The 288,358-nt window shown below is 39.8% G+C and overlaps 12 protein-coding genes and 6 long non-coding RNA genes across 44 annotated transcripts in view; 10 read left to right on the top strand and 8 right to left on the bottom strand.

Moving 5' to 3' along the window:
* Positions 1 to 8,115: 8,115 nt before the first annotated feature.
* On the bottom strand, positions 8,116 to 39,577 carry slc38a4 (solute carrier family 38 member 4). 20 transcript variants are annotated; one of them, XM_026146960.2, is made up of 18 exons: positions 39,440 to 39,577; positions 26,591 to 26,840; positions 25,894 to 25,968; positions 23,931 to 23,969; positions 22,796 to 22,886; positions 22,158 to 22,273; positions 20,639 to 20,712; positions 20,130 to 20,222; positions 19,902 to 19,983; positions 19,736 to 19,818; positions 19,233 to 19,291; positions 18,055 to 18,315; positions 17,124 to 17,203; positions 16,180 to 16,280; positions 15,900 to 16,024; positions 11,621 to 11,765; positions 10,889 to 10,986; positions 8,116 to 10,691 (listed from the first exon to the last, which is right to left on the bottom strand). In XM_026146960.2, exons 2-18 carry the CDS (start codon positions 26,704 to 26,706, stop codon positions 10,587 to 10,589), a joined length of 1,743 nt encoding a protein of 580 aa, XP_026002745.1. In that variant the 5' UTR covers positions 26,707 to 26,840; positions 39,440 to 39,577; the 3' UTR covers positions 8,116 to 10,586. The 20 variants fall into 20 exon arrangements, with proteins under 20 accessions (XP_026002745.1, XP_026002748.1, XP_080147934.1 ...); XM_026146963.2 differs by having other exon boundaries at positions 39,444 to 39,509; XM_080291808.1 differs by lacking the exon at positions 39,440 to 39,577 and adding an exon at positions 39,293 to 39,324.
* A 4,314-nt stretch (positions 39,578 to 43,891) lies between these two features.
* Positions 43,892 to 48,672, bottom strand: LOC145421547 (uncharacterized). The gene is made up of 4 exons (XR_013902930.1): positions 48,575 to 48,672; positions 46,398 to 46,544; positions 46,238 to 46,318; positions 43,892 to 44,235 (listed from the first exon to the last, which is right to left on the bottom strand). It is a non-coding gene; the product is annotated as an uncharacterized LOC145421547 (long non-coding RNA).
* Positions 48,673 to 58,068: 9,396 nt separating this feature from the next.
* On the top strand, positions 58,069 to 79,588 carry LOC113009274 (uncharacterized). Its single transcript, XR_003270149.2, has 3 exons — positions 58,069 to 58,207; positions 59,460 to 59,531; positions 79,215 to 79,588. It is a non-coding gene; the product is annotated as an uncharacterized LOC113009274 (long non-coding RNA).
* LOC145421463 (uncharacterized) lies at positions 65,614 to 69,781 on the bottom strand. Its single transcript, XM_080291822.1, has 3 exons — positions 69,125 to 69,781; positions 68,698 to 68,980; positions 65,614 to 68,570 (listed from the first exon to the last, which is right to left on the bottom strand). Exons 1-3 carry the CDS (start codon positions 69,403 to 69,405, stop codon positions 67,908 to 67,910), a joined length of 1,227 nt encoding a protein of 408 aa, XP_080147948.1. The 5' UTR covers positions 69,406 to 69,781; the 3' UTR covers positions 65,614 to 67,907.
* A 252-nt stretch (positions 79,589 to 79,840) lies between the features above and the next one.
* Positions 79,841 to 84,059, bottom strand: LOC113009168 (amphoterin-induced protein 2). The gene has a single exon (XM_026147337.2). The coding sequence runs from the start codon at positions 84,057 to 84,059 to the stop codon at positions 82,545 to 82,547; it is 1,515 nt and encodes a 504-aa protein (XP_026003122.2). The 3' UTR covers positions 79,841 to 82,544.
* Positions 84,060 to 85,819: 1,760 nt separating this feature from the next.
* On the top strand, positions 85,820 to 105,375 carry LOC113009542 (uncharacterized). Of its 3 annotated transcripts, none has more exons than XR_013902826.1 (4): positions 85,820 to 85,959; positions 86,447 to 88,578; positions 104,689 to 104,935; positions 105,009 to 105,375. It is a non-coding gene; the product is annotated as an uncharacterized LOC113009542 (long non-coding RNA). The 3 variants fall into 3 exon arrangements; XR_003270197.2 differs by having other exon boundaries at positions 105,034 to 105,375; XR_013902825.1 differs by having other exon boundaries at positions 104,689 to 105,375.
* A 10,909-nt stretch (positions 105,376 to 116,284) lies between these two features.
* LOC113008980 (anoctamin-4) lies at positions 116,285 to 176,668 on the bottom strand. Of its 2 annotated transcripts, XM_026146974.2 has the most exons (29): positions 175,863 to 176,668; positions 173,006 to 173,080; positions 163,141 to 163,365; positions 144,384 to 144,584; positions 143,539 to 143,687; positions 143,226 to 143,375; positions 142,044 to 142,144; positions 141,361 to 141,405; positions 141,152 to 141,283; positions 140,825 to 140,931; positions 140,075 to 140,130; positions 139,818 to 139,939; positions 139,469 to 139,603; positions 138,246 to 138,342; positions 137,733 to 137,793; positions 130,305 to 130,387; positions 129,043 to 129,183; positions 128,674 to 128,838; positions 128,390 to 128,426; positions 128,185 to 128,296; positions 126,538 to 126,595; positions 125,791 to 125,888; positions 124,802 to 124,944; positions 123,491 to 123,643; positions 123,257 to 123,404; positions 123,052 to 123,171; positions 121,659 to 121,764; positions 119,173 to 119,376; positions 116,285 to 116,879 (listed from the first exon to the last, which is right to left on the bottom strand). In XM_026146974.2, exons 1-28 carry the CDS (start codon positions 176,086 to 176,088, stop codon positions 119,185 to 119,187), a joined length of 3,438 nt encoding a protein of 1,145 aa, XP_026002759.1. In that variant the 5' UTR covers positions 176,089 to 176,668; the 3' UTR covers positions 116,285 to 116,879; positions 119,173 to 119,184. The 2 variants fall into 2 exon arrangements, with proteins under 2 accessions (XP_026002759.1, XP_080147950.1); XM_080291824.1 differs by lacking the exons at positions 163,141 to 163,365; positions 173,006 to 173,080; positions 175,863 to 176,668 and adding an exon at positions 153,804 to 154,249.
* LOC113008982 (uncharacterized) lies at positions 132,921 to 137,227 on the top strand. Its single transcript, XR_003270104.2, has 4 exons — positions 132,921 to 133,252; positions 135,984 to 136,101; positions 136,493 to 136,636; positions 136,891 to 137,227. It is a non-coding gene; the product is annotated as an uncharacterized LOC113008982 (long non-coding RNA).
* A 1,363-nt stretch (positions 176,669 to 178,031) lies between the features above and the next one.
* LOC113008995 (NXPE family member 3-like) lies at positions 178,032 to 195,898 on the top strand. Of its 2 annotated transcripts, none has more exons than XM_080291825.1 (7): positions 178,032 to 178,752; positions 184,253 to 184,426; positions 185,614 to 186,066; positions 189,802 to 190,094; positions 190,360 to 190,430; positions 192,013 to 192,219; positions 192,307 to 195,898. In XM_080291825.1, exons 2-7 carry the CDS (start codon positions 184,313 to 184,315, stop codon positions 192,861 to 192,863), a joined length of 1,695 nt encoding a protein of 564 aa, XP_080147951.1. In that variant the 5' UTR covers positions 178,032 to 178,752; positions 184,253 to 184,312; the 3' UTR covers positions 192,864 to 195,898. The 2 variants fall into 2 exon arrangements, with proteins under 2 accessions (XP_080147951.1, XP_026002789.2); XM_026147004.2 differs by lacking the exon at positions 178,032 to 178,752 and adding an exon at positions 183,637 to 183,711.
* On the bottom strand, positions 193,109 to 197,755 carry LOC145421464 (uncharacterized). Its single transcript, XR_013902827.1, has 2 exons — positions 195,201 to 197,755; positions 193,109 to 194,781 (listed from the first exon to the last, which is right to left on the bottom strand). It is a non-coding gene; the product is annotated as an uncharacterized LOC145421464 (long non-coding RNA).
* Positions 197,756 to 202,147: 4,392 nt separating this feature from the next.
* Positions 202,148 to 212,789, bottom strand: LOC113008994 (plexin-C1-like). 3 transcript variants are annotated; one of them, XM_080291827.1, is made up of 16 exons: positions 211,269 to 212,752; positions 210,863 to 210,985; positions 209,612 to 209,746; positions 209,437 to 209,537; positions 209,252 to 209,357; positions 209,010 to 209,172; positions 208,760 to 208,862; positions 208,496 to 208,571; positions 208,067 to 208,108; positions 207,821 to 207,954; positions 207,126 to 207,305; positions 206,304 to 206,412; positions 203,974 to 204,153; positions 203,723 to 203,890; positions 203,014 to 203,110; positions 202,148 to 202,402 (listed from the first exon to the last, which is right to left on the bottom strand). In XM_080291827.1, the coding sequence occupies exons 1-16, from the start codon at positions 212,271 to 212,273 to the stop codon at positions 202,317 to 202,319; spliced, it is 2,808 nt and encodes a 935-aa protein (XP_080147953.1). In that variant the 5' UTR covers positions 212,274 to 212,752; the 3' UTR covers positions 202,148 to 202,316. The 3 variants fall into 3 exon arrangements, with proteins under 3 accessions (XP_080147953.1, XP_080147955.1, XP_080147952.1); XM_080291829.1 differs by lacking the exons at positions 203,723 to 203,890; positions 203,974 to 204,153 and having other exon boundaries at positions 211,269 to 212,789; XM_080291826.1 differs by lacking the exons at positions 202,148 to 202,402; positions 203,014 to 203,110 and having other exon boundaries at positions 203,130 to 203,890; positions 211,269 to 212,788.
* A 3,034-nt stretch (positions 212,790 to 215,823) lies between these two features.
* On the bottom strand, positions 215,824 to 227,441 carry LOC113009620 (plexin-C1-like). 2 transcript variants are annotated; one of them, XM_026148045.2, is made up of 15 exons: positions 226,010 to 227,441; positions 225,348 to 225,470; positions 224,318 to 224,452; positions 224,143 to 224,243; positions 223,963 to 224,068; positions 223,719 to 223,884; positions 223,381 to 223,483; positions 222,455 to 222,530; positions 222,037 to 222,078; positions 221,799 to 221,932; positions 221,102 to 221,281; positions 220,099 to 220,207; positions 216,879 to 217,058; positions 216,622 to 216,789; positions 215,824 to 216,226 (listed from the first exon to the last, which is right to left on the bottom strand). In XM_026148045.2, the coding sequence occupies exons 1-15, from the start codon at positions 227,003 to 227,005 to the stop codon at positions 216,116 to 216,118; spliced, it is 2,730 nt and encodes a 909-aa protein (XP_026003830.2). In that variant the 5' UTR covers positions 227,006 to 227,441; the 3' UTR covers positions 215,824 to 216,115. The 2 variants fall into 2 exon arrangements, with proteins under 2 accessions (XP_026003830.2, XP_080147531.1); XM_080291405.1 differs by having other exon boundaries at positions 222,425 to 222,530; positions 226,010 to 227,138.
* A 7,146-nt stretch (positions 227,442 to 234,587) lies between these two features.
* On the top strand, positions 234,588 to 236,671 carry LOC113009813 (C-C motif chemokine 25-like). Its single transcript, XM_026148385.2, has 4 exons — positions 234,588 to 234,746; positions 235,811 to 235,922; positions 236,057 to 236,145; positions 236,233 to 236,671. Exons 1-4 carry the CDS (start codon positions 234,683 to 234,685, stop codon positions 236,238 to 236,240), a joined length of 273 nt encoding a protein of 90 aa, XP_026004170.2. The 5' UTR covers positions 234,588 to 234,682; the 3' UTR covers positions 236,241 to 236,671.
* A 14,617-nt stretch (positions 236,672 to 251,288) lies between these two features.
* On the top strand, positions 251,289 to 253,798 carry LOC113009480 (putative C-type lectin domain family 20 member A). Its single transcript, XM_080292081.1, has 3 exons — positions 251,289 to 251,693; positions 252,161 to 252,464; positions 253,189 to 253,798. The coding sequence occupies exons 1-3, from the start codon at positions 251,289 to 251,291 to the stop codon at positions 253,533 to 253,535; spliced, it is 1,056 nt and encodes a 351-aa protein (XP_080148207.1). The 3' UTR covers positions 253,536 to 253,798.
* Positions 253,799 to 262,806: 9,008 nt separating this feature from the next.
* LOC145421602 (macrophage mannose receptor 1-like) lies at positions 262,807 to 265,561 on the top strand. Its single transcript, XM_080292083.1, has 5 exons — positions 262,807 to 263,466; positions 263,760 to 263,812; positions 263,926 to 264,338; positions 264,725 to 264,750; positions 265,215 to 265,561. Exons 1-5 carry the CDS (start codon positions 263,040 to 263,042, stop codon positions 265,559 to 265,561), a joined length of 1,266 nt encoding a protein of 421 aa, XP_080148209.1. The 5' UTR covers positions 262,807 to 263,039.
* A 1,189-nt stretch (positions 265,562 to 266,750) lies between these two features.
* Positions 266,751 to 267,409, top strand: LOC145421466 (uncharacterized). The gene is made up of 3 exons (XR_013902829.1): positions 266,751 to 266,866; positions 266,950 to 266,994; positions 267,299 to 267,409. It is a non-coding gene; the product is annotated as an uncharacterized LOC145421466 (long non-coding RNA).
* A 12,176-nt stretch (positions 267,410 to 279,585) lies between these two features.
* LOC145421398 (secretory phospholipase A2 receptor-like) lies at positions 279,586 to 282,347 on the top strand. Its single transcript, XM_080291674.1, has 2 exons — positions 279,586 to 280,519; positions 281,440 to 282,347. Exons 1-2 carry the CDS (start codon positions 280,117 to 280,119, stop codon positions 281,784 to 281,786), a joined length of 750 nt encoding a protein of 249 aa, XP_080147800.1. The 5' UTR covers positions 279,586 to 280,116; the 3' UTR covers positions 281,787 to 282,347.
* Positions 282,348 to 284,245: 1,898 nt separating this feature from the next.
* The window catches only part of LOC145421583 (C-type lectin lectoxin-Phi1-like), a 5,736-nt gene continuing 1,623 nt past the window's right edge, over positions 284,246 to 288,358 (top strand). Inside the window, exon 1 of the mRNA XM_080292073.1 lies at positions 284,246 to 284,586. Coding sequence (XP_080148199.1) covers positions 284,253 to 284,586 — 334 coding nt within the window. The 5' untranslated portion in view covers positions 284,246 to 284,252. The remainder of the gene's footprint in view (positions 284,587 to 288,358) is intronic.

Here is a 288,358-nt window from a genome sequence, read left to right on the forward strand (position 1 = left end):
ATAAGGAGCTCTCCGCGGAGTCGCCCGCCGCACAGCAGCAATTGCCACGGGGGAGAGGGGTTTCCGCACCGCGGCCACAGAGCTCCACTACTTGCCGCTCAGGGCTTAATTCACCTGCCTCCTGCTTGGCGGCGATGTGGTCGCAGGACGAGGACGTCTTTTCTCCATCGTCACCAGTTTCTCCTGTCGCCTCAGCCCCTGCCGCCAGGAGGAAGCAGCGCCACCGCCGTCATTCCTCACTACAACCGGAGCCCAATCACTCGTCAGAACAGCAGGCAATGGTGAGTGATGTTGACTGTACCCCTATTGCTTCACCTGCGAATAGTAATGGGAACTGTTTTCTTCTCACGGCTAAGAGTAGTGAGGTGAAGGCGGTTTGTTCCATGGACATTCATCCCGGCCCTGTAGAAAGAAAAGACTCCCTGACTAATTATGTTGATGCTTTTTCCGCTGAAGTATCAGAATGTATGGGCAAAACTCTGATTGTGCACCCTCTGTTGGAGCCAACTAAGAATTTTTCTGTCGATACAGAGTTAACCCCGGACAGTTTGAATTCAGTTTTGACATGTACTGCTGAATCTATGAATGACGCTGTGGGTTCGCTATCCAAGAATGGGGAGGGAGACTTAACGGGCTGTTTCTGCCCTGTTCTCTTAGAGCAGAGAAGCCTAAGCAGAACTGTTTCTTCTGAACTCGTTCAGCTAGTTAAAACCGAGCCCTAGAGGCTCAGGGGAGCCTATACCACCCCCTGCATCACGCTCACTACAAACACCTCTTCAACTGTTAGCTCATTCAGCAGCCCAGCTAGCTGTTCAGCTGCCCTCAGCTCAGTCAGCTGCCCAGTTAGCTCCTCCATTACCTATAGCTCAATCATCTGCTCCTTCACTAGTTTCGTTCTCACCACAACTGTCACTTCAGCCTTTTTCAACCCAGTCTCCTGCTGAGCAGCCATCTTTTCTCACTCGTGTTAAGCAGAAAAACATTCCCAACAGGACTGTTTTCGTTCCTCAAAAGCTGGCCCGATTAGAGACATTTACTACCTCCAGGGCCTCCCCAGAGTCCGAGTTTCAACCCGCAGTCGACTCTGGACCCCTGAAGGCTAAGGAGTCAGCCGAGGACTGCACCCAACTGTTGCCTCCTGAGCCAAACCTATGTGTTGCTCAGCCCCAGTCAGCATCAACGCTGCCAGAGGCCCGTGCGCCTGCTGGTCCTGTTCTGTCCCTGCCAGAGGTCCCCGCACCTGCTGGTTCTGTTCTGTCCCTGCCAGAGGTCCCCGCACCTGCTGGTCCTGCTCTGTCCCTGCCAGAGGTCCCCGCACCTGCTGGTCCTGCTCTGTCTCTGCCAGAGGTCCCCGCACCTGCTGGTTCTGTTCTGTCTATGCCAGGGGTCTCCGCACCTGCTGGTTCTGTCCTGTGTGTGCCAGGGGCTCCGGTGCCCACTGGTTCTGAGACTGTTTTCGCTGGGGGGCCAGAGGAGCCCGTCCAGCTTCCTGCCTCGTCAGCTGGAGGGCCCGAGGAGCCCGTACAGCCCCAAGACTCGTCAGCTGGAGGTTCAGGAGAACCTAGCCAGCTTCCTGCCTCGTCAGCTGGAGGGCCCGAGGAGCCCGTCCAGCCCCAAGACTCGTCAGCTGGAGGTTCAGGAGAACCTAGCCAGTTTCCTGCCTCGTCAGCTGGAGGGCCCGAGGAGCCTGTCCAGCCGCCAGCTGCAGCCTCATCATCCTCGCCAGCTGCAGCTTCATCCATGCCACCTGCAGCAGCCTCCTCATCTGCTTCAGCGCCGCCTGCAGCAGCAGCAGCAGCTTCATCCACACCGCCGGCAGCAGCAGCGGCTTCTTCCACGCCACCGCCTGCAGCGCCACCGTCTCCGGCTTCCACGCCGCCGCCTGCAGCGCCACCGTCTCCGGCTTCCACGCCACCGCCTGCAGCGCCACCGTCTCCGGCTTCCATGCCACCGCCTGCAGCGCCTCCGGCTCCGGCTTCCTCGCCGTCGCCTGCTGCAGCCTCGTCATCCTCGCCAGCTGCAGCCTCCCAGTCTTCATCCTCACCAGCTGCAGCCTCCGAGTCTTCATCCTCGCCTGGTCCAGCTCCGGCTTCACCCTCGCCTGGTCCAGCTCCAGCATCGGCGTCGCCTGGTCCAGCTCCAGCATCGGCGTCGCCTTGTCCAGCTCCAGCATCGGCGTCACCTGGTCCAGCTTCAGCATCATTGGCGTCGCCTGGTCCGGCCTCCTCATCAGCTTCAGCATCATCGGCGTCGCCTGGTCCGGCCTCCTCATCAGTTTTGGCGTCGCCTGGTCCGGCCTCCTCATCCGCTTCGGCTTCGCCTGGTCCGGCCTCCGCTTCAGCTTCGCCCGCTTCGCCTGGTCTGGCCTCCGCTTCAGCTTCGCCTGGTCCGGCCTCCGCATCCGCTTCTGCCTCGTCTGGTCCGGCCTCCACCTCGCCTGGTGCTGCGGGGGCCACGCAGCCTTCAGGTCTACAACTGCCGGCTCAACATCGTCGGCCATCTGCCAGGCCGCTTGTTGGGCATCTTCGCCACTGTGGACGACCTCCTGACTTGCATTGCCGCTGCCGCCGTGCGCATGGTTGGCCCCAGAACTGTTTCCACGCCGCCATTGCCGTCCGCGCGGTCGGCCCCCGGAACTGAACTGTTTTGGCCTCCTGCACTGTCGGCCTCTGGGTCAGCCCCCTGAACTGTTGGTTGGATTTGTTTTTCTTGACCACCTGGGTTTTTGGTTTGTTTTTGGACTCTGTTTACCGGCAACCTGCTAATAAAGCGGTTATTTTGAGTTCTACTTCGCCTCACTGAAACCTGCATTTTGGGTCCTTTTCTCCTTGCCTGCCGGTACGCGAACATGACACAAATATTCATTTTACTCAATGACATGGAAGTTAGATTATAACTTTTATATGTTTATGTTTTTTCTGGTCTTTTGGTTGATATTCCTTCATAAAACTGTCAAAAAAAGAGACTGTTCATTTCTTTGTAAGTGAGCAAACCCAGTGGGAGATCAAAAACGTGTGGAGACATGTTACAGTTTAAAATGAGTTTTCTGAACACACTGACCGTAATATATGAGTAATTAGAATGACTCATCAGTCAGACACACCCAGGGGCATGTCCAGAAAGGTGGCATCGGCTCCCCCTGAAATAGGATCAGTGTATCATTATAGGGCTGCATATAAACCTGAAAATCATGGCATATGTTTTGTACACTATTTTTAATTTGATTTCATGCTGTGCAGTGTATGTAAATGAATACTGTAGCTTCCATATACTGCATATTTGTGTAGCATAGTATAAGGTGTCCTTGGTTATGATAGGAGATAGTATTATTACTGTTTCTTTAGTTTAAATGTTAGCAGTTTTATTACAAGGAGCTTTCATACACAGGATGAGGAGTCTCCAGACTTCTAGACCTGGATTTGGCCTCTGCTAGGATTATACTACAGACACAAATGTCCAGAATTAGTTTCTGGGTTCACCCTTATGGCATGTTGGGGGGGTCAAATATCTGGAAGAATCTTAATGTAAACAGAGCCAAATGGAAGCTCCCAAATGAAATGCTTCTCACATTCGTTGTGGAGGTATTGGTAAATGTTTGCAAATAACTTTTAGCCATAGACCCAGGTGGGCTAAGACTTAGTATTGTGTTCCCCCAGGAGAATCTGAAGGATGTGGCTAGAAAGAAAACTACTGTGACAACTTTGCCACATGACTCAGATGAGCTGTTGTGGGGATTTTATGCCTCCACATTGGCAACAGCTATAGCCAGGAGGCATTATGTTCTCAGTTGTCTGTCCTTTTGTTCAGTTGTTAACAAAATATCTCAGGAACATCCTGAGGGAATTTCCTCAAATTTGTCACAAACTTTCACATGAACCGACTGATTTAATGAACTGATTATCTTTTGGTTCTCAATTGGCAATGTGAACTCACAAAATAGATTGTGAAGACGATGATCATGCATTTTGAAGTATCATGCATTTTGAATTATATAATTGCATAGTAATTCAATCATAAAACATTCCAATAGTTTATGCAGCTTCTTTAAAAAAAAACAAAAAAACAAACCCTTTTCCTTATACTGGAAATACACTACTCCTGCCAAGGGTGTGACAGTATTGCGCATGGAACAAAAACACTAGTGGTGTGGTGTGTGGAGTGGTGAGATTAGATGCTAATGCAAAAGAAATGTTTAAAGCTGTCAAAAAGTTATGATGGCCCAGTACAAATTCTATCAAATACAGCTAGCATGTCACAAATCTGGAGTGGTTTGGGGTTTATTGTTGCAAATAAGGAACAGTAGTTTTGCATGAGGTGCCCATCCCTGGTATGAAGCAAGTATTATGTAAATCTGGACACACATAGATGTAAATTGTAACTTAATTGGTTATAATTCTAGTTTTTATACTGAAATTGTAAAGCTGTTACACATTTGTAGTTTTACACCTACAAAGCACTGAGAAAATTAGCTTCTAGCTTGACATAGCTAATCACCTACTAGATGACTCATTTAGCAGCTACTTCTACAAAATATTTGGACACAAAACAGAAGCCAAGTAGCATATCTCACATGTAACACATTTGCGATCGGGTCTAGTACACTTGTAAGAGTTTGCTTACACACCCAACATACCAGATAAATCACTTTGTGGTTTATAAGCTGCATTAGGAGAATTTGATGATCAGAACTGGAATTCTTATTAGATCATGGTGGGAACTTTTAATTATGGCCAGGTACTTTCTCAGGTCAAAAAATCTGGGTAATGTGACTTCAGTTCTCAGCAGTTTAGTGGTGCTGTGCTGAGCCTCTTTCCCACACAGATAGTAGGTTATTAACGGTGAGTGTATTCCAGGAATTTACAGAACGGTACAGCTAATCCTCATAAAATTAAGATAGTGGGTGGTATGGGAGGGGGGCAGGAAGCAAAGAGGGTTTTGGAAAGGGGGGAATATTAGTTCCAAAGGTAAAGAGTTAAGAGGAGGAAGAGAGAAGAATATAGTTAAGAAGAAACGTCTTGGTGGAGAATGGTGAATCAGAAAAGAGGAAAAAAGAAGAGAAGAGAACAGCAACAGGAATCACAAGAAGCAGGTCTGTTTTGATTATTTACATTGGAGTGGCACACCTTGATCCAGTTTTATTTGCTCCCTTTTTCAATTACACTTCCATCTAAATACATTTAAAGCTTTACATTCTTCAGAAACAACAAATAGCAACATCAAGCTACGGCTTACTGACTGGTTACACAGTTCTAAACATTATAAATTAAGTTATTCATAAAAAGCTCCATTAACAATGGATTTGGGTGTGTAGAGTGAGTCATATTTGCTGTATATCCTGTGTTTACTTAACATATCTAATGTGGAAGATAAATGTGCTATTCAGTTTATTACTCATGCATCCTATCCTTTCCCTTTGCCACTGCAGCAAGCTGGACTTCTGGGAAATGGGAGCATTTGAAAGACATTCTTACTATTTTTGTGGATGCTAATCTATGAATGCACACGGTTCATTATTTATGTATGAAGAGAACAAAAATGTTTTAACAGCTATATGAGGCAAAGGAGCAGCACAATGAGGTGAAGGGAGGTTTCTACAGATTGTCAATCAGAGGTCAAAGCTCACACGTGTGGCATAACCAGATTTACAACTTCCATGTGGTGGAATCTGCATTGTCTTGTAAAGATGCCGTGCTCACACATAAAATCTCAGTTGGACAACACAATTTTTCATAGAGGCATTTTTAATGGCATTGATGAAAAACTGAAGCATGGGCCACCAGGTCCTTGCATAATTAAAGCCTGTTAATGAGTTCTTAATGATTGTTAAAATAATGGTGTAAAAATACTATGGTAAGTACAATACAGTTATTTGCTTTGAGCATAGAAATGTCAGAAAATAACTTTATGTCTTTTGCAAAGTGAAATAATTTTTATTTTAAGAATAATCTTTGTTTCAGTGAAAGTCAAAATGACACTTAAGTTACAGGAAGTTTTAGCATCAAGTAGAAAATAGAAAGAAAAGCAGCAACAAGAGTATTCATACAGAAACATATGGCACTGGTCAGCACTTTTGCCTCACAGCAATAAGATTCCTGGTTTAAATATTAGCTGGGGGCTTTTCTGTGTGGAGACTGCTGTGCCTCTGTGGGTTTCCTTTGTCCACAATTCAGCCGCATGCATGTTAGGATAATTAGATTCTAAACTGGACACAGTGTGTGATAGATGGTAAAGTGCTTGTACTCTAAAAGCCTTTGAGTGCTATATTAAATTAGGATTATTGATTTGTTGATGTGTATAGCCATTTTAATGCTCCAGCTGGAGATGAGTTTAATTATAAACTGTTGAGTAGTTTTTTTTTTTTTTTTTAAAGTAGTTTTATATTCATTGGCACAGGAAAATATGCAGTATTAGTGGATTTTTTAAAAAACTCTGCAAAACCTTTTAAAATGAATTGCACATCATTAGAAGTGTACAAGCATCAGTACATTCAGTCACTCCAAACCATTATGAAGTATTGTTGGTCACTGTACTACTCAAGCTCAACAGTGTTGTGGCAGATATATGAAATTTATGCATTTTTATTACTGTATTTGCAAACTGCAGGAGAAAAACTCTTTGGAGAAAGAAAAAAATGGAAAGATTATAACATTCCTCATTTTGACTCTTGGGACATTACAAGCAGGTGTTACATGTCAGCAGCAGATGCTAGGTATCCAGGAAATTGAAGATTTATTTCTATAGGCCCAATACCATCTAATTGTTATGACAGAAATATGGTTCTGGTCACTACCTTCTCAGACACAAACTAGAACCCCCCCACCCCCACCCCAGCATGTTATATAAAATCTGGAGCGACATAAGGGATTTTTCCCATATCCACATTTACAAACATTTTATAATATACTGCATTTCTATTATTACCACTTGTTCGTTTGCTTTGGATTTCTTTAAAGAACTATGATTTTAAAAGTTAAAAAATGATAAAAACATGGTTTTTATTTCACATTTTTATTGTTCATCATAATGAAACAGCATCACCGATACAAAAAAAAAGGAAAAAAAAATCCCCTTTGTTTAGGTAAAATTACAAATCTGAATGTTCAATCTGATCCATAGGAACACTGTGAACAGCAGAAACATTAAGCCAGTGCTTCTACACGGCTGAGGCTCCATAGAAAAATAAGGCAGGTGGTTTTTCTACACCTTCTTTCGAAACACATTCTGGGGACTTGTCTGTTTTACAAATCCATGAGAAGACTTGTCATTTAGACCAGCACGGCATTGTACAGCTTGGCTCGATCACACAAAAAAGGAAAAGAGATATGATACGAGTCTATCCGAAAGTGAGAAGAAAAGTTCAGCCAGACTGAATACCTGAGATACTAAAGTAGGTTGAAAGAGCTTTCTGATAAAAAACTGCTGTCTCTTCTTTTTATTGGATGAGCTGCTTGAAAAGACAAAACTCATCCTGAGGAACTGAGAAAAACTCTTACATTAGTAACAGACCCAGAGGAGAGAGTGAGGCAGATTTTCAAACACCTATTATTGAATATTGATAGTGAGTACTGCACGGGTCAAGTGACCCTTTAGTCGAGAAGCTTGGTGACTTTATCAGGCTGTAAAAATATTCAAGTAATGCCTTGCAAATAAAACCTGACCAAAAACTGGGCTTTTTAAAGATGTCTATGACACCAATGCGTCACAAGCCACTGACATACATCCAGCAATGGTGTATGATTGTCCTGGTAAAGCTTTGAGCTGGTGAACGTGGAAGATTCTTATGCATAAAGATATACGCTTACAGTACATGTTAGTTTAAGTGATGGCTACACTGCATTGCACAGTGCAATAGCAAAAGAACCACTTGGTCTTGTAACAGATGACTAACGTGTCTTGTAAGAAACTTCCTGTAGTGTGGTCATAAAATACTTGTCTCGTCCTAATTTTGTTGAGTGTTAAATTACATGTTTAATATCAACACGGCTTAATCGTGGCTTTAAAATTCAACCCAGTGACGGTCAGCTAGTGACATAAACCCAGTTGCCTTATTTCTGAGACTCCTGGGAAAACCGTGTTGGGAAGTAGGCTGTTGAGTTAATGCATTGTGACGACAGGTTAATGTTAAAATATGAAAACAGATATATAGCGAACAACTTTTCTACAAATATACAAGCTTCAAATATAGGACCAAAAAAACCCAGAACAAACTACTGTCTGACAGCAAGAGAAAAAAAAGGTCTAATACATACTTAGAAACTAAAACAAACACGGATTGCAGAAGAAGTCAAGTAGAATTCATCCATCAACCCGCTCACAAGCAATGAGTGTCAGTGTACCATAAAATAAAGATTATTTACAGAGCATATACAATTGTTCAAAAAGACCATGTTTGTAGGCCAAAAACATGCACATTATATACTATTTCATTTGAAATATCTATTTGTTTTTATGTACGTAGATCCACAAAGGATCTATAAATGCTGTCCACTTTGGCTGCGTGTGACTCGCAATGGCACGGGAGAAGCGGTGAAACGGAACAAGTCTGAGGTTGTGATGCCGCCATTCACTGTTACATTTAAGGCACCTGTTTCAAAAGCCAATTACAATACCAAGAATTCAGAAGGCACAATAAAATAATGAATACGATTACCGGTTGTATATTATTCTTTTAAATTAAAAAAAACATCAAGAATTATATATATATAAAAAAATATATTGCTAGGGGATATCCAAATGTTTAGCTTTAGATGTTGAGGTAAAACATCTGGAGTTGCAACTTGGGATCTTGGTAGACACCCTTCACAACATACTTAAAAATGGCTGACACCTTTAGCATGGTCATCTAGGTATTGAAGCATTCTTTGTTAGTTATTATTTACCGCACCCTTACTTCTAAAAATTACTGCTCTTTGATATTTTGTGTGTGAAGGGAACATTTTCACTTAATTGTCAAGACTTACACGTGAAGATTGATAACAATCTCGTTTATATGCCAAGTAAAAACAAAGGAACCTGGAGACTTGTTAGCCCTCGCTAGCATATTGACTGACTAGCTAGCATGGTTTGGCGTAAAGTTAAAATTTGCCTACCACAGCCTCTAAAGCTTAATAACTGAAATATTATATTTCCTTAAATTAATTTCTATATATCCGTAAATGTTTAAGCATTGCATCACACTTTAATGGAGCGTTTCAATCCCTACAGGCCTGACAGTAAAAGGTTAACTTCCTACTTAACGTGCCTACATGAGATTGTTATCAATCTTCGCATCTAACTCATAAACTTTTACAAAGTGTCAAACAATTACTTCAAACTAAATAGCATATAATTATGCAAAAAAACAAAAACAAAGGACGTACATTCGAATAAAGTTCTTCTTGAGCATAATATGGCACGAGTTAAAATAATTGTAATATTTAGGTCAACCTATTCATATGTATCTTTTTTAGCTGATCTTTTTTAAAAATTGTCTAAAATGCATACTTATTTTTTCCCCATATAATTACTTATTTAAAAAAAAAACAATTCAATGTTTATCTCATGAGTTCTACTGTATGTGCCTTAATAATGATTCCAGCAGGTATATGTATACTGCTAGTTGGAAATGATCATCCAGCTGAATGGGAAACAGCCTTAAGAGGCCAAGTAAGATATTATATACAACAACCATTTTGTCAGTAGATACACTTAATTATGTACATTCGTATCTTGCATATTTAGATCCATCTGTGAACAGTAATACTGAAAGCACCCACTTAATCTTGTGTGCACAGCCGAAATGAAAAAAGACCAGCAAGGAAGATCCTTGTCTTTTTGGAGCTGAAAATATCTAGCATAACTCTACTAAAGAAAATTGTTTGTGCGTGCCAACTTTGGCAAAGCTTCTGGTTGTTAATACGTAACACAGCAGCAAATCGATGTTGAATTTCCCAAATAAAAAATGGAATTAAATTGCTCATCAACCGTCATTTTGAGAAGAGATGAATGCTTAATCGACCGCAGGAATTTTAGGAAATAGTAGTAATAATTATAGTAATGGCTTCTTACACAGCTACTACTGAACACAATGCTAGATGTGCTCCTTTTTCCATGGATGATGGCACACTCCAAAAGACTCCTTAAAGTTCACAGAGGACTGATGGACCTACATGATCGTTCCAGCCCTTCCAGCTTCAAGTACAGGCTGCAGAGTATCTGTTCATTGTTGTTTCTTCTTAGCTGGAAAAGAATGATCATCAAGATGATGGTGACGATCTAAAGCTGTCTCGGTGGCATGTTGGCATTTTAAACCAGAGACCGGTACCCCTTGTTGTGATTCTTTCATTTGTGTCGTTTCACATCCAAAAAAAGAAAAAAGAAAAAAAAATACAAACTAAGCTAAAAGGATCCCCTCCAGTGGGACTTTCTGGGAGGATACTGAAGATGTCTTAACCCAGTGCTGCACTCATGTCTATAGCCTGAGGTTCTATAACGATTTGATGAAATGAAGGAAACCAGTGGGTACGGAAAACAAGTGATTTGCTGTGGGGCAGTCAAGGAAGTGGCTGCACTTCTAAATGGGAAACTGAAGACGGTAGAAAAGTGTTTTAATGGTGTCCCCCAGAGCCTGGGGGGTTGTGGATCCAGTCAAGAACGATAAGCGTCAAGCTGCCAATCATGAAGATGACTCCCATGACCAGGAAGATGGCTGCCTGAAGAGAGAGAGAGAGAGAGACAGAACAAGAAGGGATTCAGCTTGATGAGATACACAGAAGAAAGAAGGGGTCTGTGGAAATTTCTGGCAGATCACATTCATCTGGCCCTCAGTGGATACATGGAGAAAGCCAATACAGTGAGACAGCAGCAGAAAGCATTGTGTGTCACTGCGAGTGTGTTTCTGTACACTTACCCCAATCTTCTGTGGGGAGCGCAACGGCAGCGACTTTACCAGGCGCAGGTAAAAGGCAGCGGGTAGGATGAAGATGAGCATTGTTGCTGCAGAGGCGCCTGCAATTAAACCGAGAGGAAAACTGAATCTGCCATCAGGTGACAACAACTGAAACAAACAGCCAGACCAATCACTATGAGGAATTCTTTAAGTGACACGTTGAGTGACAGCTGTGTTTTTTAGACTTTTTAATAATTAAGGTGCATAACATAAGCTTTTAAAATACCTTTAATAAAGCATCAAGCCTCATATATTATAGGCATGCCATTAAGTATTGATTTGAGGTGCTGGTACTCAGTTACAAAGTAGTACTCTTCGGTTTGATTTAGGGATTAGTTTTGCAGAGCTGATTTTTCTTTTTTCTTTTTTTTAAACTTTGCTCGAAGTGATCGTCTTTGCTCCAACAGAACATGTGCACAGGCATCTGCTGGCAACTCTTTATTAAAAAGGGGGTGAGTAGGAAAGTGTTCTTCCTGACAATCTTAAACCTGAGAATCCTCACCAGGTAAGGATTTAACCTGACATTTTAAGCTTCTCTGTACTTCCAGCGGCTTTATCCAATTAAACAATCCCTCATCTGAAGGTGCCAATCAGGCGTGAACCGGCAAACCTCACTGACTCACTCTGGGTTCATGTGTCTTTTTGAAAGGGCAGAAATGTTGCTCTCTGTTCACACTCAGTGTCAGGACTCACCGATGAAGCCAAAGATGTCCCGGATGGTGGGGACACAGATGACCAGGACGTTGTTAAAGGCCAGGATGAAGGCGGCAATCAGCAAGTGGCGAGTCCAGCTGAACTCTCGCCCGCTGAACAGTAACGTGGTGATGGACGAACGGATCTAGGAGAAACAGTGACATAGTGGTGATGAATGTGGTGAAACAGTGTTTTCAGCTTTCTTGTAAATAGAGAAATAAACGTTTGTTTGATAAAAACAATTTATTCCAACACTAAAGTCAGTTGCTCTCTTCTTGTCTCAGTCAAAGAACCGAATCATTAACAAATATGCACGGCTGCCAGCCTGCGACTGAAGCCGATTCCTCACATTTGGCCAGTGATTGAAGTGTGTCAAGAGTTATGAACTTGTGTGTGTGTGTGAGTCAGAGAAAACCAGGAGATCCTTGAGCTACAGGCAACCTGTTAAAGCCTGAACTGGGTGAAAGGTTGCAGGTATCAGGTAAAACCTGAGGCCCCTTTAGCCCGTAAGCCTCTGGGAGAGAGGTCACAAAGAGCCCTGCTTACAGCGCCCATTCAAAACTGTTTGGGATTATCTCCCGCAGCGCAATGGAACTATGGGATTGCATCAGCCAGTGCAGAGAGGAGGGCGGGCTCAGCCCCAGGGGGGGGGGGGGGGGAGGAAGAGGAGGAGGCGTGTCTTTACGCCTTTTCTCTTTTTTTGTTGCTGCCAGCATGTGCTTTCTTCTCTGTGACAAACTAGTGGCTCACAGCACAGATAAAATGAACGATTCAAACCCAAGTTTCTCTCTTAGCCGTTTTAAAACAGCCCCTCCTCACTGCCCCAACCCATACCTTCACTTTACTCCCACCAGCGTAATTAGGACTGCTTGGAAAACTAGAGCCTGGACGCAGCATTTCACTCCAAAGCTTCAAGTTATTCAGCATCTGACTGTCATCTGGCACTATGACTCTTGGGAGTGCACCCTTTGATATCTGCGCACTCCTAACCTATCAGTATGGCCAGGCTTCGGTCAGTCCAAAACAAACCACAGATGAAGATCTAAGGTAATAAATAGGCAAGCATATGTGACTTTTTCTGAGCAAAGTTAAATGTGTGACTGACAAAACCAAGTGTGAACTGAAACTACAAGCAGCACAGTAAGGAAAGCCCCTTCTCGGATATACATATATACATATATATATATATATATATATATATATGTAAAAAAAAAGTGTTGCCTTGCTGTAGAACCACTGAAGCTTTACAAACCATGACTTCTTCTCTAGGCAAAAGGCTTTAATGCAGCCAAGCAAACCTAAGAAGAATATTTGTGAACCGTGCTCTCTAGCGGTGACACCGATCCTGATGGACAACAACTGCACTGTGTGAGGCACAGACTGCCCTGCCTTCCCAGAGGTTTACATACAGAACACGCTTTGTACTTCAGCAAGAACAACATTCGGGTGTTGAGGTTGTGTAATTTCTGTCTGGGTGGTGTTTGTCCCCTCCAGCATGACACCAGTGTCATCCTTTTAACCTAAATTCAATAGAAGACCCCTCAGGCTTGTTTGCCCTCGGCTCTTTTGGAAGCGTTTCAGCACATCTGGACTGAAATAACACAACTGTTTACAGAAGCACACTTAGGAGGAGCACACCTATTAAAAAGTAAGACATTCACACGCCTGGATTAATCACCAGAAATGACCACTCATGACACATTAAATATATTTAGCTTGAGTGGCTATCTGCAAATATTCACAGTCACATGTACATTACTAAAGCAGGAGCAGAGGAAGTAAAGAGAAACCAGCTGTAGCATACAAGACTTTACATACATGTATTTAAGCCAGAGCTACAAAAGGAACATTTTTATGTTGATGATAGTAAGTTATTACTGGCTGTAAGTGTTAATCAGCTCTCTTACAGCCGTCTTTTGTGGTTTCCATCTCCTGCTGGAGCCTGAGAACTGGAGCATGTCTGACTCCACATAAAACCCTTTCATTATATCCTGAATCCTGGCAAAGCCTTATGTGATGTGGACATTTATCTCCCACACATACAGTTTTGTCTCGTCTCTTATAGTCCTCTACAGGAGTCAAAGACAGCTGCAGATAAAGCTAAAGTTAGTCTCTAGCTGAAGGTTGGCCACATTTTCCTACAAAATGAAGGTCAGGAGCATTCAAGACAAGATTCTCAAATGCCACACGGAAACTTGGCATAAGCGTTGCTGTGACTGAGCAGTTCTTTTGATCCGACGCCGTGCACGGATCTAGATCTAGCCAGTCTTCCAGCAGTGTTATGGCAACGGTGATTGTAGGAATAGTTATGGTCAGTTAATTAAAACCTCCCCAACTTTGTGTATTTTAATCAGAACGCTGTTAATCAACTTTCCCAGTCACTTCATTCACACTGTCACCAGTTAAAAGTACACCCAAGACTGACTAATGTTATGTGTCATGTCTTTACATGCAGGCATATTCAATCTAAAATCAGTTTGCAAAGCAGGATAACTAAAAGAAATCTCCTTGTAACAGCTTCAACGCTGATAAAACGGCCACGTGCACATTAGTTTTTTAACTCCAAGCCAAGGCTGCATAGCTGCCTTTTTCCTAATTCATCACAGCATCCCGTTTCAGTCTCGTGTTTCTCTGCTGCTATCAGTTTTCTATGTCCTCTGTCAAACTCTCTCTATTTCTCTTGAAGGACTCAGCTGGATATGTTTCACACAGTGACTAGACATGGATCATAAATACCCAGGATTACGTTTTTTGATATGATTTGAACATAATTTCACATATGGCCGCAATATTCAATTCAATTCAATGCAATGTATTTTATATAGTGCCAGATTTCAACAATAGTTGCCTCAGGCACTTTATATTGTAAGGTGAAGACCCTACAATAATACAATACGATAACACAATAATGCTAACAAAGTAAGTCCATTACACTGTCTTCCTCATTGACAGAGTGGGTACAGATGCATATTTCTTATCAACAAAACTACACAATTGGAGGACTGTGCGGTCCTGGCAGAGGTTTGTGTCTGTTTCTCTTCTCTAGCTCGTCTCACTGGCTCCACCTCTCTATCGCCCGGAAGGCAGCAGTTAGAGTCGGGGTTTTTCCACTGTCCACTCCGAGTCTGTAAACTTCCACTGCAGAGACTGAGGGGGCTGAAGGGATTCCCCTCTAACATAACAAAACACAACAAAGGAACTGAGGCGGAAGTGGCACTGTGCGGGCATAAGCTCCATCCATGCGTCTAAAATATAACAAAATGTGTAGGCTGTATGTAAGAGAGCACCGATGTACAGAAATGTGTCTGTATAAATGTGTGTGCGTGTGTGTGAGTGCGGTGTCGCAGTGTGTTTCCATAACATGCCATCACTTGCTGCATCATTCTCCATCAGCACTTTCCTCTGATTGAATGCTCCTGCCCCCTGGTGGCAGTCTGCTGTAACTTCAGGTATTTCCGAGAAGAATTCATGCCCCAGCTGCTCTTCTCTATATTAAACCCAGTTTAGATGTGTGTGTGTGTGTGTGTGTGTGTGTGTGTGTGCGTGAGTGCCTGGAAGCCAAAACGGGTCAGGAAACTTCCTCTGTCTAGCAGCCATTCTTGTTCTCCTCAAGTCAGATAAAGGTCAAGCTAAAATTAGTCCTTGACCATGTATGGACAGGCAAGTAAGAGGGGAAGCGTACGTGTGAATGAATGTGGCTTGTGAAGTTGTGGTGACTGGAAATCACACACATGCAGACTTTTGACTTCATGCTGAGAGAAAGAGCAACATAAACGGGTGTAAAAAAGAGTCGGGCCTCACTGCTGAAATCTTACAGTGTGTATGCCTGTTTGCGTTAATGTGATAAAAAAGTTTTGTTTTTTTAAAGAGCCTTCGTCTGTGCATTTGAGCTTTGAGGTGACGGCACAAGATGGAGCTCCAAACTGAACAGTGTGTTCTTTTTTACCAACGCCGGGAAAAAGCAGCTGTGTCCAGAAAATGACAAAAAAAAAAAACAAAACATTCTGAATGACTGCAGTGAATACAAAACACAGTCTGTAAGCAGACTGACAGAGAGTGGCAGCAATGTTCAACATTTACAGGCGTGGTGTTTGTGCTCGTGTGCTCTGACGTAAATCAAATTAAACTGCTGCCTAAATGAGGCTCCAAATGATGAAGGCGAGTGATGAAAGAGGTTAGAAATAAGCTCTAGGCATGATATTTTACCATAAAGGCAACTTTTTCGGCTTCCAGAAGACAAGACAGAGACAGACTGTGTGTTTATGCAGGTTGTACTTACAGGGAAAAGCACGATGGGGACAGTAAGAGTGACGGCAGTGAGGACAGCCAAACGCACCAGCAGCAGCATCGTGTCAAACTTGTACACTTTAGTGAAAGTGTGCAGCAACTCTGCCTCCACGTTGTCTGTGATGCAGAGGGATAAAAGAGCAGTCCGTGAGAAATACTGAGACTGAAGAAATGGAAAAATAGGAATTCTAGCAAGACAAAAGAACGGAATGGCAGAACAAAACAAACAAAAACCAATCGTTTTTTTCTGTTGGTTAAACTGTTGCTTATACCATAAAAGGTGAGGTAGCCAAAAAGTGCCGACAGCATGTACATGATGAGCATCGCCAGGATGGACAGGTTAGAGACATTCTGCATTTTCTTCCGGCTCCGACTGTAGATGGCAAACACACAGACTTTTAGAGAGGTGACTTCACGATCGAAATATAAGGATTGGACAAAAGGGTGAACACAAAAGGAAGTGTCGAAAACAAACCACTTCCTGCAGAAGTAACACCATTATCACGCCACTTCTGCAGGAGGTGGTCTGTTAAAATTAGGTAGTGACCGACAGAACAAGATTGTAGACACAAGTGGCAGAAATGACTTTTCTCCAAAGGACTTGCCTCCCCCTTAGCGATTGGGTGCCAGTTGAGGTTGTTCGGGAAAGTGACGAGTACGCCTCCCGGACACCTCATATGTGAGGAGTTCCAGGCATTTCCTATTGGAAGGAGGCCCCTATTTCTCTCTAGTGTGTCCTCGGGAGATTATATCTCTTGACTGGCCTCAGAATGCCCTGTTGTTTCCTCGAATAAGGTGGAGGCGGTAGCTGGGAGCTAGCTCACAACTAGCACTTCCCAAATGACAGTATTACTGAAAAATGCTAATTAGAAATCCATGTTAAAGTCCCTGACAGCAGTGCACGAGGAGGTATCTGAAACCAGATGAATGTAAACAATACCAGCTCTGGCAGAGGTCCACTACTAGGAGGCATCCACTAATCCACATTAGGAGTACCCCACATAGACACCACAATTTTTGCCATGTCAGAATTACTAATCAACTTTTTTTTTTTGCTTTGAACACATCAAGAATATCGAGAACTAACTGTTTCTTCGCTTCCTCTCTCTTGGAAGACGTCATTGCAACTGGTCAGCATATGATGATTTAAATGTATGTATAAGATGTTTGATGGTTTTTCAGGATGTGATGATGTAAATGTAAGTAACATACTTACTCTTTAAGCTCGCTATAGATAGGCAGCACCTCAGGATGGCAGACGAAAGCAAAGGCCAGGATGGGAACAGTGTACGCAGTCTAAGGAAGGATGAAAAAAGTACGGAAACGAGCCATTAACATGATGTAATATATATGAGAAGTATTCTTCTACTGGGTAAAGTAGCTGTAAAACAGAAATGCCTGCTGATATAGCCTCAGGAGAAAAGAGAGGCGGGAGAGCACTAAAAAACCTTTTCCTCAGCATTTAAGACTTCTGATGCACTGGACAGTTGAACACAGCAGTGCTGCACTGCTGTCTTCTCAGGTCATAAAAACTGGTATGCATAAAAAGACACGGAATATGTTTCCTTTCTTTGTCTCCAATCAAAGCATGACATGCAGACAATACAATGACCTTTACTTCTACCAGCTGCTACTTTTGAACGGTCTCATTTTTCTACTTAAATTATGTGAAAGGTATCATCGTGAAATTTTATTTGTAAGAGCTGTTATTACACAAAGTTTGGATTTGGATTAACTCGCTTTTATGAAGTATAATGCCACATTTAAAATGTGTACCCTGATTTATGATTATAATTGCCCACAGATTAAACAAAACATTTGTCACTCAAAGGCCGAAAACACAGCACCAAAGATGTCAAACATGTCTTGGCTTGGCATACTGGTGTCTTGTCTATTCCACCCCTACAGCCCCATGATACATTGTGTACATGTTTTCAAGACTTTACCCCAGCAACAAGATTATCTTCAACTTTACTAAAGTCTTGGAGTGTCTAATTAATTGGGAACTGATCAATGGTGAATATTTGCACATGTACAATGACAAACCCAACAGTTCTCCATTTCAGAAGCTAAAACCTCTTAAAATAACAAATAAGCAATGGACTGTGAAGGCAATCAAAGGTTCTGCACCAGTACAACGAACTAACCTGTGAGTTGAAGACAAAGTATTTCGGCGTGCACATCTCCTCAACGTCTGGGTGAGGTTCAGAGTGTATTCCCGTGGAGTGCTGGGTATCGTGGCTGCCAATGATTGCTGGGGAAATGTCAGCGTGGGAGAAATCCATCTGTATAGACTTGTTTTGCAAGGCGTAGAGCCCTGGCATGTCCGAGCCATTTATGCTGAGATTGGATGAGTGGCCATGGAGGAAAGGCAGAGGGCAGGGTAGCTGGGTTTTTTTGTATATTATCTGAAAAAGATTGACATGAAGTCTGACTGTGCTCTTCAAAGTAGAATTGTCACATATTGTATGCTAACGTACTAGCTAACAGTTTTTATTACGACATCCAAAAGATACGGAGCAACATTAGCATCTCAGCAACTTAGTGATTTCAAACTCCTTTTAGCTCTTTTCTAGCTTCCTTCAACTCCATAGAAAAATAAACTGGCAACTTAGTTGCTAAATAATTGACTGAGTTCTCCAGTTAGCAGCTAAAATTATCTGTTTTTTGATGCTGCGGAGGTAGCACATGCTGGGTTTATCAAGACTGTTCACTGAAGCAGGCTCCTTTACCAAAGAAGGTGCACGTGAGGAGTGACAGTGAATCAAGAGTTTAATATTGTTAAAAAATGTCATCTTTGTAATTTGCATTTAGTGTAATTTTGTCATACTACCTAGCAAGAAAATGCCAAAAGATACCATTATAGCGTCAACCATACTGAAGGGTTAAAACAAATAATTTAAGGACGGTTGTTTTACTGCTTAGTTGAGGTGTGAGGCTGTATCTTAGGTTTTAGTTGCACCTTCTTCAAGAATAAGAAGTTGCAACTAAAATTTATTAAAACGTGGTAACAAAAAAATTATTTGACCCTTTTCCCTACCACTTTTGTTCTTTTAGGCAACAAGTTGAGTGTTGACCTGGGAAAGTAAATATGAAAAGAAAGAAAAATCTACTTCCTCCGTTAGTAGTCCTGACACTGGCAAATCGGAAATCTGAGTAACTGGCAACAGGCCGTAACACAGAAACTATTAGCTGAAAGATGCTAACATACCCCAAGTGACAAACACCTACGTACAGATGGTTTATGTTCATACTGATCTCTTGACATACAATTCTTAATCACATTATTATTAGCACATATTACGATTGCTCACACTCAACTTACCACACCTAGGAAGAAAACCATGCAAGAGAGGGAAAAACCACTGGTGTAGCCCAGGTAGCCTAAAAAAGAAACGAGAAAACAAAAAGTGAGTTCCTTTCTTACTCTGAACCTAGATAGCTGTTTTTAATGCATTTTGATGCCTTTTCTATTATATGTGTCACTCTTGCTTGTCAGCCCTATTAAAGAAACGCACCAACCAAGTGTGATCTGAGCAGAAACAAATTTAAATAGTGACAGATGCAAAAAACCCCACCATCATCATCATCAACAAATTCAGTTCTAACATAAAGAATTTATCCCGTCTGCTGCTTTATACAGCTGTCTGTATGTTTTACAGACAGCTGCAAGAACATGGAGGCACTGAGGAATTTGGCGAGACATAGCAGGAAGCGAACTTTAGAAACTTTAGTGAAACTGGAAGTCAGTCTGTGGTGGGAGCAAGTGGATAAAGTTTACAAAACATGTGAAGGAGAAAATATGACGGTTTTCACTTGTGTTCCTACCCAGATTTTTGAGGAGGGATAAAGGCAGAATGATTCCGACGGACACAAACAGCACCAGGTAATTTCCATTTAGGTACCATTCACTGCAAACACAACACAAGGTTAGACCACAAGAGATGGCACACGAACATTAGTTTGCTTCATCTTTAGAGGAGCCCATTCTCACCCAGAGTTTTCTTCTAAGTGCAGGAATGCGCGGATCACTTCTGGCAACTCATACTTCACTATAAAGAGGTAGCTGGACATCGCTGCAAGAGGACAACAAGGGCAACTTCAGGTTTCATGCAAACTACAAATACTTCTTTAGAGGTGCACATTACAGATATTATTGTAGCTCCAGTAATGCAATTAAAAACACATATGTTTCATTGAAATACACTGATTTAGGGCCTACCTCCAATGTTCTGCATGATTATTGATCCAAATGCAGCCATTTTTCCGGGCCAGCCAAATGCCCTCTCTCCAAGCTTCTCATAGATGAGGGATCCTGCCAGAACAGAGAGAGTGACTAAGGATACCAGCCTTAACTAGACAATCAGGTGTATGTTACACAGTCTCTTTTGCAATTCTTACTTAGCCCCTTCTTTGTAAAAAAAAAAAGTTATCTTTGCAATAACTACTTCATTCTCATTTCTTCAAATGCCTTTAGGTAAGGGTGTGGAGATTTCCAACGAAAGTTGGCATAACAGCAATTACTTTTTTGTGCTGTTACAATCACTTGTCCGAGCATTTTCTCATGCGTCATACTCCTCCCTGTGACCTACAGTAACCTCCCAATTAAATACTGTATATAAAATGTTATCATCTGTGGAAACATACACTTGTAATCCCTTAATCAGCAGTCATAACATTTAACGTCGTAACATTTAAAAATGTTTAAAGGTCTGAAGAGCAAATACCAACCTCCTTCCTTAGCAGTCACAAGGAGCAGGTGTACAGAGTATAAGGAGAGAATGGCTATAGCGATGAGGAGGACTCTGCGCAGAGAGAGAGAGAGAGAGGTGTAGAAGTATGAAAAACTGGTACTGTGTAACTGAGTATCTACCCCTTGCTGTTAAAAAAAACGTAATGACATTTGAAGCTGCTCTGGCTCATGTTTGTGTTCGGTGGGGGGGGATTCTGTCCTTTCAAAATGACTTTGGCATGGTTGTAGCATGACTAATGTCTGTGTCACGTAAATGCTACAAATACATCCATTGCTGCATTCTTCAAATACCATACTGTGTGTCAGCAGTGAGATTATGACGGAAGAGGGACAAAGTTGTACAGCTTCCTGTAGTTATTTCACACCCCCAGCTAGTTCTCATTTTTAGGCTCTGGACTGCAGCCATGTGCGTGGACAGTGGATGACAGAGGGAGTTGCGGTGGGTACACCGGGGGCATTTAGGGGGTGTTGGATAATGGAAGTCATCCACAGTCCAATAATGCATATGCATGGGACCAGATTGGTGAGGGAACTGACCACTGAAGCTCAGATGTCCCCGTGGGGAACAGGTGCCCCCTAATCCGAGTGGTACGTGACCACAGTCTATATCTAAAAGAGTCATAAAAATCATTTTTACTTTGTCAGTGCAACAATTAATAATCAGACACTCTGATTTCCAAACAAATTAGTGACATTCCCTTCAGCCTTAGCTGTACCATAATTATCACACTATTATACCATACAAAAGATTCCAAAATGCTGAATTGTCATGGTTGTTGTGGTAACACGCGATTGTCACCTTTTCTAACAAAAAGTGAAAAGAACTTTCTGCCATCATTTGGTATAAGTTAGTTAGTACACACACTAAACACTCCACCTAGTGACGCAGCAGAAAATCTTTGTCTTTCCTGCCCAACCCATAATTCTGTCATCTTAAACTCCACTACAATAAATTCTAAGAAGACATGAATTAATCTGTGGAGAACAATGCAATGCTAACCGGTGTTTATTTTAGGTCTCTTTTCAGGACTGTAAGGAGGGGTGACACTGACAGGGAGCTCTAACAAGCTTCAGCTTATAATTGCATTAGTTATTATTAATCCATGTATTTTGTGCTGTCTCCCTCCCCTCGATCTAAACTGGTCGTGGCACATGGTTGCCCCTCTCTGAGACTGGTTCTGCCGAAGGTTTCTTTCTGTTAAAAGGGAGTTTTTACTTTCCACTGTTGCCAGGGTCTTGCACATAGGAGGTGGTCTGATTGTTGGGGGTTTCTCTGCTTTATTTTAGGGTCTTTACCTTACAATATAAAGTGCATTGAGGTTATTGTTGTTGTCATTTTGTAATTTGATAAGTAAGTTGAACTGAAATTGAATAATCTTTCAAAGTATATCCTGTGGAGCAATCATTGTTTTTGGCATTTATAACCAAATTAACACCTAATCTCTATCAAACATGTAACACAATGCACTATATATCCGCTAGTCCAAACATACTTACGTAAAGAGAATGATGCCAGTGTTTGCCATGGCAAAGGACAGGCCCAGGATGCCGCTGCCCATAATGGCGTTGCTCAAGTTGAAGACGGACATGCCGAATGAGGCGTGGCCAGGATGCTGCCCAAAGTCAAAAGAAAAGACAAGAGCTTTTTAAGGTAAAACTACCTTCAGTTGAGTGATGAACTATTGATATTTACTACATGAATCATTAATGTTAGCATCATATGCGCCCTGTTTTAGAAAAAGAAAGAGCTAAACATTTGGCATAGTAAGCCACCTACAGACAGATAGAAGCTTTAGGAGACAAGCTGCAGTTCTTCTGCACTATTCTTATGGTTTTGACCTCACTCTCCTACAGCATCTCATAACTGCTAACAACTTAGAGACTGTGGTCTGCCATGTGGTCTAATTTAAAATAATGAGCAGTGAACTGAACACATGAAAAATTGATGTAGAACAGTAAGTGCGTCTGTGTGTATAATTAATACTTTTCATTTACTTGAATTATGAAGACAGGATGATGAATTGTTGACATGTGCATATGCATTATATGGTGAGTAAAACCAAATATAAAAATAATATAACAGATTATATTGGGAGTCAAAAGGAGATACATAGTTGATGTGACTAAATCCTTACATATTCTTCTTCATATGTCTTCTTCTTTGGTATACCGTTTGACAGAAACCTGTGGCTCTCTCCATCGTCATTATCATCCCCATTAAATTGGCTGTCAACATTGAGAAAGATACACGTTAGGACAAACACAGTGAGAGGTTCACTTCAAATGTGTATCAACTTTCAGTGCTATATTTTATGATGTAACCGCCTGTCATCAAATGCAGTCTTTGTGCGTAAGTGCAAGCGTGAGTGCAAGCAATAAGATGCTCAACTGTTTATATGGTTATACCGATCTACACTGCTCTCAACCCAGAGACTTCCTCTGAAGTAGAACCAAGTTCAAATGAGTGATGAAATATGTAGATTTTCTTTTGCAAATTATTAGTGTTAGCATTCAGTGTACCTTGACTTGACAATGTGCAGGAAACAAAAAGACATTGGTGCCACTTATAAAAGATTTGTTAGACACAAGAAAAACAATCTACCAACACATAGTCCTCCATCCAGGACTATGGTCATCCATAAACTGACTGTGAAAAAGATATACATTAGCACATGCAGTCTCTGTATCAACTTTATGTGCTACAATTTACTGTTCACTACCTAAAATCTGTAGCCGTAGTCTTTACGTTTAAGTGCGAGTGTAAATGCAAGCAAGAGAAAAGAAGCTGGACTGGTTATGCTGGTTATCTGACGACATTTGTGTGTGTCAGGGTTTTAAATGTAAACGTAAAAATTGTAACTGCACCTCTTTACACCTATGCCTTTCTTCATTTGTTCTTAAAAACGCATCAACTCTAACAACTCAGTTTTTTTTTAAAAAACTAGCTACCCGCTGTGGCAAGGGAGCAGCAGAAAGTAGCTAGCTGGACTGAAACACCTTCCCAATTCAATAACCACCAGTGTGCCTCACCCTGATAAACACATTATTTACATGCAATTAATCTGCCGCTTTAAAGCCAAAAGATAGACATGCCAAATGAGGAGTAACTTCGCAAGTGCAAGCACAAGTGCAGGGAGCAGAAAAGGTACTGGACTATCTATGTTGGTTATTTGTCATGAATCTGAACCTTCTGTAAAAGATTTGTCAGACACAAGGAAAAATCCACCCTCCCATAGTCCTGTGCTAGTTTTATAAAGTTCTTATTATCACCTTTGTCCTTCTCCGTCTTCATTATCATCCATAAATTGACTGTGAGGATTGAGAAAGATATATATTAACACATGCAAACACAGCTAATGGTTAATGTCACATATGAATCAACTTTCTGCCCCACAATTTGCTTTTAACCACTTGCCATCAGCTGTAGTCTTTATGTTAAAATGCAAGTGTCAGTGGAAGCAACAGAAAAGAAGTTGGACACCAACCTATGCCCAGAAAGAAAAGAATGGACAAGAATCTGTAATAATCTGTATAAACCAACCTAAAATGAGTAATAAAATATGTTTATATTTATTCTATGACTCATTAGTGTTTGCCAAGTCTGCTAGTCTTAGTGGATGCTATGTGCAAGCAAACCAAAGCCTGGTACTGCTGGTGGTGAAAGATTCACCAGTAGAAGGAAAAACTATTTATTATCATACTTTTTCCTCCTTCGTATCTCATTTGGAAGGAACATATCATCCATGTTATATTCACTGGCAGAATAGAGAAAGCAACAGAATGTTTGTATGTATTATTGTAGGGTCTTCTATAAAATTGAATTGAATTGAAAGTTATACGTTGGGACCAGTGTTGGTCAAGTTACTCGAAAAAAGTAATCAGTAACTAATTACTGATTACTTCCCCAAAAAAGTAATCCCGTTACTTTACTGATTACTTATTTTCAAAAGTAATTAATTACTTAGTTACTTAGTTACTTAGTTACTTTTTAAAAACACGATTTACAACCTGAAGAGGTGATAAAGCGATAGATCTTTCAGCCCAATTCTACTTTTTCTACATAATCCATCATACAAAATGTAATCAAATGGAAAAGTCTCTTTTTTTTAACTTGTTTTATCATTTTTAATCTTTTAACTTTATGCATCAAGCAAAAATTTAATTATATGCAACATTCTCTGAGTTGAATAAATGAGTTTAACATTTAAACCTATTTTCTGCACATTCCAGCACATAAAATAAAATAATTTTTTGTGTTTACACTCACTCTTTCAAATAGATGCAAGTAAAACACAGCAGAACATAAATAAAGTCAAAGACTCAGCGGTCCTGTTGCTCTATTTTCACCTGTAAAGCAGGACTGCAGTAGGCGGAGGTTTACCCTGGTGCAGGTGTGCAGCGGTCAGTGGAAGGATACGGCAGTGTCTCTGTGAGTTTCCCATTACGTCGTTGCGCTCTTGGTGCTTCCTTGGAAGTTTAGGGTTTTTTTTCGCTGTAAAAAGAAGTTTTCTTCCCACGCACGATGGACGCTAATGTTTTTGTCACTTTTTATGGAATCAAACTCAAAGTAAGGTCAGTACTTCCACGCTTTAAACGCTGCATGCTCATACTCTCTCCCACACTCGATATGTGATCCATTGTTGATCTGCACACAGCTGTTGTCACTAACGGCGCACTCGCTTACGTCACTGTCGTGAGACATTCTCGCAAAAAATCACGGTTTTAGTAACGCAGTAACGCAGCGTTCCTACGGGAAAGTAACGGTAATCTAATTACCGATTTTGCAATAGTAATCCCTTACTTTACTCGTTACTCGAAAAAAGTAATCAGATTACAGTAACGCGTTACAAGTAACGCGTTACTGCCCATCTCTGGTTGGGACATGCAAATGTAGCTAATGGTTCAGTTCAAATATACGTCAACTGTGGCACATCTTTTTTGTAACCAGCTGCCAATAGCTGTTGTAGTGTTTATGTTTAACTGCAAGTCTTAAGTGCAAGCAAAAGAAAATAAAGTAGAGTCTATAGTTTTTGTCAAGCGGTTGTCCTCAAACACACCAACCTTCACCAGACAAAGACTTTTATTTATTTCATTAGTGTTAGCTTTAAGTTTACACTGTCAATGTGCAGCAAACCAAAGGCTTTGGTGCTGTTGGTGAAAGATTTGTCAGAGAGATTGAAAATCCAGCTTCCCATAGACATGTGTTAGTAATATAGAGTATTTATTATCATACTTCTGCCTCTTTGGTATCCCATTTGTCAGGAACACATTGCTTTCTCCATCGTCATTATCATCCACATTATACTGACTGATAGGATTGAAAAAGATATGCATTAGGACACAAACACAGTGGTTCAGTTCAAATGTATATCAACTTTCTGTGCTATGTTTAGCTTTTCTTTTTTTTTAGCAAACTGCTAACAGATGTAATCTTTATGTCTATATGCAAGTGCCAGTACAAGCAACAGAAAAGAAGCTGAACTGGTTATGCCACTTGTCTGAGGTCATTTGTGTGTCCACGTCTCAACTATATATGGAAGCTATGTGTAAAAAGATTCACTGTGCTGCTTCAGACTAAAACATATGCAATTTATTCTTAGAAACAGATCAAACATCCCAAGCAGGTGTCCTGAAGTGATGCAAACACAGAGAGTCATTCATTGAAAACATTACCGTGTTACGATTTATGATTTAATCACCTTTCTGTGCAACGAGCAGAGAAGAAGCTGTCTACGCTGATTATTTGACACCAATTTACAACTTCTGTCATTTATTCTGACGCACCAATGCACACCAATTTATACCCAATCATGGTAAAGCAGGAGTTCAAAGATCCGCTTGTGATTAGATTGCCATAACCAGAGGCTTGCCCACAAAAATCCAGCCTTCTCTAGTCTACTGATATTAAGAAAGACATCACAGTCACTGACCTGCTCATGGTGGCCTTCTCACAGTCGGTGGGCTCTGTGAGTTGTTCATCAAGGCTGTCGTCGTCAGCCACTGTGGAGACTTTCCTCAGTTCCATGCGTTCCACAATTCCCGGCATAGTGGTACAGAGAGCAGGACCAGAGGCAGAGAAATGTACCTTTCTAGGATTTTCAGGGTTTAGACTTCACTGGCACAGGATACAAGAACCTTGTCAATCACCTCAGCTATATCTTGTTACCGTTGAGAAAAGTCCTGAAACAATAAAGGAAAAACAAGACAAAGTTTCAGTAACAGAATTGGCTTTTTGTCTGTTTATATGTTGCTTTCCTTTTTTTGCTGGTCTTAAACTGTTCCAAGAACTGGAATAACTGATTACAGGGGCTGTCAGTGGTTTTATTATCTGCCCTTATCAGGTTTTTGGCCATGATGAGGAAGGCACACAGAAAGCCTTTTTGGCAGAAAGCCCTGAAGGCAAACTTCAACTTAAACATGGTTAACCATGATGTTTAACCTTTAACTATCCAAGTACTTTATGGCAGAAAGGGTTTCTTGTAGAAAGCCCCGGGGGAAGACCACTCCCACAAGAATAAAAAAATCCTTTAAGGTAAAAATGGAGCCCTCTACTCTGGAAACCATTTCCTGGAACTGAGGGGCTTCCTAAGAGATTATATGTGCCTTGGCACTTGTTACGCAGCTTCACCTGTACCAGGAAGGGTGACTTTGTGTTAATTTTATTGCCTTTTACATTTCACACAGGCTCAATTAGTTGTGTTAATGACTAAAGTTATTTGTATCTCTTGTCTCTTTAGGAAGATATCACAACCAAGTGCTGACGTACATAATGACTGCTGAGCGGAGTCGAGTCAGCTCCAGTGACGTGAAACTAGGTCATGGATATAGCATGTCCGTGGGGTCGTCGGACCACCATCAGCTGCGCCCTTGATAATGCATGAGCTGGTTTACACAACTTAACCCTTAACATCAAAGAAAAGAAATGACACTCCACTTAGGGGCACCGCCTTCAATTTCTGTAGTGTTTAAGTTATGTAAGAAGGAGCTCAACACACTGAAAGAAGACAACGTGATTATAAACGAAAATAGCAGCAACGTGATTTACAGTGCTGTTTCCCCCCTCACACAAAGAGCTCTTTGACTGAGTTGGAAGAAAAGAGCCTAAGGGCGACTCACTAATGAAAAACTAATGCAACGTGTACAGGACCAGCCAGAGCCGTGACACCGATGAACCCATGAGAAAGGACACTTCTGACATCCTCTTTTGTTTCACGGCACTCGCAGCAGTAATGATGTGGTGTAATGCATTGAGAAGAACAAATATGTTAATGTAAAGTTAAAGGAACAGCTCGGCAAACCACATTTACCTATTCACACAGCTCTTTCTTCTGCCATGAACTTAACATACACTAATGCAGACCTTCCCAAAGTATGGGGCCCGCCCCCTAGGGGGGGCGCAGAGCCATGGCAGGGGGGGCACGGGATGAAAAGGGGGGAAAAAAACAAAACGCTTGGACACTGCTAGCACGGGCGCCTACAGAAACGCAAAGCAGGAGATGAAGCATCGCTGAATGTGTTTCCAAACCAACTTCATTCTAAGCCAAAGACTAGAAAATATGGTGAAGCATATCTTCCCTTTGGCTTCACCTGCACAAGTGCCGAGGTAGGTCTCCCCTGCAGAATTGGTTTTCCCTTTGTTGGGAGCAGCACTGGGCTGTTTAAATCACGGACAAACAGTATCCCACATTCGTGATTTTTAGTTCACAAACACTTCCTGTAATGACTAACTAGATATGGACAGGTCTTTATTCTACCTTGATTACCTTTATGCATAATGATAGCTTTGCTTCTTTGCACTGAATCAAACAGTGTTTCTCTCTGTTTAAAAAGGTCTTATGTTTTAAACCAATCATTGGGTTTTTCATGCAAATTGCTGATAATGCCACAATACGACAACAACTGTAACATCAACGATGAACAAAAACCTTCCCACAACCACCTGGTGATGATCAAGTGGAGCAGTAAAAACATAGTTGAGCTACCATCCATCCGCAAGTGGTCAGTCTTAAGGACAGCTGATAGAAATACAAAGACCTGCAACTTAAGCAACAGCTTTTAAAGAGGGAAGCGGTTGAGCCACTTCAAAGTGTAAACAAGCGTTTGCAGTCAAAACTTGAGCTCTTTTAGATACACTACCAGGGGTGTTCAATGTCCTGGCCGATGCAGTTGAGACCTTCTTTCACAAAAACTTATTGTTACTGACAGGTTGTTGTACTTTCTGTGAAGTAAAGCCATAATAGTTTTGAGCCAACAGAGATTAGGTGGCTGTGTCATCGTTAAAAGCCACATCACACACGCCGCTACACCTAATCTCTCAAAGTCCTTGTCTGCCGTGCTGTTAGAGGGAAATGGAGACTGGGGTTCGCTCTCTGCAGCCAAGAGGATTAACCTGTCAAGCTGGGTTAAAATGATGTGTTGATACAACCATTACTTATAGAAACCCACATTAAGTACTTCCCACCATCGGTAAAATTAATCTTTATAGGTTGCTGGAATTTGTTCATTTCTTTTCTAAACCCGACCCATCTATCTCACTCCTGAGGCCAAAACATTTTTAAAGACTCCAGAGACAACACACAGTTCATACAATATGCATTTAAAGATTTTGACTTGGTTCTTTCAACATGTTTCAAGGCAAATCACACAGCAGCAGTCATTTTAAGTTTCTTCTCATATATAGAATGTCTGCTATAGTGATATAGACTGTATGCAGTCATGTTAAGATAAGATATTGGTCTTATCTAAAGTGTTTGGCAAAAAAGGAAAAGAAGCCAGGCTTAAAAAAATACAGTAATTTGTAAATTTAGAATGAGAGCCCTTTACCTATTTAGTCTGAAACCATTCGCCTTCAGTGTACACACAAGCTGTTGCATCAGCCACGGTCTACAAGTCTTGGCACGAGCAAACACACCCCTTTATAGCTAAGTGAGTGAAGTCAATGCTTTAAACTGCTACGTGTTACACAGAAAATTCCTTGAAAGCAAACATTACACGTGTTTCTGTTTTACCCCCCACTCAACATTTGCACAACAGAGGTCCTACCTGCTGTGCATGGCATGGCTCACTTTTTCAAGAAAAAAAATCTCCCTAAACAAACAAGCTCACTTACTGAAAGGTTTCTTAAAGCGGTTCTAGGAAGGTTCCTTGTTTGTCCTCCCTTTTTGAATGAATAGATTTGAAGAAAAACAGACAGAAGAGAGACGAGTGGATGGGTGAGGTGCTCTGGCCCTTTTGTGACTCAGGTAAGACAGGAAGCTTTTAAAAGAGAGGAAGGAGGGCCTCTGTCAGCCAATCAGTATGCGCAGTTTGCTCAGACTCCTCCTTTTTTGATCAGTCATAAGCGGGGTCGTAACCCTGATAGCTCACTCCCAATCTCCACCAACACCACCCACTTGGTATGCATACATGTATATACACATCTGACTCAACAAATATAATCGAGGAGAGCACACGGAGAATAAACTATATACACTCACTGAAGGACAGATAGAGCTACACTGTAACGTGGCCAGTTTGATCATCGGCATCGGACTGAAGATACCAGCGTGCACCAACTCTTAAATACCCTCAGCAGCTTCAAGACACGACCACATGACAGGACACATGACCACTTATAAATGGACCTAAATCATACAGATCAAACACAGGTGGTCTGTATGATTTAGGTCACAGAAAACTGCTGTCTGGACTGGTCTCTGACACACACACACACACACACACACACACACACACACACACACACACACACACACACACACACACACACACACACACACACACACAAAATTGCTTGCACATGCAGCAGGCACACAGATGCCCAGACACAGACATACTGTAGGCGACTGTCAGTGTTTTCAGTAGTAGGCCGTGCCACAGGCTGACCAATCAGATGGCTCACTGTCTGGATGTCGGCGTGCCCAAGGTCATGTTTGTGTCAGAGATGGGGTTTTTTTTACTTTGTAATGCAGTTCAAATAGAAGAAAACACACACATGTACAGATCACTTAAGGTAAAAAGACACTATTTTCTTCCTCAGAACATTGGGCACTGAGCTTGTAAATGCTGAACATGAAAAGATATGTTTTAAATATAGACTCCAAATGCTGAACTGCTACAAAGTCTTCGTTTATACGATACTTTACTGTGTTTTAATGTTTAAATAAAATCAGAAAATTTACTTGAGCCCACACGAGCCATTATTAGTCCGCATACTTGGCTGCAAATAAGGACTAGCTGCTGTCCAGTTTGTAGTGAAACTGTGAAAAGTATAACCTAAAATGGGAAACGGGGACAGTTTGCTTTTGAAATATGTCACCTGCAGCTCTGCACAACTTTATCTCTTATCGTCTCAACTTTTTACCATCTCTGTTGCACTTTTTCACGTTTCACTACCACTCGTCTAGTAGTTAGCAAGGCGAGCACAACCTGACAAATCTTGAGCAATGTGTGTGTGAGATCATGTGAGAAACTTCAAAATGTACCAGAGCAAGAAAGCAGTAATAATAATTTCACTTTAAATGCAAGTAAAATCAAATTCATCCCAAAAGTTTGACACAAAGAAGAAAAATGATGAAGCAGAAAAATGCACAGGAGAGACAATTTCTGTGAAAGCTAAACTGTGTGTGTGTGTGTGTGTGTGTGTGGGGGGGGGGGGGGGGGGGGTGTCTTCACACACATGCTCGGCTAATCACCTGTGACTAAGCATCAACCCCCGAAGACACAGATTCGGGGGTTGGGAAAGAAACTTCTGAGCCGAGCTGAAAAGCAACTACCAACCAAAGTGTCTGAGGTCAGAGTTTGAGGTCACATGATTAGCACTGCAAACAAAACAAAGACTTGAAGTATCCGTTGGAGGCAAAGACACGTGCTGGCTTCAGCCAATCCATTCAATGATCTGTATCTGCCTCAGTTCCAGCCTACAACTAAAAAAACATAAACCCAAAGGACCAGTCCACCAACTTTGCTCATTTAAAATGAAGGTTTTTAGTAAGAAATATGTGGCTGAAAATATTGCAAAGTTGCTACAAGCATCTACAAATACAGATATTTATCCTTTTTTGAATCTTCCGATTCTTCTTTCTTTTAGGTGTTTTTTTGAGTAATAATAATAAGTTTCAATCCTGGAATTGAAACTTCACTTATTTACTGATAGGTTTGTACAGAACAGGGTGTAAGAGTTCATGTTCTCAGTTCTCTTCTCACTGGGTTCAGTAAAGGTTGATCATTGCTCACGCTGATATCTCTACCCACATTTTGAGCCATTAGCATGTCCCCAGTCAATGTTTTGGGAACACTTTGTCATTTAACTGGCAGAGCCCACCTACTGCTGGTGTTTGCCACCACACTCTGGCTATTCTTAAAGTTTGCTAAAGTGATTGCCTAAATAAGAGCTGAGGTAATCATGTGGTTCTTCCAGATTAGAGAGTACACGTTGTTACTCTCCCGCTTTAACTGCATGTCTGTAGCGGGAGAATAACAAAGTATGTTGAAATCAGGTGGCTGACAAGAGGCCACGAGGGACGTTTCCATCATGGATCGAGGGTTTATTAACCTCCCATTTTGACCAAAACATCGTTGGCACCATCAACTTTAACTTCTCTGTATATCTTTATTGTTAGTGAAGCCCAAACCTCTCAACTCAATGTGACTGGGTGCAAATACCAAACAACTTGCAAGTAAATCATTAGTTGTCCTCTGTCAGCACGTGTTTCTAAGTAAGTGCTATGTACATCATATGATACTTAGCAATTATATTTGTGGAGATCCCTTCAAGATAATCTCAAAAATATTCAATAACACATACATTAAAAATATAAGCTTAATTCAAATGACTAAAGTTACTTTCAACATTTTTTTGTAAACATTCTAAAAGTTAGTGCAAAGTTGTTCTGGCGTGCTTACGTCAAAAAGAAGTCACACACGTCACAGTAGCTGCAAATTGCAACCACATTCCTCCACCTGAAACCACAAATTCAATTTAATGAGGCAGTTTGGATGTACAACGGTAGCTGTTAAGGAGAAGTTGAACCAGCTGGTTCATACCTGACACCAGTAGCCTGCCAGCCTCTCTTGGGCTTTAAACAATTAAAATGAACAAAAAGTTATCAGTCAGCAGAAATGGCCGCTAGTTGTTTGCAGGTCAACAGAATGAGTCACTAAGAATCAAACTGTTCTTCTTATGATGCACTTTGCTTTAAAAATTGTGCTACAACCAGCCACAAAACTTCCTGTTAAGAAGCAATTGGGTACCCTGCCACTAGGTGAAGGTAAAGCAATATTCTGGGTAACAGATTAAATAACAAACTGTATGGTGTCATAGAGAGGCGTGAGGCAGGGTACACCCTGAACAGATCGCCAGTCTGTCACAGGGCCACAGGGTGGTAGACATAGTTTATAGAAATCGACATAAATATGGGCCTCATTGTATGTTTACATGCAGCAAACTCTATTTACCTGCATGCATGCATCAATGCTCAACTACTACACTCAGTCAGACACTGACCACCTCCATTGAGTGCATAATAAAAAATTAGAATGCAAGATTTTGCTCAATCAAATAAACATCCATGTAGGAAAGGAGATTTTCATACCTTAATTTTCATTAAGTTATCGTTTAATTATGGTTTACCTGCACATCAGCAACATGCACCAGACAAAAATGCATAAAATGCTGAAACAAAGGTGACTTTGAAAGCTGGATTAGATCACGTAGCCTAAAATACATGCATACAGTTATCTGACAACCTTTTGATATGGTTCCTAAGTACAGTTAACTTGACTTACTAAGTTACCCTGTGAAATGATGTAATACTAATACTAACACTGGACTAATATGGCACACTTTGGAGATGTCAAAAATGAGTATACTCAATATTTGTTAAATTAGATGTTACTGTTATAAAATCAGTATCATATGACACTTTTATAAGGTGTTACTATTCATAAATGCTAGAAACTAGCCATTTTAACCTATTGGTCGGAGGTTGCTAAGTAACACGATGACACCCGATGAACAAACGCCACATTCCAACCAGAAATATCACCAAGACCTAGAAGAACAGTGTTACTACCTCGGACAATCCCTGCTTTCTAAAACTCGTGAAACTTTTAAAGCACAAAACAGTTTTGCTAACCTTAGGTTTGCTTACACTTTCCAGTCATTTCACAATTGCCAAAACATGAAACCCTATGATAGATGGATGAACAATAAAGTGTTATCTCTAAAGTCTTATCTGTGAAGAGCCATACAGCCAAGACTGGAATCCCCAACGAGAGATCTTGCTATGATTGCAACTCGTTTTGTAAACAGTCTGAATATGTACTGATAACAGATAAGGACAGCTGAAGCTCACGGAGCTAAAAGTTCTTTTTCATGAGCGCAAAAAATACCAAACTGTCCATTAAACCAGTGAAGTCCATCTGCCTCTGCTGCCTAAGAACAGTGACAGAAATCAAAGCGTTCTGAATCTGCAAAGAATTATGACAGCCTAACCATAGCTACTGGTGAGGCGTGTCATCTGTGGATGGCTTAACATTCACTTGTGTCCCTGCAGCAAGAACTATAACCACATATGAGAGAGTGTGACAGAGGCACGCATGCTCCTTCAGATCATCCAGTTTGTCATTGTTTGCATTTGGGACGAATCATCATGTGTGACATGTGGACGACAACTCCCTCCTCCCTTCTGTAAATTTCCCTTGCTGTTGCGCTGGAATCGAATATCACGTTTTCACATGTTGAGAGCATATGAACAGACTATCCTGGAAGGCTGCGTTCATGCTATTCATATCTAGTTTGAAACTGCTACCATATGGAAGGGTTAGGAATCTATTTCTTGATTTTGATGTTCCATAGAGAAGTTTGATTTTTAATGTTCTGCTTCTGTAGGGTAAAGTAAGCACAGAGGACTGAGTGTTCCCAGAAAAGGTGTGGTGGCTGGTAACTATTTTTTCAACCTCAGTCCTGAGGTATTCCCTCTAGTCTGGAACAAATAATCACATACAACGACTCTCCTGAATAAGGGCAACTTTATACTACATCCAAAGTGCTAGGTTAGCTGGTTAGATAATTCCTCTCAACTGTTTTCCAACATTTTCTGTTCATTTCCCGTTATCGTTTCACAGCGACGGGCTAGATGTGTGAAGGTAAAGAAGAAGACGGGGTTTGAACGCACCTCTGTCATTTCATGCGATCACTGTGACGTATGTGGCCACTGAAAACAACTGCAAACACTTTTTGACGTAGCCAAACCGCACATGGTGTGACCTATTTCTAACATAATATGGAACGGCCCTTATTGCCTGTGACATTTAAGATACCAGTTTGCGTCCACTGTTAGGCGACAGCAGTGTCGGAAGTGAAGGAATGAATCGTTTCATTTATTCAAAAGAAACTGTTACATAAAGATGGAGATTTCTATGACGAATATCAAACAAGTAACACACAAAAAACAACCCAAAAAAAAGCCCATATTGACAAAAAACTTTGACCTTAGACCTAAAGTAAACACCATATTGACCTTTTGGAATAAACCTGGTGTGTCCAAACCTGTTTGTGAACCCTGGAGACTTTCTCTCTCTGTCCATCTTATCAGTTAATATTGATTTGCCAGCTCATGTCTGCTAATAGTGACGACAGCATTTTGTTTTGTAACAATGTGTAATTCTTCACAAGCTCAAGGTTTCACCCTTGACTCTAGCTGGAGGTGTGGATGATGACTTCAGAAGGGGCTAATGGGCCAGAGAAGGGTTTTTGTTTCCTGTTACGTCAAAGGCTCAGTTCTCGGTGTCTTCAGTTTCAGTTTGATTAAAATTAAGCTAAAAGACTAAAACCAGTTCCATCTGTGGTCTTTTCCACCATGAAAAATAACCCGTGGGTGTAATTTGAGAGCTTGGAGCCAGTAACTTTTGTTAGGTCACCTGTATAAAGACGTCACTACCTGATGCACAGAGGAGACAGACTGTTCTCTCAGTAGGAGAACACATTTACAAAATAACCTGCTTCTTTTCATGTTTCTCTAGTTGGCACCATTTTGAACTCTGGATATCTTCATCACGCCATAGTAAGAACTTTCCACATAACAGTCTGCATTTTAAGTTCACTTTAACACAGAACTACTCTGGCTGCTTATGTAAAGCTGACACCTTTGTCCCTAGTAGCTTTATAAAGTGTAATTGAAGCATACAATATTGGATTAGGAGAAACAGAAAAAGAGTCTTTACACTACACAAGCATGAATTCAGGTCACTTTAATTACATTAACTGGGTCTAAGGAAGGAATTGTAGAAGAAAAATGGAGAATATTTTAGTAACCATCAACCCGGTGTTCTCTGATTATTCAGAGGTGCTATGTGGGATATTTAGAGCTACAATCATATCAAGTGCTCTGCACTAATCTCTTGCTAAGGCACTGACTCATAGTTCTGATTCCTGGCAGACAGATAAAAGAAGAAAATATTTAAATATATTACCTCTCTCATGCACAGTGTTGCCTACATGAAACTCGTGTTTACCTTTGCAGGGACTTGCTAACATTAGGTAAACTCAGAGTTACTCTGGGTAAATTATAAATGCTACATTTTTAGGAAAGGCAGAAGTATCTTGGGAAGTCTGTATATTGTCCTTTCTTCAGAGGTTTTAGATGAGAATATTCTAAAACTCTCAAGTCTGCAGGACAAATATGAAGGCAGAGTAAGCATGGGGAGACAGATAGCCTAGCTAAGCCCCCAGTCACACAGGCCTATAGCCAGGTTGTTAACTGCAAGGAAACCACTGATCATGAGGGGAAAATGTACATTCCCCAACAAGTTGCGAGTGGTTGAGAGCAGTCAATGTGATATCACTTGCCCCATTCACACAGGCCTTGAGAGCTGGCAGTCACCTGTCCTGCTGTGTATTCTGCGAATGCTTAGCAAGTGGTTGCACTGTCACTACCATGAAATTGCGTTGCAAAGACGTGTGCAACTATGGATAACAATTAAGGAGGTTTTTGAAGCAGTACTCTTTTTATGACCTGTTTCACCTGGTGAAAGCTAGCAAACTCCAGCAATCACTTGTCAAACGGTCGGGAAATACATGGGTCGACAGGTCTCCAGGGCTATGTGACTGACACCTGATATGCTTGCTAGCTGAAAAAAATAGTTTACGAGTTTCTATCACTCCCTCTCTTTGCCTTCTTTTCCTTTTGTGGTTTTCTCCTTGACATTTACCCCAGGTGTACCACAATCAGTCAACTGAGGAATGCCCCCTAAAACTACAAAAAAACAAAACAAAAAAACCTAATCAGGAATCACACCTTATTCCCTCCACAGGAGTTTTTAAAGTGCTCAAGCAGTTGTGTTGGCAAACATCCCACAGTGCTTAGAGGACACTGAACCCCTGCAGCTGACCCCTGACCATCCTGTTGGCGAGAAAAAGAAAAGGGGTAAATTCCTTCCAAGGTTCTGCTAAGTTTTACATTAGAAAAAAGCTGGATTACTGCATACAGGCAGGTGGTTACCTCAGTGAACAGCCCAGGTTTGTGAATTATGCAATCATTCAGTTCACACATTATACAGTGTATTTACCTTTTCACATTCACATTGAATGTGCCGACAGCATTCTGGAAAACTGCCAGTTGCTTCTGTGCTTTGTGGCACTGGCTCAATGCATCTTTGTATGATATCCATTCCTTTGAAACTGACACGGCATCTGGCTTGTGGATCATTTGCTCATACTCCAAGTTAGATCAGCCAGTGCAGGCAATATTTCAGCTCCCAGCTGCGCAGCAGGATCTGACCTACATGTGTCATTCAGGTATCCATGGGGTCAGTGAGGAGTAAGGCTTCACGAGCTCCAAGCTCTAACATGTGCAGGAATTTCCTTCCCACCTTTATCTTGGAAAAGCAGTTAAAATAACTGTAATGGCTGCTTTCACAGAGACCTTTACAGTCAGCTGGTGTAAGACTGAAAGGCACTGCACGGATATTAGACATGGAGGTTAGTTTAACCAGCGTGCAGCTGGTGAAATAGTTGGAAACTGCTCAGTTGGTACGTGATCCACAAAACCTTTTCCAAGCTGGAAACACGCTTATGTTATGCTTCTACAATCCTTTGACTCTGACCATACTCTTTAAAAAAAGTTACAGTTTAGGAAGTTGTCAAACTTCATTAAAGTGCACTTCTGCTCAAGAGCTGGAATGACCCACTGCCATTGAGGCAATGGGTCATTTCAAATTTCTTATAAACTTAGGTTACACATTTACTCTGTAGTAATTATTAAAGCTGCAGCAAGGTAATAACTTCTCTTCAATAACTGATAGCCATTATGTCTCCACACAGTCTTTACGACACGAGTGTGTACCACTGCCACCACCACATTCCTCAAAGAAAACACGCCCACATCTAGAAACTTAAATATCCATGTAGGTGGAGTCATACTCAGACCTCTATTATGCAAGTAGGTTGAAAAGAAAAATCTAGGCCTTGGTTTGAAAGTGTACGGTCACTGAGTAGCAACTGGGTATTTTTAGCTTCCAGAATGGCAGTGACAGAACCTTAAGTCACCACTTGAATACGCCCAAGCCTGCAGATTCTCCAGGCTCAATCTAAGTCTTTGTTTTCAGTCCTGTGCTGTCACCTGGCTGTCTGCCACTAAGACCAGTGTTCTCCAATTTCAAACCAAAAGACGCTCAAGAGAGTAAAGTGGAAAGTGAAAAGCATCCCATTATAAAAACCTCACTCTTTACAATCTGTAATCTATTATGATGCCCACAGTCAAAAAAAAAGATCTTCCAGGTGGTAACTGAGGGGCACACCATGACAGACAAAGAAAAAGAAAAAAAAAACAAAAAGCGTGGACATGAAATCTCGTCAAAATAAACTGAGATTAACCATATAAGCATCTCCATCAAAGCATGGGGACAGTATGAGCTTGTGATTGCAGTCGTAACATATCTATTAGTCCTCAGAGGGCTTCCTCAAGCCACGCTCCGCGTGCCTCGCTCCGCTGTTACATAAACCACGATCCTTTCTTTCTTTAAGCATCTTCTCCAGCTGCTCACCGCTTCAAAAATCATTACTGGAATTGTATTATATACAGAGAGACTTTATGAGTCACAGAAACTATGGAAAGTGAAAAAAAGCAGGGAAATGTTAAATAAAAAGCGAGATGAAAATTGGAAACGTTATTAGCCGCCTTTGTGTAGCTTTTTTCCTGCGGTTTCAGTGAACGCGGAAAAGCATGCAAAACACACACAAGCTCCACGCAAAATCCACGTTTGCTGCATGCGATCAACTGGTGGCTCGAGAAACCCTTTTGTTAAGACAATAAATGCTCACACCAAAAAAAAAAAAAAAAAGAAAGAAAGAAAAAAGCGCAATTTTCTCTTATAAATAAAGACACGTTTGGCGCTGTTTATTGACTTCAGGCACCACCCTGCAGGAAGCCTCCGCACACAGACGCTCCTTATCTAAAGACACGCTTTACTGTAGAAAGAAACCCGATAAAAACAAACAAAAAACAAACAAACGAATAAGCATGCATGCAAACCCAAATAAACCCGCGCACAAGTGAGCTCTCTGTCATTATTATTATTTATGATTTGACTTACATGTTCTAATTTTAGTCATTAAACCTCACCACACTGCTTACCAGGCGGGGGGAAGCCCTCCGAGTCAAACTGCCCGCTTCCAGAGTATCAGAAAGGGAGGGTAATGATTAGGCAGCTAATCACAAGAAGGATGGAAAAAAAAAACTTAAAGTAAAGAGCAGATGTTAATGGAAATGTCGGGGTCTTACCTACTGTGTAAGAGCGGCGCAGGAGGAAGCGGACTACTGGAAACGAGCGCTTCAGACCCTTCCCATTTAACAAGCAAGGACACTGAATGGAAATTTCCATCTGCCATGTGATGATAGCAACTCTTTAAGCGTCGTGTTACACCCACCGCTGCTGGGGGCTCCTTCTTCTCCCAATTACCTCATTTGATTTGAGGATACACTTAAACAGCCCAGAGCTCAGAAAGTGACGGTCTTTTACCAGTTTTTCCACCTGAAACAGGCGTTGTAGTCTTAGCCATTTATAATGAGTGTCCAATTTTATGTTTGGGCAGTGTTTAGGATAAATACAGGTTTAATGACAGGGAGTCGTTGTTTACATTCTGGCTGACCACATTGTTGGAGAAAAACAGCTTCACGCTGCCAGTTCAGTGCAATTCACTGCTTTTAAAGCGAGCAGGACCTTGAACGGACTTATCATTTGGGCGTTCCTGTGGTGGTGGCCAAGTTTGAGGAAGCTGCAGTTTACTGTCGCCTTTATTTGCCATGCATTTATTATCCATTGTATTATTTTACTGCCTTGCATTAACTACTTTCCCCCCAAAAGGAATAAATATTACACAAATACACATTAAATCTTAGTGTCGTGAGTTTTAACAGCAGGCATAGAAATCTAAGCCTTTGTGGGATGGATTCAGCAAGGTGTTGGAAATATTGCTGGCAGATTTTGGTGTGACAGCATTACAGAGTTGCTGCAGATCTATCAGTTACACGTTCATGGTGCGACTCTCCCGTGTAACATCCCAAAAGTGCTCTATTAAATTGGGATCTGGTGACTGTGACACTGGTTAGTGCACGTTAGAACAGTGGTCCCCAACCTTTTTTGCGCCACGGACCGGTTTATGCCCGACAATATTTTCACGGACCGGCCTTTAAGGTGTCGCTGATAAATACAACAAAATAAAACTAGTACCGGTACCGAAAAAAAGAAGATTTATTCATAACACACGTGAAAAGACCCAGGAAAACCGAGTTAACGATAAAAACGATAACAAAATGACGCTGAAAACCGATAAAAACCCTGAAAACCATACATTTCTCACCTGAGCGTCAACTCTCGCGGCCCGGTACCAAACGACTCACGGACCGGTACCGGTCCGAGGCCCGGGGTTGGGGACCGCTGCGTTAGAACAAAACTTCAGTTGGCAAAGTGTGCCAACAAAGTATCTCCCACACGTTACACATTACAGCAGCAGGAGACAGATCCATGCTTTCATGTTGTTTATGGCAAACTCTGAATGTCACAGCAGAAATTAAGACTCAGCCCATCAGGCAGCGTTTTTTCCGGTCTTTTATTGTCCAACTGCCGCTCACTGCCGCTCACCGCCACCAGAGATGGGCAGTAATCTGCTGTAATCTGATTACTTTTTTCAGGTAACGAGTAAAGTAAGGGATTACTATTGCAAAAACGGTAATTAGATTACCGTTACTTTCCCGTAGGAACGCTGCGTTACTGCGTTACTAAAACGTGATTTTTTTGCGAGAATGTCTCATAACAGTGACGTAAGCGAGTGCGACATTCCTGACAACAGCTGTGTGCAGATCAACAATGGATTATATGGGTGCGGGAGAGAGTATGAGCTGCAGCATTCAAAGCGTGGAAGTACTGACCTTACTTTGAGTTAGATTCCATAAAAAGTGACAAAAACATTAGTGTCCGTTGTGCGTGGGATGAAAACTTCTTTTTAAAGCGAAACCCCCCCCCCCCCACCCCTAAACTTCCAAGCAAGCACCGAGTGCGCTATGACGTAATGGGAAACTCACAGAGAAACTCTCAGCACACCTGCACCAGGGTAAACCTCCGCCTACGCCACTCCTGCTTTACAGGTGAAAATAGAGCAACAGGACCGCTAGTCTTTGACTTTATTTATTTTCTGCTGTGTTTTACTTGCATCTATTTGAAAGAGTGAGTGTAAACACACACACACACACACAAAAAAATATTTTATGTGCTGGAATGTGCAGAAAATAAGTTTAACAAATTTCTTCCAGTCAGAGAATGTTGCATATAATTAAATTTTTGCTTGATGCATAAAGTTAAAAGGTTAAAACTAATAAAACAAGTTTTAAAAAGAGACTTTTCCATTTGATTACATTTTGTATGATGGATTATGTAGAAAAAGTAGAATTGGGCTGAAAGATCTATTGCTTTATCACCTATTCAGTTTGTAAATCGTGTTTTTAAAAAGTAACTAAGTAACTAAGTAATTAATTACTTTTGAAAATAAGTAATCAGTAAGTAACGGGATTACTTTTTAAGGGAAGTAATCGGTAATTAGTTACCGATTACTTTTTTCAAGTAACTTGACCAACACTGACCGCCACTCATTTCTGTTTTTCAGACCATTCTCTAGAAAAACCACAGATGGTTGTGTGGAAAACTCCCAGCAGATCAGCAGTTTTTGAAAGACTCAGATCAGCCTATCTGGCATAAACAATCATGGCACATTCAAAGTCACTTAAATCACCTTTCTTCCCCATTTTGGTGCTCAGTTTGAGCACCTTTTCTTCCATGAAAATAAAATAGGAACCACTTGTCAAAGAATTTCTTGATGCGACGGGTCTGTTGCTGAAAACCTTCTTTGCTATCTTTTCCTCATCACTGGGCCAAACACTGTTTGACCGATTTAAAGGAGATATTACTGGATAAGCCTATTGAGACTGGGTGTCTTCACAATATGGTGTGTTTGTATGTAATACATCGAACTTAATGCAAACATTTTAAAACAATATGAAATGGACTCAACAGTTTTTCTTACATTTTGTAGACTTTCAATATTTCTTCCAGTGTTTGCGGTACTCTCTGTCTGTCTTTCATTACAAACAATTATCTGCCAGATAACTTAGCTATATATGTACAATATCTCTCTCTCTATCTCTCTCTCTCACTCTCTCTCTCTCTCTATATATATATATATAGCAGAACAGGGTGGGGATACCAATCTCGACCATGATGTCCATCTGGCTAGGCCCCCCATGCTACCTAAACCATACAGGATGCCATGCTGGCTCGAACATCTCCTAGATTAACAAGTACCACATCAGGTGTTAAGGAATCAGGGCACATTGATGAGAAGTGGGCTACTGGAACAAGAACGTAGACAAGGGATGGGAATAGGGAGCTGTTGGAATGCTACTACACAAGTAATCCCAGCAGAAGGGGTTACATGAACCTATAGCTTGTTCGACACCCAAACTAGGCGAGTGGCTCCAGCAGATACTAGGAATGACATTTGAGCTCTCCGTCCAGAAGCGCACAGTCCTAAGAAGTGTAAAGATACTGTGCAGCACCCTCAACCTCCCGGGCTTATGGTAGAGGACCCGAGCATGAAGGAAGACTGCTTACAGTGGTGAGTGGGGATTTTTATATAGATAGGCCATTTTCTTCATTTAACTGACTTTCATCAGCTGTCACTTCAAGTTTATTGCTGTGCACCTTTGTGCATGTTTTGGTTTTACATTTGAAAGCTCATTATCGTCAAACATCACCGAAACGACACACTGAACACGTCTGTTTATGAAAACATTCCAAGTGTGCTTTGTTGACCTGCTGTTCTCTGCTACATCCTTGCTCCGTATTTACAGGATGGAAAGAGGAAGCTGATGTTGGTTCGACTTTATCCGCCTTCAGGTTTCACCTCTCAGCAGGCATTCATGTGGCAACAAGCAGGCAACAAGTGATAGTTTTCTTTATTATATGCGCAGTACAGCTGATAACAGTGGGCAGAACAATATTTTGGAATAGCATGGGTGATTGATTGCATTAAAAAATAAGCTTCTTATTATTCTTATTCTTATTATGCCTTCTTATTATTAGCCAACGTGCCCACTGAGGTCAGAAATAGTTGTGTGTGGTGTTACAGGCCAGCTCGACATGCTTTTCCCCCTTTTTGGTGCTACGTGTCATGTGTTGTCTCATGTTTTGAATAACAGCACAGAAATGCTATAAATCATCTCATGAGAGTCGGCTCATTTCAGCTGACAGCGATTATGAATACTTGAACCACACTGGCAGTAATTAGACGGAGCATCTGTCAGCAGGTAAGTAAGTCCCCTGAAGAAGTCTCTAATACCTCAACGAGTTAACCATCCAAAAGTTGGCATCTTCGTCCGCTTCTACATCACTTTGGCTTTTTCTGTCAGGTAACAAGTTCATGTGAACTATTGTCACACGATAGCTGGTCCATGGAGCAGCTATATCTGAGACCAGAGGATTTGCAGGCAGATATTATAAACTGCACATCCCAACAGTGCAACACGTGTATGAACATGAAGCCAGATGACCTACTTTTTCCGAGTTCCTTTTCAGGCACAGAACATTGCTGGGTTCTCCACGCTGTTAAAGTGCAGGTAAAACACATGCAGATAACTTTTAGTGTCACTATTCGCACAGAGGACACACACGCAGATCGCTGATCACAGATTCATAACGTTTAATAAAAAAAGCAAAGATGGTTTTACAAAAGCAATAGAAGTTAACCATGGAGCTTCTTAAAAGCTGGGTGTTCAACTTAGGTGAGAATTTTACGACAAAGAAACAGGTGATACTCCTGGGATGTCTCAGAAACGTGAATAAGCCACTCAGGTAGGCTTCTTGTTAGAAAATCAGACAAGTTTCTGCAGTCACCTGAATGTTTTATTCAGGTAAGTAACTCGTCACTGAATCAGAAGTGTCTTTCCTTTCTGTCCTCTATCGATGATACATGGTTGACTCCTAGTCTGGGATGATAGTGGGTCAGGCAGGTATGTAGATGTGTATGCTATTCCAAGAGTAGGAGGAGAGAAGCAGGTAAGTGAAAGCACAAGTTAACAGCAGGTAAGTAGAACATAAATCTGAAATGCAAGCGGCCTGCACTTCACAGCCACATGAAGTAGGTTAACAATCTGGCGAAACGTGGAGATGAAAGCTGGGTTTAAATATTGCCAGTGACTACAGATGGAAAACAGGTGCGCCTGGGCCAATTCCTGGAAGACACACGCTCATGCTCACTGAGAGGAGAGCCAAGGAGAGAGCAAACGAGGAAGAAGTCAGATCTTAATGAAACTGCATAAATATTGCCTACCTACCTACCTTAATACTGCATTCACCATGTGCATTTCTGGACGTTTGGTGTTCGAATGCTATGTTTGTTGTAGTTTGTGCATGTTGGTTATGCTATGCATCTTTATGGTCACTGCAAAACTGCCATCTTTGCAGTGCAGATGAGTGGCCGCTAACTTACTGATATTAGCTAATAAAAGCACAAGGTAGGAACATAACACAGCAGAGCAGATGTCAACAACATCGGGATAAGAGGTAGGAGTTTGGGTGAGCATCATCATCATCATATCATCTACAACTCATCATCAATGCTTCAACACTTAGTACAGTGTAATAGTAATATTTTATACCCTCAGACACTTAAAGCAGATAGCTGCTCCTCCATAAACCTGGCTGTGCCATAGGTTTCTTCCTGTTAAAAGGGTATTTTTCCTTCCCACTGTCACCAAGAGATTGTTCATAGAGGATCATTTAATTGTTGGTGTTTTCTCTGTATAATTGTAGGGTCTTGAATGTACAGTATAAAGGACCTTGAGGCGAATGTTGAATTGAAGTAAAGTTTTGGTACCATATATTTAAAGCGTTTTATTGTAAATGTAATGTATATTACATAAATATATTTGCAATGTTGACCATCATTAGGTGATAACAGTTCAAGTAAGACTGTTAAACTCAAAGTATGTGCCACATTTTCAGTGATCAAACAAGCACTGCAGGCCAGGCAGAATCCACCTGTATGAAACTCAGAGACTATACACTTACTCACGCATAGCGCAGGGATTTGATAGATTATGTTTATGCTCCTCATGCTTTCGTTCAAACACACCTACAACACTGATGAACTAAGCCAAGTTACCATTATGGGATTTTAGAAGCTCTGCGTGTGCCAGACTGTTGCACTTTTATGTTTATGAAACAATGCTGCTGCCAAAATGTGGAAAAAACGGCCTGATGCACCACGTTCAGGCTTTGTCCAGGGCAGCATCTGTTAATATTTGCTTTTTAAAAAAATATTAGTCTCCCTTTAAACTAGTTTGAGCAGAGGACACCTGCAGTTGTAATCGTATTAATGTGACGTGTGCTGTGCTGACAGTGACACATAAATGTTACTATAGTTTTACTGTGCCAGATCAACCTTGTAAGATTGTAGTCGCTAATTTTATAGAAGAGCGACAAGTGTGCACATTCGGACATGAAGCTGACCTGATCAAATGCTCTCAGATTAATGGAAAGGAGTGCATGTCTGGGACTTGACCTAAAAATGGATTTCAATAGCAGAGCTGCAACTATTTGAGAGCCTTTGAGCTGCGGGTTACATTCTGTATCTAAAAACAAAACCGGCACACATGAGCGACGTTCTAATTGCAACATGCCGTTTATAAATAGATATGGTGCAAAAGTTGACACCTTGACACGAATACATTTAATTAAAAACTTTTATGTTTAATGTACAGGATCATAAAGGTTGAATGAGATTTATTCAGTTTTATAGATGACTGCTTCCTGTAATAATGTGGCTAATTGTAGACCCAGAGAGCAGACTCAAAGAACAGCTGGGAAGTTTAAGATTTATTTTATTGACAACGACTGAATGAAGAAGTAGTGGATAGATGGTCGGGAGGTTCTGCAGTTCATTAGTGAGCACTGCCTTTAAATAGGGAGCTAAAAGCAGTCCAGTAGTGGGACACTGTTGACAGAGGTGAAAACTGTGTCAGCCTTACTTGTTTTCTAGGTGAATGGAGTCATGGAGGAGGTTTGTATTTCCAAAGAGCCAAAGTTTCCACAACAGCTCAGACAGGTAACTGGGAGGAAACAAACAGATTGTCATCACCATCATGGCGCCCATTGAGCCACCTTCATTACCTGTTATTTGTAACAAACCTGCAAAGAACTGGTGAATCCACCAGCCAGATATACCCAGCACTCGATCGCAAATGTGAAGCAGGTGTATGAAGGAGGGAACTATAGGGAAATGCTGCCCAGAGGCGGACCCAGTGAGAGAAGCCAGCGCAGCAATTCCACCTGAGACTGATAGCAAACAGTTTAGAGAAACAAAGAAAATTGGGCTTCAAAGCCATCCAGCCACTCTCATCATAACACTCTCATCATAACACTCCCATCATGTGCTTCTTTTGTTTTCAGAAGAGAAACAGAACCTAAAAGTGCCTTCTATGTTTAGATGCGGTTACCACGAGGAAAATTAGTCCTTTATAAATAGCAGTCAATGGATCTAAAGAACTAACATTTTCAAGGCCAATTTTTATTTTAGCTTTTGAAATTACAAAATGAATTACATAGAATCTTAGAAGTGAACTGTAATGACCTTTGTTCTTTCCTACCTGAAAAGGAATGAATGCTGATGGTTAGTTAACTGTTTACAGCAGATTGTGACAGGATCTTCTCCTTTGAAAAATGCTAGGCTTTGTGGTTCATTCATACTTTCATTCAAATAATAACTCTTAAAATATAAAATATTCCTTCCAAACGTCTTCATAGAACATTGAGGCCCAATCACACAAGCCTAAAGACTGGCTGGGACTTCCTGCTAATCACTGCTGACAAGGGGAAAATGTCTATTCCCTGATGTCAACTACCTAGCTTCTGAATTTACTGGTGATTTAAATGGGAGAATAAAATCAAAATCTAAAAAGCAGGAAACAAAACACAATTAAAACTAAACACTTTATAATGGACGATGTTGAACAATTGCAGTACAGATACTGCATGTATTTAAGAGCAAGGTGAAACAATTAATCACATTACTACTAAAATTCTGTTATATGTTGCTGAAATGTGCTGCTCTTTGTGACTTGTATAACGTTGAAAACACACATAATGTCAGTTTGCAGTGTGGCAAACACCATATAAGCAATCTCACAGGTATCGACATGCCTGTGTTGAACATAGTATAACCAAAAACTCATTGTGACAGATTTGGTTGCTAGAAGATTGCTACAGTTGCCCATACTTTCAATGGAAAACGGCAATTTATAGCATAGCATATCACTAGGTTTGTTTGACTTATGCCTCTTATGCCTCTGCTGTCTGGTGTGGCAGTTTCTTTTCCATGTAGAAAAGCCAACTACTTATTAGCAAATGACAGATGAACAGTTAGCTGCAATGTTAGCTGAGGAAAAAACCCCAAACCAAAATATTTCCTTATGTTAGCTAAGAAGGAAGAGATTTTGCTCTGGGGTAAGCAGAACAAAAGTCTTGCTAAAGTGGATAAGTAACATAAACATAATGATAAATATCGCTCTTTATTGTTGAGCATGTAAAGAAGAATGTGCTAATGCTGAGCAGAAAGATAATAATTAGCAAAAATGATAATAAACTTTCTAGCACTTAAGTTTTAATTGAAGGTAAAACATAATATTATACTCACAACTTTCAGAAAAAGAAAAGAGGGTGAAAATACTAAAACATGATTCTCAGAATTGTGATTTTTGCTTAAATATTAAACAAAAAAAACGAGCTAAAAATATTTGTGCTGTAGAGCTACATGCTGCTATGCTACTTTGATGTTTGCCTGCTAATAAGAGGCTGGTGTAACCACGGCTGGTACATAATAACAATAATTGGTACATTTACTTTGGACATATCAACAAACCTTGTGACTAAAATCTACAGCAATCAATTTTAGTGGTTACAGAAGGAAGAATAAAACTGATTATTAATATTTTATTAATAGTGATCACTGTGGTGGGATACACATGCACAATTCAAGTGACAAAGTAACAACAATTAAATATAGATTAAAAAATGTTACAAATTAAGACAAATGTCACATTTTTTATCATGCTGCAATTAAAGGGCTGGCTGCTTTTAAGTATATATTAATAAGCTATTTAAAAGCAGTGTGACCTTTCCTTTGATTTGATGTTACACATGTGTATCCCGTTTATCGGTTATCGTGATTGGCCCAACAACGGTATAAGAGTTCTATTTGCTCAAAGCCATCCCACCCTCTCTGTTCAAATACTGCTGAACTTCATAACTTGGACTTGGATCGTAATATTAGCAAACAGAACTTAGATAAACTTTAGACTGGAACATACCTGTTGCTGCATGATAATACTCCCACTCAGCAAACCAGTCAAACGAACGCTTGCGTTATGTAACTGACAAACTGAGAAAGACATTGCACAAATGCATTTGCCAACTTTCTGAACTTTTGCTGGAGTGATCGCTGGGACAGGTTGAGTTTACTGCACGTGAGCTGGGACAGATAAAAACTTTAGATTTGGAATTTGGAACTTTTAGGCCCTGCAGGCCCTTGTTCAATGTCAGACCCTGTTTTCTGAATAATAACCACATCTGTGTTTTGACACGGCTGAACAATGTTCACAAAAATCAAAGGGGAGGGCAAACGCGTAGGACCCCAGAGTGTTTTTGTTAAATCTAACATCTGTCTTCCCGATTTAGCATAAAAGAAGTGTTTGAAGACGAGAAGCGAGACCCTGACAAAGACCCTTCACCTCTTACAAATAGATGTTTATCCAGATGGGTGTTTTCTGACCATAAGAGCCAAAGCACATAATTGATTTACAGAGGATAAAACTTTATTTATGACTCACTTGTGGTAAGAAAGTCGCACAAAAAAAATCATAAATAATAGTAATCAGATTCCTGGTTAATTCACATTTAATTAATTGAACGTCAGTGTAGGCTGCTCAGATGTACTGCACACGTGAGACCAAATAAAGTTGTGCAATAGTACTAGGAAACAAAATCAGATCTGCTGGCATGAAATCCACACCCCCTGTAAAACTGCATATGTATATGTCAAGCTTTATCTGACAGAAGATAAATTCCTTGATTATGCAGTGTGTCCATATGGTAAATTTGTTTCATACAGTTTTGTTGAATATTTTGGTATAATAGGCTGTTTTAAATTTTTATTTTAGCACTTGTCAGATTTGATCCTAAAATGCTTCAAAACATGCAAATTATGTGTATATAATTTGTCCAATGTTCCTTTTAGATATATAATATTATGTGTAGAATAATACACATCTTCATTCAATGCAAAAATAAAATGCTATCAGCTATTTAAGGCTGAGCTCACATAGGTTGATATCAGTTTGCATTAGTGAAAACAGTGCAGTTAAAGTAGGAAATATATTCTGCTGTGTGTGAAGAACATAGACCCTGCACATGAGTTGTGGTTAAAGATTTAATTCACCTAGAGTTAACTACATTTAACCAATTTAATGTTGTTTTCTATTCAGGAATCAAGTGCTGCTAAATAAATGTGAATGCCTAATTGCAAAGCATTTTAGAAAGGGTTTATAAATGCGCATTACAGATGTTGTACTTTGCATTTGCAATATCAGTTCAGTTACACTTACACCACTTAAGATTAGAAAAGGCAGTGTCATAACTAAATTAGTTTTTACATATTATTAGTTATAGTAATGCATATTCTTACACTATTATTATCATGCACTTGCTACATTTACCTAATTCTAAACATTACTTGAGTTGTTAATTAACAATATAATGTTTAACTCTAATTATGTAATTACAAATTTCTTTCATAGGTTTATGTCCTTTGTCAAAGCTCAATACATATTCTGCATCAGATCCACGTTGTAATTTACGTTATAGCCTGAACCCCATTTTAACCCCACGCCACAACCTTCTACATAACTTGATGTGCACCTCTTGAGAAATGTAACTACAAATCACGTCGACACATACCCCATGGTGTGGAAAGGTTACAGTGTCGGGCTATAAGGAATTTCTGGTTTAAAAATAAATTTCTGATAGAAATCTCAATCACGCTTAAGTGCCAAGTATGCATCTTCTATGTAAACTGGAGGAGACTATGGCAATCTGACCAAAGGAATCACGAAGTTTAGTTAAATTCACAATTTGCAAAGCAGTTGGTGAATACACATTATTCCTGACTGACCAGTGGTTGCCAAGAGGGTCAGATTTCAGTCTCTAGGCTTGGTGACTGAGTAGTAGTAACTTAAAGACATAGAAATTGCTCCAAGTTCAAAGTTTGTTTTCATTAGCAGATGCCTTGAGCCGTCAATTCATCAAAATCTTTTACACTTGCCACTTTATACTGTTCAATCTGCACCACTCATTATCATGAAAAACAAAGTCTTCAGGCTTGCTATGGGTTAGATTAGTTAAAACTTCCCTTCTGGTCTTACTAAAGCAGAAGCCAGCCCTGCTAGTGTCAAAATAAAATTTCAAAAACAATGCTTCCCTTTTCTGCACAAGCATGCATGTGCTGCACCACATCACTTCGATGCATTGTTATCAATACCAATCACCCCACTTCCCTTGGTGTGGAGAACTGTCATTGGCCTAAAACCAAAGACAGGAAACTAGCAAGTTTCTTCTTAACTCAAACTCAGTCTTGAGTTAAAATGTTTAACAAGGTATAGATCACATTTCCTATCTTACTCTGTTCTTATGGCATGTTTTTATCTTAACTAGTCAGGAATTTATCAACCTATGATGAACCAAAAGACTTGGAATTACTGGAAAAAGCATCAGGTTGTTTTAGTCTAAAAGACGCTTAGTCTAATAATTTGTGAATTTTTAATCTATCTTGAAAGTCTGAAACTCTTCAAACGTTCTGTTCTCATCAAGCAGTTGACATTCCCCCCTAAAATCCTTTGAGCCCTCCTGTGTGCCCCTCATGCCAGGGCACCGATACAATACTGCAAGGCCATGGCATAATTTCCCAATTCTTCCGCCTCTCTGCCCCATCTATTAATTTCTGAGGCTTGTTACATAAGATATTATGCAATGTCTGATGTCTATTTTTCAGGGCTCCGCTCACTAACAGGTCCGGGGGCACATTTTTGATGGCTGAAGATGCTGTTTATATTCAAAAGCTCACCCCCTGCTCCCCTTCCTGATGTGGATGTTTGGCTCTGATGAACCCAAACAGGCCATAAACAGTCGGCTGTGTCGGAGAGCCCACCGGTCACGATCCACACGTGTGTGGAGAAAACAGGGGACGTATGCAGTTTGTCAGTTACAGCGCAGCATGGGCTATCCTGTGGGTAGACTTATTTTTGTTTGGAAACTCGACAGACAAAAGAATGATTCATGAGCAATCTGGTGTGACATATTTGTAATCTGGATTAACAGTGTCTGTTTTGTCTGTTAAGATAAAGGAAAGTGAAATAATTAATTAGTAATAACTTCTTGATGACACAAAGTGGGAGTATAATGGATAGATCAGCTACTTGCTGTCTATAGGCTGACAAATACAGGGGATTTTTCAGGACTTTAACACTAATACAGAGTCAATGAGACTGAAACTATGACTCTAAAACTGAAACAATGAGCTCAAAGACAATAAAGGTTTAAAGGAGAGTACATTTTTTTGTTTTTCCTCAATGACAGCATCGTCCACATGTCTCTAGTCACTCATCTTTTCCTTTGACAACATAAAAATATTCACAAGAGCAGGTTTAAAACTGTCATATGTTCACATATTTCGCCCTGTGGTTCTGGGGTTATTTTAAGGAAATGAACTTTAGCCTCCTTTCCTAGTTGGTAATACTGTGATAATGTGATACTTGTTTTATTTTTTCCCTCTCCTTTAGAGGTTGGTGCAGCTGGGAGAAAGCCTGAAAAGTAATTAGTGGACCCTGACAGGCAGAACACCTTATCCTGGCTATATACGCTGTACTCAAGGTTACCACAACTACTGATTGTAAATACTCGTCAGATTTAAAACAGAATATTTCTGATTTGGCACTGATTTGTAGTATCGAATAGCTCTCCGTTTATTTTAATTACTACATTTAAAAATGGTTATGTGCAACAATGCAAATGTTCACTATTTGTAATATAATAAATACAAGGAATCAACAGGGGCAACGGGGACACCAAAATAGACATCAGCTATCTTTGTCCTCATGTGACTTACAGAAACAGCTTCTAGCTACCTTCACTGTTCACATGAGCAAATATGATTGGTCCCTTAGTCTTTTGCCTTCCCCGAACCAGTGGGAAGCCAATATATATATTGCTCAAAGATCCTTCAGCAGAAAGGATATTTACTAGTAGAAGTGGCTTTGTCCTTCTCATTCCATTTAAATGTCAGCTCTTATTATGACAGTTCAATCAGTAACACTGTGAATATGGAAAGAACAAACCTTTGTGGGAGTTACCATTCAAGAGTGCTAAGGGTATAGATGGGTTTAGTCACATATAACATTTCCTGTCCTTTAATAAACACCAGCCAGTGACCACGAACCAGGAAGGTAAAACAGCCACTTGTTTAAAAACTTGTATTTACTTATACACAAGCAACTTTAGTATAAATTTTAGGTTTAGTCTTTCTGATATAATTCTTTATCAGATTTATTATTTATTTATTATGACCTGTTCCATCCAGCCAATTTAGCAAGCAGAGTCATAGTCTGAATGCTTTGTTGAGCTAAACACATTGGAGATTAAGTTCAGTGATAGTTGGGTCCATAATTTCTTCGACAAAGACACAATTTTCTATACTTCTGCCTTTGTACACCACCACAGTGGATTTTACATCATAGAATCGAAAAGTCTCTGTGCTCTGCTCTTAGATGCACTATCCACAGCACTGTTGATAGGCGTTGCGTCCCTTTCCCATATGCTCTTCCGGCATTTCTGTCTAAAGCCTCGGTGGGGCTGTTCCCGCTGAAAGCGCACCTTGGGTGGTTCAGAGCAGAAAATCTGGTTTATTCTCCTGGCTTCTGTCTCTGGTATACCTCTTTAGGCAGCTAGCCAAGGCTGTTAGTCATTGCTTGGCAGTTTCTAAGGCCTCAGCTTGTTGTATTTCTAAAGAACCTCTTTCTTTACCACACCTTTCTGCGGTTCTGATAGTTAGTGAATTTCTCTTCGTCTAGCATGTGTGCCAAGGTTTAATTTAAGCAAGCACTTTTTTCTATACCTTTTAGTGCAATCTACAGTATTTGTGATCTAGTCTGGCCTCTAGTCTCCTTCTCCAGGGAGGGTCCTGCTCCTTGCAGGCGTTTATATTGTAGCCAAGCATCTCAAGGATCACTGTTGCTGTGGTGTATATCAGCTGGTTGGTTTCAATGATGGTCGCAGTAGAGATTGTCTGTAATACTGCATTCACTTCTTCTAGGAGACTTTCAGAGGGTACTTCACAAAGTCTTGGTAGTTGGCCATGGCTTTGGCCCTCTTCCATTTATGTTTTCTTGCTCCTGTAGCCCACTTATCATCAGAGTGTCCTGGTTCACCTGACACCTGACGCGGACCTTGTTAATGAATTGCACAGTGAAGTGTTCAGGGCTATACTCAAAACTGCAAAACCATCTGACATTGCTTCACAGTGCACATGGATAATGACCCAAAACATACTGCAAAAGCATCCTATGAGTTTCTTAAGGTAAAGAAACAAGATATTCTTCAATGGCCAAGGCAGTCATCGGATCTCAAACCAATAGAGCACACTTTCCAGTTATTAAATAGAAAACTAAATGGAGAGGGAGACCCACAAACATGCAGTAAGGTGGCTGCAATAAAGGCTTTCCAGATCATCTCAAGAGAAGAAACATTTAGTGATGTCCCTGGGCTTCTAGACTTCAGGCAACAAACTTCAAAGGATTTTAATTAGTGCTGTCAGCGTTAATCTCATTAGAATGACGTTAACGCCACAACCGCATTAACGCAACAATTCTCTGTTAGCGAGTTAACACGGATCGCCCGGTGCGTGCGGCTGCACGGCGTCAACGCGTTAGCTCGTTAATGCGTTAGTGCTGTGCAGCCCCATGCACGGGGTGAACTCGCTAACGGAGATTTGCCGTGTAATGCGGTTATGGCGTTGACGCCATTTTAACGAGATTAACGCTGACAGCACTAATTTTAATCTAAATTATAAAAATATTAGCAGCAATCCTCAAATGACAATTATTGCATATAAAAATGCCCTAAATAGTAAATACAGTACTTTAGTTAAACCCCTTGACTTAAAGTTGAAAGTCAGCCGTTCAGTCATATATTGATTGTATGAAATCCACTGTGGTGGTGTAGACAGGCAAAACAACAAAAACTGTGCAATTATCAGAGAAGTTATGGGTGTAACTGTCAGCAGGGACTGTACAACAGGGTTTAAGGTCAGATGAGGAAAACATGAAGTTAGTGAAATAATCAAAACTGTTCTTGGCAGAAAGCTGTGTAGATCCTTTACTTAATAACCTGTACTTAAGAAAAAAGGCTTTAATTTCTCAAAACACCTGGATCGAGAACACAATATTCCAGTGTCCTTCCCCGACTTGTTTTTTCTGCTGTGTCACCACTCATAATGAGAAGTCGCCCCTCGTGAGAGTGTCTGCACAAACAGGGATTTGTGCGATGGAACGTCATGCGCCAGTTGTTTTTCTCAAATTGAGTTGTGCTAATTCTATACACAGAGCAGCGGCTCAGGAGGATGATGCTCCCATACAGATGATGATTAGGCGTGTGGGTGGCAGGCCAAAGACCTGTACTTTTCCATCAGACAGTCGAACAACTTGCAAAGGCCTCTTGAATTTTCTAAGCAGCCATGTCTTATCAAGAGGAATGAGTTTTTCCCCTCGTTTTCCTCTCCTTGAGTTTTTAACCTGGATGGTCAGGAGGGGTTAGGAGGGGATTCAAAGAAGTCCCTGAGCGACACTGTTATTGTTTCCGGAGCTACGGATGGCATGCTTCTTAGTGACTCTGCTGAGTGTGAAGCCAGTGCTTTGTTTAAATGCCTGCCACCTGCAAAATGGGGCCCGCCCCCTTCCTGTCAACATGATATTTTTAGAAATGAACATTTGGCTTAATAAACTGACCACAAGTGGGGGCAAACCATTTTACTTTGCAGAGGGGAATAAAAAACGTGTCTCTGAAAACAGCATTTTTCATGATTTGCAATGATCAAATTCTAAAATTGCATCAACGAAAAGCTGGAATAATAAACACAAACCATTGTAGCTTTTCGTTTCTCTCAAGGGCACAATCAGTTTACATGTTTTCTATCTAGAATGCCAACTCTCACCTTCAGTGCCCTATACCGCTCCCCATTGAATGCTGGGAAGTCTCTCAGAGTGTGTGTATAGTGTATAGTGGGGAGTTGTCTTTCCATGCAGCAACCGTAGCATGACGTATGATTTGCACATTGTTTTTTTTCCCCCCCACGTAGTTTTAAGGGTGAGCACACATGTGTCAACACAGCGATAAAAGAAAACGATGCCTCACAGGAAACGCCACACACAAGCACACACAAATCTTGACAAACAGGCATAGACGTACAGCTACGCATTCACAAAATGATAGTGTGTATGTTAAGCAACAGTGGCAAGGCAGAATGTATCTGATGTGATTACAGATTATGACCAGAACAGGTTATTCTATATATTCATGGAGTTTGCTTCCTGGTTAGCTGCTAAAACACTTGCATGTCTAATAAAGCCTGTTTCTGCTAGGTTAACCGTTTTATGCTGTACAGAAATTTGAAGAACTAAAGCTAACTAAATGTAGTAAACGTATCCTTTACCAAAAAAAAGCAGATAGTGGTATAAGTAGAAATGGAAAATTAACATAGGCTTCATTTAGCCAATCGTTACATAATCCCCTCACTTTTAAACTGTGGGGTTGGTCCCACTTGTGGAGCTTGAAGACCTTTGTATTGCTTAATGACTCTGGAAGAAGAATACATGCTATTATGTCATCTTGGTAATTATTTGCCATGATTTTTTTTCACATAAGCACACGGCCAAGAGCTCAATTCCCCTGCACTGGCCTCTTTTCTATGGCCCTCTGTATGGTTTCAGATTGATTTTCACTTAACTGTTTGCTTACAAATCATTCGATGGGCTAGCTCCAACCTCCCAACAAGGTTACTCATGTCCACTGACCAGTTGGGTCTGGTTATCCCAAGATCCAGCCTGAACCACAGGGGGGAATGTGACTTATCTCTGCGAGCTGAGAGGGCCTCAACACTGCCTGCTCTTAAATTCTGTCTAAATAACATGTTTTTGCGGTAATGTTATGTTTATATGACTAGAAACATTATTTCTATAAATTCTTATCTTTTTAATTTTTCATTTATTTGATGTTTGAACACTTTGATTGTATAACATAGTTTGCTTTATAAATACGTTTGAGTTTATCTCTATTTCTCAACATATCTTTTGTGGTCCTTGGTCTAGTTTTTGTATAGCCTTTTTCTGCTCAAGCACTTAAAGCACTTAATACAGCCTGCCTCATTCACCAATTCATAGAAGCATATGCTTAAGTACTTTCTATCTAACATTCACACTCTGCTGTTAGTCCCACCACAGTCTGTCTAAAAAAGTTAATGTCAAATAATTAAAATCTAGTCCACTAGAATACTAGGAATTGTTTTACACAGACATAAAGACATTTATCTTGCATTAAAACAGTGGTTCTCAACTTTTTTTGCTAGGCCCCCCTTTGTTTTACCCCGGAGTTCGTCTCACAACATCAAAGGTATGTGCCTTTTTTCACCTCACGCCGTGCACCACGTTATTGTTTACATGAAATGAATTTCTACAATGGCGGATAGAGACAAAATACTGTTACTGTTAATCTTACTATCTTCAGATTTTACACGATTACATATACACACGCAATTACTGTACCTCCATTTAGAAAGGCAGAGGCGTCACGGTGTAATTATTTTATGTGTAGTTGTTTTTTCTCCTGTGTAATAATATTCAACATTGCTATTGTAGGGAGGCCCCTGCACTGGTTGGGTTACACTATCAATACATTTTTCAAAAAATGTCTCTCTGTGCAAAATGCGTTCAAAATTATTAACAACCGTGGGGTACTGTTTGTCTGTGATTTGGACAGGGGGAACAAATTGTGGCAGGATCAGCCTGATGTTATTTATATTTGACAAAGAATAATGTCCTGATTTAGAAAACAGGACCATTCAAAGATCTTATGAAATCAGAATTATATTTACACACCAGCCAGTGGATGTGATGTTAATCACACTCATATGATACTGTTCCCTGAATCAGAAAATCACATACCAGTAGCTAAACTCTTTTACTTGGCAAGTTAACTGTAACAAAGCTAACTAGCTATTGTACAGAGTGACTGTAGTCACAAATTTAAAAACAGAGGTTTCACAGGGACCCATGTACGGAAGAGGATTAGGGCCACTGGAAAAAAAATCTGAGAAAAAAGTCAGAATTCTGAGACTTTTCTTCCCAGTGGCCCTAATCCTCTTCCGTACCCATGTGATTTAGAATGAGGCAGTGCAAGATCTCTGACTAAAATGCCAACAGTACTGATAAACCTGATAGAAATGTCCCTTTTGACATGTGTTACCACTGACACTGTTATCTGCTCAACTGAGAGGGACTGCTTGTTTGTCATTTGATGAACATAAGTTATGAAAGCTTGGGCAGTCAGCTCACAGGTATGTAAAGCAGATAAAGGTAGTTATGTTTAGCTAGTTGCTAACGTGATTTATAATTAAATTTTTCCTTACTACTTCACATTTCAAGTCTTCACTACTACTAGTCTTTTCCCACTACTAACTAGCCTCATAATTTTGTAAATTAAGGGTTTGTGTACCTTGCAACTTAAAAGTCAACATCTGGGTGTGGATGACATAGTTGGGCTCTCAGCCAAAACCAACCCTTCCAATTTCCCAGCTCCACCCTCTCAACAAGACCAGGACAACCAAAATGGAAGACTCTCAGAAAGTAAGTCCAAAAGCTAATAGGTGTCAACATAGTTAGGCTATAATTTGTGTATATATATATCTTAAAGGGAAAATGAGTCACTATACATGTGTTGCTTAGTAGGCAGTAGAGAGAGGTACCTCATATATCCACCGGAGCGTGCTGTTTCTCCATAATAATAACACCACATGAGTTGCTCAATGTAGTTAAGCTGATAGTGCCTTTAAAAAGAAAAACTTTACATTATTTAAAGCATTTGGAGAATCACTGAAAATGTTAAATCCTTCTCCATAAAGGCAAAATGCCTTGTCAACACATTTAAGAAAGCTGTTTCCAGCTGGTAGAGTCTTTCATCTGACAGACAAAAGAATTGTTTTAAATGGGACAAAGACCCTGTGATGAAATGTGATTTTCTTTAAGCTTTGATTGGCGGTGGATTGGAGGATCTGTTGGAGGATCAGAGCTGAGACTGTTAATCTCCGAGTAATATTTTACACAATAAAAAAACAGCAATAGCTGAAGCACATAGCTTCCCTCACAAAGAACTAAATCTGCCAAACACATAAACTAGTGCAGCAGCAGCAGCAGGAGCCATGAAGATCATTTTATCCAGAGAAATGAGCAGAACTAATGGAGGGAGAAATCATTTTTAGTTCTTCTCATCATGTGTTTGTGAAATGCTTTTGGTACACTTCATTAGCTTTAATGATAACAAGAACATTTGGTTATTTTTGCAATAATCTGGTGACGTGGATATTTTGTATTGGATCAGTAAATCACTCTTTAAAAGGCACAGGACAGCCTGTGCTTCTCTGTTTGCTTATATGCTTCTGTACTTCGTATGTTATGTGTTATCCTAAATCGGAAAGTTCAGGGCCTCTAACACCTCTGAGATTTCTTCAACAGTAATTTAACACTAGAGTGAAGATGGATTTAAAAACTTGTTTTTGCTCTTTTTTTTGAATCATTGTTTATGAGCCATTCGTGTCTTATGTCCCCGTTTTCTGCTGGCGGGTGAGGCTTGCCTTAATGGCTTTAAAGGCACAAAACTATCTTGATGACTTTGGGAAAAAGATCATAGTTTGAGTCTAGTGCAACATTTTAAAACCTTCATTTTACAGAACCCTTCTCATCAGAAAGCACTGAAGGCAAACTTCTCCTGCAGCTTTTATGTGCAAAATAAATTTAACTAATGAGTTAAGTAAGCCGAGGGGCTTTAAAAAAATGTTCACATAAATGTGGAAATGTTTATCATTTCTTTCTATATGTCGAGATTGCCTTCAAACCAGAAGGTGAACACCTATCTGAAGATTCAGAGGACTGACTATGGAAGAGAAGAAAGCAGGTAACAACAGATCAGTTTAAAAAACACACACACAGGAGAGAATACGTGGCCCACACTTCTGCAAGTGGGTCACATTTTTCAGAGCAGTTTATTCAGCAGGAAGACAATGACCCCAACAAGCCGAAAGGTCTGAGGCCAGTCAAGTTAGTCACTGGGCTGTGATGTAGCATGGTTTTGTCAAGGTGTCCTTTGGCATCGGTGCACTGATGCATCAGCCGCTGCTACACTGGCCACCTCGGCATAACAGTCCCGTTTTAGAAACCTCGTCGCAGTTTTGTCAGCCAGGCGACTGCGGTTCAAAGACAGAGAACCCCTGCAGCTGACGGAAAAAACATTTCCAAAGACAACTCTAAACACAGCAGGTCATATACTCGCAAATATTTGATGCTTTGGATGTTTTTTCGTTTATCTGTTATTCACAGCTGGTTGCCTTTGAGTTGCTGGGCATTAAAGTGACTCTTTGTAGAAAAAAGTATACAACTATTTTTGAGTTTTATAACAAAGAGCATTTTTTTGGTATAGAAGAACTGCTGAACGCTACATCTTAAATGCAAGTTAAAAAAGAATGTTATTACATGCTGTGGCAACCCCGAGTGAATAAGGGAGCATCTCTGTATTGAAAAGCCGAACATGCTTTTGGCAAACAGCAATGAAATTGGAAATGAATGTTTTGGACTTTGCTTTCACCCTGCTGTCCAATTTCTCCAAGTACAGCTCAGCCACAGACTGTGTGTTTCTCCAACATTTAGAGTAATGATCTTGCTGCAGAATGAACCACAGACCAACCAGCCTCTCTTCCTTTGTAAGCATTGACTCTGTACAGAAGAAGGGGTTTGAAAGAAACCAACACATTCATTATTCCCCACTATAGCAGGCTGGTTTTTCCAGCCTTTCAATATTTGGAGTTTTTTTTTTTTTTTTTACTTTTCCCATATTTCATTAAATAACTTTAACTTAACTTTAAGGTAAACTGTGATCTTCTAAAACGTTTTACAGGTGCACAGAAAATTAATGAAGTGCCAAAGCTTAAAAACAGTCTCTGTTTTTTTGGGTGTCTTTTAAATTCCTATAATAGCACAAATATCAAATTTCAACCCATGATATAGGTCACACAGTAAATAATAATGTGAGAGGGAGTTTTTGGTTTTAGGATCATGTGACAAATCATTCTTGATTGACCTGAAAAGGGTCAAAGGTCACATGAGAAGAAGCCAAAAGCCGTGTCCAAATTCATAGGCTGCATCCTCCTGAGGACCCGGCCTTCATGGTCTACATGGGCCGGGCCCACCGAAGGCCGGGTCCTCAGGAGGATGCAGCCTATGGGTCGGCCAGAAGTGAGTGGCTGTGGAGTGGCCTTCAGCCTTCAGATTTGCGTCACCAGCTGTCTCGGTGGCGTTTAATAAACTCAGCCGTCTGCTCCTTGCTATGTAAAATATATCAGGACACTGGTGTAAATTCTCTATTATCTCACACTTCTGTTTAATCAGTTTTCCGTTTGAAGTTTGTTCAGCTGTAATCTCAGCCAAACCGATTTACTCAGGAACAAACCAAACATTGCAAAAAGCCAAATAATAACATTTTTAAGTAATCTAAGTGACTTATATATCATGTATAACCTGAGTAGCGAAAGACTGTGAGGGGTTTGAAAACGATGTGCTGGGAGTTTGCTGTTCTTGCTGGCTCTAGTGAACCTTGACCACCCGGTCAGCTATCGAGCTGGTGGGTAACAGACGTCTCCGAAAACGTTGGAGCACTTTTGCAAATATGTGATATCTTGATAAACCGAGCAGATATTTGAAGTTTACACAGCTACATTCTCCTCTGAAAATATGTTAAAGGCTTATTAGTAATACTACTTAGAGTAATATTAAAACTATTAACTATTAAAACTATTAAAACTAGATAGCTACCGCGATTGTTGGAAACTGGAATTGACTGGGCTGCGCTATGAATTCTGGGATATGGTGGGCCACGAAGGATGCACCTGACCCATCCTTCAAATCTGGGGAAAAGAAGAGTCTACGAATGTGGACAGCCTTCAATGCGTCACTGTGACGTAATCGACCTACAAATGCAGCCCCAGGAGGATGCAGCCTATGATTTTGGACACCCCCAAATAACGCCACTGCGTTGTTGTTGTTGTCTGTCAATTCGGTTTTGTTATAATTCTACCACGAAATGACTAAATCCCATTTAAAATGTTCCTTACCACTACAGTGAAATGATTACTATTTAGTATAAATGCTATTGGTATTACTAATACTAATAGTATTCACTGTGAGAATGTGGGCTTGGACACTCACTACAAAGCACTTTTAATGTCATGAGGGTCCTGCAAGGTGCTACATGCATTATTTAACCCACACACTACCTCACACACACTCAGAAAGAGGAGGTGGTGGTAGGCAGCTTTTGAACAGGGGAGAAATGTGTAACACCAGTGTTTTAAGTGCAAAACAGGAGAGTTTGGTGTATGAACATAGACATAACACTATAGTCACCACAGCTGAGAGCAGTAAAGTGAGTGGAAGCATGAAAACTGTCTGCATCAAGAGATAATACAGCTGAATTTGAGAAAAACACGTAAGGAAACAGTAGCTGCGGATGAGCCGAAACAGTAAGCTGAAAAACACTAAAAGAATGTCCACATCTGTTCTTTTGTGTGAGCTTCCTCTTTGACTTTGAATGTAATTGTTACCAAGAAAATATTGACTGGTACAGCTTTAACCCTCTGAGATCTAATGGGGAAATTATGGTTCAGCAGTATTAGTGTGTTGGCAGGCTGTTGGCTGCCCATCTACCTGCCGAGAGTGTCGGTTTACAGATGGGGGCAGTTGGTTCAAGACCCCTCTCTGGTTCTCTCAACAGGCTCTCTTTTGTCAAACACCTTGGCAAACAGACAACAGTAGCAATAAATTAACCGACCGTGTTATCATCGGTGATTGTTTTGTCTTTTTAAAAAAATTAAATTGCTTGTTCTAGAGTTGCCTGTTTAGCTCATTGTGTTGAACAGGCAATCCATATGCTGCATGACTATTGCAGAGGACATGGTTTAAATCTATCCCCAAATCTATGTCTTCCCTCTGGTCTTCTGGTCTTTCTTCCAGTTTACTTGTTTTCTTTTCATTGTGCTATGAAAAATACTGTCGGAAAAACTCAAAGATATGCTTAAAGACATAATGTATAAAGTTTTCACCACTAGATCTCAGTCGACTGAATTCTGCTGCTTCTTTTAGTCAGCCAAGATTAGATCAGACCAAAAATATTACATTTAGATTGTACCCCATAATGATGTGTTTCTACTACTGTTTATGTAAAAAAGAACACTTTTGTTACCACTTTATTATTAGAATATAATAATAATAGCAACATGGTAAAAACAGATATGTGCCAATTCAATATTCTGTACCCAGCTAGCAAGCTGAGGTGTTGTGGACATCCTGAACTTGTTTTTGCCACTGTTAGCTACTGGTAGCCTGAGTTAGCACGTGTTGAAAAACTTTATTTGAAGTGCATATAACATTGTTGGACTCAGACATGCAGTAAACTCTGATAACATGTGCGACTACAATCAAACTGCTTATCAGAGAGAAAAGTGAAAGGAGGGAAAGTTTGATTTTTAGGACACTCAAGCCTAACATTAGCTGGCTTTGTGTTGACCAGCTAATGTTGTTGTTCTTGCTGTTAGCTGACTCTTGTGCACTGAGTTGTACAGAGAGGGATTGCATGTTTAATCTGATCGAATCTAATCTGAGAGTAAGTTATTGCATGTTTATGCATACTTTATTTATATTTCGTGTCTTCAGGTGAACAGGAAGAGGATGACATTTTATTCAGATACCAGTCACATCTCTTTCCTTTGTGTTTCCCTTTCCCTTCTCAGATAATAAAACAAAGGTATGATGCTTCACGTCTTGAGTCGGAAGGTGCCGACATGAATTAAAATTGCGTCCACAGCACATGAACGCTTGCAGCGTCTCTGCCTTTGAACTACTACGCATTTGTCGGGTCTCTAGCTACATACACAAAATGTGATTAAATTCAAATCAAATTCAAATTTTATTTGTCACACACACAACCATACACAGTATGACATGGGGGTGAAATGCTTGTACCTGTACAATGCCCGACCATTAAATGACAGAAGAAAAGTTTTACAATATTTACAATTTACAGTTTACTACAAAATTTACAAATTAACTTAGGAATTTACAGTAATGAATGTGCAAATAGCAGAAGAGATTATAAAGATTATAAAGATGATAAATTATAGGAATTATAGGATTATAGGAAATGTGTGGTGGTGCGTGTGGTGATGTGTGTGAGAGTCCAGTCTTATAGTGACGTGTGTGGGAGAGTCCAGCCCTGGTTCAGGGCCCAAATAGCCTGGGGGAAGAAGCTCCTCCTCATTCTCTCTGTTTTGGCATTAAGGGAGCGGAAGCGCTTCCCAGACCTCAACAGTGAGAAGAGTCCATTCTCTGCATTGCGGCCACTGATTGGTCCGTCCAGCGAGCGACCTCCCTCCTGATTGGTGGTTGCTGCTTTAGCCTTTGTTTGTAAGCAGGCATGAGGAAGATGGCGGCATGGTCCGATTTTCCAAATGCCGGCAGGGGCTGAGCCTTGTAACAGTTCTTGAACGGGGTGTAGCAGTGGTCTAATGTTCTAGTGCCCCGGGTGGGGCAGTTGATGTGCTGGTGAAGGTTGTGAAATGTCCATTTGAGATTCACTCTGTTAAAATCTCCCATAACAATGAGTGCGGCATCTTGGTGAAGTGTTTGTTGATGTGTGAAAGCCTCATAGCTCACATAAGGCAGTGAATTCCCGAGGGAGATAGAAAGGGCGACATTTAACGATCAAAATCTCCAGATTGGGCGAGCAAGAGCGTGTGAGTGGGGAGATGTTTGTGCTGTCGCACCATCTGTTGTTCACCATCAGACACACTCCACCACCTCTTTTCTTCCCCGACTCCATTGTCCTGTCCATGTGGTAAACCGAAAAGAACACCGTCGGCTGCACGGCGTGGTCTGGTATTGCTGGGTTCAGCCAAGTCTCGGTGAAGCAGAGGAGGTTGCAAAATGTCTCTCTGGAACTTGATTCTGGCTCTGAGGTCATCAAGCTTGTTCTTGATGGATTGAACATTGGCTAGCAGGATACTGGGCATGGGTGCGCGGTATGCGCGAGCCCGTAGCCTGTTCCTGATGCCGGCTCTTTTACCTCGAGGCTGTCGCTTAGGGTCGCGTCCTTTGTTCTCTCTCAGGATCTCCTTTGGCCAGGTTGGGTCCGGAGTTAAACATGGTGAAATGTTCGTGTTTAGGTGGAAGAGTGATGTCCATCCTGTGTTCATGATGGTGAAGAAGTGAGACACATCAAAAACATTCACATTTTTTTCCACAAAGTCAGTTTTGGCTGTTTGCAACATATGTGGTTAGGGTCAGAATATGATGACTGAGTGCTCACAGGGTTAGGACATAAATGCATTATAAATATCTTCCAGGCTTAATTTTTTTTTAACATTGGTAGTTCTTTTATTTTCATCATATTGTTTTCATTGTACTCTACTGCATTGAAAATATTCCATTTGGTTGAGTGGATTATAGTTTAATAATAATGGAGTTTCCAGCATTTACTTGGGAAACTAATACAAAAGAACACCCAAATTACCTCTAATAGTTGAAAACAAAAGGCAACTGACTATGCATCGGATGTTTAGTTCACATTCGATTAGTTTCAGCCGGTATTTGTGCAAAGCCAGTATACCTACAGTACAAAACAATATTAATAGAGAATCAAATGACACTCATTGAGTTAGTTTACATAACTGAAAAACTCCTAGGAAAGGCTAATTATGGTAGGAAAATTACTTCTGATATTTAAAACCCCCCCAAAAGTTAGTCTGTGGGGAGTGACTCCCTTTTGGAGCCATTTTCGAACAACTCCTGTGTTTACCCTTTCGTCATTGGTTTTGTTTTGCAGCTCCAGGGGTTGCCCCTTGGGTCTAACCTAGTGATGTCAGACATGACATCATAAATGAAAGTGCAAGCTATCCAAAACCCAAAGCAATCTTTTGCATCAGGCTGTAAATATGTTTTTTTTTTTTTTTTTTTATATGTGTTGTTAGTTGTCACTTTCAACCCAGGAGTCTGTGCAACATGTGGGTCCATCTGGTGTGGTGACCCTTTGGGGAATTAGAGAGCAGCTGAAAATACCTAATCTTTGGGGATTGACTCTTTTATGGAGCCAGCCTTGAGGAACTGCAGTTTTTAACTCCTTTGTCATTGGTTTTATTTTTCATCTCCAGAGGTGCCCCTTGGGTCTAAACCTAGTAATGTCGGACATGATGGGGAGGGGGGATGCCTCTAAAATAATAGTCTAACATGGAGACTCATAACAAAAGAACAACGTTTAAACCTGCAACATAGATACAACAGATACTGGGCAAGGTTACATTAGCAATGGTTAATTACAGTCAGTGGTACTAGGGTCTGAGCAGAGTGACACTTTTCCCCAACCTTGCTGTAGCTTACATGACATGGAAGCTCTTTATGTTGTGTTTTTGTGCATTTTTTGACCTTGCATAAGCTAAAGTGCATTCAGAGGAGGAGGAATATGAGGGGTCAGCTTGACCTTCGTGGATTAAAATGTAAAAAAAACATGTTGATCTAAAGCTTCTGCAGGTACCGTCAACACACAGACATCTCATGGAAATGGGCTTAAGAGCAGTGTGCCCTCCACAAAATCACTGCTTCCAAATGTAGTTATATTTAGCATCAGTTTTTTAGTATGACAATGGTGATGCCTTTTTCCCCCACTGAGACTAACCAGATGGTTCCTTTTTAGTTTTCCAGAAACAAATCAATGGCAGTTTCATTTGTAATGTGTTGCATTTATCCCACAAATCCCACTGAATTAGCTCACACAGCATGTAATATGCTGCATAAAATTTAGCTTTGGTTACTCTGCGTTTAAAGCTCAGAATCTTTTCTTGGCTTTTGTAAAGCTTATCCTACATATGTAGATTATCAAGTCAGTCTGCCGCATTACAATTCCTCCCTATCTCACTGTGGGCTAAATACTCATCCCTTCAACGAAAGGGATGAGCTCGCATCAGTCTCGCAGCACTGAATCACATTCCCTCCTCTGTCTACCTACCTCCTCCACTGAAAACATCCTTTCTCTCTCCAACGCTCTCAGTGTTCTGGGCTCAAGCACTTTATCACTGTAAGCTTGCAAAAACATGTTCAAGCATTTCAACTTGCACTCGTATGGAATTTCAATCTTGTTGCTGGACATTCTGGGCAGCTCTGCCTTCATGTTGCCATAATGGAAAGTCATAGATACCTAAAGTGAGAATAAGAAGCTTTTATCATAATAAATAGCACGTGTGCTAACAGAATTCTATTAAATACATTGTTCTGACACACAACACAAAACTATCCACAACACTACACACTAACTACACAAGACAACACATTAACTACATACTGCAAACACGCTAATCGTCACAAATCTCTCACATCTCAAAACTCTCTCTCTCTCCCTCTCTCTCTCTCTCTCTCTCTCTCTCTCTCTTGCCGTCACTCCTAAAACTTCCCCTGTTTTTTTTGTTTTGTTTTTTTTTTGCTCATAAGCACAGAGTGCTTGCTGCGGTGTCCTTAGACAGTAAACGTGACGAGGAAAAAACGCCGCGAATATACTGTTATCTTGGCCGATCAACACAATTTATAAACTGGTATATATCACCTTGTTGCTTTGTCTTTAAGTGGTCATGTGATTGGCTTACCACGACTACTTTATTCTTCCTCAGTCAAACAGCAGCACTCATGCGATTGTTTTGCCCCCTTAGCTCCAGCTCTTGTGCTAGACCAGGGGTCAGCAACCTGCGGCTCCGGAGCCGCATGCAGCTCTTTAGTCCTCAAAGTGCAGCTCCGCGTGGTTTGGGAAAATAAATTGTTTTTTTAAGTAATTAGCTGAAGTGTATTTTATTACAGTTTTTCTCGATTGCTAAAACACATTTCTTGAAACTACGCCTCATATCCTCACAACAGTAAACACAAATCCATAACATCTCACTCAATTCCCCAAACATCCTATTTCCAGGTCAAAATGAAGCTCTACACTCAAAACTATTCACTCCTGCTGAAAAACCAAACTTTCCCCTCAGACATCAAACACAAGCCCTCAAAAACACACACACTACAACAGAGTTTTGCACACTGGTACAATTAATTCAAAACAATAGTTCCAAAACAATTAGGTTGCTTATGGTTCTCCCCTTCAAAACCCTTGTCACATGATAAACACAAAAGACGCAACCAATGTATGTACAGTGGCACATTGTCATTCATGTACTATACAGTACAACACACACCAGAAACATTATCCCACCTCAGCATCTTGTCTTTGGTCTGGGTCAGGCCAGAGAATCTCAACCACATCACAGGCTATATTGGCCCCAGCCAGGCAGCGGGGGTAAAATCCTCTTGCATGCCTGATCCACCCCTGGCATGCATCTACTGATATGTCTAGGCAGGCCTCTTCCATGGCCTGAAGGAGGTGAACACGGACATAAGGTTCTCGGTCATACACTTTCCACCGCCATGCCGAAAATAACGCCTCTATCGGGTTTAGAAAGGGAGAGTATGCAGGCAGAAAGATATTAGAAAACCTTGGGTTATTGGTAAACCAGTCACGAACCAGAGCAGCGCGATGGAAGCTGACGTTATCCCACACAACAACGTAGTGAGGCTGCTCTGGCTGTGCTGGTTCCCTGTAGTCCAGCTGGAACATATGTTGTCTTAAACCATCAGGAAAAGCAAGGAGAAGCATAGTGTTATAGGGTCCTAGTACGGCATGGTGGTGGAGTACCCCTCGTTGGCTGATGGCTGCGCACATAGTGACATTCCCCCCACGCTGACCAGGGACATTTACAATAGCCCGATGGCCAATTATGTTCCTCCTTCTTTTGGTCAGGTTAAAACCTGCCTCATCCACAAAGATTATTTCATGGGGAACAGGCCGTCCTTCAATCTCAAAGATTCTCTGCAAAACACATAACACAGTAGAGTCAATCGGTACCCTGAACCACAGTGCAAGAGTGCTGAAATGGCAGCATAAACTGCCATGCTGTGATGGTACACAATACTTTATACAGTATCAAAACTCATACCTGAACATATTCCACACGTTGGTTTTTCACTCTGTCAGAGTTTCGTTCGAAAGGGACTCGGTATGCCTGTTTCATCCGGAATTGATTCTTTCGGAGGATGCGGTCAATTGTGGAGAGGCTGATGGCATTTATGCCTCGAAAAAGATGATCATCCTCAATCACTCTCCTTTGAATCTCTCGCAGGCGGATTACATTATTTGCAATTACCATGTTTACAAGTTCCCTCTCTTGCTCCTCCGACAAAAGCCTTAACCTGCCTCCACCAGGTGGTCGTCTCTGTGTCCTACAAAAATAGAAGCACTCATTAGTGTAACTGTCACACATTCATTTTACAGGCAAATAATGGAAACATACTGAAACTCAAGACACATAAGTTCAGTAACTTAAACGTTACTGTACAAAGCAGTCTTACTGCAAGTACACCTACCTGTTTTCCTCCCTGACGGTTCTGATGATGGAGGCAACAGTGAAGCGACTCAAATTTGGTTGTACTCGTTGCCCAGCCTCCCTCATAGTCATCCCATGGACAAGGACATGGTGAACTAAAGTGGCTCGAATTTCATCCGAGACTGACTGTCTTCGTGCCCTTGCTCTTCCCCTTCCTTGTCGCCGTCGTTCTCCACCTCCACCTCCTCCACCACGTCCTCCTCCTTCACCACGTCCTCTTTCTCCACCACGTCCTCTTCCTTTGCATCTCTTTGGATCCATTGTCTCAAACCTGAATGAGCTGACTTTGGCCCTTTTATCTATCCATCGCAGGTTCTGATTGGTGTGTGCTAAATTTTGACTCCTAGTGTTTCCACCTGGTTAATTGTGTGCTAATTGAGCTCAAGCTATGCTGACTTAAGTTAACATTATTGCATGCTAGTGCTTTCTAAATGACTACATGGTGTAAGCACTGTAAAATGTAGGGATTTGTGTGTAGAGTTTTGCAGTAACAGTTCACCAAATTTGAGTCATGTGTCAAAGCAGGGAATAGTGTTTATAGTTCAGGGAAATGGGTGAGCTTTTTGACCAATAGCGTTACGGTTTTGAAATTTTAGTTTAGAGGCCTGGTTATAGTGTTTAAGCAATCGAGAAAAACTGTAATGTTAATTCTTTTTTAACTTGTAGTTCTAAATTGGAAGATTATTGTGATGTTGAAATATAAATATAAAATTATATTTTTTGATCGCTCAAAATAAGAGTCGCACTTGCAGAAGCCGGTGTACCCGCTGAAACGCCGTGCATTTATCGAGACTTTCAACCCCAGGGCCCTATTTCAGGAAGCCGGTTTAGTGCAAACTCTGAGTAAGTATACCCTGAGTTAACGAAAACTCTGGGTTTTCGGTTTCACAAAGCGAGTTTAGATTAATCCTGAGTGAGTCACTATGACGACACACTCCGTGAAGCTAACCTGCCCCCTAGCAGGTTTACTTCAACTAACCCTGACGTTCTCCGCCTCTTTGTCAGAAACCTGACTGTAGGAAGTGTCAGACATGGCGTGCCCCTTCCTTGAAGAGCCAGTAGATGTTGAAGCCCAAATTCTCTGCAGAGAGAGTGATTAGAGCGCGTTTTATCATTTCCTGATGATTTCCTGTGTGAACGTTACCGTTGTTCAGCACAATCTATAATTCATTTGAATAACATCCTCAGGCCTAATATTGCTCATGTGACACATCGCGGACATTCTCTCAGTTCTGTACATATTATTTGTATTGCACTTCGGTTTTTTGCAAACGGGAGCTTTCTGTATAATATTGGTGACGCTGAGCACGTTTCCAAGGCTACCGTCTGTCGGGCAGTCAGGAATGTTACAGTTGCACTGAAACGTCTCCTGTACTCGTTTGTGGTGTTCCCCGGTCATAGACCCACAAGATTTATCAAAGAGGGATTCCACAAAATTGCAGGTATCAGGATGAACGAAACTTAATTCATGATGTGGTGATACTTGAACTACTACTTAAATTTTACATTTATTCTCACGGTTCCCAGGCGTGACTGGCTGTACAGATGGCACTCACATTCCAATCATTGCTCCTTCAGTAAATGAAGGAGACTATGTGAACAGGAAGTCTTTCCACAGCATTAATGTGCAGGTACATAGTTCCCTGTAGCATTTCAAACTAACAAATTATTTCATTATAGTAATGGATGCTAATTTGTGTTCTCTGCACTGTGAAGATCATATGTGATGCTGCCAACATTATCACAAATGTGGAAGCCAACTGCTCAGCCTCTGTGAGTGGTGGTGGTGGAGGACCCCCACCTGTTTTTCAGGCCTCTGCTTTTTTCTGTTGGCTATAACGGGTCACATTTGAGTATACAGAGTAAGCAAATATTTACTTGTAATGTGCTCAGATAATTTCAATAAGTGCTTACAGAAAGAAAATTAATGTAGCCTCTAACTGCAATTGATTTACATCGGACAAACAGACCAAGCACTATGGCTCATAATACAATTACACCTTACCTGTTTGGACTATATTTTTATATTTCATTTTTACTTGCTGCCAGGAACGTTTGGGACCTGTTGGGTTGCACCTGCGCTCACATCACATCACGAAATAAAATGTATAAAATAAAAAATAAAATAAAATATAATAAAATAACGTGTTAAATGGGTGGAAATCCCTCGATCAATGTTTGAATTAACACTCACGCATTGACTCTGTCGGCTATGTTTTGCCATGCATGCTCCCTTTCTTTTGCAGCTGAGGCTGTGTTACTTTTTTTCCGCAAAATTTGCATGTTATCGGCATATGCTGCCATCAGAATTTCGGCCTCAAGCGCTGTAAAATACATTGACCGCGCCTTCTTTCCCTCCGTCTCCATGGTGACTCGCTTAATCTGTGCTCCACTAATCAGGGCTTTATGTATCCTCGTGCGCGCGTTTAACTTGGGGTTAAAGCAACTCCGCGTTGACTGAACTACTTGTTATCAGCCTTTCTGAAACCGAATATTCCGAGTTGGACAGTTCGGGGTTACTCAACCCTGAGTATCGTTTTTCACTCTGAGTTTTCTAAACCGGCTTCCTGAAATAGGGCCCAGGTGCCCATAGGCCAATTATGGATCTTTGGATCCACATTATGTCAGCAGCTCCACCGTGAACTATACATCGCTCGCGCCTCACAGACGACAGCTTACAGTCCTGCATAAAGATGAAAGTGACTTCGTACAGCCCCGATTTCCAGACGCTGTGCGCAGAGGTTCAGGAGCAGAAGTCTCATTGTAAACATATCACGGCAGACCCGACGATGTTTGCATGAACACGCTTTTCAGTATCTCTTTATTGACCACTTTTCACACACAGTTGCTGACACATACAGTTGGTGTTAAAGCTCACAGCCCGACACATACCAGCACAGATAGCACAGACGTTAAGGCGGCGAGGCTTGAGTGCGGGTGCCGCTCAGGTGCGTCCGCCTCCCCTACAGCGGCGCTGCAGACCACGCCCCGCCACACACAGTAACCAGGTAAAATACATATTTAGGCTGAATTTTGCAAATATCTATTTTTTTTTAGCAGCATAGTGCTTTTTTCAAATTATTTTTAAAAGCCAGGTCAAGGCTCCAAAAGCCCAAAGGCGATATAAGGGTGGCGGCTCAAAACAGTTTTTGTTTGCTACATGGATCATTTTAGTTCAGCTGGGTGTCTTTCCTTTTGTTATTTTTCTTTAAGAGTTCAAAATGTGTTAATTACATAAATAAAAAAGTAATTTTCTCTGTAGCACTTCATGGATCTAGGCAACACACCTTAGTTGTTCACACAAAGCTTAAAGGTAAAAAAACAATATATACAGTCTTATCTGCATTTTAGAGGTCAAAAAGTATTTGCGGCTCCCAGTGTTTTCTTTTGTGTGGAAATCCCATCCAAATGGCTCTTTGGGTGTTAAAGGTTGCTGACCCCTAGTCTAGACAGTGATTGCGATTACCGTCCGCGGAAGTGCGTGCAGCTGCTTAAAGCTGTAGCGTCCAGATTACTTACGTAGTCAGCTACTTCGGTGCAACTGATACAAGATGCGGTAAGCTGAACACAGCTTCAACCGTCTGTTTGTTGAAAAATAGTAACGGGCCGCATTTTCTTGTTAGTAACTGTAACGGCGTTGTAGCAATAGGAATAATAATTAGTTAAATTACTAGTTACTGAAAAAAGTAACGCTGTTACTTGTAACACCGTTATTCCCATCACTGGTTTTAACAAACACAAAACATTAATCTGAAAATGGACAGATAAGACTAGATGAAAATGCAGCCAATGCCCAAAGGACCAAGCCTTGAGAGCTAGACCAGTGTAAAAACTATGAGAAAGTCTGACTCCATGGAAACAAAATGTCATGGTCACTGTGTCTACCCGGCTGGCTCAGTGAGGCTACATGCGTTTTTGTTTTGATTCTGCTCTCACTCTCTTTCTCTCCTGTCTCCTCCCTGCCTGGGTGGAGCTTCTCAGTGCCATTGTATTGACTCATGTTAGGGTAACCCTGGCAGCACATCAGCTTATATATTTTAGAGTCTAGTAACAAAGTCCACAAACAATAAACCTCAACAGAACTAGGAGCACCTGCTATACAAACAAACGCACTGGAAGTAGAAACTGCTTCATTCATTCGTTTGTCCCTGCTGCTCTGCTTCTGTGGAACTTAGAGTAGGAAACTCTCACATGGTACTCTAATGAGGCACAATGGTACCAAGGCTCCAGGTTCAAACCCCACAAATGTCATTAATTTTTGAATGTAGACTTTTAATGACAGAATCTTTATTACTTTTTACAGCATGTCCTGCTGTTTGATTCCAGAAAGGGAGTGGACACAAAGCAGGTCTGCAGGAGGTAGGAATCACCCGGATTTTTGAAAAGACAATTCCTTGGACAGAACTGTGAGGATGTGGCAGCTCGACCACAGAGTTAAAAGGACAACATTAATAAAAATCATGTTAATTAAATAGTGGAAACAATTTGCTAAATGGCCCCATTGTCTCGATGGTGTTCACATTAATGCTCTTGTTTCAGCTACGACCCACACATCCATTAAATTTCTCTGTCATTTCAATTATGAATAGTCAGGAAATTACTGCGTTCATATTGGGCTCAGAGGAAATTAAATGCCTCTGTGGTGTTGGACTATATTTGTGTGTCTTACTATTGGCTGTTTGAAGAAACTCAGAATGTGATTTTAATTAAATTAAATGATATAAATTCCTACTACCCCAGCCGTTTCTTAGTACTGCTGCTACTATTTAAACATGTCTATGAACGAACAAAAACAACTAATTTCATAGACAGAACAGGATAACACTTTGCCAGAAAATGAAACATTGGCTACAAGTCACAACCAAATAATTATGAAAATATCAGACAAGAGCCAAGGGACAGGCAGTCGCTTTGAGCACCATGATTCTCAGGGCAGGGCACAGTCTACCACAAATGAGATGCTAATGAGCTTGAAGATAATTCCAGTCATCTGCATATCAACTGGAGATTGGAAACGAGTGGGTGGACGAATGTTTTTAATGGTTTGAACACTGCTGGGTGGTCAACATATGAAATGTACCTTAGAAACATGCCAATTAGGGATCTGGATGCCCAAATGTCTGAGTAGTTAACGAGAAAAACAAAAAAACAAAAACAAAAACCTCCCTTTGAGCTCTGAAAATCAAAATGCCTTGATGGTGATTGAGCTGATGATGGCCATTTGAAGCTGATAGACTAATAATAACTCAAATAACCACTCTTTCCTGCCAGACAAGGACATGAATGTGAGGCTAGTGATGATGTTGCCCTGGTGCACAACAACTCCTTTGCACCAATCAATCATGGTGTGGATGCCACACTCCATCTGAATATTGTTGCTAACCACGTGCACTACTTTATGTTTGACAAATTCTAATGGCTACTCCCACCAAGAAAAAGTCTCCCCAGTTGGTATGGAAACTGGCAGCATGACTGTGCAACAGCCAAATCTGCAGAAATGATGTGGTGCTGTCATGGCAGTGTGGAGCAGCGTCTAAAAGGGATTCTGCCAAAATCTTGTGGAATCCATAAACCAAGAACTGGGGCTATGTTCAGAGCAAAAGGAAACTCAACTCATTATTAGCATGGTGTTTCTAATAAGATGTTCAGTGAGCTGTACATGATATAAATGTGTAGATGCATTTATTTATAAAAAATATAGCCCTGTATCTAGAAGAGGCAAAATCCGGTCATGCAAGATCATAACACCTTATCACAAAGTTTCATTGAAGTGACCATTTACCATCTCTATTCCAACCCAAGCCCCCAGTTCAACGACTGCCACTGGTATCTCACTTGAGAAATCATGAAACTGCTATAAAAGATCCTTACTTACTTTCTTACTGCATTTAACGCTGGATGACATCAAGTGTCTTGTAAAAAATAAAGCACAAAAGACAAAAAAGGGTTTAAAGAGGTTTTTCTATCTTTCCTAGCAGCCACAGAAAGCACTTGTACTGTAAGAGGATTTCTGAAAAGGCGATTTGTTGACTCACTAAAAGGTCATTGGTCATCCCTAAATCCTTCTGATGTAACACTACTTTTTATTTTTCACCCAAACTGCCTCTTTGTACTCATGACAAAGTAACAGTGAAACATATAAATCTCTCTTTCATTCATGGAACAGGGAGAACACTTCAACTCAATTGAGGCAGAGTTTTGTTTCAGCTAACACTGTAGCTGAAGTGAGGTCCTGCTTGGACACTTAAGTTCACATTGTCTTCAACTGATTTTATCTTTAGCAAACATTTTTCATTTTTGTGAAACCTTAAAATTTCTTATTACACAATCAAAGAAAAATAATGATGCAAAAGCCCAGCCTATACTCTAGTGCAGACACAGACATATGGCACTACAGATGAGTATTTATTCCTGTAGTCGGCCATCTGGGGTGCATGTGTGGTTCATTCACTGCAGTATAAATTCTCTGCAGACAAGTCCGCATGGTCACAAAAACAGACACATATATCTTTCCATTTAAATTTATCATTACTCATACCCGAGTGGAACCTAGTGGAATATAACTAGAAAGTGCATTTTCTGAAGAAACTGCAGTGTGAATGCTTGAATCTGAATGTATGCACTGAAATGAATTAATTGATGAAATTAAGTTAAAAATGTTGAATGAGATAAAAAAAAAACCCTGCATTTTTAACCTGAAAACAAAAGTGCTGAACTGCTAAAAGCTGACATTTACATAAAGGAAGAATTTGGAAAATAGCTGAACATGTTTATGACGGCAGCATGGTGGCAAGGTGGTTAGCACGGTTGCCGCACAGCAAGAAGAACCTGAGTTAAATTCCCACATCAGGCTGGGGTCTTTCTGTGTAGAGTTTGCATGTTCGCCCCGTGTTTGCGTGGGTTCCCTCTTGGTACTCTGGCTTTCTCCCACTGTCCAAAGACATGCAGCTTGTGGAAAAAGCTGAAAAAGGATAAGCGGAAGCAAATGGATGGATGGGTAAGAGAAACACCTGCATAATATACATTATTTAGACTGATGAAAAGCACAGATTTTATTTACATTTGGGTTAAAAAAATTAAAAACAGTTTAAAGATGACCCTCGAGTTGCACTGCATTAAAAATGGGGATGATTCTGTGTTGAAATGACTGCACGGACTCAACACACGCCTAAATCACTCTCTGTGATCACAGTTCACTGTGCCATCAACAAATACAGAAAAAAAGCTTCAAGTCATGCCAAGAAGACACCATAAGTGAACATGATCCAGAAACGCTTCAATCAGCAGACAAATCAAAAAGTTACATTCTTTTTGAAAAATAAGGACATCGCATCATCCAGACTAAAGAGGGATTATCTGACTTTTTGTTCAGCACTGAGTTCAAAAGCCTCTGATGGCAGTGGGGTATATTAGTGGCTTCTGTGCTGAAAGGTATATAAAGCTTCCCAGGTAAGTAGCCCTCCATTTCAGATGACGCCCTTTTCAGGGAAATTCTTGGATATTTTAACAAGACAATGCTGAACATAACATTTTCTTACAGTTGTAATTTTACAGTTACAGTTGTAATTTTGGCTGTTTGTGTGCAACCCACCTCTTTCCCCTGAACTGAAACATAGCTGTCTCTTCCAGACCATTACTTCAGGTCTGTGTGTTTAATCGTGTAATTTACATCCACATGGAAGGGAGGATAGATCGTGTCGTTGAAGCCATATGAAACGAAGAGTCCCATCAGGAAGAAGATGCCAGCAAATATGAATTTGCTATAGGTTGCTATAGAGAAATTAGAAATTAGAAAAAGATGAGTAAAAGTCACAACTAACAATTAAACGATGACATATTTTTCATTTAATCACAATAAAACTGAAAAAATAGAGAAAATTCATATGCAGACAGCACTAGGCTAACGTGTGTACCTGAACAAACTTTAACCTTCTTGGCAGACTGAAAATTTTACACATACCTATAAAAATGAAACAAACACGGACTGTGGAATGTGGGTCACAGTAGGCTCGGGGTTGAATTGGCAAACTTCCTTCTGATGTCTGTGACAGTGATCCGAGCTGGCGTGTGCTTCTTTGCAGAGCCCAAACTCTGTTCCTGTCTGAACCAATAAGGATCAGTTCCTCAGTGAATCTGTTTAGCTGCAGGTCAGCGTAACAAGGTGGAGACTGACCAAGTCCATTTTTTAAAAGGATGGACTGAGATGAAGTTGACAAGTGTCAAGGCTGCCAACCCAGTCACACCAGCTCTGGGTCAGTGTGTTTGGACCAGAACTCTAGTTCAGGTCCAAAATAGTTCTTCCCTTTGGGAAGTGTGTTTTGATATGGTGCTCAATCATGGCAACATATAGTTCCTGTAGTTTTCATAACTGAAATATTACAAAACCAAAACCAACCAACCAAAACATTTTCTCTGATTCCTCTAGTCATATCTGTGTGATGGTATTTTATATAAGTGATTGTCCATCTATCCATTCGCTTCAGCTTATCCTTTTTCAGGGTCGTTGGGGGGCTGGAGCCTATCCCAGCTGTCTTAGGGCGAGAGGCAGGTTATAAGTAATCAATATTAAAAAATATTTTTGTATAAATGGTGAGAGCCCTGACACTCGCTCTTGAACGATTATTAGGCTGATTTTGCATTTCAACAGCCACATTCTAAGTTTTATAAAACTTAGTATGTGGTAGTACTACACAATACCCTGGGTATCAGAGTGTAAACATGCAGCCAAGTCCATAAATAGTTGTACAATGACACTTTTCTTTTCGCTCTACATCCACAAAGGACATCACTACCAGAGCAAACAATTACAAAGTAACTGAAGTGCAGAATTCCAGGTTTAATTAAAGGATTTTAACATGTGTCTTATATTTGGATGCTTAAAAGTAAATGGACAATTGACTGACAAGGAGTTGCATGGATTATTTCATTACAAATTAAGCAGATTAAAGATTTGGAGTTGATTCCAAATGTTGAACTTGACTTTGGTAGCTGTTCATTTGAACTCTCAATCAATATATTGAGATATTGATCCAAGTGAAGGAGTCCATTATTAGGCTGAAAAATCATAATAAATCTCTTCAAGAGATAGCAAAAACATTCGAAATGGCCAATCAATAATCAGGTATCTTCTTAAAAAGAAGGAATGCACTGGGCAGCTCACCAACACCAAAAGGCCTGAATGAAAGAAAGAAAAAACAACTTCATAACATCTAACCAAGTCAGGAACATATGCAAAGATGTAGGTATATCACTGTCTATAATCAGGAGATGACTTCTTGAATGGAAACACTGAGACGTTATAACAAGGTGCAAACCACTGGTTACACCTAAGAACAAGAAGGCCAGATTAGACTTTGCCAGAAAACATATACAAGAGCCAAAAAAATCTTTGGACTGATAAAACCATAAATAACCAAAGAAAAGAAAAGTATGGAGAGTATGAAACACACCACCATCTGTTATGTTCCACCTGGTGGAGGCAGTGTTATGCCTTGGGCCTGTATTGCTGTCAGTGGAGCCACTTCACTGGTGTTTATTGATGATGTGACTGCTGATAGCGGGATGAATTGTGAGTCTGTGAAGGTTCTCAGTCATCCAGGTCATCGTAGTCAAAGGAGCTCGCAAAGAAAAGCGTCTGGACTTCTTTAAGTTACTTGAAGACGTTTCACCTCTCATCCGAGAAGCTTCTTCAGTTCTAAGGTCAAATGGTGGAGAGTCCCAGATATAAACCTAGTGGGAGTAACCCCCCACAGAGGGACAAAAGGACCCCCTGATGATCCTCTAATCGCCTGACCCAAGGTGTGAAACTGGGTGTGGGTCCCAATCAGCCACACCTTGGGTCAGGCGATTAGAGGATCATCAGGGGGTCCTTTTGTCCCTCTGTGGGGGGTTACTCCCACTAGGTTTATATCTGGGACTCTCCACCATTTGACCTTAGAACTGAAGAAGCTTCTCGGATGAGAGGTGAAACGTCTTCAAGTAACTTAAAGAAGTCCAGACGCTTTTCTTTGCGAGCTCCTTTGACGATGAATTGTGAGGTTTACATGGCTGTACTCTCTGCTCAAATTCAGGATTCGCAAATGGATAATGACCCAGAGCACAGTGCAAAAGCTGCACAGGAGTTTGTCAAGAAATTGGATACACTTCAGTGGACACGTTAATCACCTGATCTCAACACAATGGAGCATGCTTTTCAGCTATTATATACAAAACAGAAGATGGAGACAAGCAAACAGCAATTGAAGACAGCTGCAGTAAAGGCCTGGCAGAGCATCCCTTGGGAGGAAACACAACATCTGGTGATTTGATGACTGCAAAATATTTTCATCTAAGTATTAAAAACAAGTCTTATATTTAAAATGATAGTAGTTCCTCCAATTAGTTTTGAGCCTCTGTAATGTTTTGGTAAAACTCCTTGAATTAAAGCTCAAAGTCTACACTTCAATCACATCTTCAGTGTTTCATTTAAAATCCACAGTGCTGATGTACACACTCACAAGTGTAAACATTAGGTCACTGTACCAGAGTTTATATTACCCCTATGTAGCAAGTAAGTCTGCCATGTGTCAAGAATGTGTTAAACAACTCGTTTCAGTGACTTTAACTTTAAACCCAAGTGACCTGTTGCCTGCAAAAGTTTAATGGATGAAAAACAGGGGACATTGATTGAGCCCAAGGAAGCCAATAGACACATGAATATGCCTGTAAATTTTATTGCTAAGTAATAATTTCAAATAAATTAACACTATTTTTCAGACAGCAATGTGGTAATACAACCACACTTTTAACCACACTTTTAACCAGCAGCTTACAGGGAGTGCAGAATTATTAGGCAAATGAGTATTTTGTCCACATCATCCTCTTCATGCATGTTGTCTTACTCCAAGCTGTATAGGCTCGAAAGCCTACTACCAATTAAGCATATTAGGTGGTGTGCATAATTATTAGGCAACGTCCTTTCCTTTGGCAAAATGGGTCAAAAGAAGGACTTGACAGGCTCAGAAAAGTCAAAAATAGTGAGATATCTTGCAGAGGGATGCAGCAGTCTCAAAATTGCAAAGCTTCTGAAGCGTGATCATCGAACAATCAAGCGTTTCATTCAAAATAGTCAACAGGGTCGCAAGAAGCGTGTGGAAAAACCAAGGCGCCAAATAACTGCCCATGAACTGAGAAAAGTCAAGCGTGCAGCTGCCAAGATGCCACTTGCCACCAGTTTGGCCATATTTCAGAGCAGCAACATCACTGGAGTGCCCAAAAGCACAAGGTGTGCAATACTCAGAGACATGGCCAAGGTAAGAAAGGCTGAAAGACGACCACCACTGAACAAGACACACAAGCTGAAACGTCAAGACTGGGCCAAGAAATATCTCAAGACTGGTTTTTCTAAGGTTTTATGGACTGATGAAATGTGTGTGAGTCTTGATGGGCCAGATGGATGGGCCCGTGGCTGGATTGGTAAAGGGCAGAGAGCTCCAGTCCGACTCAGATGCCAGCAAGGTGGAGGTGGAGTACTGGTTTGGGCTGGTATCATCAAAGATGAGCTTGTGGGGCCTTTTCGGGTTGAGGATGGAGTCAAGCTCAACTCCCAGTCCTACTGCCAGTTTCTGGAAGACACCTTCTTCAAGCAGTGGTACAGGAAGAAGTCTGCATCCTTCAAGAAAAACATGATGTTCATGCAGGACAATGCTCCATCACACGCGTCCAAGTATCCACAGCGTGGCTGGCAAGAAAGGGTATAAAAGAAGAAAAACTAATGACATGGCCTCCTTGTTCACCTGATCTGAACCCCATTGAGAACCTGTGGTCCATCATCAAATGTGAGATTTACAAGGAGGGAAAACAGTACACCTCTCTGAACAGTGTCTGGGAGGCTGTGGTTGCTGCTGCACGCAATGTTGATGGTGAACAGATCAAAACACTGACAGAATCCATGGATGGCAGGCTTTTGAGTGTCCTTGCAAAGAAAGGTGGCTATATTGGTCGCTGATTTGTTTTTGTTTTGTTTTTGAATGTCAGAAATGTATATTTGTGAATGTGGAGATGTTATATTGGTTTCACTGGTAAAAATAAATAATTGAAATGGGTATATATTTGCTTTTTGTTAAGTTGCCTAATAATTATGCACAGTAATAGTCACCTGCACACACAGATATCCCCCTAAAATAGCTAAAACTGAAAACAAACTAAAAACTACTTCCAAAAACATTCAGCTTTGATATTAATGACTCTTTTGGGTTCATTGAGAACATGGTTGCTGTTCAATAATAAAATTATTCCTCAAAAATACAACTTGCCTAATAATTCTGCACTCCCTGTAATGCAGAGTCAGTTTGCTTTCAGTCTTCAATTGAATGGAGTCAAGTTGGAAATTATAGAATTATATGTTGGATGTTTTTTTGGTTGAACGGATTTATTGTAAGTTTGTTCGGCTAATTTTGTCTCGGGATGGTGGTGAAGGACACGAGCCCTCTTGTTGGTAGAGTAGTATTCCCAGAACATTTTAATATATTCATTATTTATTGATTTTCATTTGAAATGTCAATATTTGGTGTCCCTATATCAGTACATACACGTGATTCTGTGCCGTATAGATTTTTTTCCCCCACCCCAAAATGGCAGACCACAAATCTACGGATGACATACTTTTAGCTACATCCATCATTTATTTACAAAAGCCATGACAATAACAACAATATATCATCATGGTGTATTTTGGAAATGTGTTCTTCTTGAAGTAAACCACCCCTGTAACAGTTCATCAAGTGTTTTTTTTCTGCAACAATAGCAAAACAATGGGTTTTGTGTGTATTTTAGTCTAAGAAGAAATTTTTACAGATTCATATAGATTTTAAAGGTGAATGGCAGACATAGTTTCATCTGCACAACATTGTTAAACAACATTAAGATAAATTCACAAGTACGACTGGCATGTTTCAAAGACACTATGCCCCACGGTACAAGACAGATGCTAAAAGAATGGTCATGATGCATTGAAAATGCAAGCACAATACCCAACAGCCGCCACTGCCTCTAACAGCTCATCACATCAGGTGTGAATATTTCTCTCGGCCCAATATAAAAAACCCACCCACATTTCTATCTTTGTGATCTTTGCTGTAACAATTTCCTGCGGTAACACTGAAATTTCCATATGAACTCTTAATATTAAAAAAACAGACACCACTTACAGTCGAGACATAATTGAAATTCTGCCCACAAAAGGATTGCATTTTCTGCTTTAGACCAAACACCCAAACCCCACAGTGCATAACTACTTCACAAGAATCACTGTGCAGTACTCACATCAAATGGATTTTTTCATGATGTACTGAAAGAAGACAGTGAGAAAAAAAAACTTGGGTTCATGCTGTACAGAAATGTGCAAAAGGTTCTTTTTCTTGCTATGCCATGTGAGTGGGGTCTGTGAGGGGCTGTCCCACTGTCCTACTTCCATTTTTAAGAATGCCCTCGGAAGTGACATGACTCAAGTTAACTGCTGCAATTTTGGTGCAGCCAGTGTCAGAGTCTTCGGTCTGAGGCTCTAAGAAAACCACCTTCTTCCCATTTGACCGCTGCTGTGTTGTCTCCACATCTCTGGGGTCTGAACACAGGATGATGGCTCGTCCGCCGCAGCCTCTCGAGTCCCCGCCGCGGCCATCCCGACACCGACAGGGGGTGAGGTAGAGATAGAGGAGCACCAATATGATGCTGACCACGCAAGAAGCCAGTGTGGTAAATGCAGTGTTGAAATTTTCTGCACTATTGCGATGCGCTGAACCGCTGGTGGAGGTAATGCTTAAATTTCCAACTACCACTGTGACCTCCAGAGAGTGACTGGGATTGTAGTTATGTCCGCGGGGTATGACACACCCATATGTTCCAGAATCTTCCGTCAGCGCTTCTCGAACTTCAAGGGTGCCATTGGGAAGAACTGCGAGGCGGGCACTTAGACCACTGTTTGAGGAATTCAGTACCGTTGTAGGGGTGACCCAAAACACCACAAGCCCCTCCTGAGCAGGCAAAGTCAACCCTGGGCATGGCACTCTTAACCACTGACCAGGCTCTACTTGGTAGATCTGTGTCTCAAGGGGCATAGCTGACATTTCATGCTCCTTACAATGAACTCCTGACTTTGCTCCTTTTTTACATGGGTAGTCACCTCTGAAATCCAGTAGAGGGGGATACTGTTTCCACATCCAATACTCCAGCAAGGCAAGCAACGCACAGTCACAGACTAAAGGGTTTTCCTGCAAATAAATTCCTCTTTGGCGAGTGAGGGACAGGAGGCTTTGGACAGGCACCTTAGTCAGTCTGTTATATGACAAGTCTAGAAATGTCAGATTTAGAGGTCCCTCGGGTTCTTCATAAATGACTAGGGGGAAGACTGACAGCCTGTTTGTAGAGAGGTAGAGCCTCTGTAGGTTGCAGAGGTCCTTGAAGGCGCCTGGATCGATTTGAATAATCTGGTTGTCAAACAGCAGCAACTCCTTCAGTTCTTTCAACCCACTGAAGATGGATGAGTTCAGCACTGTCAGCTGATTGGACGAGAGGTCCAAGTGGAGGAGATGTGGTGTCACATTGAAGGTGTTCACGTCAATGCTTCTTATGAAATTTTTGCCGAGAATCAGCGTAACGAGCCGTTGCAGCGGTTGGGAAATCCAGCCCACATGCAGGGCAGTGAGTCTGTTGTGGCTAAGGTCCAACCGTGTGGCATAACCTGGTAGATCAAAGGGCACCACAGACAGATTGCATCCGCTGCAGGAAATTATATCACTGGCACAAAGGCAGGAAGGTGGGCAAGCGGCCATAGAGGGAGGGAAGCCAAGACACAGCAGGAACAGCACTCCTGCAGCAGAGGGATTGCAGCAACCCCTGACATTGGTCTTGCCTAAAAGTTCCAAGGTAATGGAATGCATCCTGGTTTTTCCTCAGGATGGACCTCAGGTTACCGTCTCATTAGGTGTACACATGTCAGGTTTATATAATCCTCAGTCTACAGCTTGAAGAGACAAAACAAGAAAAGTGAAAGAGAAAGACAATGGAAATTAATGCATTATACTACCTGAGAATAAAAATACACATAGTAGATGACGATATCAGAATAAAAGTGTTTTCTATTTAAAGTTTTTTTTTAAAGGCACCGAGATGACAAGAGGAACACACAGTAAGACTGTTTAAGGAAATGGATAAAATAGGTAAAGGCATGACATGCATGCAACTCTAAAAATAATTTATAATCCACATTTGAATACAACAATGATTGCTGCTGGCATCACCCATACATGACAACTGGAAGTAAAGACTGGAACAAGTGTAACCTGATATGTGCACAGCAGTAACACTCCTCCCCTATTCCCCACCAATACAAATACAGTCTGCTTACTTCACTGCTCACAAGACCACATCTTTTGTAATAATGCATCTGTTTACAGGTTAGTATCACATTGTACACATAAAGAAAACAGATTAGCATATGTTTTTTTCCAATTGCTACTTTCTACTTGCCCCCTCAATTTTAACAAATGCATCAGTAAATCTATGTAGACCTTTTCATCCATTCAGAAAACAAGGTACCAGATAATATAAACACCAAGAATAAGTCAGAACTATTATTAATTATTATGTTAATCAAGAGTCATTGAATAATTCGGATACACAACTCTTCAAATCACCATAAGCAGCTGTTTTCCCTGATAAATTTCTCTCATAATGGTAATTTAAAGAAATGAGCAGTAACGCAAGAGCGGATTAATACCAGAGGCACGGGAGAAAAAAAAAATAAATGAAGTCAATTCAGAAAGGAGACAGCCAAGCAATCACTAAACAACTGACAGAAATTAATGTGATAATCAACAAACATTTAAATAATTTCTTACGCTGCAGTGCCAATCATTCTGTGTTTACAGGCTCTTGTGCCACCTTTTGCAAACCTAATTTCAATTTGAAAACCCAGACATGTTTTAACTCAGAAATAAACAAGTGAAGAAAATAATCCCGTTCACTTGTATTTTTGTATTTATTATTTGTTACAGAAATGTATTTAGCTACTTTGGATATACGTTTAAATGCATATCCATAATCAAGCCTTACAAATATGTATTCTAAATAAGATTTTCTTTTACTTAAACAAAAACCTGATTTTTAGTTACAAATCTTAAAGAATTACTGCAAAAACTATATTAAATGCACAGAAAACTTGAAAAAGATAGTTTAAAAATATAGAAACGTGACCGTGGGTCTACATTATTGCCATACTTATTCATCTACAATGCTCGCCTGAGTTAATCAGTTATTTGTCCTTCCTGCTCTTTCCCCCACACACGGCTCAGCAGAACAATATTAACCGGCTTTTTTGCGACTTTGAAGGAACCAAAACGCAGACGCACAGCATAAACCCAGCTCACCTTTACATCCACATCGCTGCCCGTTCAAATCGTCGTGCCGTTATCCAGACCCGCTCTTTTGGGGGGCGACCGGGTCATGTTTCACGAGTCTTTCAAAAGCAACTTGGAGCTTTTCGCAGCAAAGCGCATCGTTTTCAACCCTCTGAGCAATCCACGGAGAGGTGCCGGAGCAGAATTGTTCACCTGAAGCTCGGGTTACATGTCACCGTGGGAGGGGTCGTCCTGCGAGTAAACACGAAACACAAAACAGCAGCCAATACAGCGACGATGCGAGAGTGGATGATGCCAAGAGGAGGAGACAGGGCACCCTGCAAGGAGAAGGAGAGGGAGAAGGTGCGGCAGAGGCAGAGAGGACAGCATCAGCACCACACACTCTGCAAATCCACTGCTTTATAGCCTAATTTATCAGAAGGTGAGTGCAGCTCAATAAGTCAATCATAACAATAACAATAATAATAAAAGTAGACTAGTATTTTAGATTTTATTGTTTCAGTTAAAAGGCGATCAGACGATCATCAAAGTATTTCCAGGATTTTCCATTAATACTTCCCGTTATTTCCCGTTTTCCCGTTTATCCATTTGCAATAATATTTTAAACATGGCTCAAATTGCATGTGTATTGTGAAAAGTGACAAAATGTAGCTCAATATTTGGGTTTTACAGAATTTGGAAAGTAGTATTAGAAATGTAATAGGTAAGTTTTAAAGCCCTCTTCAGGACTATTTAGGGTTGGATCAGGTGACCCTGAACCCTCCCAGAGGTACGCTTCAATAGGCCCAGGCTGCTAGGGGCTTCCTTTAACGGACTGATCACTTCTTTTTCACTCACCTCTTTATGTGTTTATACATTATTTTGCATTTTATCATTAGTTGTAATTAATCTCTGCCTTTCTTTCACAGCATGTCTTTTGTCCTGTCTTCTTCCCGTGAGCAGATGGCTCCATGAGTTTGGTTCTGCTGGAGGTTTCTTCGTGATAAAAGGGAGTTTTTCCTTTCTACTGTTGCCAACTACTTGCTCATAGGAGGCCATCTGATTGTTGGGGTTTGTCTGTATTATTGTAGGAGCTTTACCTTACAATACAATACATTACCTTGAGATGACTGTTGTTGTGATTTGTCACCATATAAATACTACTCCGAATAGCTCCCTGTTGGTTAACCTCATAAGTTTTTCCATTCCCAAATGATATGTTGAACCCATCACATGTCAATTGTTTCTGTGAGCTGTTAAATGCAAGCAAGTGCCAAAACCTAAGAGAAATAATAATAGAAAAGCTGTGGACCTTCTGTACACCACCTGCCCAGCATTTAACAGCTGATACCCAGGTTAACAATGTAGGAGACATGGCACTCAAAGAATTCTGAGGGCTATGGGAGATTCCTGTAATAGCAGATATGGTGTCACCCTGCCCCTACTCCCAAAAAGTCATGTTGTTGGGCACATGTGCACAGAAGAGGTTCACAGGACTTTTCAGTGAGTTTTAACTGACTGGTGATAATCTATTTGTTATCACAGAAAATATGTCAATTTTAAAATAAATTGTTTACCATCTTCTGGGCTAAACTAAATCTGTTTACATAATTTTTAATTCAGCTGCATGTCCTAATGATCACTAAAATTAATATGAGTTGTTCTTCCCCATTCCCCCATAAAACAAATAAAAAAAATAAAAGAACCCAAAAGAACCTACTTCAAGAAAGACTTATGGAAATTGTAGTTAAAGCAATGCTGATTCGATATGGGAAACAATCTCCTTTATCTGCACTTGCCCAGTGTTTTGTCAACTCGTCCATCCACCCTGACCTCCTCTCTTTAAAAGTGGCTCCCATTTTTTATCACAGCCAGTAGAAGGTAAAACTGGATAAGACATCCCTGTTGTGCTTTCAGCTTTGGCTGCTGCACATAAACAGTGATATTTGGTGATTTTTGTGAAATCAGTTGTTATAAAACTAGGGGTGGCACAGTTGCCTCACAGCAAGAATGCCTGGTTTCTAATCCACCAACCAGCTGGGACATTTGTGTGTGAAGTTTACATGTTCTCCCAGCAATTGAGTGGGTTTACTCCAGGTCCTCCAGCTTCCCTCCACATCCAAAGAAATGCATGTTAGGTTAATTAATGATTCTAAACTGGCTGTAGCTGTGAATGTGAGTGTGAATGGATTTATCGTTCAAGACTATTTTGAATTTTGACCTGTGTAACACTATACACTGTGAGAAGTATAGCTATTGTTTATTCAGTAATCGTTAACCAATTAATCAGTGTGTTTACTGGCATATGTTTATGTCACAGTTATACCAAAGTAAACCAGGATGGTTAAGAATATTCACATTTATGACAAGTTTATTAGTGGTTTTACTAATAAATACTGAAATATCATAACAGATTAGCACTACATGACACTTTATGTTAGTTCTTATATAATGCATTACCTATTTTGCAAGTAATGTATTCCTCTCACAACAAACAGGGTGATCATGGTAGAAGTGATCTATACAATACCTGAGTATTGACGTGAGTTGTGTCCATGTTTGATTGTGTTTCTACTCTACCGCACACAGACCAGGAGAGCTTTTCTTGTTGCGTATGCTCTTTTGAGTTTGTCTTTTTACTGTCACAGGGTGTAAATGGACTCATGTGCAGACCAGAGATCCTTGCAAGGAAGACAGTGAATTTATTTACAAAAAGACAACACCAGGTGATAATATGTACATGTGCAAGTGGGGGGAAGGGAGGAGGTCCAGGGTTCCAGGGTCCGTGAGGGAAAAGGAGGGGGATTGAACAGACTCCAAACGTTTCCAAATTTCTCTCCTCTCTCCACCACAAGGTCGTACACGCCACACACTGGCTCGCAGGCGGGTCCAGGAAAGATCTGTACACAGAAACTCCAGTTAGAAACAGACTGACAGAAAGAAACTCACAGATTCTAATTTTCTGACTGCAGGGGGACTGACACTGATAGCTCAACGATCCAGCGACGAGTAGCACCGTGCTCAGGATTACGAAGATAGGCAGCAGGTGTGGAGATGGCAGGTGCGTGGGCCAGGGGCGGGAGCCCATAATGAGAACCGCCCCGGCAGGAGAGAGAGAGAGAGAAAGAGCAAAAACAACAAAAATACATGTTGCCTAATACGGGATCAGCTGATGAGGCACAGGGACCATGACATTTATATAAACCATCCTGCAACTGAAGTTGGATAGTAAGCGGTAACTTGCTGTCCAACTTTTTATAACTTTTGACTACAGATAGAAATCATTTGAAAGTATAGTTCAGAGAGTAAATCAGGCCTTCCTTGCATTGTTTGCCCACAACAGAAAACTTCAGTTTGCCTAAGAAGCAAAAGTAAAATCAGTATCTTCTAATAACTTCAAAGAGTGTGTTTTAGACCCAAATTCTATGCTTCAGTGGTGCCCAACACTCATTCTTCATCAGTTACCTGCAGTGTTGGGTAAGTTACTTTAAATTAGTAACCTAGTTACATTACTAGTTACTTCTATCAAAAGTAACTCAGTTACTTCAAGATACCCGTTACTTTCAAAGTAACTAGTTACTAGGGAAAGTAACTTTGGTTTTACTCAGAATTCTCTTGTTAATGTGTTTCTTCCATAACTTTGCCAGTCTTCTAGCTTGCTTACTTGCCACAAGTGCACTGTGCCACCTACCAATAGAAAGGAAAAAATAATATGCATATTTCCACAAGAGAAATCCCACGCCTGGACCGTCGTTGATCGTCGACATGATTCTAGCCTACGTCACAGCATCATGTGCGCTTTTTACATCCAACACAAAAACTGCAGTCGTGGTGCTTTCGATTGTACTCAGAACTCGGAAATTCTGCCTTCTGAATAGGAAGATGTAGGTAACACCAGACTGCAGACGAGCTGCTTACAGGGCTGGACTGGGACAAAAAATCAGCCCGGGCGTTTTGACTGACCGGCCCGCCATTATAGGAAAAATCCTAAAGCCTTTGAATAAAAACAAACGCTGTTGTGACAGTGATGTACACTGTCTTGATGGTATATATGTATCAATCTATCAATCGTTTGTTGTAAGATTCAGATAAATATTTATTAAAAGCTAGATATTTTAAATGAGAATAAGAAAGAAAAGTACTTCTTTGTGTCCCCCTTTCCCTGTCAATGCCCTACCTGGCCCCCCTGGCAACACTTTGCTAGACCCGCCCTTGCACAGCTGCCAGCTACGTAAAAAAAGGATCCTGGTGTTATTTCTCAGAAACAGTTCATAACTTCCTTTCAACTCATTCATGTCACCTAAAAGGTAAACCTGTTTCTCCATCACAGCTCTGATGATTCAGTAAGGACATCTCCTGGTTTCATCTTCATGTTTCCCTCTCACCACATAACCAAACTGACATCATGACCAGCAGCTTTACAGCTGTGGCTCCAGCAAACGTCAGCTGATACCAGAAATTAATATTAAATAAATTCTAACAACAGCTGATCAAGCTTAAACGTGCTGCTGTTGTTTAAAACAACCACAGCTGGTTTCTTCTTTCTGGCGCAAAGTGGGCGATAAACAAACAGAAGAGAGAGAGAAAAGCCGATCAGCTGATCATTGATCAGTTTCATGATTGAAGTAGCAACAGGAGACGGAGGGGGAGAATGAGAGAAGAAGAGGCAGCTGCAGAGTAAAGAAACGGAATAACTCCAGCTTTGTCTATTTTTCATTCTAGCTGAAGTTCGGGACAAACTGCGTTCCTTTTCACCTCAATACCAAACGCGTGATATTTTCTCTGAATACCGAACGATTCCATTTTTTACGGGATGGTTGGCAACTCTAATAATTAACCTTATGAACAAAATAAAGTTCACTAACATCATAGCACCCACCCAGCTGTATAGAAACCCCGTCATGCTAGCTAGTACGCGGTACGAAAAAGTCAGCACAACGAAAGTAAACTCCACCTAAACTTGGTTTATATCTGACCCGGATAGACTGCAGGTCATAAATTCTTACCTGAAGTTCAGTTCACCTGACACTCGGGTCTCTCCTCCTCCTGCCTCCCCTTTCCCTCATCCACCTGCTGGCCTCCACCACTTGCTAATGTTACTGAATCTGTGGAAGCTCCGCCACCACACGAAGTAACGAATAACGAGCCTATCTAAATCCCAGTAACAATTAACGCGTTCCTGATTTTGGTATAATAACTAGTTACCGTGCTCGTTACCACAATAATAACGTAGTTACTGTAACTAACGCCTTAGTCCCAACACTGGTCACCTATCATGGAAAGAAATGGAAATCTGCACCACAAAATGAATTCCTCAAATAACTCCTAGGTCACATTAACCCAAGAAATCTGAGATCTCTAACAGTGAGAGTGACTGATACCCTCAAATCTTTTAAGGCCCATGCCTGGTAAAGGTTCCCCTGCGAATACAGCAATTTGGAAACTTTGCTTTTGTTCTTGGAAGCTTAAGGATTATAACGCCTGCTGAGATTTCTGAGCTGGCCCCATGGCAGCAGAGCTGTCGTAGCATTATGCCGTTAATGGCAGCTTGCCAAGGACAATTTGGTTCATTAGCGATAACATCATTGTAATTAAACATCTGTGACCTTAAAGATGCCTGTGGCGTTTTCTCCAACGGAGCCTCTGCTTCATTGCTGCTCAGTCGCATTGCACAGCAAAAATGTGCGCCAGAGAAAGTGCACTGAGTTGTGGAAATATGTAAACAAGCAGCTGCAGCTCACAATAACTCCCCTAGGCTTCTTTTTTATTTTAAAAGAAGAGCAGCATTTTAGGATTTGCTTGTTGAGGCAGAATATTTCAGATGGCGTTAAGCTGAGCAAAGGGTTTACATAATCCCCTCTCTTTTAAAACTCCGTTTATCTGTAAAGTGTTGGAATAAAAAAATGAACGTATGAAAAAACCGTATGAATCCCCTGCCTTATTTATAAGTGAATAAATAATGCAGGGGATTCACATTTGGTCTGCTCCATTCTGATGGGGCTCAATCTTCTGAAATTTCTTTCTCTGCCTATGCAGTTTACCACAGCGTGTGTGTGTGTGTGTGTGTGTGTGTGCGTGTGTGTGTGTTTGTGGTTGTGTTGTGTGTGCTTTAGTTTGACACTAGCAGATGGAGTCTTTCATGCCACACAGAAATATTCTTTACTGTATCCGTTTGTCAAGGTTGTAAACTCTAAGCTTGAAGCTCTGACAGCTTTTGTGTTTTTTTCCCTCTTGAGTTCTTGTTCAGTTTCCTGAATGAAGATGTAGACGTCCAGCTCAATAACTGGCAACATGAAAGAGGAAAAGAAATCAATGGAAATCTCATTTCTGAAGATGAGTCAATTCGATTAGGTGAAAGAGAAGTGAGAGTGAGGGATCTTATAATCCCAACTTCAGTCTAATCACAATGCACTGGTAATTATGAGCTTTCCACCCAGGACTCAGTGGGAGATAAATCACTGTATGTTTCCATGGTGCCGATCATCAAAGGGGATGGCTTCTGGGGATTTTGCCAAAGTGTCCATCTTTGCTCTGCGATCACTTACGTAGGTTGTTGATATGCATGGGACGGATGGTCCAACAGTTTTCCAATTACTTATTCATGTCCAGATAACTTGCTGTTAAAGATGCACAGGATATGAAGCATATTCATCATAAATCTCTTTTGGTTTTTTGTCTAATCAGAAACAGGTGGTTTATAGCTTTAACCATTCGATCCGTTTATTAAACAGTATTAAAGCGGGCCAGGAACTGCATCCTACTCCTTTTCGAACATGTAGATTGTGTGGTGTATAAAGATAATCATGGCAACTCGATGTCTTCTAATTTGTTTTTTTCTGTTTACAACAAATTTTGTTTGTTTTTACTTATATATAAATGTTTGAAATCAATCAAACACTCAGCCAATGCCTGCAGGTGTTTAATCTCGCCTGGCTGTTAAATATTTGTCATTGGATCCATTTTGCATCCTTGATGTAAATTAGCCTCTGATTACACGGTTAGAACCAACACCAGCTGGGTTCTGACTGCTGGCTGAAGCCAAGCTTTGAAGAGTACTGGTCTAGATGGGTTTTAGTTTAGCTAGAGTTCAACAGGCCATCTGTCCACTCAGGGCTCTAACCACTTATTACTCTCAAGGGTGATGAGAAGAACATGGCACACTTCCAGTGGGCACTGAGAATAAGTCAGGTTCTGATGTTCTGCAGGTTACAGGACGTGTCTTATAAAAGGGTTTTTAATCATTTTGGAAAATATGTAGAATGCAGAATCTATGTTTCAATCTAATCTAGCTAATCTATTAGCTAACACTGCTGAGAGGACCAGTCGCTGGCTATGGTTAAAAAGGGCTGACATCACTTGGGCAGCTAAGGCAGTCAGCTAACCGCGAGAGAAAAGAAAATGTTCTGCTCTTCTCCCCTCTGCTCTTCTTCCCTTTTCTGGGAGGCAGTGGGGAGGTAGAGTGCACAGCCCGATCCGGCGGGGAGGTGTGGGAAGCCAGATCAGGCACCCCCCTTCTGGCTCTCCTCTCTGCTCTCTCCTATCTTGTCCCTTTAGTCTTACTTCTCTCTATCACCTTATCTATCCCTTTGAAGAAGTGAGGCTCCATAAATGCAAAAGAGCTAAGTATTATTTCTCAGTTGCAGTGAATAGATAGGAGAAAATAAACTGTAGCAAACTAAACAGAAGAAGATGTCATGATACGTTGTGTGGCAGGCAGGAGAAGGACCCAATAGCAATATTCACAAACACGGGGATGAACTTAAGAAACACAGCTTTAATGCTGGCAGGACAGAATACAGGACATGCAAAACTAAACCGGAAAAACGTAAACTAGTACTCGAAGGTAGACACAGGGAGATCCACACAACATGAGGGAGAACACGACGCCGAACAGAGGGAGACTCAGACAGAAATACACAGAGGGTAAACGAGGAAAGTGGGCACACACGGGGAACACAGGTGACACTGATAATCATAACGAGACAGGGCGGGGTGAACTGAACATGACATGTAGAGGCACAGAGGTTCCGACAGGAGGAGAGAGAGCACGGGGAAAACACAGACATAACGGGCTGGGGAAACATGAAACAACCACAAAGGGAGACGAGGGCTCATCAATACATAGAGGGCACACAGGGGGGAGAGAGCCATGAAGGGAAAAACACTTAGGGAACAACACAACAGGGCAACTCAGAAGACATGGCTTAAATAAGGAACGAAATACGAGAATACAAAGAACTAAGAATACTGGGCCCACATGGCCCAGGACCATGACAGAAGAGAAATAACAATTTAACATAAACCAGTGACTCTGGGGCCTGATCAACCCTGGCAGGGCCTCCTTGGATGAGGGTGTCTAGTAATAATGACCGAAACACCCGTTGAATCCAAGGTCCACTACTGACGATGTGTCCCAAATTTTAATATGATAATCTAGATCAGATCTCTAATCCCCAAAAATGGCAGATTAGCTTGGGTAAATAGATGAGGCACACAACGACGTGTGCTGTTGGTAAAGTTTCTGGGCTGCCTTTCCTCATAATAGCCATCCCTCAAAATTTTCTCCATTTAAAGCAATGCAATATCAGGGACTATAACATCTAGTCCTTTTACTGAATTTACTGAATCAGGAAATATGGGAAGACTCTTGCTTAAGATAGGCTGGAGGCAGGCAGGTTTGTTTAGCATTGCATTTAGTTTTTTGTATGACTTAAAAGCAGTACCTTATCAGACCACTGTCGTAAGTCCAAGTAGGAATGCCTAAAAATGTATTTTTCTAAAAGGTTTACGGGATGTTACAGAGATTGTGTTGTTATCAGTAATGTGGTTATTTATGACAGTCGTGATTTTATGAGCTGTAATCACATGACCATGTGTTTCTTGTGTCTGCAGGTATGTAGTGTAGTGAGCATCAGCCAAAAAAAGGGAAGCAACTTCAGCAACTCCTGAATGTAATGCAAGTTGTTACTAAGAGACCAACTTATATACTTCAGTGCTGTTATACTGCATATTTAATATTTATATGATTAACCACCTTAGATGGTGGTGGTGAAGAGTTTGCATATCTGCAACTGTTAAACACTTGAAACAGTCTCTAGAAACAGTTACCTGGAGAGGGGCTGGACTTTTTTCCAATTTGGAATGGTGAGTATGATTGTATCCCACAGGCTCAGAGCCATACCTGTGAGTTTCCCCAAGTGGGCCAGATGATTGGGTCCCTGTGCATTTGGGTTGGGGACTGTGGTTTGCACACATTTTCCAGGCATCTGACTAAGATGCCTCCTAGTTACCTTGTAGGTAGGCGAGATGTTTCAGGCATGTGGACACTCAGGACACACTGAAGAAATCATGGGCCTTGTAATTACAGAGGATAAAGTTTTCAATACTGCAGCTTCGATTTATTATAAGCGTTATACGTGCTGTTCATTGTGAAGATCAGGACCAAAGTGTAATGAAATAAGGTGTAGAGGCTAAGCCTACGCTTGAAGCCACTGAGGTGGTCGTTAACGGGGGTGACGCGATGTCACAGGTATGCATGAATTAAGTTAACAGTCCAATAACTCCAGCAGTATGTATCTTGTCCTTTTTGGTCTTTATTCCGTATCGACTTAGCATAACAGCGCAATGGTCACAAACTGTTTGCCTTCTCAATGACACACCTGACGCCAATTACGTGCGTCTACCTTTACATTACATAATCAAAACAGAAAAAGGTGACCTCTAGTGACCACATAAGGTATTAACCCAAGAATGGCTCCTACACCCCGGCCCCTAATTGAAATGGCTATCAGACATGGCAATTCTAATCACAAAGAAAATAAGGAGCCACTAATACAGTCTACTTTAGACCTATACATTCACATAAATAAACATCAGTAACACACTTTTAACCTTGAAATGGGAAAGCATTTGCAAATCACTGAGCCAACCTTTCCACTTTTGCAACATGGTTTGGGGTATTGGTTCATCCCATCCCAGTTTTCTTTTGCAAAGCTCCTGCTGCATTCCTTTGGCAGGCAGCAGGACTGGTGCAAGAAATCCCTATGGATCGTAAATGGAACTTGATATTGATAACATTCCACGCCTAGTACAGGATTTTTGAGGGATATCCATTTTGAAGTTGAATGTATCAGTTTCCACACACCACTGCAAGCCCAGAGCTCTTTCTACCGGAAGTTTGTCTCTGTCAAGATTTAATTCTTTCAAGTCGTTAGCCCTTTGCTCCTCAGAGATACTTTGCAACAGGGTGCGATTGTTACTGACCCACTTGGTCAGTGTAAATCCTCCCCTTTGACAGAGTGCTGAAAGATCTTTGACCAAATCAATAGCATCTGAGGTGGAGGCCACACTCTTTAAACAGTCGTCCACATAGAAGTTCTCTTTCAGCATTTCACATACCTTGTCTAGGAATTCAGTTTTATTGTCCTCAGCTGTTTTTCTCAAAGCGAAACTGGTGCAGCTCGGGGAAGATACTGCACTGAACAGATGAACAGTCATGCGAAACTCAATTATGTCCTTGCTCAGATCTCCATCTGGCCACCATAAAAAACGCAGAAAGTCTCTGTCCTCTTTGGCAACTTTAACTTGATAAAACATTGCCTTTCTGTCACCCATAAATGCAACTGGATCCTGTCGAAATCTAAGCAAAACCCCAAGCAATGTGCTTGTGAGATTAGGACCTTGTAAGAGCTGCTTGTTTAATGATGTCCCCTGGAATGATGCCCCACAGTCAAATACAATTCTTATAGATCGTTTTCTGGGATGGTAAACTGCGTGATGAGGAATGTACCACTTCTTTCCATTTTCGCAAGACAGCTGCTGTGAAGGTATTTGCTCTGCATATCCATTACTTATCATCTCGTCCATAAAGTTTTTATATTCTTTATGTAACTGTTCATTGTTGAGAAGTTTTCGTTGTAGACTTTGCAATCTTTGTTTAACTATGGAGAAATTGTCTGGCATCTTTATGTTATCCTTTTTAAAAGGTAACTTCAAACAGTAGTGTCCATCTTCCATTGTTGCAGATTTTTCCATGATCTTCATGAACTTAAGGTCCTCCCTTGACAAACCCTTTTCCTCTGTAACCCTTTCATTAAAGTCATAGTTATATTGACTTTTCAACATCTCCTCCAGCTTACAAACAGATATCCTATTTACAACTGTTGGTGGGTGCTCGCTGTCCAAGTTGCATTTACCATTTTCCATGGGCCCATTTATGACCCAACCCAATGCTGTTCTTATAGCATATGGGCCATTCCCCTGGCTATGAATGACCTCCCATGGTTCCAATAACTTGGGAGCGTTGCATCCAATCAACAGGTCCACATTAGCCATTATGTGGGGGATTTGAACCTTTGACAGATATGGCCACCTGATCAGATCTTCTTCCTTTACAAAGTTATCCGTGGTGACAGGCATCCTTTCCTGTGTTAGGATTTCTGGAAGTTCATAGAAGGCATTGCTGCCTAAACCAGAAACTTCAAGACCAGTAAGTGAGTGGGCAGAGACTACCTTTTCTTGACCCATCGTTTGTAACAGGAAGTGAGTTCTTTTGCCCACAAGATTTAGCTTTTGCATGAGGTGCTCTGAACAGAAGCTAGCTGAACTGCCAGGATCTAAAAAAGCATATGTCTGTATGACATGACTACCTTTAACAGACTTTATTTGAACTGGCAGAATGGAAAGCAAGCCGTTTTCTCTTCCGGCCCCTGTATGACCACAAGTTTTTACATTCTTTGAAGAGGAGGGCTCTCCATAGCATTCAGGGCTTACACCATTGTTATCAATATGGAGGACAGTGGGATGACCTTTACCACACGTTCTACATATCAAACGCTTAGCACAGTCCTTGCTTATGTGCCCAGCACCTAAGCAACCAAAACACAGCCCTTTCTCCTTTAAAAAAAGTATTTTGTCTCTGTGCTTCTTCTGCTGAAACTGTTGACACTCCTCCAGTGTGTGTTGTTGAGTACAGCAGACACAAGATGGCTTTACTGTAAAGTCATGGCTTGTTGTAGTAATCAGCCTTTCCGTGCTGTAGGTTTTATTCATGTTCATGGGTGTGGCTGTAGCAGCAAAGCTGTTCCCTTTAATTTGTTTGCTTGGTTGTGACTTCAGTCTGTTGTCAACTTTTGAGACGGGGATTGTTGACGTTACATTCTGAATGTCCCCAAACAAAGGATCTGAAAGAATTTTCACCTGCTTTTCAATAAATGCAACCAAATCTTCAAACCGAGCTCTGTGTTTAGAGGTTTCCAATATATCATATGCAAACGCTCTCCATTTCTCTCTCATTTTATATGGCAACTTGCACAAAATGATTTTCATGTTCATTGGCATGTCCAGTTCCTGCATATGTTGCAATGTTTCCATGACATTACAACTCCCACGTAAGAAAAGGGAATATGCTTGCAATGATTTCACATCTTCATTTTTACTTGCAGGCCAAGATAACGCCTTGTCAATGTAAGCAGTTGCAATTTTATATTCATTTCCGAAGTGTTCTTTGAGCAGTTGCTTTGCTTGTATATAGCCTTGTCCTGCAGCCATATGTTGACAACTGCGTACCAGCTCTCTCGGCTGTCCTGTTGTAAACTGCTCCAAATAATACAAGCAGTCCCTCTTATTGGCCTTTTCTTCCACTCCTTGTTCAAACGCATTAATGAAAGAGATGTACTGAAGAGGATCACCATCGAATACAGGTATTTTCCTGGATGGTAATGACGATGCACGCTGATGCTGAACAAGGGTTGCAGTTATTTCATTTTGTCTTTGTAAAATGGTACAAATGTCCTCCGACTGTCTTTCTGCCGCTGTAGGAATTGACCTGGGTGGAGGATCCACATTGTGAAATTGCGTTGTGATGACCATTTGAGCTTGTGGCTCACTTTCAATTTCCGTTCCTGGCAGGATCATTGCAGATATGTTGCTTTCAGTCTGTACTATTTGCACTGCAGGTTTATCTTCATTGACTGGTGTACTAGGCTTGACTGTGGCTGAAGCAGCTGTTTTCTTGATTTCCCTTTCATAATATGAATTCATAGCATTGGACGATATGTTAGATATACTTTGAACTTCAGCAGCTTGGAGAACAGCTAACTTTGCAGAAGAGGCAGAAAGCAACGCTTCAAGCTCAAGTTGTTCACGTTTCCTCCTTAGCTTTAGCTCTTGCTCCTCCAAAGCATGCTTCTCTTTTAAGACTGCCATACGAGCGAGTAATGCTGCCTTTTCTGCTTTTGCTTTGATTTTGGCAGAAGAAGTTGTGCTCACTTTACCACTAGATGAGCTTTTAGTGTCTGAAGATTTACCAACAACATTTGAAACACTGTCCTCTGGCTTAACACCATCATCAACACCATGATCACCCTTTAAATGTAAATGTTCGCAACCTGACAACCATTCTTTCACTTCATAAGTGAACTCATCATAATGCATTGTTTTTGCTTTAAACCATTTTGCATGCTTTTCCTTTTCATCATCTGGTAACAAACACATCAATGAACCATGAATTGTTTTTGCTTCATTACACAAACCAACAAAATCATTGAATGATGCTTGAATCATAGAAGTTTCATTTTTTTCCATTGAGACCTTATACTCTCTTTTAAATTATTAAGCTTTATTTAATTTAGCTTTTCTATCACGTTGCAGTCTGCCTAGTCTCACTGCAAGTGCCTTAGCAGTCAATTTCACCACTCGTTTTTCCTTTTCTGGATGTGTCCCAGCCTTGCTGGCGTTGCTACTTTGCACAGCTGATTCTGCAGCAGGCTCCGGGGGCCTGTCAGCAGCTTTATTTGTGTCCATAGTTCAAATGTTCCAAAACTCAAATATTTATCAAGTATTGAGGGTTTATGCGCACGTGCGAAAGTTTGTTTATAAATCAGTTTTATTTGGGTTGACCACCAATGCATTGGAATTACGTCTTCTTAAATAAGTGTGCACACTTTTATAAATGGCCATTTATTAGTAGCGCTACTCATACCTTGCGTTGGGCGCCGTACTGATTCCGATGAAGAATTCTGAGTCCTCTCCAACATCCACGGAACAATCGCCAAGCATTCCACGTCGTCAGCTGACAGACCGCTAGTCCAGCTGTCCGCTCCTCGTGAAACCTCCACTTTCCAAACGGCATTCAGCTCTCCGCGGCGATCGATCACTCAGACTTTAATTGTCCTGTTTACGCCGAGTCTCCAAAACACCGCGGCGAAGTTGGCACAAACTTTTCCCCAAAGAAAAGCAGTTTGTGACTCTATTGTAGAGGCTAAGCCTACGCTTGAAGCCAATGAGGTGGTCGTTAACGGGGGTGACGCGATGTCACAGGTATGCATGAATTACGTTAACAGTCCAATAACTCCAGCAGTATGTATCTTGTCCTTTTTGGTCTTTATTCCGTATCGACTTAGCATAACAGTGCAACGGTCACAAACTGTTTGCCTTCTCAATGACACACCTGACACCAATTACGTGCGTCTACCTTAAATACCTTTACATTACATAATCAAAACAGAAAAAGGTGACGGAGCTTGCAAAGAAAAGCGTCTGGACTTCTTTAAGTTGCTTGAAGACGTTTCACCTCTCATCCGAGAAGCTTCTTCAGTTCTAAGGTCAAATGGTGGAGAGTCCCAGATATAAACCTAGTGGGAGTAACCCCCCACAGAGGGACAAAAGGACCCCCTGATGATCCTCTAATCGCCAGGACACTGGCGGACACTCTTTCGAGGATGCCAATGTTCACATTTTGGACAGAGAGGACAGATGGTTTGAAAGAGGAGTGAAAGAAGCCATCTATGTCCACTGTGAGCGACCATCTTTGAACAGAGGCGGGGGTTTACGACACCAACTGTCTGCCATCTATAATCCAGTTTTGAGATCCCTTCCCAGACGCCTTAACGCCCACTCACATCCTGGGCCATCTGACCTCAGGAATTCGCATGATAAGGTGGGGCCAGGTTTCACAATGAACACACCCAAAACTCTGGCTGATTGGGACCCACGCCCAGTTTCACACCTTGGCTCAGGCGATTAGAGGATCATCAGGGGGTCCTTTTGTCCCTCTGTGGGGGGTCACTCCCACTAGGTTTATATCTGGGACTCCACCATTTGACCTTAGAACTGAAGAAGCTTCTCGGATGAGAGGTGAAACGTCTTCAAGCAACTTAAAGAAGTCCAGACGCTTTTCTTTGCAAGCTCCTTTGACTACGATGACCTGGATGACTGAGAACCTTCACAGACAGAAAAAGGTGACCTCTAGAGACCACATAAGGTATTAACCCAAGAATGGCTCCTACATAAGGTGTCTTATCTATGACAGAAAAAAAGAGACTGTTGGGTGAGCTATGTTGACTTATATCAACAGAGAGAGAGTAGAGCTGTTGTGCAACCAATAGAGCTGACTCTACTGGTTGCACAACAGCAACTCAGCCATGAAGCCATGTCAAATCAAAGAAAGGTTGCCAACTTTCTGGAGTCAATCACAACAGATCTCCAAACTTGTGGACTTCAGATTAGCGGGACTCGGTTTCCATGCATCCAAGCCTTACATCATCAAGTGCAATGCAAAGCATCGGATGCAGTGGTGTGAAGCACACCGCCACTGGACTCTAGAGCAGTGGCAATGTGATTGCTGAAGTGACGAATCATGTTTCTCCATTTAGCAATTCGATGGACGAGTCTGAGTTTGGTGATTTCCAGGGGAACGATACTTGTCTGACTGCACTGTGCCAAGTTTAAAGTCTGGTGAAGGGGAGATTATGATGTGGGGTTGTTTTTCAGGAGCTGGGCTTAGCCCCTTAGTTCTGGTGAACTGACTTTGTGGGAACAATTTGGGAATGGCCCCTTCCTGTTCCAACAAGACTATGCATGACTGCACAAAGCAAGATCCATAAATACACAAAGCAAATTAGGTGTGGAAGAACGAGACTGGGCTGCAGGTTCCTAACCGCAACCCAACAGAACACCTTTGGGATGAATTAGTGCAGAGACTGTGAGCCAGGCCTTTTCATCCAACATCAGTGTTTGACCTGACAAATGCTCTTCTCCTACACTCCTACTATCTTGTGGAAAGCCTTCCTAGAGGAGCTGAAGTGATTATGGCTGCAAAGTGTGGGTCAACATCATATTAAACCTATAGATTAAGAATGTGATGTCATCAAATTCATATGCTGGTGAAGGCAGCATAGCGTTTGCTCAATGAAATACTTGTACTTAACATTATAGTCAAAAGGATTTTTGTATTTCCGTATAATGTTGGAGGATCATGCTGGCTATGAGCCAGTCATTTGTTGACCAGAGTTGACTGGTATTGCACACTCCTATGCTGCAAGCAACTCAATAAGCAAGTGTCTCCAGGTTGGACAGAAATGTCAAATGCCTTGAAGTTTCACTGAAACACCAGCAAGAAACACATTCCTATTTTATAGATAAAACAGTAAGAGTACCTCATCTGAACAAAAAAGACATAACAGCACAGGACTTAATTGCAGAAATGAGGTGCAATTTTTTTTTTTTACACTTATTAACTGCCAAAGGATTTTCAAATGTGCAAATTTTGCATTTCAAGTAACTGTTGTAGATCGTAGCCGTCAGGTATCATTAATGGTCTCCATTTGCAGCACTCAAACTTCAAGGACTGAGTATCCAAACCTGAACTGTGGTTTTAAACACCAGGTGAGAATGAATAAATGCACAAATTAAAATTTATTCATCATGGAAAACCGCAGCTCCGGATTTAAAACCACTGAAAGGATCAGGTTGTGTCATTTCCCTGACATAAGACATCAAACAGAGGGATATAAATAGTGTCTTAATACCATGTATTAAAATTTCCCTGGCCTTCAGTGATTCATCTTAAACATCATCATCTACTCTAGCTGCTCTATGTACTGCTGTTAATGCCCCTCAGACACTGAAACCTGACTTTCAGAGTGTAGTTTAAATGAAATGCTTGATTGAGTACACATGCACCCTAAATGATGGTGCAAACATCTACTATATCATATAGCAAATAGATTGTGTGAGAATGTGACTTTTATGTTCTGGATGCTAAGGATGTCTGGATCCTTAGCACTTGCAAAAGCACTCTCCCACATAGAAATGCTAGGAAACGTTATCCTGTGTGTTAGGGTAAAATTCAAAGGCAGACTTGAAGACAACAGGCTGGTGGATGTAAAAAGGTCACTTTAACAAAACAGGTTGAGCTGGATAGTCAACAAGCCCAGAGTCTAACAGAAAGCCCAGCTAACAACTAGGACCAGAAAAGAAAGCATAAACTCAGAGGGATTAACATGGAGACAAGAGGGATACTGGGCCGTCACATGACAGGCGGACAGCAAACGCACACTGACAACTGACAAAGGACTATGAGGGCAAGGCACACAATCACAAGGAAGGAGGCAAAGCAGCTCCCCCCCCCCCCCCCCCCCTATAAAGCAGCTAACACAGACAAATGGGATGCAAAGAGAGAAAAAAGGACATGGGGAAATGGGCAGGAGAAGCAAATGGAAAGGCTAGAATTAAATGTCACAGAACAAAAAAGAGCCATCAATAATTCATGTGCATTACATGACAGTCACCAAAGTTTCCTTCAGAATTAATGACAATGGCAGTGCAACATATACATTAGCAAGAGTGGGGGTAAAGGGTGCATGGATGTCTTTTAATGCTTGCTTACAGGGGCAATAGATAACACAGTTATGTCAAATGTTTGCACCATTCTAATATAAAGAAATATAAACGTAAAATATTTGCTCACTTTAAAGTTAATGATAGTAACACGTCTCAAAAAAATTGGCCATGTAACATCCCTTCTTCTTTTAACTTCAATACACAAATTGGGACTGATGACATCATTTGCTGGACTGTTTGGGAGAAGAATGTTGTCCCTTTCCTGTCTCATACAGGATTCCAGCTGCTTAACAGTCCAGCTGTGGGCTTCTGTGTTGTATTTTTAGTTTCACTATACTCCAAATGCTTTTTGTCTGGACTTCAGGCAGGCCTGTTGAGGTTTCTAATGTGCATGAAAATAAAGCAATGAGAGCACACTAAGCATTAAAATATTTCATTAAAATGAAAATGTAAATTGTACCGCTATGTGCGCTAAAGCCCAAGAATAACAGTTTTTGTGCAGCATCAATTTCATGTCTTATTTCAATGTTCTGGTAATATATATATATATTTTTTTATTTTTTTATTTATTTATTTATTAAGGGTTGCACCGATATTGAACCATTCGATAAAGTGCTATCGGTTCGGTACGCATATGAACAATACAAAATTTTTAATTTATATTATCAACTTTTCTTCTGACAATGCTGTCTGTGTTGAGAGCTCAGTGGATCTGCGTTTGACTACTCCACCTAGGCTGCACTGTCGAGCGCAGATCCACTGAGTGCAGCGCAAGCTAGCAAGACAGAAGCTTAGCTCGTTGCAACATGGCAAATTGAACCTCCCCCACCCTCATTCAGATCTGGCCTGTGGAACTATTTTGGTCTTCATGTGACGTATGACCCTGAAGGTAAGCGTGTCATGGGCAAAAGTAAAACAGTATGTCGGATGTGCCACGCAATGCTCAATTACATGGGTGGGAACTACTGTGTAGTTTGCTCGTTAAGGTGTTGACACAGTCCAGCCCCACGCACGGGGCGATCCGCGGTAACTCGATAACGGAGATTTGCCTGTTGTGGCGTTAACGTCATTTCAGATTAACACTGACAGCACTAGTGGGAACAAAATGAATATGACTGCACATTTACTCCGATATCATTTGTTGTATAGGATGCTTTAAGTGCTCTATACACTCTCTGCTTTATGAATATGTTTCATATAAGCAGCCAATATTTAGTCATATAGTAATAAAACTACTAAGTGTCGCTCAACTGTGAAGTTACACCAATTCTAACTGTGCATTGTCACTGGAAATCACACACACTGAAAATGTGACACAGAAAATGTATAACACAAGTAAATGATTCTTGATCCTCATGAATATGAAGCAATAAATGTGAATAAAATACAAATGAAATATAGAAAATCAAGGGCTTATATATTCAAATAGTTAATCATTAATAAAAATATGGCCAATATAAACTGAACATTTACTAATCAAGTAAATTTTATTTCCATTAAAATGTAACCAATTAATTTTACTGATACATTCTAATGGTTTTTTTAATAGATCTTGAACATGTTGCACTGTCAATGGTGCTGCTATGGAGAAGGTATGCAGCACCAAGTTCCTGGGTGTGCACATCTCAGAAGATCTCTCCTAGTCAAAAAACACATCATTGCTGGTCAGTAAAGCCCAACAGTGACTCTACTTTCTCCACAAACTGGGAAGAGCAAGAGCCTCAACCCCAACTATGAGCACCGTTGAGAGTATTTTGCCATAGTTACAATGGGTAGTAAGAGCAGCGGACAGGATCGTAGGTACCTCTCTTTCCTCTCTCCAGTACATCTACTGCACCCACCTCATCCAGAAAGCCCTCTGCATTACAGGTGACTCCACTCATCCGTCTAACAGCTTCTTCAGTTTGCTCAGGAAGGAGACTGAAGAGCCTCTTGGCCAGAACCAGCAGACTGAGAGACAGCTTCGACCATCAGGCTGTCAGGATGCTGAATTCACTCCCTGCTCTCACACACGAACTGCAGACCTGCGTTCACTTCTTCCCTGTGAAACATACAAAACTCTGACCTGCCACCATTGCCTTTTCACTGACTGCCCCACCCCACTCGCACACAAACTTGCCCACAATCACTATAATTGTGTTGGACACTGCTGTTTAAATAAGATTGTATAGTATTGTGTTGCACATAAGGCTCCCATTTTATTTTTATCTTTTTATCTTTATATTGTTTTAGTGTACACTGCAGAGGTGGGACCAAGTCATTGTTTTGCAAGTCTCAAGTAAGTCTCAAGTCTTTATCCTCAAGTCTCAAGTCAAGTCTCAAGTAATGTCAGGCAAGTCAGAGTCGAGTCTCAAGTCACTGGTGTAAAAGTCCGAGTCAAGTCACAAGTCTGAAACTTTGAATTTCAAGTCCTTTCGAGTCTTTAAAAAAAACCCGAAAAAAAGCATGTTGCAGTTATGCTAAATGTAAATATTAGACCATGTAATTTTAAAATCTGTGTTTTTCTCAACACATGACAAAATAGTGAACTTAGAAAATATACACAAATTGTGAAATTGCACCTCTTTAAAATGCAGCTCAATTAAACCTAGCTCCAAGAATAATTTTCACCGACAGTTCTGAGATAAGCTGCATGTTATTCTTGGATGCGGTTGTAGGACCGGCTTTAAAATCGCATGACAAAAATATCATACACATTAAAAAAAACTGTATCACCAACGTAGCCTGGACAACATTTGCTAGTTAGATGAAGTCAGCTATCTCATCTTAGCATATTTATATGCATATTTATAATTATACGGTTCTTGGAGTGAGTGCATACACTCATGAAGTTTAGTAACTTCAGGTCACTGCAACAAGCCTAGGTACAGTTTACCGACGGATGGGTGCAGGACCTTGAAATGCACCGTGTAGAACGAAAGACCATCGTACGTATCATAAGTTTACCAGTCTCACAAATTGTCGTCATAAATACACATTCCTTAACCGTTTATTAATAGGACCTTTGAGCTCAACGGTAATTAATTAGTAGTGGAAATAATTTCTGGTAGCGTTACAGAAATGTAGCAGTGACAACAATATTGTATGCTGTAATCACCGCACGGATAGGAGGTGGCTGGCTTGACCGCGGCTCACAAATGACGGCTCACTTTACCGCAGTCTGTAATCGCACTGGGCAATTAGTGATACAAAAAACCTGTTTTATCCTGTGAATAAAAGTATATGTTTTTGTCAATGTACCATAATAACAGAAGCGAAATGCAACATTGTGTCAGGACAATTCACTATTTATGCACAATAAATAAAGGAGCATAGCGCGACAATTTCTGTTCAGCGCCAGACTTGCTTGTACCCTATATCACTAATTATGTTATGAAAATGACGTATTAACTACTAAAAAACACTGACCTTCGTGTAAATGCTTGGAGCAGACTAACCTGTGAGCTGGAGTGTTCTGGGACGTTATATTTGATCTTTGAATGGCTGCAATCCAGGCCACCCGTTGCGTCTTTGTTACTTCGGAAACATGGCTCGAACAATTTCTCTTCAACGACGTAATCCGATAACAACCGATCTCTTTACCCGTCGGCTTCCTGTGGCTGTCATGCGACCGGCTATTGCAGTTAATAATACAACGGCTTCTTGACATTTTTGTGTTTCTTTTTATCGCTGTGTGACTGATTTTAATTGAAAGCCTGCGTGCCGCTTGCCACGAGTTCCCAGAATCCTTTGCGGTTCTACCCGTGAATGACGTCACATTTTCAATCTCTATATAATATGCATGTTAAATTTTATATTTGGGGTAAAATATCAAGTCTTTTCAAGTAAACCGGTTCAAGTCCAATTCAAGTCCCAAGTCATTGGTGTAAAAGTCCAAGTCAAGTCACAAGTCTTGCAACATTTTTTCAAGTCAAGTCTAAAGTCATAAAATTAATGACTCGAGTCTGACTCGAGTCCAAGTCATGTGACTCGAGTCCACACCTCTGGTACACTGAGGGCCATGCGAGCATTGCAGTTTCAAATTCCTGTGTGTGATTGTAAATATGGTCTTTGACAATAAGGCTAACTTTGACTTTGACTTTGATAATGTCTCTGATTTGAGTAGGTGGTGTTCAGCTGAATCTCCCCAAACAAATCAAATGACGTACAAATGCTTTCTTTTATGTCAACATGCACAAAGCCTGAAGCAAAGCCTTCAAAACTGTTTTATATATTTTTATGCAGATGACACAGTTTTATATGCCAGTGGCTCTTCCTTTGATCTGGCTATTGCAAATGTACAACCTGCTTTTTTTTAACGTTGGTTTTCTTAATTTTTGATTGTGTGGAATACGTAATTTTATTTTATATGGTAATAGCTGTCTATCTTGAGAAAGAGATGTCAAACCCAGTGACAATACCTGTTTAAATAAAGTATTTAATAAGAATTTGTTTTTGTATCTGATGCCATTGAGACCTACTGTATGGGTTGTATTTTATGCTACAGAAAGTGCTCTCTGCCACCTCCATAAAGCCAAACACTTTGGGTGGTAGCTGCTCCTCTTTTGCTGTTGTTGTCCGCTTAAATGTCTGTTATATTACATCTGTATGTGCAATCTGAGGTTTCAACTTGGCTCACATATTCTCCTGGGCTAGCGCATTGCCCTTCAAAAGGCAATTACTCGTTCTAAGACAGCCAGTTTGAGGTGCAGCATGCGATGAGACAGTAAGAGACTGTAGAGACTCAATCGAGGGGCCACTGATACAGCAGATGAAGCTGACCCAGATTCTGTGGGAAGAAGGCAAGAAGAGAGTCTCATCTACAAAGTAATTTCCTCTGTGAGAAAAACACTGGCTGCTTTGCCCTTAAAATTGTCTGATCAAATATTTCAGTCTGAATGTAGGGTCGGTGTCTGGAGAAGATGTGATCTGCTAAGGCATGTTATTAATCCTCATTATCTGTCTAGTGGTGCACACTGCAGATGTGCGAGTGTCTCTGTTACTAAAGACTATCACAGCCAAATGGCTTCACAAGAGTAAAATAAATGAGATGTTCTCAGCTTGAAGAACTTTTAAAGGATTTTTAAAAATTAACTACATTTTTTTTAGTATCAGAAACTTCTCTGGGATTCTTCCTAGGTCTGTATACTATAAGTTCTGCTGTACTTGTACTTGCTTTAGTTTTCTCAGTCTCTGTCCCTATTTGCCCATCTCTTCGGTTCTGGCTGCCAACCAATCACAATATAAAGAGACAGACCTGGGCTTAATCACAATATTTATATGTAAAAGTGTCTTATTTCACCTGACCAAAGTCAAAGTTAAAGCATTTTTTGTCACAGTCCTCTCCTCTTGTGACGTTCTCTCTCTCCAACTCATTTGTATGTAGATGTGTGTTTAGCAAAAGCAGGACTCTCCTTTTGCCTCCAAACACCTGGTTTAATCACAGACCTGTTCCTGATGTCCTGTTCAATCCTCACTGGATCATTGTCTTGCATCAGTTAGTGCAGCCAGGCTCCAAGCCTTAAGTTAATGTTTCCACTTACCTGTGAAAGAGCTGTTTCCCTGTGCTCAGGTCTGCCTGGGGACGGGAGAGTGGTGAGCAGTCTTTGTTTGGATTTGAGAGAGTTTGGACACTGTGGAGTGTCCTAGTGGAGTCTGGGACCATCACAACTGTTGTACTTTGACTAGGAGCTCTACCTGTGCCCAGATCTCGACATTTAGCGGGAAAACGATAATAAATATTTTTATATCAAGGCAATTATCATGGTCTCCATGTCCTCCATTGCAGACCTGCTTTCAGTCTCCCTTTCCTCCTCTTTTGATCTCCTTTTCTCTCTCCCATCAGTTTGCATCCCAGGCAGGTGCACCTGTTTACCATTCAGTGGTACCATTTCAGTCAGGCTTTCACCAGAACGTTACTCATGCGTCGCTTTTGCTGTTTTCAGTTCTACTTTTTGATGGACTTGCCTGCTTGTCTCCACCTCCTCTTCCCATTAGCTGTGCCTGCTGGATGTTCTTACCTGACTCTGTCTCTCATGTGTTTTCTGGAAAAGAAACCCTGTCTTGGAAATCTGGAGTGTAGGAGCTGACCCATGTTTAAGAAAGGAAGACAGAAAGCAGAGAAATAACAGGAAAGACTCTTCTAACAATCACAGACATGACTTACTGACCTGAGATTCTGCTTTTGACCTTTAGAGAACTCTTGGTATTGTGAAATAATCTAAAGTTTTTTCATTAAGCCACTCAGTTGTGTCATGTGTTTGAGCTCTCTTAACTGATTTTATTACTACAATGATGTTATTTTCCATCCAGATCATTTTAACACCTGCTGAGTCACAAACAGCTTCTCACATCAGTGATGTGATCTTACACTATTTTTGAAAAGGGTAGTCCTGTTTTTCTCTTTCTTTCACATGGAAGTGAAAGAGTAAGAGCGCTTTAATGTGGAAAATGGGAAACTGCTTGCTCACCTGAAAATGATCCAGTGCTTGTTGAATTGTTTCTAACAGGCACATTGGTAAGGCCATTTCACATTTGTCCCATTCCTACAGTCATGTGAAAGTTTTCACAGCACTCTGTTGAGGCCGGGGAAGCTCATTCACTCAGTATCTTATAGAACCACCTTCAGCAGCAATAACTTGAGGAATGTCAGCATACTGTTCTTTATGACTTTCAGTTAATTAAGGGTATGTACAGTTTTGTCAAGATCTTGCTAAAGAATTTCAATCAGGTTTAAGGTCTGGACTTTGACTTTGATAGCAACGCCTTCATTCTTTTCTTTTTCTGCTCATTCTTTAGTGAATTTTCTGTTTTATTTGGGAATTTTGTCTGTTGCGTGAGCCAGTTTCAGCCAAACTTTAGCTGTCACACCAAACTTGCCTGACTCTTATGAACTCCCATCCTCCTCACTGCCCTCTCTGCTCTCTAATCATTAGTACACCTAAAGGGCCCTGGGCTAACCCCAGAGACAACAATCCAAAAAGCCAGGAAGCATTCAGCCGTCTCAGTCAGGCGAGAAAACAAGCTGAGAAAACAAAGGTGTCTTCAGTTTACATCAGCATTTCACTTTGTCAGTTTTGAACTGCAGTCAATGTCAGTGGGCATGAACAGTTCATTTTTGATAGTTTTCATTTTTCAAGCGCTGCTATGTCTTTCCTGTAACGACCCACCTTTCAACTGATCGTGTTATAATAATTCCTTCACTGCTAACAATTTTTGTGAAGCCTTCAAAGCCTCTCTCCACCCATTTGAAGCCCTTTTGTGTAATATTTGACTCTGGCTTTAAGTTCGACGAGTAAATTGACTCAGTGGTTAAAAACTGTTTTTCTATTCAATTCATCCATCCATCCATCCATTCGCTACCGCTTATCCTTTTCAGGGTCGCGGGGGGCGCTGGAGCCTATCCCAGCTGTCATAGGGCGAGAGGCGGGGTACACCCTGGACAGGTCGCCAGTCTGTCGCAGGGCTAGGGACAGACAACCATTCACACTCAGATTCACTCGCACATTCACACCTAGTGGCAATTTGAATTATCCAATTAACCTATCCCCACAAGCTGCATGTCTTTGGACGGTGGGAGGAAGCCGGAGTACCCGGAGAGAACCCACGCAAACACGGGGAGAACATGCAAATTCCACACAGAAAGACCCCGGCCCGATGGTGGAATTGAACTCAGGACCTTCTTGCTGTGCGGCAACAGTGCTAACCACCGTGCCACCGTGCTAACCACCGTGCCACCGTGCTAACCACCGTGCCACCGTGCTAACCACCGTGCCACCGTGCTAACCACCGTGCCACCGTGCTGCCCTATTCAATTCAATTCAATTTTATTTATATGGCACCAAATCACAACAATAGTCACCTCAAAGTGCTTTATATTGTAAGGTAGACCCTACAATAATACATACAGAGAAAAACCCAACAATATGACCCCCTAATGAGCAAGCACTTTGGTGACAGTGGGAAGGAAAAACTCCCTTTTAACAGGAAGAAGCCTCCAGCAGAATCAGGCTCAGGGAGGGGCGGGGCCATCTGCTGCGACCGGTTGGGGTCAGAGAAGGAAGACAGGATAAAAGACATGCTGTGGGAGAGAGACAGAGATTAATAACAGGTATGATTCAGTGCAGAGAGGTCTACCAACATATTTGAGTAAGAAAGGTGACTAAAGAATAAATACTCAATGCATCATCTCTACTTCATATCAAAAATTAAGCATTTCCTTTCTGTGAGAGATTGTGAAATTGTTATTCATGCTCTAATGTCCTCCTGCTTGAGATACTGCACTTCACTTTACAATAGTCTCAGTCAGTCTTCTATTTCCTGTCTCCAGCTTGCCTGAAATGCTGCTGTTAGTTGAAACTGAAGTGACATTCACACTGATTTTGCACTGTTACCAGCATGGCCCAAACCAAAAGGAAGATGGTTGACTGAAATGCCTCGGACATGTGCCCGTGTTTTCAAAGAGAAATAAAAGCTCTACTTTCAGTGTTTTACTATGTAGTCAGTAGTAGACTCCAAGAATATGAGAACGTGAGTTTGTGTGTGGAGGAGAAACAGCGTGAAGAATAGTAGATGGAGGAAAATAGAGATGGACATGTCAGCTGTGTCGCTGTGGCAACCACACCGCAAAGCAGCAGGAGTGAGGAGTGTTCAGTTACCTTTTCTTTTTTTTGGTTTCCTGGTATTTGCTGTGATGATCTGGGATGTCACTTCAGGGACTTGCTGTCTAAGGCTTGAGTGTGTGCAAACAGTCTGCCAGGCAGCTTCCAAGAGGTGCTCGTTAACTGTGTACAGAGTAAGCAGCTGGAGCCTTGACATTTAAAGAAGGCGGGTTTCTGGCACACGGCGAGATTTGTCTACATTATGAGGGGGAGAAAACATGTGCTGCCAGCCACCTGGCCTTCTGCTTAAGCCACTGATCGATGCAAATATTACACATGAGAAAGAATTTGTACCTGAAGCCACGATGAAGCTGTGAGCTTTATTTTGTATGTGCATTTGATTTCATCCCGCAAGTTTCATAATAAGAAGAATAAGAAATATGTTATTTATCCCATATTTCAAAAATTATTTTGTAACAACAACAACAATTAGCTGTATAAATGAACTTTTATAAAGTTTTATAAAAGATTTAAAAAATATTTATTATTAATAATACTAATGTATTACATATTTTATATAATACTTTCTCATTATTAATTCATTAATTAGGTGTTCTCGCCTGTAAATGGTGCACAGGGTGGTCAGGACGATCCATGAGGGATAACAGTTCAGGGACCTCTCTACCAAGAATCAAAAATATTGAATTTCAGTCTTTAGTCTTTAGTGTCACTACGTCCAATGCTGCTCCCCCTGGCAGACCACAGCAAAGCACACTTTACTCACCAGCACTAGTGATAGAAAATCTCCATCACTGCAGACACTGAAGCATCTCAGTTTACTTAAGAAACAGAACCCAGACATGGACAGTGTAGACATCATCCTTTTCCTTCTGAAGTTGATTTCTTCCAGACCACTACACAAAATCCTCTACTAGTGCCCTGCACTCGTCCTCCTGTCCATCACTCAGTAATTCAACCAGGTGAACAGGAATGGAGTAAGCACAGTTCCCTGAAGAGCTTCTCTACAACACATAGCCAGCCTGTCTGTCTGGTAGTCAATGATCCATGGGATGGTGGGCATGTTCCTTGACATTTCCTGTTGCTTCTCTCTCTCTCCGCAGCAGCAGCTGAATTGTATTAAATGCACTTAAGAAATCAAAGAAGGCCATCCTCAACGTGCAGCTGTTCCTTCGGGATCTCTGCAGATAATCAAATGTTTGCATCATATGTGGTGTGAAGGCAACCGCCTGATACTTATGGTATCAACTTTGGTACAGGATCCAGGCAAGATATTTTCCACCACACAGCAATGGCTTCATGCTGACTCGGGTTGTAAATGTGACGACTTAGGATCACAGACTCCTGGCTAGCTGCAGGTCCTCAGAACCTTGGGTGTGTGTGTATGTGTGTGTGAGAGAGAGAGATAGAGAAAAAGAGAGAGAGCGTGAGAAAGCAGTGAGGATATGTGGAGAACAGGGTGTGTAGTGGAGGAGGTAGCAGGGGGGCTGTGAACTAGATGTAGCAATGTTTCAGCAGGCTGCCCACCGGTTGTGGTTACACACCACAGTGCTTAAATGGAACAGGGAACTGACTAGCCATTATAACAAATGACTGTCTTTTCCTCTTCCTCTAAATTTGTATGTAAATCACTGTGCAAGTCCACCAAATTAGAGCCAGCAGTAAAATAAAATTATCCACAAAAGTTTAGGTGCTGATGCAGCTACTCACAGAAGCTGGCATGATGCCACAATAATGAATGCATTAATTTCAAAGTCTGGCTTTCCTAATTGTTGATTTACTTTAATGCTAGGGGGAATACAACTCCTAGCATTTAATGTCTGAAGTCAGCTCTCTGTGAGATGCTTAAAGAAAGTTTGCAATGTTCTGTATTTTTTTTTTATCAGCCAAGCTACCTTGACTAATAATACAGCCCAGGGACTCTTGTTAAAGCAGCTATGAGGAGACTAAGACCTTCACGTTACCAACAATTAAATTCATCACACACAACAATCACAGTATTGACAAGCATTTATGTTTCTGTCTGCTTGCAAGTAAGTAGAATACTTTTTGGAGATGGGGTCCGGGAGCCACCGCCAGCCCCCTTCAAGGCCTTCGTCAATTCATGTTTAAGCCATGCACCTCTATCTACTAAAACGCTGTCAAACCTCAAATGAGGACGTGGGCCCAGTGAGTGAACTCTCCTTTTATCTTTGTTTTGGTCTCCTCCACCGCCTTTGCAGACAAAAATCTGGCTGTTTTGCCACAGAGACCTCCTCTCAGGGGGTTTATTGGCTAAAAAAAACAGCAAAACAGCAGCATTCTGCATTTAAAAATGGCACTTAAATGAACAGGAGTGAATGGAACTTTAGGGTTTCAACCAACTTTCTGTGGTTTCACTAAACAATAAGCAGTACCTTTCATGTTAGACTTAGTCATTTGATCCATTTGAGATCCAGAGAATACAGAGCTTTATAACAACATAACCTGAAAACCACAGAGATTCTTTTAAATGTTGTCAGTAAGAGGAGAAAATGCTGAGGTTAGCTCTTTCTGCCCTGCGATGCATTCTAATTTCCACATATGCCTTGTTACTTTTTCACTGCATGCGTACCTTTCAACTATAGTGATTTCACAGAGTGCCGAACTGCCAAAATACAGGATATGAGGAAATGTCAGATGTTATCCTCTGACAGCCTTATGTAACTCCTGAGCGTGTGTCAGGGGTAATCCTCTTACAGGGGAGAAAAGTCCCCTTAATAGGAAACAAAACAGTTTGCCTCCTCTGTCCCCTGCTTTTAATAATCAAATTGCAGCTTGCGCAAAGGCCACCACACCAAAGTAATCCATGCTGGAGGACAATCCTCTGCTCTTTAATCTATGATTATTTGCATGTTCAAAATGACCAGATAGTGACAGACCATTGACAAACAGATGTGTTTGGGCTTAGGAAAACATCTTATTGATGATAGCAATGATTCCTTCATTTTTGTGTATGATCTACAAAAGAGTGCAAATCTAGAGGCTGTCGTGGAATTTATAGGAATTCATTAATTTGCTTTGAGCTATGGCTCTGTCTTCATCGGGGTATTATTAATATTGCAAGAGGTTGCACAGTTAACAAAATGTGAACTGCAAATTAAGGCTCTGACTCCCTCTGTTGGTGTGGGATGATAAATGCTGGCGTTACTCAGGATTAGAGTATTTCAAATGCACAACAATTCACACCTCTGAACTCAATACCTGGTGGTGTCACGAAAGATTTGAGCAGTGAAAGTGATGTTAAAAAACAGCAATACAACCCTACAAAACAGAGTCCATTACAGATAAAGTTGCTCTTCTTAATACAAGAAAGAATGAATAAAAAAAGAAGACTCTGTGTTAAATTTACTTGGATCTGGCACCATTTTAACGATATCTGGTTGAGATGGCAGACTTTGGAAAAGTCAGTGACAGTTTTGTAAAGAGTAACCAATCAAAAAAGTTACAGCCATTGGTTTCACTTTTAGCAAAACATGTTAGAATGATTATTTTCTTCGTTCCCTGGTTACCAAGACTCAGGAGAACGATTCAAATAAAACCAAAAATTACATTTTCTGATTGTGTACTGTTAGTAGAAAAGTACTGGTTTTTACACTTGCCTGGAAAGTGAAATGTTACTTCATTTCTAGCCGGGGACAATAATCCCCTTTGGTGATGCATCAGGAAGTGTGAAACTGTCAAAACAAACATGTGGAGCTACCTGTGGTGGTGACCCCGTATGGCAGGGGAGCAGCCAGAAGTGGCTCTCAGTGATGACTTCGACCTCAGTTCGTTAATGTGACCCAGTGGTGAGTGCTTTTCCACATGGGAAGAGAGTCCTGGGTCAAAATCAGAGTTGTGAACCTCATGTTGTTTGTCTTGGCTCAGAGCACTCTCGAAAAGAGACTCTTAATTTCAAGAGTTCTACTTCCTGTTAAAATAAAAAAGTAACTTGAAGTCTGATATCTTCCTCTCAAATGCGGGGTAATAAAAGTACTCTATGAAGTAGCAGAAAATAGTTACTTTACCATGTTCACTTTTATTTTAACCTTTTCATTGGGAAATATATTTTAAGAAAATAATGAACCAATTGTAGAAGAAGTATGAGAGTAAATACTCATTAATAAAGTTATTATCCATTTGATTATTGCTGACTGTTTTTATCCCATTGGTTCGTATTGGTTTGCACCTCTAAAGAAAGTTGACACTTTTGCCTCTGTGGTTTTACTGTGGAATTAATTAACTAGAAATATATATGAGTCTGTTTCCTTGAAGTAGGAACTCAATTAAATAAATACACCTTTTTCACTTTTTAGTGAGTGCTGACTCACCTGCTATGAAAAAAAAGTAAAAATATGTAAAAAAAAAAAAAAAAAAGCTGGATGCAGTGAAAGAATTTTCCATATTCAATTTTTACAGTTGTCTCCCTGTACTTTTAAACCATGCATTAAACTTACCATGACGTTTTTTTTTCAGTGTTAATGACAATAATGTCTAAATAAAAAACATCTACTGACTCAAGATATAATCAAGAAAGGGAAAGTCAAATGTCTTTACAATAAATAATATTTATTACTGCAGTTATCAATCTAAATTCAAGTGGAAAGCATTTCCAATATAGGCAAACTGTGGACAGCGCCATAGCCTTGATAGAATAGGTCTTTACATTACTTAATTTTTCTTGCACTACACTATAGCAGAGCATATAAGCCTGACATTCATTTAAATACATTTATTTACAGTGAAGCAAAATGTGAACTCCCTTAGCAAGAAGAAATGTAAACAGGGTTTGTTACCTAGTAAGCTCAGGAGAGTAGGTCCTCTCATCTAAAACAGAAAATGTGGAAAAGTTTCATCTTGCTTAAAATCTACATTCAGGATCTGAAGATGTACCCTGCTGAGAGTCCAAACTGGAAGGGAAAAAGTAGCAAATCCCACTGCCAAATGTTCCAGAGCACTTCTCTTAGTTTTGCAGACATGGGCTCCAAAGTCACTGTTACGGTGAGCTAGATGCAGTTCAGAAACTGTCCAACAGGAGGGGCTGGTCTGACATAGCAGGAGGAAGGGATGAGAGTCCAGTACATGCAGGAAACCCGGCACTCTCCCTCTGCTGTGCTGTGAAAACCAAAGACCTGCTGACTACCTGGAAATAAGAGACACTCGTGTAAAGCTTGCAAACACCGAGAAACATTTCAAACAAACAGCTTTATTTACATTTTTTTGGATCGCAGTTTGAATACACTTTGTACTGAATATACACGGCATTCATCCATGGCAGCAGAAAACTGCTTTTAATGTCATCTTTTGAGCAATAACTTGAACTGTAGCTTAGTAACTTTACTCTGTAATGAATTTAAATGTCTGGGTTTTAGTCCAGTAACAGAAAATGCCAACTAAAAGTGACTATAACACTTATTAAACACAAGAACTTTCATTTCCTGGTCATACAACTGTACATTTATTAAGTCGATATTAGATGGGCTTTTGAATTTCTGTGGATAGACTGGATATAGATAAAAAACATAAACCAGGCTTTCAATCAGTTCACATTTTCAGTCAGAACTAAACGTTAGCACAATTTGCTAGTTAGCTAGAGTAAATACAAGACTGCAACAGCTGTTCTGGTGGACTGAAATTTGTAGTCCCCATAAGAAGATGCTAGTTGTGAGTAAATGGCAACTACCAGAGCTGAAAACGGAAGCTAATGCATTAATGCCAAATACTGCATTTCCTCAAGACTGTCTCCAAAGACCCCCTTGGTAAAACATCATAGCGGAAACAGGGACGCTTACAGCCTTATACAAAAAAGGCTTTTGGTCTCTATAGCTGAGTCACACCGCTAAGTATTTAATAACTCGGACTTTTTAAACTTTTAAAACTTAGCGGTAAAAATCTTTAAAAGGTAGTAAAGCCAGAACATTCTCATTCCCAACGCGCAACATACTGACAATTTCTCACAGCCCGAGGAGTCTCATAGTGACACGAGAGGTACCCTTCTGCGTCCTTATGAGATGCTCCAGATTCTCAATTGAATCCAACAGAATGCCGCTCGTGGTGGGAACACACGCTTCGAGCAGAGGCTCCAGCCCTCGCTTCCAGCCTGAACCAGAACCTTAACCATAAGCTTAAACCTATCACGTAGTGTTTTCCAGAGTGATTCATGATCAGAACATAAAACACATTTACATGTATAGATTCATTCCTTTCGGCTCTCATGCCTCAGAATGCGTAACATACCGACGATCTGTCACATGCGCCGGTATGTTATGCGTTGGGATGAGAACGTGGTGAGTAAAGCGGTAAATGCCACTACAAATCAAACCTCTCTGTGTGACTTAGCAGACACTTATGTCTGCATATGTCGCCCATCCACTTTATGGTATTCTAATTTTAGGCACTAAATACCGGCTAAAAGAACAGCAGTGGTCAAATTAATAACTTTAAACCATCAACATGGGTCTTCACCAGTGTACTGGTGTAACGCATTACAAAGTAAACATTACACCAGTAACTAATACAACGCATGCAAAGTAATATGATTCATCACATTACATGTGTCCATAATACTGTAATGTAATATGTTAATATGATACTAAATTCGGCAATTATATTGCAGTTACAATTATCTCTTTACGTCTGTTACAAAGGTTCTTCAGTTATCAGCAGCAGAAATGAAAAAAAAACCACCCCACATCGAACACTTTTTTTTTGTCTTGTGTACTTGCACTACAATCAACTGAATTTGGGTGGAGTAAAATGGTGGAGCGGCATCAGCTTTGAGGAGTTATGTGCATCACTTTTATTTTAATTTCACAAAATTAACACAAGCCCACAAGCCACATTTTACTGATAAAGCAACTTTATTTTTTGCACATGTCTGCACAGACAGCATGCTAAGGCAAAGCTAGCCAAAAACCCAGAGTATATGCCGACCCCAACCCAGCAACCAAACGCTGATCTTTAATAGGCTTGATCTTCACTTAGTTAAATGATGAGTCATCAGACTTGAAGCCTCTGTTTCCACCTGTTCATGCCACTTAAGTAGAATCACTGCAGCAGCCCCTTTGAGGTTTCTTTGCTTTGTGTTCATATGCAACTACTAAAAGAAAGATTGTAGGCCTGTCCTCACTAGGATAGGGATTTGGGCTGATGTGTGGGACTGTAGCCTCAGGTTTGTTAAATAGTAATTACATGACACTGTGTTTCAGGTCATTTTACAGAGTAACTGGAAAGTAATGTAACGAGTAGTGTAAAAATTTTTTACTCTTTCTGGTGAGTAATTCAGTAACATACTTACATTTAATAAAAGTAATAAAGCAATACTTTTCCTAAATAACAACCCCAACGCTGGTCTTCACAAACAAATAAATGACATCATGGTAGCCATTTTTGATATACAGCCTTAATAGAGCTGAAGAAAATCTCTCTACATGTACCTGTTGGTGTGTTCAGGGCCATTCCTTATGGTGGACCCTGTCTTTCTTCTTCTTCTCGTTTTTTTCCTTTTGCAGTCTCTCTAACTCAGCCTCATACATCATCTCCTGGATCAAGTATTTCTCCCTGCGCATTCTGTCTCGCAGGTCCTTGGGAAGGTCGGGGATCAGGTATGCGATCAGAGTCTTGATGGCAAAGACCATATGCTACAAAAACACAGAACTTTATCAGAAATCCCAGAGCTATACCTCCACTATGCTAAGAACTTTGAAGTGATAAGATGCAGTAATGCTTTTCTTCTTTGATTGTTATGTCCTAATAGGAAAGACTGGCTCTTTATCAGTTAAATGCTTCACAAAGCATAACAAATGATTTGAAAGATGGTAAAAAATTTCCGAGTGACACGTTTATTTGAGCCTCTTCTCTGATAAATACACTGTACCCGAGCAGCTCTAATCTGGATTTATAAAATGCTTTTTTTACACCTCCTAAATCTGGATTAGTTGCAATGTTACTTAGAGCGTGTGAGCTAAAATAGAAGAGTGCACTCCTCCAGCCGCTGAAAGCTGGAACAGGTCGCTCAGAATGCCAAACACAGGAAGCAGAACATGTTTTTTTTAAATTGCATGACTCTATTTTGGTCACAGCAACGTTAGAACATGACTGGGCTTCTGTGGCTGCACTTTTCTGCAATTCATCAAATCTTTAGTCTCTAAATGATTTGAGTTGATGGGTCATGGTTAAAAATATTCACTAGAGCCATGTCTCTATTAGGCTTTTTTAGATTTGAGAAAAATATTGAGAAAAATACAGTTCTATGAAAATGTATTTAACCCCTTCATGATTTCTTACTTTTTTGCATATTTGTAACACTTGCATGTTTCAGATCATTGAACACTTTTATTATTATTCAAAAGTAACCCCAGTAAATGCAAAATGCAATTTTAAATTATTTTTAAGGGGAAAACAATCCATCTAAACATAACTGGTTGTGCCGCCCAAGAACTGCAATCAAGTGTGCCAACTGGCAATGAGTCTTTCACTTCATTGTGGAGAAATTGAGGCATTCTCTTTGCAAAACTGTTTTAATTTAGCAACACTGGAGGGTTTTCAGACATGAACGGCCTTTTAAGGTCAAAGATTTAAGTTCAGACTTTGACTAGTCACTCCAAAACCTGAAGTTTCGTTATTTTTAGCCATTCAGAGGTGGACTCTCTGGTGTATTTGGGATCATCGTCCTGCTGCAGAAGTGAGCTTGTGCTTCAGGACATGAACTGATGGCCTGACATTCTCCTTCAGGATTTTCTGGTAGAGAGCATAATTCATGGCTCCACCAATTACAGCAAGTTGTCCAAATCCTGAAGCAGCAAGGTAGGCCGAGATCACCACACTGTTACAACCATGTCTGCCTGCTTGTATGATGTTGTGTTAGTTTTATGGCAGATGTTTTTCTTCTCTCGCCCCAACCGGTTGCAGCAGATGGCCCCGCCCCTCCCTGAGCCTGGTTCTGCCGGAGGTTTCTTCCTGTTAAAAGGGAGTTTTTCCTTCCCACTGTCGCCAAAGTGCTTGCTCATAGGGGGTCATATGATTGTTGGGTTTTTCTCTGTATCTATGAAGCGCCTTGAGGCAACTTTTGTTGTGATTTGGCGTTATATAAATAAAATTGAATTGAATTGAATAGAATAGATGTAAGATAGTTTCTGGCAATTGTGAAATGAGCCTTTATGTTCTTTTTGGTCAGCTGTGGCTGTCTCCACCAACTCTCCCCTGGTGCCATTGTTGCCCAGTGTCTTTCTTATTTTTGAGCCATGACCTTTGACCTTTAGGGACAATTTACGTCTGCAGTTCTCTTGTAACCTCCTTGATAAGTTGCTGATGCACTCATAGAGAAATTTTGGAAGGGTGGACTTTCCTGTGAATGCTCCAAGTTTTCTCCATTTGTGAATAACGACCTCCCTCAGCCTTAGAAATGCCTTTGTAACCCTTCCACCCCGGTGTCGATGACTTTGTCTCTCATCTGTTCTCTCAGATCTTCTTGAGTTTCTTTAGATCGTGTCATGATGTTCCTCCTTTATGAGATCTCTTAGACCTCTTCAGCTTCTCAGACAGGTTCTATTTAAGTGAATTCTTGATTCAACAGGTCTTCCTGGGTGTGGCTCGTAATCTAAAACAAATTTTTCTAAAAAAAAAATATGGTTCACAACAACTAATTCACCTAGACTAAGGTCGAGGTAAGATAGCTTTTTTGATCAATGAAATCATAATTTAAAAACTGAAATTTGCATTTACTCTTTTTATCTTTCTATAAAATTAGAATTAGTTTGAAGGGGGAAAGAAGGGAGTCAAGTACTTTTTCACAGCACTGCTGGTTGGTCCTGATAAATAAGAGAGAAAGGTGAAAACCTGTTGACAAAATAATAAGAAGGAATCCAATTCCAAAGGCAGCCTGCAGCCTGCTGTCATTTGTCAGTGACTACAAAAGACTGACCTCAAAAACAATGATGAAGGCCAGCCGGGCTGCCAGGACGTGCCAGAACTGCAGAGTGTAAGAGTAAGGCTCTGCAGAATCTGGAGGCTCCCTGTAGTCACGATACCTAAAAGGGGAGGGGAAAAAAGAGAAAGGTCAAAGTTCATCCTACAGAAACACTGATGACTCATTTACCGTATTTCCCGGACTACAAAGCGCACCTGAATATTAGCCGCACAAGCTAAAATCCGGGGAAAATCCTGTTTTGTACATACATTAGCCGCACCTGACTAAAAGCCGCAGGTGTTTCAATGTTGACTTATCATATGTAAGAGAATATGCACAAAGGGAATTGTCAGGAAAGAGATGGCTGTTTGGAGACATCACTTTTATTAATATTTTGAAAAACAAGTTATGGGTACATATTTGCACATGTAGTACATAACAGTAGCCTACAGCACACCAGAAAAATAGATTCGGACTACCTTTTAGGCTCAGGTGCAGTAACACGGCTTTAACAAGAAGAAAAGTCAGTCATTCACCATCTTTCTCTTCTTCCTGCGCACTAAAACCACCAAAGTCCTCTTCTCCAGTGTCGGAAACAAACAGGCTCAGGATGGCTTCGTCATCCACTCTCCGCTTCTCTCCTTCGTTGTCACTTTCAAAACCAAAGAAATCCTCGTTGTCAGTGTCAGAGTCGAACACCCTCAGAAGGGCCGTGGCGGTGTCCTCCTCTCCATCATGCAGCAGTCCAGCCCTTCAAAATCCGTTGGTGATCGTGGATGTTTTCACACTTTTCCACGCTGTCAGAATCCACCGGTGGAGTTGGGCATAACTTGCTTTTCGCAAGTTTATCGCCGCTCATCATCCACGCCTCCCGCTGAACGCGTACCGCTACTTTGAAGTTTGTTTTTCGCGCTACTTCGTACGGCACTACGTTGCCTGGCGGACGGACATGTGACTAACATACCACTCTTGAACCCCGATCCTTCCGCCAGGCAACGTAGTGCCGTACAACAGCGGAACACACAAAACAAATCGTCTTACGATATGACAAAAATCATGGACAATCCATAGAAAAGCCGCACCTGACTAAAAGCCGCAGGGTTCAAAGCTTGTGCAAAAAGTAGCGGCTTATAGCCCGACAATTACGGTACTCATATTAGTGAGCAGGAAAATTGGGATACTGGCAGAAAATGGGGCGTTTCCAAAATGATGTTCTGTAACTTCAGTTCAATGTGGATCTCAGTAAGATCACTCAGTTACCAGAATTGTGAATAAAGTAGTGGATTATCTTATAGTTGACCCTGTGCTTTTAGCTGAAGCCTTTTTAAAATAAACAAACTTCTCTTCCCACAGTGTTTCTGTTTTCTACAGCTGCCTCAAAATAACAGCTTTTCACTTCTCACACCACCTGCAGTACTTCACGGCTTCTCCAAACAGCTCCGAGCCATTCGTCCTGGGGTGCGACCTCCTCTCAAAATCTGACACCCGGAAAACTGAGAGACTGGCGTTGACATAACCCATCATGCACCTGCGGCACATACGGGAAATGATTTTACCAACTGCAGCATGCAGCAACACAGAATTAAAGCAAAAACTGTGAAATCATCCCTCACCCCTCCCCTGCTCGGCCCTGACCAGCGCAGGGTCCGTACTTGTAGGCGTAAACAAGGCGGGGGATGAAGTCCGAGGTAACGGCGATCACAAAGGCGTTGGTGATGACGGACAAGATGCCGATGCCCTCCAAAATGCCATACCAGATCCCTGCCAATAAAGAATGATTTCAAAGACACCCCACAAACAGGAAAGTGTTTCTGTAATAAAGGAACGTACTGCATTTTACTCTTTACCTATGTCTTTGGCTTGTGATGGCAGAGGGCGTCGCCACTGTGTGACAAACTTGTAAGCGTCTAAACGGATCTCGATGATGTTGTTGATCAGCGCCAAGAGAGGGGCCAGAGGGAAAGCTGCCACGAAGATGGTGGTAAAGCCAAACTGTAAAACTGAAACAAACAGTGCAAGACTTCAGAGGCCTGCACTACAGCCGGCCACGGCAGATGCCTGGTTCTGTTTGAGGTTTCTTCCTGTTAAAGGGGAGGTTTTCCTTCCCACTGTCGCCAAGTGCTTGCTCATAGAGGGCTGTCTGATTGACGGGGTTTTGCCTGCATTAATGTTGGGTCTTTATCTAACAATAAGAAGCACTTTGAGGCGACCGTTGTTGTGATTTCTACTCAATTTAATTACAAGCAGGATTTGTGGTTGCCATGGTAAATCCAGACATTTATGCTGCACAGTAGCCTGCTACCCTGAGCAAGCTACATTTATAAAATCTCTGTCTATTGACCACTCAAAGCTCGAGCAGACCTCAGTGCACAGATATTAAAAAAGGCTCTGTTTGTTTACTACTCGCTGTAAGTTTTTGGCTGTTTGACATCACCATGGCTGGATCATAAAGATCATTAAGAATAGGGATACATTTAAGGGATTTACAATCATATCTACTCATGCACAAATATGAAGAAATGATACTGTTGACCCTAACCTTTATTTATCGAGTTGAAAACCAGTGTTGTGAGAAGGTTTCGCCTGATTGTGGTTATTAGGTTTAATGAAGCCAGACTGTATAAAGGTAAACTAGCTACCTTGAACATCAGGCATGTAACAAAAACATGCCTGATGTCCAACATCTCCTTTAGATGTTCATCATGCTTTCAAACAGTTTTTTTTTAGACTGGAATTTAAGAATTTAGAGTCATGTTATTGGCTGCTGCATGAATGTAAGGCAGTAGTTTCTGTCCTGTTCAGCTCTTTATGACTTGAAGAAAGCGTATAGTGGATTTATTTGAGCGATTTCAAATCTGGGAATGGGTGAACTTAAAAACTGTAGGATGAAAATCCAAAACAATGATCAAAAACATCAAATGCACCTTAAAGCTCCTTAAAGCACGTGGAAAAGCTTCTAGCTCTAATTCAATATAGTGCAGTGTCAGAATTACATAACATGGATTGAAGCTGCTGGGACCAAGATAAAAAAATTGTTTAGATAAATTCTGAAGATTAAACTGTAGAGTGCATTTTAGGATAGCCTTAAAATACAGAACTGATATCAAAGGTTACCAGCAAAGCGTATTTCATTCATATTGTGCTTGCATCCAACATACTCATCTCCAGGTATTCATCAAACAGTCCATAGGCATTCATTGGCTGTAGGTTAAAATCCCTCTCCCACTGTGGAAAGCCAGCCTTTGCATTTTGGCCGTGTTCTCTCCTCAGCCTCCGCCGCGTCCACCAGTTCTGCATCAGTCTGAGTAAAAAACAAAAAAAAACTGGGCATGATCTTCTTGTGCAACTACACTAAGTCCAGGTGTTTCGGAACACGAGAGACTGCTGTTTTCAAGTTTAAAAGCTCTCCGGATCTGTTCTTAAACACAGTACATGTAACCATATGGTAACTGGAGCTGCACACAAGCACAGTTGAGTAATATGGGAATGTTATTAGCTAGGTAAATGACCATAAGTAAGTACTGGTCAAATGATTGATTTAAAAATAAATAAATAAATAAATTTATAAAAAGCACGAAAGAGAAAAACACTTTATCAAACAACAAAAAACAAAATGGGAGTGAGACCAGTTTTGCAGTAGATGATGAATCACAAGGTTAGAAAAGCAGGATTCATTGCCTGGGGATCATGAATGTTTACCATGGCAATAGATTCAGATACGTTCAGCACCTTTTCAATCTGACACTACGTTTCTCAACCAACATAGACTGTATATAAACGACGGATGTATCCACTGTGATGTACCCAGCTGTGAACAACAGTTTGACAATTTTGCCATAACTGTGTTTTTTTTTGGTTTGTTTTTTTCAAATTTTCAGATGACGTAGAGTTAGAGAGTTGCCAGCTAATGCTAGCACTGGCTAGCTAGCTTGGATAGCAAGATGCATTTGCAATTCAGCATTAAATAAAATGGGCTAGTAATGGGCTAGAATTATATATTTTTGTAGTTACTCCGTATTCATACACGTAAGAGGTTGCCATAGTAACTAGCTCCATATATTTTATTTTTTACACCAGATGCTGCTTTTTGTCTAAACACATAACAGGTTTATATTATTTTAAGGTTACAGCGGCAAACGGAACTCACGGGTAGCCGAGCTCCATAAAGTTGTTCCACGTCTGTTTTAGCACCATGATGATTCCCATCTGCATACAGAGGTCAATGAGACAGCCACTAGGATGGCACTGAGGAGACAAGAAAGAGATAGCATGAAATCAAACTTTAGCCTTTGCCAACATGGTGTTTTAAAGTGTAAACAAAAGAGTTTCATTTTCAAGAAGGAATCCAGGATCGCTAGAACTAGTCACTGTTATAAGCATGAGTCTAACAGGATTTGCAAGCATCACTTGCTGGAAAACACCCACTGCAGCAATGCAAGTGCAGTTTATTTTGGAAAGGCTATAGTCACAACCTGTAATTATTTTTCATACACTTACGATTATGATTTATGCCTGCAACCTTTAACAGCTTTTTAAATGTGCAGCCGAGGCAGTAATGTCTTTAAGGACAATAATGGTTCTGCATGGGAATGAAAGGCTGACTGAGGCTACACTTGTACTGTACATGTCACATTATAGAGACTTTTTCCATTTCTGCTGCTGAGGGAAAACATTAGCTCAGCACCTAAAAGCGTCGGCTCAGGCCTTTTGTCCCCTTAGACCACTCCACTGTATTATTTCCCTGCATGTTCCCAGAAGTACCACTTACTAATGATGGGGGTTAAATGCCTGGTGGTTAGCCATACAGTAATAGCTTAATGCCCAAGTTAGAAATATGTCAATCCATAATGCCTTGCGATTATTCCCCACTGGGAAAAGGAAAGTCATTACTCACTTCTTCCAGTTTCCAGCGATTTATGAGACGCAGATATGAACCAGGTCGACCTGTGAATCTGTAGGCCAAGGGTCGAAAAAAAACAACAGGAGTAAGGAGTTAATAAAAGAGCACACAATTAGAGCTACATGTTTAGCGTCACTATAAGCTACGTTAAGCCCAGAGACGGCTTTGCTCAAAGTCTGTAAAATGTATCAAAATGGACCCGATGGTTAAAATTATAGATGTCACTGAAAAATAAAAACTCTTCTAGATTTGAAAGCCTTGGTAATGCAAAATGCCAGTTTTCTGGTACTGAAAGACCTGAGACATCTTTGTATCCCTTTGGTTGTCCTTTTAAGAGAGATTAAACAATTTTCCTGTGACACTTTATTACTCTTGGATAATTACAAGATCCAGAAAACCTTAAACTTATTCCTAACTGTACTTAACAGGACAATTTTGATGGCTTTAAAGGCATTTTATTTCATGTAACAAATAAAAGCTGGAAGATTAATCTAAATCGGGGTGGGCAACTCCAGGCCTCGAGGGCCGGTCTCCCTGCAGGTTTTAGATGTGTCCTTGAACCAACACAGCTGATTTAAATGGCTAAATTAGCTCCTCAACATGTCCTGAAGTTCTCCAGAGGCCTGGTAACGAACTAATCATGTGATTCAGGTGTGTTGACCCAAGGTGAGATCTAAAACCTGCAGGACACCGGCCCTCGGGGCCTGGAATTGCCCACCCCTGATCTAAGTGCTCACAATAATGTGTGTAAAGAAACAGGCTTCGAGAACAGAAGTACACAAAATATACAATGCTGTTATAGATTCAATGAGATACACTGCGCTGCATTAGGTTACATTTTGTAAGCTACATTTTACATTTTTTACCTAACCAACAACCAACCAGCATTTGAACGTCAGCTGTATAATTTACACATACAGTACTATCGTTGACCGTCAGGAAAATTCCAATTTGTCCCTAATTACACAAAAGGTGAACTCTTCAAAGGGTATCAGGATAACTATCCCCAAGCAGCAAGGCTGAAAGATGAAGCATATGATCATGCACCAAAAACTGCAGTTCCTCGAACGGCCACTTGAAGCTGGCTAAAAAAAAATGAGGCAATCTCCACAGACTTCTATTTTCAAAAGTTTACAAATGCTCTTCCTGTTTAAAGTAATATAAAACTTAATCTCTGTCAATGGGTTATTCACAACTATACAAGCAATTCAAGCAACCCCCCCCCCCCCCAAAAAAAAAAAAACCATCTCTTTAAAATGTATTAAGGCTATTCTGATTTAAATAATAATAATGGATTGCATTTATATAGCGCCTTTCTAGACACTCAAAGGGCTTTACAATTCCACTATTCATTCACTCTCACATTCACACACTGGTGGAGGCAAACCATGACAGGTGATTGCTTTCTTATAGGTCAGCTGTACTAAAGGATTCAGTATATTTTGTTTAAGACTTTTGGATATTCCCTAATGACTTTAATATCACAGTAAAATATACAGGCCCCTTTGCTAAACAAGGCAACTAGCCAGTGTAAGAATAAGTAATAGGAACTCAGCTACGTATATTTGTGTGAAACTGGTTACATGATTCAACTAATACTGGTCCTGTCCTGTATTTGTAAATTGCCTGTGACTTACTCACCTTCCCAAAAAGAAGGCGATGTAGAAAGTTGAACTGTTAAGATTGACAAACTGAAAAAGAAACATCTTGAAAGTAAAGCTGTTCTCCCACTCAGACTCTGTCCTCGGTTGCTCTGTGGTTAAACAGAAAGAAGGAGTTCATTTTAAGAATATCGTAACATTATTCATACAAAAAGAAATTGCAAAATTGTGTGTCACCAGCTTACCTAAATTGGTAAGAAGCAGAGCAACTTTTTCATAAAGCTGTAAAAAAGGGTGAAATTAAATGTATTTCTCTAAATTTATTGTCTAAAAATGCTGTTAAAAGCGTTAGAAAGCTATCAAAATAATGATAATGATAATCTTATATGTATCCGTGTAACTATTCATACAATGCATGAATTAGCCGTTACATTTAAAACAGTATTTATCACACCTGAAATAAATGCATTAACTATTTCGTCATTGCTCTACTTCTGCACAGTGCAGTCGAAAAACAGCAGAAACTTACCACGTTAAGGAGCATGATGATGCAAAAGTTGATGCATACTGCCGTGCCCGTGGTCGCCACCTGAGAGTTGTTCCTGATGAGAGCCCAGCCAAAGGCAGCGAAGGTACTGACAGTGATAACTCGGTAAATGACGATGCCAAATACGGCAGCAATCACCACCAATATCTGTGACGTGACAGTGACAAGAAAAAGAGAACATTTCAACTGTAAACACTTATGAATGTATATATGATAACTGAATTTTTCAGTCTATAAACTGAGAGGTCTAGTTTTAGATGGAACAATGGAAATTGTAATTGCAGACAAAAAGCAGTTGACACATTTAGTAACACATCTTTTACTTAATGCTCACTTGCTCCAGAAACTCACCATAAAGAATATTCCAGATGTGGAAACGATGAGGCGACTGTATTTGTCAGAGAAGGCCTGGTAAGGTTCAGGTTTTCCAGATATAGGGTTCATCCTCTCCTTCTTTGAGTATTTGGCCTCAAACTGCGGGCGTATTTCTTCCTGAAAGATAACAGACTACACATATGAGCATAAACTGCAGTAAGAAAGCACACATTTAGTTACTAGTTAGCAGCCATTTCTGCTGAGAAGTTTTTCACAGGATTGCATAGTTGAGGGTGCAAGTCACAGGCAGTATGAGGTATGTATTAACACAATCTTCACAGAAGTGGAAAGCGTAAGGACTCAACAGACTTCAGTTAGTGGGATAAATGACATGACATGTCAATGCAATTAGAAAAAGACTGAACAAGTACTACTTTTTTTAAAAGGGTTACCACGGAGAAAGCTTCTTCTTCAGGGTATCAGCACAAATATTTAATACGAACTGTGTAAAGCACAGATCATGGGTATCATGGGATGTACCACCAACAGATAGAGGAAGTCTCTGACGTCAAGAAATCCTACCAGCGGCTAGAAAAGGCCACAGAGGTTCTGATTATGGCAGCACAAGAACCGGCCCTAAGCACCAGATCTATTTGGGCAAGAGTCTAGCACAGCCAACAGGACTCAAACTGCAGGCTGTGTCCAAAGGTGCCTGACACATAGCAACAGGATATAATAGCCAAGCTGTGACAGTGTAGAGGCACAACCAAGTGGCTGCAAACCACCCTTATATCCTCAAGCTCTGACCAAAAGCCTGTCTTCTCACGTTACGTACAAAGCAGATTGAAATTCTGAATCACATTTACATCGAAAGAAGAGCAGCCTTCAAAGAACACATTCACTATCTATTATGTGATTGACAGATGATGGTTGGAGGTTGATACACAAGACAGGAGAGAACATAAAAACCCACAGAAATTACATTATGACAGCTGTGTGGGTCTTTAGTTTGTTCGTGCTTTCATTGTAGAGCTGCAGATTTTCAGTGACTCATAAAATCAACTGAGACAGACTTGACACAGGCTCTTAGTACACCATCTCCACCTTTTTAAATATATGCTTTGAGATTGACATGGACTGAAAAGGGTATGAGTAGGCCAACATTTCTTCAGGGAAGAAGTGCTTGTTCAAGAAAAAAAGAAATAACTAGAAATATAATTGACTATCTTTTCCCTCCTAATTTCTTTTCATACTATTTATTTATGTTAAAGGGAGCAGATAAGCTACAGGACTTTTACCTCCTCTTCTTCCCAGTCAATGAGGTCCCAGTCATATGCGAGGACAGCTCTACGTCTCTTCCAGAACTCCAGGAAGACCGTTGCTGGAAGACATGAACAAAAAAGTTTGCATTGCGTCCTAAACAGTCCTCAGGATGGGATTATATGGCTCCTACCAAGCACTAATCAACTTTCTATTAAATTTCTTCTGTTAGATGATTCTTCTGTCATTATGTAAACAATACATTATTGATGAGCCCGTCATGTTTTTGCAGATAACATGCTTCAAATTTAGACGTACAAGTCTTAATAATGAAGAAATCGTCACAATCTTTAAATATTTGGCCTGATATTAATCAACAACACAGATACTTGTAATAAAAAGCAAAGTGCATGGGTCAGAAAGCTAAGTCAAGCTTAAAGTCTGAGTTTTCTGTTAAACACATAACCCAGGCTTTGTAGTATGAAGCAAGTTCAGCATACTGAGGGCAGTTTTCCTGTATCTGGATTCACTTACCCTAAAATTGATGATCAGAAAAACTTTAGACCCTCCTACCATCCGTGCTTAGAAGACCAACAGGATTAGTAGTGTTATTTTCCAGAGAACTGATTGTTCAGTTGGTGCTGATTTCATATCTGCACATATTATTCCAATAATATGCTCCATATGTGGTTATTGTCTGGACCCCAGTTTCTTGTATGCGTACACATACTTGGCCAGTAAAGCACCACTTTCAAGACACAGAGATGGCTCAACCCATTATTGTAGTACACCCCTCAGATTCATCTTGTAGTTTTGGACTGCAACAACTTCGCTTGCTTAAAGCATGCTAGCAAGAATTGTGTCATGTTTCTGACCTGGCGTTTTGAGTTTATTCTGTATTTTTGAGTTTCTTATGTAAAGTTTGTGATTATAAGTTATTGTGTTAGTCTTATTTGGGGTCTAGTGGAGTTTTAGTTTAGCCATTACTATCATCTGTCTCCTTGGCTTTTGTGTCTTGTTTCTTGTCTAGTCTGTCATGTCATTGTCAAGCTTGTGTTGTCCTGTCTCTCCATGTTTCCTGTTTTATTTTGAAAGTCTTGTGTTTCTATATTCAGTGAGGTTTAAGTTTACTTTTCCCTCTGATGTCATTATGTTCTTTCTAATCAGCTGTTTCCCCATGTGTTTCCACTTCCCCTGCTCACTTCCTGTGTGCATTTAGTCTGTGTGTTTTCATTCATTTCTTTGGGTCGTTTGCTATGTTCATGCTATGTCATGTTTCTAGGTTTGTTTTTATGTTTTAATCTTAGGTCACCAAGTTTAGGTTATTGTTTAGTTTCGCCTTTGCCTCTTGTAATGTTTTCCGGCCTTGAATAAACGGCTTGTTCTTAGATAGATTAAAGATTTGTTTTGCATGTTTGTACTCGGGTCCTCCTCCTCACTCCACACAGTCAGCTTCTCAGCTAGACTGTGACAAACTGTAGAAGGACGCAAGAGCAAAAGCTGTTCTTGCTGGCTGTTGCAAAGAACCAGGTTGATAAAAGTAAACCAAAACAACAAACCTGACCAATTAGCCTAAAGATGCTCAAACTCGTAATAGAAAAATAAGAAAGTGCAGGTAAGTCTGCATTAGGGTAGCTTCTACAAATTATGCCTTTTTACAATACAGTGGTCCCTCGTTTATCGCGGGGGTTATGTTCTAAAAATAACCCGCGATAGGTGAAATCCGCGAAGTAGCCAACTTAATTTTTTTACAACTATTATAGATGTTTTCAGGCTGTAAACCTCCTCATGGCACACTTTATACACTTTTCTCAGACATGCATAAACATTTTCACACCTTTCTCTCTCTTTTAAACACTCTCAGAGCTCAAGCCTTCAAATAAGTCCAGTACTATACTGTAGAATGACACCAAAGGCACCCGCGGTTGCTTTTGACGGTGCAAAACGTTTCATCGACATTGTTGTGTTTGTTGGGGAGAAAACCTACAAACATACAGAGCAGCACTTCAGAGTCACACTGCTAGTGAAAGATTTATGTAAATTTAACAAGCTGAACACATTCTGTACTGTACAGGAGACACGGCATGAGATTGATTGACAATGGTCTACAGCCAATCAGGATCTAAAAAAACAAAACTAAAAAAACTAAACTAGCAAACAAAAAAAACATGGAATATTGCACAAAAAAATCCACAAAACAGCAAGGCCACAAAAGGTGAACTGCGTTATAGCGAGGGACCACTGTATATATGTAATTTGACCAACTCTTTATATAAAATAGGCACAAAAGATGAAACATTTCAGCTTTTATTTGTTTAAATTTTAAAACATCACTAAATAAAAATAACGTGCATCACTCTCCGGGTAAGAGAATAGTGTTTTGGCCATTATTTTCTACACCACAGATCACAATGAAGTTTAAATTACTGACACAAACTGCCAACACTGGTTAATGAGTTAATCTTTACTATTGCTTCCGAGTTGATCTTGCACTGTGTAGGGAAATGCCTACTGGTCTTCTGGATCTTTATATATGCACTATTAAGTTAATCCTAACTGCAGAGTGGTAAATAGTGAGAGGTTGATATGATGCCCGTGTTATCCAACTGTGTTGAAAATGGCACGTGTCAAAGTGCTTTCTGATCCAGTGTTTACAATGCACGACAACTCAGAAACAGTGCTGAGCCATGGAAGTTAGATCCTGCTGAACAAAGTCCTCCGGATGGCTTACTTATTGCAGACGCTGCTCAGATCAGAGGCCTTCATCCTCAGTGTTTCAAACACAAGCTTTTCATTTATTTTCTCTGTCATGCCGTCTGAAGCTGCATAAGAGAAAGGTATTTTCAGAGCGAACACTCAGCTGTATGAGCAAACAGCAGGGGAGAGAACTTCTGAGGAACCTTAATGAGGGGATTTCAGTGGATTCTGTGCTGCAGTGAAACCCAAAAATTAATTCGGACAAGCGGCGAGAAGCAGTGGATGTAAGGTCAGTACATTAATGCGCTTTCTTTTTGACTTTTCTTTTAATAAAAATAGAAAACTGGTAATGTTTTTGCTGTATTTGCAGACTTCAAACAGTGCTCTGAGATGCCAGCGCAGCTGTGAAAACAGCTTTAGTATTCTACACTGGTTGTTAAACTTGGCAAGTGTTTTTATATGTGTAGTTCAATGTCTAATAAATGCAACTATGTGTATTCAGGAATTATCAATTATTATACAGAAATAAAAAAACTCTTTTGTGGAGTTTAACTTTGTACTATTTAGAGCTCAGTTGGGTGCTTATTTGTTAATTACATAAGAGCTGGTTAACTTTGTTAGTTGATAAGATAAGGGACTAGGATTGCAGATTTCATTGTAGAGTAAAAATGTTGTAGCTCCCTATCAAGATCCCAGTGTCCTGTACAACACTATATTACTAACAGTTTTAGTTTTAGTAGGTTGTTTATAGAGGTTGTTTGCAGAACTATATTAAACGTAAACATCTTTAGTAGCAGGGAATGCCCTCTATCGATCTATCCATGCTAACTGGGTGACTGTTATTATGTCCTCTACTGAAAAGTGAATTATTTAAAGTGCCGCAGTTTTTACATTTTTTGCCTGTGCGAAGCTACACAATCAAAGCTGCCCCTTTCTTCCCGCAGCACAGATTAAATATACAAATTAAAGCAGCCAAAAGATAATCAGCAGTGATGTTTAGCACCTTGCTGTCAAGACTGTCGCTGCCTGTACTGTACCATATAATCTTCAGCAACACTTTAACATGTTAAAGTAAGACTTTAAACCTCATTTTTAACCGCTGTGTTGGACTATCACATTATTACTTCTGTGATAGGTGCATCCTAGGTGCACCTTCAGCAGCATTAGAAGGTGCACCTAGGATCATAGTCAGAATCTTAAACAGATAAAAACATGCCACATACATATGTCATCAGGCATTTTGTTTTCCCAGAGAGGAGCATTTGATTTACAGGCTTATTTATAGACAGCACAGCCCCACCAGGGCTGCTCAGTTTAAATATCCATAGTATTGATACCAATGTTGGTATTGTTATCGGCTCGATACTAGCGAGACAGGATCAATGCTTTCGTTTGATTTTCTCCTCTAGGTTCATTAATTTGCTCAATCATGAATGAAAATGTCTGAATACAAGGATACTTTTGTGTTGACTCTCAGGTCAAGTCGTTACATTGTAGGTCTGTGAAAGTGCCAGTTGTAAAATTTGTGTAAAAACTGTGAAAGCTGTGTTTGGTTTTATTAAGTAACACAACAAAACACTCTAATAGTGGAATTAAAATTCAAAGACATGTAGGTGTATTCAGAAGAAGCATATTGAGGATAGATACTTCAAAACTTATAACAAATAAGCCGCTGTTATCCCAAAAAGTTGATTCAGTTTATCTGGACGTTGCGTTTTCAGTGGGAGAAACGTTTGATGTCTCAGGAGTATCGGAACAGTTGAGACGAATTTTCTCGAAAACACAGCGTCTCTGAAGCTTTTAAACCCCAAATCGCGCTGCGCTGCGATCCTTGGGGTGGACCAAAAATTGGACCAATTCTCTGTGAATGGTACTCATGGCCACTGATCAATGACCAATGGTCTTTGATCAGTGGTTATTGATCAATGGTCATGACAATTTGCATATTTATGATCAAGGAAATGACCTCACAGCCCATTGTTCCTTCAGTGGGCTGGTTTCAGTCATTGAAGGGCAAATGTACTGTTTATAAGATTGGGGAAACCTGCAGTCAGCTGAGACTGAAGCAGTCACTTGGATGAGTGACGAAACGTTTCTCCCTCTGAAAACACTAAACATCTGTGATAATGGTCCTGTAATTACGTGGTAATGGATCAATACCAAATTTTGCAGTATTGCATACCACTAAACCAAACTGTGCTCATCTGAAGCAACGCTCAAATTGTGTTTGCTTCAAACCTAACTAACTAGTAACTAACTGCTAGACCTACAACAAATCATTATCAGATTATCAAACATTGACTGAACCATGATGAGCTCTTTTACATGCCTCAGTGGCTCTCTATGAGGGTAAATGATCTTAGTAAATAACATCTGAATTCCTAATAAAAGCAAAAAAGACATTCCTACATAAAAACAGACTAGCCCAATGACGTCAGACACGACATCATCAGCACTATAAAATTCAGGAAATGGTTGATCGATAGACAATAAGTTTTTTCACTGAAGTTGTAGTTTACTAGGATGTCTTTGCATAAGAACTCCATGTGCTCAGGTTGTTTCTTAACTTTTTTTTTTTTGTTTCATCATGCAGAGTAGACAATAGACAATGCCATGAGCCAGTTGGTACCAAAGTATGCAAATGACATCTACAAAAACTGGAAAAATCTGTATTAAAGAAAATCAAAGGAATCATTTTTGATCACATCGTGCCTTCCCAAGCAAGTTTTAAATTGCATTTTGAAAAGTTAAAAAGCCAGCGATTAGTTGAAAGGACGTGGTAGCTTGCTGTAACGCTGGTCTGAGCTTTTACAAGCTGTAGAGTATTTGTTTTCTTCTGGCAAATTTAACTTCTATATGAACGGATACTGAGCTTTCCTTTATTTAGTTATACACAGCTCACAAACACAAGTAACTCGTCCACCGGAGCTTTTAATTTAACTTCTTTTCAATGACAAGCTGGAATAAAATTCCAAGCCCAGCTGATCAAAATCCAAATGCCCGTTGTTTTGCCTTCACAGCAAATCTCCTGGAGCAATAAGATCTACCTGATGGGGCTCCTCCAGAACCAGAACCAGTCTCTGGTCTTTTCTCAACCAGAGGTCATCCACTTGGAGTCCACAGCACAACAATCAGCTGGTACTATAATATTTCCAATGCAAAAGAGTCCTGATTCTGTACAACTACTACAACTTCAGAAAACAAATAGAAAAATGAGATTTTGTTTGCACTGTTTTATTCAACAGTTCATTTGTACTCTTAGGCCCACCCTAGAAAACTATGAAAGTATCAATAATGACTTTGTGCCTCTTTGAACACTAAATGTAGGCATTATCTTTTATCTTATCCAATAATTAGTTCACGTTGAATGAAGCTACGCCTCATTTGTCTGTACATTGTATTTATGAAAGTAATCAATGGTAATTCATAATAATTATAAAGAAACAAAGGTCCAAGTTTTATTCCTGTTCTGTCAGTCTGATTTGTTAAAGCCTTTTTGTACCTCTTCCCTCCTTTTTACCCTCAGCAGTAAACAACATTGTCATCGTGCTGTGTGTGTTGATCTTCATCCTCCAGCTGTGTTTAGCTCTGTTCTTCATGCTGAGATGTTTTAGATATGACAACAGAATACGAGAGGCTCTCAAACAGCCGACCGATGTTAAAAAAATCCTTGGTGAGCATCTGTTGCTACTCTATTTTTTGTTTTTCCTTTACATAGGTACTCAAATTAAACACAGTTCAACAACATTTCTGATTATATATGTGAAGATCAATGTGCAGGAACACCTGTTAAAGATGGTAGTTATTTTTAAACATCAACATTGTTTTGATATGTATCATTTTGAGTTTAAGCTGTTAGAAATGTGACTTTTGAGTAATTTTTCTTTATTTTGTGCATTTTTTGTGCTCCATTTTTCTGTCACTAAGGCATTTCTAAAGAGTCCAGGGATCACCTTTATGATGCTGCTGGTTCTTCATCACCTGCCGTGTCAGCAGTGGAGGAAAGTTATGAACAGCCCACAGGTTCCTTAAGTGCACCGCACATATACTGGGACCTTGTTCAGTAGTCACGTGTCTAACAGTTCAACCAGGCTTTTAAACAGTGTTAATGAAACTGTAAATGTCTGTTTAATCTTTTAAATATATAAAATTCGGAAATGTTTTGTTTTTAGAGTATTAATACTAATTGAAAAAGAAATACAAACGACTGATGTTACTGTGTAATGTGAAAATCTTTGATAATATATAAAATAGCTGAAATAGCTCTGTGTTGAAATGTTTTAGTGTCTTCAGCTATTGGCTGCTGCTTCATTCATTTTCAGTCCATTCCTTGGACGTGATGATTTTTAGGGGAATTAACTGGGGGTTTTTTTTGTTTCTGTTGTTGTTTTTCAGTTAATTTTTATCATGTAAACAATATACAGAGAGTCATTTAGGAAAAAAAAAAATTAAAGCAGAAATCTATCCACCTATTTTGATCTGCTTTACATATCAAACAGGAGTGGGAACAAACAAGTGCACGTTTATTTAATCCTGAGGCTGAATGGAACAAAAGACAGCCAACCTGAATATAGTTAAAGAAGCCTAATTTCCATGTTCCCTGCAAAATACAAATAAATGAGGGATGGCTCAAGGCTTTTGCACAGTAATCTCTATCTTTTAGAAAACATCAGAAGAGGTTATCAGACAGTGCAGCAGCACAGCACTGTACGAACCTCATTGTTATGTGTTTCCCTGCTGCATTTTTCCAAAGTTCAATGTTAACTTACCCCACACAGCCATGAACACAGCAAAGAAAACAGTGGCCCCGTTGTCGAATAGATGGGTGACCTTAAAACGAAGACAAGATCACACATTTTTATGTCAAAAAGCAAATTTAGGAAAAATCTACACACCTGATTCAATGAGATGCATAAATGTCAAAGATTTTAGTGCCGGTTTATGTGCAGTTAGTATGTTCCTAAGAATACTTTTGGATGATAAAAATGTCATTTTCATCACAGTGTTTCCAAGTAGGATGAGATGATTGAAGGGTGAGAAACTGAGGACACTGCACATTCATTCATAAACTGGTAGCTTGTGAATCAAAACATAGGGCTACCCCAAAGCATACCCTCATTAATCTCTTTTTGATGATACTTCAAATATACAAATATTTCAATCCTACTGGACTCATTTAGTGATAGACAGCTTCTTAACACATATTTATTTAACTAACACTGAGATCGGCTACTATCACAAGTATCAGCTGCTGGGAACATTTCGTCCCCCTTTTCATGTACCTTGGCGTAGATGCAGCTGTCTGACAGTCTCAGGTAGGGGCAGTACTGGTCACAGATGGGGCACATGATGATGTCGTTGGCCTGGCAGATTTCTTTGCTGGACGACGACAAACAAACGACCAAAGCATTCAAGTAGGACAAGAATTATAACATCCAGCAAGAGACAAAGTCACAGAAAAACCCAGACAAACGCAAGTCTGAGTTCTCTTAAAAAATACAAGTGCAAAACGTAAGTGTGTGTGATCTCTGTTCAGATAAATGAAATTATGTTCTTAAGAAAAGTCATTACAGAGAACATTTGCTTCTGTGTGAGATTTTTCAGCCAAAGAAGCCTGCGCACGTTTGATTTTCTGTTTCAGTTAAGCAGCATCCAGTATAATCACGTACAGGGGACAATTTCACACTCTGTTGCCTCATCTCAAATTGCAAATTACAGTTAGCTCCATAATCTGTTGGACAAACACACATTTTTTGTAGTTTTGCCTCCGTATTATCACTGCAGTGAATTTTAAATCAAACAGCCAGGATATGATTGAAGTTTTTGTAAACATAAACGTATATATAGTTTAAACGAAGAGGCTCCAAATTCATTTTAGTACTGACTGAGAGAGACAGCAAATACCTTAGGAGCAGTGTTGGTCAAGCTACTTGAAAAAAGCAATTAGTTGTTAATTACTGATTACTTCTCCAAGAAAGAAATCCTGTTACTTTACTGATGACTTATTTTCAAAAGTAATTAGTTGTTAATTACTGATTACTTCTCCAAGAAAGAAATCCTGTTACTTTACTGATGACTTATTTTCAAAAGTAATTAGTTACTTATTACTTATTTACATGCTACACAACAGACAACAGACCTTTCCACAATAAAGCAACAGACCTTTCAGCCCAATTCTATTTTTTCTGCATAATCATCACATAAAATTGAATGAAATGAAAAAGTCTCTTTTTAAAACTTGTTAGTTTTAATCTTCATGCATCAAGCAAACATTAAATTATATGCAACAGTCTTTGACTGAAATAGAAACATTTTCAACACATTATAGATCTAAATGTATCCAAATGTATGTAAAAATAATTTAACGTTTATTCTGCTCTGCACACGAGGATTCGTGGAAAGATGCAGCAGTTTGAAGAAAATAATGCGTCTTCTTCTGTAGACGCTCAGAGTAAAGAATAGCAGGACACACATGTTTATCACTACAGAGAGGAGGTGTCTTTACCTGACCTGGCAGTGCTCCAGAGTGAAAAGCCCGTACAGAAATACCAGTAGGCCAACTAGAGCTGCAGGAAACAGCATCCCCGTGTACCAGCCGAGCCAGGCGAAGTACAGTCCGATCTTCTCTCCAAAATACCTCCTGGAACAACAGCCGAGCACAAGCGGAATGAGAAAAAACAAGTTTGTTCCCTCAGAATGGCCTCGAAACTACACCTGTATGTGGTAAAAGCTACACAACACATCATGATGTCTTAACTAAATTTTATGTAAAGATATTTCAGCTATCGCTACCTGATGATGATGATGTTCTCATTTCAATATACTTTCAGATCTAATTGTGTGCATGTAGTTACCTGACTAGATCCAGCGGCTGGTACTTGTACCAAACCCCCCACCAAGCCCAGCACTCATACAAGAGGTGCCGATGGTTGTCTGCTCCGTGCGTTCTGATGGAGTTTTTGCTGTGGTAGCTCCCCTGTTAAAGCATGCATATATATGTTTATGTACACATAGACATGATCTCTGTGTGTGATATAATATCACAGCAAAGAACTACTTCAAAACAGGTGGTGGAAATGAATGAGTGAAAGGTTTCTAGCAGCCAAATTACCTCATGAAGGGGGAAAGCTGCCTCGTATGAATTATTGCTCAAAAGACGATTAAGCCCTGCAAAAAAATTAATAAATAAATAAAAGAAAGAAAGAGAATCATTAAAGGAGTGAAGTCAGGTGGAGCCATACCGTTTCCGTGTTCACATTTAGAATTTACCGTGTGAATGCATAATCAAATCAAGCCTTGCATGAGAAGACGGGGTTTCATGCAAACACATTCATTAAAAACCTCATAAAAATTGAGTCAAAATTTTGCAGCTGGGGGTGTTTTACAGATATCGGCTGAAATTCTGGTCCCTGCAGAAACACCGTTTGAGCTAAAGAGGATTTTTTCATTGTTGTTGATGTAATGCCACAACTAACCACTGGGATAAAATCAGGAGAAATGCCTGTAAGTCTGTCATAAAAGGATTTTGAGAATTCATCCGGAGTTTTTGAGACAGCATGAGCTGCCATTTTTTATGGGCCTTGGATTAATATGCATCAGATAGGACTGTCTGGTGTTTTTTTTTTTTATAAAAAGGCATTGATAAACAGGAAATAGTAATATTAAAATGTTATAAAACCATATTTAAAGTCTGAAAACTTACACATAAGCTTAAAGTGTAAAAAAGAATGGAAACCAAATGGATTTCTTAGTCAAATATACGGTGCTTATATACAATAATATTCTGGTGCATTTTGTGCATTGATATGTATTTTTTTTAATTTATTTTTTGGTAATTTTCATTAATTCTACAGAATCTTACCCATCTTAGTTTTCCCCTCCTCATATTTGACCCGCTGCAGGATGTGGTGAACGATGCGACTTCTGGTGGCGTTGTTGAAAAATGTATCTTTGTTGTGGATGATGAAACTGGAGTGAAACAAACTGGTTAGAACAAGTCTGTCTGCCCTGACTGATAGGTTTTTTGTATATACGTGCACATATGTAAGTGCAAAAGTGTGTTTTACACTGTGCACCAATTTGCATATAAGAGGCTAAAGTACAAAAGAGGGAATGGAAATGCACCAGCTGGCGGTGTAAGATTAAGTTCAAAAAGTCTCTCGGGGTGAAGCATTCCTCAACAACTCACTGATGGATCCTCGATCGACTGAAGGGGGCGGTAAAGCTCTCGTTCTCCTCCAGGTCGGGCAGCCTGTCATTGTCGAACTTCATGGGCTTGCGGGGAAGCCAGCCGCGGAATTTGTTGATGCGCTTCTCCATCCTGCAAGAGAAGCTTCTGTTGAAGCTGCAGCAGTGGGGGTTTGCTTAGTCCACTTACACGTTGCCATGGACACTCACCTGCTCATAAACTTGTGCCGTCGGTGCATGTAGAAGATTTTCCTCCTGGAAAACGGAATGTTGATGAGAAGAGAAGAAGAAATTCATTCAGGATGCTATCACTTGATAATTAATTCATTAAATAAATAAATACAACCTTACAACCAATTTGGGCTTCCATCTATTCAACAGTGCAATAAATTCCACAGAGCTTAAAATTACTGTGTGCACTGGGTTTTAAGATATTTTTATAGAAATAAGCTACAACTTTCAGCTAATGGATCTCATTAAGTGTTAAGTGTTGTTTTAATGGTGATTTTATATTACCGTGTTAAAACAGTGGGGCATCATCTAGACAGAAATGGAACAGGGCAGCCAACATAAAACGAAGAGCTTTTTTGCTTTTTATACTGTATTTTCATGTATGTTTGAATAGTAATTATTAAATATTATATTTATAGAGTGCACAGTCACCTCAGGGTGCTTTATATTGTAGAGTAAAGACCCTAAATGAGGGAGCACTTGGTGAAACTGGGAAGGAAAAACTCAATTTTTACAGGAAGAAACCCCTGGAAGAATCAGGCTCAGTGATCTGTTGGGGTTACATTACACTACATGCAAATAACTTCTGTTTGTGTACAAGAAAATTCGACAGGGCAGCTTTAATTATTTTCACATTAGCATCATTAGAAGTTTTGTCTAACCTGAAAGGCATGCGAATGTTCATGAGCTCTGCATAGCGACAGAGAACATCCCATGGTGCATGAAGCTTCAAGAAGATCACATCACTGTTTGTTAACGAGGCCTGTAATGAAGTCAAACACACATAAATATACTATACCGTTTTATAATATGTATATATATATAAAGCAGAATTTATTTTTTAAAGGGAAGAGCTACAAAATATCTCACTGCAGGCTGTTGAGCATCTGCTCTTTTCCTCACCTGTTTGTACTTCCTGACTGTGTAGGAGTCTGTCTAAGGGTACATGAATCAGAAGCTAACTGCAGAGACCTAAAAATAACTAAATGACTCCATGCAAGAAATACACACAAGTGGGCTGAAGGTTGAAGGAGACAACAACCGTCGCCTTCCGCTGCGCACTCTAGATAATGACGACCTTGGCGGTACAGCATCAGCAAACAGAGCTGAGGTTAACACACAGCATCACAACATCCACCTTCTCCATTCTATCAAGTGACACTTTTGCTCAGTGAGAAGCAGCAGCAGGGAAAATTGCGATCGGCACATTTGATTTTGCTCTACGAGTGCTGAACGTCTCGACAGCCCCCAGCTGTCAGACCTGGCACAAAGGCTTTGAGCATTTTAAAATTCAACACTTCGGCCATTTAGATTACATGCATAATAGGGCTGTGCATTAAATAACTTCCTCACATAAAATGGTATCGCTGTTGAGCGAGACTCACAATAAATGCAATTGCAGGTTGGCTGAAGAAGCTGGTTCTCTGTCAGCACTGGAAACTATCGAGCTTCTCGTTTACTTTGGAGTCATCGCTTTTTAAAGAACTGGACTACGTTTGCTTTGCTAATGTCCTGTGATTATAAGAATTGCTCTTGAGCAATAGATATATGGCCGAAGAACGAATTGAGTGCTACATTGCTGACCTCCAAAACAAATTTAAAAATACGGTATATCATAAATGATTTATAATCCAAAGTTTGCCTCATTCATTGACTGGGTCTATTGTTTGGATTTTGCAAACCACAAGGAGATGCTTCAGAATAATTTAGGTCACATTGCTTTTATTGTTGCTGTCAAAAAAAGAAAAGGAAAAGGTCTTAGAAACTGTTTTACCTGCAAAGCGCAAAATACTAGAAAGGATTAGTGAATGGTTAACAAACACTGTGCAAGCCAGCTATTTTACCTCCTTTTCCATGTGCAGGCCCTCTGCACGGATGTTCCGTTCAAATACTTCCCTTTTCTCTGACTGTGAACTGGATTTCCTGTAGACCAGGATGTAATCGATGCGGCTCTTTCCATCACTGAAGCAAAGGCCACTGGACTTACTCCTCCCCTGAGGCCATGCAGATAAAGAGAGTCAGCAAAGAATAGCAAGTAGCCATTTAGAGGAACCGTTATCTCTGCTGTTTTGACTCAGTTATTGTCTATTATTGACGATGGATGGATGAATAAGCAAACATTTGGCTGTCGGTGATTTGTTTATTTTCACCGCTGACCTCTGGGAGACCTGCACTGGACTTTGTGTTGTCATCAAGGATGCTGCTGTGGGTGCCCTGGTTCTGCAGAGTGGAGTCGTCGTCTCTGGACGGGCTGCTGATGCCACCTGACCTTTCTCGTTCAAGAAGCACGTTAACATCCTTCACAACTGGAGAGTAAATGGAAACGAGAATAGAATCCAAGCTGACTAACTTTTAATCCAGTAAAAATGCTGACTCTTCTTCTGTTCTTATTCAATAACTGAGCAATCATAAGACAGCTAAAGAAAACCTTTTCATCCCTTATTATTTTTTAGCTATAAAAATCCAAAACAATGAGCTAAAAAGCTCAAAAACATCAACACGATCGTAGTGTTAGAAGTTTTTCTCCGGGATAGAATCAGCTCTGCTTCAAATTCTACTTTTAAGAACTATAGAAACCACAAGTGGCATCTTCAGACACAACAGGAGCTGATTATTCAAGAGCTTGTATGAGAGGAAAGGGACTTTAAATTAAATTCCAATTCAAATGGCTTTTGATTCTTTCACGATGCTCTGTACTGTATCTAACTCCTTTAATTAATCTGTGTTGTCGCAAAAAGCAAGTATGTTGGCAGAGAGCAGAGTGGACTATCGTATTTTACTATTTTTATATCAGGTAAAGGGGAACAACTCTAAATACAGTAATTGAAAATGCCAACAACCTGCACGCAAGTCTGAAAAAGTTTCTCTGAGCAGTGATGGCCTTTTATTAGCTGATGTAAAGGTATTCATTAGAAAGACCACAATGCTGTCAGCTAAACTTGCTGGGAGAAAATAAGCTGAGTGAAGTCGACATAAATGTAGTTGCTGCTGGTGGTGCTCACCCAGTGGAGGCACATCATCTTGAGTGCTGGAATCTGGGGCTGTGGCCAAAGATTCCTCCATGATGTCTTCTTCCCCACAGGAGGGGAAGGTGAGAGGTCTGTCTGCTGCCCGGTAGCCAGAGGCCGAGGGCTGCAGCTGGACTCTGTGTCGGCGGAGGCTCTGGTGCTGGAGCTCAGACCCATGTAGAGATAAACTTGCACCTGTAAGGATACACAGCACGTTACTGTCGTTTTTTGCTTCCTTTTAAGAGATAGCAATTAATCTTTTAGTGCTTATTGTTATCTTTTTCCATTTACTTGCTCTCGCTTAAGACACAACAGAAAGTCTAGTAATAAACTTGCGAGCAACTGGTCGAGTATTGACCGTGTCATCTGGACTTGGAACTATTGTGACAGTGAACATGAGAAGACTTTCTGTCAGAACGTCCCCCAGGTAAAGCTTTCTCACTAACTACACGGTAATGGCCATCCATGCAAGAAGAATACATCAAGACCAAAGACCCGAAGCTAAACGTGAGTCATCCCAAGGAATAAATCAACAAAAATAATCAGGGCCAGGCAGGCAAAACTTGCAAACTTGCAATTACTCTGCACACACACACACACGCACGCACGCACGCACGCACGCACACACACACACACACACACACAAAAGTCACAAGGGCCCCTCCAGCCAGCATCATCTGACAGCCTTGCAAAAACACAGTTAAAGTTATTCTAGAAATGCCAGAGACCATGTTGACTTCACTAACAATGCCCAAGTTGACTGGTTATAAAATGTTAACTATTAACTCCTAAGCTAACAAGTCAACTGCTGGTGTCCCAACTGTGACTTCTGCCTGTGCGCACTTGACTTGTTCACATCATGGCCAGTAGAGCTCGACACACACAAGGCTGCTCAGCTAGCTAAGTTAACTAATGTTGAACTTCAAACAAATTAAATGTTTCTACGTATATTTCACTCGCAGTTAAGGCTAGATTACTTGACTCAAACTCAACTTAATGTATTTATAAAGCACATTTTTAACACATTGTTAACAACCGGCACCAAAACCCTGTTCAAAAGACAAAATAGATTTAAAAAAACAAACAAACAAAAGCAAAAAGCACAAAAGGGAATAGATACGAAATGACTTAAATACATTTTAGTAGGTGCTTAATACATGAAGCTGAAAAAGTGAGTGAAGACACAATGAGCAAGTCCGATTCAAATGCCAGTGAGTAAAAATGAGTTTTAAGTCCAGTCCAGGCTGGATGGAGCAGATTTGACTGGGAGGGGAATGCTGTTCCACAGTTTGGAGAATGCTCTCTGAGTTTCAATTTAAAGTGGAAAACAGTCAGAAGCATCTGATCAGCTAACCGGACGAACAGACAAAGAGTTTTCGTTAGAGAAAATTACCTTTTCTTTTCCTTTACTGTAGATGTAGAGCAGGTTAATCTCACTCACATATGCTAGAAAGTTTTCCAAGTGGTCACTCTGGGTATTCCAAAAACAACAACAACAAACCCCCTCTGCAAATAAAATAAATAAAACTTTGTTGTAAAAGAAATATTTTTAAAACTACAGCTTCACAGGCAATCAAGACTGTCTTTTCTAAATCTTTAATCCATGGAGGTTTTGACATCTATAAAGGTAGCTAGAGTTTAGTGTAGAGTGGAAAGGAACAGTCCCTAAGAGGAAATGCTGATGAACAGCCGTGCTGCACATCATACAAGGTGTAAGCCAATGGGTAGAATGCAATAAATGCTGAAGACGTAGACAGAGATTCCCACTATACAAACACTTTCCTTGAGTTTTTGCTGAAGCGTAACAGCAAAATTTAAAAGGAAGACAAAAACAGCAGGAACAGATGTACAGCAACAGATAATATGGCAGAGGAAGCTGTTTGAAAATTAGAGGGAAAAAAAGAAAAAGCACAGCTCTGTAACTTCTATCTCCTTAGCAAAGATTAACCTTGAAAGACCCTCCAAAGATAGACACTCTACATGGCAACACATATGCTAATTGGAGCTATTGGTCAACTAGACTGTGCCCGTCTGGGAGGGAGAAATTATTCCAAGCTTAGCATAAAACGAACAATCTAAACAGGTCTGTGTCTCTTACTTTCAGTCCTCTGGAGAGTGAGAAGACTTCGAGAGAGGGGGTTGGCTGTCTTGAAGGTCTGCATGGTGAATTTACGTTTGTGATAGCAAAGGTGACTCAGCTAAATTTTTCTGCTGAGCGGTGGTAAGAGGGACAGAGATATAGAGGTTGGGGAGTCGTCCCAGCCTTTAATCAGCCGTTGATGCTTTGGAACATTGGACTCCATGGACGAGGCTAATAGAAAGATGATCAATCTGATACTAGTGGAAAACAGGGTGACCAACTCAACCTGCAACCTTCAGAGAGGGCACACTGAAAAAACACTTTATTTATTCAAAGAAGATGAATAAAGTTTAATCTCAAGATTTGAGATTAAAAGTTCTTCTATGGAAACTCATTTCTGCCAGTAAGTGAAAAAAGATCAAATTAATCACGAACTTTAAAGAGTGTATGAATATTTACGACCTTTTACGCTTCATTTAAATTGAAAAACTGAAATAAAGTCCTAATTTTACTATTCTTTTCCTTTGATGTCATACGTATATTATACTGTGCCTGGGTGTCTTTGGAGGAGTCGGACTCAAGCACACATAATCTGTATTCAGGAGGGCGTGCATAAAAATTAAGTGAAACAGTCGCAACATATGGATTGTGCTTTGCTCACAACAAAATTTAAAGTTTGTTCAATACCTGAACGTATTCCAGTTTTGTATCAGTTTAAATTGGTGTACTTTTCTACTGTGTAACATGCACAGTTAAAAAAAAACCAATTATAGTTTTTAATGGAAAAATTATTATTATTATTGTTGTGTTACTGGTGGAAATTAGCTTCCATAGTTCTGACATGAGAAGCTTTTTTAGCATGTTATTTTCAACTCTTAAACCCAGGCAGTATGTGATGACCTCGTACACTTCCCGACCCCGTTTCCTCAGCACCCTCAGCACTCCAACGCTGCTCTCGTTAATGGAAAGGAGAATTGCTTACTATAAATATTGGCTCTCGGAGGACTGAGACACCAGATATTAGCCTACATCGTGCTGTCTTGCCAGGCAGTGGCCAGTCAAACAATGTATTCATCAATCTTTAACAACCTTATGGTGCTTCTGTAACCCAAGCCACAACTGAGGTCACATGGTACTAAAGCTTTGGGTGTACACACATCTGTTTTTCTTAAACTCAATAAAGCCACACTTCAGCAGTGGCACTGTAGATTATTTCCTTTTCCTCTTTAATTTTGAACATCCAAGAAAAATGCATCTTAAATTTTTTCAATTACCAGATGAAGAATTTGTTAATTCTATTTTAAGATTTTATATAACATGCCATTACATGCAGCCTAGTCTTGCAAGTTGTTGCTTTATTATTTATTTTATTCTCACTAGTTTTGTATGCATAATGCAGTTTTTTTGTATTAGAAAAAATATATGTTGTGTCAGGTTTTCTCATAAAGTATTACCTGTGCCACATGTGCTCACTTACTATAAACTATATTCATACTCTTAATGTAGTTTTAATACTTGTCAACTCGTAGTAGTTGTATCAGGAAAATCACTGGGGTTGGATGTGGCAGAAAACCATACACACACCACATGTATGCTATTGTTCCTTTTTGTGGTTTAACCTGTGAAGAACAAAATTGTAAAGAAAATTCTGCATCAAGCCTTGCAGTCATATTGTTTCTGAATGACATTACGGTGGTTACCATTGCTGCCTCACAGCAAGGTCCTGAGTTCAAATCCACCAACTGTGTGGAGATTGCATGTTCTCCCTGTGGGTTCACTCTGGGTACTCTGTCTTCCTCCCACATAACAAACATGTGCTTAGTGGGGTTAGGTTAATTGATTTTTCTAAATTGTCCAAGCTGTGTTAGACTTGTCCAGCTTATACCTTGCCCTATAACACCTGGGATAGACTCCAGCCCCCTTCGCCCCCCTGTGAGCCTGATAAGGACAAGTGGCTGGAGTGACAGCTACAGTATGTACATTTTGTTATAAAAGCAATGTCTACACACGTTTTATGTTAATCAGACTCTAGACTCTAGACACTCCAAGAAATAACTCTTTAAATGAACTTTAAAATAATCACAGAAAGGTATTTTGACATTTATAAATGGCTTTCTCTTAGCATTAAGTACTTTTGCAGGACTACTCTAATTTGGAAAGGTTGGATTAACTCAATTTAATTAAATTGGACTCAACTGCAGTATATAAGTTGATTCACAATTAATGAATTAAGTTGGTTCAACTCAAGTACATTAAGTTGGAACAACAGAATTGCATAATGCTAAAATAAAGCAATTTAAGCACGTGTAAATCCTTTCCTTTGGATAAGAAATGACTAAAATACATACTTGCCTCTATCAGTGCGCCCCAGGGTGGCTGTGGTTACAATGTAGCTTGCCATCACCAGTGTGTGAATGTGTGTGTGAATGGGTGGATGACTGGTTGTGTAAAGCGCTTTGGGGTCCTTAGGGACCTTAGGGACCCCAAAGCGCTTTACACAACCAGTCATCCACGCTATACAAATACAGGCCATTTACCATTTACATTTTAATAGGTGCTAAACACATGAAGCTGAAAAAGTGAGTGAAGACACAATGAGCAAGTCCGATTCAAATGCCAGTGAGTAAAAATGAGTTTTAAGTCCAGTCCAGGCTGGATGGAGCAGATTTGACTGAGGGGAATGCTGTTCCACAGTTTGGAGAATGCTCTCTGAGTTTCAATTTAAAGCAGAAAACAGTCAGAAGCATCTGATCAGCTAACTGGACTAACAGAACAAGAGTTTTTGTTAGATATTTCCGTTTTTATTCCTTTACTGTAGATGTAGAGCAGGTTAATCTCACTCACATGTGCTAAAAAAGTTTTCCAAGTGGTCACTCTGGTTATTGCAAGTTAGCGCTTGTGGAGAAATTATATATTGTGGAGGTAAACACAGACGACACGAGAGCTCTCGATAAACACTGCTCGTTTATTACTCATCACCACAGAACTGAATACTTTCCCTCCAAAACACAGCAACAACACTTCCTGAGAACTGGGTGTGAGTGGAGCCCTCCAGTGGTCCACGGGTGGGCCAGCAGGGCGGCGTTTGCCAGCGCGGTCTTGGCCCCAGAAAATGCCTGGATGCGTTCAGGGGGCCAATCAATCGTGTCCTTAGCTGTTTTACCCTTCAAGGCAGCATAGAGAGGCTGCAGCAGGTGCGCAGCTCTGGGGAGAAAGCGGTTGTAGAAATTGACCATCCCCAAGAACTCCTGCAGTGCTTTAACGGACGCAGGATGCGGAAAAGCCGAAACGGCCCGGACCTTGTCTGGCAACGGAACCACACCGTCAGCGGAAATGCGGTGGCCCAAGAAACCCAGAACCGGCAAGCCGAACTGGCACTTGGAGGGGTTGTGTGTGCCGGCAAGCACTGGAAAACCTGATGCAGATGGGACGCGTGCTGACTCTCAGAGCAGCTGGCCACCAATATATCGTCAAGGTACACGAAGACGAAAGGCAGCCCGCGCAAAACAGAGTCCATCAACCGCTGAAAAGTCTGGGCCGCGCCTTTCAGGCCGAACGGCATGCGCAGAAATTCAGACAGTTCGAAAGGGGTAATAACGGCAGTTTTGGGGACGTCTTCGGTGCGCACGGGAACCTGGTGTTACCCCCGCACCAAGTCAATTTTAGAAAAAATCGAGGTGCCGGCGAGGTGGGCGGAAAAATCCTGGATGTGGGGAATGGGGTAACGGTCGTTCTCCGTGACATTATTCAAACGGCAAAAATCCCCACACGGCCGCCACCGACCGTCTGACTTGGGCACCATGTGTAGCGGAGAAGCCCAGGCACTATTCGAGCGCTGCACTATGCCGAGGCGCTCCATTGCGGCAAACTCTTCCCGAGCGACGAGAGTTTCGCGGGGTCGAGGCGCGTGCGAACACTGGGGGACCGACCGTCGGAATATAATGTTCAACCCCGTGCTTCGTTGCCGTGTTTGAGAAATTAGGAACAGTCAGTGAAGGGAACTCCAAGAGCAAATGCTGAAAAACATTCCCTGAAGTCACTACATTAGCCCGATTCAGGGGATCGATGGCACGAGTGAAACAGGGTATTGAAGAAAAAGACAGTGCATCGATTAAGCGTCTGTTAGCGACATCGACCAGCAGTCCGTGGGCACAAAGAAAATCGGCGCCCAAAATAGGTACAGAGCTAGCGGCAACAACAAAGGTCCATTGGAAATCCCGACCATGAAAACAAACAGTCACGAACCTTTCCCCGAACGTTGCGATGGGAGAGCCATTAGCCGCAACAAGCTGCGGTCCGCAGCCCGCTGCTAAACTGTCGGCTCCAGACGGGGGAAGGAGGCTCTTCTGGAAGCCAGAGTCGACCAGGAAACGTCTCCCAGAGGGCGAATCTTCTATGAAGAGCAGTTTTTCTTTGTCGCCAGCGGTTGCGGCCGCTACAGCGCGCTGGTGGGGTCCATGTCCCAGGGTCGGAAAAGCGCAAGGCGGCAGGCAGCGGCGCGCTCCGGCGCCAAAACGCCGATGGTAGAAACAGAGGTCCCGTCCGTGGTGTCGCTGTGCCGTGATCTTTGCCGTCAGCGAAGGATCGGGTACGTCGTGGCAGGTCAGCGGGGAAGTGGAAGGCGCCGCCGGCGAGGCTGGAACTAGGTCGTGATCGTGGAAAGTGCGGGTAGCCAGGAGAATATGATCCGCGTCCTCAGCCAGGGAGCGATAATCCTTCGTGCCCAGAAGCGGAGAGTTGGCGAGGCCGGCTCTCACGGCCGCCGCCGGCTGTCGGAGGAAGATGTGGGTGAAGAGGAATCCCCCGTCGTCCGGTCCAAGCCCGTACTTCCCTCGGGTGGGTGGGTCCCGGAGGAGAGTCAACGCACGACGGGTGGCTAGCGGGTTGAGAGAAGCCACCACATGGTGATATTTAGTGTCGTCAGCCGAGATGCCACGAAGGGCGAACTGAGCCTCCACGTGCACGAACCACGACGGGGGGTCGTGAAGCCAAAAGTCCGGCAGCTCGAGCACCACAGCAAACGTAGCTGCAGCTGGAGGCAGAGGGCTGGCGGCTGCTGATGCATCCAGAGCGGAGTCGGTGCCACCATCGGACTACAGCATGTTCGAGTCAGGGGTCACCAATGTGGAGGTAAACACAGACGACACGAGAGCTCTCGATAAACACTGCTCGTTTATTACTCATCACCACAGAACTGAATACTTTCCCTCCAAAACACAGCAACAACACTTTCTGAGAACTGGGTGTGAGTGGAGCCCTCCAGTGGTCCACCACAATATCTTCTATAGCCTGGAAATACCTTAATGTCCACCAAGAAGAACTGAAATGTAACAATCTTTATTTGTCCGACTCAGCTTTGGTGCAGCACCTCAGTTCATCCTGAACCATGCTGCTTTAGCTCCACTTCCTTTAAGGCCTCCTTCACTTCAAGCCAGCTTTCTTTCAATTGGTTGCCGTAGCAAACAAAAGGTTTAAGCATCAGGTTGGAGGGGCTTCGGTGCTCACTGCCAGAGCTGAAGCTAGTTTGGTTCATTTTAGGTTACTTGTACATACACTGACCTGATTATGTGAAACTTTAGCCATGTTTAGTACGACCAGCCACCATTGTAACAAAACGAATAGTTTCATGCTAATGCAGGTCATTTTTCCGAACTGATTGCTACTTTCCAACCACACAAGCTTGAACTAAAAATAGCTGATCACAGTTATGTTAAAGTTACCTTGCTGTGACTTTTTCACTGCGATATGCTGAGGGTCATTAAATGCTTCATGATGACATAATGACAGTTTGAACAAAAGCTGAAAAAAAGACACCAGCAGTGGAATGGTGCAAAACATTAAGCGAGAAATTGTCTGCGTCTGAAGAAAATTCATTAAACTGTGTAAACTGATGTAACACTGGAGCTTCACGTGGTCACTCAAACAGGTCTTTATTGATTTTGAAGATGCAAAAGTGACACATAAATCTGGATAGCCTGTTTGAATAACTTCAAACAACCTCGGTTTGATTATGTATTTTATTTTCTGCATTTTTAGTGTGGTGAGCCTTCTCTGTTAACATAATATCATTCCACTGTGTCAGTTTGAGCAGCCCAAATACTTTTTTCATTTACAGGATGTCGTATCAATAATTTAAACTTGTCTGCTAAATAGTTTGGAGTCAAGATCTCCGGTATTTGAAGCAAGTAAGTCATCAAAATTAATGTGAGGAGAAGTAGGCCATGCTTGTTATTTCAGTGTTTTATGGTCACATCTGTGGACACACCACGAGATTTAAGCGTCCATGTTTTTTTGCCATTGTGTTTAGATTACTGTTGTGACCCGTTCACTGGCTTTGATAATCTCTTTCAGACTTACACCAAGACTTCTAATGTCTTTTAGTAAGCAAACTCACCTTATTCTTACTTTATGTGCCTGACCTTGAGTCCCAGTTGATTAGAGAATTAGTTTTGAAATGTTACATGCAGAGGAGTAAATGGACACAATTTATCTTAACTTGGTCTTAAATACACTGGAAAACGCAGTGTGTTTAGAACCTATTGAAGACTGGGGTGGTGGTCATATTAAAAAAGAGCATAACATTACTATTACACAAGAATATTTAAAGATTTTTTCTCCAGTGAAAAAGGAATTCTTCTTCTCTTCTAGTTGCTTAAAACACTCAACAGTGCGGCTCCATTTATAACACAACACAACATGGAGATGACAGCTCACGCTGATAGGAGAAGAAAGGTGTGTGTGTGTATGAATGTGTGTGTGTGTGTGTGTGTGTGTGTGGGGGGGGGGGGGTTAATGGGAAATGGGAGGGAGGGAGGGGGTGTGTGTGTTGTCAAGGGGGATTAGGTGTCAGTCACCAGTTAGGAGGGATTGTTTGTTCTAGCTGGATGCGCGAATCATACCCAGGGGCGCATTTTCTCCCTAGCAGCCAAGGGATGGAAATTTTTGCACCTGCCGAGCTGCTACTGGTGCCCAGTCACCACAGTCACAGCAAACACACACTCATACACGGACATTGCTCACAGAGACATGACTAGTTTCCGTGCGTTACAGCTGATGAATCACAGCAAAAGAGCTGGTGGAGCATGTGGGAAAAAACAAGTAGAATTACAATCAAGAGAAAGGGGATTATGAGGAGCTGGAAGAAAGAGTGTGTGTGTGCATATGAAGGTCAAATGCTTACACTGTTCAGGGAACTGCGGGTGAAAGATGAAGCAGTGTAAGGGCGGGGAGAAGGACACGGTAACAAATGAGTGAGAGCACTGCAGAAAAAAAAGAAGAGAATCCATTCTGGAGATCAAGCTGCCTTTGCTTCAAGACAACTTGAGGACACTCACCATGTGAAGGTGGGCAGAGGCAGAGAGGCAGCTTCGCTCCTCAGAAGGCAGGAGGAGGAGGAGGAGGGGGGGAGAGGCTTCACAGCTGAGCCGCAGCAAATGCCAAAACAGCCCGATGACTCCTCTACATACACACACTGACATATGCACACACCATCCTCCACCTCCAGCCCCTCGCTGAGGGCGACAAACAAGTGCGATGTCCCACGAGAGCAACCAGCATCCCCACTTTATTTTTTTTTACTCCTTATTCCTCACATCCCTGCATCAGTCGGTCCAGAATCACTGTAACATTCACACACATGCGGATCGGATCTGTCATAGTGAAAGATGCTCAAATCTGGCAGCAGGAACGCTGCAAAAGCTGTCACAGATCCTCACTGAAGGAAAAAAAACACAAGCATGAGCAGGATGTTTACAGTGTCAGAGAGAGAGAGAGCGAGAGAGAAAGGAGAGCTACTCATCGGCATTCTTAATCGGGCTTCTCTGGCAGCCAATCGGGGGTCAAGCTGCTCTGACAGCGGCCAATCAGAAAAAAGGGCCGGCTAGTCAGTGTTGCTGCAGCCCAAAACAATGACAGTTGGCACTGATGACAGTGTCAGCATGGTCCTCTGATGGAGACTCAAGGGCACACACACTTACATACAAATACATGCACGCACACATAGACACACACACCTGGGAATAAATATATCCATTAATCTATCTAACCTATTAACAGATATTGCAGGTTTATCATGTCATAATAAAAACCCTATAAGAACGATTGATTTCAATATAGAGATCTGCAGTTTGTTAAGCGAAACAAGTAAGTGGAGCAGAAACAGCTGCGCGGGGGGGGATGGGGGCAAATCTGGGTGAAGGACAGCCATATTGAAAAGGTGACACTGGTGAAGAAGTGATAGTGTACTACACCACGTCATAGAGGTGTAGCAGATGTGCTGCCCAAGCTCTTCTGCAGATGTGTACAGACATAAGAACAGACGACTGGAAAACCTGCAGCGTGGTAAAGTGAGGTGAACACAGGTTGAAGGGCCAGAACACTCTGACCAATATTTAGGAATGAAGTCCCCGATATAAACATTATCTCAGCCTCATCTTCTCTAGTCTAAAACAAGTTTTTAAGTAGTTGCATCTATGGTATCAGTTTGAAACTCCTACGTTGCTGAGTTATTGCATTAAAGAGGCTATTTTCTCAAACAAAAGGCTCAAGGGTGACCGGATATCGATACTGGTACTAGCCAAAGACAAAAGAGGGCAGAAGAGTAAATCATGTCCATGTTAAGATTCAGTATTGAGGAAGGGTACAAGAGGTGATCGAAGAATAACCACACCGATCCGGCCGGGTGAAGTCAAACGATGATTTTAATGAATACACGCGTGGGAGGACACTCTGTACGCAGACAGCCAGTAGTCCTCGACTCAATCAAAGCATGAACAGATATTTTATAGCATCAGGGTTTGTTTACTGACGCCCCTTCATACGTCACAGATACATTTTATACATAGATCAAATCAAAACCACAACGACTTTTGACACAGTTTAAAAGAACAATTGTCTCCTATCTTCACAACAGGTGCTTCCTGTCACTGCCGGATGCTCGCAGCAGTTCTGCGACAAACTGCTCTTTGCAACATCAGCAAAACATGATTAAACTTTCACCTATAAATGATTCTCTAACTGAGTGTGTGTGTGTGTGCGCGTCTGTGTGCTAACCACAATTGCACCCTGTTTCACCTCGCGACTAGCTCCTGACCCCTCACCAGACAGAGAGACAGAAACCACTCTCGTATATGTAATAATCGAACTGAAACTATGGATATGACTTTTACTAAATAAATGTTTTAATCAAGAACCTCTACTAAACATAATAACTGTGTGCATAAGCATCTTAAGGCCTTCTTAAAGCTATCTGTTACATTGTTAAAGCAATGATCATACTGTTGCTTAAAATAACTTCCTGCTTGTGCAAACTCTCTGCAAGCCTGTTTCCTGTCAGCCTGTGACTTTTAGCCTTTCTGAAAGACACACTGTTCAACCCCTGAATGCAATATCCATGCTGCAAATTATATTATTAATGCAATGACAATTATTTACCAATAGCAGTAAAATAATTTCCCTCCTCGACACTCCCCCTTTTGACCTCTGAAAACCAGAGGTCACAATACATTGTGTCCTCACGCAGACCCTTCTCTGGTGGTCTCGAACTTCGAGATCTCCAGGATCCTCGCCCCTCCTGTGGTCGCCGAGATCTTCTGCAAAGGAAACAAAACACCTTTTCTTGCATCTCCCTAACTTATCCTATCTGGGACTCTTTAATCAAAAGCCTGATCCTAATTATCTTCTTAACTTATTGACTTGTATTTATGTATACTCTTCAACGTTACTCATCACTTTAAAATTCTTTTAAGCGCTGGTTTCACGTCCGGTTGCTCGCTCTATTTTCCCTTATCTGATCATCAACATCCTGTGCACAAATTGTCGCTGCTGCAAGTTCCTCTACTCTAAAAGAAAACAACCACTTTAATCAATTAAGTTTAAGCATATAAGCAATTACTCCTGTATACATTTCATCATAGCTAAATGCTTCCTTGAAACAACTCCTATGTGTTAACTTCATTTTAACCTCACATTTCCTATGTTATAACCCATTTTGGTATAGCCTTTTTATTTCATTTTGCTCCTTTTAATGTAACAATACCTTCTAATTCTAATGTATCAGACTTAACCAAAATATATGCTTTCCTTCCTCTTTGGTCCTTCTTTAAGTTCAGTTAAAAGCTAAATGAATTTAAGGCCTTTTGCCTGGAATCAATACTGTCATGTGTGTTTCTTAACTCTGTGTCTGTAAGCGTGTGCAATCCTTCATGAACTCATATTATCCTCACAGTAGATTGGCTAATCATAGCGCTAGCCAAAGGCTCGTGACCCTCCAGAGACAAATTTGAGCCACAACTCCTTTAAAAGCACAAAATGCAATATGTATAAAAATCATTTCTATTTATAAGCTCCCCCTTTTATCCTAAAAATACCTCCTATATAATATCTGTATGTGTACGCCTACATTATAACCACTACTTCTAGAAATCAAAAAGAAATCAAAGCTGTTCTACCCCTTCAGCCCTCACTAATTTTCCCTCTAAGAATTATTCACAGCTTTGAAAAACCGGCATTGTATCTTCTAAACAGGATTCAGTTCTGTCATGGTCCTGGGCCATGTTGGCCCAGTATTCTTGGTTCCTTGTATTTTCGCTCCTTATTTAGGCCAGGTTTTCTGAGGTGTCCTATTGTGGTGTTCCCTAAGTGTTTTTTCCCTTTGTGACTCTTACCCCCTTGTGCCCCTCTGTGTATTTATGAGCTCTCGTCTCTCTTTGTGTTTATTCCATGTTTCCCCGGCCTGTTATGTCTGTGTTCTCCCTGTGCTTTCTCTCCTCCTGTCTGAACCTCTGTGTACTTCCTGTTTTACTTTGACAGTCTCTCGTCAGTATGCGTAATGTTGTGTTCACTCCTGCCCTGTCTCGTTATGTTTATCAGTGTCACCTGTGTTTCCCACCTGTGTGTAATCTCCCTATGTTCTCTGGGTGTATTTCCCCGAACCTCCCTGCATCCTCGTTTCTGGTTTGTGTTATTAGCTTACCCAGTTTAGGTTGTTTTTCCACCAGTGCTGTTTTGTGCCCACCGTTGTAAATAAATATTCACCTGCACCAGAGCTGCCGCCTTTTGGGTCCTTTTCTACAACTCCACACGGCTTGCCTCGCAAACCGTGACAAGTTCACTTTTAATCCTTTAACCTTAACTTAAAAATAACAGTTTCAGTTTTACCATATCCAAATGATCAAAAACCCAAAAGGTCCTGAAATGATCCTAAATTATTAAACAATTAAATTATTAAACCCTAAACCCCCCTTTATCTTGATACATTTCATGTGTCAAGATACTATACAAAACTTAAAAATGCTCAGTTTCCCCACTCATGATCCAATGTATGTCATAAAATAAACTTAAAACAGAACAGTTATCAGTCATGTGTTTCTTCAATTAATGATAACTGAGTTACATCAAAAAATATTTCCCCTTTAGCATTTGGCATTCTCCCAACAATATACTATAATCCCATAATCTAACCCCAGTCAACAAAACAAAACAGAAATTTTCTCTGGTAAAAACAAATTGTTTGTCCACATTAATTCATCCTCACTCACATTCAGTCACACCTTCACTCACATGCAGTCACACCATGTATTTGCTGATAGTGGAGCTTCCCGCACGATCAGATACTCCACCCTCAGCAAAATGAGCTCCGTCATTTTTTATTTTCCATAGGAAAATATTTCTTTATGCTTTTGGACTGGATTGACTCGCATAAAATCCTTTTACAGGGACTTACGACCTTGATCAGTCCCCACAGGTAGCTCTCCTCAGCCAATTGTAATCTGGAAAGCCGCCTTATATTTGCTCCTCCCGATAATTTTCAGCGCCGTTATTCACTGTTGCAGGCCTGCTTAAAACAGAAATGAAAAATAGAGCTGATTGTTAGCTCATAAAAACAAAACAAAGTCACCTGACAGGTTTTCTTTAAGTGCACTGTTACAAAATAATGGGCCCAATTTTAGACATGTCCATGTTTCCTAAAACTCCCTCTATTTAAAACGAAAACACCAACAACAACCTACCTGACAGAATCAACCCATCACCACAACAACCTTAAACACACAAGTCTTGCCACCACATAATTTCACCTCCTCAATACACCAAAAGTCTCATTAAAACCACACAATTTGCAAACAAAAATCACCCCCTTATGCTCTATAACATACTTCAATTCAGCATAAAACCCCCTTACAACAACATATCACTAAACTATAAATTTCCTACCCCAATCTGCACTTCTCGTCTCTGCTATGCTTCCTCTTCCTGAAAGTCACAGTCACACACACACTCAGGAAGTTCTTTCGTCACCACACACTCCAGCTAATTTGCATACTGAATCATCTCTCAAGAAGCTATAACAACAGAAACATATGTTTAAACATTCCCAACTCATTAAATCATTTTATTTCTTCCAACAGTGATCACTAGTGTTGATCACTCAGTACGAGAGCACTCCTAAGTCACTCTTTTTTAAAACTACTTTAATCCCTTTTTCGTTTTCATAACTCCCTTTGTCATATGGCTTATTCTATTCCTCAATTACAAACTCAAATGTATTTTATTAAACATTCACACCATTGTATCATTCATACAAAATAGCAAGCTGTTCTTCATTGCCTATGTTTGTGTTCTTAGCCAGGTTTAATCAGTGTCTATGCATTAAACTCCATGAGCTTGTCTTGACTTTATAAGTTTAATGCATTTCCTGTTTGTGTGTGTGAATTTGCATATGGTGCTTTTACAGTGTGTCAGACTCCTTCATAATTTTGCCTTTAAACAGTCAATTTTCTCCTCCCCAAATTTACTAACCCAAATTCTGATTTCCTACCTTAAATAGCAGCATTCCTTGTCCTCAGCCAGAAGGTAGGGCTCCACTTGCCACTTTCCACCTCCACCCTAGCCCAGCGGTCTTACCCGTCAGGTCCGAGAGTATTCGTGACTGTGCCTGCCTTAGGTTGTCCCAGGGTTTCGAGGTGGGATCTTACCCGTCATGGGCTATCCAGCCTTCCATACTCGCCTGATACGGGGCCCAAGTGGGCAGGGGAGGGAACACACTGGCTCTGGGAATTAAAGGAATGTAAGCTGCTTCCTTCACTGCATCTTATGTTAAACTATCTCTATAATAAGCTATCTCAATTCTGACTCCTTCCTAGAATAATTTCACATATGGCACTTTGTGTATGTGTGTTTTCTATTCACTAATGTAATTGTCAGTTATTTGCTCTCCCGGTCAGGGAACCACATTATTTTCTCTCTTCATTTTATTTTCTTTTGTTTGTTTGTGACGTTCTACTTTAGTTCTACTAAACCTTGATGTAAAAAACAATACTCCCTTATTTCATGCACACACTCTGCATTTTGCCTACACACACACTTCTCTCTCAGACTTCCCCTGTTCACACATCACCTTATATGAGCATGCAAACTTCCTGTCACCCACACCATTTCCTGTTACACACACACCGCACGCAGCTGCTCAGAGCAGCTCAAGCTGCTTTGCTGTTTCTCCAGGCTAATCAAACTTATTTTGTATTTACAATCTACAAACCCTCTGTAATTCTACTAACTTTTGACCTAAAATGTAGCATCATTCACACAATGATTTCATAATCCTCTCACACACACCTTTTAAATAAACTAAACTCTTATAACATCACTCATGCCTCTCTCAAATTAAAAACACTTTCAAAGTTTAAAACGTCCTACTTTACATCACCCAAGAAATACCTCTCACACCTTTATTCATCATGTCAAAGCTTCTAGTCACCGCATTCACACTTAAACTGTGACTAGAGTTAAGGAATATAACTCAACACACTTTCCTAAGAGTATTTTAGACATGCTTGTCATAATCAAAAAGAGCAAGTAAAAAACAAACAAACAAAAAATTGAAACCTCCATTAATTCTCACCGCACACACAAGAAATTGAAAAAATAAAACCCACCAGCAACTAATGCTGGAGAACAGTTACTACTGAAAGTGATGTGTTAGTCTTAAGTATACACAGTGCACTCAATATATTTATATATCTGCATCCAAACTCAGTCAGTTACTATGCATCCCCTACGGCAACTCAAAACTTTATTTATAGTCCTTTGCTAAACATAAATGGCATTTTAAACACACACTCAACAATGTTTGCAGCAGTATTTGTAAAACCAACTGTGGCTTAAACAGTTCACTGCTTACTAATTTGCATTTTCACTCACACACACCGTCTAAAAATAGCAGCAGGCAGTCAGTGCATTACTGACTCGACACACCGAGATCTCTCACACCAAATGTTCTTATTCTACATTACAACGACGTCTTATATTTACAACCACTGTCAGATCTGTCAGCTTTAGCGCCTACACAATTTTAGACAAATTTAAAATAACCGCCCAGCGGATAAACTCCCTGAGTTTTTTGCGACCAATTAACCAGTATCAAGACTTTAACTGTTTCTGGCCTCATTTCTAAAATCCCTAACTCAATTTAAAAGTGTCCAACACCCAAGGTCCAACCTTTGCTGCCCAAAAAAGCGCAGATACCGTTCCAAACGGTAAGGAGATTCTAACTCCTAGTTATTCTGGAGTGCCCCAAGCTCCACAGTGACCAACTGACTATCCCTCTTCGAGGACAATGCATAAGCGTCCTTTGCATTGGCAAGCGTTACCTCTGAGCACTGCGCTTCCTACCAGTCCAACTGGCGTTCTTGAGTAATTTATAATACTTTGGAACAACAGTAAAACACCCAACCAAGTGTAAGACTGAAGCAGGTCCAACCTTATAACCAAAAAATAACCAAATTCCCTAACATACTAAAAACATTGAGCAGTCCAACTGCTTTTCCTTTTAGCGGTCCAACCGCATTCAATCATTACCAGCAGTCCAACTGCTTTTAAATCCTCAGTACTGTCATGAGATTCTCATCAAAATCAAAACAGACATCCACCAGTAACTTCAGTGAGTAGACTTAAATTTTATCATATCCAATTTGGCACACTTTGGAAATAATTCAACAGGTAGTGCCTTACCTTTTGGATAAGCCGGCTTATGCCCACCCACTTAGACCACTGGAATTCATGTCTGCCCGTCAGACCACCCAAGACCACCAAATTTCTCCATCTAAACCTCCAACTCACCTTCCCCAATAACCGGACGAAGCCCCCAAATGTTAAGATTCAGTATTGAGGAAGGGTACAAGAGGTGATCGAAGAATAACCACACCGATCCGGCCGGGTGAAGTCAAACGATGATTTTAATGAATACACGCGTGGGAGGACACTCTGTACGCAGACAGCCAGTAGTCCTCGACTCAATCAAAGCATGAACAGATATTTTATAGCATCAGGGTTTGTTTACTGACGCCCCTTCATACGTCACAGATACATTTTATACATAGATCAAATCAAAACCACAACGACTTTTGACACAGTTTAAAAGAACAATTGTCTCCTATCTTCACAACAGGTGCTTCCTGTCACTGCCGGATGCTCGCAACAGTTCTGCGACAAACTGCTCTTTGCAACATCAGCAAAACATGATTAAACTTTCACCTATAAATGATTCTCTAACTGAGTGTGTGTGTGTGTGCGCGTCTGTGTGCTAACCACAATTGCACCCTGTTTCACCTCGCGACTAGCTCCTGACCCCTCACCAGACAGAGAGACAGAAACCACTCTCGTATATGTAATAATCGAACTGAAACTATGGATATGACTTTTACTAAATAAATGTTTTAATCAAGAACCTCTACTAAACATAATAACTGTGTGCATAAGCATCTTAAGGCCTTCTTAAAGCTATCTGTTACATTGTTAAAGCAATGATCATACTGTTGCTTAAAATAACTTCCTGCTTGTGCAAACTCTCTGCAAGCCTGTTTCCTGTCAGCCTGTGACTTTTAGCCTTTCTGAAAGACACACTGTTCAACCCCTGAATGCAATATCCATGCTGCAAATTATATTATTAATGCAATGACAATTATTTACCAATAGCAGTAAAATAATTTCCCTCCTCGACAGTGTGTTGACTCAGCATTGATTATACTGAATGGGAAAACCTGATGGTGTTCAAATAAAGCAAAACCCGCACTTATGGATGACAGGATAAGCTGACTCCACTTTAAAACTGCCATTAGCTGAGAATTCACGAACACCGGAGGGTCCCTGGTCTGAAGCCAAGCTTGAGCAGTGAGGGTGCTCCCATAACATTTGAATCACTTGTCGACAAAGGGCAGTTTATTTAATCCAGGGCCAGAGAGCACAGCAGATGAATGTCAACAGGAAACAGAAATGCATGGTGGAGGAAACTTGGAGGTTGAGACCACGTTTCTCCTTATTTAGCTTCAGATGTGATCAGAGTTTCCTTTGTGCTAAAAAAGTACAGACACCGTGCAGTTTATCTGGTTATAAATTGATTCTGCAGCATGACAATCAGCTCATATGTACAACCAAAGACATTAAGAAATGCCTTCAGCTCAAAGAGTAAACAGTTGTTGTGTGGCCCACAGAGTGCCAGTTTCAGCATTATGGAGATTGCGTAGAGGGTCAATCATAACTCTGATATCAACACAGCTACAGGATGTTACCATCTGACCTGTTGTAATCAGTGTTTTACTAACTGAAATGTAGATTTGCTGTAAAAAAAAAAAAGTTATCATAATTGAAAAGAATGTACTGTCACAGCTCTCAGCGTACTCGTGCTGCTGTCACACAGCGTCTCCTGGCTGGCACTGTACGTGGGGAGCGGGGTGACGGACAGCGACGCCGGGCAGGACACTGGCTCAAGATGCTCGCTGATGGGCGGGACAGCGGAGGCCTCGGAGTGAACACAGTCTGGACTCGGGAGGTTCTGGCTGCTCTCTGGAAAAGGACTGTTCCAGTGTGAGAACTCGATGGCCACTTGACCCCCGAGATCAAACCCTGTTGAGTGACAACAATTGAGGCAGATAATGAGATTCTAAACAAAAAGGGAAGAGGACACTGAAAACTTTAACATTCATCTTGTGGGAGCATTGCTACATGTACAATTTGGGACTGTGTATGCTGAACATAACAGCAAACAGTTGTTGCAATGTTGCCCCCTAGTGGTGGAAACTTTCAACTTCAATAAAACATTGAATTTTCATTGTTGCCAGGTATGTCCTCAGCAGCAACCACACAAAAGATGATTCTCAGTGTATGAGATTCTAGTTCAGCAAAGTAATTATGATAAAATTCATGACAATGTAATACAGCCACACAGACAAATAGACATAAAAGCATATAGTTAAAAGATAGATTATTAAGCATAATTTTGCAATTTCCTCCAATAGCTAAAAGTTGCAAAACAACAAGTTAATACACAGGAATACTTCAAACACCTCTGACTTATATTAAATGAAAATATAATAATAATGAGAATGGCCACGAAGAACCTCCACATCTTTCTGTCAGTTTTTGCTGCTCTCCGGAGTTCCTGAGGACCAGCCCTCTGCTGAACCAGCTCGGCACGCTTCCGGCCTTCGATTTCTCCTCAGCAGGCTTCCCTCCCTGTTTCAGCTCAGCTCTGACAAGTGACTGAGCTGGATGGTCCAGATGTAGCTGCCCCCCACCTCCCCAAACCTTTATTATCTATAATTCTTCAGTAGGGCATTATAGATGCAGCAGATCTGATTGTACATAGCTATCTTATAAGCTGCTGCTGACCCCATTATTGAATTATCAAGTGCAGTTTGGCCATGCTGACCTTCAGAATGCTGCAGTCAATTGAAATGCTTTATGCTTGTCTTCCAGGTCATGGTGCCCTACTTTACCCTTCAATTAAGACCACAATGTACATTCTTGTACCTGCTGTTAGAACACTTGATCTATGTTGGCTTAAACTTTGGAATCAGAGATCCAATAGATCCAGATGCAGTAGATGAGCTCTGTTGTAAATAATCTGTGTTCTTTTCAATTTACTATTTAATTGTGTTCAATTTATTAAGCCTTTTTGATTACTTTGTTTTTTTGCTTTTTTTTTATTAACCTTGACTTTATTCTATGCCTTATTCTAAAGAAATCTCTGATATGCCAATGCCATAATGCCAATGTTACGTATGTTTTTTACTCTACACAAAATAACGGGCAAATAAATGTCCTATTTTCCAAAATAAGTCTCGTTAAGGAAGGAAAAATGATAAAACTATTTCTTTACACTTCACAAACCAAACCTTAATTTTTTTTATTTCATTTTAAAAACAAATTATTAATTAAATCACAATATTATTTTTTCAATAGCAGCATCACTACCTGTTTTGCATTTTTAATCTGAACTGATATGTTGCGTTTGCTTACATGAGTGGACTGATTCTGCTGGAGGTTTCTTCCTATTAAAAGAGAGTTTTTCCTTCCCACTGTTGACAAAGTGCTTGCTCATAGGGGGTCATATGATTGTTGGGTTTTTCTCTGTATCCATTATTATACGATCTACCTCACAATATAAACCAATCATATGACCCTATGAGGGTCATATGATTGTTGGGTTTTTCTCTGTAGGGCCCAATTTACAAAATAAAGTGCCTTGAGGTGACTGTTGTTGTGATTTGGCGCTGTATAAATAAAATTGAACTGAACTGAATAGATGAGACACATAGTACCAAATATAAAGAGCAGCAAAGTGTGTTTTTAATGTTTTGTATATTTAATATTTCTGGTATCTTTCACTGGCAGGTGGGATAAGGGAACACCTCCACCCATGCCACCTCCTGGTTTCCTGTAAAACACAAAGCCCAGCAGATTTCAGATGTACATCAGCAATGAACAAACGCAGCCCCAATCAATAGCAGAAAAGTGGAACGCCTCACAGTCTCCAGGCCCTCTGGCTCGCTCCTTGCAATGCACATTCAGCTGGAGGATAAACTGCGATGAGGAGTGACGAGATAAATCTAAGCCATACTTTATATTTCATCGAATCTTTTACACCCTCCAGTTTTCAGAGAGAATGAAAGGAGGGATTTCACAAATGAAGTGTAAGAGTGTAAGGCTGGGCATCCCCCAAAATGATGTGCTCAAGTCAGCACTTTCAAAAACTGTGAGTAGGACTTTATTCACCCCGGGGGAGAAAACTGTAAGTGCATTACCTCTGGAAAGACAAATCTAACTCCCGTCTTTGGTTGGTGAAAATTTGACATAGTGAGATATTAATTTGGATGTAGAGCAAATACTGGAACGCATTTATGATATAGTGATGATTTATAGTTGATTTCGTAGGTGTGGAATTATAATTTTTTTTAAAAAAGACAGCCTGTAATAATGATGAAAACTTGATTTTTTTCAACTCTTTTAAAGCACAGACACCTTGTTAAAATACACTGTGTTTGTTAACTCATTACAAACATTACTGCAGTGTAACAGACATGCCCTCACACTATAGGGATTTGTTGCCCCTGATCTTATTTCAGTGTATGATTTGAAATAAGGAATAGTGAAGATATGAAACAATGTGCCATGTGCAGCTCATATTACTGAAGGTGATGAAAATAGCAGGGATGGATGGATAAATTACACTGCAGTCTCTGAGATGTATCCGTTACTGATGTACAGTGTGAGGTGGACACAGGCATATGCGCACTGCAGGGCAGTGAGAATGACCCTAAGACATAGGGAGGCTATTTTATATATGTTATTTGGGCTTATATCTATGTATACTAAATCTGTTGTTTCTTGTAGGGACTTAATAAATAATATCAAGCATGTTTGTTCTAATTTTCTAAGATATTCCAGAGCAGCCCGTCTACTCGATGGCCACAAACAGAAAGAGCACCTCAGCAGTTTATATATGCATAGTTTTGTTTTAAACTTTAGAAGCGGGTTAGCCTGTAAGATGGGTGTTAAATGTAAATTTTACTTTACGAACTGCTACTAGTATAATTTTGCCAATTTACATTTTTTCAAAAATCTTGTAGCTTATACCGTTTGTCTAGTTGATGCCTTCAAGCCTTAAAAAGGAATCTATTGATTTATGTGGGGAGGTATGGCTCCATTAATGCCTTTTAGAATTTGTTTACAGGCACACAGTGTTCTTTGAAGTTTTTGTATCCTGTACCTGCTTACATCTCTGCTGAATGATTTATGTGGTCAATCTACAGTGCTCCATAACCTGTAAGTGGCTCCTGGATTTTAAACTGTATTAACAAGTGCTTTGAGCCATCAATGCCATCATCTCATAAAAGTCACCCACAACGATGGGAAGGGTGGAGTGGGTGCTGTAATCTACACCTGGCGTGTATCCGAACGACCTCCAAAACTTATGTTGCCCGGGCATAGTGTGTTCTAAGCATTATCTATGTCGCAGTCATCAGAAAAAAGTTCCCCTGTGGCTCTCTGAGGAGAGAGAGCCCTAGATACACCCCCTCTCACTTCCTGATGCCCTCAGAGGTAAGAAAACAAATGCAGGTGCATTTATCTGGGCCACATGCGGCACAATGCATTAACACGTTTGAGCTTGGAGTTTACAGGAAACTACTGGTGCTTTAATTTGAACAGTGAATGGGCATGTGTCGGAAACTGCAGCAACACAGCCTAAGAAGTGCTGCACAGTTGAAGTTATACATTATATTAAATACTGTATGAATGGTTTTTATCATTTTAGGGACAATACTAAGTAAAAGGTTGGAAACACAGTTGTAGCTTTGCAAATCTATGTACAGTATTATTCTTGATAACAATAGCTGTCTTTTTCCATCAGAGTAAAAATCTTCATACAGTAAAAAATATCCATACATTCAATTCAGGGTAAAGCACAATGAATGAAAATGTTCATTCTTTGCTTTTTACACTATTTCAATGTAACAACCTTATGGAAGTTAAATAAAATAAACATTAACATATGTTGAAGCATTAAGTTGAGTTCCTTGCATTGGAACTGAGGGGCCACGCCCAGCTCCTGAAAAATAGCCCCACACCATAATCTCCATCCACCAAACTTGACACTTGGAGACACAATGGTGTCAGACAGGTACCGTTGACAACTGCCAAAGCCAGACTTGTCCATCAAAGCATAATTCATCACTCTAGAGAAAACATCTCCACTGCCCTAGAGTCCAGTGGTGGCGTAGTTTCAACCGGATGCTTTCCATAGCACTTGGTTGCAGCTGTTCAGCCATTGCAACCCATTCAATGAAGCTCTATAGTCCTATACACTCTATATGTTACTGAGCTAATCTGAAGGCCACATTCAATTCAATTCAATTCAATTCATTTTTATTTATATAGTGCCAAATCACAGCAACAGGTGCCTCAAGGTGGTTTATATTGTGAGGTAGATCGTATAATAATGGATACAGAGAAAAACCCAACAATCATATGACCCCCTATGAGCAAGTACTTTGGCAACAGTGGGAAGGAAAAACTCCCTTTTAACAGGAAGAAACCTCCGGCAGAACCAGGCTCAGGGAGGGGCGGCCATCTTCTGTGACCGGTTGGGGTGAGAGGATGAAAACAGGATAAAGACATGCTGTGGAAGAGAGACAGAGATTAATAACAGATATGATTCAATGCAGAGAGGTCTGTTAATACATAGTGAGTGAGAAAGGTGACTGGAGAGGAAAAACTCAATGCATCATGGGAATCCCCCGGCAGCCTACGTCTATTGCAGCATAACCAAGGGAGGATTCAGGGTCACCTGGTCCAGCCCTAACTATATGTTTTAGCAAAAAGGAAAGTTTTAAGCCTAATCTTAAAAGTAGAGATAGTGTCTGTCTCCTGAATCCAAACTGGAAGCTGGTTCCACAGAAGAGGGGCCTGAAAACTGAAGGCTCTGCCTCCCATTCTACTTTTAAATATTGTAGGAAGAACAAGTAGGCCTGCAGTGCGAGAGCAAAGTGCTCTAATAGGGTGATATGGTACTACAAGGTCATTAAGATAAGATGGGGCCTGATTATTTAAGACCTTGTATGTGAGGAGCAGGATTTTGAATTCAATTCTGGACTTAACAGGAAGCCAATGAAGGGAAGCCAAAACAGGAGAAATATGCTCTCTCTTTCGAGTCCCTGTCAGCACTCTTGCTGCAGCATTTTGGATTAACTGAAGGCTTTTCAGCGGGTTTTTTGGACATCCTGATAATAATGAATTACAGTCGTCCAGCCTGGAAGTAATAAATGCATGAACTAGTTTTTCAGCGTCACTCTGAGACAGGATATTTCTAATTTTAGAGATGTTGCGCAAATCGAAGAACGCAGTCTTACATATTTGTTTAATATGTGCATTGAAGGACATGTCCTGGTCAAAAATGACTCCAAGGTTCCTCACAGTGTTACTGGAGGCCAAGGTAATGCCATCCAGAGTAAGAATCTGGTTAGATACCATATTTCTAAGCTTTTCAGGGCCGAGTACAATAACCTCAGTTTTATCTGAATTAAGAAGCAAAAAGTTAGAGGCCATCCAGGTCTTTATGTCTTTAACACATTCCTGCAGTTTAACTAATTGGTGTGTGTTACCTGGCTTCATGGACAGATAGAGTTGGGTGTCATCTGCATAGCAGTGAAAATGTATGCTATGTCTTCTGATGATACTGCCAAGGGGAAGCATGTATAATGTAAACAGAACTGGTCCTAGCACTGAACCCTGTGGAACTCCATAATTAACCTCAGTGTGTGAAGAGGACTCTCCATGTATATGCACAAATTGGAGTCTGTTAGATAGATATGATACAAACCACTGCAGTGCAGTACCTGCAATGCCTACATCGTGCTCTAATCGCGCTAATAGGATATTATGGTCAACAGTATCGAACACTGCACTGAGGTCTAGCAGGACAAGCACAGAGATGAGTCCACTGTCAGAGACCATAAGAAGATCATTTGTAACCTTCACTAAAGGTTTGAACACATAAATTCTGACTCTGCAGAAAGTTGGTGACCTGAGACTTTTGGCAATACAGTGGTCCCTCGCTATAACCCGGCTCAGCTTTCACAGCATCGCTGTTTCGCGTATTTTTTGTATGCAATTTTGCATGATTTGTCAACTTATCAAATTTACATAATTTACATAAATCTTTGATCGCTAGCAATGTGACTCTAAAGCGCTGTACTGTATGTTTGTAAGTTTTCTCCCAAACAAACACAACAATGTCGACGAAATGTTTTGCACCGTCAAAGGCATCTGCGGTAGCACCCAAAAGGCAGAGGAAGATGCTAACCGTCATTCAAAAAGTTGGACTTCTGGACATGCTAAAGGAAGGTAGAAGTTACCATATTTTCTGGATTATTAGGCGCATTAAGCAAAACAAAACAGTTAGATAAGTAAAACTTTACTCAACTCATTCTTCTTGCTTCCACCACTTCTGTACCATTGATTCATTATTGTTGAATTATCTGGCAGCTGCTCTATTGCTATGTTCTGGACCTGAAAACAGGGTTTGATCTTTGGTTTCGTTCTATAATACTGGACTTATTTTTCTACGAAGGTTTGAACTTTGAGAGTGTTTAAACAGGAGAGAAAAGTATGAAAATGTTCATGCTTGTCTGACAAAAGTGCATAAAGTGTGTAGTGAAGGGTTTTACAGCCTTAAAACATCTATAATAGTTGTAAAAAATAAAGCTAACTACTTCGTGGATTTCCCCTATTGCGGCTTAATTTTAGAACGTAACTCCCAAGATAAATGAGGGACCACTGTACTGTAATTTCATAAGTTTTCTGCCCAACAAACACAACAATGTCGACGAAATGTTTTGGACTTCTGGACATACTAAAGGAAGGCGGAAGTAACCGTATTCTCCGGATTATTAGGTGCATTAAGTGAAACAAAAGAGTCAGACAAGTGAAACTTTACTCGACTTATTCTTCCTGCTTCCTTTGTGAACCCCAACCCTGTTTCTTTACCCAAACCTAAATTGTTTATCTAGAACAAACCATAACACCCTTTCTTCTCTTTATTCACTTTCTAGCTCACTTGATCACCATCGCTCCCTGTCCCTCCGACTGCACTGTCTCTGTTCATCTTGCTTTCTCTGACAATAAACATCTTCACTGGTCAAAACATTGGACTTCATTGGTGGTATAAAAACATACCTGTCCCTCCTCATCAATCCATCCATTTATTTATTTATTTTTTGTTCTGTTGTCCTTTATCTGGCTTCTTGTAGGCTGCTGGGTTTTAAAAATGCCACTTTATGTGGTTCTCTTCTCAGATTTTATTCAGTGCCAACAAAGACTTTTTTGGGGCCACTTACTGTATATGCTTTATATCAGCTTAATTCTTGCAAGTGAAAAGTGCTTTTAGCTGTGTCGCACTGCTTAGTTGAAGTCAGGGTGAAAAGCGATCAGTTATACAGAGGGCTGAGATGGGATGAATGGCAGAGCTGGGGATCTTTCCTCAAAGTACTGAACTTGAATTTTGTGATGACCTGATATTTTTACAAAACACCATGAATCCTCTCGGACGGCAAAATCTCACACTTCAAACTGTAAAAAAAAAAAGGATAACTTGTGTTTTTGGTTCTGGCCAGTGCAGAGCCAACCTCAGTGCAGTAGTGCTCTAAAATTTCCAGCATGACGCATTTAATGTTTTATTTCATCCTTCACTGAATCCCTACCTCAGGGTGAATATTAGCTCTGTCTATAAGCTGCACTATCCCAGTAGATTCCTACAACAATAAAGGAGGGTGGAATTGATGTGAGATTATAATCGATTAGAACGTTTAAGAACCTACGGTGATGCTGACTTGTATTTTCCTCTCAAGCAAAGGCCGGGGCTTTAAAATCACAGGCAGCACAGTAAATCTTTTTGATGTCAGAGTGTGGGACGAGACTATAGATCTTTCTTTTGTGAAAACCAACAGAGTGAGTCTCAGCGGTCCAAAGCTCCCCCTCAGCAGTTCATTAGTTAGTTGGGTTTTTTTTTTTTAATTTAGCTTCTAGAGAAGAGAGGAACACCTGCATGCAGCAGCAGCACAGTCTGAATCCCCTTGCTGTCAACAACCTTACAGGCTAACCACACACTGTGTTAATATTCATTGAAAAAATGTCGAAAGCCAAGGCCTCAATATTCCAAATGGCAGGCAGTTGCAGTTTTGTGACAGACAGGAAAATTATGTTGAACAGCTTTGTCACCATTGTACAATTTTCCATCAAGAACCTTGGACATACAAACAAACTTCCACGTCAGCGGAAATCTTTAATTTTCTTACTGCTTAGCAAATCCCAAGTTAAATTTCCCCTAACCCCTCTGCTGTCAGAACTCTAACAATTCATACGGGACTAAACTGCACTGATACATAATAAAAATAAAATATAACACCCATTATATTGCTAAAACATTTAAAGTAAATATACTCATTCTGTCTTCCTTTTTTTATTTATGATGATAAAAAATTTTCCCCATGTCGATTTTGCCTTTTAAAAAAAATTATTATCAAAATTGTTCTAGTGTGAGATGCAGAGAAGATGGCAGAAATTGCATGATAGATCTTGATAGGCCTGTACGTGTGTTTAATGCAGCGCCACCTGAGGACATGAACATCACAGCATTCAGTGTTCATCTCTTTTGCACAGCACTTTCAGGATCTTTTTAGCGTTTGATGGTATAGATTATGAAACAGACAATGAATTTTATACTTAAAAACACTGAATTTGTTCCACAATCTGTGAACAGCTCTTGTTTTTTGCAGATAAGTGAAACTCTGCCTGTCTAAGATGCTCTTTTTTATCCAAGCATGCTATTGATCTGTTGGCAATTAACCTAATTATTACCAAAATGTTCCTGCAGCTTTTTCTTTTTAGGGCTTACTTTTCCAGCCTTTTGTTGCCCCAACTTTTAAGAGACATGTTGCTGTCATCAAATTCAGAATGAGATCATATTTTTCATGAAAAAGTAAAATGTCTCAGTTTAAACATTTGATATGTTTTTTTAAGTTCTATTAATAAAATACTAGTTTTGGGGTATTTGTAAATCAATCTTTGCATTCTTTTATATTTACTTTTTTGGAATTCAGGTTGTATGAATGTATTCGGTCAGTGGCCCTTAAGTCCAAAATGTTCGAGCTTGAAATAAACATTTGTGTTTGATTAAGGAGAGTGTTGTGTTGGCCTTTTCCCAGTTAAATAAAATCCAGTGATGTTTTGCAGAGTTTGGAAATGAACTTCCCTTTAGTGTAAAGCCAGTGCTTAGATTAAATAGCTCTGTGGATGGGTTTTGCCCGGGGTGCTTACAGTTTGCTTACAGTTTTCTGAAAATGTTAGGTACAAACATAAAACTGTCCACATGGACGCTTCACTTTTTTTACTACTCAGACTCAGACAATAAGAAGGAATCAAGGTAGAGAGTACACACCTGGGGAACACGTTAGAAAAGTAAAACTGAGAGGCAGAGACATAAAAACTTGACATAGATGAAAGGGAAAGTAAACATGGAGACACAACTGAGAGAGAAAAATGAGAAACTACAGAAAAAGGGCACAGAGGCACTGCACAGACATGGGGACATGACTGGTGAGACAGAATGTAAACAAACAAGACTAACTACATGCAGGAGATACCAAATCTCCTGACCAAATCCTCACGCTGAAGGAACCATGAGACAACTCTAAAGCAGTGCACTCACCGATGGTGATCTGACTGACACAACTGTAGAAGGTTCCTGAGGAGACATTGTAGCTGCTACTGCTGGGTTCGCGATCTGTGAATGGAGAAGACATCACGTATAAGGTGAAGGCAAATATTCAGTGTAACTAAGGTAGGGTTTTTTTTGTTAGCACAGGTGACCATCAGTACCATGGAGTCCCAGAGAAACATGTATCTTGCAATTTCAAATGTGCCCACTAAGCTTTTGAGCTTCTCTTTTTCCTGGGGGCTTGTGAAAATCCATGACCCAGCAGCGTTACAGGAATCAAACCCGTAATCCTGCAATGTTAGTGCCCTGATCCACATTGAGCTACACAAGGGGAGGAAACTCTTGACCTTGGCAGAGGTAGGGGAATAAAATGCATGAGTCTGGCAGCTTTATTGCCTTTGTCTACCAATTTATATAGAGGGAATAAAAGCTTTCACTGTGGTAGAACTCTGTGGATTACAGGGAGAAAACCTCCCCAAGACCCTGATAATGTTTAAGAAATAATGCCTCGAATACCGCAAGTGATTTTCACCTTCTTTCCCTGCAGGGCAGACTGGACAAAACAAAGAGAAAATAATTAAACCCATACGAGACTGAATGGAGTAAGATTTAACTGTGAAGCATTTTGCAGTACTTTTTGCAGTCTTTGTGACACTGACCAAAAAGATTAATGATTAACAACTTTTACATTAATTTAACTTCATTTTCTTTTTGAACTGCAACTGCTATAATAGTACAAGTTTTACCCAAGTGGCACATCTGAAACAATATTATTAATATTTAATACAATTAAAGCCACATATATAATGGAAAGCCTGTTAAATGCTATCTAGGGATGCACTAAATGTGAAAGCTTCTGTTGATACCCATAATAATAATAATCAAGAGTTTACGATTCATTTGATTCTCTCTTTCATTCATCCTATTATTCCAAGGAAAAAAACATTTTCAGTATGGAAAAAACAGAATTGTTTTTAAGTCCTTTAGCTATTCATTAATTAACTAAATAGAAAGCACAAATCACCATATGAGCTACTTACACTGCTAAATACTATTTTATTTGACAATATACAATATAAGTAAACAAGAATAAAATTATTGGCTAAGTTATGTATCTATTTACAAAAGGTTGGGGTGCTATGTAACAATAAGATAAGATATGATAAGATGAAAAGGACTTTATTGATCCCAAATGTTGTGAAATTACTGCATTATAGCATACAAAACAGGTAAAACGATGAGTTCAATACGATAAATAAAATATTGGATCAGTTGAGTCAAAAAGGTAACAAAACAATAGACTAAAGAGGACATTCAGTTAAACAGAAAATACAAAAGCACTCAGTACATCAAGTGTTGATTCAAACTGGATCCAAACAGCAACGACAATGACAAATTCCCAGAGGGCAGCTATCTAGCCAACAGCTAGCTGTTCAGTGTTTACCACAGAAATGTTCTTTTGAAGTAAGTTTTCCTACTGTTTTGTTCTTGCAGCCAAATTACATAATGGCAAAATGAACACCATGAGTTTAATGTACTGTATATGTTCTGTGTGACTGAGCATCATGTGACCAGTAACATGATTTAAGACATGGCTTCAATGTGCATTATTATTTGATGAAAAGTAGGTGTACACTTAATGTTACAGTTTTGGTTGTAATAAAAAGGCAAACCTAACCCAACCCCTCCTGCAGGTTATAGATGTGCTCATATTTTCTATTTTTTAGCACTCTCTTCATACCATCACTGACAATAAGCAACTCAACAATAATTCAGTCCAGTAGAGTACAGTGTAACTGTCAGAACTGTTATAAGACAGAGACAATTTGCACTCACAGAATCAGTCATTTAAATCTATGGGAGAACTCTGCAATAGCAAAACTGGCGATAGTGGGAAAAAAGAAAAGAAAAAAAAAGTTAAGCAACCTTATCTGCGCCTTTATTTGGATTAGCGCAGTTTGAAAAACTTCTGGAAGGAGGTTTTGAGGGGCTTTGTTAACCGAGGCTCCAATTAATAAGATAAACCTGACAGTGGAAACTGAAGGCCTGATGTGGAACACCAACTTTCCTCTGGGAGACAGAGGTTAAGTCATTAATCTGCCTCAGCAGAGCAGAAGACTTTCTCTGGCACTGCAGTCACCTCCTGAAAGATACCACCCAACATTTTTGCCTGGGACTGATAAATGAACACCTGAACTGCTTTTTCTCATTTAAGCACTAAGACAACTTTAAAAAAAACAAACTCTAATTTCCTTTATTTTCCTATCTAACACCTACAGATGCATCAAAAAAGAGCAAATGCAGCACAGTGTAGACATTTATCACCGACTGGGAATATTTTTAAGCACACACATTCCCGTCCCGGTGTAGAGATAAAGCTGCAGGTATCATTTATTTCCAAAGCTATGGGCTTTGGAGTGAGCACACCGCTGAACAAACCATATCAGCCTCTGAGCAGCTTCCAGCCACATCATTAATTTAACATCAGATGAATGAATTACACCACAGCAAAATGTTCACTGAAAAATAGCACCCGTACTCTGAGGCAGTGTATATCTTGTACAACATGCAATTATATTTAAAATAAAAAAGGACTAGTATGTGTTGTGGTAGTGCAGCTCTCGCTGTCTACTCTGTGAGAATCCGTGAGGTGTTCCACTACTGTTTGTGTGCCTTGGGTCGTCCCGTGGACTCACTTTGAGCACAGTGGATCACCACACCCACATTTCAGCTTGAAATCGAAGTAATTGACGATATGAACGGAAGAAACAGTGTTATTAACGCTTGCAGCTGACAGCATGCGTCGCGCTTTCTTTTTAACCTCGTGTGCTGCATTGCTTGCCCTTACCTGCGGATCCGGATGAGAGGCGCGTCGCGATAGCGCGGCGAGGACTGCGCGGACTCCCCGGGCAAACCCGCATCACCTCATCTTGACATTGCAAACAGATGACCTGGTTGTCCTGGTTGTCTTCCACCTTGCTGCAGCCCATGTGCTCACCCCCGGCGTGGATCTTCATGCCTGTGTTGATCTTACGGACCAGTCGCATGTCGGCTCCAGCCTCATGATCCAGCATCCTCCTCACCGGCGACGATCGCACTTATTACGCATGGGTTCGGCATGAGGAGGCATCAACTTGTCCTGTACCTCAAACATCATTAACCCCACCTACTCTAACCTGTCCTCCGCACTCACCTCGGCTCCATCGTGTCAGCCTCTTTCGGCTCGTGTAAGCGGTTAGTGTTGCAGTCTTTACGCACAACTGCAGGCGTGGCTGTTTCACGTGGTTAATGAGGTCGCAGTGTCAAGTTCTTAGGGGTTATAACAGTGATACTAAATGGTAAATGGTAAATGGCCTGTATTTATATAGCGCTTTACTAGTCCCTAAGGACCCCAAAGCGCTTTACATATCCAGTCATCCACCCATTCACACACACATTCACACACTGGTGATGGCAAGCTACATTGTAGCCACAGCCACCCTGGGGCGCACTGACAGAGGCGAGGCTGCCGGACACTGGCGCCACCGGGCCCTCTGACCACCACCAGTAGGGAACGGGTGAAGTGTCTTGCCCAAGGACACAACGACCGAGACTATCCAAGCCGGGGCTCGAACCGGCAACCTTCCGATTACAAGGCGAACTCCCAACTCTTGAGCCACGATTTAATTAAATACTTAATTAAAGTCCCACAATCGATCATAGGATCAATTTAGATCCCCTCCCCTAACACTGTCAGTATCTTGGACTTAGAGAATCAAAGCAGAGACCGACACCAGAACTAAACTTTTAAATGTCCAGCCAGTATCCATTAGCAGGGTGCTTGGGTTTTTATAGAGAGACAATTTGAGCTGTGACTGGTCGATCAATCGGAGGAGGACAGTGAGGATAATGTTTTGTAGGAATGACCACACAGCAGCTCAGCATGCAGAAACTAAATAAAAAGATGAGTAATGCATGACTTTAGGTTAATCAACACACATTAATTTCAGATCTGAACCCAGAGGATGAGGCTTTGTTATATACCTCAGCCCTAAGATGTTCTAATACCAGTTGCAGCAGATGGCCCTGCCCCTCCCTGAGTCTGGTTATGCCGGAGGATTCTTCCTCTTAAAAGGGAGTTTTTCCTTCCCACTATCTACAAAGTGCTTGCCCATAGGGGGTCATATGACTTTTGGGTTTTCCTCTTTATTTATTATTGTAGGATCCAGAGGTGTGGACTCGAGTCACATGACTTGGACTCGAGTCAGACTCGAGTCATTAATTTTATGACTTTAGACTTGACTTGAAAAAATGTTCTAAGACTTGTGACTTGACTTGGACTTTTACACCAATGACTTGGGACTTGAATTGGACTTGAACCGGTTTACTTGAAAAGACTTGATATTTTACCCCAAATATAAAATTTAACATGCATATTATATAGAGATTGAAAATGTGACGTCATTCACGGGTAGAACCGCAAAGGATTCTGGAAACTCGTGGCAAGCGGTACTAGCGCACGCAGGCTTTCAATTAAAATCAGTTACACAGCCATAAAAAGAAACACAAAAATGGCAAGAAGCTGTTGTATCATTAACTGCAATAGCCGGTCGCATGACAGCCACGGGAAGCCGACGGGTAAAGAGATCGGTTGTAAATTGTTCAGCCATGTTTCCGAAGTAACAAAGACCCGACTGGATTGCAGCCATTCTAAGACCAAATATAACGTCCCAGAACCCTCCAGCTCACAGGTTAGTCTGCTCCAAGCATTTACACGAAGGTCAGTGTTTTTTAGTAGTTAATACGTCATTTTCATAACATAATTAGTGATATAGGTTACAAGCAAGTCTGGCGCTGTCGCGCTATGCTCCTTTATTTATTGTGCATAAATAGTGAATTGTCCTGACACAATATTGCGTTTCGCTTCTGTTATTATGGTACATTGACAAAAACATATACTTTTATTCACAGGATAAAACAGGTTTTTTTGTATCACTAATTGCCCAGTACGATTACAGCATACCATATTATTGTCACTGCTACATTTCTGTGATGGGTACTGTTAGGTATTTTAGTACCATGGTAGCATTTACTGGATATTGTTTTATAGTGACATTATGCAGGAAAACTCTGTCATTCAATAAGGCCCCTTTGTTTTAGTTATTTTTCTCTTTGACCCAAGAATTGATGTGTGAGAATCACAGGCTGGTACAAGGTTGAAATACCACAGAGATCACTCCCTCAGCTACATTAGTTTCTTAATCTTTTAGACGCCTGTTGAAGGCCAAATGGTTTGTTTCAGATTTCACTAATGTAAGAACTCTTCGTTTTGTGCCTTGAAAATATGTCGCTGAGATAATCACAATTGTAGCTGAACTGATACACTACACAAAGGATGCTTCTTCACCCAAGGGCAGGAAGACGCTGCCTTATCTTGGTCTGTACTGGTTTAAACTGATAAATCTGCTGTCTCATGAATTTTACCCTCTATATAAACTGTTGTACTTGTGAATAAAGTTGAGTCAATTTGGGAAGACAATCTAAAGCAGTCTCTGTTTTCTTGTTCTCCCAAGCTGCTCCCGAGCTCGTACTAACACGCTGAATGGCATGCTTGAATATTACTTGAGAATATATTTGACTGTGTTACAGACTAAGGGACATTCTCTGCTGATAGGTGAAGGTACATTCTCTGCTGATAGACGTCCACGCCTCGAAGGAAGTCGATCCACGGATTAGGCCTTGGAAACCGTTTCCTTCAGGTACCAGAAATTATTTCCACTGCTAATTAATTACCGTTGAGCTCAAAGGTCCTATTAATAAACGGTTAAGGAATGTGTATTTATGACGACAATTTGTGAGACTGGTAAACTTATGATATGTACGATGGTCTTTCGTTCTACACTGTGCATTTCAAGGTCCTGTACCCATCCGTCGGTAAACTGTACCTGGGCTTGTTGCAGTGACCTGAAGTTACTAAACTTCATGAGTGTATGCACTCACTCCAAGAACCGTATAATTATAAATATGCATATAAATATGCTACAATGAGATAGCTGACTTCATCTAACTAGCAAATGTTGTCCAGGCTACGTTGGTGATACAGTTTTTTTTAATGTGTATGATATTTTTGTCATGCGATTTTAAAGCTGGTCCTACAACCGCATCCAAGAATAACATGCAGCTTATCTCAGAACTGTCGGTGAAAATTATTCTTGGAGCTAGGTTTAATTGAGCTGCATTTTAAAGAGGTGCAATTTCACAATTTGTGTATATTTTCTACGTTCACTTTTGTCATGTGTTGAGAAAAACACAGATTTAAAATTACATGGTCTAATATTTACATTTAGCATATAACTGCAACATTATTTTTTCGTTGTTTTTTTTTTAAAGACTTGAAAGGACTTGAAATTCAAAGTTTCAGACTTGTGACTTGACTCGGACTTTTACACCAGTGACTTGAGACTCGACTCTGACTTGCCTGACATTACTTGAGACTTGACTTGAGATTTGAGGATAAAGACTTGAGACTTGCAAAACAATGACTTGGTCCCACCTCTGGTAGGATCTACCTTACAATATAAAGCGCCTTGAGGCGACTGTTGTTGTGATTTGGTGCTGTATAAAAAAATTGAATTGAATTGGTGGGCCATGGTTTCATGTGTGAACAACAGCAATAAAGTTAATAAAAAGATCATGTTTCATCAGGACTGAGAACTGACAGACTTTGATATCGGCCAACATGTGATGGTAAAACTAGTTCAAAAAAGGAAAAGCACTGAGCTGTAACATTGGCCAAAGGATCATTGCATGGGGAGCAGAGCCTGTTAGGAAGCACACATTCCTAAAAATGATATCACATCAATACATCAACATCAAAATTTCAGAAAAGTTGAGAGAGTATGTCAAATGTCAGTGTAGGCTAAATGCTGTTTTTTTCCCCCTAATGTCTTAATTTTAAATTCATTTTTAATCGATCCACCTCATTTGGCTTTCTGGACTTTATACTTTTTTGGCTGTATGCTTATTTGTTAAATAAACTGACATTTACGGTTCATAAATTCATTTCATTTATATCTTTTTTTTTACATATAACTCAAATGTTTTATTATTTGGGCTAATTTTAATAAGAAAGTCAGTCTATATGAAACATGAATATACTTACTGCACTTTATATATTTTAACCATATATAGTACATATTAAAGAATGTGTATAGAAATTGCTTGTATTTTGCTACTCCATCTGATTTTCATGATGCCCTAAAAATTTTCTCTAGATCTGCCCCCTGCTCTGGACTAAAAAGGAGACCAACCATCTAGCTCATTATCAGTACTCAGTTCAAAAGCCTGCATCTCTGGTAGTATGGGAGTGCATTAGTGCCTATGGAAGTGGCAGCTTGCACATCTGAAAAGGCACCATCACTACTGAAAGCTTATACACAAGTTTTAGCAACCTCCTCTTCAAGGAAGGCCTTTCATATTTCAGCAACACAATGCTAAACTGCATACTGCAGCATATCATCACAGTAGAAGAATCTGCAGTGCAAACCTCTCATTGAAAGAAGAGGGGATGCTGCACAGTGGTAAACACTGGCCAAACCTGTCCTCTTTTTTTGCTCTCATCAAATTCAAAACTAACATTTGACATGTTTTCTGTGTTCTGTTGTGAATAAAACATGGACTTATGAGAGTTGCAAAATAATTGCACAAGTGCAAAATCTGATCCAGACTGGATGTTAAAGCTAAAATCAGTACAAACTTGTGTAATCATAATGGCAATTAAATTTAATAAACAAAAAATGGATTCCAGTGTAAACTGATGAGCCTTTGAGGTAGAAAACACTTCACTTGAGGAAGTCCATTTGGCTCAAGGGAAACAGCCCAGATCTGTCGGATAATAACTTAACTACTGCAGAGATCCTTTATGCTGTTCCACATTCACAAGCAGAGTGTGGCCCAGACTCAGCTGAGCAAGGTCCAATCTGCTGCTCTGTAATAAAGCAGCATGTCAGCTTTGGTGTGTTTAGCCTTAAATCATTTCAAGTTTTATATCTAACCTTGTCATCGTGTCTAACAGCAATGATTCAAGAGAGTTTTTTGGGGTAGTACACATGATTTCTGTGTGTGTGTGTGTGTGTGAGAGAGAGAGTTTAAGAAAACACACTAACCAGCAAATAGCTATAGCAACAAAGAGTGTTTAAAATCTTTTGTCCATCCCCTGTATTCTGTACAACCCAATGATAAATGGGTTAAAGATGAAAGCAATGCAAACTTACTATAGATTTAGTTTGAATTAGATTGGAATGTAATAGTTCATCTTTTGGGGGGCATTTAGCTCTGTTTCGATATTTGGAGGAGCAAATCATCCTACGAACTGACCTGATGGCATTTTACCTAATTAACAGCAAAACCCCCGCTGGTTTTCAGTACCATTTATTTTTCCAGTCTTTTTGTTTCCTTCATTTCAACATTATTGTGATGTGTTGCTGCCATCAAATTCAAAATAGTCTAACATTTTTCATTACATAGTAAATGTTTCAGTTGAAAAATTTAATATTCCTCATGATTTGTTTTATTGTGTATATGGATTTGTGAGATCCTCAGATCATTGCATTCTGCTTTTATTTATATTTTACACAATGTTCAAATCTGCTGTCAGTGCAAACACTGTGAAACTATCTGCTGTTTGAACTACCTTAAATTCCATCGATCTATCGATTTTTTTAAAATCCAAACATTCAAATTTAACAGCTGCAATTTTTAAAAACAGCAACAAAAAAAGAAAAAAAAAACTACAATTTTAAAATGAACTATGCAATTAATTTAAACTGTGATGTCAGCATTGACTCATGGCCCAACAAATGGCTCAGTGGACTGGCTGAACAACATTCACATGAACTAGGTCTAAACAGGCAGCTATCGTAAAAATGCAGCTGGTTAAATTAGGGCAGAAAAGTTTTACCATCAGCAGAGAGACATGTGCCCTGAGACTGAAAACACTTATGTGCTCTTTTTAAGGGTAACTGTGGTGCCAGACAGTGGAGTCAAAATCTATTCAAATATTGACATTATGTTAGAAAAGGTCCAAACTCTTGTTGGGGCCTCAGTTAATAGCTGATCTATTTCAGAGAATTTCTTAGTGGACCGAATTTCTGTTATACCTACTCAAAGACTTGTCGGTTTGTTTATGTCACTTAAATAATTTTCGCTTTGTTTTTTTTCCCCCCTCCTTTTACTCAACCACAAAAATCAACCAGAGATGAGGACTGATTGGATACAGTAAGGGTCAGACCTCTGCCCTTTGTAGGCACACTTGTACTTGCCTGTCATTCAATAATATGATGAAGGATAACCAAACTATTATTTTTTATAAGTGTCTGGCTCTTTTTGCAGCACACAACTGACAAATGTACATTCGCTCTCGTGGTTTATGGACTGACTCCATATCCTTCTCTCTGTAATCACTGACAGAATATTCTTGAGTCTGATCACATCCTGCGCTGACAGTTTCAGCAGCATGACGATGAGCTGCTCTTGCACTTTTTCTTTTTTGGGGATGTTGCAATTTCCAATGTGGTTACTGGGATCTTTTCTAAGAATCTGTATGACAGCACTTTAGCCACCGTTTCCGATGAAACACCAGTCAGCTGTGCTTGCTCATTTGTAATACATGCCACTTTGCATGAGAAGATCGTGCAATGACGTGCACCTGTGTTAAAACACCTGGCTTGTTGGTTCTCCAGTAACCAGTCTCTGCAGAGACCACTAGGACCACCCGAATTCTTTGATGTTGGGCTGAGAACAAACAACCAATACTCAGAGCAGGTCCAGTCAATCAACAATCATTTATTAAGCACATGCATGTGGAGATGTACACAATACTACCTTCCGTGTCGATCTAAAAGAGGAAGCACTTAGATACACAGTTTTATATGTCAGGGTTCACGGCCCTTCATGCGTAGGCAGATAACATAACATGCATGAGTTACAGTTAGTGACAGTTAGATGTAATTCTTTTTTCGGCAACCTAAGAAAGCTATCTCAACTGTCTCTCACTATGATGTAGCACATCCTGAGTACATCCTGCTGCAGAGGATCCACAGGGCGATGGTGCAGCTGCTATCCACAGCTCCAAACACACTGGTAGTCATTCGGACTGTAAACCACAAAGCTTTGATGAGGCAATTACTAACTGTGACTAAATGTCCATCTGGTGGACGCCTGGCAGATGAGCTTGGCCCACAGCATCCGCCGACCACCACCCACTATTAAGAACAGGATTAATGAACTCTTTTCCTACATATTCAATTAAAACCATGACAAGATGTGCGCGCACCAACACAGAGATTTTTACCAGAAACATTTGAGTGAGGAGAAAGAATCAGAGCAGGATTGAGCACAACTGCAGTGCTGTGAAAGAGTATGACTTCACTCTGATTTTTTTTTTGTTTATGTTATAAATTTACAAAGTGTAAGGTTAGTATAAACATCATACTTCAGTAAATTTAACAGGGTGGGCCAAGAAAAAGACTACCAGGGACTCAGGGGAAGATTTGCATTTTCCCCTTTGCATTAATTTGCAGTGGACAGAGTACAGTCGCTCTTGGATAATAATTAACTTTTGGTATGTCTTTGATTCATTGTGTCACAACTGGGAAAACAGCAAATCAATGCAATGAGCTTCAGCGCTGGTTCTCACTAAAAGAATCTTCTCCGTCGAGGTAAGATGTGCTATAGACTTGAGAAGTAAATGTAAAAATGAGATTCGTTTAGCATTACAATACATTATTAATGTACTTGTGTGCTTTGTAGAGGATTTTGTGCGATTTTACGCTGTGTGACATTTTTCTACAGAAAAATATTGCCGTTTTCACTTCTGCTTGTGTCTTACTCATTTGTTCCTTAAACTGTAGACGTGTACATCTTTGACACACATCTGAACCGAGGACATGTATTAGGGAGAATTTATTTCTACGATCTCTACCAGACTTTTCTTTTCCACTTGTTTGATAAATCAAAAAATGTTTCTGTCTTTACAACTCTTTACACATTAACTGCTACTTACATCAAGATTTTCGTCCTCCACAGCTGCATATTCTGATGAGTCAATAAAAAATAATAATAGTGTCAGTTTAACAGAATATATTGGTTTCAGTAATTAAACAGTTTGTAATTGAGAGAGGATTTGCAACTGCATTTTGTTTTGTTTTTTAACATATACTTTGTTATTGTTTTTGTTTTAATTTCATTCATAAAATCTAGTATCTGGTGAACTGGTCATAGTGCAACACTGCAGCCGGAGATGTGGACTGTTTACCAATCATGAAGTTCCAAGTTTGTAAACGACAGGCCTTTACTAGACTCCCAAAATGTGCCTGGATTTTCCTTTTCTTCACTCTTTTTTTCCTGGTGTTATTTATCACGAACACCCTGGAGGTAAGAACTTGTGTTTTTCTAATTAGTGACTACAGTTTTTTGTGTTGAAAAAAAGATTAAATGAATAATGTAGGTATGATGTGTCAGATGTCCATATGAAGAGCCAGATGCAATTCTCAGGTCATACAGTGCTTTCACATGACTTTCATCTGCTATATAGGTTTTAGATTAAATAGGTAAATGTGACAATGAGCGATCCGATGACCACAGCATTGTAGTTTTTAAAGATCCTTTATTTTCCCGTTTTAAAGTAGCACACACCACTCTCCCAGAAACATCCTTAAAAGGGGAGACATGATTAGATGATGAGGTCAGGTGTGTGAATCAGCCTCCATCTTTCACCACACCCTGAAAACCCACTGCTCTACCCCTCCCCTGCAGCGGAGCCACAAACCACTCCCCACAATAGTCATGTTTTTGGATGTAGCCCTTCGACAATCAACTTGTTGGTGGTGCAAAAATACTAAATATACTAATATTTAATCTGCAACACGAGATAACTTTTTTTACTTTTTAAACTTACTTTTTTATTTACTTCTATTTAATTTTTTTTTTTAGTCCTTTAGTTCTTGTTAGGAAGAATGTGTCACCCTGACCTGGCAACCCTGTTGTAAGCTAGTAATTAATGTAGCCTTGTATGTGAGGTTTATGGTAAAATCAACTCATTGGAGAGTGCTGATTAGTCCCTCCAAATTTAAATCAATTTTGTATCTCACATTATAAACATTGGTATTATAAGATTCAAATCCTGGTGATTTTCTGAAAGGCAACATTTCTGCCAGTAACCACATTTTGCATTTGATACAACTGCATTTAGTTTGCCTTATCATAGAGAGCTGAGTGTAATCTGTATCTGTATATTTCTTGGCTTAGTTAAATTGGTAATGCATATATTTTAAGGATTTTGATTTATTCATTTATGTACAAAGAAAAGCTTTGTTGTCTTATCACATGAGAAGAATTTTTAACAGTTTTCAACTATGTTTAGTATTTACCTCTTTTTAAAATTTACCATGGCAACTAAGCAGCTTCAAAATCTGCAACTTTTGCTTTGTATGAAATGTTTTTGTTTCCAACTCTCAGAGCCCTATTCAGATTTCATTGTCTTAAACTGGATAATGGAACATGTTGATTCTTAGGTGTACTGAATTGTATTGCATGTTTTAATTCAATGATTAATATTTCAGTTTCAGAATAAAATGAAGACCATCAGCATATTCTCAAGGCCTGCCGCTGTTACCCTGTCTACTGACATGCATTATGACTTCTGCAAGTTAAAACCGCTGTCCCCTAAGGAGGCTCAAGAAGAAGACCTCCTGCTAGAGTCTATTACTTGGCCTGAAACGCCACCTTTATCATTTCCTCTTTCCCTGGAAAAGACCAGTGATCCAGACCACAGCACCTTCACCATTCTTCCAAAGAGGGGAGGGGGCCAGTGGCGAATAGGAGATAAGCTGGAGGTTATGATTAACATGAAGGACTTTCAGGGCCGTCCAAAAAAGTTTGGAGGAGACGTTTTACTTGCCCGGCTGCACAGCCCAACTATCGGTGCGGGTGTTGCAGGAGAAGTGGTGGATCATCTCAATGGCTCCTACACAGCTGTATTCTTTTTACTCTGGAAAGGAAGTGCACAAGTCCAGGTGATTAAGAAAATGTATCATTTTACATGTGGTTGAAGGCATTGGAAATGTCAACATCCCATCTTTCTTTTTTTCAGTCACTGGAATGTTTAGAAAAATACATCTTCCCATTTCTCTAGACAAAGACTTAATAGTAAAGTAATGTTTCAAGCTGATGTAAAATGTTAGCTTCCTGTTGCCGTTGGCATAAAGAAACCTACTTCTCAAATTTGCACATAAAGTCTGTTACCCCTACTTTTAGCTACTGACATTAGGACAAATGCTAAGACCAAACAGTCACTTCATTCTTATGCAATACTGAGCAGCAATCTGGGGGTGAAAAAAGAAACTAATGAGGAGGTGCCGCAAAAATGTGTTCCCCAAAAGGAACTGAGACTGACTTCCAAAGTTCTCATAGGTTGTGATGTTTATATTGCTTATTTTTGTGTTAATGGAAACTGTAATGGAGGGGGAATGTGGTTCCGGGTTATACTTCAAGATCGTGTTCAGTTTCTGCAGTAGGAGAAAACTATTAGCACTAAAGTTAGCATGTTTGTAGTAAGCCCATGTAATGAATGCAAAGTATGGTGCTCCTTGCTAACTAGCAAGGTATGGTCATGACCTCAATGCCATTAGCTGAAGCTTTAAAAACAAATTATTTCCTCCAGAGTCTCCACCAGCTTGGGTTTGAGCTGGATGACAAAATATGCTTTAACAGAAACAAGAATTCTATCTGTTACAAAACAAATTATTTTGCTGCTTCCCCAACAGACCTTTGCTGCAAATATTTAATGATCATAGCTTGCTTATGAAATAGAGCCAACTCATCTTTTCCACTGAACCATAGCTGTTAGACAATTCTAACAGCAGATGGGTTAAATTCCAACCCAAGGCCGTTTGCTCCCATATGGAAAAGAAATAGTAAAAACTTATATGTGATTACTCATGAAAGTGGCCACTTTCATGAGTAAATCATATAAGGCTTACATGATTTACTCATGAAAGTGGCCACTTTCTCATTACTTTCATACATTGTTTTAGTAAGTATCCAAAACATACAAGTTTCATTATATAATTTTTCAAGGGATCTTATATCTGTTTTCACTCTTATATGCTTTTCATACAAGTTTCACACAAGACAGATACAAACTTTATAAGATTTATATATATCTTTTCCATATGGGCTGTGTATCTCCATCCATCCATCCATCCATCCATCTTCATCCGCTTTGTCCGGGGCCGGGTCGCGGGGGCAGCAGCCTAAGCAAAGAGGCCCAGACCTCCCTCTCCCCAGCCACCTCCTCCAGCTTATCCGGGGGAATACCAAGGCGTTCCCAGGCCAGCCGAGAGATATAATCTCTCCAGCGTGTCCTGGGTCTGCCCCGGGGCCTCCTCCCGGTGGGACATGCCTGGAACACCTCACCCAGGAGGCGCCCAGGGGGCATCCTTGTCAGATGCCCGAACCACCTCAGCTGGCTCCTTTCGATGTGGAGCAGCAGCTGCTCTACTCTGAGCCCCTCCCAGATGGCCAAACTTCTCACCCTATCTCTAAGGGAGAGGCCAGCCACCCTTCGGAGGAAGCTCATTTCTGCCGCTTGTATCCGCGATCTCGTTCTTTCGGTCACTACCCACAGCTCGTGGCCATAGGTGAGGGTAGGGACGTAGATCGACTGGTAAATTGAGAGCTTCGCTTTTACACTCAGCTCCCTCTTCACCACGACGGACCGGTGCAGCGTCCGCATTACTGCAGCTGCAGCCCCAATCCGTCTGTCGATCTCCGGCTCCCTTCTCCCATCACTCGCGAACAAGACCCCGAGATACTTGAACTCCTCCACTTGGGGCAGGAACTCATCCCCGACCTGGAGTGGGCACTCCACCCTTTTCCGACTGAGAACCATGGCCTCAGATTTGGAGGTGCTGATCCTCATTCCCGCTGCTTCACACTCGGCTGCGAACCGCTCCAGTGCGAGCTGGAGGCCCTCACCCGATGAAGCCAACAGAACCACATCATCTGCAAAAATCAGAGATGAGATTCTGAGGCCACCAAAGCGAAAGCCCTCCGCCACTTGGCTGCGCCTAGAAATCCTGTCCATAAAAATTATGAACAGAACCGGAGACAAAGGGCAGCCCTGGCGGAGCCCATCACCCACCGGGAACGAGTCCGACTTATTGCCGGCAATGCGAACCAAGCTCTTGCAACGGTTGTATAGGGATCGAATGGCCCGTAGCAATGGGCCAGACACCCCATATTCCCGCAACACCTCCCACAGGACACCCCGAGGGACACGGTCGAATGCCTTCTCCAAGTCCACAAAACACATGTAGACTGGTTGGGCAAACTCCCATGCACCCTCAAGTATCCTGGAGAGGATAAAGAGCTGGTCCAGTGTTCCGCGACCAGGACGAAAACCACATTGTTCCTCCTGTATCCGAGGTTCGACTAACGGACGAACTCTCCTTTCCAGCACCCTGGCATAGACTTTCCCAGGGAGGCTGAGGAGTGTTATCCCCCTGTAGTTGGAACACACCCTCTGGTCCCCTTTCTTGAAGATGGGGACCACCACCCCGGTCTGCCAGTCCACAGGTACTGCCCCTGATCTCCACGCAACATTGCAGAGGCGTGTCAACCAGGACAGCCCTACAACGTCCAGAGCCTTCAGGAACTCGGGGCGGACCTCATCAACACCAGGGGCTCTGCCACCAAGGAGTTGTTTAACTGCCTCAGTGACCTCGCCCCCGGAAATTGGCGGGTCATTCCCCTCATCCCCAGACTCTGCTTCCTCCTCGGAAGACGTGTCAGTGGGATTAAGGAGGTCCTCGAAGTATTCCTTCCACCGCCTGACAATTTTCTCAGTCGACGTCAGCAGCGCTCCGCCAGCACTGTACACAGTGCAGGTAGAGCACCGCTTTCCCCTCCTGAGACGTCTGACGGTTTGCCAGAATCTCTTCGAGGCAGTCCGAAAGTCTTTTTCCATGGCCTCTCCGAACTCCTCCCACACCCGAGTTTTTGCTTCAGCCACTGCCCGAGCCGCATTCCGCTTGGCCTGTCGATACCTGTCGGCTGCCTCCGGAGTCCCACAGGCTAACCAAGCCCGATAGGACTCCTTCTTCAGCCTGGTGGTTCCCTTCACCTCTGGTGTCCACCATTTGGTTCGGGGATTACCACCACGGCAGGCACCAACCGCCTTGCGGCCGCAGCTCATTGCAGCAGCTTCGGCATACACAGATGCCTAAGATTACGTAGGCATCTGTGTATCTCCACCCACTGTAAATAGCCCTTACTAAACAGTTAGTCTTTAATGCTACTTGAACCAGGGGAATGGAATGCTGACCATGACAAAAGGTAACGTTTTCTTTCCATTGGCACTGTTTCTTTTTGCCAACATATAATCTGAATGAATTACTTACCACCAACCAGAAATGCAAATTCCCCAAAAGTTGATTCCATTTATCTGTATGTAGTTTTTTCAGTGGGAGAAATGTTTCGTCACTCACCCAAGTGACTTCTTCAGTTTCATGGAGATGCTCTTTTTATAAGGTTGGGGAAACCTGCAGTCAGCTGAGACTGAAAAAGTCACTTGGGTGAGTGACGAAACATTTCTCCCACTGAAAACATCCAGATGAACAGAATCAACTTTCTGGGATTTCCTTACTGGGATGATTGAGCATGAATCAAGATGCTGTATTCAAAGGTTGTAGTAATTATAGGTATTTATCTGAAAACTGGTTGCAAAACTCTGAGTCTGTTTTCTACAGGTGACACTGGTTCACCCCAGTGAGGCAGTCATGGAGCTGCGCAGGCTGAACAGAGAACACCCTGACAGGATTTTCTTTAAGAGCGTCTTCCAGTCAGGCTCAGTCACTGAAACTACCACCTGTAACATATGTTTGCGTCCAACCCAGAAGTCTCTGTGCAACTACACTGACCTCCATACAGGCGAGCCCTGGTTCTGCTACAAGCCAGATAACCTGAGTTGTGATGCCAGAATGAATTACTTCAATGGAGGATATCAACAAAGCATCACAACCATGGAGAAGCTTTTTAAGAGGTGAAGATTTCGTTTATGTCCTTAGTGTAAAAGTATAAAAGTCAATCTTTTTCTTTGTTTTACTCTCCACAGCAAAAAGAGGGAACTATCTTTTTCTCCACCTGGAAAATTCTTCATTGTTGTGTGTTAGCCAGTTTCCCTGTCAACTATTTAATGTTTAATATGATTTAATCTGTTTTTGCTGCCTGCCGTCTCTAATAAATTTCTAGTTTAAAAAACTTTTAAACTTTTCTTAAGAACTTTTATTGTGTGTGCTTTGCCTCAGTGGCGTCAACTTGAAAGTCTCCATTCGAGCTTCAGGACCTGCAGGTGTCACCATTTTTCCAAGAATGAAAGGTAAAGCCAGATGTTAACACCTATATTAAATAAACATTTGTAGAACATTTAATAGTTTATGGATTTTGAATTAACTACTAACAGTGTAACTTTTCCTCTGTATGGATAGTTCATAACATGTGGATGAAATGAACTTCAACAGTTCTTATTCCCAGAATAAAGAGGTTTATTATAAGAATGTGAGGTATGATCAGAAAGTTCTGGGAACTGACCTCAACTGATTTATATTAGGCTGATCCGTCTTCTTGAGTGTTGTCTTTTTGTGCATCTTAAGCCCATTTTCAAAAATGTAATTAGTTATAGATTGCTCCCTGGATGTCCCATTCTGTTCCCTTGCACTTATTTTGGGTCAGATATGTCTGTGTAGTTAAAAAATAGTAACAGTAACAGTTATATAGTAACTGTTAAGTCTAATATACCCTAGTAAGCTATACTACTTTTTCCTTTGGGAAGATACCATCTGTGCAGTGTGCAATTCTGTTGAAGAAAGATGTTGAATCTATTTAATTATTCTTGAAAAATAATTTATTTCTGTGCATTTTCCCCCCTGCATCAAATTAAATTTGATTATATCGATTAAGCATCATGAGGTGGAGGGTGGCTCCCTATTTTTTTTGCTGGGAGTTTGCAACCCTATTAGTTAGGTTGCTTAATATTTCTGCTAAGTACTCTTTAAAATACCAGAATAGGGAGGATGGAGTAGGTTTAAGTTTATTAGATTGATTGGTTTTGCTGAACTATGAAATATTTTGGGCGCAGTGTATTTTTTACATACAGGTATAACAGAATAGCTTTAGTGTTGTTATTTATTTAAACTTGAGTATAAACGTATACAAAATGCAGCAAGATATTAAAAAAACGTTTTGTTGATTAAAAAACACTATATCGGATTCATATCGGTATCGGCAGATATCCAAATTTATGATATCGGTATCGGTATCGGACATAAAAAAGTGGTATCGTGCCATCTCTAATTTTTAGGCAATCCTGATATTAATGAATCTCAGTAGTCCAGTCTAGAATTAATAAATGCATTAACTAATTCTTCCATATCAGTCTGAGACAGGATTTCTCATTTTTGAGATACTGCACTAATGCAAGAAAACAGTCATACATATTTGTTTAATATGTGCATTGAGGGACATGACTCCAAGTTTCCTTACAGTGTCACTGGAGGTCAAAATAAAGCCATCCAGAATGGTTTGACGCCACGTTTCTAAGATTGCACATGAAAGGGATGGGACTTCCAGGAAGTGATCTAATAACAGCAGCAGTAGTCATAGTGGTGCATAAATGCATGATAAGATGATCTTCAACAGTGGATGGTAAACATTTAAATTAGGTAATCACCAGTGTACTGCACTTATATTTTTTGGGACTAAAAAAGTCATAAACAAACTAACTGTACTTCAACTTGAGTGAGGTTAGAAAACTACAGCAAACTAGCTGTCTTATAAAATTAAAATTATAAGTAATATTAGATTTCATTCACTCATACAGGTAAAGGAAAGATTTTGTTTGGGTCTTTTCTTGTTAATAACTCAAAAATAGTCATATAGCGTGTCTGTTGACTTGTTCTCAGGACAGTCAGAGGAGAAGAGCAGCAGTGAGGAGTCTGGACCCTCGGGCTATTACTACCAAGATGTTTGGCGAGGACTAGGTGGCACAAAAATTCATCAGTTCAACACTTCCTCGGCCATCACTCAGTGCCTGAAAGGCAAGGTGGTTCATATGTATGGAGACTCCACCATTAGGCAGTGGTTTGAACACCTTACAGCAACACTACCAGGTAACTACCCCACAACCCTTTCAGGCACCCCTCTGATTTTCTTTAGACACCTTATCACACGCATTATTTCCTCTGTAATACTTTCAGATCTCAAGGAGTTTGACCTGAATAGTGAGAAACAAGCTGGACCTTTCATGGCCCTGAACTTTACACACAACATCATGGTGAAGTACCGCTGCCACGGTCCTCCTCTCCGGAGCACTACTGTCCCAGCCATTGAGATGCATTATATTGCCAACGAGTTAGACAACATGGTTGGAGGCAGCAAAACCGTTGTAGTACTTGGAATCTGGGCACACTTTGCCACTTTTCCCTTGGAGTTCTACATCCGGCGGATGTTGTCCATCCGCAGGGCAGTGGTGCGGCTGCTGTCCAGGGCTCCAGACACACTGGTGGTTATTCGGACCGGAAACCCCAAATCTTTAACATGTTTCCTTCACTCATCCACTAACAGTGACTGGTACACGCTGCAGCAACTCAAAGTGCTCAAGGCCATATTCAAAGGACTGAATGTCCATCTGGTGAATGCCTGGGAGATGGTCATTGCCCACCACCTGCCCCAAGAACTCCACCCACAACCTCCCATTATTAAGAACATGATTAATGTTCTCCTGTCGTACATATGCCCTGAAAAGGATGGTTAGATGTGTGTGTGTGTGTGTGTGTGGGGGGGGGGGGGGGGGTTAGCAGTCTGTGCACACACATTTATTTACCATCTATTTGAATTAAATTAACTACAGTAAACAGCAAAAGTAACTATTATAAATGTTCATAGTAGCCCCAGAGAAAGCTTGTAACCATCTTAATCAGCCTCATTGGTTCCACTCTCTGCATACAGTACATTTAATCCATTTTTCATTTTTAATAATAGTCCCTATTTGATTTGTTAAATAATGTTGTTTCCCACTGCATCACCTAAGAAACCAAAGCTGATTTGTACTTTAAACATGGTCAGCATAAACACAGGAAGTTAAAGGGACAAAAACAAAGGTTAGCACAAAATTTCACTCCCAGCGTGAAATGCCTTTCAGGTTTCATCTGAATCTGTAAATACTGTATTTAGGGGCAGTTATGTTTTGGGACATGTTTACATGCATCTGTGTTATTCTGTCTGTAAACATGGTTTTGAATTAATTCTGATAAAACTACGTAGGCGTGTAGGATTGGGATTGTGTTAACAATCCATTAGAATTTGGTTTATACATATTTAAGGTGAACTCGAGATGTGTTACTGTATATCTTCACAGAAAGAGAATGAGCCGCCTAGTTAGCAGTGGTAAATGGTAAAGAGCCTGTATTTATATAGCACTTTACTAGTCCCTTAGGACCCCAAAGCGCTTTACACATCCAGTCATCCACCCATTCACACACTGGTGATGGCAGCTGCATTGTAGCCACAGCCACCCTGGGACGCACTGACAGAGGCGAGGCTGCCGGACACTGGCGCCACCGGGCCCTCTGACCAGTAGGCAATGGGTGAAGTGTCTTGCCCAAGGACACAACGACCGAGATTGTCCAAGCCGGGGCTCGAACTGGCAACCTTCCGATTACAAGGCGAACTCCCAACTCTTGAGCCACGATCGCCTCAATAACGGTGTTACTAACGTTACTTTTTCCAGTAACAAGTAATCTAACTAATTACTATTTCTATCGTTACAATGCTGTTAACTAGAAAATGTGGTGCGGTCGCTTTACTATTTTTCAACAAACAGATGGTTGAAGCTGTCTTCAGCCTACCGCACCTTATATCAAGCCAATCACATGACCACATGAACATTGTGTTGATAGGCTACGTAAGACCAGAGTCATGATAAACATTATGTATGCATGTTTTTTCCTGAATAGTTTTGTCACATTAACTGTGATTAACAGTAACTGATTTACAAACGGTAACTGATTTAAACCAAGCAGAAGACTAGAGAGTTGTCTGTGGCTCTATAGTGTAGGTGTAGGGGTTTACACACTTGCCTAATAAACAAAAGGTCCTTGGTTTCATTCTGAGAGTAGACACAAATGGGGCTTCAAATGGCATAAAAACTAATAAAATCTGTCTCACTAACCACTTTGGAAACTTGTGACACGTGAATGTAGCTTTAAAAACATCTATGTAACATGTTAGACAGCCCAGTTTGAAAGGACTGATAGCTTGTGCCAAGGAGGTTAATTATCATTTGTATAGCTCTTTTGTTTAGGACTTTTAACAAGCAGTTAAGGACAATTAACCAGGTATCGGACACACTTAACTGGCTATGCAAAATAAACCATTGAAAGGCCATTGTTCCTTTGGAGCCTGATTCCCTAAAAGGAATCTATAGCTAACAGATAAACGAACTATAACTCTAGCATTAGTGTCGGCTCTACAAAGTATTTCTGGTACAATGCAATACAATGTTTTCAGTGACACTGAAACTAAGAAAAAAAATCCTAGTCATAAAATAAAAAGCTGATGTATCAAAATCACGTACCAGCAATAACACAGGGTATCAACAGCAAAAGCAGCAATAGAAGGTGTGATGAAGGCCGAGGCTTACTGAGGCTTACGGTCCTGCTACCATACTTTATCTAGAAAACATTAAGGAAAGTCTCAATAGAGCAGCAGGTCAGAGATTTTCAAAATATTATTCATACAGTAAATATCATGATGTGAAACAGGCTGTAAATAATGTTGTGGAGCTCTTATCACAATGATCCAGTCTTTAATTGATGACGTATGAACCCTGCTTCCTGGTCCAAACCTCTCCATGTTAATTAAGGCTGTTGTGTTTTTAAAGTGTTTTAATGCTTTGTATCTTCTTAATCTGAACAATGAAAGAATTTAGACAGTTTTTAACTCTCAGTGATGCCGCAGTGTTTGTTTGACTTTGGGACCTGAAGTGGAGTTTGGACCCAGAAATGGCTATTGATGTCAGACTTAAAGACCGGATAGGTATGTTTGTCTGTCCATAAACAGTGCCTTGTGTTAGTATGAAAGAAAGATTTACCAACAACAGCTGAAATTCAACGCCGGGTGGGTTTTTAACCTCACAAGTGAAAGAGTGAGTCTCATCACTGGTTTTGTTTGTTTCCATGGCGCAGCGGTATTCCTTACTGTCTTGAACGCCCCACACTGATAACTCTGCTGTTGTCATTTCCAGTTTATCTGCCTTTTTCTATAACAACAACACAAGCAAAGACTGATGTTCTACGAGCTGATGTCACATGTTTGTGAATGTGCGATTTAAACATGCATTACCCGTATAGTGATGTGAACACTGTTTCTTGTCCTTGTGGCTGTGAAGCTGATAAACTCAGGGTCTGGATAGTAGGACATGTTTGTGGAGCAGGCCAAGGTTTGATTAGCTACTTTCAAAAACACAGTGCTGCTAGAAATCCCAGGACTGTTTTCAGCTGAAGGTGAGTCATAGGTGAGACTCTGCAATGAATTACATTTTTATATAAATCATAGACTCTTTATATAGCTAGCATGGTATGGTCATGATGGTGACATGATAAACCTAATGTCAATCACAGAATCAGAAGCGCCTCAACATCTATATTTCTAATGATTCAGCTTCTCTCCATAACTTGTTTTGTGCCAAATAATCTTACCGGTTACCCTCAATCTTCAACAAGGTGTTTATTTTTATCTTGCCTTTTTATTTTAATTTGACTCCCAATAAAATGTAAGTGATTTTTGTGATTACTGCATTTTTGTAATGGTGAGAATATGAAGTTACTTAATCTGTGTATGAAAATTCCTCCTCGTTTATGTCAAGACCAGTAAAGCTGACATTGGAGAGTAGTAGCAACAAAATAGAACCAACAGTCAATCAACACGTATGATATGTATGAAGTCAGACACTCTGATGTCGGTGGACTGCGTAGGGACTTGCTCAGCAAATGTAGGCGGCATAAATAAAACAAATACATAAATAAAGATTTAATCAAAGGTAGCTGTGGAGGCTTACCTTGGTGAGAAAAGGTTTACTGTTCAGCAAATTGGACAAAGAAATCAGCCCTTGCTCAACCGTCTGCCTACAACTTTCTGAAACATCCAGAGCTTGTCCCAGTTGGGACTCCTGGTGCCCCGGGAAGAAAATGCGCTCTGCATATGTTTGATAATCCAGGAAAGCAATCCCAGAGCCCAGCAAAGTATTGGACATGTCCATCATCTCTGTCATCAAGTCTAAAAAGAGGAATTAAGGTTTCGTCTTACTTTCACAAGATGTAAAAGTCCAATCCAACTTTATTTATAGAGCACTTTAAAAACAACATAGTTGACCAAAGTGCTTTCCAATAATAAAAAACAGAGATAACAGTTAAAAACCATACATTAAGCAGACAAAGAAAAATATCTAAATAACAATAAAATAAATACATACATAAATGAAAAAAGAAGATAAAAAAATAAATCAGCATATATCAAATAATAAAACATGAGTAAAATAGACATTAAAATGTACAATGAATAAAATTAACAAAAAAAGATTAAGAGTGACCATCTACTGACTAAAACTGACTACAAGCTGACTCTGGTGCTACTCCTAAAAAGCCTTTGGAAAAAAAGGTGTTTTTAAAAGTGATTTGAACATTTCAAGTCTTGGGGCCAGCCTAATATGGATGGACAGCTTTTTCCATAATCTGGGGGCCACAACAGCGAAAGCTCGGTTCAGAAGAAAAAGAGGAAGTTACCTGTGAACTCCTTCTTACAGCGGTCTCAAACACTCGTCTCCAGGTTCTCCAGCTGGATCTGAACTTTCTGATGGTCCCTCATGGCCTATTTGCTTTCTCCTGACCCACAAGCCATGATGAAGAGGTAATATTAAGATCAAAACCAACCAATATGTTGATCAAATAAGAAACTGATGCTCCGTGAACTGAACATGTTTACCTGTATATGAGCACTATGATGAGAACACCAAAGAAAAATACACTGACACCTCTGATCTGCTTGAAAAGCTTAGATTCATTTAAAAGAATTAAATTAAAACATCAATATACTGGCAACTGTACAAGGGGTAAAAAAAAGCCATCGTAAAAACATTCATGCTTAGGCAAACATTTAAAAGCAAATAATAGTTTCATAGGTTATAACTAGGCTTTATGTAGGCTGAGGTTTCGTGTCAGAAGGTGTGGATGTACAAGAACAATGACAGAGGTACATACTGTCTCACAGGCCTGTCACCTTGACCTTGCTAAGGTCCAGTGTGGCTGCCACGACGACACTGAAAGGGCTCTTGGGAATGTGATCTCCACCGTAGGTCACGCAACTCCCAGGGGACCCTGTCATGGGAAAGGGAAGCGATCCACATCCTCCCATTTAATATGATGTATAACAGCCAGAAGAACGCTTCCTTGTCTTATAAGAACCCACATAATACAAAGTAACTACAAAGTAACTACAATCCACGCCCGCATGTGTGAGCATTTCTTTTCTCGCCTGTTGCACAGGTGTATATTTAACAGTGTGTGTGTTGTTGTGGTTGTTGATGATTTCAAAGTCTTTCACAGCCTGCTGCTACTACTGCTTTGAATGGTACACAGTTCAAATGACAGCTCAAAAGGACCTGTTTACATTAGCATACCAACTATAACCCTGTTTATTCATGTTTATTCTTCTTTTTAAATCCGTGCGATTGTGATTTTAATTTTGATCTTGTCAATTTCATCAAACATTTTCATAAAAGTGTTATGAAGAGTTGTTCCATGTAGTATGACGGAAAACATTCCGACCGTATTATAGACCAACAAACTAAACAAACTCAACAGACTCGTTTTTGTTAGTACTCTCTGACTTTGTGAGGCAGTACAGGTATTCTTACCACTGCGGCTGAGTCCTGGTCCCTCTGCCTTGAGAAGGATCCACTTTGACCCTGAAGGGTGTCATTGTTATAGTCTAAACACAAACAGCCTTTGTCCTGATGGCAGAGGACAAAGGCTGTGTTAGCATGTTACCTTTGCAGGTAATGCTCTTCAGTCATTTTTAGCCTCAAACAGCAGGTGGGTTAAATACGTTTCCCTGTAATATCTGTTTATAAACATGTTTGGAATATTTCTTTGACATGATCATATGTTTGCGCTCTTTACTCTCACACACACAGTTTTATGGAGCTTTACCTTGACCAGACTCTGAGCAGTCAACAGTGAAGTATGTTGTCTCGAAGGCTTTGAGGCCCGTCTTTGCCACTCCAGGGTCAGAGACCTTCACCTTGTTTGGATGACAGCCCGCTCCGATATTCAGCTCCGATATTCATCTGTGGGCACAAACACCAAAACTCAAGAGACTTCTCAGTGAGAAGAAAAGACAATCCCTGCATGCCAGAGTGAAAGTGAGAGCGTGTGTGAGTGCATACTCACCCTGAACGGACTCTCGGGGATGTGAACGTCTCCCCAGGAGACCATCACAGTGTGCTTCACAGGCTTACGTGGGGTGTAGGTGCAGGCGTATGTGCTGTTGCCATTATCCTTAACCTGGACATGCACAGAATTACCTTCACCATCCTGTGCAGAAGACAAGGGATTAGTTCAATCAGATTTAACACACCGTATTTTTTGGACCATAAGGCACACCGGATTATAAAATGCATTAAGCGAAACAAAACAGTCAGATAAGTCAAACTTTACTTAACTCTTTCTTCTTGCTTCTTCCTGTTAGGTTTTGTATTGTTGATTGTCATTTATGCTTAGAAATATCTACTTCTATAGGCTTAGAGTTTTATAATAAGTTGTAGATTGGTAGAGGTTTGATCCTTAATAGTCTGCAAACTTTGTGTGCATTCCAGAGCACTCTGGGAGCATGGGAGAGGTCGTACCTTATCTTATTGTTTTATGGTAGGATAAACGTACAGTATGTGTACCGAACCGAAAGCACTGTATCGAACGGTTCAATATCGATACGAGTATTGTTGCACCCCTAATATCTATGTAGGCAGGGAAATCTCATCTGAGCAAGATGAGTAAATCCAGCCCATTTCAAAGATGGTTGGACGACAACAGTCACAACAGACTCCTTTGCCATCTATTAGGCCAAAAATGCAAAATTTGAGGCCCGCCTCGCCAGTGTCAGAATCTACGCAACTGCCAGGCCTTTTCGCATGATTCGTGCCCCAGAAAGGCAAACCAACCTACTCCAGCCCTACCAGTTGTAATTACACAACGTGGTCTTGTCCCTCTGCCGCCCATTTGTAAAAAAGTTGAATATACAGTGGGGCAAAAAAGTATTTAGTCAGCCACCGATTGTGCAAGTTCCCCCACTTAAAATGATGACAGAGGTCAGTAATTTGCACCAGAGGTACACTTCAACTGTGAGAGACAGAATGTGAAAAAAAAATCCATGAATTCACATGGTAGGATTTGTAAAGAATTTATTCGTAAATTCGGGTGGAAAATAAGTATTTGGTCACCTCAAACAAGGAAAATCTCTGGCTCTCACAGACCTGTAACGTCTTCTGTAAGACGCTTTTCTGTCCCCCACTCGTTACCTGTATGAATGGCACCTGTTTGAACTCATCATCTGTATAAAAGACACCTGTCCACAGCCTCAAACAGTCAGACTCCAAACTCCGCCATGGCCAAGACCAAAGAGCTTTCGAAGGACACCAGGAAAAGTATTGTAGACCTGCACCAGACTGGGAAGAGTGAATCTACAATAGGCAAGCAGCTTGGTGTGAAAAAATCAACTGTGGGAGCAATCATCAGAAAATGGAAGACATACAAGACCACTGATAATCTCCCTCGATCTGGGGCTCCACGCAAGATCTCATCCCGTGGGGTCAAAATGATCATGAGAACGGTGAGCAAAGATCCCAGAACCACACGGGGGGACCTGGTGAATGACCTGCAGAGAGCTGGGACCAAAGTAACAAAGGTCACCATCAGTAACACACTACAACGGCAGGGAATCAAATCCCGCAGTGCCAGACGTGTTGCGCTGCTGAAGCCAGTGCATGTCCAGGCCCGTCTGAAGTTTGCCACAGAGCACATGGATGATACAGCAGAGGATTGGGAGAATGTCATGTGGTCAGATGAAACCAAAGTAGAACTTTTTGGTATAAACTCAACTCGTCGTGTTTGGAGGAAGAAGAATACTGAGTTGCATCCCAAGAACACCATACCTACTGTGAAGCATGGGGGTGGAAACATCATGCTATGGGGCTGTTTTTCTGCCAAGGGGACAGGACGGCTGATCCGTGTTAAGGACAGAATGAATGGGGCCATGTATCGTGAGATTTTGAGCCAAAACCTCCTTCCATCAGTGAGAACTTTGAAGATGAAACGAGGCTGGGTCTTCCAACATGACAATGATCCAAAACACACCGCCCGGGCAACAAAGGAGTGGCTCCGTAAGAAGCATTTGAAAGTCCTGGAGTGGCCTAGCCAGTCTCCAGACCTCAACCCCATAGAAAATCTGTGGCGGGAGTTGAAAGTCCGTGTTGCTCGGCGACAGCCCCAAAACATCACTGCTCTCGAGAAGATCTGCATGGAGGAATGGGCCAAAATACCAGCTACTGTGTGTGCAAACCTGGTAAAGACCTATAGTAAACGTTTGACCTCTGTTATTGCCAACAAAGGTTATGTTACAAAGTATTGAGTTGTATTTTTGTTATTGACCAAATACTTATTTTCCACCCTGATTTACGAATAAATTCTTTACAAATCCTACCATGTGGATTCATGGATTTTTTTTTTTCACATTCTGTCTCTCACAGTTGAAGTGTACCTCTGGTGCAAATTACTGACCTCTGTCATCATTTTAGGTGGGGGAACTTGCACAATCGGTGGCTGACTAAATACTTTTTTGCCCCACTGTACATCCCAACCTCTTTTAAGAACTCCAAAGAAACCAAATGTAACACGCACCAATCAATTCCATCTGATCTCACTTTCACCCATTTCCATCAACAAGCTGTAATGCTGTACCTTAAGAGTTGTTTTTTTCCCAACTCACCCCAACTGATAAATGGCCTGCATTTGTGTAGCGCTTTACTTAGCGGACCCTAAAGCGCTTTACACTGCATTCAGTCATCCACCCATTCCCACACACATTCACACACTGGTGATGGCAAGCTACATTGTAGCCACAGCTGTCCTGACAGGGCGCGCTGACCACCACCACTAGGCAACGGGTGAAGTGTCGTGCCCAAGGACACAACAACCGAGACTATCGGAGCCGGGGCTGGAACCGGCAACCTTCAGATTACAAAACGAACTGACAACTCATGAGCCCCGATCGCCCTGTGGATTATGGTTTATTTTTTATGCTTCATTTAGTTAGTCCCGAGTTTATTCCATGTTACTTTCTTGCACATTTGGGTTCCCCTTGTGTCTTTGTCCTGTGTGTCCCTCTCTGTGTGTTTGGTGTATATGTGTGTGTCCTTGTGTCAAAATACTCCATGTTTCAGACTCTGAATTTAGTGTAAATAACATGAAAGCATCCATCCATCCTGCCTTGTATCAGTGGTTTGGGATGGTGGAGACAGTGTAATGGTGTTGGGAATATTTCTTTGGCAAACTTTAAACCTGGGCATTGTTTAAAAACCTTTAAACACAGTATTCATGCTGACCATGTCCAACCCTTCATGTCCACTGCAGTAACCTTGCAATGATATCATGGAGCAAAATCTGAGAGAAATGTTTCCAGCATCTTGTTGAATCTGTATCATGAAGAATTAAAGCAGTTCTGAGGCCAAAAGGGAGCCCAATCCAGTACTCCATCTATCTCCAAATAGACAGATAGCATGTAGAAAGGCTTTATATGCCTTTAGAGCCAAAAAGTACATATGTGACTTTCACTTAAGAGAAAGAGAAGTAACATACTATCTATTACAATAACTCTTATTGTTCTAAACATGCAAAAGGTTTAGCATACAATGTAAAAGTCTAAGACATTTTTGTCTGAAATATACAATTCCAACAATTGGTTCAGTCAGAGAACTATCACAAAAGCAGATATCAGAAAAATCTTTAATAGGATAGTGCTTGAACAAAATAATTCAACATTTCAAGAAAAGCCTTAATTAGTTTGATGTTTATATGACTCATGAAAAATATATGAAAGTACAAAAAATATATAACAACTGGAAAAATCAACTTTTAGTACAGCAACTCCGTGAAGACTGTCAGTCAGCCAGCAGAGACAGGAAAGAAACTTTAAACGTTATTTCTGTGGCACGTCTCTTCCTCCACAGATACATAAACACCAGCACTGAAAGACAAACGGTAACTGATTTAAATCAAGCAGAAAACTAGAGAGTTGTGGAGTAGAAAAGGTTTTCATCAGTCTGTGGCTCTATAGTGTAGGTGTAGGGGTTTACACACTTGCCTAATAAACAAAAGGTCCTTGGTTTCATTCTGAGAGTAGACACAAATGGGGCTTCAAATGGCATAAAACCAAATAAAATTTGTCTCACTAACCACTTTGGAGACTTGTGACATGTGAACTTAGCTTTAAAAACATCTATATAGCATGTTAGACAGCCCAGTTTGAAAGGACTGATAGCTTGTGCCAAGGAGGTTAATTATCATTTGTATAGCTCTTTTGTTTAGGACTTTTAACAAGCAGTTAAGGACAACTAACCATGTATCAGACACACTTAACTGACTATGACAAAATAAACCATTGAAAGGCCATTGTTCCTTTGGAGCCTGATTCCCTAAAAGGAATCTATAGCTAACAGCTAAACGAACTATAACGCTAGCATTAGTGTCGGCTCTACAAAGTATTTCTGGTACAATGCAATGCGAACAGCGACACTGAAACTAAGAAAAAAAAATCCTAGTCATAAAATAAAAAGCTGATGTATCAAAATCACTTACCAGCAATAACACAGGGTATCAACAGCAAAAGCAGCAATAGAAGGTGTGATGAAGGCCGAGGCTTACTGAGGCTTACGGTCCTGCTACCATACTTTATCTAGAAAACATTAAGGAAAGTCTCAATAGAGCAGCAGGTCAGAGATTTTCAAAATATTATTCATACAGTAAAAATCATAATGTCAAACAGGCTGTAAATAATGTTGTACAAGGATAGTTGACGTTGTGTTAAAAGCAAAGAGCAGTTACATCATGCATCCATTCTGATTGATTGTGCTCCGCGTGAAGCTCAGTGAATAAGAATATTTATAGCACTATTTGTCTTTGAACCTAATCCCTTGATATTATATCTGAAAGATATCATTTCAGTGCCTAAACCATTAGCAGAGTACTGCACCATGGAGCTCTTATCACAATGATCCAGTCTTTAAGTGATGACGTATGAACCCTGCTTCCTGGTCCAAACCTCTCCATGTTAATTAAGGCTGTTGTGTTTTTAAAGTGTTTTAATGCTTTGTATCTTCTTAATCTGAACAATGAAAGAATTTAGACAGTTTTTAACTCTCAGTGATGCCGCAGTGTTTGTTTGACTTTGGGACCTGAAGTGGAGTTTGGACCCAGAAATGGCTATTGATGTCAGACTTAAAGACCGGATAGGTATGTTTGTCTGTCCATAAATAGTGCCTCGTGTTAGTATGAAAGAAAGATTTACCAACAACAGCTGAAATTCAACGCCGGGTGGGTTTTTAACCTCACAAGTGAAAGAGTGAGTCTCATCACTGGTTTTGTTTGTTTCCATGGCGCAGCGGTATTCCTTACTGTCTTGAACGCCCCACACTGATAACTCTGCTGTTGTCATTTCCAGTTTATCGACCTTTTTCTAAAACAACAACACAAGCAAAGACTGATGTTCTACGAGCTGATGTCACATGTTTGTGAATGTGCGATTTAAACATGCATTACCCGTATAGTGATGTGAACACTGTTTCCTGTCCTTGTGGCTGTGAAGCTGATAAACTCAGGGTCTGGATAGTAGGACATGTTTGTGGAGCAGGCCAAGGTTTGATTAGCTACTTTCAAAAACACAGTGCTGCTAGAAATCCCAGGACTGTTTTCAGCTGAAGGTGAGTCATAGGTGAGACTCTGCAATGAATTACATTTTTATATAAATCATAGACTCTTTATATAGCTAGCATGGTATGGTCATGATGGTGACATGATAAACAATGTCAATCACAGAATCAGAAGCGCCTCAACATCTATATTTCTAATGATTCAGCTTCTCTCCATAACTTGTTTTGTGCCAAATAATCTTACCGGTTACCCTCAAGCTTCAACAAGGTGTTTATTTTAACCTTGCCTTTTTATTTTAATTTGACTCCCAATAAAATGTAAGTGATTTTTCTGATTACTGCATTTTTGTAATATCGTTGTTTTCTGAAACAATTCAACTTGATACACTACAGGAAAACTACAATATGTTTATTGTTTTGTTTTTTTCATTTGATTTTTAGACAGTACATGCTACACTGTTCCAAAAAATAGTAATGTCAAATTATTTTACTGTGTATTTTACAGTTGTGTACTGTTTTTCTAGAATATCATTACATTTACATAAGTAGACTGTGATCTGACACGTCAAATGTAAAATAACATAACATCACTGTAAATGTAATAAAACACAATTTACTTGTTTGTTAAATATATTTTGTTGTACATATGCATATCTAGATCGTAAAAATACATCCAGAAATGTCTCCCATCATGCCTTGGGACATGTGCTGCTGTTTAGATGTTCTTGTTTTATTGTTTATGGTTACGTTACTTTAAACTGTTATCTTGAATGTTGTGTTTACGCCGTGGTGCAGTGTTACTGACAGTTGTTGTTTTGTAGAGAGAGTGCTGTACCATGAGTGACTTCTGTTGTGCTGTTGTTGAACCTTGAGGCACATTGTTGCATCGGCAAATGTTTTAATAAGGAGCTCCCCTACCAGCTTGGGGTTAAATAACAAGCTCAATCTCTCTCTGTGAGCTTCTTTGTTAAGATTTCTCTGCATGCCACAGTGTAAAACATTGCACGGACACGCGTTGCTAATTATATATTTTGAAAAAGAAATGTAGAGGTAGGAATTGCAATTAATATAAATAACATGATGCTAAGCATCGGCCAATGAATGTGAACTAACAAGGTCGCGGGTAACGCTGCGACCGTAGGAAAAAAACCCTAATATGAAGGTATTCTACTGTGCATTTTACAGTAATGTTCTGTTCTTCTAGAATATCATTAAAGTTACGTAAATAGACTTTGACTTCTCATTTTGAATGTAAATTAACGTTAAATCACTGTAATGTAATACAACATAATTTTCTTGATTATTAAATTTATCTGTCTGTACATATGCATATTTAGATTGTTAAAATACATTCACAAATGTATCATGATTTCACAAATATCTGTCCGTTATTTGAAAGATTGAACTGTTGAATTCAAATGTAATGCTATGGAAAAGTATATAACATCATTCCTATAAGCTTGTGTTACATCACATAAGTATTATTATCTTTGCTATTTAGGGCGTTTGTAGCTCAAGAGTTGGCAGCTCGCCTTGTGATCAGAAGATTGCCGGTTCGCGCCCCGGCTCAGACACTCTCAGCCGTTGTGCCCGTGGTCAAGACTCTTCACCTCCCGCCTATTAGTGATGGCCAAAGGGGCCAATGGTGCGATATGGCACCCTCGCCTCTGTCCCAGGGCATGCAATCCATTATTATTTAAACCAACTGTTAACTGTATATTTCTGTACATTTACGTATTATGATTCATATTTCCACATTCATTGACCTTGTTTATAGGTAATTTCATTGTTTGATCGCGTAAAAATGTTCCTAATTTAATGTCTAAAAGCACTTGGAAAAGGCAGAATCCCATGTCAAATTAGCGCAAGATTATTTTCATTACTGAAAATAACCGTATTTTTATGGGAAAGTTATTTTATGTTATTTTACGGTCGTATTTTGGCGCCCCAGCTGCCGGAATATTACCGTTTTTTTAAGATGTTTTTTTTAACAGTGTAACACAGCATAGAGTGTGGGGTTCAGAGCTGTTTTGGTGGCACAAAAAGAGGATGGTACTTTTATTGTTGTGTTATGGGTTAAGGGTAAGCTTCAAGCTGCAAGTCTGTGCATATGTACAGATGACATACTGTAAGAAGATTACTCAAGAGCTTTGGCATGCAGTGAGAGGGTGTATGTCATGTATAATAACTGTACTGGACACGGTGTGTGTACAGACCCACCTGGTAGCTGCTGTTTTTGGGAAGTGCAACTTCCTGCATGGCATGGCTGTGTACAATGCCTTCAACAAACTTCAGGTGGGACCCCCTGACTGTGATCTTCCTGTTCCCACTGCAGGACACAGAGAGCATAATTTTAGTCACAGCAGAGAACCTTTCAAAAGAATTTTGATTACAGTGACTCTAATTTGACAGCAAAACAATAGTTGACCACTGCTACTTAAGACACTGGTTACTCTTATATGTATTTGAGTATATATAAGAACAACCTGAGGATAATGAGGATAATCAGATATGATGCTGCAGACCAAAGTGTCTGATGGACTGAAACAAAGCATTAATGGATCACAGTAGTATTATTGGAGAGTTTAAGTACCAAACCAACGTGGTGGATCATTTCTTAATGGAAGAAGAAAATGCAAGATAAAAAAAGAAGACTTCCTATGCAATACCAGTATGTGCGACCTCTGTAGAACGAGAAGGTTTAGTGTTTGTGAAAAAAGCTGAGAAAAAAGAGCAGATTTTAGATCCATTTTCTTTAGCACAGTGGTATATTTGTGATAAACAAGCAAGTTCTAGTTTCAGAAGACAATATGTTACAGGCAGTGCACTGCTTGTGTCACTTTAGGTGTGCTGCAGCTTCTGTGAAAGTTTCAGTTCCTCTGCCTCAGAGTTTGGTACTAATAACTAAAGTGAACTTGGGTATTTTTTCAGGTGACCTGTTCCCCAAAAACACGAGTTCCTCTTAATCATTCAAAGAAATTAACATTATCTGTTTTCATAACATCTCGGCTTTGTTGGGGGGTTCAGTTAAATTAAGTGTACCTTATCCAGCTGCTGCTTGGAGTAGCGTTTGTACAGGATGGTGATGACAAGTATGTGATGTTAGCTTCGCCGTGGCAACTACCATCTGGGAGGAGAACACATACATTGACCACACCTTTGATATCTGTGCTGGGAATGTGGAACGTCACACTGACACCAGAGTTGTCCCAAACAGGAGACCTGACCAGAACACACACACAGAGCGAGAAAAGTCATCACTAAGATCATCATATTATGCAGAAAATCTGAACACAGACAAAAACTGATCAGTAAAATCTTCCACAGTATAATTAAGGATTTGTTTGTATGAAGAAATGTGTTTTCCAAACTTAACGCATCTACTGTGATTATAAAATATCCTGAGGAATCCTTTTAACACAGCAACTGACAGCGATGGACTTCTTCAAAGCAAAAGCACAGGAAGCACGGCGGAGTTTCATTTTTCCACTCTGATACCAAACAGTCTCTCTGAGCACCGACACTGAGAGGCAAATAGTGCATCACTCGTACCTGTACTTTCTGCAGCCTCTTCCAAAGCTAAAAGCTGTAAAGCTAAAGTTTTTTTTTTTCAATTGTCAAAATTAAATTGTAGAATATTCAGTTTTAAATATGTCTCCCTGTTTGGAATTGTTTCTACACTTTAATAAATTCTTTCTAGTCCAGGAATCATCTTAGTTATCTGTAAAGTGACTCACTCTTTTGGAGCACAGTCAGTGTGCGTCTGGATCCTCACTCCTGACACGTCACCAAGGTTATGACCTAATAACACAGCATGGTTTGTGCCATACAACGACACCACATTGGGAGTGATGGAGAAGATCTCTGGGATCTGAAGGTGAAACAAAAAAATAATCAGATTAAAATAATTTCCTTCTTCTGCCATTAAAACCTCTACTGGATCAGTATCAGAAGAACAATAAAAAAAAGAGCATTACACTCACAGAAAAGTTCTTCCCAGACTCCAACGTTTGGCAAACACTTTCCTGTAGCAGAGAATGAATTTATCCTTGAATCACAACACTGTGCAGATGCTATTAGAGCTGATCTCAGACATGTTGTAGCTAACATTAGCTTTGTTCAAAACGTTTAAATGGTAGGAAACAACTAACCTGAGTATTTCCATTTAGAAACTGAAGTGAATCCTTTTACAATGAGGGAAATCTAAACTCTATTCATCAACTAGTCTAGCCTCATGACCTACTGCAAATGACACTGAAGAAAATCTGAATTTTTAAGCAGAGTTTATGTCTCACTTTCTACACATTTACGCAATATTGTTGGATTGGAAATGTTCCATACAACAAATGCACAACATGAAATGTGAAAAACTGCTACAGAAATCCATAAAAATACGATAGTTTCATTATTACATCAGTCTCTCCTTGGTTAGCCCAGGAACAGCTGTTTCTGCTCCAACCACAACCAGCCTTGATACACTGCTGACACCTGAACAGAAAACAATCATATAGGATCAGAGGACTTTGAATGTGCCTCATAGAACTACTCATAAGATTCACTTATTTTATTTCATCATATTTATTTTGTATGACTAGGACATGGTTATTTTATAAGTCATGGGAATGATTATTTCAGTCTATGATTATTTGTTATCTTTATAATCTGACTGGACTTACAAGATAGAAGTTGGAGGTCCATGGATGTCAGAGCAGTTGGTTAATTTCATTTGTTCTGACAGGAGTATTTTTCCAAGCCTAAACTTTACTGTGACATGCAGGCCTGTAAAATAAATATATATATATATTAAATGATGAATTTCAAATGAGTTGGACCAATATATAATAATAAACAACAAAAGATTCAACTCAATTTGTCAAATGTTTCAAATCAATACATTCCTGGGATTATTTATCAAAAGTGACAAACCATCAGGAGGAAGTGTGTGATCAGACAGGTAGCAGGTGCACTGGGGGAACCGTGGAGGGTTATTCCCAATACAAAGGTGGCCAGAAATTGCAGAGAACTGGCAGGTGAAGTCAGACGATACTTTCTGGCCCAAAGTCAGGTGTGTGTGGATTTTCAGTGAGATCTAAAATCGGAAGGACATAACTGAACAATAAATGAAAACCAGAAATTATCACAGTCCCGAGTGTGTTTGTAAGCTGTACCTGTCCGTTTGTGTCCTTTTCAACTTTGTGGGAAATCATTTTGTGTTGGGACTCATCAGGAATGGACAGCCAGTCTGAATCTGTGCAGTCATCTTCAAATGTGCAGCTGGGAGAAGAAGAAGAAGAAATGATCACCAAGTTCAAAATTGTTTGAAGACGTCAGCTGCAGATATTGTTTCTCTCACCTGCTTTTAGAGCCACACCAACCACAGTATGGATCCTGTGCAGACCAACACTCCTGCACATTTGTGTACGTGCTGCACTTTGACACAGGAACTCGCTTCACCTAGAACAACAAACACTTTAAAATGCAGCACAGGTACATGTGACGTTAAGATAATCAGTAAATAATTTAAGTACCTGGTTTGTAAATGGCACATACACATGTTTATGACCCACTGGATCCAGATGCAATTTGAAAAACACTTTGTGGTCATCACTGGTCCTGTAGAGCACCGTGGGACAGGCAGCGTGATACTTCCTGTCCACAGACAGCTGACAACAAGAAGGTGATTATTTCTGAGACACTGTACTATTGTTTCTGTACTCAATGTTTTTTCTTCATTTATTTAAAATAAAATGCTTTGTTTATTGGTTTGTTTTTCTCAAATCAGAAGTATCAGAAGAGTGATTAATCTGTTTATACCTTGTTTCATGGGACAGTAAGCAGAATTTAAATCATCTGCAAATTGGATATACAGTATTGAGCAATATTTAATCAAAAAATCATGCAGAGACAATGTATCAAATGTTAAATGTTACAACTTGCATTCAGAAAAACCATACAGCTTCTACATCCCCATCATCATCAAGTTAATCTTTGTTTCATCTTTCCAAAGAATATTTTCCAGGTCAAAGCCAACTGTTTGAGGTCTCGTGTCCTTCCTGTCAATAAGTGCAAAATTATTTTTTGTATTTACATTCTTGAAGGCATCTCTTGATTTTAGAGTTTGATAAAGAGAGGTTCAAGACAGGTTAGTTCAAGACTAACCAATGAAACAATGCAGAGATTATCCACTGTAATGACCTTCTTCACTTGCACTTACATCTCTTTGGAGACCAAATGCTGAGTTCCAGTAAACAGGTTATAATATATTCCACTAAATAGCTAAATAAAGAACAAAGAATTCCCCACTCACTATTCTCATACTGTTTCCCTGCCTCTGAGAGTACACCTTTAATGGTTCAGGACTGGCTTCTATCTCTCTGGTATACGTTATTCAAGTGGCTGGCCAAAGCTGTGCTGACTTAGCCTCTATATTTGTGTTCTGCCTCATCAGTCTCTAGTTTTTAGAGCAGTTGCTTCTTCCAGATGTTGGAACACTGAGCAACAAGTTGCTTTGTCATTAGTATAGATGTCGTGTGCCAAAGAATCCTCAAGTCCCACATCCTCTTCATGTAACCTCTTCTGCTGTGATTACTTGCTTAGTAGCATTCCAACTGCTCGCTATTCTCAGCAGTTATCGACATTTGCCTTTGTATTCCAGTTGCAAACACACTCATCAGTGTGTCCTGGTTCCTCAACACCTGATGCAGGCCTTGTTTATCAGAATGACTTTTGAGACCGTATGGTATTCAATTTCATATATAAAAAATTCCTTAATTCCTTACCTTAATGAGCAGCCCATCTTCTGTCCAAATATAGAAAACCATCCAGGCATTCTGCCTCACTGCCAGCACTGAGGTCATGTAGCTTTGCCTGAAGAGGACTGCCTTTGGTTTCAGGATCTTTGGCTGACGCAAACAAAACATGAGAAACCAGAAGACATGAACACTACTACTACTGAAAGCCTTATTGAAGCATCTTGCTGCGTTATTATCAAACTGACCCAAGTTTATTGATGTTATCTTTTGATAGAAGAATGTATGTGTGTGAGAGTGAAAGAATGAATTTTGGCTTGTACGGCCCCTCATATTAATGTTTTACTTGCATCACTGACCAGAGAAGATACTGGAGCAGCAGGTGAGAACAATATCAACAGTACAACCATTAAATCAGAGTTTAAAAAGCTCTCACCGTCACTTCTGATGGCACAGAGGTGTAGAAGTCTGGATCTCTGTCAGTGTTCCTGCTATAATCAGGGCTGATGTCAAACACCATTAGCTGGGTGTCGGTATCTCCTCCATCCACACTGAAAACACCGCTCCAAAGCACCGGCTGCTCCCCCGGGATGACCGAGGAGGCCACAAGTCTGCTGCTTTGACTGTCAGAGACACTGAGAGTCGCGCCCCGCAGAGACTTGAGCGTATCAGTTTTGCTCTTTTCGCCTTCCAGCCAAATGAGACGGACTCTGTTTGTTTGAGCTGAGAGCGCGTTGGAGAACAAATAGATGGTTGAATTGATCTGAAACCCGTCAACAAACTCCACATCACCTTTACTTTTGATCCCAGGTGTGCCTGAAGCTCCATCAGTTAGAGAAAATATACCTCCACCCTGTTTGTCATCTGCATCCTGAAGATTGACAGTCTGCCGATTAATACCACACTTGTTGTTTTCGGGCTTTTTTGTGTTTTGTTGGATCGCGGTCAGAATGTAAGTGTCAGCCTGAGTTTTCTTCTTCACATCCACCAGAAAGCTGACTGACCTGCTGCTGCGCTTCAGAGGACCCACCTGGATGTGTTCTCTGTGCAGAAGCTTGGAGATGTTCTTCAGGTCCAGAATCTCGCAGTGGCCGCAGTCATCGTCAGTCACACCGCAGCTGATCAGCGAGTCATTCTTTGTGAAAGGCAACAACACGTTGATGCTGAAAGTTGCGTTCCACTCAGCTGTGTCAGAAACCCGGTAAAACTGCACATCATCCTGCTGGTTTCCGGTCTTTAAGATTCCTCTCTGGGTCAGACTGTTGATCAAAGTCAAGTCGTGGCTCAGCTGGTACAGCCTCTCCTCTGTGGCGATGTAAAGCATGTTGGGGGTCACGACAAATTGGCGGATGTCTCCATCAAAGGTGAAGCCTTCATCCTCCTTCTGGCACAGACCCAGTTCTCCAGAGAGAACAGAAAGCAGAGCGAGCAGCAGGATCATCTTATAATAACGATAATTCTACCCGGGACATGCTCACACAGCGATGCTCTGCGTGGCACTCTGCTCTCTGACACTGTGTCTCTATACTTGTGCGTAAAGCTCAGAGCGCACAGCTGAAAAGAGAACTGCTGGAAGGAGGAGGGCTGGAGCGTGCCAAGCGAAAGTGAAAATATTTGAACATTTTCACTCAGCAGCTTCCGTCTCATTTCCACCTCGTACCTCTGTACAGGCCAAAGGAACCCAGATGTGTCCCATAGTCAGTTACTTTCTGCAGCAAGTTTGCTCACTACGGTTTACTTCTTACTGTTCCAAACATATTTAGTTTTAGTTTCAGTCTTAGTTTTGGTAATTTTTTAGTTATTATTGTATGGAGGTCTTATGTTAGAGGCAACAATCAGCAAAATCAGTACAGTATTACAATAAAAGCACACACTGTTGAAATAGTTGTGTAGAAATCTCAAAAAATATGTGCATCAAAGCCTCATAAAGCAAGTTCAGATTCAAATGTACCAAACTAACAAACACTAAGTGCATATTTTCACATGTTCATTTTAGTTTGTTAGTTTTCTAGCATCGTAAGATTGTTTCAGTTAGTTTTCAGTTTGGTCTAGTTTTGTTTTAGTTAACTAAAATGTTTTTGTTTTTTTTAATCACATTTTAGTTTTTAGTTTAGCTTTAGTTAACTATAACAACCTTGCAAGTTATACGATGATATCCATCTCAACAAGAATCAGAATCCAGAGTGGATGGAAGCATTTCAGTTATAATCATTTCTCAACTGAATTCCCAGTCCATGTCATGTAGTATGGGTACTATTCAATCAAAAATCATGAAGCAATTCACTAATCGATAACATGTTTGTTACAGTCTGTTTAATGCTGTACTTATTAACATCTGTCTGTCAGTTAATGTCAAATAAAAACAAACAGCGAAACTGAGTTTGATGTATTTTACTTTCCCCTTTAACAAATAAGGAAATTGAACTGTGGACATAATAAGAGGCGATTTGGTGTTAGTGTAAAGCCAGATTTGACCTAAATCAATGGAAATATATGAACTGAGAAATAATTCAGACACAAAAGCCATTCAGTCCTGAGTTTAGGAATGTAATGGAAACTCTCAGCTAAGGACACACTTAGAGGAGCTGAGACGTTAGCACAGGCAGAATTCTGATATGCGTTGTGTCTGGATCTAATGTGATGATCTTTCCATTGAACAAATGATGTGTCCACTGATTAACATGAGCAGAAGAAACCTCAGCCAACTTTTAAAAAATGTAATATAAAAACTTCCTACACGTTTTAACTTGAGAACAGCAACAGCGACATCTAGTGTCAGTGTTGGGAAGTACTTTTCTCTTATTTTCTGGCATGTGACGTTTTTCATTTGCAAAACCTGACCAAACAGATGGTGTGCCTTCTGACAAACATATGTATTTATTTTAAATACACAGTTCCAGCTATAATAAAAAAAACAACACACTATACACTATGCAAAATAATTAAACACTAGGGAGCAGTGTTGGTCAAGTTACTTGAAAAAAGTAGTCAGTAACTAATTACCGATTACTCCCCCCAAAAAGTAATCCCGTTACTTTACTGATTACTTATTTTCAAAAGTAATTAATTACTTAGTTACTTGGTGATAAAGCGATAGATCTTTCAGCCCAATTCTACTTTTTCTACATAATCCATCATACAAAATGTAATCAAATGGAAAAGTCTCTTTTTTTAACTTGTTTTATCAGTTTTAATCTTTTAACTTTATGCATCAAGCAAAAATTTAATTATATGCAACATTCTCTGACTGGAAGAAATTTGTTAAACTTATTTTCTGCACATTCCAGCACATAAAATATTTTTTTGTGTGTGTGTGTTTACACTCACTCTTTCAAATAGATGCAAGTAAAACACAGCAGAAAATAAATGACATCAAAGACTAGCAGTCCTGTTGCTCTATTTTCACCTGTAAAGCAGGAATAGGGTAGGCGGAGGTTTACCCTGGTGCAGGTGTGCCGCAGCGGTCAGTGGAAGAATCCGCGAGTTTCTCTGTGAATTTCCCATTACGTCATAGCGCACTCAGTGCTTGCTTGGAAGTTTAGGGGTTTTTTTCGGTGTAAAAAGAAGTTTTCTTCCCACGCACAACGGACACTAATGTTTTTGTCACTTTTTATGGAATCAAACTCCAAATAAGGTCAGTACTTCCACGCTTTAAACACTGCACGCTCATACTCTCTCCCGCACTCGATATATGATGCACTGTTGATCTGCACACAGCTGTTGTCACGAACGTCGCACTCGCTTACGTCACTGTCATGAGACATTCTTGCAAAAAAATTACGGTTTTAGTAATGCAGCGTTCCTACGGGAAAGTAACAGTAATCTAATTACCGTTTTTGCAATAGTAATCCCTTACTTTACTCGTTACCTGAAAAAAGTAATCAGATTACAGTAACACGTTACAAGTAACATCTCTGCTAGGGAGAACCCTTTATTTGCATTGTGGAAGGAATTTACATCAATGCCTGCTTCCAAAACATATGAAAAAGAAATTACATGAAACAACTAAAATGCATATTTATACTATCACAAGGGCAACAGCCTGAAGTTATCCTGAATTGTGAGGTTACCGATTAACCAAAATATGGGAAGGAAAAAATAACTCCTTAGTGACCTGGCACATGAATCCAAAGTATGTAAGTTTCTTCCAACTTCACTTGTGTTTAAGGTACAGTAGCTCATTTTTAGGATATTTAATAGAAATAAAGAATGCTGTACTCGTATACATATATATATATATATATATATATATATAAACAAAAAACACCCAGCACGCCCCTGCGGGTGGTTTATCCTTCGAGCTCGGGTCCTCTACCAGAGGCCTGGGAGCTTGAGGGTCCTGCGCAGTATCTTAGCTGTTCCCAGGACTGCGCTCTTCTGGACGGAGATCTCCGATGTTATTCCCGGGATCTGCTGGAGCCACTCGCCTAGCTTGGGAGTCACCGCACCTAGTGCTCCGATTACCACGGGGACCACCGTTACCTTCACCCTCCACATCCTCTCGAGCTCTTCTCTGAGCCCTTGGTATTTCTCCAGCTTCTCGTGTTCCTTCTTCCTGATATTGCTGTCATTCGGAACCGCTACATCGATCACTACAGCCGTCTTCTTCTGTTTGTCTACCACCACTATGTCCGGTTGGTTAGCCACCACCATTTATATATATATATATATATATATATATATATATATATATATATATATATATATATATATATATATATATATATATATATATATATATATATATATATATATATATATATATACCAATACCAATCATATATATATATGATTGGTATTTAATTATGTCTTCCCAGAAAATTCTCTTGAAATTTGAGTTATTTGTGGGATGTTGTGCACAAGCATACTCCAAAGCTATAATGAGATTCTGGTGTATATTATTATATTTGGTGTTTTGTTTTTGTTTTTTATAATTTTTATTAATAAAAGACATCAAGAGGTCATAAACAGAGGGAGAACACACCATGGCACATTTTTAAACAAGGAAGATTTATTCATCAAAGTGATTTATTAATCAAACAGACATAACATGAAAACACTTGAACAGAGAGAGGGGCATCATTGGTCAAAATCCATTCATCTCCCTGGGCGTCTCCTCCACCATAGACAGATAGCCACCAATACAAAAAGCCAAACAGTAACCAATTTAACCTGAGCAGAAAAACTAGAACGCTGTCAAGATGGAGTAGAAAAGGTCTCCAGAAATTGTACTACATAATTGAAATTGAAATTTGTTCAGGGTTTATAGAAAAAGCCAATATGTCAACACAACTTACTGGCAATATGTCCAATTATCAGCAGGGAAAGCAGTATTGGAGAGACATGGTGTGATGAAGAATCACTGAGGCTTATTGTCTTGTCACCATACTTTATCTAGAAAATACAAAAAGCATTTCACAGGGTGAAGTCTCACCAGAGCAGCAGAACTATTCTCAAGGAAATATCACAATTTGAACATAACTGTTTAAAAAATGATGTTTTAATAGATGTTTTTGGACTTGATACAAGTTTAAAGATTCTACTCAAAACTTTTGCTATTCTCACCACAGACTCATTTGATCAGTCTTGTTTTGTTTTATGTTGATTGTGTATTGAAGTTCAATATCACGTATCTATAGAATTATTTTAGAAAACGGTCATTTAAAATGATATCAGAAATATATTTTGTGTACTTTGTATGGTAACACGATTGCTATAATGTTGGACCTACTGTCACAACAAATGTATCTCTATGAAAGTGTTGCCTATAGCTTAAAAGAAAGATTTACCTTTAACTTTTGGAATCGTGTGTTGGGTAGCCCTTTAATCTCACAGCTGAAGGAGTCAGTCTCTTTACTGGTTTCTTTGGCCACCAGGATACAGCCGTATTCCTGTGTGTCTTGAACGCCCCACACTGATAACTCGTCTTTTGACATCTCCAGTTTGTCTGACTTTTTCTAAAATAACAGAAACAAAGTTTGACCTTTAATGAACTCCTGTTTGTACATGCGATAAAAAAAAAAAAAAGCAAAAGTAACAATGTTACCTTTAAGGTGATGCGGACATTGTTTCCTGTCCTTATGGCTGTGAAGCTGGTAAACTCAGGCTCTGGATGGTAGGTGATGTTTAAAGAGCAGGCTAAAGTTTCATTGGCTGCTTTTAGAAACACAGTGCTGCTAGAAATCATCAAAGTGCTTTCAGCTTCAGGTGTGTCATAGCTGAGACTCTGCAAGGAGTTTAAATACATTCTGTGTTATAAAGTCAATGTCTGGATGAGATGCTTAAGTGATGTTATTTTTTAAATATAGTTGAGCACTAATTCTTTAGCACAGGAGCTACCATGACCTGAAAAGCACACACACACACACGCACACACACACACACACACACACACACACACACAGACCTAAATTCAACAGAACGTTCAAAACTTCCTTTTAACAGGGAGAAAATTCTAGCAGAACCAAGCTCAGGGAGGGGCAGCCATCTGACATGTTGGTCTGGTTGGGGGTGAGAGAAGGAAGACAGGACACAGACACACTGTGGAAGAGGGCATGAGACTAATAATAACTAATGATTAAATGCAGAGTGGTTTATAAACATATATAGAGTGAAAATGCAAACACTCACAGTGAATCATGGGAATCCCCCAGCAGCCTGTGCCTATTACAGCATAACTAAAGAAGGATTTGGGGTCACCTCATCCAGCCCTAACTATACAGGGAGTGCAGAATTATTAGGCAAATGAGTATTTTGTCCACATCATCCTCTTCATGCATGTTGTCTTACTCCAAGCTGTATAGGCTCGAAAGCCTACTACCAATTAAGCATATTAGGTGATGTGCATCTCTGTAATGAGAAGGGGTGTGGTCTAATGACATCAACACCCTATATCAGGTGTGCATAATTATTAGGCAACGTCCTTTCCTTTGGCAAAATGGGTCAAAAGAAGGACTTGACAGGCTCAGAATAGTCAAAAATGGTGAGATATCTTACAGAGGGATGCAGCAGTCTCAAAATTGCAAAGCTTCTGAAGCGTGATCATCGAACAATCAAGCGTTTCATTCAAAATAGTCAACAGGGTCGCAAGAAGCGTGTGGAAAAACCAAGGCGCAAAATAACTGCCCATGAACTGAGAAAAGTCAAGCGTGCAGCTGCCAAGATGCCACTTGCCACCAGTTTGGCCATATTTCAGAGCTGCAACATCACTGGAGTGCCCAAAAGCACAAGGTGTGCAATACTCAGAGACATGGCCAAGGTAAGAAAGGCTGAAAGACGCCCACCACTGAACAAGACACACAAGCTGAAACGTCAAGACTGGGCCAAGAAATATCTCAAGACTGGTTTTTCTAAGGTTTTATGGACTGATGAAATGAGAGTGAGTCTTGATGGGCCAGATGGATGGGCCTGTGGCTGGATTGGTAAAGGGCAGAGAGCTCCAGTCCGACTCAGACGCCAGCAAGGTGGAGGTGGAGTACTGGTTTGGGCTGGTATCATCAAAGATGAGCTTGTGGGGCCTTTTCGGGTTGAGGATGGAGTCAAGCTCAACTCCCAGTCCTACTGCCAGTTTCTGGAAGACACCTTCTTCAAGCAGTGGTACAGGAAGAAGTCTGCATCCTTCAAGAAAAACATGATGTTCATGCAGGACAATGCTCCATCACACGCGTCCAAGTACTCCACAGCATGGCTGGCAAGAAAGGGTATAAAAGAAGAAAAACTAATGACATGGCCACCTTGTTCACCTGATCTGAACCCCATTGAGAACCTGTGGTCCATCATCAAATGTGAGATTTACAAGGAGGGAAAACAGTACACCTCTCTGAACAGTGTCTGGGAGGCTGTGGTTGCTGCTGCACGCAATGTTGATGGTGAACAGATCAAAACACTGACAGAATCCATGGATGGCAGGCTTTTGAGTGTCCTTGCAAAGAAAGGTGGCTATATTGGTCGCTGATTTGTTTTTGTTTTGTTTTTGAATGTCAGAAATGTATATTTGTGAATGTGGAGATGTTATATTGGTTTCACTGGTAAAAATAAATAATTGAAATGGGTATATATTTGTTTTTTGAGTTGCCTAATAATTATGCACAGTAATAGTCACCTGCACACACAGATATCCCCCTAAAATAGCTAAAACTAAAAACAAACTAAAAACTACTTCCAAAAACATTCAGCTTTGATATTAATGAGTTTTTTGGGTTCATTGAGAACATGGTTGTTGTTCTATAATAAAATTATTCCTCAAAAATACAACTTGCCTAATAATTCTGCACTCCCTGTAAGCTTCATCAAAAAGGAAAGATTTAAGCCTAATCTTAAAAGTAGAGAGGGTGTCTGTCTCCTGAATCCAAACTTCGAGCTGGTTCTACAGAGAAGGAGCTGAAAGCTGAAGGCTCTGCTTCCCATTCTACTTTTAAATACCCAATGAATCAATAGTCTGAGCGCAAAGTGCTCTATTGGGGGTGATATGATACGATGCTGTCTTTAAGATAAGATGGGGTCTAATTATTTCCATTAAAAAATCTGTGGGATGAGCAGAAGATGCCTGTGCACATGCTCTCACATTTTACACATTTGGTGCAAGTAAGAATAGGCAGGTCAGATATGCCATGCTGAGAGACCCAATCCTCTGATTAATCAAAAGGCACTTCCACAAAGTATTGGGCTAACTAAGTTTGTGCACACGTATGCAACCAACTAATTGGATGTTTTATTATTATTTTTAAATATATTTAAAAATATATAATTTTTAAAAACATAGTTGGTTAGTTGGTTTTGAAATTATATTGTACAGGTTAGAGTTAAAGATGAGAACAGTTTTGAAATTATTTGATCTCATTTTTTAAGTTGACTAAAACCCGGGTGTGCACACGTTTCATACACATGCACAATGAATAGAAAACCTGGTAGTGGAGCAGATTAATTTGTCTTCTCAAACACTGAAGCTTGCTTTAATGTTAGTTCATTGTTTATTTGTTTGTTCATTTAACATGAGCGCTTTTGTAATCATCGTTCACTAGTGTTCATCCTATTACCTTTTAAAATGATGAACAAACGTTTGTTTGAACGGCATTTAAGAACACATCTAGTCTGAATGTGTTCTGCTTTCATGTTGAAATCAGCCAACATTTTGAACATTTTAAAATTTGAAAGTTTGAACCATGACATCTTTACCTCTGTAAATCAACCAGAGAAAGACATATTATGTAAAATGATATATTTGATGTGTAACAACAATCCCATTTACACTGTGTGTGTCTGCAGACCTGATAGCTGCTGTCGATGGGAAGCTTGACGTCGTGCTTGGCGTGGCTGTGTACGACCCCTTCAACAAGGTCCAGGTGAGACCCCATGAGTGTGAGCTTCCTCTTCCCACTACCAAACACAGAGCAGCATTTATGCAGAGCAGAGATTATGAAAGACTCTTGATCACAGAGAATAATTCTTATAATGACACCTCAATGTAATGGTAAAACTGTACTGCAGTGGCTCCCATTGCAGGTTTAAGAGATTTCTATACACTAGAGTATAATGAGTCATCATCTGAGGATGACCTAGTTGTGTTCTGATGCAGACCAAAGTGTCTGATGGACTAAAACAACAAATTTAGCTTTGTAGCTATAAAGGCCAAAGCATGAAAGGATCACCGTGGGGTTCTTTAAGAGTTTACTTGAGAATAAAAATGATGCTGCATCACTTCTTAATGGAAGAAAGATCTACAGCATTATAGCAGAAAACCAGCAGAGCTCAATAAAGGTGTAACAATAAGCTTATTGCTTGATGGAGCAGAAAAATATCCATGTCTCTATTCTTTCCCACTAACATGTTATATTTGTAATAAATAAATAAGACTAAAGTAGTTTTAGATTTGGATCATTAACACCACCTTTACTATCGGCCTTTATTGCCTCAGGAAGACTCCCTGTTAAAATGAACTGCAGATGATTATTATTTTGATTTATCAGGTTTTTTTTATTGCACTTCTCAGAAGATAATTTCTTAGAGACAGTGCTCTCCATATGTCACATTAAATGTGTTGCAGATATTGTATGGTTGTTAATTTGGTTCTATTTGATTTGATTTGTCTAAAAACTAAACTGAATTTAGTCAGAGGTGACCACCTCCTCAAAATCAGTTATCAGCACTAGTTCCTTTTAGTCATCCAGTTTAAAAGCTTCAGTTTAAACTCTTTCTGTGACATTAGCTGCTGGAAGTTCTGGATCCACCATCAGCAGCTGTCGCTAACGCTTTGTGCAAAACTAATCTTACCTCATCCAGCTGCTGCTTGGAGTAACGTTGCCACAGGATGGCGATGAGCGGTAAGTGATGTTAGCCTCACCATGGCAACTACCATCTGGGAGGAGAACGCAGACGCTGGCCACACCTTTAAGTTCTGTGGTGGGAATGTGGAACGTCAGACTGATACCAGTGTTGCCCCAAACAGGAGACCTGGGCAAAGACACACACTCAATGACATCACCACGATATGCAGAAAACCTGAAAACAGACAAAACTTGTTGTTTTATTTTTACTAATTTCTTCTTTTGCACCTTAATTTTGAATCCTTGTATTGTTTCTTTATTTAATATTTTATTGTTGTTTTGTGTGAAGGGTGACTCTTATTGTACATATTCTGGATTTGTTAGTATTTTATGAAACACACTGTTAACTATTTTAGAATTGACCTGTCAAAGTTAACCCTCTCAGGCTCAAATTAAACTTTTTGTTGCTAATGCACAACCAAGTCCTGCAGTGGTACTTCTGAGTAAAAAAAACTCATAAAATATGTATGTGGGGTAATCAGGTTGTTAGTTTTTAACTGTTGCAAATCGGCAACACCTGCTTTGAGAGGGTTAAATTATAGAATATGTAGGTTTGTAATATGGGTGGTGTTCCCCTGTATTAAAATCTGCTCTTTAATTTGTCATTTCCCAGCATCGTCTTAGTTATGTGTACAGTGGCTCACTCTTTTGGAGTACAGTCAGCGTGTGTCTGGATCCTCACTCGTTTCACATCACCAAGGTTACGACCTAATAACACTGCATGGTTTGTCCCATAGAAAGACACCACACTGGGAGTGATGGAGGAGATCTCTGGGATCTGACAGTGAAACAAACAAAAAAAACAGATAATTTAATTTCTTTCTGCTGACATTATACTGGATGTGGATTAGGTGTCAGAGGAACAATGAGGATCAGACTCACGGAGAAGTTCTTCCCAGACTCCAACTCTTGGCAAACTCTGTCCTGCAGGAGGGGATTCAGCACTTAGCATGTGCGTAGCACTGTAATCTATCAGAACTGATCTAGGACCTGTTGTGGCTAACATTATCTTAGTTCAAAAAGAGGAAAACTGCTAATAAAAGCATTTTTATTTTTTATAAACTAAACATGGAAATCATTGTATTGATGAAGCAATAAATACTTGAAAATGTCATCCTCAAAATAAGTTAATCAGTAGGAAATTTGCTCAGTAATTGTGTTTTTCTTAGCATGTCTGGCCTTTACTAAAAATGTTGTTTTCTACCATTAAGCCCACGTTTCTTGCTGAATGTTAAAAAGTGATGAATTTAAAATAATGTAGCACACAGACTGATAAATCCATAAAATCAGTCACTAGTACACCAGTCTCTCCTTGGTTAGCCCAGGAACAGCTGTTTTTGTTCCATCCACAACCAGCTTTGATACACTGCCGACACCTGAGCAGAAAACAGAGGAGTGAGATGAGCACAAAAAAGCACCATAGGGAAAAAAGGAGTGCATGAATGAGAGAAGGACAAAGCTGTTTTGTTTTTCCTACTCATAACCACCTGGACCTCCGAACACACACGCTGACCCCACCTGCCTGCTCTCCACCCACTTCCTGAGGAAAACTGCGTGTCGCCTCAGTCAATCCAATCTGCACTGAAGCAGTTCTTATTCCTCAGCCACAGTCGCTAAAGTTCTTTATGGTTCATTTATGTCTTAACTGACAGGATGTCTTATTTTGTTAAATATCTCTCTTCCTCATTTCCTCTGCTGCCACAGCTGGTAGGAGGGACCAAGATGCCGAGGAAAGGATTCAAGAAGAGGAATCAACTACGTGTACTTTTGGGAATGAAAAGAGACTGCCATACTTTTCATGCAGAAACAGAAACACCCAGTCCGCGTCATCCTGAATGAATAACAGGAAGAGAGCAGATGTTCAGCCAAGAAGTTCTACTGAACAAAGCTCAGCTGAACTGAGGACGCTGTATGAGTTTACTGCCGAGAACATTTAATAATGAAAATATGTTTTCAAGTACGCTCCGGGCCATGAGCAAGCTCATGGCTTTGCTGAAATAAACCAGTATAAAGACTTCCCACAACAAGACCACTCGTCTCTGGTCCATCCTGTCCGTACAGTTTCATTCAATTGTTCAACTTTTCCAGCTTTCATCAGTAAGGTTTCGTTCTCTTTGATTTCTAACTGCGACTTGATTGTCTGATCTTTCTGTTAATCACATCAGGACCACTTTAGTCTGTCCACAGTCTGAGTCGTTGAATCATTTCTAGTATTAATGGTCTTACAACATGAAACTTGGTGGTCCACTCATGTTAGAGCAGTCGTTTAACCTCAGTTGTTCTGACAGCTGTGATGTCCCAAGTCTGAATTTTATTGTGACATGCAGACCTGTACATTAAAAAAAACAAAAAAACTTAAGTGTCAAAGTCTCTACTATTAGTAGTATATATGTTTGAGCTGTACCACTATAATAATAAACAGTTAGAATATTTCATCTGTCAGAGTAGCTCTGTCATTAATATTTCTGATTTAATTTTCTTATTTTGGCAAATACTACAAATCAATAAATAACTTTTGTTGTGAAGCATTTTATTCCTGGAATTATTTCTGAAAAGTCACTGACCATCAGCAGGAAGCGTACGATCAGACAGGATGCAGGTGCATTGTGGGAAATGTGGAGGAGGGTTATTTGAAGCACAAATCGAGCCGGACCTTCCAACGAACTGACAGGCAAAGTTAGACGGCCCTTCCTGGCCCACAGTCAAGTGTGTGTGGATTTTTAGTAAAATCTGAAAATGAAGAACATAAGTGAGAAACACCTGAAAGCCACAAATGATCACAGTCCCAAGTGTGTTTGTAAGCTGTACCTGCCCGTTTGTGTCCTTTTCAACTTTGTGGGAAATCATTTTGTGCTGGGACTCATCAGGAATGGACAGCCAGTCTGAATCTGTGCAGTCATCTTCAAATGTGCAGCTAGGAGAAGAAGGAGAAATGATCACCAAGTTCAGAATAGTTTGGAGACATCAGCTGCATGTTCTTTCTCTCACCTGCTTTTAGAGCCACACCAACCACAGTATGGATCCTGTGCAGACCAACACTCCTGCACATTTGTGTACGTGCTGCACTTTGACACAGGAACTCGCTTCACCTAGAACAACAAACACTTTAAAATGCAGCACAGGTACATGTGACGTTAAGATAATCAGTAAATAATATAAGTACCTGGTTTGTAAATGGCACATACAGATGCTTACGACCCACTGGATCCAGATGTAATTTGGGAAACACTTTGCGGTCATCACTGGTCCTGTAGAGCACCGTGGGACAGGCAGCGTGATAGTTCTTGTCCACAGACAGCTGACAACAAGAAGGAGAGACTGTACTATTGTTTCTGTACTCAGTGGGGGGGTTTGTATTGTTTGGTTGTTTATGTCAAATCAGAAGCAGTGTGAGTGATTAATCTAGTTACAACCTTGCTTTGAAAAAAATGGGACTCTAGGAAGAATGTAAAAAATAAATAAAGCTGATAATCATATAATTAAGATCACAAGTGTTAATGTTAGAATTTACACTAAAAACAAAACTATACAGCTTTTACACTTTTCTTCCCCCCGTTAACCATCATCCAGTAAATCTTTGTTTCTGTCCAAATATTTATTTTTAGGCATCTTTGAGATGTTTTCAGCCAGGTCTAATCTGGTCTTCCTGTGCCCGAGTGTAAACAATGGTTTCCGTATATACATTCCTGAAGGTGTCTCTTTAACTCAAAGTTTGATAAAGGATGACAAAACTACTTCTCCAAGGGTTTTCTTGGGATTCCATGATGCTCTGTAGCTGTAAACTAATGAAACACTGCTGCAAACATCCACATCGGTTGTCTTCTGTACTTGTTCAGACTCGTTGGATGTTCTTGATCTGGAATGTTGATTTGGCTTCTCCTACAGGCTCTGCCATCTGTCTGCTTTCTTTTGCTTGTTCAGCCTTGTTTACTTGCACTGACACTTCTTTGGGCCTAATACGTTGACTTCCAGCGAAATGTTGTGACATAACGAAATTAGGCCTCAACTGACTGTGAAAATGGCAGCCTGTGTATAAAAATGGCTGTAATTCCTAAACAGTTAATGCATTAAATTTGTTTAGTTAACAGTTTCTCAATAGACACCCTACTGCTACTAGATGGCCTCTGAAATACTGAACATTAGCTTTATTTCTTTCTGTTAATAATAACTGATATATGATAATTTATACAAACCTTAATGAGCTGTCCGTCTCCTGTCCCAATATAGAAAACCATCCAGCCTCTCTGCCTCACTGCCAGCACTGAGGTCATGTAGCTCTGCCTGAAAATCACTGCCTTCGGTTTGAGGATCTTTGGCTGAGAAACAGAAAAACATCAGAAATAACTGACCTGAAGAACTGAACATCAGAAGTACTGAAAGTCCTGAAGCCTCACTGAAGCATGTCTGTTGCTGCATTGTCACCAAAGTCAGTTGAATTTCTTGATTTTGTCATTTTAGTTTGAAATATGAGGTTCAGACATGAAGTGTGGCCATTAGGACATCCCACAGTTGGCTTAATAGTTAAACTGGTTCATAGATAACATTTTTTTTTGTTATAGTATGTGTGGAGAAACAAATATATGGATTATTTTATCACCAATTGTACAAAAGTCTTAAACTGCTCTCTCATCTTTCTTCAGTCTATGATGCTCAAACATGACAAGATTTTTCCAGCAGCTGAAATGATATTACAAAATTAACTCTATTAAGACGCACAAAAGAACAAAACTTTCTTTTTGTTGTAGTTAAAATGTATATTTTAGTTATTTTATTCTTTTTTAAAGGGACATTTATCCAGAGGATACTGGAGCCATTAAATTAAGAACCATTAAATCAGAGTTTGAAAAGCTCTCACCGTCACTTCTGATGGCACAGAGGTGTAGAAGTCTGGATCTCTGTCGGCATCACTGCTGTAATCAGGGCTGATGTCAAACACCATTAGCTGAGTGTTGGTGTCTCCTCCATCCACACTGAACACGCCGCTCCAAAGCTCCCCCGGGATGACCGAGGAGGCCACGAGTCTGCTGCTTTGACTGTCAGAGACACTGAGAGTCGCGCCCCGCAGAGACTTGAGTGTATCAGTTTTGCTCTTTTCGCCTTCAAGCCAAATGAGACGGACTCTGTTTGTTTGAGCTGAGAGCGCGTTGGAGAACAGATAGATGGTTGAATTGATCTGAAACCCGTCAACAAACTCCACATCACCTTTACTTTTGATCCCAGGTGTGCCTGAAGCTCCATCAGTTAGAGAAAATATACCTCCACCCTGTTTGTTATCTGTATCTTGCAGGTTGACAGTCTGCCGATTAATACCACACTTATTGTTTTCGGGCTTTTCTGTGTTTTGTTGGATCGCGGTCAGAATGTAAGTGTCAGCCTGAGTTTTCTTCTTCACATCCACCAGAAAGCTGACTGACCTGCTGCTGCGCTTCAGAGGTCCCACCTGGATGTGTTCTCTGTGCAGAAGCTTGGAGATGTTCTTCAGGTCCAGAATCTCGCAGTGGCCGCAGTCATCGTCAGTCACACCGCAGCTGATCAGCGAGTCATTCTTTGTGAAAGGCAACAACACGTTGATGCTGAAAGTTGCGTTCCCCTCAGCTGTGTCAGAAACCCGGTGAAACTGCACATCATCCTGCTGGTTTCCGGTCTTTATTATTCCCCTCTGGGTCAGACTGTTGATCAAAGTCAAGTCGTGGCTCAGCTGGTACAGCCTCTCCTCTGTGGCGATGTAAAGCATGTTGGGGGTCACGGCGAATTGGCGGATGTCTCCATCAAAGGTGAAGCCTTCATCCTCCTTCCGGCACAGACCCAGTTCTCCAGAGAGAACAGAAAGCAGAGCGAGCAGCAGGATCATCTTATAATAACGATAATTCTACCTGGGACATGCTCACACAGCGATGCTCTGCGTGGCTCTCTGCTCTCTGTGTCTCTAAAGTTGTGTGTGAAGCGCAGCGCGAGCAGCGCGCGCAGCTGAAAAGAGAACCGCTGGAAGGAGGAGGGCTGGAGCGTGCCAAGCGAAAGTGAAAATATTTGAACATTTTCACTCAGCAGCTTCCGTCTCATTTTCACCCCGTACCTCTGTACAGGTCAATGTTACAAAAAAAAAAAAAGCCGGATATAGTGCGTCCCTAAGCAAAATCATCGCAATTACAGCCCTCAGCTGTATTCTTTAAACCTTCCATAAATGTTAGTGTAAAGTCAGATTTGGCTTAAATCAATGGAAAGATATGACCTCAGAAATGATTCTGAAACAAAAGCCATTCACACCAGGTTCCCCCAATCTTATAAACAGTACATTTGCATAAGATTGGGGAAACCTGCAGTCAGCTGAGACTGAAGATGTCACTTGGATGAGTGACGAAACGTTTCTCCCACAAAACGCTACGTCCAAATGAACAGAATCAACTTTTGGAGATTTACTTTCCTGGATGATTGAGAAAGCATCATGACATCTTAAAAGGTGCTGTATAAATAAAATTTTACCTTTACTTTACTACTGTATGGAAGAAGGACAAAGAAAAGTCACTGTGCTTGACCCTGAAACCAGAACCACAGGTTATTCATTCTAAACAAAGACCTAAAGACAAATTAATGAAGTGCTATCATGTTTTTTTTTTAAAACAATACCCCAAAATAAATATGCATAGTTAAGTTCAGCTTTGACTTAGAATTATCAGAATGACATTGCTCATGTTATCCAAAATGACTTCACTTCTTGTTGGGCCAGCAGGATCTAATGACTGACCATCCTTCAAGAAATATCTCTAACTGATGCAGAGTCACTTTAATAAATGCATTTCATACTTCCATCCATCTCACCAATGCCAGATCCCTCGGTAAACAAACCAGATGAGCTGCAATCAGAGATTTACTACAACTGCTTTTTCTGTGAGTGTTGTTTGTAGCTGAATCCTTCGTCCAAACATCCCCAATGCATCAGTCGAGGTACCGGGCCAGACATTACACTGCCATGACGGCAACAAAGACTCTAAGGGAAGGGGCCTAGAGCTCTGTGCTCATGTGCTTCAGGGTTGGTGCCATAACAGTAGAATTATAGACAGTCACTGCTCACCAGTCTTAGAGGCCAATGTGGAGGGCGTCCATATTGTTCCTGAGGACTTTAATCAGGTATGTTTGAAATCTGTACTCCCCAAATTCTACCAACATGGTAGTGTCCTACCAGAGGAAACAGGTCACTGGACCATTTGTACAGTAACATCAAGTATAGGCAAATTTGACGTTATCTGTTGCCCAGTTGGGCATCTCTCACCTCTCTCTGCTCCCCATTCTTCCTCCTCAGGAACCACACACTGTAAAATGTAATTCTAGATGTTTGTTATTGTAACATATTATTCTATATCAGTTTGATGATAGATGACTGAAGTTGTTGTTATAACATAGAATTACAAGTTAAAAATGTCCCAATTACATAAAAAAAAAGCTAACTTGAAAACTCATGTCCAGCTAAATCAGCAACTTATGTGAACTTGACAATGTGGGGAAGTTGAGCACAGCAGGATTCAAAACTGTCCCACGTGATTGCTATCAACAATATAATGGTGGACTCTGCAGATGCTTATCTCATGCAAGTCAGTAGTTTTTCCTTTGTTTTGCAATTGAGCAGAGTCAAACCAATGTTTCTGAAATATTCATATTATGAAATGTTTCAGAAGCAGGCAGCACTCATTTTCAGAGAAATTGGTTCTGTGGAATTTGTTGCAATTGTAATTGAAGACAAATACAAGAGTTTGATGTCTTAGTTGTTGTAAACTGATCTTTACTGTCACTTATCAAAGGTTTTGTACTATTTTAATATTCCAAGTTTTATGCGAACAGGTGTGACTGAGCACAATGAAGTTTAAAAATATTGCAAATGTAAAGAATAACTTTTCTAAAATGGCAAGTGTCCCGTTGATACATTACATTAATGCAGACTTTATGTTGTTACTTTTAACACAGCAGTTTTTATCTCATCCTGTTGAAAGTCTGATAAGCTCATGCCATGGTGAGGGTTCGGTTGACCAGCTGTCCGCAATTCACAAGAATCACTACTGCTCCTAAAGTATTGGTCAGAATTTAATCAAACTTGTGCAAAATAATCACCCAATCTGTCTTCACCCAAACTGGGCTCAAGACCCAGTTCAAATTTATTGCTTCACAGGGAGCAACCTATGAGTTTTGATGGATTGTGAGCCTGATGAGCTACGTCACAGATTTTTCTGTTTCTCAGATGACTAAGATGGCACAATAAATGGTGAATGTTGGGTGCTCATGAGTAATTGTCTTGTCATGTTCTTGAAACAAACGTTCTGCCTGCAATGATCAGATACACTTTAATGGAATCTGTGGGGTTTTATTTTTTTCTGTAAACAGAAGAAAATTTATTTAAACCTGAGATAAACCTAACAGGTAGTTTTGCTGAAATGGACGAAATTGGAAAGCTAAAAAAAAAATACTTAAGATGTTCAATACACATTTTCTTTACATCCAGTCAATCAACCCTGATAATTAAAATGAAACTGATTTATGAGTTCACACAGCTACCTTAAAGAGCTCAGTTAATTAATAAACTTAAATCAACTTAGCTAACAAATAATTTTAGTTAAGCTAAAATAGATTCCTAAGTTAAAAGAACTACTAAAGTATTTGAATTAACTAAAAAACCCAAGTCAACTGAACTATGACAAGAGTTTAAACAATAGATTATTTTAATTTAGCTGAAAGGGTTTTCCCAATTTTTCCCAACTTTAATGACAATTAAAGGAGTTGAACTGACTAACAAATCGCAGTCAACTAAACTAAGACAAAAGTTTAGACAACATGTGATTTTTCATCAACATAACATTTAGTTGTGTTACAAGAACAAACTCTATTTCTTGACTTAACTTAAAATTTTAAGGCAGCCCTTTACATCATATTTTTAAGTTGAAACAACAAGTTATATTTTACAGTGCACCCTTTTCTTGTACTTTTTAGTTTTTCTTCTTTATTTTGTATAATTTTAAAAACCTTTTTATGTTTGGAATTACATACATCTATTGGCATGCATTTAAATTACGACATTATTATGTTCTTGTTTTTGCCTTGTTACTCTTCTATTACCGCTTTATTACCGAGCTGTAGTAGAAAGTGCTACCTCCAGTCAACAGTCAAAACTATTAAGTAGCTTATAAGATAAAACTACATCTATGTTAAACAATTCAGAAATTGCTCGCAGATGCAACAAAAGCCAAATTTTGAAAGAAATCCTAATATACCAGGGTTGTCCAACTCCAGGCCTCAAGGGCCTGTGTCATGCAGGTTTTAGATGTGTCCTTGATCCAACACAGCGGATTTAAATGGCTAAATTACCTCCTCAACATGTCTTGAAGTTCTCCAGAGGCCTGGTAATGAACTAATCATTTGATTCAGGTGTGTTGACCCAGGGTGACATATAAAACCTGCAGGACGCTGGCCCTTGCGGCCTGGATCTCCCCACCCCTGTAATACATATTTTGAGACAAAGAGGGAACTTTTTCTTAGTCACCACCAGTCATACAGAAAATTCCCTGCTGACTTGGCCTCAGGATGTCTAGAGGAAAGAATCAAGCGCACCCAAAGGCAATGAGCTCATCAGTGGTCATGTGCGCAAGCTGAGGGAGAGAGACTGAAGGAGCAGCAGCAGAGCATCACAGTTGTAACACGGTTTTGTGTGATGACGTGTGTGTTAATGAACCTACATCCAAGCTCATATTCGCATATACTGTATCTTCTACAACTATAAGTACATGTATGGCTGCACCACATTTGGATTACACATGGGAAGCTCTGATGTAACCAATTCTTCTGTGGAGCTTAATTAAAGACAGTGAACTCAACTCCTGGTAGTCTTTCTGCCCGAAGACTTAGGCCAGACTTGTATATCCAGCACTTCTAGTATTATAGGTTATAGTATTGAATATGCTATACATAATCTACTAGCCTGGTTATAGAATATAACCAGTCAGCAGCCAGAGCTTATTCATTTCACTTGTGAATGTCTTCTGCCAAACTAAGATAACCACCAACACTGAAAGACAAAGAGCAGTATATAAACACAGCAGAAAACTAAAACATCATCAGTAAAGTTGAGTAGAAAACATGAACTACACATCTGCTGCATTTAATTTTCTGAAAATAGCTGTTTGAAATGTAAGATTAATTTAAAACAACATTTTATTTGTTTCAGGTTTAGGGCACAAAATAAAAAGCAGACAGAATCAAATCACTTACCAACAATAACACAAGGCATCAGCAGGAAACGCCGTATTTGAAGGACCTTGTGTAAAGAAGACTGCGGCCCAAGTCTTATTGTCCTGCCACCATACTTTATCTAGAAAGAGGTTAAATGAATGTCATAGAGGCAGGTCTCACATTTACACCAGGACTTTGACTAAGTCACTCCAAAGTCTTCATTTTGGGGTGTCTGTAGCTCAGGTGGTAGAGCAGGTCACCTACCTACTCACCGGAAGGTTGGTTGTTCGATACCTTACTCCACGCTGCATGCCAAATATCCTTGGTCAAGATACAAACCCCATATTGGTCTCTGATGCAGCCATCGGACTGTGAATGTTAGATAGAAGGTGCTTAGAGCCTAGAAAAAGTGCTTGGGTGAATGAGGCAAGTTGTGTAAAGCGCTCAGAGTAGAAAGGCACTAATATAAAAACCAGTCCATTTACCATTTTGTTTTTCTTAAGTCATTCAGAGGTGGACTTGCTTGTGTGTTTTGGATCATTGGCATGCTACAGAACCGTGCTTCAGCTTGAGGTCATGAACAGATAGCCGGACATTCTCCTTCAGGAGATTTTGGTAGAAAGCAGAATTTATGGTTCCATTTACCACAGCAAGTCTTCCAGGTCCTGAGGAAAACAGACCCCGACCATCACACTACCACCACCCCATTATACAGTTTGTATGATGCTCCTTTTCTGTAATGCTGTGTTACTTTTACGCCAGATGAAACGGGACTCAAACCTTTCTAAGAGGTAAACCTTTGTCAGTCAACAGAGCATTTTCTCAAAAGTCTTGGTGATCAGGAAGATGTTTTCTGGCAAAACTGGCATGAGCCATCATGTTCCTTTTGCTCAGCAGTGGTTTTTGCCATGCACACCATTTTTGCCCAGTTTCTTTCTTTTCGTGGAGTTATGAACTCTGACCTTAACTGAGACATGGGAAGTCTGCATGCAGGTTTGGGTATATTTAGAAACTGCATTTTGTGTTTGCTTGTATTATCTAATATTTAAAATTTTGTTTATGTTTATGTTAAGCCTTAATTATAAAAGAGTCCCTTCTCCAACCTGTTCTGTTTTTAAGTTGTTAAATTTAAACATTATTTTGTGCTGATATTGCACGTCTTTTTTCAGAACCAAAGAGTTTTTGAAATCTGCATAAAATTGCATTTTAAATTACTTTTGGAATATTACTTGAAATACTTTATTTGTTTTTTTTAAAGTTCATCTAAAAGTTTAAACTAAAAGATCAGAATTGCTGAACTGCAAATTATTTTGGGTGCAGTGCGTTTTTTGCATACAGGTGTAACAGAATAGCTTTAGTGTTTTGTTTCTATTTACATTTTCAAACAATAAAGGGATATCTTATGCCAGTTAAGGAAAACTGGACTTGAGAGTACAAGTAGATCTGAATCTAATTCAGATCTACTTGTACTTTCTTATCCTCTAATTCTTCTTCTTCAATCAGTAAGAAACTTGTACAGATGATCAAGATCATTTTCTGCAAGAAGTAATTCACACCAACACTAGATGGCGCACTCGAGCCATTAAAGATTCAAGATTCTTTATTTGTCAAATGCAAAACGCAGTGAAATGTATCCTGACTCGCTCTTCGACTGTGCAAAAGGGGAGAGAAGAGCATTATATACATTAACGAATATATACAAGGGGGACATTGTGTGCAGCAAGTAGGTGAATTATGTACATTAAATGAATTAAATAAACAAATTAAATAAAATCCACTAAATGCATCATGTTGCCACGTGTCTTTTACGTATAAAATCAGTAATTACGATCATTATAGCTGTGAACGTATGTTGGACATTTTTTAAGGAATAAAATAATATATAAATAAATAATTATATTATTTACAAACATTTGCATTCATAGACCAGGGTAAAACCTTTATTATATCACAATTCACTGTGTGAGCTGTTGAGTAAGTAAAGCATCAATAGGAGAGGAGACAAGGCTTAAATCCTCCAAGTATTAAAAACTTTCATACTTGGATGGAAACATAATATTTAAAATGATGTTTATCCAGTTACCTTTGAGTTCCATGAGTCAAAAGGGAAAAGAGAGAAGTCTGACAACAAAGCCACATATATTGACAATTACGTATGTGTGGCTGGAAAGCTCTAATGAGTGACTGGATCTCAGTTAATCTAATGAACATTCATTGTTTAGCGTTTGGTTTTGGAGAAATCCCTACCTGCCATCAAACCCAGACTACAGGTACTGCCAGACAAGTTCTTTATGTGTAATGTGTGAACTGGATTTTCTCTCTGCTGAAAGACTTTTTGATCACTATGACTTAAAAATTAATTTTATTGAATAATTATTTAAATGAGGATTTAAATGGAAACAGTTTGTACATACAAATGAGATAAAAAGGTGAAAAAATTTAGATGGAGCTCAAAATGTAACTTTCTCAGTTTATGTGGGACAAGCCACAGATTTCCACAGCCACAGTTACTGTATGTTCTGTCTTTTTATGTAGTATAATCTGTGACTCTAAATGTTTGTCCAAGTATTAAAGTTAATAGTGTTAACGGTTGTTCTGGTGCTACTGGCTCTTCTCTGAATCCCCAAAGATTGCAGCTCAAAGGCTTCCCCAAATTTACACTGATGTCTTTTGATTAATGGCTGGATGTCATGTTGGCTTCCTCCCACACTCCAAATGCATGTTGGGTTAATTGGCAGCCGTGTAAATGTGAACAAGAATGTTTGTGTCTCTACGTTAGCCCCGACCTTTCCAGGGTCCACCTAAGCTTCGGTCCCTTTGTGTGCCTGAAATAGATACGCTATTACAAAAATGGATGGAAAAATAAATAAATAAAATACAATATTTTACATTTAAAAAATGCCCCTCAATTTAGTTCATCATCCTTGCACGACTCCAGTATCATGTTTATGACCTTTGATGAACTGGGTCATATTTCTTCCTTCAAAACAATTGAGCTAGCCTTTCACATGACAGCTAGATTATCCTCAGTTTTTAAAGGGGACACTTGCTGATATAAATATTTTTTATTATTTATTTTTTTTAGCTAATAACTCTTTCTTTATGTATGTCAAACTGTGTTATCTTTGGGGTTTTTTTGTGTTGATTCAGCTAAAGAAACAAAAAGTAATCCCTCCCTCTGTGCTCTTTCATAATAGCTCTGAGGGAGGGATTTGAGAAAAAACTATATATTTGCCCAACATTTTCAAGACAGTGGGGGTGATAGATTCTGCCTCTAACTTTCTGTGCAGTCTGCAACACAAGAACAGCAGCAGCAACCATGAAGTTTCATGCTTTTGTTTTCATGCTGCTCTTCCTCTGCACGTACCTGAGTCTGGCACAAGGTAAGTGAAACAGAATTGTCTGGTTTCAAATCACTACTTTAACATTTCCACTTAAAAATGTATTTTTAAGAGAATTCACAAAAGTTTAACCATGCAGCTCTTCATGGTATCTCAAAAGCATTTTCTGGACAAAGCAAATTACTGAAAATATGCACCTGAGTGTCTCTTTTTATGACCTGTTCTGGTTTAACCACAGCTCCTGAAGCCACATCTCTTTGAAACTGTGAGGACAATTTTTCAGTGAATGAGATTCTGTTCAAAGCCATTTATCACAACTCTTTAAATGCACATGATCACTTGAATGTGGCAATCTGCAGAATTTTAAAAAGGACATAAGGACAGCTGTCACATGTACAGAGGACTTAAATAATAAATGAAGTTCTAAAAAAATTCTTAAACAATTGAATAATAAAAGAAAAGTAAAGTTGGACTAAAACAAAATCATTTTTATTAAGTACTGTATGTTTATGTCTAAAATAATTGTTTCTTTGATGCAGCTGCAACATTCAAGGGAGGGACACAGACATTAATCATGAACCAGTAATGTGGGTATGATTTTGAAATGAGTACTACTTATCTGATTAAATACTATTGATACCTTTATACTGTAGTATTGCTACTTTGATTAAAGTAAAGATTCCTAAAGGATCCAAATACTTTTCATGTAAAACCAGCCCTTTCATGTTCAAGTGCTTTCACTTTTTTTCAGTGCATGCTGTGAAATTATTTGCAGCTGCTGCCAAGTGCAACAGGTCTACAGACATCATATTTTCTCAGCATTTGTGCAAGCTGGCTTTGTTCAGAGGAATTCTCAATCAGCAGCATCAGTTCAGGCAGAGATGTTGAGGTTAAGGTAAAGTCAGCTAAAAACAACAATAAAACTAAGGAGAGGGGTGAGCGGTGAATTTGCTGAAATAGATCCTGAAAAAGATCCCCAAGTAAGGGGATGTGGGAATCTTCCTGGGCTGCTCTGGCAGACGTTCAGATCTGTTCAAATCATCAAAACGGTCAAATTCCAGTGGGCTGGTTTATTTGATCATAATTCTCTTTAACTTTCTCTCCAGGCTCGTATGCCAACTGCTGCCTCGGCTACGTTCATGAGATAAAAAAGAAGAGAAACCTTGTCAGTTACACTATGCAGGAAACAGATGGGGACTGCAACATCAGAGCTGTTTTGTGAGTATCAACTGTGAAGTCCTTCACTTTTGGCACATTTTGTCAAATTCCATCATAATGACTTGGCACAGACCGAGGAAGTGACTGATCCCCATTTATCCACAGATTTTTAATAATGATACTCATATGTGTAGGTTTAAGTGGAAGAAGAGGGAACAACCCGTGTGTGCCAATCCAAATGATCACTGGGTGCAGAAGGAGATGAGGAGGCTGGATTTAATGCGTAAGAAGTTACACAACATGCTCTTAAAATGGCATACACTTTCACAGGTTATGCACATGAATCATCATAACTCCTGCCTCTTTACAGATGGCTAAGCGAGAAAAGGAAGATCAGAGAGGACAGCGGACGCTTCAACGAACTGTCAGACATCATATATCATCCTTTGGTCATGTGCACAGTTCACCAATACAGAAAAATACTGTATCCTAATCCTTTTAAAGGCTGAACCATAAATAACTGTCAGAAAATTCTAATTATTTTTTGACACCCATGTATATATCAGATAAGATACATTTGGCATTAAGACGTTAATGTTAGAACGGTTGTGGGGAAAATGAATGTATATAAAACATATATGATATTGTACTATTCAGCTTTGAATCGTGAGTGAATACAAAGTGCATCTCTGAGAGAAACATACACTTTATTTTTTCATTATATACAACAGGTTTGCTAATTTTTGTATCAGCACTATAATTGTACTTTGTGTTTTTCTATTGCCAATAAAAAGCAAAACCATACAAAACCTCTGTTGTCCTACAAAAGTTTGTAATTAATCAGAAAAGCCTGGATCTGTTTTAAATATCTGATCCCTGTTCTGGTGTTTTCTAGAAGGCCCAGATGAGGTAAAGCAACCAGCCTTTGATTCAGTAATCTCTGATATATTCTTTTGGCAGCGATTTGAGCTGTTAATTGTCTATGTGCTACAACTGCAAAATACATTAAACAAGGTATTTGTTCTACTGTACACTTAATCCAACACTCAGAGTTGAGATAAAAGTGAATGCGTTGCCTTAACCAATCAATCCAGTCGGGATTAAAGGACAGATTCAACATATTTCACATCTGTCTTAAAGCAACAGTCACATGCACACATTAAAACTGGTTCTGTTAGCTGTCAGTGCTCCATTGTAAGTGTGTTTCCAACATTAGTCATGTCTCCATATTACTCACAGTACTCCCACGAAAATGTATTTATTACATTTTATATTACATTCCTACATACTTGGTACATTTTCCACATAATGCGGCATATGTATTTCAGAAACTTTTGACCTGTTGGGATTTTCCACACGATACAGAAAGTGAAAAACAGAAAATATCTGTTGATGTCAGAGGTCAGAGGAGAATGGCCAGACTTCTCCAAGCTCATGAAAGCAACTGTAGCTCATATAAACACTCACTACAACCAACTTGTGCAGAAAAGGCTTTCTACATGCACCAAATATGGAACTTTAAAGCAGATGAGCAACAGCAGCAAAAAACCACACTGTGTGCAGCTGGGTGTCCTGTCAGCTAAGAACAGAAAACTGAGGCTACAGTTCACACAGTCTCACCAAAATTGGAGAGTAGTAGACTGGGTAAACATTGTCTGGTCAATTTCTGCTGCAAAATTCAAAAGTAGGGTCAGAATTTGGGATAAAAAAAAATGACAGCATGGATCCATGCTTCCTGATGGTGGTGGGGATGCAATGGTATATCAGAATCAGAATCAGAATACTTTATTGATCCCTGGGGGAAATTATTTTTTGTTACAGTGCTCCATTTTAAACCAACATTAAGACAAGACAGACAATACGCTAACTAAGAATAGTACAATAGGGCAGCGGTCTCCAACCCCCGGAGTCGTTTGGCACTGGGCTGCAAGAGTTGATGTTCTGGTGTGAAATTTATGGTTTTCTGGGTTTTTATTGGTTTTTACCGTTATTTTATTTTTTATTATTTTTATCGTTAACTCGTTTTCCCTGAGTCTTTTCCTGTCTGTTATGAATAAATCTTCTTTTTTTGGTACCAGTACTGGTTTTATTTTGTTGTATTTATCCACAACACCTTTAAAACATTGTTATAATATATTGGCATAAACCGTTCCGTGGCGCAAAAAAGGTTGGGGACTGCTGGTGTAGGGGATATCTCAGATTATACCAAATTGGTTTCCAGAACAATGGTCTCCACAGTCATCAGATTCCAGTCCAACAGAGCACCTTGAGGATTTACTGAAACAAAAGATTCACATCATGGATGTGCAACCCACAACTCTCCACCAACTGTGCAATAACAGAATGTCTGAGGATTGTTTCCAGCACCTTGTTGAGTCTGTGCCATGGCCAAATGTGTGCCAAATGAGCACTGCACCTGGCCAGGTGAATCTGGAAGTTCGGATGTTCATCCCTCACACATCACAATGCCACTCATTTATTAGAACATGACTAATGTACCGTGAAAAGCCCTCAGACGTCAGCAACAACTACAGGGTATACTGGTAGTCTAAGGGCAAAGACATGGCCCATCAAAACAGCATGTCCCTGATTGATAATGCAGCCAAGAACCTTTTCATCAGCTTCTTAATCCTCCCAAGCCCGCACCCTTAACTGGCTGGTTTTTTAATGTGCAAAAGAATTTGTGGTGCAGTGTGTGTGCAGCCATGTTTTACGTAGATTTACAACAAAACAGGACAAAAAGAAAAGCTCTGATTAAACTATTACAGTAAGCAGCAGCATTTTTCTCCAAAACCATCATACTGATTTCCCCTCTGCCTGGTCTCTGTGTATTTCTTGAGGGCTGATGCATACAAGTAACAGTTTAGATAGTTTAATTTCTTCCAGCTGGGTGAAACTCCCCCACCTCCTCGTTTCAGTCCAGTGCAGGATACAAAGGATTGAAAACTGTTTTTGGTGTAAATCTGTCCCTGCGTGTCAGTCTTGCTGTTTTTGTCATCCTGCCTACAGCTTAGTGTCAGAGTGCACATTGTTGCCCTCTAAGGTTAGCTTGCTCACTAGCTTCACTAACTAAACTGGGTGTGTGAGCGGCAAGCCACTAGTTGCTGGTCCTTTTGTTTGTGGTCTTCTTACAGCTTTCCTGCATATCTCAGGGATTACAGTTCAGCTGGTTTAGGTATACCGATGCAGCTGGGGAGGTTTTTGGCTCAGAGGAAGCTGCTAGTTTCTCAGTGTTTATTGCAAAGAGAACATTATTCATTGCATCCTTGAACAGTTTAATGAATAATTGCGCAGAAAGTTGTGGAGATTACAACTTTCTCAAGTGGAAACGATAACAGAGACTCTTCAAGTAGTGATATTGAGCAAGAACAGGATTCCTAAACAATCAGCAAGTTAAGACGTATTCTTGGCACCTATTCCGATGTTAATAACCCCTCTCTATGTTTGCTCTTGCCCACACAATGTGTGCACATTCTTGTGCAAACAGGCTGTGGGCTTAAAACCCTTATTGCAAAATATTAAGTTATAGTGCCAAACTCTCATAAGAAACAGAGCCAGTGTGTGCACACGGACACTGCCAGGTTGTGTCACACACAACACTGACTCCTGGTTCAGAAAGACTTTTGTATCCTAAATGCAAGTGACGGGAAACTAAAGGCCCATCACTTGCACGTTTTGGTGTGAAATGACATGTTACAGTCACAAATACACAAACACAATTAAAGTTTTCATCATTTTCATGAAAGTGTTTGATTTGATTCCAAAATCAGTTCCCCAGAACTGACTCAAGATTCACTAATTTATCAAATTTCAAGGATTACAAATAATTCATCATAAATAAAATTTTACACCCCAGCAGAATCCTTGTTGGAAACTGTAAAAATCTGGAGTCTTGCACATGCTGCAGAAAAAGACAGTCGTATCATCCTTGGGGGAAGATGCCGAAACTGCTGAAAGAAAAGAACCAGAATTGTCCAGACGTAGAGATTGGAGGGGAAATAGTTCAAAACCGGTGTGAAAAAATATCTATTCTGTTCAGTAAATCTGGCTTTACTCTTTGTAATACAGTGGCTTGCAAAAGTATTTGGCCCCCTTGAACTTAAAATCATACATGATTCCAAACATTTTTTTACAAATAAATAACTGCAAAGTGGGGTGTGCGTAATTATTCAGCCCCCTTTGGTCTGAGTGCAGTCAGTTGCACATAGACATTGCCTGATGAGTGCTAATGACTAAATAGCATGCACCTGTGTGTAATCTAATGTCAGTACAAATACAGCTGCTCTGTGACGGCCTCAGAGGTTGTCTAAGAGAATATTGGGAGCAACAACACCATGAAGTCCAAAGAACACACCAGACAGGTCAAGGATAAAGTTATTGAGAAATTTAAAGCAGGCTTAGGCTACAAAAAGATTTCCCAAGCCTTGAACATCCCACGGAGCACTGTTCAAGCCATCATTCAGAAATGGAAGGAGTATGGCACAACTGTAACCCTACCAAGACAAGGCCGTCCACCTAAACTCACAGGCTGAACAAGGAGAGCGCTGATCAGAAATGCAGCCAAGAGGCCCATGGTGACTGTGGACGAGCTGCAGAGATCTACAGCTCAGGTGGGGAAATCTGTCCATAGGACAGCCATAAGTTTGCCTTTTTGGAGTTGCAAGAAGAAAGCCATTGTTAACAGAAAACCATGAGAAGTCCAGTTTGCAGTTTGCCACAAGCCATGTGGGGGACACAGCAAACGTGGAAGAAGGTGCTCTGGTCAGATGAGACCAAAATGGAAGTTTTTGGCCAAAATGCGAAATGCTATGTGTGGCGGAAAACTAACACTGCACATCACTCTGAACACACCATCCCCACTTTCAAATATGGTGGTGGCAGCATCCTGCTCTGGGGGTGCTTCTCTTCAGCAGGGACAGGGAAGCTGGTCAGAGTTGGATGGAGCCAAATACAGGGCGATCTTGGAAGAAAACCTCTTGGAGTCTGCAAAAGACTTGAGACTGGGGCGGAGGTTCACCTTCCAGCAGGACAACGACCCTAAACATAAAGCCAGGGCAACAATGGAATGGTTTAAAACAAAACATATCCATGTGTTAGAATGGCCCAGTCAAAGTCCAGATCTAAATCCAATTGAGAATCTGTGGCAAAATCTGAAAACTGCTGTTCACAAACGCTGCCCATCTAATCTGACTGAGCTGGAGCTGTTTTGCAAAGAAGAATGGGCAGGGATTTCAGTCTCTAGATGTGCAAAGCTGGTAGAGACAGACCCTAAAAGACTGGCAGCTGGAATTGCAGCAAAAGGTGGTTCTACAAAGTATTGACTCAGCGGGCTGAATAATTACGCACACCCCACTTTGCAGTTATTTGTAAAAAATGTTTGGAATCATGTATGATTTTCATTCCACTTCTCACGTGTACACCACTGTGTTGGTCTTTCACGTGGAATTCCAATAAAACTGATTCATGTTTGTGGCTGTAATGTGACAAAATGTGGAAAAGTTCAAGCCACTGTAATTACTGAGGCAGAGTGGCTTTAAGCTCGGGCTGGCATCCCTGAAGGATTTATGAAAATATTCATACAATCATTTACACAGATAAAAACAAAATTTAAATAAAACCATGGAAAACTTTCAACATTATTTGTGCTCTTAACGTTCCTCCCCAGTGAATAAACTTCATTATGAGAGCTTTTAATCACACAAATGTCTGTGATCACCTTGTTAAGAGCCACTACTTAATTGAGCAGCTGAGCTTCAGTCAGTGCTGGGTTGCTGCATTACTGCAGTGAGTAAAATCACGGCTTCGTTTATTACCTGCCACAACACTTACCTGCTCTTTCTTGTTGTGTAGGAATCTGTGGATCAGCGGTCTGGATACTGTGGTGAGCAATCAGAAATACTGAGTGAGTGTAAATATATTGTCTGGTTTGATGTCTCAAATCAACAAATTTGCTAAAAAATTTCAAAGTTCGGATTTAATGCTGACAGACAAAGAACTCCTCAGTTTAACTGCGCATTTATTGGATGTAGCAATACTGCTTCGCGTCCTCTCGTCATAAGTTACTGATACACTGGTTTTAGAGAGATTTTTTTTATTTAAATTGACCTCTTCTGTTCATTTCCTGTTTCATATGTTCTTATTCTTGGACTCTCTAAAGTAGCTTTGCATGATTCACAGCTTAAAACAATTCTTGTTTATCACACTTGGATTTAAAACAGAGCGAAAGTAGTGAGATCAAGATTTAATGAAAGAAAGTACCATCCCTCCATAACTGGGAGAGCCTACAAGCTTTAATATTGTCCAGATCTGAACTCCAACTGGAAAAACAGAAAGACTAACCTTCATCTCTGAGTTCAACCACTGTTATCAGCAGCTTAACAATACGCATTGCAGACACTGGCACACTCTAGAGACTGAAGCATTGCTGAGTGCTGATACTGGAGCAACTTCCCGTCTTATTATTTTAAGGAGCTCAGACAGTTAGGGATCATCTTGTCAATATTGTTCAAATAAACTGAACGATGTTTCAGATGTATTTTACTCATCCACACAGTGGAAAGACGTCGCCTGTTAAACAGTTCACAAACTTCAACACAACATGAGTTATTTGTGTGCTTAAATACACCGGTGGTCAAGCTTTACTGGACACACAAAGAGAGCACTTAAACAAACAAGAAGAATTAGATAGCCAAACACTATTATGAGGCTAAACACAGCTCTCCTCCCACCCTACATTTTACTGGTATTGAGCATTAGACTTCCCACTCTTAGGGGAAGTCTATCTAAGGCGTTTTCTCAGAGAGAGACGTGTGCGACTTCAGTGCTGAGCACAATGACACCTTCTGGTGTGAATGAGGATTTTGCCTGAAAACAGTTTTTGTGAACAAGCTTGTATGATATACATGAAAATACAGAATGTTTATGATAAAACTGACACCCTCAGCACACTACTCTGTTGTAAGATTCATAATTTTTCTCATCATTAAGATGATGGATATGAGATTAGTGAGAGACTTTTACCATGTGATTCCTTTAAACCAATCATAGATTGGTTCATGGCGTGACGAAGGCCACACGGCTGAAATGAGAATATTTTTGTGTTTCAGAGGATCTAATGCTGTAGCATAGCAGACTAGTTGTAGTAGCTGAAGAGGACTTTTGCCACCATGTAATACTCCTTTAGCTTATTAGACACCAGGCATGCCTCTCTGAAGCAGGAGGTCCATGAAGGAGGTGAGACCGATGGTAGAGTGTGGATCAGCAGCATCTGAAACAGACACTGGATGAGATCTAAATCAAAGTAATGTGCAGGATATTTCTGCTGCTGTAGAAAACCCCACACTCAGTAGTACAATCACACACCTGTAATGGAATATCAGACTCCAGCTCAAGTAGCTTCTCACTCCAGGGAGTAAACCTCATTAACCATATATACCTATCTGTCTGTCTGTCTGTCTGTCTGTCTGTCTGTCATGTACATTTCACATACATGTGGAACAGTTTCAGTTTATCACTGAAACAGAAAATACATGAACACAAAAGTGCGATTATACAGGGTCTGCTCAGTTTAATGATATGAAACAGGATTTTGTGTATTTACGATTTGGTTGCATTGAACATGTTCAATGACCCCCAAGGTGTTAAAACCACAACTTATTATTGAAGAGAAGAGAGGCCTTCTGGATATTTGCTAATTCTGGATATTTGTCACCTTAAAGACTGAATGATGAACTTTTACTCAATAAAATGTTGTAGTTTGTTAATGACAAAAATTTGTTTTGGATGTTTTGAGTTTGATATGTGACTTGTATATACTGTAATGTTCAAATTTTAAAACATTATATATCACTGATTTAACTTAAACATGAATATATTTTCATTTTCAGTCAAACCCTCAGACTCAAACTGAGGCAAACATCATGCAAATACAGAGGATATCAATTTAAGGAAAGTTTCTTCCTCCTCTGCTGAGCAACCTCTGAATCATGGTGTGTCTGCTCAGACTTACAAAGGTAGTGGTTAATGTGAAATCGAATGACTGCTTAGAATTTGTCGACAATAGGTCGAGTGGGTCCAGCTACATTTGTGAGTAAATTCGATTTTTATTGAAAGGGTATTCGGAGGTTCTGCTCTCTTTGTGTGCATGTGGAATCTCTGTATTTGTTGTTCCATGAGGGCTGAATAATTACACAATCAATTCTGGACTTAGGAATATGATGCATATGGTCATTTCCCATTCATGTTTTACTGTGTTACACTCTTACACTCTTTTAATAAGATAAGATAAGATAAGATAACCTTTATTAGTCCCACACGTGGGAAATTTGTTTTGTCACAGCAGGAAGTGGACAGTGCAAAAGTTATGACGCAAAAATTAGAATACAATAAGAATAAATACAGTACACAACTGTACAGAATAGAATAAAATAAAATACTATATACAGTAGAATAAAATAGAATAAAAATATACAATAAGATAAAAATAGAATACGAATGCTATATACAACTGAGTAAAAATACAACGATGCCAGAAAAGATTATTGCACTTAGTGTTATTGCACATGTGTGGATGTGTGTGTTTGTTCAGTTAAAGTCTTTGTTGTGGAGTCTGACAGCAGTGGGGAGGAAAGACCTGCGAAATCTCTCCGTCCCACACCGTGGGTGCCGCAGTCTCCCACTGAAGGAGCTGCTCAGTGCTGTCACAGTCTGCTGCATGGGGTGGGAGATGTTGTCCATCAGGGATGACAGCTTAGCCGCCGTTCTCCTGTCACTCACCACCTCCACTGGGTCCAGAGGGCATCCTAGAACAGAGCTGGCCCTTCGGATCACCCTGTTCAGTCTCTTCCTGTCCCCAGCAGAGATGCTGCCGCCCCAGCAGACCACACCATAAAAGATAGCAGAAGCCACAACAGAGTCATAGAATTTCTTCAGGAGTGGGCCCTCCACTCCAAACGACCTGAGTCTCCGCAGCAGGTACAGCCTGCTCTGCCCTTTCCTGTAGAGGGCGTCTGAGTTATGAGTCCAGTCCAGTCTGTTGTTCAGATGAACACCAAGGTACCTGTAGCTGTCCACAGCCTCAATGTCCATACCCTGGATGTTCAGTGGTTGCAGTGGAGAATGCTTGTGCCTGCGGAAGTCTACCACCAGCTCCTTGGTTTTACTGGCGTTGATCTGGAGGTAGTTCAGCTGGCACCAGTCCACAAAGTCTTGAGTCAGTCCTCTGTACTCCTTGTCGTCCCCATCAGTGATGAGGCCGACTATTGCAGAGTCATCAGAGAACTTCTGCAGGAAGCACTGGGTGGAATTGTGGGAGAAGTCTGCAGTGTAGATGGTGAAGAGGAACGGAGCCAGAACCGTTCCCTGTGGGGCCCCCGTACTGCAGACGACCCTGAGTCCTCACATACTGTGGTCGGTCGGTGAGGTAGTCCAAAATCCAGGTAGTGAGGTGATGGTCCACTCCAGAGTTCTCCAGCTTGTCCTTCAGAACCGAGGGAAGAATAGTGTTGAAGGCACTGGAGAAATCAAAGAACATGATTCTCACAGTGCTTCCAGCGGTCTCCAGGTGAGCGAGGGAACGATGTAGGAGGTGAATGACGGCATCATCCGCTCCAATGCCAGGCTGGTAGGCAAACTGAAGTGGGTCTTTGCCTCCAATAATTTGCCTCCAGGATCCAGCTGCTGAGGTATGGGAGTGATGAGACAGTGTGAGTGTTAATGGAGATTCCCTGATTTTGGATATGAAAAACTGCTGAGTTGGATTTTGTGGGGGTTCCTGTGGGACCTTTCTTTTTTGGGAGAGGTGTGATGAACCCTGCTCATTGTTTTAAACCTTCTCTAAAGTGTTTCAGATCTGGTGGGTGCAGCAGGGTTCATCAGTGCCAACTGGGCCTTTGGTTCCCAGACTATAAATCTTCCTGCACTGCTTTTTCTTTACTCTTTGTTGTTTGTTGCATTTACAACACTTGCATACATCTCAGCATACGTGCATACCTTACATCATAGCTCCTATTGATTTGTGTAGCTCATTAAGTTCTGTTTCAGAAGTCTAATTTTGTTTATGAACCTTCCAAAGAACCTTCAAAATGCAAACAGTAAAGACATGCAGTTAGTTTAGTTTTATTATAAGTTTTATTATATATAAATACCTCTGAGAGAAGGAAGCATGTTGTTAAAGTAAATTATTTTAAATAACACCCTCTCTTTGTTTGACATTATGTAAATATTAGTATTATATTACCTCTGTTATGACCATCTTGTTGGAATATTTAAATGAGTCCCATAGAATGATCTTTGTTGAAGCAGAGACATGTTACTGACTGCAGGTTTCTTTAACACAACACGCAGAGGCATCGGACTGAAGCAAGGAAAGAAGAATAATCAGATGTAAGTTCAAACTTCAGTCTCAATTTACATTGTTAGCTCAGCACTGGCTTTACATTAAACTTACAGTATTTATTCTGTATTTCTGCTGATTTTCAAAAGACTCAAAACCATTTTTAAAGTAGCTATTCCCCTCATGTGTAATGTATTTTTTTACAGTGCAAAATAAACTATGTTTTCTTACTCATATATTACCTTACCTATATTACCCTATTATCTGTGAAAGTGGTGCAGTTATATTAACTTTGATGGTTGTTTATCTGTCTTTCAAATCTTAGTTTCATCAAACAGAGGAAATATGCACCGGAGGCTTTTTCTGCTCATCCTGATGGGTAAGTCGATCATTTTAACAGTAAAAACAGCAGATTTGCATCACTTCAGATTAGTGCAGGGTTTCTGTGAACTGCTCACAAAACTTTTCTCAATGACCTGTGGTTTTTTTTTGTTTTGTTGTTTTTAGGTCAGTGTTCCTTGATTTTATGCCAAGGCTATAAATACTATTTTATTAAAGAGCCTAAAACTTGGGACGAAGTTCAGCGCTACTGTAGAGAAGGATATAAAGACCTGGCCACAGTGCCTAACATGACATATATGAAGACACTGTACACAGATTCTACAGAGAATCAAGGAAACGCCTGGATTGGGCTGTACAGCATCTCAGGAAAAGAAAACAGGAGGTGGCACTGGTCTCTGCCAGGAGTGGAGTTCAATGCTGAGGAGATGAAATGGAGTGCAGGTGAACCTAATGATGGAGGCGGATATCTTGAGAACTGTGCACTGATTGACAGCTCCAGTCGGTTGATGGATCTTAGTTGTTCTAATGGTTACTCCTTTATCTGCTATAATGGTGAGAATATGTGACAATAATTGTATTAATTAAACAAAGTGTTTATATTTAAACATATCTACAGCTCATCTCTAATGAAAATGAGAAGATGTGATAATTGGCTGCTGGTGTTTTAGCCCCTGTGTGCTATCCTGCTCATTTGAATACCCGTCCTCCCACGGTGCTTTCTCTGCCTCTCATGTTACACCAGGACACTGTTCATTTGCTTTGCTGAACCATCTCGTGGTGCCAAATGTCATTACACAAAATTTCATACCAGACCTTTGATCAGAAAACTGTTTCTCTGCCACACAGAGCAAAGTCATCCTGAGCATAATGTCACAGCTGTGGTTATTCCCATAATATTGGTAGTTTAGTTTTGAAGGTTTCGAGCTATTTTAAGTTGTGTCTTTAGAAAATCAATTTAAAGATACATTTAAAGATAGAAATGTACATTTCTTATGAGTTTTGTCTTTCTCTTTATTCCACAGAACAAAACAAATCACTACATTTCATTGACAATGAAAAAAAAAAAGTGGCGTGAGGCTCAGAGCTACTGCAGAGAGAACCACACAGACCTGGCCAGTGGAGCAGAACAGTTAAAGGAAGCAGTCAGTACATTTAAGAGTTCTGATGAAACACGATCGTGGATCGGCCTGTTCAGAGACACCTGGAGGTGGTCAGATGGGAGTAATGACTCTTACAGACACTGGAGAGATGTTGGTGAGTTACCTGAAGAGCTGTCTGAAACTGACAGCGGCACCAGGAAATGTGCGATGACTGAATTAAACAAAGAAGGAAAATGGAAAGCTGATGATTGTAACACCAGAAAATCTTTCTTCTGCTACGGTGATGGTGAGATTTACAGAGATTCATTTTTCACATCTGGTTTCTGTCAGTTTTCTTACTGAAGGAATAAAGGTTAAAGCTAAACTAATATTTCTTCTCTCACTGAAAAAGTGTACATGAAGGGCTGGTATATGTTTCATCATAAAGCTTAATAATGCAAGCTGTTATGGAGATAGAGCTACACCCCAGACACATAATGCAGCCTCCCTATAGGAACCTTATAAGAACCAGGGGTCATATTAGTTTATAATAATACTTGTTTATGAATTCTCCAGTTTTTTTCCCTTTTTTTTAAAGGCTCACTCATACATGAAAGATTTTAGTTAATAGGACTTTAATAAAGCAAATTAGGAAAAGTTAAAATTCTAAATTGGAAAAACTTACATCAGGAAAGTAAAAAATATTTCCAACTCTTATTATTACTTATAACACCAGTAAACCTTTCTTCTGCTATGATGACGGTGAGATTTGCAAAAATGCATCTTTCACATCTGGTATCTGTCATGTTTCTTACTCGAGGAATACATATTCAAACTAAACTAATCTTTCTTATTCTTATTGAAAAGAAGTCATCATCAAAGTGAAATAATGCAAGCTTTTATGGAGATAAAGGTATACCCCAGACGCTTAATGCAGACTTCTTTTGTAAGGAACTTAAGACACATTAGTCACATCAGTTTCTGTCAGTGAGGGCCTGTAATGCAACTTACATGTAAATAATTCTTAAGAAAGAAAGAAATCTTCTCGATAACTTGGGGTGGTCGAGGTATACTCTGGGTAACAAGTCATATGACATTAATGATTTTACCACGGGTAAATCAAGAGGAGTAAAGATTTGAAACAGAAAATGCTTAAATTCTTTTTCTTTTGTTTTTGTCCTGATTTGTTTCCTTTTAACCGACCATCCTGTGTTTGTTCATGCCAGAAAACTTCATTCTGATCAAAGAAAACAAAAAATGGGATGAGGCCTTAACTTACTGCCAGCGGCACCATCATGATCTGGTCTCTATCACAAATTCCGAAGAGGAAGAATTAGTGAAGGAGAAAGTGAAGAACGCCACCACACCGTATGTGTGGCTGGGACTGCGCTTCAGCTGTGTTTTTCAACTGTGGCTGTGGGTCAGTGACCGGGTTGTCTGTTATGAGAACTGGGCCAATGAGGATCACGCTGGACGGTGTGGCATGTCTGTAGCCATGGAGACAGGAGGAGAGCATAAATGGTTCAAGAAAAATGATTCAGAGATGTTTAACTTCATCTGTTCGCTGCGATAGGCTTTTAAACCAGTCTAAATGACTGCTTATAGAGTTGATATTTCTCGTAATTATGAAGTCAAAAAATCAAAATCAAAACTAGAAGCAGATGACATCTAACAGTGATAATTTCTCTTTGTGTTTATTCTTAAGGTTGTTTTTTTTTGTTTTGTTTTTTGCATATTGTTTACTACTACCTACTACAGAATAAGAATCCCTTTTTTGTTTTGTTATTTCAAACTTAAAAATGTTTTATTTGTTGAAAAACGGTCAGGTTACAGCTTTCTGGGTGTTTACAGCAAAGTACACCACAGCATTTATATGCTTATAATAGCTAATGTGTCTCAAAACCACATATATGTAATTATTAGTTTGGTGTCTAACATAAAGAGTTTATTCTGTTTCCGTCTACTTTTATTTCTCTTTTTTCTATTTTTTTCTTGAACACTAGATGGTGCATTCGAGTCAGCCAAGCCACTGAAAAATGTCTGAAAAGTCGTGTGCTTGTACTTTAAATGATTCATGTTACCCAGTTTGGTCTTTTTGTGTAAATCAACATTAAACAGTAGCTCTGAAATTATGTTGGACTATGCTTTTGTTTTAACAAAGTAAAAGAATGTGGAAAAACTAATAAATATATTTTTCATAAAGTTTTGTATTCTTAGACAGTTTAAACTTCATTTTTATGCTTTTCAGAAAGAAATAGACCAATATTTACAATCATATAGTAAAAAACCAGGAGGGCTTTGTGACTGAGCTCCCATCTTATTGTTTCCTTTTAGTTATTTTCAATTAATGTCCATGTTAAACACTAGAAGGTCTTTTTCTTTCTTTTCAATGTTGATGGTGGTTAAATTTGTGATAAAAAATCTAAGAACATGAAATATAAAATAGTAAAATGCAAGACTGTTGTAAATAGAAGATTAATGCTGCAGTCACTTGCAAATGTAGCAACAGCTTAGAGAATGGTAAAATAAAAAATAAAAAAGCTGAACTGATTTTAAACTGAAAACCTGAACACACAACCTGCTCTCAACCAGGTTGTGTGTTCACCATAAGTTGCCATGGTGATTTAACCAGGTAATAAAAGCAAGTTTCATGACACAGAACATTTTGTTTTTCCCTAAGTCTGATTTTTAAATATAAAAATTCGGTATGAACAACTATTTTAGTTTATCTCCCACAGAAGTGTCTTTCTGTGAAGTGACACTTTCTGTATTTATTTGCTGGACAGCCAACAGTGCATATTTCACTTCTTCCTCTTTTCTATCATTTAGTTTCTTAAGACGTGACGCGAGCTGTCACAGTTCACTGTCAGTGGGGAGGACTGCACACGCAGGAGGAAGAGACAGCAACAAAAAACAAGTTTAAAAAGAACAAACCGGATATGCTTCCAGTAAACACAAAGTCCCACTGTTAAACCAAAAGTAGGAATATTTAAATGCGCACCACAGAATTCTCTTTGTTGAAGCAGAGTGGAATATTTTATTAAGTGCAGTCTTCTTTACAGCAACACGCAGACGCATCAGAGCGAAGCACAGAAGAATAACCAGATGTAAGTTAAAACTTTGTAGTTGAAATTAACATTTTTACCTACAATATTTATTTCTTCCTCATTTTCTGCTTAATATTAAAATGATTTGCATTTTTAAAATGAAAAACATTTTTAGTTTTAGAATGAACATTTTAAGAATTTTTAAAGTAGGAATTCTCTTGGTTTGTAATAATAATCTTTTTTATGTAAAAGAAACTGGATCCAACCTTTAATTTCTTATTCATATTATTTGAAATTGTCCTGCTTGTTGTGGTTCCTGTTTACAGCTTGATTTTTTCATCCATCTTTCACTGGTCTTCCTTAGAACTCATCTAACTCAAACATCTAACTATATTAACTCAAAATCGACACAATTAAAATCTTAGTTTCATCAAACAGAGGAAATATGCACGGGAGGCTTTTTCTGCTCATCCTGATGGGTAAGTCGATCAATTTAGCATTAAAAACCACAGATTTACTGCATCACTTGAGATTAATGAAGGTTTCTGTAAACTGCTTACAAAACCTGTCAGATAACAACATCCAAAACACAATTTCTGTCAACAACCATGTGTGAGACGTCTCTATGGGACCTCTGTCCTCCGGATATAATTTTATTAACAACATTTTTGCCATCAGTAGATTTCTGAATAACTTGTTGTTGTTGTTGTTTTTAGGTCAGTGTTCTTTGATTTTATGCCAAGGCTATAAATACTATTTCATTAAAGAGCCTAAAACGTGGGAGGAAGCTCAGCGCTACTGTAGAGAAGGATATAAAGACCTGGCCACAGTGCCTAACATGACATATATGAAGACACTGTACACAGATTCTACAGAGAATCAAGGAAACGCCTGGATTGGGCTGTACAGCATCTCAGGAAAAGAAAACAGGAGGTGGCACTGGTCTCTGCCAGGAGTGGAGTTCAATGATAAAGACGTGAAATGGAGTGGAAATGAACCTAATGATAAAGGCAGATATCTTGAGAACTGTGTAGTGATTGACAGCTCTGGTGGGTTGTTGGATTTTGGTTGTTCTCATGTTCACCGCTTTATTTGCTATAATGGTGAGAATATTTGACAATAATTGTATTAATTAAACAAAGTGTTTATATTTAAACATATCTACAGCTCATCTCTAATGAATATGAGAAGATGTGATAATTGGCTGCTGGTGTTTTAGCCCCTGTGTGCTACCCTGCTCATTTGAATACCCGTCCTCCCACGGTGCTTTCTCTGCCTCTCATGTTACACCAGGACACTGTTCATTTGCTTTGCTGAACCATCTCGTGGTGCCAAATGTCATCACACAAAATTTCATACCAGACCTTTGATCAGAAAACTGTTTCTCTGCCACACAGAGCAAAGTCATCCTGAGCATAATGTCACAGCTGTGGTTATTCCCATAATGTTGGTAGTTTAGTTTTGAAGGTTTCGAGCTATTTTAAGTTGTGTCTTTAGAAAATCAATTTAAAGATACATTTAAAGATAGAAATGTACATTTCTTATGAGTCTTGTCTTTCTCTTTATTCCACAGAACAAAACAAATCACTACATTTCATTGACAATAAAAAAAAGTGGCGTGAGGCTCAGAGCTACTGCAGAGAGCACCACACAGACCTGGCCAGTGGAGCAGAACAGTTAAAGGAAGCAGTCAGTACATTTAAGAGTTCTGATGAACCACGATCATGGATCGGCCTGTTCAGAGACACCTGGAGGTGGTCAGATGGGAGTAATTATTCTTACAGACACTGGAGAGATGTTGGTGAGTTACCTGAAGAGCTGTCTGAAACTGACAACGGCACCAGGAAATGTGCGATGACTGAATTAAACAAAGAAAGAAAATGGAAAGCTGATGATTGTAACACCAGAAAATCTTTCTTCTGCTACGATGGTGAGATTTACAGAGATTCATTTTTCACATCTGGTTTCTGTCAGTTTTCTTACTGAGGAATAAATGTTAAAGCTAAACTAATATTTCTTAGTCTCATGGAAAAGCTTTACACGAAGAGGTTGGTATATGTTTCATCATAAAGCTAAATAATGCAAGCTGTTATGGAGATAGAGCTACACCCCAGGCACATAATGCAGCCTCCTTTCATCAGGAACCTGAGTCACAGGGGTCATATTAGTTTCTGAGTGTGGGTATCGCTACTGTTTCTAATAGGTTCTAGATTTACAGCTATAATGAGACATAATTCTTGTTTCTAAATCCTCCTGATTAAAAGAAAATTAAATATAAAAAAGGCTCACTTAAATTTAAATAATAAGACTTTAATAAAGTAAATCAGGAAAAGTAAACATTCTAAATTGGAAAAACTTACAGCAGGAAAGTAAAAAAATATGACAAACTGTCCAGCTCTTATTTTTATGAAATTTGTTTAGTTTTTTGTTTTCTTCTGTTTGTTCCTCGTGTATTTTTGTATTTGAGGTAGAAAATCTAGAAACCTGAATTCATTTAATTTGAACTGAACTGTGTTTGTTTGCAGAAAAGTTGATCCTGATCAATGAAAGGAAAAATTGGGACGAGGCTGTAAATTACTGCAGAGAGCACCATCGTGACCTCGTCTCCATCACAAACCTTGAACAGCAGGAACTGGTGCAAGAGAAAGCCAAGAATGCCAGCACACCCCACATCTGGCTGGGACTGCGCTACAGCTGTGCTCTTGATCTGTGGTTCTGGGTCAATGACCAGCTTGTCTGCTATGAGAACTGGGCCGATGACACAGACACTGGGGACTGTAACCTGGCTGTAGCCATGGAGACAAGAGGAGAACATAAATGGTTCAAGAAAAATGATGCAGAGATGTTTAGCTTCATCTGTTCTTTATCATAGGCTTTGGAACCATGCTAAATTAATTGTTTTAAATCTTATATTTCTAGTAAGTGTTGTAATCACACTTACTATATTTTTCCTTTATCCAGGCTAGAGATTGATGGGATATAACAACAAGAAGCAGTCTGAGTGCAAACCTCCACTCTGGACAGGATTTTTGTTTAATAGAATAACACTGGATTTTGCATGTAATCATTTTCGTTTTTTTTTTCTCTTTTTAAATGTACTAAGAAGTTTGTAGTGCAGTAAAACAAATAAATAAATAAATCCACACCATTGTGGATTTCAAATGTATCTATTTTGTGATACTTTTGAACTCTGATTGAGAGTGCTCCACATAAACTACAACAATACACTGGACTGTAAACTCTCAATATTGGCTGAATTATGCTACTTTATTGAAATTGTGTGAAATGTGAGAAAAAAAAGTAAAATAAAAATAAGCAAGAATAATGAGTTAATGCATTGGATACATTCACTGTTGCCAAATTCCTCACTCGGATTTTAAAGCCAGCATAAAATAAATGTGCAGAAAAGTGACTAATGTGTTTGCACCACTTTAATATTAACACATCAGAGAGACAAAAAAAATGAACATTTTTACTAGTAATGAAAGCTGTCGGATGAACGTTAGGTATCATTTGAAAATAAATTAGCAAAGATCATTGTTTATTCTGAAGGAATAAGAAATTGTTTATGTTTCTTAGAAATCTGAAGTTTTATTTATTTTTTTCAAAATACATCTCAAAAAGTAAAAAAAAAAAAAAAACTCATTCGCCTTTTTTTCATTATATGTAGTCTCAGGAGAAATGACTGGTTTTGGGGGGGTGGTTGATCCAAAGTACACCATTGTGTTTTCCCTCCATTTAATGATATGATGCAAATATTGTTATTGTAGCACTGTTTGTATGATGATATCCAAATGCACACAATAAAATCCTCTTTACTGGAGCAGAATGGAATATTTTACTGAGTGCAGACTTCATTAGCAAAGCACACAGAGACACACTGTGTGCTATGCTGGCAGTGGCAGACTGTATGTGTAGCAAAAAAGGACTCAAATGCAGACCAAAACAGAAAGTGAAACGTGACGTGGAGTAACAGAAAACGAGCAGTTTACTAAGGCTGGTAAAATAAATACAAATGAAGGGCATGGGTGAAACGAAACAATAACCTAAACTGGGTGATCTAAAACTAAAACATGAAAAACCCTTAAACACGGTGAACTGACAGGAATACCTGAAGACGTGCACACAGAGACACATCATGAGTGTCTCTGTGCGCTCATCAGAGTTTCTGAGTTAAACCACACTGACATGTTTTTCTATGGACTGACTGAACATTTGTGTAAATGGTGCCTCTTCTGAGTAGAAAAAAGTGACCACTATGATATTATTGGGTTAAAAATATTTACCTCTTAAAAATTTCCAGCAGCAGCTGTCAGCCATAATTTAACCGTCCACACATTTTTATTTTTCTGTATATTCTCAATAAAATTCCTGGAAAGAAATGTTTTACAATAATTTTAAATGATTATTGACGACACAAATAAACTCTGTCCAGCGTGTTGGATTGTAAACTTTCCATACGTCTTTAGTTACATGCTACTTTCTGCTACTACTAGTATTCAAACTATGTCAGCAGCATCATTAAGAAGTTGTAGTTAAAATAGATATGAACACATCTAGAACACAGAAAAGTGTTCTAGATTTAAGATTATAAACTTGATTATCAGCATGAATTTAGTTTATCTTCTACACAAATACTTTCTTGTTGTTTAACTTGTTGGTCAGTTTTCAGAATGACCACAACTACAAAGAAAAACAAATCTCAATTATTAAAAACATTCATTTAATTTAGTCTTTTACCATTGCTCTAACAGAAAGGATGTTTTTAGTTGTGTCTTTCAGCATGTCAAACAGCAGGTTTGGCTTCTTGTCTGTCCTTTTTTCCATTACATTATGTAAATATTGTTATTATATTGCCTGGTGTTTGGCCAGCTTAGAGTTCTTGTTTGCATATTCAAATCCATTCAACAGAGTCTTCTCTGTTGGAGCAGGATGAGGAACTTTATTGAATGCAGCCTTCATTAACACATCAAATAGAGACATCAGAGAGAAGCAAGGAAACACAAATAATCAAATATACATTAAAACTTTGTGTTGCTTTTCAAAATTTATAATATGTAGGTTGAAGTTTAAAGTAGTTTTTCTTTCTTTGTTTAAAATTAGATTTTTTTTCATATAGTTTCCACAAAGTAAGAGCATTGCAATAAGTCAGTGGTTGTTGAAGCATTTATTTGTCTAATCTTCTTTGTTTATACTTAGCTGCATTATTTTCATCTATATGTTTGTTCTTTTTTGTTTACAGTTTCCATATTTCTGTCATGGTTCTGCATCGGTGACCCAGCGTTTTGTGTTGTTTATTATTAATAGTCTTTGCTTTTGTCTTATTTAGAATCTCTAGTCTTTGGTTTCAGTGTTATTTAGAGTCCTTCTGTTTCTGTCTCTGTGTTCCAGGTTTGCTGTGCCCCTTGTCATGTCTGCGTCTCTGTGTTAGTTTCCTGTTTTACTTTGACAGTCTGTGTCCTGTGTCAGTGTATTCTGTTTTTCTTCCTGTCTTGTAATGTTCAATTAGTCACAACTTTGTCCAGTTTTTATTGATCCATGACAAAAATGACAGCAACATTTACAGTTAACATATTAGTTTCAAAAAACATGCAGTGCTGGTTTGCCTGCTCATTCTGGTGGGTAAGTAGATCATTTTACCAATAAAAATTACATATTTGAATCACCTTAGATTGATTGAGTGCATTGTTAAGTGATTATAAGGACCACAAATGCTGATATGGCAGGCAGAGATTCCTACAAAACTCAGGTTATGCTCAGTTTCTAGAACATTTAGTAGTCCATAGTTCCAGCCCAAATGATAAACCAAAAACACAGAGAGATAAAAACAGATGATGCAACAAAGGAAAGACGGCTTTTCAAAAATAGGACAGCTGTGTGATCTGAGTCAGACAGGCTCTCTCTCTCTCTCTCTCTCTCTCTCTCTCTCTCTCTCACACACACACACACACACACACACACACACGCCATGAAAGATAATCGGGGAAGTGGATACAGCTGGCAGGACAGGACAGGTGTAGACAATTAAGACAATGAAAAGGTGGAACCAGAACACAACAGAAAACCAGCTAATAAAATAGGAAATTACCCAAAATATAAGAGATAAATACTGAACATAATATGATGGGAACACTGGTGTAACTAAACACCAGTCACAAACACCACAGAAAGTTCAAATAACACACAACACAGGCTTCTTCTCACCATCAGTGAGAGTGATGCTATTCTAACATTGAGCTTGCCAATAATTGGAGCTTAATATTTACTTTCCTTTAAAGTTCTTCATCATTAGAGACAAAAAAAAAAGATGTTACTTTGATTTATTTGTTTATTGTGTCTAATTGAGAGATACTTACATGCACACATTAGTAGCCTTTAGATTTATAGCCAGGTAGATGAATAACAGTTATAATATTAACTTTGTACCCAAACATAATTCAGCAGTGCAGTACAATTTTCAAATAGTTGAATCATAATTACATTACATCGCATTGTTATTGTTTTCAATAAAAATGTTTGTTTGGACAACAGAAATTCGCTAAAACTCTTTATTGTAGCAGAAAGTAAGAGAAAGGGAAATACGTAAGTACATGAGGTGCATGTATTTTAATTTTGTACTTTTTGGTTACAATTACTTTCCAGTGGCTCCAGGTTGTGCAGTCACAGGATTTTGAGATAGCACAGTAGAGCTATTCTTACGACGTTTTAGCTCACGATCAATCTGACACCAGACACATAGGTTGCAGAAACAAGTGTGTACGATGTCTCTCTGGAGAGTCCCCTATGGAGGAAATAGCTGTTTGTTATTTCTATCCTTTAATTATAACATAATATTTGGATTATAGATAACTGCACTTAGGTTTGCAATGTTACATTAAATGTGTTTTTTCACATTCTTGGTTGTTTATTAAAATTATTTTGTGTAAAGATTTTTATAAATCTGCATTTCTAGATGAAGAAATGCATCTTATAAATGGTATCTGTTAAAAAAAATTGAAAATTGTTTTATTGGTGTCATACCTCAATTCCATATTTCTTTCTCATGGCAATCCTGAATGACAAGGCTACGGGGACAACAAACAATGGTATCCCGAGGATCGATAGTGACCCAGGGGAGCACATGTCCAAAATCGGGAGGAAAGGGTTCTCTCCAAGTGATTTTGAAATGGTGATCGCATAGCATGGCCAGCACCAAAAAGCATAGCAACCTGAAAATCATGACACAAATAGTAAAATATTGGCATTTTTTACACATATCAAAAATACAAGTTAAAGTCCAGTATTGATTCTTACAAGACAACTTGTCTTCCATGCAGTGAAAGAGGCCAGAGCCCCACTCTGCTGACGACGGCTCTGTCATTGGGCTGCAGATGATGACCTGATTGGATCTGAATATGTGCTGTATATGTTTAAAAAAAAATTGGAATAAAGAACAAACACACAAATATAAAACACCCTCTATGCTCCATGTTTCTAAATATCATAAATATGGTTTCATGTAAATCAGGTTTGCCACTGTGGATCCTTCAAGAAGATATAACATTGTACAAAATGAAATCAGTTTACTGTGAATGCATCCATATGGAAATTCTTTGTTGGTAAGTAAAATTCATTTATTAAGCGCTGTGCACAGAAAGAGTAAACTTGATAAGAACATGATGTTCCACAATGGCCAGTAAAAATTTAGTCAGCTACATTCCAAGTCCTTCATTTTAAAGGTACAAATATATAAGTTTTTAAAAAGGCAGGGACAAAATTTGTTGTAGTGCATTCTGATTCATATGTGTGCATTTATTAATATTTTAATAGGGATAAATCCCTTCAGTATACTTCTTTATCCTCCAATCCAAACTATAGCAATTTCAATAACTTTGAAACTGAAAAATAATAAATTAAAAAAGAACTTTTTTTCCTTATTAAATCACACTTTTTGGATAAATATCTATCATTACTTATAATATTTAAACTTATATACTTAAACAAGATATAAGTTGCCATGTTAAATTTTAATTTGTCTTACCTGATGTAGATGGAAGTGCTGTTGTCACCTTTTAGGCTGTGAGAGAATTAAACAGTGTACTCTGAGGAGCGGCACTTAAAGCAAATTTCCTCAGTTATCAACTATCATCAACATTTTTTTGTAGGCCCACAAAAATGTTGACATAAGTCAATATAGAGTGAAACAAAAAGCTGTCAAAAATATTTCTACGGAACTGAAACAAATGAAGTTGGATCATTAATTTTGTTCTCACCTTACACACCTGTAAAAATGTGTTACTGTTGTGTTGCCAAAGTCTGTCCGTGAGCACACAAGACAGTGAGAGACCGCTGCTGCAGTGCTCAGAACCATGATGGTCCCAATGCTGGGGGCAGTGTGCATGTGCTTTTGCAAAAACTGTACCAGGGGGAATTGTTGTATACTTTAAAGTTATGCATAACTTGCAAAAAAATCCAAAATACTGGCTTGACACTACGTAGATGTTACATGAATATACACACATACTTCTTGTGGTTACCTGATAGATGTGTTTCTCTTTCAGCTGATATGAATACTTCCATTCTCTAAAATGTCATCAAACACCATTAAGCTGGAAGCCTTGTGTTAATCTCCACAGCTGTGAAAACACTTAAATGTTATCAGTTACACAGATTATTCTTTGCATCCTTGAACAGTTTAATGAATAATTGCACAGAAAGTTGTGGAGATTACAACTTTCTCAAGTGGAAATGATAACAGAGACTCTTCAAATAGTAATACTGAGCAAGAACAGGATTCCTAAACAATCAGCAAGTTAAGACGTATTCTTGACAGTTATTCCGATGTTAACAACCCCTCTCTATGTTTGCTCTTGCCCACACAATCTGTTCACATTCTTGTGCAAACAGGCTGTCGGCTTAAAACCCTTATTGCAAAATACTAAGTTATAGTGCCAAACTCTCATAAGAAACAGAGCCAGTGTGTGCACACGGACACTGCCAGGTTGTGTCACGCACGACACTGACTCCTGGTTCAGAAAGACTTTTCGCCTCTGTCAGTGCACCCCAGGGTGGCTGTGGCTACAATGTAGCTTGCCATCACCAGTGTGTGAATGTGTGTGTGAATGGGTGGATGACTGGATATGTAAAGCGCTTTGGGGTCCTTAGGGACTAGTAAAGCGCTATATAAATACAGGCCATTTACCATTTACCATTTGTATCCTAAATGCAAGTGACGGGAAACTAAAGGCCCGTCACTTGCACTTTTTGGTGTGAAATGACATGTTACAGTCACAAATACACAAACACAATTAAAGTTTTCATCATTTTCATGAAAGTGTTTGATTTGATTCCAAAATCAGTTCCCCAGAACTGACTCAAGACTCACAAATTTGGAGGGCAAACGGTTCAAAACTGTGAAAATATCTATTCTGTTCAGTAAGTCTGGCCTTACTCTTTGTAATAATTACTGAGGCAGAGTGGCTTTAAGCTCGGGCTGGCATCCCTGAAGGATTTATGAAAATATTCATACAATCATTTACACAGATATAAACAAAATTTAAATAAAACCATGGAAAACTTTCAACATTATTTGTGCTCTTAACGTTCCTCCTCAGTGAATAAACTTCATTATGAGAGCTTTTAATCACACAAATGTCTGTGATCACCTTGTTAAGAGCCACTACTTAATTGACCTGCCACAACACTTACCCGCTCTTTCTTGCTGTGCAGGAATCTGTGGATCAACGGTCTGGATACTGTGGTGAGCAATCGGAAATACTGAGTGAGTAAATAGATTTATTCAGTAAAAGGACCAGATGTTACAGTTATGAGGAAAAGCAGCCCAGAAACTTTACCAGCTGCACACATCGTTGTGTGCCTCAACTTTCGTTCTTTGGCCTAAGCTAATCTGCCATTTTTCCTTGGTTAGGTTTAGAGATCTGATCTATATTATAATTTTACAATTTGGGACACATCGTCGGTAGTGGACCTTTGATTCATCGGGTGTTTCGGCCATTATCACTAGACACCCTCATCCAAGGAGGCCCTGCCAGGGTTGATCAGGGTTGTCACTGGTTTATGTAAAATTTTTATTTCTCTTCTTCTTTCTAATGTTTAATTTTCTACAGTTTATTCTATCTATTCAATGCAACTGAGAAATACTTACCTCTTTAAAATTTATGGAGCCTCATTTCTTCAAAAGGGACAGAAAAGGTGATAGAGAGATGTAAGACAAGTAAGTAAGATAAGATAGGAGAGAGGAGAGCCGGAAGGGGGGCGCCCGATCTGGCTTCCCACACCTCCCCGCCGGATTGGACTGTACGCTCTACCTCCCCATTGCCTCCCAGAAAAGGGAAGAAGAGCAGAGGGGAGAAGAGCAGAACTTTTTTTTCCTATTCTTTCATTCCTCCTTTTAGTTTCACTACCATGAGCTTAACTGCACAGTCCCCATGAGGCCCTGAGACAGCTGTATCAGTCAACCAGAAAAACTAATGTTATGTTTTACCCTTTTGATGCCCCCTGTTGAGGCAGGCCCACCACAGGCCCACGTGATGTCAGCCCTTTTTAGCCATTCTAAGAAGTTCTGTGACTGATGTAGAAGATATTGTCTGATCAAAGTTCGGATTTAATGCTGACAGACAAAGAACTGGGAGGTGCAGGTTTCTTTAATTGGGAGAGCCTACAAGCTTTAATATCGTCCAGATCTGAACTCCAACTGGAAAAACAGAAAGACTAACCTTCATCTCTGAATTCAACAACTGTTATCAGCAGCTTAACAATATGCATTGCAGACACTGACACACTCTACAGGCTGAAGCATTGCTGAGTGCTGATACTGGAGCAACTTCCTGTCTTATTATTTTAAGGAGCTCAGACAGTTAGGGATCATCTTGTCAGTATTGTTCAGCCAAATAAACTGAACGATGCTTCAGATGTTTTTTACTCATCCACACAGTGGAAAGACGTCGTCTGTTAAACAGTTCACAAACTGCAACACAACATCAGTTATCTGTGTGCTCAAATACACCGGTGGTCAAGCTTGTACTGGAACCACATAGAGAGCACTTAAACAAACAAGGAGTATGCCATAGCTAAACACTATTATGAGGCTAAACACAGCTCTCTTCAGAGGATCTAATGCTGTATCATAGCAGACTCGTTGTAGTAGCTGAAAAGGACTTTTGCCAGTTTGCCAAACTGTGTTCATGCACATTTGCACATATACACACACATTCAGTAAGATTCAGCCAATTAAGAATTTCTGGCTATTAGACATCTCAAACGTGCGCACTATCAATCAGGTAATGAGTAAACTTAAAATGTGCTGCTGAATTGGATTTTGTGGGGGTTCCTGTGGGACCTTTCTTTTTTGGGAGAGGTGTGATGAACCCTGCTCATTGTTTTAAACCTTCTCTAAAGTGTTTCAGATCTGGTGGGTGCAGCAGGGTTCATCAGTGCCAACTGGGCCTTTGGTTCCCAGACTATAAATCTTCCTGTACTGCTTTTTCTTTACTCTTTGTTGTTTGTTGCATTTACAACACTTGCATACATCTCAGCATACGTGCATACCTTACATCATAGCTCATATTGATTTGTGTAGCTCGTTAAGTTCTGTTTCAGTAGTCTAATTTTATTTATGAACCTTCCAAAGAACCTTCAAAATGCAAACAGTAAAGACATGCAGTTAGTTTAGTTTTATTATAAGTTTTATTATATATAAATACCTCTGAGAGAAGGAAGCATGTTGTTAAAGTAAATTATTTTAAATAACACCATCTCTTTGTTTGACATTATGTAAATATTAGTATTATATTACCTCTGTTATGACCATCTTGTTGGAATATTTAAATGAGTCCCATAGAATGATCTTTGTTGAAGCAGAGACATTTTACTGACTGCAGGTTTCTTTAACACAACACGCAGAGGCATCGGACTGAAGCAAGGAAAGAAGAATAATCAGATGTAAGTTCAAACTTCAGTCTCAATTTACATTGTTAGCTCAGCACTGGCTTTACATTAAACTTACAGTATTTATTCTGTATTTCTGCTGATTTTTAAAAGACTCAAAAACATTTTTAAAGTAGCTATTCCCCTCATGTGTAATGTATTTTTTTACAGTGCAAAATAAACTGCATGTTTTCTTACTCATATATTACCTTACCTATATTACCCTATTATCTGTGAGAGTGGTGCAGTTATATTAACTTTGATGGTTGTTTATCTGTCTTTTAAATCTTAGTTTTATCAAACAGAGGAAATATGCACCGGAGGCTTTTTCTGCTCATTCTGATGGGTAAGTCGATCAGTTTAACAGTAAAAACTGCACATTTGCATCACTTCAGATTAGTGCAGGGTTTCTGTGAACTGCTCACAAAACTTGCCATCAGTAGATTTCTGAATGACCTGTGTTTTTTTTTTTTTTTTTTGTGTGTTTTTAGGTCAGTGTTCCTTGATTTTATGCCAGCGCTATGAGTACTATTTTATTAAAGAGCCTAAAACTTGGGAGGAAGCTCAGCGCTACTGTAGAGAAGGATATAAAGACCTGGCCACAGTGCCTAACATGACATATATGAAGACACTGTACACAGATTCTACAGAGAATCAAGGAAACGCCTGGATTGGGCTGTACAGCATCTCAGGAAAAGAAAACAGGAGGTGGCACTGGTCTCTGCCAGGAGTGGAGTTCAATGCTGAGGAGATGAAATGGAGTGCAGGTGAACCTAATGATGGAGGCGGATATCTTGAGAACTGTGCACTGATTGACAGCTCCAGTCGGTTGATGGATCTTAGTTGTTCTAATGGTTACTCCTTTATCTGCTATAATGGTGAGAATATTTGACAATAATTGTATTAATTAAACAAAGTGTTTATATTTAAACATATCTACAGCTCATCTCTAATGAAAATAAGAAGATGCGATAATTGGCTGCTGGTGTTTTAGCCCCTGTGTGCTATCCTGCTCATTTGAATACCCGTCCTCCCACGGTGCTTTCTCTGCCTCTCATGTTACACCAGGACACTGTTCTTTGCTTTGCTGAACCATCTCGTGGTGCCAAATGTCATTACACAAAATTTCATACCAGACCTTTGATCAGAAAACTGTTTCTCTGCCACACAGAGCAAAGTCATCCTGAGCATAATGTCACAGCTGTGGTTATTCCCATAATGTTGGTAGTTTAGTTTTGAAGGTTTCGAGCTATTTTAAGTTGTGTCTTTAGAAAATCAATTTAAAGATACATTTAAAGATAGAAATGTACATTTCTTATGAGTTTTGTCTTTCTCTTTATTCCACAGAACAAAACAAATCACTACATTTCATTGACAATGAAAAAAAGTGGCGTGAGGCTCAGAGCTACTGCAGAGAGCACCACACAGACCTGGCCAGTGGAGCAGAACAGTTAAACAAAGCAGTCAGTACATTTAAGAGTTCTGATGAAACACGATCGTGGATCGGCCTGTTCAGAGACACCTGGAGGTGGTCAGATGGGAGTAATTATTCTTACAGACACTGGAGAGATGTTGGTGAGTTACCTGAAGAGCTGTCTGAAACTGACAGCGGCACCAGGAAATGTGCGATGACTGAATTAAACAAAGAAGGAAAATGGAAAGCTGATGATTGTAACACCAGAAAATCTTTCTTCTGCTACGGTGATGGTGAGATTTACAGAGATTCATTTTTCACATCTGGTTTCTGTCAGTTTTCTTACTGAAGGAATAAATGTTAAAGCTAAACTAATATTTCTTCTCTCACTGAAAAAGTGTACATGAAGGGCTGGTATATGTTTCATCATAAAGCTTAATAATGCAAGCTGTTATGGAGATAGAGCTACACCCCAGACACATAATGCAGCCTCCCTATAGGAACCTTATAAGAACCAGGGGTCATATTAGTTTATAATAATACTTGTTTATGAATTCTCCAGTTTTTTTCCCTTTTTTTTAAAGGCTCACTCATACATGAAAGATTTTAGTTAATAGGACTTTAATAAAGCAAATTAGGAAAAGTTAAAATTCTAAATTGGAAAAACTTACATCAGGAAAGTAAAAAATATTTCCAACTCTTATTATTACTTATAACACCAGTAAACCTTTCTTCTGCTATGATGACGGTGAGATTTGCAAAAATGCATCTTTCACATCTGGTATCTGTCATGTTTCTTACTCGAGGAATACATATTCAAACTAAACTAATCTTTCTTATTCTTATTGAAAAGAAGTCATCATCAAAGTGAAATAATGCAAGCTTTTATGGAGATAAAGGTATACCCCAGACGCTTAATGCAGACTTCTTTTGTAAGGAACTAAAGACACATTAGTCACATCAGTTTCTGTCAGTGAGGGCCTGTAATGCAACTTACATGTAAATAATTCTTAAGAAAGAAAGAAATCTTCTCGATAACTTGGGGTGGTCGAGGTATACTCTGGGTAACAAGTCATATGACATTAATGATTTTACCACGGGTAAATCAAGAGGAGTAAAGATTTGAAACAGAAAATGCTTAAATTCTTTTTCTTTTGTTTTTGTCCTGATTTGTTTCCTTTTAACCGACCATCCTGTGTTTGTTCATGCCAGAAAACTTCATTCTGATCAAAGAAAACAAAAAATGGGATGAGGCCTTAACTTACTGCCAGCAGCACCATCATGATCTGGTCTCTATCACAAATTCCGAAGAGGAAGAATTAGTGAAGGAGAAAGTGAAGAACGCCACCACACCGTATGTGTGGCTGGGACTGCGCTTCAGCTGTGTTTTTCAACTGTGGCTGTGGGTCAGTGACCGGGTTGTCTGTTATGAGAACTGGGCCAATGAGGATCACGCTGGACGGTGTGGCATGTCTGTAGCCATGGAGACAGGAGGAGAGCATAAATGGTTCAAGAAAAATGATTCAGAGATGTTTAACTTCATCTGTTCGCTGCGATAGGCTTTTAAACCAGTCTAAATGACTGCTTATAGAGTTGATATTTCTCGTAATTATGAAGTCAAAAAATCAAAATCAAAACTAGAAGCAGATGACATCTAACAGTGATAATTTCTCTTTGTGTTTATTCTTAAGGTTGTTTTTTTTGTTTTGTTTTTTGCATATTGTTTACTACTACCTACTACAGAATAAGAATCCCTTTTTTGTTTTGTTATTTCAAACTTAAAAATGTTTTATTTGTTGAAAAACGGTCAGGTTACAGCTTTCTGGGTGTTTACAGCAAAGTACACCACAGCATTTATATGCTTATAATAGCTAATGTGTCTCAAAACCACATATATGTAATTATTAGTTTGGTGTCTAACATAAAATGTTTATTATTCTGTTTCCGTCTACTTTTATTTCTCTTTTTTCAATTTTTTTCTTGAACACTAGATGGTGCATTCGAGTCAGCCAAGCCACTGAAAAATGTCTGAAAAGTCGTGTGCTTGTACTTTAAATGATTCATGTTACCCAGTTTGGTCTTTTTGTGTAAATCAACATTAAACAGTAGCTCTGAAATTATGTTGGACTATGCTTTTGTTTTAACAAAGTAAAAGAATGTGGAAAAACTAATAAATATATTTCTCATAAAGTTTTGTATTCTTAGACAGTTTAAACTTCATTTTTATGCTTTTCAGAAAGAAATAGACCAATATTTACAATCATATAGTAAAACACCAGGAGGGCTTTGTGACTGAGCTCCCATCTTATTGTTTCCTTTTAGTTATTTTCAATTAATGTCCATGTTAAACACTAGAAGGTCTTTTTCTTTCTTTTCAATGTTGATGGTGGTTAAATTTGTGATAAAAATCTAAGAACATGAAATATAAAATAGTAAAATGCAAGACTGTTGTAATTTTACAACCTGCTCTCAACCAGGTTGTGTGTTCACCATAAGTTGCCATGGTGATTTAACCAGGTAATAAGAGCAAGTTTCATGACACAGAACATTTTGTTTTTCCCCAAGTCTGATTTTTAAATATAAAAATTCGGTATGAACAACTATTTTAGTTTATCTCCCACAGAAGTGTCTTTCTGTGAAGTGACACTTTCTGTATTTATTTGCTGGACAGCCAACAGTGCATATTTCACTTCTTCCTCTTTTCTATCATTTAGTTTCTTAAGACGTGACGCGAGCTGTCACAGTTCACTGTCAGTGGGGAGGACTGCACACGCAGGAGGAAGAGACAGCAACAAAAAACAAGTTTAAAAAGAACAAACCGGATATGCTTCCAGTAAACACAAAGTCCCACTGTTAAACCAAAAGTAGGAATATTTAAATGCGCACCACAGAATTCTCTTTGTTGAAGCAGAGTGGAATATTTTATTAAGTGCAGTCTTCTTTACAGCAACACGCAGACGCATCGGAGCGAAGCACAGAAGAATAACCAGATGTAAGTTAAAACTTTGTAGTTGAAATTAACATTTTTACCTACAATATTTATTTCTTCCTCATTTTCTGCTTAATATTAAAATGATTTGCACTTTTAAAATGAAAAGCATTTTTAGTTTTAGAATGAACATTTTAAGAATTTTTAAAGTAGGAATTCTCTTGGTTTGTAATAATAATCTTTTTTATGTAAAAGAAACTGGATCCAACCTTTAATTTCTTATTCATATTATTTGAAATTGTCCTGCTTGTTGTGGTTCCTGTTTACAGCTTGATTTTTTCATCCATCTTTCACTGGTCTTCCTTAGAACTCATCTAACTCAAACATCTAACTATATTAACTCAAAATCGACACAATTAAAATCTTAGTTTCATCAAACAGAGGAAATATGCACGGGAGGCTTTTTCTGCTCATCCTGATCGGTAAGTCGATCAATTTAGCATTAAAAACCACAGATTTACTGCATCACTTGAGATTAATGAAGGTTTCTGTAAACTGCTTACAAAACCTGTCAGATAACAACATCCAAAACACAATTTCTGTCAACAACCATGTGTGAGACGTCTCTATGGGACCTCTGTCCTCCGGATATAATTTTATTAACAACATTTTTGCCATCAGTAGATTTCTGAATAACTTGTTGTTGTTGTTGTTTTTAGGTCAGTGTTCCTTGATTTTATGCCAAGGCTATAAATACTATTTTATTAAAGAGCCTAAAACTTGGGACGAAGCTCAGCGCTACTGTAGAGAAGGATATAAAGACCTGGCCACAGTGCCTAACATGACATATATGAAGACACTGTACACAGATTCTACAGAGAATCAAGGAAACGCCTGGATTGGGCTGTACAGCATCTCAGGAAAAGAAAACAGGAGGTGGCACTGGTCTCTGCCAGGAGTGGAGTTCAATGATAAAGACGTGAAATGGAGTGGAAATGAACCTAATGATAAAGGCGGATATCTTGAGAACTGTGTAGTGATTGACAGCTCTGGTGGGTTGTTGGATTTTGGTTGTTCTCATGTTCACCGCTTTATCTGCTATAATGGTGAGAATATTTGACAATAATTGTATTAATTAAACAAAGTGTTTATATTTAAACATATCTACAGCTCATCTCTAATGAAAATGAGAAGATGTGATAATTGGCTGCTGGTGTTTTAGCCCCTGTGTGCTATCCTGCTCATTTGAATACCCGTCCTCCCACGGTGCTTTCTCTGCCTCTCATGTTACACCAGGACACTGTTCTTTGCTTTGCTGAACCATCTCGTGGTGCCAAATGTCATTACACAAAATTTCATACCAGACCTTTGATCAGAAAACTGTTTCTCTGCCACACAGAGCAAAGTCATCCTGAGCATAATGTCACAGCTGTGGTTATTCCCATAATGTTGGTAGTTTAGTTTTGAAGGTTTCGAGCTATTTTAAGTTGTGTCTTTAGAAAATCAAGTTAAAGATACATTTAAAGATAGAAATGTACATTTCTTATGAGTCTTGTCTTTCTCTTTATTCCACAGAACAAAACAAATCACTACATTTCATTGACAATAAAAAAAAGTGGCGTGAGGCTCAGAGCTACTGCAGAGAGCACCACACAGACCTGGCCAGTGGAGCAGAACAGTTAAAGGAAGCAGTCAGTACATTTAAGAGTTCTGATGAACGACGATCATGGATCGGCCTGTTCAGAGACACCTGGAGGTGGTCAGATGGGAGTAATTATTCTTACAGACACTGGAGAGATGTTGGTGAGTTACCTGAAGAGCTGTCTGAAACTGACAACGGCACCAGGAAATGTGCGATGACTGAATTAAACAAAGAAAGAAAATGGAAAGCTGATGATTGTAACACCAGAAAATCTTTCTTCTGCTACGATGGTGAGATTTACAGAGATTCATTTTTCACATCTGGTTTCTGTCAGTTTTCTTACTGAGGAATAAATGTTAAAGCTAAACTAATATTTCTTAGTCTCATGGAAAATCTGTACACGAAGAGGTTGTTATATGTTTCATCATAAAGCTAAATAATGCAAGCTGTTATGGAGATAGAGCTATACCCCAGACACATAATGCAGCCTCCTTTCATCAGGAACCTGAGTCACAGGGGTCATATTAGTTTCTGAGTGTGGGTATCGCTACCGTTTCTAATAGGTTCTAGATTTACAGCTATAATGAGACATAATTCTTGTTTCTAAATCCTCCTGATTAAAAGAAAATTTAATATAAAAAGGCTCACTTAAATTTAAATAATAAGACTTTAATAAAGTAAATTGAAAATTCTAAGCTGGAAAAACTTACAGCAGGAAAGTAAAAAATATGACAAACTGTCCAGCTCTTATTTTTATGAAATTTGTTTAGTTTTTTGTTTTCTTCTGTTTGTTCCTCGTGTATTTTTGTATTTGAGGTAGAAAATCTAGAAACCTGAATTCATTTAATTTGAACTGAACTGTGTTTGTTTGCAGAAAAGTTGATCCTGATCAATGAAAGGAAAAATTGGGACGAGGCTGTAAATTACTGCAGAGAGCACCATCGTGACCTCGTCTCCATCACAAACCTTGAACAGCAGGAACTGGTGCAAGAGAAAGCCAAGAATGCCAGCACACCCCACATCTGGCTGGGACTGCGCTACAGCTGTGCTCTTGATCTGTGGTTCTGGGTCAATGACCAGCTTGTCTGCTATGAGAACTGGGCCGATGACACAGACACTGGGGACTGTAACCTGGCTGTAGCCATGGAGACAAGAGGAGAACATAAATGGTTCAAGAAAAATGATGCAGAGATGTTTAGCTTCATCTGTTCTTTATCATAGGCTTTGGAACCATGCTAACTTAATTGTTTTAAATCTTATATTTCTAGTAAGTGTTGTAATCACACTTACTATATTTTTCCTTTATCCAGGCTAGAGATTGATGGGATATAACAACAAGAAGCAGTCTGAGTGCAAACCTCCACTCTGGACAGGATTTTTGTTTAATAGAATAACACTGGATTTTGCATGTAATCATTTTCGTTTTTTTTTTTCTCTTTTTAAATGTACTAAGAAGTTTGTAGTGCAGTAAAACAAATAAATAAATAAATCCACACCATTGTGGATTTCAAATGTATCTATTTTGTGATACTTTTGAACTCTGATTGAGAGTGCTCCACATAAACTACAACAATACACTGGACTGTAAACTCTCAATATTGGCTGAATTATGCTACTTTATTGAAATTGTGTGAAATGTGAGAAAAAAAAGTAAAATAAAAATAAGCAAGAATAATGAGTTAATGCATTGGATACATTCACTGTTGCCAAATTCCTCACTCGGATTTTAAAGCCAGCATAAAATAAATGTGCAGAAAAGTGACTAATGTGTTTGCACCACTTTAATATTAACACATCAGAGAGACAAAAAAAAATGAACATTTTTACTAGTAATGAAAGCTGTCGGATGAACGTTAGGTATCATTTGAAAATAAATTAACAAAGATCATTGTTTATTCTGAAGGAATAAGAAATTGTTTATGTTTCTTAGAAATCTGAAGTTTTTTTTTTTTTTCAAAATACATCTCAAAAAGTAAAAAAAAAAAAAAAAACTCATTCGCCTTTTTTTCATTATATGTAGTCTCAGGAGAAATGACTGGTTTTGGGGGGGTGGTTGATCCAAAGTACACCATTGTGTTTTCCCTCCATTTAATGATATGATGCAAATATTGTTATTGTAGCACTGTTTGTATGATGATATCCAAATGCACACAATAAAATCCTCTTTACTGGAGCAGAATGGAATATTTTACTGAGTGCAGACTTCATTAGCAAAGCACACAGAGACACACTGTGTGCTATGCTGGCAGTGGCAGACTGTATGTGTAGCAAAAAAGGACTCAAATGCAGACCAAAACAGAAAGTGAAACGTGACGTGGAGTAACAGAAAACGAGCAGTTTACTAAGGCTGGTAAAATAAATACAAATGAAGGGCATGGGTGAAACGAAACAATAACCTAAACTGGGTGATCTAAAACTAAAACATGAAAAACCCTTAAACACGGTGAACTGACAGGAATACCTGAAGACGTGCACACAGAGACACATCATGAGTGTCTCTGTGCGCTCATCAGAGTTTCTGAGTTAAACCACACTGACATGTTTTTCTATGGACTGACTGAACATTTGTGTAAATGGTGCCTCTTCTGAGTAGAAAAAAGTGACCACTATGATATTATTGGGTTAAAAATATTTACCTCTTAAAAATTTCCAGCAGCAGCTGTCAGCCATAATTTAACCGTCCACACATTTTTATTTTTCTGTATATTCTCAATAAAATTCCTGGAAAGAAATGTTTTACAATAATTTTAAATGATTATTGACGACACAAATAAACTCTGTCCAGCGTGTTGGATTGTAAACTTTCCATACGTCTTTAGTTACATGCTACTTTCTGCTACTACTAGTATTCAAACTATGTCAGCAGCATCATTAAGAAGTTGTAGTTAAAATAGATATGAACACATCTAGAACACAGAAAAGTGTTCTAGATTTAAGATTATAAACTTGATTATCAGCATGAATTTAGTTTATCTTCTACACAAATACTTTCTTGTTGTTTAACTTGTTGGTCAGTTTTCAGAATGACCACAACTACAAAGAAAAACAAATCTCAATTATTAAAAACATTCATTTAATTTAGTCTTTTACCATTGCTCTAACAGAAAGGATGTTTTTAGTTGTGTCTTTCAGCATGTCAAACAGCAGGTTTGGCTTCTTGTCTGTCCTGTTTTCCATTACATTATGTAAATATTGTTATTATATTGCCTGGTGTTTGGCCAGCTTAGACTTCTTGTTTGCATATTCAAATCCATTCAACAGAGTCTTCTCTGTTGGAGCAGGATGAGGAACTTTATTGAATGCAGCCTTCATTAACACATCAAATAGAGACATCAGAGAGAAGCAAGGAAACACAAATAATCAAATATACATTAAAACTTTGTGGTGCTTTTCAAAATTTATAATATGTAGGTTGAAGTTTAAAGTAGTTTTTCTTTCTTTGTTTAAAATTAGATTTTTTTTCATATAGTTTCCACAAAGTAAGAGCATTGGTTGTTGAAGCATTTATTTGTCTAATCTTCTTTGTTTATACTTAGCTGCATTATTTTCATCTATATGTTTGTTCTTTTTTGTTTACAGTTTCCATATTTCTGTCATGGTCCTGCATCGGTGACCCAGCGTTTTGTGTTGTTTATTATTAATAGTCTTTGCTTTTGTCTTATTTAGAATCTCTAGTCTTTGGTTTCAGTGTTATTTAGAGTCCTTCTGTTTCTGTCTCTGTGTTCCAGGTTTGCTGTGCCCCTTGTCATGTCTGCGTCTCTGTGTTAGTTTCCTGTTTTACTTTGACAGTCTGTGTCCTGTGTCAGTGTATTCTGTTTTTCTTCCTGTCTTGTAATGTTCAATTAGTCACAACTTTGTCCAGTTTTTATTGATCCATGACAAAAATGACAGCAACATTTACAGTTAACATATTAGTTTCAAAAAACATGCAGTGCTGGTTTGCCTGCTCATTCTGGTGGGTAAGTAGATCATTTTACCAATAAAAATTACATATTTGAATCACCTTAGATTGATTGAGTGCATTGTTAAGTGATTATAAGGACCACAAATGCTGATATGGCAGGCAGAGATTCCTACAAAACTCAGGTTATGCTCAGTTTCTAGAACATTTAGTAGTCCATAGTTTCAGCCCAAATGATAAACCAAAAACACAGAGAGATAAAAACAGATGATGCAACAAAGGAAAGACGGCTTTTCAAAAATAGGACAGCTGTGTGATCTGAGTCAGACAGGCTCTCTCTCTCTCTCTCTCTCTCTCTCTCTCTCTCTCTCTCTCTCTCTCTCACACACACACACACACACACACACACACACACACACACACACACACACGCCATGAAAGATAATCGGGGAAGTGGATACAGCTGGCAGGACAGGACAGGTGTAGACAATTAAGACAATGAAAAGGTGGAACCAGAACACAACAGAAAACCAGCTAATAAAATAGGAAATTACCCAAAATATAAGAGATAAATACTGAACATAATATGATGGGAACACTGGTGTAACTAAACACCAGTCACAAACACCACAGAAAGTTCAAATAACACACAGCACAGGCTTCTTCTCACCATCAGTGAGAGTGATGCTATTCTAACATTGAGCTTGCCAATAATTGGAGCTTAATATTTACTTTCCTTTAAAGTTCTTCATCATTAGAGACAAAAAAAAAAGATGTTACTTTGATTTATTTGTTTATTGTGTCTGATTGAGAGATACTTACATGCACACATTAGTAGCCTTTAGATTTATAGCCAGGTAGATGAATAACAGTTATAATATTAACTTTGTACCCAAACATAATTCAGCAGTGCAGTACAATTTTCAAATAGTTGAATCATAATTACATTACATCGCATTGTTATTGTTTTCAATAAAAATGTTTGTTTGGACAACAGAAATTCGCTAAAACTCTTTATTGTAGCAGAAAGTAAGAGAAAGGGAAATACGTAAGTACATGAGGTGCATGTATTTTAATTTTGTACTTTTTGGTTACAATTACTTTCCAGTGGCTCCAGGTTGTGCAGTCACAGGATTTTGAGATAGCACAGTAGAGCTATTCTTACGACGTTTTAGCTCACGATCAATCTGACACCAGACACATAGGTTGCAGAAACAAGTGTGTACGATGTCTCTCTGGAGAGTCCCCTATGGAGGAAATAGCTGTTTGTTATTTCTATCCTTTAATTATAACATAATATTTGGATTATAGATAACTGCACTTAGGTTTGCAATGTTACATTAAATGTGTTTTTTCACATTCTTGGTTGTTTATTAAAATTATTTTGTGTAAAGATTTTTATAAATCTGCATTTCTAGATGAAGAAATGCATCTTATAAATGGTATCTGTTAAAAAAAATTGAAAATTGTTTTATTGGTGTCATACCTCAATTCCATATTTCTTTCTCATGGCAATCCTGAATGACAAGGCTACGGGGACAACAAACAATGGTATCCCGAGGATCGATAGTGACCCAGGGGAGCACATGTCCAAAATCGGGAGGAAAGGGTTCTCTCCAAGTGATTTTGAAATGGTGATCGCATAGCATGGCCAGCACCAAAAAGCATAGCAACCTGAAAATCATGACACAAATAGTAAAATATTGGCATTTTTTACACATATCAAAAATACAAGTTAAAGTCCAGTATTGATTCTTACAAGACAACTTGTCTTCCATGCAGTGAAAGAGGCCAGAGCCCCACTCTGCTGACGACGGCTCTGTCATTGGGCTGCAGATGATGACCTGATTGGATCTGAATATGTGCTGTATATGTTTAAAAAAAAATTGGAATAAAGAACAAACACACAAATATAAAACACCCTCTATGCTCCATGTTTCTAAATATCATAAATATGGTTTCATGTAAATCAGGTTTGCCACTGTGGATCCTTCAAGAAGATATAACATTGTACAAAATGAAATCAGTTTACTGTGAATGCATCCATATGGAAATTCTTTGTTGGTAAGTAAAATTCATTTATTAAGCGCTGTGCACAGAAAGAGTAAACTTGATAAGAACATGATGTTCCACAATGGCCAGTAAAAATTTAGTCAGCTACATTCCAAGTCCTTCATTTTAAAGGTACAAATATATAAGTTTTTAAAAAGGCAGGGACAAAATTTGTTGTAGTGCATTCTGATTCATATGTGTGCATTTATTAATATTTTAATAGGGATAAATCCCTTCAGTATACTTCTTTATCCTCCAATCCAAACTATAGCAATTTCAATAACTTTGAAACTGAAAAATAATAAATTAAAAAAGAACTTTTTTTCCTTATTAAATCACACTTTTTGGATAAATATCTATCATTACTTATAATATTTAAACTTATATACTTAAACAAGATATAAGTTGCCATGTTAAATTTTAATTTGTCTTACCTGATGTAGATGGAAGTGCTGTTGTCACCTTTTAGGCTGTGAGAGAATTAAACAGTGTACTCTGAGGAGCAAATTTCCTCAGTTATCAACTATCATCAACATTTTTTTGTAGGCCCACAAAAATGTTGACATAAGTCAATATAGAGTGAAACAAAAAGCTGTCAAAAATATTTCTACGGAACTGAAACAAATGAAGTTGGATCATTAATTTTGTTCTCACCTTACACACCTGTAAAAATGTGTTACTGTTGTGTTGCCAAAGTCTGTCCGTGAGCACACAAGACAGTGAGAGACCGCTGCTGCAGTGCTCAGAACCATGATGGTCCCAATGCTGGGGGCAGTGTGCATGTGCTTTTGCAAAAACTGTACCAGGGGGAATTGTTGTATACTTTAAAGTTATGCATAACTTGCAAAAAAATCCAAAATACTGGCTTGACACTACGTAGATGTTACATGAATATACACACATACTTCTTGTGGTTACCTGATAGATGTGTTTCTCTTTCAGCTGATATGAATACTTCCATTCTCTAAAATGTCATCAAACACCATTAAGCTGGAAGCCTTGTGTTAATCTCCACAGCTGTGAAAACACTTAAATGTTATCAGTTACACAGATTATTCTTTGCATCCTTGAACAGTTTAATGAATAATTGCACAGAAAGTTGTGGAGATTACAACTTTCTCAAGTGGAAATGATAACAGAGACTCTTCAAATAGTAATACTGAGCAAGAACAGGATTCCTAAACAATCAGCAAGTTAAGACGTATTCTTGACAGTTATTCCGATGTTAACAACCCCTCTCTATGTTTGCTCTTGCCCACACAATCTGTTCACATTCTTGTGCAAACAGGCTGTCGGCTTAAAACCCTTATTGCAAAATACTAAGTTATAGTGCCAAACTCTCATAAGAAACAGAGCCAGTGTGTGCACACGGACACTGCCAGGTTGTGTCACGCACGACACTGACTCCTGGTTCAGAAAGACTTTTCGCCTCTGTCAGTGCACCCCAGGGTGGCTGTGGCTACAATGTAGCTTGCCATCACCAGTGTGTGAATGTGTGTGTGAATGGGTGGATGACTGGATATGTAAAGCGCTTTGGGGTCCTTAGGGACTAGTAAAGCGCTATATAAATACAGGCCATTTACCATTTACCATTTGTATCCTAAATGCAAGTGACGGGAAACTAAAGGCCCGTCACTTGCACTTTTTGGTGTGAAATGACATGTTACAGTCACAAATACACAAACACAATTAAAGTTTTCATCATTTTCATGAAAGTGTTTGATTTGATTCCAAAATCAGTTCCCCAGAACTGACTCAAGACTCACAAATTTGGAGGGCAAACGGTTCAAAACTGTGAAAATATCTATTCTGTTCAGTAAGTCTGGCCTTACTCTTTGTAATAATTACTGAGGCAGAGTGGCTTTAAGCTCGGGCTGGCATCCCTGAAGGATTTATGAAAATATTCATACAATCATTTACACAGATATAAACAAAATTTAAATAAAACCATGGAAAACTTTCAACATTATTTGTGCTCTTAACGTTCCTCCTCAGTGAATAAACTTCATTATGAGAGCTTTTAATCACACAAATGTCTGTGATCACCTTGTTAAGAGCCACTACTTAATTGACCTGCCACAACACTTACCCGCTCTTTCTTGCTGTGCAGGAATCTGTGGATCAACGGTCTGGATACTGTGGTGAGCAATCGGAAATACTGAGTGAGTAAATAGATTTATTCAGTAAAAGGACCAGATGTTACAGTTATGAGGAAAAGCAGCCCAGAAACTTTACCAGCTGCACACATCGTTGTGTGCCTCAACTTTCGTTCTTTGGCCTAAGCTAATCTGCCATTTTTCCTTGGTTAGGTTTAGAGATCTGATCTATATTATAATTTTACAATTTGGGACACATCGTCGGTAGTGGACCTTTGATTCATCGGGTGTTTCGGCCATTATCACTAGACACCCTCATCCAAGGAGGCCCTGCCAGGGTTGATCAGGGTTGTCACTGGTTTATGTAAAATTTTTATTTCTCTTCTTCTTTCTAATGTTTAATTTTCTACAGTTTATTCTATCTATTCAATGCAACTGAGAAATACTTACCTCTTTAAAATTTATGGAGCCTCATTTCTTCAAAAGGGACAGAAAAGGTGATAGAGAGATGTAAGACAAGTAAGTAAGATAAGATAGGAGAGAGGAGAGCCGGAAGGGGGGCGCCCGATCTGGCTTCCCACACCTCCCCGCCGGATTGGACTGTACGCTCTACCTCCCCATTGCCTCCCAGAAAAGGGAAGAAGAGCAGAGGGGAGAAGAGCAGAACTTTTTTTTCCTATTCTTTCATTCCTCCTTTTAGTTTCACTACCATGAGCTTAACTGCACAGTCCCCATGAGGCCCTGAGACAGCTGTATCAGTCAACCAGAAAAACTAATGTTATGTTTTACCCTTTTGATGCCCCCTGTTGAGGCAGGCCCACCATAGGCCCACGTGATGTCAGCCCTTTTTAGCCATTCTAAGAAGTTCTGTGACTGATGTAGAAGATATTGTCTGATCAAAGTTTGGATTTAATGCTGACAGACAAAGAACTGGGAGGTGCAGGTTTCTTTAATTGGGAGAGCCTACAAGCTTTAATATCGTCCAGATCTGAACTCCAACTGGAAAAACAGAAAGACTAACCTTCATCTCTGAATTCAACAACTGTTATCAGCAGCTTAACAATATGCATTGCAGACACTGACACACTCTACAGGCTGAAGCATTGCTGAGTGCTGATACTGGAGCAACTTCCTGTCTTATTATTTTAAGGAGCTCAGACAGTTAGGGATCATCTTGTCAATATTGTTCAGCCAAATAAACTGAACGATGCTTCAGATGTTTTTTACTCATCCACACAGTGGAAAGACGTCGTCTGTTAAACAGTTCACAAACTGCAACACAACATCAGTTATCTGTGTACTCAAATACACCGGTGGTCAAGCTTGTACTGGAACCACATAGAGAGCACTTAAACAAACAAGGAGTATGCCATAGCTAAACACTATTATGAGGCTAAACACAGCTCTCTTCAGAGGATCTAATGCTGTATCATAGCAGACTCGTTGTAGTAGCTGAAAAGGACTTTTGCCAGTTTGCCAAACTGTGTTCATGCACATTTGCACATATACACACACATTCAGTAAGATTCAGCCAATTAAGAATTTCTGGCTATTAGACATCTCAAACGTGCGCACTATCAATCAGGTAATGAGTAAACTTAAAATGTGCTGCTGAATTGGATTTTGTGGGGGTTCCTGTGGGACCTTTCTTTTTTGGGAGAGGTGTGATGAACCCTGCTCATTGTTTTAAACCTTCTCTAAAGTGTTTCAGATCTGGTGGGTGCAGCAGGGTTCATCAGTGCCAACTGGGCCTTTGGTTCCCAGACTATAAATCTTCCTGCACTGCTTTTTCTTTACTCTTTGTTGTTTGTTGCATTTACAACACTTGCATACATCTCAGCATACGTGCATACCTTACATCATAGCTCATATTGATTTGTGTAGCTCGTTAAGTTCTGTTTCAGTAGTCTAATTTTATTTATGAACCTTCCAAAGAACCTTCAAAATGCAAACAGTAAAGACATGCAGTTAGTTGAGTTTTATTATAAGTTTTATTATATATAAATACCTCTGAGAGAAGGAAGCATGTTGTTAAAGTAAATTATTTTAAATAACACCATCTCTTTGTTTGACATTATGTAAATATTAGTATTATATTACCTCTGTTATGACCATCTTGTTGGAATATTTAAATGAGTCCCATAGAATGATCTTTGTTGAAGCAGAGACATGTTACTGACTGCAGGTTTCTTTAACACAACACGCAGAGGCATCGGACTGAAGCAAGGAAAGAAGAATAATCAGATGTAAGTTCAAACTTCAGTCTCAATTTACATTGTTAGCTCAGCACTGGCTTTACATTAAACTTACAGTATTTATTCTGTATTTCTGCTGATTTTTAAAAGACTCAAAAACATTTTTAAAGTAGCTATTCCCCTCATGTGTAATGTATTTTTTTACAGTGCAAAATAAACTGCATGTTTTCTTACTCATATATTACCTTACCTATATTACCCTATTATCTGTGAAAGTGGTGCAGTTATATTAACTTTGATGGTTGTTTATCTGTCTTTCAAATCTTAGTTTCATCAAACAGAGGAAATATGCACCGGAGGCTTTTTCTGCTCATGCTGATGGGTAAGTCGATCATTTTAACAGTAAAAACAGCAGATTTGCATCACTTCAGATTAGTGCAGGGTTTCTGTGAACTGCTCACAAAACTTTTCTGAATGACCTGTGGTTTTTTTTTGTTGTTGTTGTGTTTTTAGGTCAGTGTTCCTTGATTTTATGCCAAGGCTATAAATACTATTTTATTAAAGAGCCTAAAACTTGGGACGAAGCTCAGCGCTACTGTAGAGAAGGATATAAAGACCTGGCCACAGTGCCTAACATGACATATATGAAGACACTGTACACAGATTCTACAGAGAATCAAGGAAACGCCTGGATTGGGCTGTACAGCATCTTAGTAAAAGAAAACAGGAGTTCAATGCTGAGGAGATGAAATGGAGTGCAGGTGAACCTAATGATGGAGGCGGATATCTTGAGAACTGTGTAGTGATTGACAGCTCTGGTGGGTTGTTGGATTTTGGTTGTTCTAATGGTTACTCCTTTATCTGCTATAATGGTGAGAATATTTGACAATAATTGTATTAATTAAACAAAGTGTTTATATTTAAACATATCTACAGCTCATCTCTAATGAAAATGAGAAGATGCGATAATTGGCTGCTGGTGTTTTAGCCCCTGTGTGCTATCCTGCTCATTTGAATACCCGTCCTCCCACGGTGCTTTCTCTGCCTCTCATGTTACACCAGGACACTGTTCTTTTGCTTTGCTGAACCATCTCGTGGTGCCAAATGTCATTACACAAAATTTCATACCAGACCTTTGATCAGAAAACTGTTTCTCTGCCACACAGAGCAAAGTCATCCTGAGCATAATGTCACAGCTGTGGTTATTCCCATAATGTTGGTAGTTTAGTTTTGAAGGTTTCGAGCTATTTTAAGTTGTGTCTTTAGAAAATCAATTTAAAGATACATTTAAAGATAGAAATGTACATTTCTTATGAGTTTTGTCTTTCTCTTTATTCCACAGAACAAAACAAATCACTACATTTCATTGACAATGAAAAAAAGTGGCGTGAGGCTCAGAGCTACTGCAGAGAGAACCACACAGACCTGGCCAGTGGAGCAGAACAGTTAAAGGAAGCAGTCAGTACATTTAAGAGTTCTGATGAAACACGATCATGGATCGGCCTGTTCAGAGACACCTGGAGGTGGTCAGATGGGAGTAATGACTCTTACAGACACTGGAGAGATGTTGGTGAGTTACCTGAAGAGCTGTCTAAAACTGACAGCGGCACCAGGAAATGTGCGATGACTGAATTAAACAAAGAAGGAAAATGGAAAGCTGATGATTGTAACACCAGAAAATCTTTCTTCTGCTACGGTGATGGTGAGATTTACAGAGATTCATTTTTCACATCTGGTTTCTGTCAGTTTTCTTACTGAAGGAATAAATGTTAAAGCTAAACTAATATTTCTTCTCTCACTGAAAAAGTGTACATGAAGGGCTGGTATATGTTTCATCATAAAGCTTAATAATGCAAGCTGTTATGGAGATAGAGCTACACCCCAGACACATAATGCAGCCTCCCTATAGGAACCTTATAAGAACCAGGGGTCATATTAGTTTATAATAATACTTGTTTATGAATTCTCCAGTTTTTTTCCCTTTTTTTTTAAAGGCTCACTCATACATGAAAGATTTTAGTTAATAGGACTTTAATAAAGCAAATTAGGAAAAGTTAAAATTCTAAATTGGAAAAACTTACATCAGGAAAGTAAAAAATATTTCCAACTCTTATTATTACTTATAACACCAGTAAACCTTTCTTCTGCTATGATGACGGTGAGATTTGCAAAAATGCATCTTTCACATCTGGTATCTGTCATGTTTCTTACTCGAGGAATACATATTCAAACTAAACTAATCTTTCTTATTCTTATTGAAAAGAAGTCATCATCAAAGTGAAATAATGCAAGCTTTTATGGAGATAAAGGTATACCCCAGACGCTTAATGCAGACTTCTTTTGTAAGGAACTTAAGACACATTAGTCACATCAGTTTCTGTCAGTGAGGGCCTGTAATGCAACTTACATGTAAATAATTCTTAAGAAAGAAAGAAATCTTCTCGATAACTTGGGGTGGTCGAGGTATACTCTGGGTAACAAGTCATATGACATTAATGATTTTACCACGGGTAAATCAAGAGGAGTAAAGATTTGAAACAGAAAATGCTTAAATTCTTTTTCTTTTGTTTTTGTCCTGATTTGTTTCCTTTTAACCGACCATCCTGTGTTTGTTCATGCCAGAAAACTTCATTCTGATCAAAGAAAACAAAAAATGGGATGAGGCCTTAACTTACTGCCAGCAGCACCATCATGATCTGGTCTCTATCACAAATCCCAAAGAGGAAGAATTAGTGAAGGAGAAAGTGAAGAACGCCACCACACCGTATGTGTGGCTGGGACTGCGCTTCAGCTGTGTTTTTCAACTGTGGCTGTGGGTCAGTGACCGGGTTGTCTGTTATGAGAACTGGGCCAATGAGGATCACGCTGGACGGTGTGGCATGTCTGTAGCCATGGAGACAGGAGGAGAGCATAAATGGTTCAAGAAAAATGATTCAGAGATGTTTAACTTCATCTGTTCGCTGCGATAGGCTTTTAAACCAGTCTAAATGACTGCTTATAGAGTTGATATTTCTCGTAATTATGAAGTCAAAAAATCAAAATCAAAACTAGAAGCAGATGACATCTAACAGTGATAATTTCTCTTTGTGTTTATTCTTAAGGTTGTTTTTTTTGTTTTGTTTTTTGCATATTGTTTACTACTACCTACTACAGAATAAGAATCCCTTTTTTGTTTTGTTATTTCAAACTTAAAAATGTTTTATTTGTTGAAAAACGGTCAGGTTACAGCTTTCTGGGTGTTTACAGCAAAGTACACCACAGCATTTATATGCTTATAATAGCTAATGTGTCTCAAAACCACATATATGTAATTATTAGTTTGGTGTCTAACATAAAATGTTTATTATTCTGTTTCCGTCTACTTTTATTTCTCTTTTTTCAATTTTTTTCTTGAACACTAGATGGTGCATTCGAGTCAGCCAAGCCACTGAAAAATGTCTGAAAAGTCGTGTGCTTGTACTTTAAATGATTCATGTTACCCAGTTTGGTCTTTTTGTGTAAATCAACATTAAACAGTAGCTCTGAAATTATGTTGGACTATGCTTTTGTTTTAACAAAGTAAAAGAATATGAAAAACTAATAAATATATTTCTCATAAAGTTTTGTATTCTTAGACAGTTTAAACTTCATTTTTATGCTTTTCAGAAAGAAATAGACCAATATTTACAATCATATAGTAAAACACCAGGAGGGCTTTGTGACTGAGCTCCCATCTTATTGTTTCCTTTTAGTTATTTTCAATTAATGTCCATGTTAAACACTAGAAGGTCTTTTTCTTTCTTTTCAATGTTGATGGTGGTTAAATTTGTGATAAAAATCTAAGAACATGAAATATAAAATAGTAAAATGCAAGACTGTTGTAAATAGAAGATTAATGCTGCAGTCACTTGCAAATGTAGCGACAGCTTAGAGAATGGTAAAATAAAAAATAAAAAAGCTGAACTGATTTTAAACTGAAAACCTGAACACACAACCTGCTCTCAACCAGGTTGTGTGTTCATTTTTAGTTTTAGAATGAACATTTTAAGAATTTTTAAAGTAGGAATTCTCTTGGTTTGTAATAATAATCTTTTTTATGTAAAAGAAACTGGATCCAACCTTTAATTTCTTATTCATATTATTTGAAATTGTCCTGCTTGTTGTGGTTCCTGTTTACAGCTTGATTTTTTCATCCATCTTTCACTGGTCTTCCTTAGAACTCATCTAACTCAAACATCTAACTATATTAACTCAAAATCGACACAATTAAAATCTTAGTTTCATCAAACAGAGGAAATATGCACGGGAGGCTTTTTCTGCTCATCCTGATGGGTAAGTCGATCAATTTAGCATTAAAAACCACAGATTTACTGCATCACTTGAGATTAATGAAGGTTTCTGTAAACTGCTTACAAAACCTGTCAGATAACAACATCCAAAACACAATTTCTGTCAACAACCATGTGTGAGCAGTCTCTATGGGACCTCTGTCCTCCGGATATAATTTTATTAACAACATTTTTGCCATCAGTAGATTTCTGAATAACTTGTTGTTGTTGTTGTTTTTAGGTCAGTGTTCCTTGATTTTATGCCAAGGCTATAAATACTATTTTATTAAAGAGCCTAAAACTTGGGACGAAGCTCAGCGTTACTGTAGAGAAGGATATAAAGACCTGGCCACAGTGCCTAACATGACACATATGAAGACACTGTACACAGATTCTACAGAGAATCAAGGAAACGCCTGGATTGGGCTGTACAGCATCTCAGGAAAAGAAAACAGGAGGTGGCACTGGTCTCTGCCAGGAGTGGAGTTCAATGATAAAGACGTGAAATGGAGTGGAAATGAACCTAATGATAAAGGCAGATATCTTGAGAACTGTGTAGTGATTGACAGCTCTGGTGGGTTGTTGGATTTTGGTTGTTCTCATGTTCACCCCTTTATCTGCTATAATGGTGAGAATATTTGACAATAATTGTATTAATTAAACAAAGTGTTTATATTTAAACATATCTACAGCTCATCTCTAATGAAAATGAGAAGATGCGATAATTGGCTGCTGGTGTTTTAGCCCCTGTGTGCTATCCTGCTCATTTGAATACCCGTCCTCCCACGGTGCTTTCTCTGCCTCTCATGTTACACCAGGACACTGTTTATTTGCTTTGCTGAACCATCTCGTGGTGCCAAATGTCATTACACAAAATTTCATACCAGACCTTTGATCAGAAAACTGTTTCTCTGCCACACAGAGCAAAGTCATCCTGAGCATAATGTCACAGCTGTGGTTATTCCCATAATGTTGGTAGTTTAGTTTTGAAGGTTTTGAGCTATTTTAAGTTGTGTCTTTAGAAAATCAATTTAAAGATACATTTAAAGATAGAAATGTACATTTCTTATGAGTTTTGTCTTTCTCTTTATTCCACAGAACAAAACAAATCACTACATTTCATTGACAATGAAAAAAAAAAAGTGGCGTGAGGCTCAGAGCTACTGCAGAGAGCACCACACAGACCTGGCCAGTGGAGCAGAACAGTTAAAGGAAGCAGTCAGTACATTTAAGAGTTCTGATGAACCACGATCGTGGATCGGCCTGTTCAGAGACACCTGGAGGTGGTCAGATGGGAGTAATGACTCTTACAGACACTGGAGAGATGTTGGTGAGTTACCTGAAGAGCTGTCTAAAACTGACAGCGGCACCAGGAAATGTGCGATGACTGAATTAAACAAAGAAGGAAAATGGAAAGCTGATGATTGTAACACCAGAAAATCTTTCTTCTGCTACGGTGATGGTGAGATTTATAAAGATTCATTTTTCACATCTGGTTTCTGTCAGTTTTCTTACTGAGGAATAAAGGTTAAAGCTAAACTAATATTTCTTAGTCTCATGGAAAAGCTTTACACGAAGAGGTTGGTATATGTTTCATCATAAAGCTTAATAATGCAAGCTGTTATGGAGATAGAGCTACACCCCAGACACATAATGCAGCCTCCCTATAGGAACCTTATAAGAACCAGGGGTCATATTAGTTTATAATAATACTTGTTTATGAATTCTCCAGTTTTTTTCCCTTTTTTTTAAAGGCTCACTCATACATGAAAGATTTTAGTTAATAGGACTTTAATAAAGCAAATTAGGAAAAGTTAAAATTCTAAATTGGAAAAACTTACATCAGGAAAGTAAAAAATATTTCCAACTCTTATTATTACTTATAACACCAGTAAACCTTTCTTCTGCTATGATGACGGTGAGATTTGCAAAAATGCATCTTTCACATCTGGTATCTGTCATGTTTCTTACTCGAGGAATACATATTCAAACTAAACTAATCTTTCTTATTCTTATTGAAAAGAAGTCATCATCAAAGTGAAATAATGCAAGCTTTTATGGAGATAAAGGTATACGCTTAATGCAGACTTCTTTTGTAAGGAACTTAAGACACATTAGTCACATCAGTTTCTGTCAGTGAGGGCCTGTAATGCAACTTACATGTAAATAATTCTTAAGAAAGAAAGAAATCTTCTCGATAACTTGGGGTGGTCGAGGTATACTCTGGGTAACAAGTCATATGACATTAATGATTTTACCACGGGTAAATCAAGAGGAGTAAAGATTTGAAACAGAAAATGCTTAAATTCTTTTTCTTTTGTTTTTGTCCTGATTTGTTTCCTTTTAACCGACCATCCTGTGTTTGTTCATGCCAGAAAACTTCATTCTGATCAAAGAAAACAAAAAATGGGATGAGGCCTTAACTTACTGCCAGCAGCACCATCATGATCTGGTCTCTATCACAAATCCCAAAGAGGAAGAATTAGTGAAGGAGAAAGTGAAGAACGCCACCACACCGTATGTGTGGCTGGGACTGCGCTTCAGCTGTGTTTTTCAACTGTGGCTGTGGGTCAGTGACCGGGTTGTCTGTTATGAGAACTGGGCCAATGAGGATCACGCTGGACGGTGTGGCATGTCTGTAGCCATGGAGACAGGAGGAGAGCATAAATGGTTCAAGAAAAATGATTCAGAGATGTTTAACTTCATCTGTTCGCTGCGATAGGCTTTTAAACCAGTCTAAATGACTGCTTATAGAGTTGATATTTCTCGTAATTATGAAGTCAAAAAATCAAAATCAAAACTAGAAGCAGATGACATCTAACAGTGATAATTTCTCTTTGTGTTTATTCTTAAGGTTGTTTTTTTTGTTTTGTTTTTTGCATATTGTTTACTACTACCTACTACAGAATAAGAATCCCTTTTTTGTTTTGTTATTTCAAACTTAAAAATGTTTTATTTGTTGAAAAACGGTCAGGTTACAGCTTTCTGGGTGTTTACAGCAAAGTACACCACAGCATTTATATGCTTATAATAGCTAATGTGTCTCAAAACCACATATATGTAATTATTAGTTTGGTGTCTAACATAAAGAGTTTATTCTGTTTCCGTCTACTTTTATTTCTCTTTTTTCAATTTTTTTCTTGAACACTAGATGGTGCATTCGAGTCAGCCAAGCCACTGAAAAATGTCTGAAAAGTCGTGTGCTTGTACTTTAAATGATTCATGTTACCCAGTTTGGTCTTTTTGTGTAAATCAACATTAAACAGTAGCTCTGAAATTATGTTGGACTATGCTTTTGTTTTAACAAAGTAAAAGAATATGAAAAACTAATAAATATATTTCTCATAAAGTTTTGTATTCTTAGACAGTTTAAACTTCATTTTTATGCTTTTCAGAAAGAAATAGACCAATATTTACAATCATATAGTAAAACACCAGGAGGGCTTTGTGACTGAGCTCCCATCTTATTGTTTCCTTTTAGTTATTTTCAATTAATGTCCATGTTAAACACTAGAAGGTCTTTTTCTTTCTTTTCAATGTTGATGGTGGTTAAATTTGTGATAAAAATCTAAGAACATGAAATATAAAATAGTAAAATGCAAGACTGTTGTAAATAGAAGATTAATGCTGCAGTCACTTGCAAATGTAGCGACAGCTTAGAGAATGGTAAAATAAAAAATAAAAAAGCTGAACTGATTTTAAACTGAAAACCTGAACACACAACCTGCTCTCAACCAGGTTGTGTGTTCATTTTTAGTTTTAGAATGAACATTTTAAGAATTTTTAAAGTAGGAATTCTCTTGGTTTGTAATAATAATCTTTTTTATGTAAAAGAAACTGGATCCAACCTTTAATTTCTTATTCATATTATTTGAAATTGTCCTGCTTGTTGTGGTTCCTGTTTACAGCTTGATTTTTTCATCCATCTTTCACTGGTCTTCCTTAGAACTCATCTAACTCAAACATCTAACTATATTAACTCAAAATCGACACAATTAAAATCTTAGTTTCATCAAACAGAGGAAATATGCACGGGAGGCTTTTTCTGCTCATCCTGATCGGTAAGTCGATCAATTTAGCATTAAAAACCACAGATTTACTGCATCACTTGAGATTAATGAAGGTTTCTGTGAACTGCTTACAAAACCTGTCAGATAACAACATCCAAAACACAATTTCTGTCAACAACCATGTGTGAGACGTCTCTATGGGACCTCTGCCCTCCGGATATAATTTTGTTAACAACATTTTTGCCATCAGTAGATTTCTGAACAACTTGTTGTTGTTGTTTTTAGGTCAGTGTTTCTTGATTTTATGCCAAGGCTATAAATACTATTTTATTAAAGAGCCTAAAACTTGGGACGAAGCTCAGCGCTACTGTAGAGAAGGATATAAAGACCTGGCCACAGTGCCTAACATGACATATATGAAGACACTGTACACAGATTCTACAGAGAATCAAGGAAACGCCTGGATTGGGCTGTACAGCATCTCAGGAAAAGAAAACAGGAGGTGGCACTGGTCTCTGCCAGGAGTGGAGTTCAATGATAAAGACGTGAAATGGAGTGGAAATGACCCTAATGATGGAGGCGGACATCTTGAGAACTGTGTAGTGATTGACAGCTCTGGTGGGTTGTTGGATTTTGGTTGTTCTCATGTTCACCGCTTTATCTGCTATAATGGTGAGAATATTTGACAATAATTGTATTAATTAAACAAAGTGTTTATATTTAAACATATCTACAGCTCATCTCTAATGAAAATGAGAAGATGCGATAATTGGCTGCTGGTGTTTTAGCCCCTGTGTGCTATCCTGCTCATTTGAATACCCGTCCTCCCACGGTGCTTTCTCTGCCTCTCATGTTACACCAGGACACTGTTCATTTGCTTTGCTGAACCATCTCGTGGTGCCAAATGTCATTACACAAAATTTCATACCAGACCTTTGATCAGAAAACTGTTTCTCTGCCACACAGAGCAAAGTCATCCTGAGCATAATGTCACAGCTGTGGTTATTCCCATAATGTTGGTAGTTTAGTTTTGAAGGTTTCGAGCTATTTTAAGTTGTGTCTTTAGAAAATCAAGTTAAAGATACATTTAAAGAAAGCTAAATAATGCAAGCTGTTATGGAGATAGAGCTACACCCCAGACACATAATGCAGCCTCCTTTCATCAGGAACCTGAGTCACAGGGGTCATATTAGTTTCTGAGTGTGGGTATCGCTACCGTTTCTA

The sequence above is a fragment of the Astatotilapia calliptera genome, chromosome 17 (genome assembly GCF_964374335.1).
Source record: "Astatotilapia calliptera chromosome 17, fAstCal68.1, whole genome shotgun sequence".
Lineage (NCBI taxonomy): Eukaryota > Metazoa > Chordata > Actinopteri > Cichliformes > Cichlidae > Astatotilapia > Astatotilapia calliptera.

Excerpts from the sequence above, each read along its gene's own strand:
- LOC113009813 (XM_026148385.2), top strand. The coding sequence starts at position 234,683 with ATGAAGTTTCATGCTTTTGTTTTCATGCTGCTCTTCCTCTGCACGTAC. Across the intron at positions 234,747-235,810 it reads GTACCTGAGTCTGGCACAAG|GCTCGTATGCCAACTGCTGC; the intron begins GTAAGTGAAACA and ends CTTTCTCTCCAG. Across the intron at positions 235,923-236,056 it reads TGCAACATCAGAGCTGTTTT|GTTTAAGTGGAAGAAGAGGG; the intron begins GTGAGTATCAAC and ends TCATATGTGTAG.
- LOC113008980 (XM_026146974.2), bottom strand. The coding sequence starts at position 176,088 with ATGCTGGATCATGAGGCTGGAGCCGACATGCGACTGGTCCGTAAGATC. Across the intron at positions 163,366-173,005 it reads TGTCAGTCAGATCACCATCG|GGTTTGATCTCGGGGGTCAA; the intron begins GTGAGTGCACTG and ends GTCACTCAACAG. Across the intron at positions 121,765-123,051 it reads GAAGCCGTGAAGTACTGCAG|GTATCGTGACTACAGGGAGC; the intron begins GTGGTGTGAGAA and ends CTCCCCTTTTAG.
- LOC113009168 (XM_026147337.2), bottom strand. The coding sequence starts at position 84,059 with ATGCATTCCATTACCTTGGAACTTTTAGGCAAGACCAATGTCAGGGGT.
- LOC113008994 (XM_080291826.1), bottom strand. The coding sequence starts at position 212,273 with ATGATCCTGCTGCTCGCTCTGCTTTCTGTTCTCTCTGGAGAACTGGGT. Across the intron at positions 208,863-209,009 it reads TCACACACTTCCTCCTGATG|GCCTGCATGTCACAGTAAAG; the intron begins GTTTGTCACTTT and ends TTTATTTTACAG. Across the intron at positions 208,572-208,759 it reads GGACCTCCAACTTCTATCTT|GTGTCAGCAGTGTATCAAGG; the intron begins GTAAGTCCAGTC and ends TTTTCTGTTCAG.
- LOC113008995 (XM_080291825.1), top strand. The coding sequence starts at position 184,313 with ATGAAGTTCCAAGTTTGTAAACGACAGGCCTTTACTAGACTCCCAAAA. Across the intron at positions 184,427-185,613 it reads TTATCACGAACACCCTGGAG|TTTCAGAATAAAATGAAGAC; the intron begins GTAAGAACTTGT and ends TTAATATTTCAG. Across the intron at positions 186,067-189,801 it reads AAGGAAGTGCACAAGTCCAG|GTGACACTGGTTCACCCCAG; the intron begins GTGATTAAGAAA and ends TGTTTTCTACAG.
- LOC145421398 (XM_080291674.1), top strand. The coding sequence starts at position 280,117 with ATGTACATTTCTTATGAGTTTTGTCTTTCTCTTTATTCCACAGAACAA. Across the intron at positions 280,520-281,439 it reads TTTCTTCTGCTACGGTGATG|AAAACTTCATTCTGATCAAA; the intron begins GTGAGATTTACA and ends TGTTCATGCCAG.
- LOC145421463 (XM_080291822.1), bottom strand. The coding sequence starts at position 69,405 with ATGGATCCAAAGAGATGCAAAGGAAGAGGACGTGGTGGAGAAAGAGGA. Across the intron at positions 68,981-69,124 it reads ACCGTCAGGGAGGAAAACAG|GACACAGAGACGACCACCTG; the intron begins GTAGGTGTACTT and ends CTATTTTTGTAG. Across the intron at positions 68,571-68,697 it reads AACGTGTGGAATATGTTCAG|AGAATCTTTGAGATTGAAGG; the intron begins GTATGAGTTTTG and ends TGTGTTTTGCAG.
- slc38a4 (XM_026146960.2), bottom strand. The coding sequence starts at position 26,706 with ATGCCGGGAATTGTGGAACGCATGGAACTGAGGAAAGTCTCCACAGTG. Across the intron at positions 20,713-22,157 it reads ACTGGCATCATTCTCTTTAC|AGTCCTCCTCATCGCTATAG; the intron begins GTAAGTATGTTT and ends CTCTCTGCGCAG. Across the intron at positions 19,984-20,129 it reads AATCATGCAGAACATTGGAG|CGATGTCCAGCTACCTCTTT; the intron begins GTAGGCCCTAAA and ends GTCCTCTTGCAG.
- LOC145421602 (XM_080292083.1), top strand. The coding sequence starts at position 263,040 with ATGACCTGTGTTTTTTTTTTTTTTTTTTGTGTGTTTTTAGGTCAGTGT. Across the intron at positions 263,467-263,759 it reads CTCCTTTATCTGCTATAATG|AGCAAAGTCATCCTGAGCAT; the intron begins GTGAGAATATTT and ends TCTGCCACACAG. Across the intron at positions 264,339-264,724 it reads TTCACATCTGGTTTCTGTCA|TAAACCTTTCTTCTGCTATG; the intron begins GTTTTCTTACTG and ends TTATAACACCAG.
- LOC113009620 (XM_080291405.1), bottom strand. The coding sequence starts at position 227,005 with ATGATCCTGCTGCTCGCTCTGCTTTCTGTTCTCTCTGGAGAACTGGGT. Across the intron at positions 221,933-222,036 it reads AGTCTGGGAAGAACTTCTCC|ATCCCAGAGATCTCCTCCAT; the intron begins GTGAGTCTGATC and ends TTTCACTGTCAG. Across the intron at positions 221,282-221,798 it reads GCTGACTGTACTCCAAAAGA|GTCTCCTGTTTGGGGCAACA; the intron begins GTGAGCCACTGT and ends GTCTTTGCCCAG.
- LOC113009480 (XM_080292081.1), top strand. The coding sequence starts at position 251,289 with ATGGGACCTCTGTCCTCCGGATATAATTTTATTAACAACATTTTTGCC. Across the intron at positions 251,694-252,160 it reads GCAGATATCTTGAGAACTGT|AAAATCAATTTAAAGATACA; the intron begins GTAGTGATTGAC and ends TTGTGTCTTTAG. Across the intron at positions 252,465-253,188 it reads CAGACACTGGAGAGATGTTG|AAAAGTTGATCCTGATCAAT; the intron begins GTGAGTTACCTG and ends GTTTGTTTGCAG.